This window comes from Pseudonaja textilis, chromosome 1 (genome assembly GCF_049901715.1).
Source record: "Pseudonaja textilis isolate UNSWEBS1 chromosome 1, rPseTex1.2, whole genome shotgun sequence".
NCBI classification, from domain to species: domain Eukaryota; kingdom Metazoa; phylum Chordata; class Lepidosauria; order Squamata; family Elapidae; genus Pseudonaja; species Pseudonaja textilis.
Genome location: NC_141990.1, coordinates 142,239,404 through 142,477,883, shown reverse-complemented (window position 1 = coordinate 142,477,883; position 238,480 = coordinate 142,239,404). Strand labels below are relative to the sequence as shown.

At 38.1% G+C, this 238,480-nt stretch overlaps 10 protein-coding genes and 1 long non-coding RNA gene across 30 annotated transcripts; 6 read left to right on the top strand and 5 right to left on the bottom strand.

The window, feature by feature from the left end:
• Positions 1 to 24,043: 24,043 nt before the first annotated feature.
• Positions 24,044 to 38,768, bottom strand: MRPS31 (mitochondrial ribosomal protein S31). Its single transcript, XM_026710455.2, has 7 exons — positions 38,628 to 38,768; positions 36,600 to 36,824; positions 33,909 to 34,055; positions 30,590 to 30,724; positions 29,073 to 29,137; positions 26,210 to 26,353; positions 24,044 to 24,998 (listed from the first exon to the last, which is right to left on the bottom strand). The coding sequence occupies exons 1-7, from the start codon at positions 38,717 to 38,719 to the stop codon at positions 24,739 to 24,741; spliced, it is 1,068 nt and encodes a 355-aa protein (XP_026566240.1). The 5' UTR covers positions 38,720 to 38,768; the 3' UTR covers positions 24,044 to 24,738.
• A 496-nt stretch (positions 38,769 to 39,264) lies between these two features.
• On the top strand, positions 39,265 to 53,128 carry SLC25A15 (solute carrier family 25 member 15). 2 transcript variants are annotated; one of them, XM_026710460.2, is made up of 7 exons: positions 39,265 to 39,810; positions 43,118 to 43,246; positions 47,412 to 47,670; positions 50,153 to 50,290; positions 50,637 to 50,806; positions 51,355 to 51,513; positions 52,855 to 53,128. In XM_026710460.2, the coding sequence occupies exons 2-7, from the start codon at positions 43,192 to 43,194 to the stop codon at positions 52,974 to 52,976; spliced, it is 903 nt and encodes a 300-aa protein (XP_026566245.1). In that variant the 5' UTR covers positions 39,265 to 39,810; positions 43,118 to 43,191; the 3' UTR covers positions 52,977 to 53,128. The 2 variants fall into 2 exon arrangements, 1 of the variants encoding a protein (XP_026566245.1); XR_015740432.1 differs by having other exon boundaries at positions 39,512 to 39,810; positions 51,355 to 51,625.
• Positions 53,129 to 56,247: 3,119 nt separating this feature from the next.
• LOC113442666 (phosphatidylinositol 3,4,5-trisphosphate 3-phosphatase TPTE2-like) lies at positions 56,248 to 96,003 on the bottom strand. Its single transcript, XM_087918329.1, has 18 exons — positions 95,966 to 96,003; positions 93,490 to 93,570; positions 89,240 to 89,287; positions 88,207 to 88,368; positions 80,829 to 80,948; positions 79,792 to 79,891; positions 75,333 to 75,396; positions 72,620 to 72,684; positions 70,882 to 70,942; positions 69,216 to 69,297; positions 67,209 to 67,297; positions 66,626 to 66,687; positions 65,793 to 65,873; positions 64,909 to 65,014; positions 59,784 to 59,881; positions 58,732 to 58,827; positions 58,178 to 58,248; positions 56,248 to 56,961 (listed from the first exon to the last, which is right to left on the bottom strand). Exons 1-18 carry the CDS (start codon positions 96,001 to 96,003, stop codon positions 56,859 to 56,861), a joined length of 1,527 nt encoding a protein of 508 aa, XP_087774455.1. The 3' UTR covers positions 56,248 to 56,858.
• A 1,945-nt stretch (positions 96,004 to 97,948) lies between these two features.
• LOC113442715 (fibrinogen-like protein 1) lies at positions 97,949 to 123,076 on the top strand. 3 transcript variants are annotated; one of them, XM_087918288.1, is made up of 8 exons: positions 97,949 to 98,102; positions 108,689 to 108,778; positions 109,596 to 109,806; positions 113,406 to 113,565; positions 115,869 to 115,966; positions 117,039 to 117,127; positions 117,921 to 118,111; positions 121,887 to 123,076. In XM_087918288.1, exons 1-8 carry the CDS (start codon positions 98,004 to 98,006, stop codon positions 122,065 to 122,067), a joined length of 1,119 nt encoding a protein of 372 aa, XP_087774414.1. In that variant the 5' UTR covers positions 97,949 to 98,003; the 3' UTR covers positions 122,068 to 123,076. The 3 variants fall into 3 exon arrangements, with proteins under 3 accessions (XP_087774414.1, XP_026566242.1, XP_087774406.1); XM_026710457.2 differs by lacking the exon at positions 97,949 to 98,102 and adding an exon at positions 101,804 to 101,923; XM_087918280.1 differs by lacking the exon at positions 97,949 to 98,102 and adding an exon at positions 103,230 to 103,340.
• THSD1 (thrombospondin type 1 domain containing 1) lies at positions 121,540 to 136,003 on the bottom strand. 2 transcript variants are annotated; one of them, XM_087918272.1, is made up of 5 exons: positions 135,610 to 136,003; positions 133,481 to 133,579; positions 131,218 to 132,168; positions 126,637 to 126,798; positions 121,540 to 125,324 (listed from the first exon to the last, which is right to left on the bottom strand). In XM_087918272.1, exons 2-5 carry the CDS (start codon positions 133,536 to 133,538, stop codon positions 123,949 to 123,951), a joined length of 2,547 nt encoding a protein of 848 aa, XP_087774398.1. In that variant the 5' UTR covers positions 133,539 to 133,579; positions 135,610 to 136,003; the 3' UTR covers positions 121,540 to 123,948. The 2 variants fall into 2 exon arrangements, with proteins under 2 accessions (XP_087774398.1, XP_087774395.1); XM_087918269.1 differs by having other exon boundaries at positions 133,481 to 133,620; positions 135,610 to 135,932.
• Positions 136,004 to 138,405: 2,402 nt separating this feature from the next.
• On the bottom strand, positions 138,406 to 161,759 carry VPS36 (vacuolar protein sorting 36 homolog). 3 transcript variants are annotated; one of them, XM_026710451.2, is made up of 14 exons: positions 161,593 to 161,759; positions 159,130 to 159,198; positions 155,662 to 155,732; positions 155,022 to 155,136; positions 154,608 to 154,697; positions 152,043 to 152,129; positions 150,863 to 150,895; positions 150,280 to 150,357; positions 149,463 to 149,597; positions 146,642 to 146,707; positions 145,424 to 145,488; positions 143,449 to 143,533; positions 140,023 to 140,099; positions 138,406 to 139,923 (listed from the first exon to the last, which is right to left on the bottom strand). In XM_026710451.2, exons 1-14 carry the CDS (start codon positions 161,686 to 161,688, stop codon positions 139,830 to 139,832), a joined length of 1,161 nt encoding a protein of 386 aa, XP_026566236.1. In that variant the 5' UTR covers positions 161,689 to 161,759; the 3' UTR covers positions 138,406 to 139,829. The 3 variants fall into 3 exon arrangements, with proteins under 3 accessions (XP_026566236.1, XP_087774386.1, XP_087774389.1); XM_087918260.1 differs by having other exon boundaries at positions 161,356 to 161,725; XM_087918263.1 differs by lacking the exon at positions 161,593 to 161,759 and adding an exon at positions 161,361 to 161,589.
• Positions 161,760 to 162,981: 1,222 nt separating this feature from the next.
• CKAP2 (cytoskeleton associated protein 2) lies at positions 162,982 to 176,498 on the top strand. Its single transcript, XM_087918177.1, has 8 exons — positions 162,982 to 163,084; positions 163,583 to 163,629; positions 164,387 to 165,147; positions 165,953 to 166,166; positions 167,143 to 167,310; positions 167,876 to 167,945; positions 172,889 to 173,213; positions 175,629 to 176,498. Exons 2-8 carry the CDS (start codon positions 163,627 to 163,629, stop codon positions 175,885 to 175,887), a joined length of 1,800 nt encoding a protein of 599 aa, XP_087774303.1. The 5' UTR covers positions 162,982 to 163,084; positions 163,583 to 163,626; the 3' UTR covers positions 175,888 to 176,498.
• Positions 176,499 to 178,395: 1,897 nt separating this feature from the next.
• NEK3 (NIMA related kinase 3) lies at positions 178,396 to 194,272 on the top strand. 12 transcript variants are annotated; one of them, XM_087918195.1, is made up of 15 exons: positions 178,396 to 178,818; positions 179,623 to 179,664; positions 180,120 to 180,314; positions 181,358 to 181,451; positions 181,607 to 181,704; positions 182,818 to 182,901; positions 184,026 to 184,093; positions 184,213 to 184,299; positions 185,662 to 185,716; positions 186,427 to 186,627; positions 188,882 to 188,984; positions 190,107 to 190,211; positions 192,076 to 192,210; positions 192,832 to 192,952; positions 193,534 to 194,272. In XM_087918195.1, the coding sequence occupies exons 3-15, from the start codon at positions 180,198 to 180,200 to the stop codon at positions 193,640 to 193,642; spliced, it is 1,377 nt and encodes a 458-aa protein (XP_087774321.1). In that variant the 5' UTR covers positions 178,396 to 178,818; positions 179,623 to 179,664; positions 180,120 to 180,197; the 3' UTR covers positions 193,643 to 194,272. The 12 variants fall into 12 exon arrangements, with proteins under 12 accessions (XP_087774321.1, XP_087774368.1, XP_087774340.1 ...); XM_087918248.1 differs by having other exon boundaries at positions 178,426 to 178,818; positions 188,885 to 188,984; positions 192,838 to 192,952; XM_087918210.1 differs by having other exon boundaries at positions 178,426 to 178,818; positions 188,885 to 188,984.
• Positions 194,273 to 196,104: 1,832 nt separating this feature from the next.
• NEK5 (NIMA related kinase 5) lies at positions 196,105 to 228,264 on the top strand. Of its 3 annotated transcripts, none has more exons than XM_087918159.1 (23): positions 196,105 to 196,171; positions 197,471 to 197,591; positions 198,217 to 198,313; positions 199,581 to 199,678; positions 202,513 to 202,596; positions 202,678 to 202,748; positions 203,228 to 203,314; positions 204,375 to 204,429; positions 207,146 to 207,346; positions 207,975 to 208,038; positions 209,351 to 209,472; positions 210,753 to 210,949; positions 211,053 to 211,119; positions 211,345 to 211,458; positions 213,969 to 214,046; positions 215,512 to 215,616; positions 216,666 to 216,746; positions 217,117 to 217,188; positions 219,630 to 219,717; positions 221,321 to 221,440; positions 223,339 to 223,476; positions 225,165 to 225,276; positions 226,117 to 228,264. In XM_087918159.1, the coding sequence occupies exons 2-23, from the start codon at positions 197,475 to 197,477 to the stop codon at positions 226,328 to 226,330; spliced, it is 2,382 nt and encodes a 793-aa protein (XP_087774285.1). In that variant the 5' UTR covers positions 196,105 to 196,171; positions 197,471 to 197,474; the 3' UTR covers positions 226,331 to 228,264. The 3 variants fall into 3 exon arrangements, with proteins under 3 accessions (XP_087774285.1, XP_087774277.1, XP_087774292.1); XM_087918151.1 differs by having other exon boundaries at positions 219,627 to 219,717; XM_087918166.1 differs by lacking the exons at positions 196,105 to 196,171; positions 198,217 to 198,313 and having other exon boundaries at positions 197,477 to 197,591; positions 219,627 to 219,717.
• On the bottom strand, positions 227,267 to 232,606 carry ALG11 (ALG11 alpha-1,2-mannosyltransferase). The gene is made up of 4 exons (XM_026710470.2): positions 232,423 to 232,606; positions 230,441 to 230,674; positions 228,785 to 229,719; positions 227,267 to 227,555 (listed from the first exon to the last, which is right to left on the bottom strand). The coding sequence occupies exons 1-4, from the start codon at positions 232,446 to 232,448 to the stop codon at positions 227,284 to 227,286; spliced, it is 1,467 nt and encodes a 488-aa protein (XP_026566255.2). The 5' UTR covers positions 232,449 to 232,606; the 3' UTR covers positions 227,267 to 227,283.
• A 27-nt stretch (positions 232,607 to 232,633) lies between these two features.
• LOC148127846 (uncharacterized) lies at positions 232,634 to 237,208 on the top strand. The gene is made up of 2 exons (XR_015740399.1): positions 232,634 to 233,518; positions 234,950 to 237,208. It is a non-coding gene; the product is annotated as an uncharacterized LOC148127846 (long non-coding RNA).
• The last annotated feature ends 1,272 nt before the right edge of the window (positions 237,209 to 238,480 follow it).

The following is a 238,480-nucleotide window of genomic DNA, read 5'->3' as shown; positions in this document are numbered from 1 at the left end:
GACGGTTTAAAGGAGTTTTAAAAGACCTGCTTAAAAGTGGGTTGTTTACTCGCAGAATGGGGGCTGTTCAGATCCGTTGCAATTGGCGGGAGGCTAAGAGGAGGAGACCCTGATGCTGGGCCGGTGAATTCAGATCCCCACAACACACACACACACACACACACACACACACACACACACACACACACACACACACACACACACACACACACACACACACACACTCTCTCTCTCTCTCTCTCTCTCTCTCTCTCTCTCTCTCTCTCTCTCTCTGGCTTTGGGTGCTCCAGAGACCTTCAGGCACAATATGACTAATGTATGCCGAAGACTAGGACCATGCAAGACCATTAAAAAAAAAAACATATACTGGGCACGCTGTTCTCTCTCAGAATAAACTCATGGAAAGCAAAAATAATAAAATGTGGTAAAGCAAAGATATTACAAAGCAGAAGATTCTTTAAAAAAAAAAAGAAACTCTAAACCAGGTTTACAACAACCCCATTCTCCATGCCTCTCCAAACTCATCTATACTTACAAAAAGTACTTAACTCCATCATACACACATAGTACAAACCAAGAGTCCAGGCCTGCACGGAGTGGCTGGATCTCATCAGTTGCTTCCAGCAGCTACTCCTTCCTCAGTATTCAGCTTCTTCTCAATCCAGCCACTCTTTGGCAATTTCCTAAAAACGTGGAGTGGGGGGGAAGGGGGTCCCAGATTTAAAAAAATTAATGAATTATCAGGTCATTGGCATGCTACATACTTACAATACTCAAAGTGTCCAATACAATATATGTAAATATAATAATAATTTTAAAACAGTAATGCAATAATCAACTGAAATCTAATTCCATATTCTCCCTGTAGGGGGAGTTTTCCCTGCAGAAGAGCCCTGTTTGCAACCAGAACTGGGTGGTTTTTAATATAACCAAAGTATTCAGAGTGGGTGGCTTTCCGACTGGATGAGGAGACAGCATCAGAAATATCACTCTCCGTCACATAATCTCTTAGATGCTGTTTCCCATTATGCTGTATATTGAGCAGGTAGCTTCTACCTGAAGCAGACCACCTCAATGGTACCAAGACGCTAATCCATAAAAGGAGTCGTAGGTGACATTGCCACTGTGAGGTGGGGCCAGAAGCTTACTGGTGAACTGGCCTGCTCCCACAGGATGGAGATGACTCTGCTACTAAGTCACAAACTAGGCAGCCACGTTCTGTGTCATTTGTAGGCCATTTGTAGGCCAGTCACTTCCAGGCCAGGGTCAAGGGCAACTCTGCGTTCAACAGATTGCAGAAGCCTAACCAGGAGTTGATTACAGCATGGTTCGCTGTATTTGGAACCTTCTCATCTAGAAAAGATAGCGAAAAGCTGGCCAAAGATTTCCCTAGCTAAAGTTTCTATCTGCTGTTCTAGCAGGAGCCAGAAATCCAGAAGAATCCACATACTATACAGTCAATCCTTCAAATCAGTGGTGCGATTCAATTTTTTTTTACTACCAGTTCTGTGGACATGGCAGGGGAAGAATACTGCAAAATCCCCATTCCCTCCCCACTCCTGGGGGAGGGTCACTGCAAAATCCCGTTCCCTCCCCACCCCACTAACCTACTTTCCAGCTCCGTTCTCCTGTGCAGGGCAACCAAAGAAGACCCAGCTGATCAGCGGGGACTGGAGAGGCAGAGAATAGATGGGGGCGGGGCCAGTCAGAGGTGGGATTTGCAGGTTCTCCAAACTACTCAAAATTTCTGCTACCGGTTCTCCAGAACTGGTCAGAACCTGTTGAATATCACCTCTGCTTCAAATAAAGTGCATTTCCATCAAGATCTACAAATGGATCACCCATAGTACCTGTTCTGTATCAACAGAAACTAGAAGGCTCCAGGTCAAGACTTTCACCACCTCTTTTACTCAGCCTGGGGGTGGAGATGTATAACAGCAAACTCCTCTCTCCCACCAACATCAAATGGCACCCCCTACTCAGAAAAAATAGTGTCCTAACCCCCAGTCTTTAATAGATAGTCCCATATGATACCATGGTCAATACCATTGGATGAGTATCATTTAGAGATGCAACAGTAGTAGAAGTACATTACACTCATCCAGGTCCAGTAAACAAATTTTGGGAGACCACCAGCCTGGCAATGAAATAAAGCTCTTAGGGAGGGAAACTAGAGGACATTGCATAGGCCAATACACAAGTAGTACTCCTCACTTTATGCTTGTTAATCACTTACGGTGGTTTCAGATTCAGAGGGAAAATACATCTCGTTCTCACAGTATATGATGGCCATCCTTCCTCCATTTCCTGACCTTGCTGTAGTGGCTGGTGTACAACTCAAAATCTGTCTCCCAGAGCTTGTTGAGCCAAGGCTCTAGAATATATTCTAGCTCTACTCTCTTCTCCATTATTGGCAGTCCTCATTCAGCGACCACAATTTGGACCAGTAACTCAATCATTAAGTATGAAATTGCTAAGTGCAACTGCTACCGCGCTCACAATCTTCTTTCAGCTTTCCTCTGCTTTAAAGTTCTGAATGTCATAAATGCAAAGATCGGTTGCAAAGTTACTTTTTTTTTCATCAACGTTGTAACTGCAGATGTTTCTGTCCCGGGCAGTCACTAAATGAGGACTACCTGTAGAGAAGCAGCAGACCTACCATTTAGCAGAGCCAACTTGAATCCAAGGCCTTGTTCCGTCTGATGTAGTAGATGAGGTCCTTGCTGAATTTCCTACACTACTTTCATAGGCTGATTTTTTTTTTTTATTCCTAGCATCGTCTCATAAGTACAGCGGTCACTGAGGGGCCTATTTCAGCATTTTAATCTATTGTACACTAGAATATAAATAAAAGGGCCGAGGTACCCACCTTTTGGCAGCAAACATAGCTGTATCTCAACCACTTGTGGAACAATTAAGCTTAGAAAGAGGTATTGACACAGCCATACGAGGAGTTTATGATTTGTGGAAATGTTAATTGTATGCTTTGTTTCCTTTATTTATATATCGGCTTGTTTAGAACAGTGAGCCTAATGCAATTAATTTCAACCATAAAGTTGGAAGGCTATATACCCTGCAGGATGTCGGTTCCTCAAGCTCAGGAGAGATTAAAAGTGCAAAAGGTTGTGTTGCCAGAAGTCTAAACCATTGTTCCATTTCCCATATAGGAAAACACACAGGTTTATCCAGAAGAACACCAAGTCCCTGTTTTTATGCTTGAAGCAAATAGCAATGTCAAGAAACAGCATGTGTGTGTCTATCCACACGTACATATATGCTGAAAGAAAGAATTGCTTTAAATGGGGTTAAATTTAATTAACATGAATATGCCCTCATGAAAATCCCATGTAGTATAATCGTTTCATTATCATGCTTAATTATTGTGTTAAAAGTCAATAGCAAATATTTAAAATAAGCTGGCGCTGTGCAACTGACTCGGTTATGCGCAAGAACAGACACGCCTGAAGAGGCCTCCACAACAAGCCTGATTCCCAGGAATTCCCATACTGCCAGACTTGGAAGAAACAAAAGAACTGTGATAATTGAAGAAATAAATTAGTTTTATGGTCCAGTCACAAGCCCTGACGGAGAAGGCTCTCAGAGTAAAACTACTGTAAGTTTTCTCCCAGAGATGAGGGAAAGCACAGTTTCATAGAACCCCATGTATGCAGTCCAGGGAATTTTCCACACTTTCACCTGTTTTCCTTTTTTATTTCGAATTTTCCCTATAGGTGGGAACAACAACAACAGCAAAACTTGGCTTTGTTTATTTATCACATCCTATCTCGCCAATAGAACAATTCTTGGCAGCTTGCGTTATATCTGAGACAAATATTACAATATTTTAATTGAATAAAATACGTGTGATTATTTTGTTGAAAAGTCTCTTTTGTTTCCATTTTATAAGAAATCCATCTAAAAATGTGCAGCGTCGTGGTGCAACCTGCAGCAATTTTTCACCAAATTTTACTTAACCTGGCTAAGAAATTCATTGCAAAATTGGGAAATGTCTGCCTTCTTGAAAGAAATGACTGAAAAGAAAACCCCAAAGGATGCTTCTTAAGGGTGAAGTAAGCTGTCACTTCCTTCCTGTGCTTTTTTTTTTTTTTCCAGAGAGGCACCTATACATCTGGTCAAGTTGCTTGCTCTGCAGACTCCTGGTATGCACCAAATACACAACCCAAAGCACAGCTTCATTTCCTTCAGAAAAAAATATGCATATGAAAGCATTTTGATTTTTAAGAAGTGCAAAAGTATATAGTTCTATGAAGAAGTATTCCTTTTTGCAATGTTATCGTGCTATGTTAAAAAATACTCTTGAACCTTAAGGTAAGCTTTGTTTCTCTTTCCCCAACATAGCTTTTTCCCATCAGAAAGCCAAAACAATAGAAAAAGACATTAAAATCTCTTAATAGCAGTGATTAGCAAACTAAATTTCTTTTGCAAAGATGGCTGCACTCTTTTCTTCCCCAAGATAAAACAGACGATGGAGCTTGTTGCAGACAAACGGTTAAATATTCAGGGCCTGTGGCTGGCTTGGCTAAGATCAGGCTAGTTAGGGAGTCAAGAAGCTGCTGAGAAGCACATTTTTTTGTCCAGGAGAGAGGAATGTCAAGGGAGCTTAGGAGATTGCTGCGCTTGCCCCAATGGGTAAGGCAGTTGCCTCACTGCCCAATGAGAAGGCCAATAGGGACATTATTATTAAAGGTATCTTAAAAATACAACACTGTAAATGAATGTATTTCATCCCTCCCTGTCTTACTGTGCCCATTGTTTATGTTCATACTTATACTTGTTATCTTGTACATGTTTGACAAGCAAACAAACAAATAAACTTACAACAGTTCATTTAGTGACCGTTTAAAGTTACAGCGGCACTGAAAAAAAGTGACTTATGACCATTTTTCATACTTACCGCTGTTGCAGCATCACCCTGGTCATGTGATCAGAATTCAGACGCTCGGCAACTGACTCATACTTATGACCGTTGCAGCGTCCTGGGGTCATGTGATCCCCTTTTGTGACCTTCTGACAAGCAAAAGTCAACACGGAAGCCAGAAAGAGTGGTTTGGGTGAGAAGTTGCTGGTTTTTACCGGTCTACCATCAAGATCATTTTGGCATCCTGTGTATCGGTATGGTATGCTAGATGCTCTGTAGTGGATAAGAAGATGCTCCAGAGAGTTATAAACACAGCACAAAAAATCATCGGTTGCTCTCTTTCTTCTTTGGAAGAGATTGCGAAGACCAGAGTCCTCTCTAGAGCACTAAAAATCTCCACAGACCGTTCTCATCCTGGACATTCATATTTCAAATTGTTACCATCAGGGAGATGTTATAAGTGTCTTAAAATGAGGACCAATAGATTGAGAAACAGTTTCTTTTCCAAGGCAGTAATTGTCTTGAATCAAACAGTGCATTTGTGATTTAGTCCTATTATTATTGTTGTTGTTGTTGTTGTTGTTATCATTTTTAAATACTCTGTAGTGTGATTGTGATGCAATGTTTGGGCCACTGTGCTGGAGTAGCTTTCAAATTTCATTGTATTCGTGGAATGCAATGACAATAAAGGTATTCTATTTCTATTCACTTCACAACCTTGTGGCTAACTTAACAACGGCACTGATTCACTTCGCAGCTGTGGCAAGAAAGGTTGCAAAATGGGCCTCAACAAACACTTAACCGACGTTTCGCTTAGCCACAGAACTGTTGGGCTCACTTGTGGTCGTAAGTCTAGGTCTACCTGCAGAAAGGTAGGCAAGAGTCACACCTGCTGAATTCCAGGCTTTGGTGCCTGGGGGTCATTTTAATTATGTTTCAATGAAACGTGACCCTGTTTATCTCTGGTCTTGTGGACACGCAGGTCTTGGTCTTGGGGCTATCTGCCGTTCCACCTTCTCATTCAAAACTCCGACATACCCTCTTTTCCCAGGTTGGTTAGTCAACTCTGTTTCAGCTCCGGTCTTTAAAGGAGCAGCCGTGTGATCATTCTAGCCTTTCCTTGGGTCTGTTTGATAGCGTGGATGAATGAATGGATGGAACATTTCATGTCAGAATTGCTCAGCCAGTTGTCCAACTGGAAAGGAGCATCCGTAACGTGATGCAATTAAAGAGGCGCTGCTGACTATTCAGGACCATATTTTGTATACAACCTTAAACTGAATAATCCGTTTCAGTAACAAATACATAATATATGAACGTTGTTTCAATTAAACATTGTAGAGATTTGCAGCCTGGTTGTAGGGATTCAAAGCACATATTAAATTATTACTATTCACCTGGTTATCCAATCGCCTCGCCCAGCCCACCTACCCCCATCATTAAGACATTACCATCTGGCGGTATCAAAACACCTAAAAATACATTTCTGGAAATATTGCTTGAGCTCATTACATTTTATACATAAATGAAATAGACCTCCTTTAAAAAATAAAAACCCTAACTCGTCTGTTTTAATAAAAGCCAGGACTAGTCACAAGACGTAAAAGTAGATCATGTTTCAGTATTGGTTGTATGATGTGGGTCTACCCATATGCAAAGGGCAATGTACCTGGGAATAAATGCAGCACTAAGAGCTATGTATTTTTCTCAGTATCATGTTGCTGTTTTGATGTGCAGGACAGCTATTATAGTATTGCCCACATACTACCTCTGAGAGCCATATCCTTTATTTATTTTTGTATTGCAATATGCTGGAAGAGTCTAATTGCACAGAGCACCTTTGTATATTAAATACTTTTAATGCTTGAATAGTAATCTGGAAATAATATATTTGACATATTACACCCTAGTTCATTTTTAATTTTAAAAAGTCTCAGGTCACTTCAGCAAGAGGATTAGTGTTAAAAAAATTCATTTTCAATGTTTTACAACCCTGTTTACTTCATTGACTTCTTCCCATTTTCTGCAGTATATAATCCCACAAATCGTGATGTAATGATGTCACAGTGCTCATCACTTTTAAGAAGCATGAAGTTGCTGGAATCGGACCCCACTATCCTTCAAAACACTGTTCTTAGTCTACTTGCAGAGATTAATCAGATTTGACACACTTTTAAAGTCTGTAACCGTGAGAGAGATTCCAGAAATGTAACAACCAACTCTTTATTTAAAAATGGCTACAAATTATTATTACTTGTGTCATGGCCAATAGCAATTCCCAACCAATTTTGGCACAGCTAAAAGACATAAGCAGAGCTACACCTGGGTGGCATTTAGATGAAGATTGCAAGGAAATCCCAGAATTTTAAACTTGCAAAAATACTCTGGAAGTTAAGCATTCATGGCAAGTATTTCAATATTATTGCAAATCAAATCACATGTTTATGTCTAGGCAATGCCCCAGAGTCATGCTGGACTCAAGGGTCTTTTCATCTTTTTATTGTAGGGGAATCTTAAGTTGACTTTAGGTGCCTTTTCTTCATTTACACCAGGAATGACTGATCCAGTTTGTTCTGGATTGACGCCTACACTTGGCCTTTGAACATCAGATTCCTTGTGGTGATGAAGAGAAAAACTAAATTTGACTTTATATATTTAAATTAAGTGTAAATGTATATAATAACTTCAGCCATGTAGCCAACACATTTTTCCTTCTGGCACATTAAAAATTACACATTTATAATGACATTGGAAGGTTTCCAGAGGTTGAAGGCAACGTTTTAGATTTTACATGCAGGCTAAAAAGATCAGCTTGTATACATGTAGCTCTGCTCCCTCAGGATGGGCCTCACTTTTCAGGCTCTTGGGACCAAGGGGTGCCATCAGCCTGAAAAAGTGGGTGTAGCCAGCATTGAAACATCCATATTGTTGAAAGCAAGGGGGCTCTAGTCCCCTCAAATTTTATTTTTTGAGACTGCCTCTGTTGGTGAGCACATTGTTGTAACCATCCCTAATTCCTTCCACATGGAATTAGAGATGGATGAAGTATACATCACATGAAAGTTTATATTTTAATATATACATTTTTTAATATATACATTTTAATATATACATTTCAAACCTTTTGCATAGAACTAGAATACACATATGAGTCAAAATTAATTTTTCCCCCAGAATTTGCAGTTTGTAATTTGTTGCGGTGCTCCTTGTGTATCACATACTATAAGGGGAATATACACAATTAATGTCAATTTTGTGCAAGTATATATATCTCTGGTATGTATGTATATAGATAGATAGATAGATAGATAGATAGATAGATAGATAGATAGATAGATAGATAGATAGATAGATAGATAGATAGAAGTGTATGGTATAACTTTTTTTAATGAGCTCATAAGCAATGTAGCAGTAATAGGCTACTGCATTTCCACTCATTCCAGCCTAGCAATGAACTACTTAACTTCAACAAATGAAGGATAAAGCTGAAAAAAAATCGAGAGATTCATGAAACCCAGCATCAATTTATATCTTGGTTAATAAGCTTTCCACTCATGTTTTCTCATTTTACCTTCACTTCAAGTATCATCCACTCATATTAAAGCGGTTGTATGATAGTTTGGGCTCAAAACATAGGACATAATATAAATTTGACAGATTGGGAAAGTATTTGGAACCAAAACTACAAATTAACAAAATCAGCGTCATACAAAGAGAATATTTATAAGATGTTCCATAGATGGTATCTGCCCCCAGTGAGATTGGCGATGTTATACCCCAACATGAGTCCGGCATGTTGGAAATGTAGCAAGAAAGAGGGTACCTTCTATCATATGTGGTGGTCTTGTCCTGAGGCCCAGAAATACTGGCTTAAAATTAAATACTGGCTGCAAGAAATTCTTAAGGATCAAATAGAATTGGAACCAGAATTATTCTTGTTAGGGATATTTAAAAAGAAATATGGAAAAACATAAAATATATTGTATTACATATTTTAACGGCAGCCAGAATAGCATCTGCTCAATGCTGGAAGCACAACTGTATTCCCCTAGATGAATTGATCATTCAAAAAATTATGACATGCTGAAATGGACAGACTGACCTTAATGTTACAAGAGAAAGATGTGCCTGAATATTACAAAATCTGGAAAAAATTGTATAATTGGATTGAATTAAGACAGGTGGAAAATGAGGGAATTTAAGATAAGCAATTTTTTGATTAAATGTATATATTTGCACAAATTATATATATTTGTAAATATGCACAAAAGATAGAAATATATGAGATTGATGTCACAGAACTGTTCGCCTAATGATTATCGTTTTGTTTTTAAAAGACATAAAAGACTAAGAAAGTTTATTAAAAAAATAATAAAGAAGTTGTTTTGTAATTTCTCCCCAATTCCCTTCTGGAACCCTTAAATTGCACTCACTGTGATCCCAGTACCACCAGCACTCGGCCAGCCCTGCACATATGTTTTAAAACGTGCACATTCTCGCCACTGCTTTTGTCTGTTAACTTACGGAGTGACATAGTCAAAGCCAGCAAGTTTTGTAATTAGTCAGCTTTGCTCTCTCTGCGTTTTAACTGTCAGTTTCTCCTTGCATGTGAAGGGAAGACAAGTAGATAATTGCTTATGTGGCAATTTTAACCTATCAGACTTTAATGGTTCAGAAGTTCAGTTAGATAGCAACATTTGCCACTCAGAATTGATGATTTGGTTAGAAAAACTGCAGCTGTAGCAACTGCTGGGTATATCCCCTGTTGTAACAATTTCAAAGGTGTAGCAGCTCTTCAAGGCACTTATTGTTGCTTGTGTGTACACTGACAGCTTATGCACTAGAGACAAATTCCTTGTGTGTCCGATCACATTTGGCCAATAAAGAATTCTATAAGTTTCCATAAGTTTCTTATGCCTATCCTTAAATCAAATAAGGCTGCATGGCGCAGTGGTTAGAGTGCAGTACTGCAGGCTACTTCTGCTGCCTGCCGGCTGCCTGTAATTTGGCAGTTCGAATCTCACCAGGCTCAAGGTTGACTCAGCCTTCCAACCTTCCGAGGTTGATAAAAGGAGGACCCAGATTGTTGGGGGCAATAGGCTGACACTGTAAATCACTTAGAGAGGGCTGTAAAGCATTATGAAGTGGTATATAAGGCTAAGTGCTATTGCTGTTACTATGACAATGCATCTTAATGAAACTGGCCTGCCCAGCAAACTTAGATCTTTTTAAAGTACTCACAGGATTTTAAAGTCGTCGTTTTCAAAAGATTGTTGGCAATTATTTTGGGGTACAGTGTTAAGCAAGCCTCTATTCAGTACAGTGTTTCCAGTAAAAGCTGTAAAATCCTATCACATTGCTAGCATTGCCAGAGCATTTATACAAGTACGTTGTATAGGGAAGGATTCAGGATTGCTGCAAAAGACAGAATCATATAGCAGGATGTGACTTTCGCTTGTTCTGTAGCCACAGTTAAAACTTGCCACACTCACCTGAAATTAGGTATAACAAGGAATTTCAGATAGTTTAAAAGTAAAAGCGTCCATTTGCAATCATGGCTATAGCAAAGAAAGAAAAAGGAGCAACTTTCTTTTCCTTTGTTTTGTTTTGTCCCTTTGATTCAGTCTTGAATCCCAGCCACTACCTGGATTAATCCCTGCACGTTTTTTGTTGTTTTTTTTGTGCAAAGTTTGTCTGACAAAAGTTTGCATTGCCTGGGAGAAAGGGACTGGCTGGGAGAAAATGACTGGCCCATTGGCCCAAGGTCACCCCACTGGTGCCTATTTTCCCCATTTGATTGTATCTGGAAAGTTACTTTTAATGAGATGAAATAGGATCAGTTATTGTAACCCATTTTCTGTTGTTTTCATATTTTTCTTTGTATTTTCTAAAAGCTTCACCTCTGCACCTGTGGTCCTAAATGTTAGCAGGTTTTAGCTTTGAAGAGCAATGATAAAAGTGTATGATTCGTTAGGGCCTGGGAGACAAATGTGGAATTTTAAAAGCCTGCCATGTGCATTCTCACAAAACGGGTGGTGTGGTAGACTTGATCAGTCACAAAACCGACTCCTTGTGATATTCTTTACCAGCCAGGTTACTTCTATTTTTTTTTTTTTCTGGGCTACTTGTCACAATTCCAAACAGCACTGTGTTTAGTTTAGTTTATTGATTAGTGCATAGGCCATATCAGAATGCAAAGTTCCAAACATAAATTATTCATAAAATCCTATAAAACAATTTAAAATGAAATTGGGGTAAAATACAATAATTTGATATATAAGTAAGTAAAATAATATAAAATTATATTTCAGTATCACCTCTACAACCTACCACAATCAGCCGAACCATTTTACACAAGTACTATGCCGTATTAAATGTTGTTTTCGGATTCTGACTGCACATAAGATTTGCTGTTTTAATACTGGGTTCCCAACGGGTCATTTGTTTAATATATGAACCAAGATACCTACCTCTCACCCCCTTATACAGACAACAATCAAATAGTATATGAGCCAAGTCTTCTACCTCAACGGCTGAAATATAATTTTATCTTATTTTACTTATTTACACTACATATGAAATTCTTGTATTTTACTCCAATTTCATTTTACACAGCACTGAATAAAAGCCACTCATAGTTTTAAATTTGTTCCGGTGAAACTAAGCACAATTCAAAAGAAACTAAGCACAATTCAAGGGCTCTGGGCAGTGCCCATTTCTCCAGACATCTCTCAGTAGAATAACTCACCCAAAACAGGGCATAACAGAACCAAACTAGACATTGACAAAAGAACAACTGAGTTAGTTAAACTACTATGTCAGGTTTTAGACATTCATGTTTATCTTTTGTCATTGATACCAAGAATGGGTGAAATTATGTTATCCTCTGAGATTTAGCAGAGTGACATTTTGATGAGGTGGGCTGCTCCTAGACATCTAGGTAAGCAGCTGTTGGGAAGTCATCTCCATTTTGATGCCAGATGTTAGGGTTTTTTTTTTCTCTCTCCTTTCCCCAGATCTTGGGATATTATCACCTTTCCACAGTGGCATTTGAATGATGCATCCTGAATATTAGTGCGAGTGTGAAAATTGATCTCCTAAGCTTATATCTGCACGAAGATAATTAAACCCATGCAATCGGTCAGAAGCACACTGTCGAAGTGGTAACTGGATGCCCTTCCCATCCCCACCCACTTTCCCCTCCAAAATCCTAGGCCCTTGGCAACCGTTGCCTGGAGCTATGCAAGCTTCACTCATCCCATTACTCCTTCACAACAACCGATGGATGAACCCCTGTGTACTTGCCTGGAATTATTACTGCCACCCATCAAGGATCTAGAATTGGTGGTAACTTCCCACTGCTGGTAAATGATGTTTGAATGAACTCCAAACAACATCTGTGCGGGGCTTTTGGCTTACTGTTTAGTCCTTTGCTATGAAAACTAGGAAAGTTAAGATTTGTCTTAAGTATTCAAAGCATCATTGTATCAGGCTTTTTTTTTTTTTTTTTGGTAAATGGATTAATCCTGTATTTTGGTTTTTTAACAATGTTATCAAGCATGGAGCAGGAAAACTGCCACCTGTGGTTATATGTAAACGAAACCTACATATAACCATTTGGCAGCTACTGATTAGTTTAAAAAGAAAAATAAAGAAAAAACATCTATTCTTTTGTCAGACAGAGGAATAAAATATGATGTTTACCTTACCCCCAAATTTAGTTTTTATAGAAGGAATAATGTTCTGAAATAGCTCTCTTGCTTATCGTGTGTTTGCCCAAAGAGTCCGTATGGCACAGAGCATAAGACGTTGGGCTAGGCCTGAGGAGAGCCAGGTCCTAGTTAATCCTTAGTCCTAGGAGCACCCTGGGTGACTTGGCTCAGTTTCGGACTTCCAGTCCAATCATTTGTTGGAAGAATTATCCTCCTGGGTTCAGTTCCCAGTGGGGGAAAAGACACTGGAAACATGGAGGCTGTTTGGAAAGATGCTTTAATGGTGGGCAGGACCACGTGACTTGAAGCTCCAAAGTGAAAAGGATGATCACATGCTTCAAGATGTTGGGTGAAGGAAAAGAGAAGAGCAAGATGCTGAGGGACCCTTAATTTTACATCCTCTGTTGGGCCCCACCTTAGTGTTTCCTGTGCCTGTGTGAGAAGTGTATCCCATTGGCTGTCAGATTCCTAGAGGCGGGGGTCTTAGCTAACTTTGTAGGCTTTGTCTAGACCAAATGGCTTCACTTGAGTGCTGGCTGATGCAATCTTCCCAGGCCAGGTGGTGAGATGGGTAGAGGGCTTTGTTATGTAGAATACTCTGCCCCAGGCCTTAATGGCCCACCCATTAACAAAGGTGTGGGGGGGAGAGCTTCTGCTTCTGAGGTAAGTTTCTGCTTCTGAGTTTCTATTTCTCTTTTTAGGGGAAATATTCTGCTCTTTGAGTATACCCTAAAATATTTCATTTTCCTAGGAGAGGGATGGGTTTTAACTTCCAACACTACCTGGCAAGGATGTTGTGTGGAAAATGTGTGGTTGTAAGTTGATGCATAAAGTGACTGGGCCCAATTTTTCAACATTTTTTGCAATGGCTGTTAAATGGTCGTTAAGTGAACTGGTTTCCCCAATGGGCATTTTTTGCTGGAAATGTGAAGCAAACACTAGAAACCAATGAAAAACATTGCAAGTCATAATCATGATAGGACACTGCAAATAAAGTCAAGTGCTTGTTAAATGACGGGATGTAAGTTAAGGACTACAAATACACTAGTTCTTCTCTCTCCTGGACATAAAGGATGCATTCTGTGCTATATTATTGGAAGTACAGTCATATTTCAAGAGCTGCAACCATGAGATGGAGCATTATCTCAGTACTGAATCAAAGACCTGGCAGATTATTTCATTGTCACAGAATCTGTATTCTGTATAAACTTGTCATGCCCCTGTCAGAGTCTGAATCTGAGGAGGAAGCTAAACAGTTGACAGGAAATAGGAGTGTGGCTCCATTGGTTATGGAGGAGGTTGGGGAAGGGCAAAGTCTGGCTGGGCAGAGCAGAAAAGAGGTAGAACAAGGGAGAGGGACTTCAGAGGAAGACCCAGGCTCATCCCCTCTTCATCCTAGGCACGCAGGAAGGAACAGAGAAGAGAGCAATGTGGGTTGCATGGCTTACAGGGGAGGAAAGGGCCCTGATTCCCTTCATTAGCCACAGCTGGGAAGATAGTTGATAAGAAAGGCAGGCTGCATGCAGAAGACTGCTGGGAGCAAATATGACTTTATCTTGTGTTGTCGTGGCTTATCTGTGTTCCTGACATCTTCCTAACCCTGTGAGTTTTGCCGTGCCTTCAAGTCTGAAATTCTTGCTCCTGCTCTGCCAAACTAATTACTTCAGTTTGCCTTGATTGGACTGAAAGTTACAGTTTGTGTTGACCATGTTTTGGACTTAATTTTCTGCAGTCAAAGGCTGTTCCTGGGAGAGTTTTTCTCCAGCCAGAAGGTAACCTGGGCATTGGGGGCAAACAGGGGTGGGATTCAAATTTTTTAACAACTGGTTCTGTGGGTGTGGCTTAGTTGGTGGGCATGGCTTGGTGGTCATGTGACTGGGTGGACATGGCTTGGTGGTGATGTTATTGGCTGGGTGTGGCCAACTCAATATCACTCACATCAAGGCACACATCTCCTCGCCTGGCCTCTCGTGACTATGGAGATGCTGCAACAGTTGTAAGTGTGAAAAATGGTCCTAAGTCACTTTTTTCAGTGCCATTGTAACTTTGAATGGTCACTCCACACAAGCAAAGTACCAGCAAAAGAGTGGGGAAAAAACTCCAGAGGAGTTCCAGAGACAGGAAATCTAGTCCTGCCAAGAATGTAATAAGGGTTAACGGAGAGGCAGTTTCTGTAAGCAACACCAGAATGTTTCCTTCCTGCCTTCCTTACAGGATTAGGCCAGTCATTTCTTCTAACATCCGGTTCTCTGAACTGCTTAGCATGTTAACAGCCGGTTCTGGTGAATAGGTGCATACTGGGAGAATCCCACCCGGGGGCAAAGTTGGAGATAATAAAGGGACTCTTATTGATTATCTGATTGTGTGTTGCCTTTGTGCTGTGCCCCGGGCCATCACAAAACTTACAAGTCAGTGCTGACACTAATAAATAATACAAACGGTTTCTTGTTAAATGTTGCCGTTGGTGGTGGTATGAAGATGTTATGTACTACGTTCATTACAATACACAGGATCTGGCTTTGAGCTATTGTTAGCCTATCCAAAACACAGGGAATGTCCCACAAGAAGGCAAAGGATCAATCTACAAAGATGAAATAATAATGAAAGGTCAAGAGCAAACAGCCTGAAATCAGATTGGGCTATTATAGCAACCATATCCAAAGGTTCACTGCTCCTCTCAACTAAAGACACTAGGCTCTCAGACTGTAAATGCCCCACAGAATACAGAAAGAAGCATTCAAATTGAACCTTGCTTCTAATATAAACGGGGCTTGTATTTTACTCTTGGCAGTTGCTGGATTTCTACTTTAAGGGCTTTAATTGTTTTCATAATAAACATCGCTTATCAAAGATCCACGTTCTTGAATCACTGCCTGTAAGGCTTCTCATATCGGTTGGAAGAAACCTGACACCAAATCCAGCAACTTTTATGCTCACGTTTATGGGAGGAAAGAATAACATGAGTTCATTGACCCAGGCTATGCTGACCAACCCTGTCGCAATACTATTTACATTTGATCAGGTTGCTGGCCTCAAGAGAGCAATAGAACTAAACTAGCACAATTGGTGCATCAGTGTTAGGTTTTCACTGGTCACTATAGCATCCCTTTGTGCTTAAGATGCTGGAGTTGTAGCTTTAACAGCCATTTCTCCTACATTTTCCTGGTTGATTGGTTAGAGAGATTTCTAGGCCACCCAACTCCAGTGTGACTCTGGGCTACCTAATAGGATTAAATCATTGAGGAAACTTTCCCCCCTTGTAAAATGCACATGGTTCTCACTCTACTGTTGTTTAAAAGAGCTGTAAAGATCTGCTTCATCGCCCAGGTGTTTGACAAAGGAAACTGACTCCTTGCTTCACTGTGCTTGCCATTTTTATCTTTAGTTTTAAAGCTTTATTTAATGAAATAAGTAAATGCCAGACTCACAAGCTCTGCAACCCCCTTCTCCTTTCCATGGAGAACAGGACATTTCCAGCCTCTGGGAATTTACTAGCTGCTCCACAGAGTCTTAAAAATCCTACATAATTCTGTTTACAAAGATGAGAATTGTGCAGGGATATTTTTTCCAAACAGACAGGTCACAGCATCTGAATGCCCTTTTCAAGGCTTTCATTACAACTCTGCCAACTTTTAGTCTGTGGGATATATCTTTCCTGGTTATTCTTTATGGTCTATAAGCAATCCTAAAAGGCAGAAGCTAATCTACCACTTCATTATCAATTCTAAGGGTAGGTGCTATACTTATCATTACTTTGGCCTTTATGTTTAATCATAGTCCCTTATTTTCATTAGGCTCCTTCTCTTTGCCTGCAGAATTTGGAGATAATTTGCATTTTTTTTTTTGTAAATTTTATTTGAGTTTTCACAAAGAGAAAAAAAAATACAAATAAAACATATTTTTTGAAAGTAGCGTAATCCTGGGTTACATTTCTTCATACAGACACAAATTCAGGTTCATGCTCATTTTTATATTCTATTCCATATCTTATTACTATTTTACATTTTCTGCATAGCTTCTCCCCTCTTTTAATTTTCTCAATTTTATTTTAATTATCTCATCTCAATTCAAATCATTGTATTTATATTTTTTGTCTGTCCTGTTTCAATTATCTATTATCTTTTCTCATTAAACAAAATTTCTCCTGTAGTTACTGATTGGAGTATGACACCTTTATATCTTTTCCCTAAAGTTGTAACATTCAATATAATACATAACTTCCATTCAGATTCTGCTTGGTACATTCTTAAAATACACACTGTAATCTTGAAAAAATAAAAAAAATTATAAATGTATATAATTAAAACAACATTCCATTCCAATTCAATTCTATCATTAATATTAATATTCATGAAAGTCTTAACATCTTTAACATTACTTTTCAATTAAATATCATACTTCTATGGGAACAATTATAAGCTTTCCATAGTTAATTCCCCCCCCCCTTCACTTATATTTTATAAAACATTAACTAATTAAAATGTTCCCATTCCTTCCTAATTCAGTTTTCTCATTTATTGTATTTCACTTATTTTATTCACAAACATTTCACTAAATTACACTAACTATTTTATCCCTCATTTTAATCATACGTTATTTCCAATTTTCTAAAGTTATTTCTATTATTAATATAACAATACAATCTTATGTACCTTTACAGAATCCCTTTTTCAGTTAGATTTTCACCCATTATCTCTAAGAAGGTCCTGTTTCTCTATATCTTGCTCCAGTCCTTTGTAACTTCTTTTCCTTTCCTTCTTCCCTCTCTTCTTCTATCTCCCCTTTTTACCCCCTTGTCTCTCTACCTCTATTTCTCTCTTCTGTATTCCCCTTTTCTGTTGCTTTCCAGTATTATACTTATTTTTCAAATTATTTTTCTTTTCTTTGGTTTTTTTTAAGTCTTAAATTCTCCATTCTCTTCCCCCCCCTTTCCTTTTTCTTCCCCACATAAAATTGTTCATTAAAGATGGCTTCTTCTTTGTCCCAGTCTTCTTGTTTTGCAGTCGTTTCTTGTCGTTTCTCATAGTTCCAAATCTCCATTTCTAAGAATTGAAAAACTAAGCCAAAAGAACCCTTTCCTTCTTGTGCATCTTCTTTGTACTTTTTAAGTTCCATTTTCAATTCATCTAGAAGTGGTGCCATTGTATAAATTTTTAAACAACCACCCGATTGATTTTAGTCATTCAAATATAATAACCAAGAATCCAAAGGACACCAAATAATCCAAATACACCCAAGCTGTTTCTTGTTTGCTCTTTTGTTTTCACTTTCTCTTCCTGGGGTTACTATTTAGTTGCAAAGTTTCAGTTAAAATGTATCTTTTAGAAGTCTTGTTGAAGTTTTACTGTAGATTCTTTTTAATTCCAGGCAGTTTCCTCCCTCTTCCAGATCCTGCCCTTATTCTTTTCCTCTCCCTTCCTGCTTATGAAAAAGAAAAATTTTAATGTCCAGAAATCTTTATTATCCCTTTAGCATTTTGCTTTATTTTCAGCTTAATTGCTTATTGATGTCAAAGTGGATTTTTCCAATTTCTTATTTAAGTCTCTTAGTTGTCAGTATAGGGAAGGAGAGAGAAGAAGAAAAAAGCCAAACCTTTCCCTTTTCACTTTCCTTCACTGCTTCCGACTCTTCTTTGGGAGCGATGTTATTTTTTGTAAGTTTAAATTCCAGGGTACCTTAGTTGTTGCTTTTACAATTTAACCCGGTCAGCCAAAACTTTCACTTCTTATCTTCCTCCTGCACATTCTTTTCCGGTCGAGTTCTTCTTTGTGGTGGCCATTTCTGACCACCACTGCAACCGCCTTCAGGAAAGGTAGTAATGGCTAGCTGAGGAGAGATGAGGCTCTCCTGAACCCTACTGGTGGTCTCCCCCCACTTCACCACCTCTACGGGGTGGCTTAGCCCCGAAACCAGCTGGCTCGGGGTGCTCCAGCGGCAAGTCCAGACAGAAACCGCACATGATAGCGGATTTCTGTCTGTCGCCAAAGCCCTTCAAACCAGAAGACGAGATCATTTGCATTTTAAGCTGTGTCATTGGCATAGTATAAGTTGCTGGTATTTCTTCTTCCTGTTTTAAAACAATGCTTATCTTCCTCCAATCCAGCCTCCTTCAATTAATGTTCAACATACAAATTGAATAAATGAGGAGAGACTATACAGCCTTGTCTCAGTTCCCTGCTGACCTGAAGCCAGTTTGTTTCTTCATGTTCCATCCAGACTCGGGGCTTCCTGTTCTGCCCATAGGTTTCATGTGAGCACAATGAAATGTTCTCGGATTCTCATTTTCCTAAAGACATTCCACAGCTTGACACAATCAATGCAACTGAAGGTCTTTCTATACAGGTAGTCCTCAACTTACAACAGTTCATTTTGGGGACCATTCAAAAGTTACAACTTTGAATGTTATGACCTTTAGAGCATCCCCATGATCACTTGATCAAAATTCAGATGCTTGGCAACTGATTCATATTTATGACAGATACTGTGTCCCAGGGTCATGTGTTCACACATTGCGACCTTCCGACAAGCGAAGTCAATGGGGAAGCCAGATTTCACTTAACAACCGTCTTGCTAATGTAATAACTGCAGTGGTTCACTTAACAATGGTGGCAAGGAAGGTTGTAAAATGGGGCAAAACTCACGTAACAAATGTTAACAATACTGTATATAAAACTAAGGATATTATATGACAGCTTGCACTTCCCATTATGTCTCTTGAAATATCTTGCCATAGATTCTTCATTAATCCCTGTAACTTCCCAACTTGGTGTTAGCCAGAGTATATTCTAAGGCAGGAGTGTCAAACTCACGGCGTCACGGTGTCGTCACGGGACTTTTTTCCTCTTTGCTAAACCGGGCGGGGGTGGGACCAGCACGTGACGCATCTGGCCCCTGTTCTAAGGTAGCTTGAACGTTGACATCTCTACGGTATATCCTTTCCTTCTTTCTTTGATCTTCATTGAATCAATCACAATCCCTCCAGTGTCATCCTTTAGCATGCCAGTTCCAGGTGGGAACTTCCGAGTTTGGAGATCTATTGTAAGACTTTCCCTGTTTTTCCATGTCTGTTTCTAGGTTCAGTATCTTTATGGATGTTGTAACACCGCTACTTGTCTCAGCTCTCTGAAATTTGGTGAGAGAATTTGTTTCACATCTTGATTGCTGATGTTGCCAATTTCAGATTGGACATAAAACCTAGCAACCTCCTTTTCTTTGCATCCTTGGTTGGACCATAAATTTGAATGGTTGATATATGCAGGGGCGTCAAACTCAATTTCATTGAGGGCCGCATCAGGGCTGTGGTTGACCTCGGGGGGAGGCGGGGGGGAGACTGGGTGGGCATGGCCAGCTTGACACCACTCCCCAAACTTCTGGCATGTTTCCTCTTTGCATCAGATAAACCACGCCCTTACATTTTCCAGGACAGCCCCGCGGGCCAGATCTGACCACATTGCGGGCCAAATTCAGCCCGCAGGCCTTGAGTTTGACACCCTGTATTAAAGAGTTGTTTGTAAAGGTGATTTATATTATCCAGTGGTTGACTGTGTTGGACTGAAGTACTGCCTTTGCTACATTTTTCCTTACTATGCAAATATCACTATTCTCTTTTTGTGTTCTGAGCAGTAAATAGTATGATATCAAGAGTGAAAATATCCAGTTGCAATCCATTTGAACTTATTGATGCCTAAAAAGTCAATATATAACTGATTCATTTTATCTTTCACTATGTTGAGGTTCCCCATGTTCCTGCTTCTTACATTTCATCTTCCCATTGCTATTCTCTCTCTGCACTTTGGATGTTTTTCTCCTGCAAGGCAACTGATCAGCGGCAACTCAATGTCCCGAAGGCCTTAATTTAGCCGCATCAAAAACAGCATTACTACTCTGAGGTCTTCAGTTCTTCCTCATCTTTAGTGCCATCTGACCTGAGGGGCCCCTTCATCTGGCATTATATTGGCAGGATTTAATATTTTCTATCCGTATGGTTTTCTTAGGGAAAAAAAAATACAGGAATGGTTTAAACTGCTTCTCCTGTGCAAAATGAAATAATGCATTTGCTATTGTCCACTACAATTATCATCCACCCACCACTAACCTCTGACCAATATAGGAGCATGCTTGCTTTAGCTGGGCGCTCAGAATGACTTTGACACCTTGAGTGACTCTCCTTGGAGTATATTTCTGGTGTTCTCTTCATGTATGCCAGGAACATCCCCACCACCACGATGAAGGAGCCTAGCAGGCTTCCGGAAATTATGGTTGGTCACACAGCCAGGTGTTTAAACTGGATTTGGCATTTTTGTCTTACCTATCAAGTCCTTTCCAAGAACTTGGGTTAGGCAGATGTTGTTTATATTATTAAACGTATTGTCACAGGATGTAAGCTGTTTTAAGTGAAGCTGCCTTTTGCAACTGACCGCTGGTGATTTTGTCAATGGCAATAGTGTTCAAGTGGTGCTCCAGATCTCAGTGGACTTGATTTGTAACTGCCACGTGTCACTAAATGTCCAGGATCTCCTACACTTAGCACAGTCTATGTTGACTTGGATGATGACCAATCTAGTATGTTTCTTTATGTCTCATCATATTGTTTATGGGAGGGATACTTTTCATCCGGCTCCTCTGAGGAGACCTATCCAGTACGGTTGAAATGGTCATTTTTTAAAGTCTTGCTCCTTTTAGATATAACTCAAGGTGGAAAATATACCTTTTGTGTCTAAGGAAGGCCTCCCTTAAACACAAACGGTGACCGGGTGACTTTGGGCTAGTCACTCTTAGCACAACCACCTCACAGAGTTGTTATGGGGAAAATGGGAGGCAAGAATATTAGGTATGTTGGCCACTTTGACTTATATTTAAAAAGAGTGAGATAAAATAATGGTTTCTTAGCCAGCACCTTAACTACTACACTAAACTAGATTGCCAGGAGGTACATTCAAATGTTTGTGACCTTGTTCTAAAAAAAAAGGGTACATTTAGAAACAGACATAAATGTAATCATTAATTTTTAAAAAAATCAGAAATATTTTCCTTGTATTTTCCTTTAATAGCAAATTCTTTTGCAAACTGTTGCTTTGCTACTAATAGGGTTACTCTTCATTAGTCTATGGAGTTTACTTTAGCAAAGTGAAATAGCTCAACACTGACATCTTGTGGGAGATAAAATGTGGTACAGCACAGCTTCTTTTCCTCTAATAATCAAACATTTGCATATAATCCTCAACTATCTGAACTATATTAGTCCCCATTCTCTAAATATTTTTGTTATGTAGTTAACTATATTTAACTATTGGCATAGATTCTTTCTTTGCTGATCCTGGCCCTTAATAATGACAGATGGTTTTCAATCCAAGTTATAATTATCCTTTAGGCGTGCACTGTCCAACCTTAAGTTTATACCATCTTATTAATTCCTACAGTTACGATCAGGCAATACTATTTCTTAAATTATGCATTATGGATATAAAATAAGCCTGACTTAAATAGATTTCCTAACCCTCCGTAATCAAAAAGCACATTAACAACTTCTAAGCAGTTTACAAAACTAACAGTCCCAGCCACAGAAGATATTTATAGTAAGTTATATTCAGTTATATTCAAGGGAATATAATAAAACTTCTTATGGTGCTTATGTCCAGGAGTGAGATTCAAATTTTTTAACAACCAGTTATGTGGGTGTGGCTTAGTTGGTAGGTGTGGCTTTGTGGTCATGTGTCTGCCTGGGTGTGGCCAACTCAACATCACTCACATCAAGGCACGCATCTCCTCGCCTGGCCTCTCATGACTGTGGGGATGCTGCAACAGTCATAAGTGTGAAAAAGGGGTCATAAGTCACTTTTTTCAGTGCCCTTGTAACTTTGAATGGTCACTCCACACAAGCAAAGTACCAGCAAAGGAGGGGAAAAAAAACTCCAGAGACGTTCCAGAGACAGGAAGTCTAGTCCTGCCAAGAATGTAATAAGGGTTAACGGAGAGGCAGTTTCTATAAGCAACACCAGAATGTTTCCTTCCTGCCTTCCTTACAGGATTAGGCCAGTAATTTCTTCCAACAACCAGTTCTCCAAACTGCTTAGAATGTTAAAAAACCAGTTCTAGCAAATAGGTGCAAACCTGTAGAATCCCACCCCTGCTTATGTCCATATGAAGATGAACAGTTGAGTATTTTTCTGCACTATAGTGATATTAGCAATGCTCTTATTTTCTGAATATTTGGTCACTCAACCCAATTCTATCTTTTTTAAAAAATCTTTCCAATGATTTCTCTGTGAGGTTGCAAAATTCTTTGCAAGAACTCAGATACCGTATTTCCCCATGTATAAGCACCCCCTTTGTATAAGCCACCCCCCCAATTTTTGGACTGTGAAGTTTTGAAAAAAATATTTTATTAGAGAAACAAGTTATGAAGAAAGAAAATTTACAAAGAAACAAAATTCGACGTCTAGATCTACAACTTCGGTCATGACGTCGAAAGCGGTGCGGGCGACGCTAGCAATCTACGCATCGGAACGAGAGTAGGAACGAAGCATTCAGGCCGATGCCTAGCGTATGCATTTCTATCGCGTACTCGCACTCGTAATCGTATCATCACTTACAATTTTTACAAAAAAGTATAGCATACTGCTGGAAAACCAGTTTATTCCTACTTTATTATTTTATGCATTTTTCACGTATAAAAAGTGTACCTGCTTTGTATATGCCACCCCCCTACTTTATGGGCTTGAAAATTTTGGAAAAAAGGGGTGGCTTATACATGGGGAAATACGGTATTTCTACCTTATGCTGATCCAACACCATCATAAAAATCTGATTGGCTTTACCGGATCATTCCTGATCATCTATGTAGTGTTTAATTATGACTTTGGGTCATTTTTAACCCAATGTAACTCACTAGGATCTTATTGTGCAGAAAAGTGTGTGTGTGGGGGGGATAGTTCTAGTGGTTAAGGTGCTGGCCTAGAAACCAGGAGGCTGTGAGTTCTAGTCCTACCTTAGACATGAAAGCCAGCTGGGTGACCTTGGGCCAGTTACTTTTTCTCAGCCCAACCCACCTCACAGGGTTGTTGGTGTGGAGAAAGTAAGAGAAGGAATGTATTAAGTATGTTTGATGCCTTGAGTTACTTATAAAGTGATAAAGATGGGATAAAACTTAAAAATTAATCAAATACACAAACACACAGCCTTGCTCCTGAATGAAAGGTTAGAAATCTTAAAAACCAAGCAAAATAAACCACAATATCGTGCTCAACAACCAGCATTTTCTTTGATCTGAAAAGATCTAATTTGCATAAATTAATGCCATTATCTTGTCAAGCACTCAGTAAACTTACGTGGGACTGTTAAGAAAACTGGAATATTACTTAAACTGCCTATTGAATGGGATTAAAATATATATATTGGATATAGAAACATTGAAGTAGCATAATTAGCCAAAAAGTGGAATTTACAATACAGGTACAATGATTTTTTAAAATTTATGTTTAAAAAACACTGAAAAGAATGGAAGAGGTGAAAAATCAGAGAACGCTGATAAATACATGGGATTAGTAATTCAGACTTGCTTTAAAAATGTAAGTATTTCAAGCAGTATCTAGTATTATTTATGTTCAAATTCCAAAGCAATCAGTGAGTCTGAATAAAATCTATTTTAGCATATTTAATTAAATGTACACATACGCGCACACACAGAGTTGAGAATGAAGGCAAAGAAAACATGCTGGTGCAATATATAGATCTATGTGGAGAGGAACAGCGTATCTTTTTGCAAAATATTTCTTTCTGGAATAAATTTCAAACAACAAACAAGTTGAATAAATTCCATGATCTAATTCTATTTAAATTTGATTGAAAATGAGGAAATAAAACTATGAAAATACAGAACGGTTTATCCTAAAGTGTAGCTACACTATTAGTAAGCATTACCAATGAACATCAGTCGATGGTTTCTCTTTAATCTTCAGACTGAGTTAACTCCAATATTTTTAGAGCAAAACATTGTAAACACTATCTTAAGAACATTAATATACAGAGGAATATACATTCTCTAAACCATCTTTGCCAGTTTTAATATCTCTGAATCAGGTTATTTCCAGATTATGATGTACAACTTCCCAATGATTATTTACATGAGGACATGATTTTTTTCAGTTTTCATTTCGATATATTCTCTATTTGAACCAAGGCTTCCTTCTCATGAGCTTCAATTTCCTTAAGCAACTGTTCTTTTTCCTTGAAATAATCCCGGAACCATTGAATGTGTTCTACTTTTTGTTTCACAGTTAAGTAGGGATTTTTGGAAAGTCCGCATGCTACAAGTTCCATGAAGTGGCGAATTGGTCCTTCTTTAGGGAAGTCTGCCAAATGCTTATCCAGAAATATATGTTCATAAAATTCAGCATCATCTTCAAGTCCTGACAAAGGAAAATACACAATCACTGTCAAAACACTTCAATTTACAACCTCCCTGAGTAGATTGCAGTATCTTACCTTATAATTGGCAAATGATTTGCAAACATTAATCCCTATGGTCATCCAAGCCAATATTCTCATTGGTATCTTGAGCTTTGATAATTACTTGTTTTTAAAAGTAATGCAAGTGTTTTTATAAATTCAATACATTGTTCAGTTGACTAAGTGGAATGAAAAGTTTTATGCATCCTTTTCTGCTATCTGGATGTCCCAAAAAGACATTTAAATGTTTGACTCTATTAAAAAGATTTTTAAAAAATCAAATTGATAAACAGGAGAGCAAATTATTTATTCATATTTATCAAACTTATATACAGTGGTACCTCAGTACTCATCGTTAATTGGTTCCGGGAGGCATAATGAGTACCAAAACCAATGAGTACTGAACAATTTTTTTCCATAAGGAATAACGTAGTGTATCAAAAGACAGCGGACACCAATAAGTTCTAGTTTGCGCGTTGAGTATCAAACAAACAATCAGTACAGGGACAAAATTTTCATGTCAAAATGCATTGAGTACCAAATCTGATGAGTTTCAAAGCAATGGAGTACCTAAGTACCACTGTGCTGCCCATCCTATAGTTCCAGGTAACTCTTGATTAAGATGTATCTGAGAGGACCACATACATAATCTTTTTCACTTATCAAATGAAATTATGTCCTATTTTCTTCATTCAAATATTTGAAGTAGCATTTAATTCTCATTTTGAGGATATAAAGTAAAAAGGACCTCTTCGTCTTCCCAGAGACTATCATAAAAAGTGATGGTAATTCAGAATTGGTTTGTTAATTTATTTAAACAAAATAAAATAAAAAATAACTATGTTTGAAACCCGTCAAAAGTAAATCTCAAAAACAATATGTAAATTCTGAAAATGACTTACCCATCTTTTGTACAATATAACTATACTATACTATGCTATGCTATGCTATGCTATGCTATGCTATGCTATGCTATGCTATGCTATGCTATGCTATGCTATGCTATGCTATGCTATGCTATGCTATACTATACTATACTATACTATACTATACTATATATGATAATATAAACATTTGTTTCAGCTCCCTGCAAATCCAACTCCCCAAAACCTCTATCCCCAATTTTCACTGAGCTTCTGAACCAAGCTCAAAGCCCTTTTAGGATACTCACCAACTTCATTGTTAATTGGGAACTCCCAAAGTTTTCCCTCCTTTGTCCACTGTATCATCTCCTCAAAACCATTCTGTGGTGAAACGTTGGATGCAATGGTTTTGGCAAATTCCAGATCCCAAATTGTTGGTATTGCTACTGTGTCTAAATCGTCAAATGCATTAAAAAAAACCCATCAAAACAAGTAACAGTTTAGTAATCCAAGTTATCCATAGAAATGCTATTCAATGGAATTGACATTGTGTGTGTGCGTGTGTGAGAATTCTCAAGATTGTTAGCGTTGTCAAAAGAACGCCAAGTTCAAAATTCCAAAATATTGGCTGCTTTTTACTATTGGCGCTGCAATAAAAGCTAATTTAGTATCAACATTATGAATGGACAGCATGAAACACATAAAATGTTAAAATCTAAATTAATAAAATCTAAATTAAAGTAACCAAAATATCTTTACAATCCCCAAGGTATGTCACAACTTTTGAGCACCGCTAATTATTTGGAAATTGAAAGTTAAAAAATTTGACCTGCTATAACAGCATAGCACAGCTCAATAAAAGGACAACTGTTTTCATATCAATTTCTGTTCTCAATTTTCTTTATGAACTTCTCTGCTTTATTAGCTTCAAACTGACTAAATACATATTCCAATTTAAAAAATTATTATTATTTGAAACTATGTTCAAAAATGTTACATAGCATGAAGAGTACTATGCGGATAAGTACTCCTTGACATTATTTGAACTAGCAGAAAAAGTGAGAGAAATTATAATTTGATTTCCCTGTGTTTCAGTCGGAAATGAAATATTTAAAAAAACGGGAGGAATTTTCTCTAGCTTCCCTATAAAGGAATGTGTTCCTTAAAACAAATGTAGTTACAGGTGATCCTTGACTTACAACCACAACCGAGTCAGAAATTTTGGTCGCTAAACAATGCGGTTGTAAAGCCAGACGCCACACGATTGCATTGCTTACCAATCAATATCTCTTCTTTTCCTGTTGTGGTTGTTAGGGGTTAGGGTCAACTTTCCCCACTCCCCTATCTCCCTCCCCAGTTTTGTGCCTTTCTGGCTACCCCACATTCTGCTCGTGGAAAGGCAAGGCTCAGCACATGTGGCGTGCAAACAAATGCTGGCACTTGTAGAGAAGGAATGAAGGCTGGTGTGCAAATGAAGGCTGTTGCTTGCTGAAGTTTGCTGCCACGGAAGACAGAGCTCAGGGTGGCCAAAGGGGAAGAGATGGGTGGTGGGTTTTTGGGGGGGGGGATTGCAGTGTCCCTGTGGCTGTAAATATGAGTGGGCTACCAAAGCACTTGAATTTTGATCACATGATCACCGGGGGTGTGTGTGCTGCAATGGCCATAATTTCAGACATGGGTTGCGAGTCCATTCTTTCAGCACTGTTCGCAAATGTTGAACTGTCATTGAATGAATGATTGTCTATAAAATGCCTATAAGAATATTCTTTCCAAATCCCATTCAAACCTAAAAGGCAATGCAGGTAGTCCTCAACTTATGGCCACAACTGAGCCCCAAATGTCTGTTGCTAAGTGAAACATTTGTTAAGTGAGTTCTGCCCCATTTTATGACTTTTCTTGCCACAGTTGTCAAGCGATTCACTGCTGCCGGTAAATGGGAAGCATGGTTGTTAAGTGAATCCAGTTTCTCATTGGCTTTGCTAGGGAGAAGGTTGCAAAAGATCCTAGAAAACTGCAACCATCACAAATATGACTTAGTTGCCAAGTATTTGAATTTTGATGGGGGATGCTGTGATGGTCGTAAGTATGAAAAATGATCATAAGTCACTTTTTTCGGTGATGTTGTAACTTTGAACAGTCACTAAATGGACTGCTGTAAGTTGAGGACTCTCTGTATCTGCCTCAAGTTCCTCATTAGTGGGAACCTAGGATGCTGCTTTAGATTAAGTCAGATTATTGAACTATTTGGCTGCGTACAACCACTGAAAGCAGCTTCTCCAACCTGGGATCCTTTAATGCAAGGGTGTCAACCTCAAGGCCCAGGGTCCGGATCTGGCCCACTGCGTGCTGAGATCTGGACTGCGGGGCTACCCTGGAAACAGAGAAAGACTGGCCCGCGGTACCTCTGCCAGCAAAAACAGAACTGTTCCAGCCGAAAACAGAGTTTGCGAAGGCCGCACATGCCCCCCGAGCTCTGTTTTTGCTGGCAGAGGGTTGCAGGAGGCCATCACAGCAAAAAACAGAGCTCCACAGCCCGTTTTTGCTGGCAAAGCACGTGGGCCACCACAGGCATCCCCCGACACGAGTGAAGTCATGATGTCCCCCCCCCCAAGATCTAACACAACCCTGATGCGGCCTCAATAAAATCGAGTTTAACGCCGCTGCTTTAATGCATTAGCCTATATCTTTTAGACACTGCAAGGCATGAATTCTGGGAATTATAGAATTGTCAGTCCAATGGATCTAGAAGGCATCAAACTAGACAAAACTGGTTTCGGCATTCAAATGGGATTTTTTTTAAAAAAATATTATCTAGAAATGCCAGGAATTAAAAACAAATGTTTTGTATGTGAAACCTGCATTCAATTACTACAGTGAAACCTCTCCTCTGATTGAGAGCCAAATGTCTGCATTTAACATAATTTTCAACACTTCTATGTAAACAGCAGGTAAAATTCTCTAAGTTTTTATTGATTTACACTGTCTTGAGTATCTGGTTCCAAATTGTCCCTTGCTATTGAGCAATTAGCCTCTTCTCCAAATACACATAGGAAGTTTCTATAACATGATTTGTAGCATGTTCAAGACTAATGCATTGAGCATAGAACAGACGTGTTTTATACACTCAAATTATCTTCCTGGTATGATTATAGTAACTATTTTGTGACTAACCTGTTTCGTGTGCGCCCTCTGATTTAGGAGTGAAAATCTGTAGCCTTTCTCCAGAATAGAGATTCCTAAAATATATATATACATTAAAAATTCTGCTTTTGCTATTACATTTAAAGGATCCAATATGAATAATTCTAAACTCTGTCATAAATAGTTTGAAATCTTAAACATACTCCTTTGATTTGTTTTTAAACAATCATTGCCCACATATTTTTCAAGCATGTAACAAAGAAGAAAATATTCATAAACGACACACACATACACCTAAATTAAATTAATTTATAGATTTATTTGGCCACGCAACTTGTCAAAATGTAACTCTAGGTAGCGTATAATCATAGAATGTTTCCCATAGACACGAGAAAAAAAAAAAACAGCACAACAACAAAAGCAAATCACATAATTGGGGCATAACCACATATGATCAGACTCCCATAATATCTTGAGGAAATATTGAGGTCTTAAAAGACTTCTTGAAGGCCAACCAGGCTAGGTGGACAATTGAATCATAAGGAGAGACCCGTTCCACAAGGCAGTTATTGCAGCCAAATACTATGCCTCCTAGATTCCAACAGATGGCATTGTTTCAGAGAAATGACCTGATAAGGAATGCTCATGGTTACGTGTTAGTTGGGATGTGAACGTATGAATTTTTCAATACGAAGACAACGTTGTGTGAATGATTTCCAGCAAAGGTAAGACAGACTACATGGTCCAAAAAGGAGCGTGGAACTAAGAATGAACATATCAAAGAGCAATATACTTAATTTAACAGGGAAATGGACTGGAAGGCTGAATCAACCTGGAGCTTGGTAAGAATCAAACTGCCGAATTGCAGGCAGCCGGCAGTCAGCAGAAGTAGCCTACAGTTAGATTTGACATACCTGCCAGACTTAATCTATTTCATTAAGCCTGATTTTTATGTCATATTAAAAATGTGACAAGTCTAATCTTCGGTACCACATCACAATAAAGCGGTGTGTGTGTGTGTGTGTGTGTGTGTGTGTGTGTCATAAGGAGAAAGAATGTGGCATGCTTCAACACAGCAACATTTGGCCATCCTTGCACAGGTAGTCCTTGACTCACAACCACAATTGAACACAAAATTTCTGTGGCTAAGCCAGGCAATGGTTAAGCAAGTTGTGCCTTGTTTTGTGACTTTTTGTCATAGTTTTTAGTGAATCACTGCAGTCATTAAGTGAATCTGGCTTCCCCCATTGACTTTGCTTATCAGGAAACCAGATGGGAAGGTTACAAGTGGTAATCACATGACCCTGGACAGAGCAATATCATCAACGCATGGCAATTATTGCCAAGCACCTGAATTTTGAGCATGTGACCTATATGGATGCTGTAACAGTCGTATGTGTGAAAAACAGTCGTATGTCACTTTTTTGGGTGTTATTGTAACTTCAAATGGTCACTAAATGAATAGTTGTAAATCAAGGATTACCTGTAATGATGTATAAATTCAGGATTTTAAAGAGATGCATGCAGAAAGTCATCAAGTAAAGTACCTTTTAATTCTACTGATTTCATTAATATGTGCCATATTGCCATCTTCATCTTCATCACATTCAATTTGACTGGATGCTCGAAGGGCTTTTTGTTTAATAGGTTTTCTTCTAATTTTCATGCTTGCCATAATTTTGCTAAAATTAAAAACATTAGCATGTAAAGATTAGCATGTACTGAAGGATATACAGTACAGAGTTTTTGTTCATGTTTGCTATTCTGGTGCAATAAAGAAAAGAAATATAAATATATGAAAATGTAAAGAAAAATTCAATTTTGTGGATGTTCTGAAATCTGTTTTTTTTTTGTTTCCTTCCATCTTCCCCTATTTTTTTTAATCTAATGTTTCAGACCAGAAACCTAGCAGCAATGACTGTATTTTCTGTGTTTGAATTATGGTAATGGGAACCTAATCAACTAAAGAACAGTGCTAAGAATGCTTTTAAATAAACAAATAAACTCCGTACCCATCACCTTTACACAATTTACAAAATAATACAATTTGGTCTAGCCTTCTCCGGAAGATCAGCCGGAACAAGGCTATCTTCCCTATTTTCTTAGAATTCAGTTGGCATATATTGACAATGGTCAGTGGTAACGTCTTCCCAAGCATTAGGGTGGTAACAGAAAAGGCTCTGTTTAACCTTGCATCATTTGTAAGTAGTAGACTGAAAAATGAGTGAAGACCACAAAGAATTCTGTAAGTCAGTACAAGCACCTTAACTAGATTTGGCTGCTGAAGAGCAGAGAAGTTCCATTTAAGGAAGTAATGAATATGCACTTGACCGCTAACTTAGAGGATAGGCAAACAGTGCTGTTAGCAAAACTCCCAGAGTGTTTCCAAAGGAAGCATAAGTATCAGTTTTCCAGTATACAAACCTATGGATGGTAGAACAGGAACCTGGAAGCATACTTGAAGAGACATGCAATTTAACCACATTCCCAGATGAGGTCCTTATATTGGGTTTTAAATAAATAAGAAAGCAATGTTGTTTAACCATAATCTTCATATTGACTATACACACCGTCAGCTGACCTGGGGGCTCTGTCTAATATTCTCAAATACCTGCCCTGAAATGTTAATAGCATTATTGCGTATTAACAACATATTGATGACATCTTATTCCATAAAACTCAATATATATTGCCTCTTCCTGTAGGTATTAAAAGGTCTTATCAGCACAAGGATCCCCTCAAAAAAATCACATGTCAAGCTATTTAACCTTTAGCTATTCAACCGTTAGCCTTCCTAATTTGTATATTTCAGAAACATTGTGTCTATGAGCTTCCATAATTTTTAGCCAACTGGTCTAGGAATGCTGAGACTATAGCCCTAGACATCTGGAGAGCACCACATTGAAGAAAGCTGCTTTATTTTTTTGAGTTGTTTTAAAGGAGGCATGCTTGTCTGCATTGACTGCAGCCTTCTAGCTCAGCCTAGAAATCTGCAGGACAATAGCATGGAGAAGATGAAATTAAAAGAAAATTGGCAAACTTAAGGCACTAAGTTTTAATTGCAGAAACCGTTAGTATGCAAGACTGAATATTTTCATTACCGACAGGCAGTATAATGAAGTAGCCAGTTATTACTGATTTGGTAAAAACACCAGTTTATTTCATCCATACAGTGGCCAGCCCTGAATTTTTTCTTCAAAATCACTCTTAATAGAAAGAGCAAGCAGTCTAGAATGCATTCTTTGGCCTTCTAAGCAACATGTTACTATTGTTGCTATGTTTTTATGAGACATCTGAGCTGGAATTAAACAAGATCTGTATTAGGCTTTTTCTATTAATTATTATGTCAGGGTACAGTGGGATAAAAAAATGTTATGAACATATACAAAATTAGTGTCTGAGTGCCATGCCATCCTTTAAATATCAACCTTAAAGATCTGGGATACTGAAGGTGTATCTTGGCGCTAAATTTTATTATTTATAATAAAGTTTAAACCTTTAATGTATTTTGTGATATTACGCCATAATTTCCAATGAGAGAATACTTGTTCCACCGCCAAATTCTGTACTGTTATAATTTCAATTCAGCAAATATTTAGTGTTTCCTATGTTTACAAAAGAAAATGATGGTGAAGATTTTATAAAGCAGAGATACCCACAGATTATCTTATATCACTGCAAAAACAGAAAGGCTTAGCTGTAATTTACTGGCAGAAAACCAAAGAAATGCAAGACTATATTCAGTTATACAGGGATACATTTATTCATTTCTTCTTGAGAAAAATAATTTTCTGAAAGATCTGTGTGCGAAGAATTTTGTTTTATGCGCTAGGTATTTAAATCAGAATATATATTAACCTAACTACTGTTTAATTCAACAAGGGATTATTTAAATGAAACATAATACATGTTACTATTAATAGATAGACATTAAATTGAAGAACTAAATGTCTGGAAAGGATGTGCAAAATTTGTTAAGTCTGAGGATCAGGAACAAATGTAGAAGGCAACTATGTGATCCCAGGAAGCCTGACAGCAGCTGTACAGATTTGCTATATTTGTTCTTCATGAGCTCCAAAGCACCTTTTGAAGACTGAATCTGAAATGCTGGACAGGCCAAATATCCTCCAGCTTCAGGTTTATGGTAATTTGGTTTTGCATAAGTTGTTCTGGAAGAAGCTAGCTGGTTCTAGAAGAAGCTGGTTCTTCTTCTAAGCTGGCACTTTGATGGATTTAGCAGGTTTAGTATGAATGCATTTTATAAACTTCACTAATTAATCTCTCAGTTAAGCTTGGTAACATCAAAACCATTTAATCTAGCCAATATTGAGGAAAAAAATCCGTAATATATTAATGCAAATATTTCAAAGCGCTTGTTGCTGTATATTTGATTTTACACTCTTTTGTGGAACTTACCAAAGCAGACAGAAGCAGAAAAATGAAAAATTAAGAAATACAGAAATGAAAAGATTGGCTAAGACTGCTTTAAAGCTTCTGACTCCAAATCCAAATTTGCATTTTTAAAAGAAGGCAGATACAGTGGAACCTCGGGTTGCGAACACTTCTGTTTGTGACCAAATCGGGTGATGGCCAGAATTTTTAGCAAAGTTTTGTTTCTGGTCGTGAACACATCTTCGGGTGGCGACCAGACACAGCTGCAGCGATTTTCCCTGTCCCAGCGATTTTGCCTTTTTTGGCCCTTGCTCAGACGGTCGTGCTTCCGGTCATGACCAAATCAGGTTGCGACCATAGTCCTGGAACGGATTACGGTTGCGAGCTGAGGTTCCACTTTAAAAGCAAATGATTACTATTTGTCTCTTTTCAATGTGACAGACATATTACGGGAATAGAATTATAGCTACAAACCTTAGGTCAGCCAATTTGTGAGCATTCATTTCTTCCTTGTGCTTTTTTACCAAATGCAAAAGTTCGGAAGTTGTCTTTTGTTTATCGAAAGGGAGTGAAGATGCCACAGCAGAGGCTGCTGCCTCCAATTCTGGAACATGTTGGTTGCTGAAAAAGGAAATCCAAAATATAAATGCTCATTTTACATTCTTTGTTGTCCATATTTTGCTAACCTTCTGAGAACAGGCAGAAAATTAACAATGAATACAGTAGAAGAAAGCATCATCCAATTTTTTTTTTTTTCAAATGGTCACACAGTACTAGCAATGTGCAATTGACAGACAGCTTCAAGGACCTTTCTCTCCCTTATTCTTTCCAAGTTAGCTCGTGACATCCCTTCAAATAGGGAACTGTTCTCGGTAAAGCAGGACATATGTCCACTTGATTCTTTATTAGTTATGGAGAGGAAACATTTTCCAGGCCTTAATTTTTCCATTGAAAAATAGTTTCATAAATGTAATAATCCAGGTTACTAATGATTACATTATACCAATTGTATAATACAGTATTAGACAACTTTAACATTTCAATTACTGTTTTTTTAGGTAATAACCCCTCGCAAATATTTTAAATTATTCACTCTTTTTATCAGAAAATTTTCTATTTCAAACTGACCATTTTCCTATTCAAATTCCCTTAATTTGCATAAGAAATTTTCCAGTTCCTTTTTTTGCCTTGGGAAATTTGAATAACTATTAATAAGACCAAATCTTTGTTCTCAGGAAAGTTTGTTCTGAAAAATGAATCAAACTCAAATATATGATTTTTAAAAAAATACTTAACCCAGTCCTCTTATGATTGATCAACATCAGGCAGGCTCCAGATAATGTATTTCTAAAACTGCAAAGTACTAACAGGAGCACTAACAGGATATGACAAGCATTCCAGTTATCTTCTAAGAAAAAAAACCTACACCTTTGTACAAAAAGATCTATCAATAATGTTTACATACATCTTTGCATATCCTATGTAACCTGAAGTACTCAAGCTACTGTACTCCGTATATTGCTAGATTCTAGCTCTCATCAATTGTAAAGCAACAGCATCTGGAGGACTTCAGATGTTATCCAGAAAACTGAAGGAGTTTTAATCTATTTTCTTCTACCCTATAATATTTTAATATCCTAGTTCATCTCATGTGCACCAGGAAGAACTCTTTCTGCAGTTAGCTAATAAAGTTCTCTAGCGCAGGGGTTGCCAACCTTTTGGACCTCAGGGACCACCAAACTCATAATTTTAAATCCCAGGGACCACTAACCGGTTCTGTGGGCATGGCCTAATTTGTGGGTATAGCTTGATGGTCATGTGACTGGCTGGGCATGGCTTGTGTGTAAATAGTATAAATATATATAAATATTGAATTTTTTATAAAAAAGAGCAACTTTTACCCAAAATCAGGCAAATTTGCTTGCCGTGAGTCTGCACTGAATAATAGAAACTTCAATCCTAAGGGAGGTTCAGCTGTGCTTAAAAGCAGAGCCGAAGATCTAAAGACTAGCTAGAAAGCAAGAAATCCAACCATTTCCTGCTTCCTAGCTAATCTAAATTTCCTGGCACAACAGAACAGATGATGGTCAGAAAAAGGAAAAATAGCAATTTAGCAGGCAAGTTTGCCTGGTAAGGAGTGAGTGGGCAGGGAGGATTCCCGCGGGCCATGTGGGCTGAGCAGCCTTGTGTTTCTGCACAGCCTGGATTGATTGCTTTGGTGGGGGGAGCTCTGGGGGTGAGATTTCTCTGAGGCCCACCAAAATTTTCTCACGGCCCACTGGTTGGCAACCACCGCTCTAGTGGATGATCCATGATTCACAATGAAAAGGCAGAAGCCAGGAAAACTGAAAAAGCAAGCAGGAAGGAAGACCAGCTGGTGCTTAGAATGAAAGCAAAAAACAAAAAATGATGTGAGAAACATTAATGCAAGGAAAAGAAACCTGGGATTGTTGAGGAACCCACATAAGGCTTTAGCTGTGGCACTGCAGAACTGCGGTAATAAACCCCAGAAACAGCAACAGGTATCCTGGTAAAGAGCCAGTTTGGTCTAGAGGTGAAGGCACCAGGCTAGACACCAGAAGACTGTGGGTTCTAGTCTCTCTGTAGCATGAGAACCAGCTGGGTGACCTTGGACCAGTCACTCTCGGCCAGCCTAACTCACCTCACGGGATTGTTGTTTTGGGGAAAAAGGAGGAAGGAGTGCCACTTATATTTACTGCCTTGAGTCATTTATAAAAACAGTAAAGATGGGATACAAATAAATAAACATAAAATAAATAGGATTGTTTGTTCCTGCCAACTGGTTGGGTTTTTTTCTTTGTTCCTTGCCACCACAATTTGACAGAACAATTTAAGGAGAAAACTATTGGGACATATCCAGAGCCCACAGGTTTTGAATCCTTCATTGAGAATGACTCCACACAAAATCAGAATAAAGTGTCTGAAGAATTTTTCCTTATTTTCACAACACAATGAATAAAGCTGGTCATTTCTGAATCAGACAGAATACATACCAAGTGTCCTTTTGGCTCTTTATTGTTTTTCTTTTAAATACACCATTTATTTATTTATCATATTCCCTGCCCCTTTTTGGTATGTATCTCTTTAAAAAACCACAGTATTTGTAGACAAACAATATGAAACAGAATATGCTTATAGCTTTACCTTTGTTCATCTTCTTCCAACAATTTGCTTTTGGCATTCTCCATAATCTTCTTCTTTGTACTTAGTTCTATTTTCATTCCATGGATTAATTGTAGCAAATTTTTCTTTGCTTGTACTTCTGTTTTCTGCTCCTGATCTGGTGAAACACTTGTATTGGTGCAGTTGACCTGCTCATCTTCGTTAGTGCAGAGGGCAGGGGTGGTGCTAAAGAACTTGTGTGCTTTTCTAGGAAAGATGTAGAAAGCACAGATTAATTATACAAACTGATTTTTAAGATTTTTACAACTTAAAATATTGTAAGAGATTATTATGAGATCATGGAACTATGTGCAACAAGGCTCAGATATATAATACATCTAAACATTTAATGTTTTATGGCCAGTTAATTGCAGGGTTTTTTTTTTTTAATGTCAAAGTACCCCAATGTTAAAACATACAAAATGTGCCTTATTTCACAAAGCTGCATGTATAGTAAACTCCACCAAATGTACCCTTAATGTTTACATTTAAAAAATGCAATTCCGGGAAAAATATATGCAATATAAACATGGTTAGCATCGTTTAATAATCATGCCTTTCTTTTGGTGTTTTTCTATTATTTATTCAATTTGTATGGCTGCCCATCTCAAACAAGTGATGCTGGATGGCAATCATAAAATTAGTTAAAATCCAAACTATGCTCATAATACCACCAAAAAAATGAAATACATACAGCAGTCAAGAAAATGTGATAATCTATAGATGTTAAAATAATCAGAAAATAGGCTCCTTCACATACTTGGGATTTCAGGCTAGGGCACATAACTAGGCTTTCAATGCCTTAGTAAATATTTTTCTGGAGAAGAATCATATCTTACACTGATTTTGAACAAAAAATAAAACAGATGCTATTTTGCATATAAAATTGATTAGAAACAATCTTGTAAGGGTTAGAGTTTATAGAATGGGGGCTATCAGATGAGAAAATCCCAGAGATGACACTGGAGGTGGAATTAGGGATATGTTTGACAGAGACAAGAAGGCATTCCCAAATTCCCACAATATGAATTCTGAAGAAAGAGAATTGGGTTGGATATGTTGAAGCACACTGCAGTGTTTTGTTTAAGGGGGTTGCCACAAAGAAGAGTCAAGCTGTTCTCCAAAGGACCTGAGGGAAGGACAAGAAGCAATGGGTGGAAACTAATCAAGGAGAGAAGCAACTTAGAACTAAGGAGACATTTCCTGACAGTTAGAATAATCAATCAGTGGAATGACTTGCTTTCAGAAGTTGTGAATGCTCCAACTCTGGAAGTTTTTAAGAAGAGATTGTCTGAAATGGTATAGGTTTTCCTGCCTGAGCAGGGGGTTGGACTAGAGGATCTCCAAGGTCCCTTCCAACTCTGTTCTGTTATTGTAATCATGTGTAAAACAACTGTTGCTGAATCAGTGCCCGTATTCACCCAGTACATTAACACTAATCTGATTATAGAATTAGTCGAATTTGTAGCAACTACAACCAAACCTCATAATCTTTCCTGAACTCAACCCAAAAGTTCCTGAGCGAGCTGAAATTAATATAAAAAAGGCGTTTTATCTCTCTCCCAACCTACCACTTGCGCATGACTCGTCAAAGTACATTTGGAAAAAGAATGATACGAAGAGGCAACTTCCCCCTTGCAAACTTGATTGCAGGAAATATGACTTCAGCAACAGAGTGGTCAATGTCTGGAATACTCTACCTGACTCAGGTTTCTTCCCCAAAAACTTTAACCTTAGACTGTCTACTAATTGACCTCACCCCTTTCCTAAGAGGTCTGTAGGGGCCCGTGCATAAGCGCACCAACATGCCTACCGTCCCTGTCCTATTGTTTCTTTTATTCTTCTTATATGTATCTATTTCATGTATTCATAACTATGCTTATGCTTATAACTATTATCTTGTAAGCAATTGACAAATTTTTTAAAAAGAATATTTAATAGCCTTTGAAATGGGGCATCGAACACCGACACTCTTACGGGGGGAAAGCCCGCTTCTTCTCTCCCAAGTACCTGTGCAAGGCCACCCCCACGTCCTCTCTCGGAGCCCCGAAGCGAACCACTGCACGGAGCCTCCCGGGGACCCTGGCGCTTCTCCGCCACATTATCCCAGACGCTCAATCTGTCCGTAGCAGCACGAAGTGCTTCCGCCACAAAGTTCCGACAAGGTCGTCCCCACCTATCAGTCCGTCCGGAACGCAAGCACCCGAACATTGGTTCCGCAGCCGGATAAACCTTCGCGCTCTTTTTTGGAAAGGGACCTTTCTCGTTCTAAAAGGGAGGGAAAAGGGACGCCGCCGTTTAAATATGTACTGTATGCATGTTCGGAGGGTGGGAAATAGGTGATTTCTAAATCTTATTGGTGAGGTTCGCCTAACACTCTAAGCCCAGAAACGAACGAGATATGTGTCTATCTATCTATCTATCTATCTATCTATCTATCTATCTATCTATCTATCTATCTATCTATCTATCTATGTGTACCCTGCATATAGAGCGAGGTGACAATCAGGTCTATATGTGCGGCATGCAAAGGGATAGATCCAAGAAGAATTTAATTTACCAATGTCTAAAAGGTATTTCGAGGGTGCTCTCTGAGCATGCTTGTTTTCTTGCAGACGTTTCATTACTCAAACGAGATAAGATCATCAGTCATGTGGTTACCTTTAGTTTGCAAGAAAAAACGTCTGCAAGAAAAAAAAACGAAGCTCAGAAAGCCCCCAAGGCCCCCGCACGTCAACCCGGAGCAACAAATATTGCCCTTTAAAAGGTAAATTGTAAAACGCCCCAGAGACTCGCGATCTCCCCCGCTTCCCCTAAGGCTGCCAAGGCCACCTGGGCGGCCTTCGGGGCGGGCTTTGGAGGGGGGTGGGCAGCAAGCAGTAAGCAGCACCCTCCCCGCCTCCGGTTCCGCTTCCCAGGCCGAGCTCCAGAGCGCCAGCTCCTCCTCCTCCTGTCCTTTCCACTGCCAGGCGGGGTGGAGGGCGAGCGCCCCTTTGATCGCAGGTATATAGCGCTCGCTGCGTGGAAAGCGAGCCCGCTCTGGAGAGGCAATGCAGCTGAGTCAGCCGAAGAGAAGCGCAGGGCTTTCGGTGGCAACTCCAGTGGAGAGAAGTACCCGATTTCAGAGTACACCCGCCTGCGACACCCTCCGTCCTTCCCTCGGGGAGCTGCCCTCTTCGGTCTGCAGGGATCGGTCAGTGCGAAGTCTTGTTTTCTCTCTTTCCTGTTTTTAAATAATGCATCACTTGATCGTCTACTGGGAGATGTATTACCGGCTTTGCAATTGGAGAGATGGCGGTAGCAGCTGCCTGCAGATCTTTAAAACAGCCGAGCCTCTTCCCTGGATGAGTTGGCCCACAAGCCTGGGAAAAGATGCAGCTGCTTTAAAGAGCTGTGGAGTGATGCTAGGTTAGTGCCCTTGGCGTGGCCAAAGCAAATTTTTGGAATAGAACCCAAAGCATTCCCCAGCCCTGATTTAGGTATATACATACAATAACACATAAATTTACCATAAGCCTAAATATATATGCCTACATTTATTTCTATATATATCATCTATAACTATATATTTATATAATTTATTGTTTGATTTGTATCCCACCTTTATTAATGTTAGAGTAACTCAAGGCTGTGAATATACTTGATACTCCTATGAGAGAGAGATTGGCTCATTGTTACCCAGCTGGCTTTGTACCTAAAGGCAGGACTAGAAATCATAATCTTCTGTTTTCTAGTTTGGTACCTTAAACCGTTACAGGTAGTCCTCGACTTATAACAGTTCATTTAGTGACCATTCAAAATTACAATGGTACTGAAAAAAGGGACATGATCTTTTTTCACACTTACAACCATTGCAGCATCCCCTGGTCACATGATCAAAGTTCATATGCTTTGCAACTGATTCATATTTATGACAGTTGCAGTGTCCCAGGGTCACGTGTTTCCTTTTTGCAACCTTCTAACAAGCCAAGTCAATGGAAAAGCCAGATTTACTTAACAACCCTGTTAATAACTTAACAACTGCAGTGATTCACTTAACAAATGTTGCAAGAAAGATCATGAAATGGAACAAAGCTCATTTAACAAATGTCTCATTTAGCAACAGAAATGTTGGGCTCAACTGTACAAATTTCCTTTTCCCTATTAGAGTTTATATATGTCAGATGACAAAACCTTCAAAAATTTTGGAGATGTGTAAAATGTCAAATTGATTAAATTCAAGAACTGAAATAAAGGACTCAAAAAAAGTAATATATCCATTAAATATTAGTGTTACATTGTTACACCTTAAATAGCAAATTTCTCAGTCCTGGTGATCATCAGTTTTATATACTGCATGATAGATTTAGTAATACAAAGGTAAAATGTTTGAATAGATAGCTAATATTTATTATGTTTCTTTTGTTAGCTGCTGAGTTTGGCAAAATTCACTCTATTGTTACATCCTCTAACCCCCACTCCTTTAACCTCAAACTAACCACTATTGACCTCACCCCATTGCTAAGGGCCATGCATAAGTGCACCATCGCGCCCACCGTTACTGTCCTATTGTGCCCATTTATTCATACCTATTTCCTATATTCTTAGTCATGTTTATACTTATATCTATTACCTTGTAAGCGATTGACAAATCAAAATAAATAAAATAAAATAAAAATAAAAAATTCTGATCCCTACATAGGTATCACTGGTAGATGACTATTTTTTGTTAGGATGCCAATTTTTTCTAGAGGTGGAGGTGGAAGAGGGAGAGAGTAGAACTAAAGATACATGTTGTTTTGCATTGATACCTCACCATTAAAGTCATTAAAACTGTTTAATAACAATTTGTGTGTTACTGATTGCCATCAATTGTCTGCTGTCGTCTTGAAAGACCCTATTTTAGTTAGCTAGTGATGGGATTCTTGTCTTTAGTATTTATATATTAATGATTATTTGTATCATCATTACAATTATTGTAACTGTTCTTGCAGTTCTAGACTGCTTACAATAAATACAATATGGATTATATATATTTATTTATTTATTACCTATAGGCAATGTCAACGTACAGGTTCAAACACATATTACCAATAAAAATGAGAGTAGAGTAAAACACAATAGCTATAGTATAAAATACAATAATTGAGTACATAAATATATAAAATAGAATAACATGACATAAAATTATTATTTCTTTTTCATCCCTACAATCTACCCCAATCAGGCCCAATATGCCGATCTCAGTAGGACCAATCGCTTCTCAGCCTTTTGGTTAAGATCAAGTATAGTATCTATAAAAGATTCATAAATACAGCAGCCTGTTAAAAGCCATTACACATTATTAGTACTTTTTTAAAAAATTGCAATCCAAATTGTTGCTGCTGATGGACAAATCTGTACATCTGAATGGTCTCCTGGAAAGTTCCTTTTTTACAGAAAGACATCAGAGTACCAGCACATTTGACCTTGGGCCAGCTGTTCTAGAGAAAAGGGTCTGCTACTAAAAATATCTCAAGCCCCTTGTAAGTGGGTATGATCCTTTATGCCCTGGATAAAGGATAAGACTCTTTGTAGGGCAGGCAAAGTCTAAATCAAGATGATCCTAAAGGTAACATGTTCCCAAGCTGTATGGGGCTGACTAGATAATCCTACCACTTCATGTTGAGCTATAAATTTGCTGGCAAACATTGAAGATCCCATACTATCAACTCTGCACTAAAACTGATTGGTACCAATCAGCAAGAAGGCTTTGCTATTCTCAGCTTTCTGGGTTATTTTCAAGGGCAGCCCCAAGTAGCTGATAGATGAGGCAAGAGTGTGACTCACTATTTTCAATGCCTTCTGAATCTTGCAGTTATTTTAAAATAAACCATTCTTCCATATATATATATATATATATATATATACATACATACATATACATATACATATACATATACATATACATATACATATACATATATATATATATATATATTAAAGTCTTAAGATTTTAAAATAATGCATTGGAACAACCTTTAGTCATCTGATAGTTAACTATAATGAGCCTGCATATCTTTATAGCAAGAGAGAGTGCTAGAACTGTGCAGGATTCAATAGAGTTTAAGGAAATATGAATGGGTAATAGTAGGATGCTGGAGCAGGAGAGTTTGATGCAATATGGCTTTATTTGGTCTGATGCTTTTATTGGGAGCTAACTTCTGGTGAAAATCACTGAAATTGTTGAGAGCTGAAATATAGTTCCTAAATCATTGTGCTTAGATCCTGACAAAAACTTGCACCGTACTTTATTTTTGCTAACATTTTATTTAAAAAAATTGTATTTCTGTGACATTTCCACATGGTTTGGAAGAGAAATCCAATCCCAATAATGTATATATTGAAGTAACTTTTGGTTAAAAAACAAAAGACCTGAACAACTTAGTATATATTTAAATGAAATATGAAATGCAATATGACTCATTTACTTGCTGTCAAATTAATATTTTCATTTTCCTCCCTTTCCAAATCTAATTTAGAGATACTCATCCCAGCGTCTTGCGTACTACAGGAAACTTTGTGATTTAGAGTCAACACAAAGCAAATAAAAAATATGAAAACAAATCCTGTCATCCAAGCTGCCATTGACCTCACAGCTGGGGCTGTAGGTAAGTCTTAGGAATTGCTGTTTACATAAATCCTGTTAAAAACTGATAGCAGCTGCTTTTATGATAGTTAAACAAAGCTCTTCTCTGGAGGTGTAAGGCAATTCTGTTGACAGCAGTATGGGTCCTAAAGGTGGCTTGTTTAGTGAAGGGCACTAACAGGGAATAATGTTTTGACCTTGCCGTAAATTATGAGCTTCCCATGAATTGCTTCCTTTCCTCTAATCCCTTCCTACGGAGGAAAAGTAAATGTGTAAGCACTTTTTTGTCTAATAATTTCCTAACTGCGGCTTTTAATTTGTTGAGAGCTTATTTCATGCTTACAGAAGCATTTCAAAATATGTCACAAGAAAAAGTTGAGCAATGATTGGAGAGACAAGATAATCTTTGTTTTGTTTTGCATTCTATAGTTAAGTTGTGTGCTAGTCAGTCAACTGCTTTTTATTGGTTTGCTTATAGAAACGCAGCAGCCGTGTAGATGGCAGCTATTGGTATTTCTCTGTAGTCTCAGCTGTTACCCAGGTGAAAAGTGAAGACTGCCCATCAACCACAGACACAGAACAAGGCCTATCCTGATCTGGAGCATAGTGCTCTCCTTGGTGGGGGGCTTTCTCCTTCCAAGGCCAAGCAGATGCTCTCAGGAAGCCTATAAGCTAAAGACAGAAGAGACACATAACACTTTAAAGTGAAAACCAGCTGTTTGTGTAAAATAGAGGGAAGTTTCAAATTGAGGCTCCTGTCCTTCTGACGAGACCTACAGAGAAAATACTGCTGATATCAGAAGCCCCCAAAATGGATTCTGATGTAGAATTGTTGTATTTTTCTCTGCTAGGTCTGATCTGGGTGTGTCATCTAGGCCAGGGGTCCACAACCTTCTGGTCTGTGGACCAGCACTGGCCCATGGCATGCCAGCAGCCAGGCCACACAGACAAGCAAAGGCCCATCTGCGGGATGCAAGCAGCATACAAAACCACGCCCCTTCCAGTCCGCTGAAAAACCTCCCTCCGCGGAATTGAACTCTAGTGCCCAAAAGGTTAGGGACTGTTAAGCTAGGCTATCAGTGGAGCTTAATAGCTAGCATACTGCTTGAGAAACTCTGGAAGTTGCATCTTAAAGTTGACAAAGTTACCAAATAGTACTCTATTGTATTTCTGGACAAGGATTCAGAAGTGGAATCTACAAAACCCAGTACAAGTATGAAAGAGAAATTTGCAGCGATCATTTAGTTGCTGTTGCTTGTTCTTTTCTTTAAGAAGAAGGTAAGAAAAGTAGAAAATACAAATGCCCACGTGTGCAAGAGAGAGCCAAGTTTGTACCTTGCTTGCATTTCTTAAGTCAGTGTAGTTGTCACTACTATGGAAAGATAGGGTCTTTTTTATATCTGCATTCATTTTTTAAAAACGATTGTCAAGAGCACAGAATAATTAATTTCAGTTGTAAAATGTGTGTTCTTGAGGCTTTTTTTTATAGTTCAAAGCATTTCACTTAGAAAAGCCTCCAGATTGACATTTTTGATTCTTTGGTTTTGGAGGAGAATGATGGGAAGATAACTTTTTTACTCCCGAGTGTTTTTTCTGTAGGTCCTTGGCGCTCTCTGAGCTTGATTGTTCTCTTGCAGATGTTTCATTTCTCAACTAGGTGACATCACTGTTTCTTTAGCTTAGGATAGCAGGATTTTATAGGAGAAACCACTCTTCATTTTCAGTGCCACTCCTCGGTTTTTCCCAGCTTTTGTTTTTTAATCTTAGAAGTGCCCTTCTTCTAGATCTATAAATCACTCAGCACTTCCAAGTAAGGCGAATGTGAGCTTTCTTCTGTGGTTTCTTCAGAAGAAGAAAAATGTGGTATTGGGATTCCTACTATTATATGTTGTTAACATGTGGAAATCCCATAATTCGTTCAGGTAACTTAATATTAGAGCAAGCATCAGCAGTTGTTCTACTTTTTTTACGATACTACTGATACAGATTAGATTTAGATCATGATTCTTTTTCATCCTGAGGGAGGAATTGAACTTTGGTTTCCTAAATCTGAGTCATAGCCACAGAGGCCCTCTGTGCTACTTTTTAAAACTGTGATGTACTCCATATATTGCAACTCCCAGAATTTCCTACCAGCATGCCAAAAGCTGCATTGGCAGAGAAATTTTAAATTGTTATTCTAAAATAGCTAGACGACACCAGATTAGGGAAAGCTTGTACTACATCGGAGTTCCCCAACCTTTCTGGCTTTGAAGACCGGTGGAGGCAGGAGAGGGGATAGTTCCGTGCAACTGCCTGGCAAGCATGCACATCACTCCTTTTGTGTGAGTGGTGGGCGCCGGTGCCCACTGCTCGCCTAAATGGAGCACACCCATTCACCCACTTCCCACCACTTCTGCAGCCCAGGGGTTGGGGATCCCTGTACTATACTGATTCAGCTTATGGTATATGTGGGTACTTTTCAGTGAGATTCACTGTCTGAGACTGATGAAAATGTCATTCAAGTCCTAACCAAGGGCTGAAGAATTATTAAAATAGTATCTAAGAATATAGGCAGTTCCAACCAATTCCTAATTTTTTAAAATTAGGTGTTCAGGTCTAATGAATTCAATATTTCCAGATACTGAATGTTATGCTCCAAGGGCCCCGATCAAAATTGGTATAACAAAAGATTCCCCCCTGCACCATCATTCAACTCTGATCTACAAATTCTGATATTTCATAATTTTTTCCAATGGTTTTTCCTCAATCCTAGCATAATCCAAAATAGCAACATAAATGAACCAGACTTTCTTCTTTTCAGTAAATACCAGGCAAGTTATTAAGAAGATGCTCGTCTGTTTGGTTCTTAAAGTCCCATAAGATGTTAACCCCCTCATTTTCCAAAACCTTGATGATCCCAAGGGCTTTTATTACATTCAAATCCAAACCTCTGGTAATGTTTCCAATGAATATTTCTGGCAGTTTGTGAATGTTTGCTGCAGCCACTAATCAAGTGGTCAAGTGTGTCATCCTTTTTATTACAAAGGCAATATTTGCTGTTGTTTGTTACATGTTAAATATTTGCCTCCATGCAACTACGGGTAGTTGGCAAAGTTTATTCTTGAGCTACTAAAATAAAGTCTTCAGTTTCTTTCATTAACACTCCTGATCTTAACCAACTCCATGTAGGTTTTTTTTTTATCAGCTTTTCCTTCTATATCTTTCATGCATTGATTTCTTCTTCCAATTAACGTCAGTTTTCAGTTGCTTCTTCTATACTCAGCCTTCAGCTGTGCTGCTTTCAAGAGCTCTCCCTGATTGATCACCTTCAGCAAGGATTCCTGGCTTTTCTTAATGTAATCATTCAAGCCATGCTTTTCTTTCTCCACAGTTCGTTTCACCTTTAGAAGTCCTCTAGCTTCTTCAACTCTTGGCAAAGAGAGCCGATCATGATGTGTTATCATTAGTTTTTGGGTACAAAGCGTGGTCAGTTGTCATTAGTTTTCTTGTCTTCCAAGCCAAGTCATCAGTATTATTATTATTTCACCTCACCTTTTGTGCCATTCAAGATAGCATACATAATGCTTTCACGTTCAGCTTTCCCCACAACTACCACTCTGTGAGATGGGTTTTAATCAGTCCCTTATTTGAAAAAATAATAATAATCGGGATAGTATGATTTTAATACTTCAGCTCCATCCAGAACCCTACCTTGAATTAAGGGATTATAGGGTTCGTAAAAAGGGAGAGCATGATTTTAATACATATTATTTATTCTGAAAGAGGGAAGGAGTGACTGAAATGAAAAATAACCCGAATCTCAGAAAATATGTTCTTGCCTTCAGATTCATAAGATCTGGCTTTTAGTTTGGAATATTTTTTAAGATGAGGGAGGTTTGGCACCATATGAAATTGCCAGATAGTGCCCTGTGTGAAAAAGTTGATAACTCCTAGAGCCAAGCAAATATTCTGGTTATCCCTAGCATCAAGCTTAAAATATTATAAATTTATAACTAATATATATATAACACACACACACACACACACATATATATATATATATATGTGCCTTTTTTGTCAAGGAAAATTTTCTTTCTCCAGTTTACCTCTTTTTGCTTGAGAACGTTATGTAATAGCCAAAATGCAAAACAAAAACCACCTAACAACTCCCATTTCTGATGTTTTTACTTTCCTTTCTCATGCAGGAGGTACTGCCTGCGTGATAACCGGTCAACCATTTGACACCGCAAAGGTGAAAATGCAGACCTTCCCCACCATGTACCAAGGGCTTGTGGACTGTTTTGTGAAGACCTACAAGCAAGTAGGGTTCCGTGGCTTCTACAAGGGGACCACCCCTGCACTTGTGGCAAACATTGCTGAAAATGCCGTGCTCTTTATGTGTTATGGCTTTTGCCAAAATATAGTGAGGAAAATTGCTGGCCTAGATAGGAAAGCAAATCTGAGGTTAGTGTGTGATTCCCTCAACCACTCTGCAACTAATAGAAGCTATAAAAAAACTTTTTTAAAAAAGTATCATAGTTCAGAAGTAGAAGTGGAGTTCTCACACCCAGAAAATGAGAATCCTATTGAGATAGAAACTCTGTTCCTTGACTCTGATGTTTTTCTATAATTATAGCTTGATTTTTTTCCCCTCTGCATTTCTGGTACTTAGGAAAGATGGCAGTAGTTTAAAACATAAATATCTATGGATAAAATCCTTTAAGTTTTGATTAATTGAGCCATAAGCTTTCTCCACTTAATCAGGTTATGGGTCAGACAGTGTTCCAGGCAAGCCAGCCTACTACTACGGCTTTCTCAGTGAAATTGTTTAAAAGAGGAGTCTGCAAGAAGAAAATCTGAAAACCTTTTCCTTGCCACCTTATTCCTGAAAGAGTGGCAACGAAACTTGCTGTTTGTAACATGGCACTTCCTTTCTGTCCTTACTTTACCTTAAACCAAGAAGGGGAAGCTCACAGGCTCCATGTGGTCGTTCAGCTGCCCCAGATTGAGCCACTGAAATTCACTGGCAGAATGTCTGATGTAGGTGGCATTTCTTTTTGAACTATATGGGTGGGAATACAGGCAGGAGGCTTTTCAGAGGCCTAAAAACAGGACTGCAGTCCAGGTGCTGAGGACAATCATCAGAAACTCAGTCATACCATTTCATCCTATTTGGGGGATTTCTTAAATAAGAATGGGGATAAAAGTGACTTGCTCCCATTCCCTCTGTACATCCTACCAGTACCTTGAAAAGCAGATGGAACATACTGAATTCTTTCCCCTTCTGTTGATGTCACTATGTCATGGGATGGCTTCCTGTTGACTCTCTAAAAAAAATCAGGAGTTGAGGCCCCCAATCTAAAGAAGTTGCTCACCTCTGTTTTAGATCATAGTTTGCTGAAGGAATTCTAAATAACCGAGTTCCTATAACATGACAAGTGATAATGTATGGTTTGCAAATCATAGTGGCTAGATTCATATGATAATTGAACCAAAAATCATATCATAGCTTTGCATAGTATATAAACCACATGCATCCACTCTCTTCCACCTATCCACATACTGATTTATTTGCAGATCAGGTATTTGTACTCCTTGCTAATCGGATTTCTATAGCAAAGGATGAAATGCTCCTTTGAACATTCCAATGAAAATCCAGTTAACAGTATCTTCTCCCTCAGATTGATAGATACCAGGTCAACAACATGCATGTAATATATTTTTTCCACATTCCATGTCCTAAATCCTTGAGTTATATCTGGAATTTACCCGTTTGTGATTGTTAGTCAACTGCCAGAATCATGTGAGGCTTCAGTAGATTCCCCCATGAATCTGCTAATCTGACCTGTGACCTTTGACAAATACTTAACCTACTTTCAGAGATGCATGATTGGAGAATTGTTTGTTCTTAGGATCAATTAATGTTTTCTAAACGTTAACTGTTGACAATATGAACTGCAAAAAAATCCCAAGACAAAATTAAAATGAACAAAAATAAAATATATTAGTTTAGCTTCTTTTAAAGCCAAATAGATTGCAAAGCATCTATAAGCTTGGGTGTGAAAGTTGATGAACGAAGAAAGAGTATTTACATCCCCTTAATGCCTATGAGTTGGGTTAAGTTAAAGGATTCTTGAAGATGGATGCAGGACATTTGAAACTTTTGAAAAGATAGAACACTCAGGACAGTGGGTAGGCCTGGAAAACAAATGATAAAAATCATCATGAGGGAATGATTCTGGAGCTTTGAAAACATTTGGAGGACTGCCCCATTTCAATCATGCAGGCATCCAAGGGTGGGCAAAGCAAAAATGGAAATACTGTGGAAATGTGATGGGTCACTGAGCAAGAAAGGGTGGTGACTGGAAAAAAATGGATGTAAAACTCTATCACATCCCCAACTTCTTTCTTTCTTCTAATTTCATTACTGAAAGTGTTTATCACTGTGACCAGTTGCCCATTGAAAACAACAAAGAGGTTATGCTTATTTTTTTTTCAGTAATGTCGAAGCTTCTAGATACATTTTGGTAGGGAGTAAGATACTTGGAACTGTTGTAGAACACTCTTTTCCTTTAATGTTTGGTACAAAAAGAGTCTTATCCACTAACGATAATCATACAGCATCCTGTTTTTCAGCAGGGAATTTAAAAGATGCTTCATTAAATCCAGTGTTGAAAGCATGATCATGGTGATATGATTTTATCTCACTAATTATATAAATATATATAATTCAAGACAGCAAGCATATCTAATGCTCCTGTCTTCTATTTTCCCCACAGCCACCAACTGTGGTTGTTTCATCAGGTGGGATGCTATAAAATGCTCCTTTGCTATCTCTTTTTATAATTATTTGCAGCACCAACTGGGTAAAGGCATGCTAGCTTTGAGCTGCATGTGATTTCCATGTGGTAGATACACGTCATTTTTTATTTATTTGTTTTTGCAGCGACCTTCAGAATGCAGTGGCTGGCTCCTTTGCTTCTGCCTTTGCCACTTTGGCCCTCTGCCCTACAGAGCTTGTGAAGTGCCGTCTGCAGGCCATGCACGAAATGAAATTATCTGGGCAGATAGTGCAACAGCACAAGTAAGTAATTAGTTAGCCTCTACCCTGCCTGCCTTTTCCAGGTTTGGAAATGGTTTGACACTTTGAATTAGTTTATTTCTCTGCACTTACATGTTTGTATATTATTTTTTAATTTATGTTTCCCATATTTTATTTTATTACATTTTGATTGATTTAAATTCATTAAGAATTTTTTCACAGAGTAAAAGATAAATGGGAGGAAAAAAGGAGGAAAAAAAAAACTAAAATTAGGAAATAGAATCACTTTCCATCTTTTTTTTTCAGTTCAACTTACAATCGTACAGTCCCTTCTCTCATCATTAGCTGGCAACCTATGTTTGTAGCAATATTCTTTTTCTTCTCCTAGTACAGTTTGGTCAGTAATAAAAAGTGTACTGCAAAAGGACGGCCCCCTTGGCTTCTATCGTGGTTGGTTCAGCACTTTGCTACGTGAAATTCCAGGCTACTTTTTATTCTTTGGAGTCTATGAATTGAGCCGGACCTTTTTGGCATTTGGAAAACCAAAAGAAGAATTAGGTATGTTTGAGCTTGCTAACAATATGTCTTCTTGTCTTGAGATAAATACAGCTTCTTTTAGTCTCACCCCTGCTGATTTTTAAGCTCAAAGGATTTCTGTATAATAAAAACAATCCTGTTGCCTGTTCAAAATCTTCTCATATAAACACAGTAGCTTTAAATTATGTATTTAGTGTATGACATACATGGACTAGAAGCCTTAAAGATTACTGGTTAAAGAAAAAGAAACCCAACCCAAATTAGGTGGAGAAGAACCAGTGCCCATTCCTTTCTTCAGATCTTGACCTGCACAAGGAAGGGGAAAAAAAACCTAACAGCAGCCAAGTCAGAGATTTAGAGAATTGGACAATTGAATAGCCAACGCACATCTTTCAAGTGATTCCCATAACTCACCAATACACTGACCCTTAAAACAAACATGCTTACCTGTTCTAATAGGATATGGGAACTATCTTTTTTTTTATGAAATTGCGAGTTGGGGGAAAAATCACTTGGCTTTTTTGCTATCATACTACAATATATTAAGCTCCTGCTGCCTGTTTTTATAGGTCCGGTTGCACTGATGCTCAGTGGTGGCTTCGGTGGCATGTGTCTCTGGATTGCTGTTTACCCAGTGGACTGCATCAAATCTAGGATCCAAGTTCTTTCCATGGCAGGAAAACAAACTGGCTTTATGAGAACTTTTGCAAGTGTGGTCAAGAATGAAGGTTAGAATATGGAAGAGACTAATGGGGCCATGGGTGAGGGTATCTCTTAACTTCGGCACCGCCACAGCTGAGGGATCAGCTATCCCCTACAGAATTGTTTTTATGCCTGCAGGTGAGACTAAATCACAAACAATAACCCACATTTGAACTTGGTATAATATGTAAACCCAGTTCTTTTCTGTCTCCACCACCTACCACCTCCTTTTTTAACACATGGCAAACTTTCTTGATTGGTCCCCTTTAAGTTTGGGCTGCAGCTCACATCATCTCTGAAATATACCATATCAGCACAATACTCCAAAACCAAATTGTATTATGACTTCTCTCAGGCTGTAGACAAGTGAAGGACAAATAATGTGTTATGTCATTTGAATCAAATGACTACATAACTACATCATTTGTATTATATCTACATGCCATTTTGATGTTACTATACTTTTTATAAACTGTACACTCATTTCATTTATTGTTGATTCCTTCACTTGCACTTGCAGCCTTCAGGTCTAATTTTTGGTAAGAAACTTTGGTTTCATAACCTGTGAATCCATGATGAGTTTAATCACTCTTAAGATATAATTAATCTATGACAGTGGTTTTCAACCTGTGGTCCATTATCATAACTGGGGGTCCACAAAGGCTTGAAGAACTGTTATGATTAAAATCTTAAATCTTGGGGGTCCATGACCATGGTCCATGGCACAAAAGGTGAAGAAAAGGTTGCAAACCACAGACCTATGATAGTCATGGTCCAGATAAAATTTTAGATTTATTTTTTCTTTCAAATTCACTATCTCCAAATCGACTGCAGGATAATTTATATATAGTTTTATTATTACTAGAATCCAGTCATTTCAGTCTTACAATTTCATCTTTTATTTTTTGAATAGATTATATTGCTTAACATATTTCTGGACCTTATCAACTACTCATTAAAGCAGTGGTGGGATTCAATTTCTTTTACTATCTTTTCTGTGGGCGTAGTTTGGTGGGCATGGCAAAAGGATACTGTAAAATCTCCAGTCAGAGGTGGTATTTGTCAGTTCTCCAAACTACTCAAAACTTCCGCTATTGGTTCTCCAGAACTGATCAGAACCTGCTGAATATCACCTCTGCATTAAAGTAAGATAAATAATAAATGGAGATAAAGATAAGTCATCTGATCAAGCCAAAAATATTTAACCATTTCTTCTGAATTTGTAGGTAAGCTGAAATTCCTAAAAGTTTATCATTTGTTGGATTTCCTTGTTCAGTTTTAAATCAGTACAACATAGTCTGAGTTTTAAAAAGTGATGGAAGTAAAATTCTAAGGTAGTTTTTCTAATGCTTATGTCTTGCTCCTAGGCGTGTTTGCCTTGTACTCTGGACTGAAACCTACTATGATCCGTGCATTCCCAGCCAATGGGGCCCTGTTCCTTGCCTATGAACACAGCCGTAAACTGATGATGAACCAATTTGATAGCTAGAACTTTTATCACAGACTGATATCATTAGACTATGTGTAGTCACCACAATAATTGTCCAACTGTGAGTGACAGATTTTAAAATGTGAAATGGGAGTAAAATGACTACATTTTTTAAAAAACACGATTTCAGTAAAAATGCTGTATTTTCTAAACGTGTGCTTTGTGGATTTACATATCTAGATCAGCACTGATACTACATGATCTTATAAGGGATTTCAACTACTAACTTCTATAGAAATTTTAGTCATGGGGTTTTAAAAAAGAATATGCCGCAATAGCAGTTAACTATTAGCTTGCAACATAGTGACTGCACTATAAAAGTAACTTAATATGCTGGGAAGCTGAGCAGGAGGTATATTGTAAAGTAGTTTTTATAATGTCCCACATTTATTAATTTGTATACAATTGTACTTACTGGTTACTTGATTCTCACACACCAGAGAGCATTGGAAAGCACATTACACATAAATAGAGTTCAAAAAAAAATCACTTGTAATCCGGTACTCAATATTTCTTTATAATGTTCCCTGTTGCCAGAATACAGTGCCTTTGTTCTAAAACTGTTGATTAGAGAAGTTAAGGCTTTTTTTCATTCTTTAATGACATATACCGGTAATCTACACAAGCCTAAGCATTTATTTTAAAAGTGAAAGGTATTAATATCATCTGCTGTCTTTGGCCATAATCATGTTATATTTCTGAGTTGTAGCATATTATTATTAGTGATGTGGACAACAATTGGCTCAGCTTCTATAGCAATGCTTTGGAATGGAGTATAGTCTGCATTTAGCTCACTGACACTGCATCTGGATTCAACCTACAGAACAAGCATTTAGCTGAAACTCAATGCATTTCACAATATCCTTCACAAATAGGCACGTTACAGAGTAATTTTAGATGTACTAAATATTTTGGAATGCAGTAGTAGCAAATTCTGCATTACATACTAATTATGGAAATTCAGAGTAGTATTAATAACTTATTAAAACTAGATCTATGATTTTCAAAATTGGCAGCTTTAAGATGTGCAGACTTCTACTCCCAGAATTCCCCAGCCAGAATACTAGCTGGAGAACTCTAGGAGCTGAAGTTCATACCTCTTAAAAGTTGACAAGTATGCAATACACTGCAATAGACTATATAACTGAATACCTAATGTTGCTTGACAGGTTTGCAAACAGATGATCAGAAGATTTCAGAATAAAAATACAGCATATTGTTTTTGTGGATATCCTATACAATTTCCTGATGCTGATATACCATTTGAACTATGCTTCCAGCTGCCAATTTTAATCAAAAATTATATTTCATGTTATGTATTCCAATGTTGGGCATCGTAGTTTAAATGAAAACATAAAATTATATAAATCATACATTAAACCTAGGAGAAGCATAGGGAGAAAGCATTTCATTCCTTCATGATATTGTGCAGCAAACTTGAAGGAATTATATATATGAAATGACAAACCATCAGTGTGGAACTAATATAAATCTGCTGAACAAATATTCATGAACCAATATTACACTTTAACTAGATCAAAAGGTAGAATTTCTTGCTTGCCAAAGAAAACATGAAAGGTTATTTATAAGGAAAAATTTGGGGAGTTAATGTAATCGCTTACATGCAGTATCTATGATGAAGAAGCCATCATCATTATATATCATAAACTCCAGCCATTTTAAACAATGAACTTCTGTGGCAACTTTTGCTAACATAACATTCTCTATACATCCACCCCTATCATGCCTGGAAACTGAACTGTGAATTTAAAGCCTTCCCAGTCAATGCAGATTATGAAATTACCTGATCTGACAATGTTTGGAGTTCCTACATGTAGGATAACCATTAGCCCAAATATATCAGAAACTCAATAAAAGGCCATGGAATGGAGAAAGAGGAAAAAAAAGCAGAAAAAATCTTTGATCTCAAACCTTGGGACATCATGGCTGACACATAAATCTGATGAATCTGGCATTAGAAGCCATTACAATATACACTGCTCACAAAAATAAAGGGAACACTTCAACAACACAATGTAACTCCGAGTCAATCACACTTCTGTGAAATCAAACTGTCCACTTAAGTAGCAACACTGACTATCAATTTCACATGCTGTTGTGCAAATGGAATAGACAACAGGTGGAAAGCATAGGAGGTTAGCAAGACATCCCCAATAAAGGACTGGTTCTGCAGGTGGTGACCGCAGACCACTTCTCAGTTCCTATGCTTCCTGGCTGATAGTTTGGTCACTTTTGAATGCTGGCAGTGCTGTCACTCTAGTGGTAGCATGAGACGGAGTCTACAACCCACATGAGTGGCTCAGGTAATGCAGCTCATCCAGGATGGCACATCAATGCAATCTGTGGCAAGAACGTTTGCTGTGTCTGTTAGCGTGGTCCAGAGCATGGAGGCGCTACCAGAAGACAGGCCAGCACATCAGGAGATGTGGTGGAGTCCGTAGGAGGGCAACAACCCAGCATCAGGACGGCTACCTCCGCCTTTGTGCAAGGAGGGACAGGAGGAGCACTGCCAGAGCCCTACAAAATGACCTCCAGCGGGCCACAAATGTGCATGTGGCATGAGGGTTGTATGAGGGCCCGACGTCCACAGGTGGAGGTTGTGCTTGCAGCCCAACACTGTGCAGGACGTTTGGCATTTGCCAGAGAACACCAAGATTGGCAAATTCATCACTGGTGCCCTGTGCTCTTCACAGATGAAAGCAGGTTCACACTGAGCACATGTGACAGATGTGACAGTGTCTGGAGATGCTGTGGAGAACATTCTGCTGCCTGCAACACACTCCAGCATGACCAGTTTGGCAGTGGGTCAGTAATGGTGTGGGGTGGCATTTCTTTAGGGGGCCGCACAGCCCTCCATGTGCTCGCCAGAGGTAGCCGATCCTCAGCCCCTTGTGAGACCATATGCTGATGTGGTTGGCCCTGGGTTCCTCCTAATGCACAACAATGCTAGACCTCATGTGGCTGGAGTGTGTCAGCAGTTCCTGCAAGACGAAAGCATTGATACTATGGACTGGCCCGCCCGTTCCCCAGACCTGAATCCAATTGAGCACATCTGGGACATCATCTCTCACTCCATCCACCAACGCCACGTTGCACCAGTTTGTCCAGGAGTTGGGGGATGCTTTAGTCCAGGTGTGGGAGAAGATCCCTCAGGAGACCATCCACCACCTCATCAGGAGCATGCCCAGGCGTTGTAGGGAGGTCATACAAGCATGTGGAGGCTACACACACTACTGAGCCTCATTTTGACTTGTTTTAAGGACGTTACATCAAAGTTGGATCAGCCTGTAGTGTTTTTTTCCACTTTAACTTTGAGTGTAACTCCAAATCCAAACCTCCATGGGTTGCTAAATTTGATTTCCATTGATAATTTTTATGTGATTTTGTTGACAGCACATTCAGCTATGTAATGAACGAAGTATTTAATAAGAATATTTCATTCATTCAGATCTAGGATGTCTTATTTTTGTGTTCCCTTTATTTTTTTGAGCAGTGTAGTTAAGCCTGATCTCCAGACTCCCAGTCATAAACTGCTATTGGAAACTGGCCAATAACGCAGTCATTATTAAAATATTTTTAAAAGATCAAAATGTGAAATTGCTACTGAGTTTACAAAGGGGTGGGAACAAAAGAGAGTAGTAAAACTCTTTGAAGACCCTTTAATTGTCTTGCACACAATCCAGATGGCAAAATTAATTGTTGTAATCATGATAGCGCACTAGTCCTTAGTTTTATTTTTACATTCAAGGTGATTCTGCACATTGAGAAGTAGTAATCTCAATACAATTCCATATCGGGTGTGAAACCAGGTTACTGAATTATTATGCAATTCTCAGTTAAGTCTGTTTCTGCTTGCTTCAATCATGGATCAGTGAAAATTATCTCCAGAGCAAAATTATCTCTGAAGATCTTCCACATCTTTGACTTGTTCAAGTTATCGATTTCATTTCTTGGGAGGAAAAGTCTAGGGAAAAGAGAAAAAAAAACTAGTTCTCTTATGTAAATGATTTAAACTAATGCACAGAAAAGTACAAAATATTTTTCTTATATCACTGAATTTTGAAATAATAGAATATAGCCTATTTATTTTATTTTCCCAGAAAAATATTCAACTCTTAAGCAACCCTTTGGTTCCCATTAAGAATACACGTGCCTGTCTCCTGCGCATAGATGGTGCCATTGCGTCTCTGCAATGCTATCATTCACCTCCAAATATTACTCATAGAAAGAATGACAAGTGTGTCACATCTAAGAAAGCTGAATTTTCAAGCACATAAAACTCATACTTTCATGAGTATTGGTACTCAGCAATGCTCATTTATGATGTCTCAAATAGATGCAATTGGGAGGGGAACCTGTATAAATGCCCCCAAGTAAGTAAATATAAATAGTTTAAGAAGAGCATAGTTTGGGAAAAGAATATAATAGCTTGAATGCAAAATAAATTCTAGCCAACGCTAAATGTATTTCCAAACATTGGCAAACAAGCAATATGAAACATAGTTTAACAGATTAAAGAAAGAGAGAAATAACACTTTCAACATAAATTATCCCCTTGCTTAAAAACCCTAAGGTGCCACTCTAGTATTTTGGATCTGTTACATGGCAAATACAGTTATTTATCCGTAGTGACAAACTGAATGGTACCACTGATGAATCATTTTCAAAAAAAAGAGTTGTGAGCTTTTACTAAATAATCACATAACTTTTCTTATAGGCTTAGTAAACTTTATAAATCCATTAAAGGAAAAACAGTAATAGGAACATCTCTCTACACTGGGGTCTTCAAACTTGACAGCTTTAAGACTTGTGGCCTTCAACTCCCAGAATCCCTCCTCCAGGCATGTTAGCTCAGGAATTCTGGGAGTTGAAGTCCATAAGTATTAAATTTGCCAAGTTTGAAAACCCTTGCTTTACATGGTAGAGGCATTTTTTTAAAGCTGGTATTCTCTGAAGAGTTGGCTCACACTAAGCAATATTAAATGGCAGGCCTCTTTTTCTCAACAGACTATCTCCCCAAAATACACAACCCCTTAGAAATAAAGAAACACCTGTCTCTTTCTATGCAGACTTAAACTAAGCTTCTATAACCTAAAGTCTCTTATACCCTGGCTCATAGCTCTGGGTGCATTTTGGCTTTCTTTTCCAGTACATATGTGCTTTCAAACACCACAACTTACTGATAGTCCTGTATAAAAGCTGTGTGGAAACAAAAAAAAAAAGCACAGCCACCATAGCCTCTTGGAATATCCTACATTTAAAAAAAAAAGACAAGAAATACAGTTAATGCTACTTAAACATCAAGCCATCATCACAGCCAAACCATAGAAAGAACTGAAATCCATAATAAGATGTCTTAAACTGGCCACTTATGGTCAATTTATGGAGAGAAGTCTAGCAGCTTAAAGCTGCAAAACAGAAAAGTCTGAAGTTTTTTTCAATCCATATCAACAATTGGTCACTTTGAAGCATGTCTATATAATTTCCTTAATAACAATCTGGAAGTAATTTGCCACTCTTTTTAGAGGTTTTTAGTTTGGCATTTCCTGGTGGACTCCAAAACAGGCCTACCCAACTTAGCTTTTTAAAGTCAGCCAAGTTTCGTAGGTGGGTATAAGATCAGCAGGATGGTTAAACCATTTAAAGATTTCGTGACTGAGATGGAATGGAATGACTATTTCAACAAGTTACAAATGTGAAAGGTATGCAACAAAGTCACCATTTTTCAACTTACAGAAGTAGCTTCAAATCTGACTTTCACATCATTTCTGATGACAGGACAGTTCTTCAAACCAATTACTAACAGGTCATTTTCATGATCAAGGAACAACTGAAACAAAATAGATATACATCTTATTTTAATTCACTAAACGTTTCTCACAAAATGCAAGACTGTAATTTATTATTTCTTTTTTCATGCACTGAAATCACCACAAAGGAGCTTGGAGGGAGGTTCAGCTCATTATCTGTTAATATTTCAATAAGTCTCTCCACTTCAGAGGACAAGATTATGTACGTGAGAGACTGACAGTCATATGCATATTGCATTACCCATTTTGGCTCAAAAGGAAATTTTAAGGGTAAGAAGTCATGCCATAAAACTGCCATTTAGCTCTTGAACAGATTGTAGTTCTATAACTATATAGCCACATGCAACATTAGGAGTTCTCTATTAGTGCTTTAGGTAATAATTAGCTCTCCTCTGCAGCTTTTCCTAATTTGCTTCTCAAAAGTTACTTCTCTCAGGGCATGAACATTAAAAATACATTCTTCTCTGATTCTCAGATAGATCAGTGCCACCTCTAGTTAATTTATCACTATTTGTGGGAACTTACCTGACATATAATCATCGAACAGCCTTTCTGGGTGGTAGTCAAATAGCATGCTAGCTATTTTTGTAAAGAACTGCAAAAGGATCTGTTTTTCTCACAACACAGCCAAAAGGAATAGCAGACGCTGCCATATTGCAAGTCAGATTACTAGCGTTCCTAGCATTTTCTTTTTTATACTGGTTCTCCAGGATCTCAAATAAGAAGTTTCTCCTCCTCATTTATAGACACTTCAGACTGAACTGAAACAAATACCTGGTGTGCATTCCCCTAAGTATGGCCCATCTCACTACTTTATTCATTACTGCTCATTTGGAGTGGTTCAATCAGGGAATTCAAAGCAAGGATGCATCAGTTTCCATTGTAGTACACAGATCTCATGGGACAAATGGGAACTCTATCAACAAATCCTGGCCTTCATGACTGCAGGATTGTTAAATTAACATGAAGCTCTGACCTTGCAGTTCATCTGTATTGCGCAATTGCATTGAAATGCTACTTCCTTCTTCATGTTTATCTTTATTCTGAAATCAGTCCCATTGCCTTTACCAACTCCTAAAGAGGGGAAAGAGGAGAATTGGAGACAAGACGTGCATTAGATAAATACTGGAACCAAACAATGGAATTCACATTTTAAACCAAAAATATCCTGTGATGTTGCAAAACGATCAGCTCTTTCATCTCCTAGTCTTTTCCAATCCAGTTTAAAATGCTCTCAAGATTTATTTGGACTGTTCTGACAACTTGACTATTTAAATGCTGGGAATACAATAGTATTTATAGGTTTGCTAATCTATAATTCATTGAGAACCATCAATCAATCATTCCTAGATTGCTTTACTTTCAAGCTGGCCAATAACTGCATTTTACTTTATCTACATCATTGTGGGGCGGAGATGCAGCTATAGTATGAAGGAAAGCTGTGCAATAGGGAGATAAATTGCTTTAAAATTGCAGGTGCATTGCTGCCTCATAGCAGCAAACTTGCTTTCCAACCTCTGAAACTTGCAATGCTGCTAAACCACCACTTCTGTATTTGTGCAAGCATATTTCTACAATGGGAAACCCAAATGTGCAAGCATATTTCTACAATGGGAAACCCAAATGTGCAAGCATATTTCTACAATGGGAAACCTAAAATGCTGAGACAGGTTGAGTAAAGAATCTCCACCAAAGAGGAGCACAGATCTCTTGAAACCCAAGGCAACTGGTCAGTTCACTTCCTAAAATGACATCAGTGGGCTAAAACAGCACCCACACAAGGATATGTTGTAGCTGCTACCCGGCTAAAATGGATGGCTGAACCTGTGTGAAATAGTCTGAAGGGTTTGAACATCCTCTTTTTAAGATGATACTGGTCTGCTATAGATAGCGACTTTCATGGAACTCAGAAGAGAAACTACAGGGATTCCAACTCATAAAAGTATCCTAAACAAATCTAGCGTCTTCATGTCAAGTTTGAAGAAGGGATAAAAGAAAGCTGAGCATAATAGCCAATGTATTATCCTGCATAAATGAATACAGACTTAACAGCCAGAGAAAACAAACTAAAAATCTAATGCAAAATTTTGTTTTACCTATTTCTACAAAAAACTAGTGACTCTTAAATCAGATGTTGCTTTATTTTATTTTTTTAACAAATTTTATTCAGTTTTTCACATTAAAAACAAAAATCTCTTTTTAGTGGACAATATATTTCCAGGTCATCACACAAATATGTCATTACATACAAATATGACAGCAATTATACATTCATATATGCATACTTAATTCTATTATTACCTTTTCCATTCCAAATTTTCAGTAAGGAGAGAAACAAACACATTAATTCTGGCCTCTTTCATTAATCTCAATCGAAAATTCTTTTTGTTTCATATCAATTATTTCAAATATAATCCTTTAATATTTATTTTAAAAATAAAGATAAACAATATGTGTTTGCCTAATAATAATGATGATGATAATAAAAAAGTTACCAATGTCTCTCCTTGCTTTTAATAGTCTATATTAACTTATTAATTTAGTTGGTTTTTTAGTCTGTCATATTCCCTTTCCATTACACATTCTTTTTATAAATTCTAGATTAATACAAATTTTAACAAAGAAAAAAAAAGTATAGGTTTCCCCCCTTTTACTGCTTTGAGTGTGACACCTCAATGATTAAAATATACCTTTATTCCCTCATCTTGATTTCCAATAAACCATTATCTTTAAGAAGTTAAAATAATAATCATTACATCTTTTCATTTGGATTCAGCAGCATATTTTTCCCCCTTGATTTTTAATAAGAGTTATTGGTATCTATATTACCCTATTTTCTAAATATTTTTAATTGCAGAAATATTCTTATTACTCCTTGTCACCCTGCAGAATCCCCTTTTTAATTCAACAACCATTATCTCTGAAAAAACAATTTCTTTTCAACATTTTACTATTTCCGTATTTCTTTATTTCATGCACCTGTTTCTTACTGCTTCTCCTCCCCCTCTTTTCCCCATATCTTTTCTCATTCCAGTTTATATCCTTTCTTAATATCTTCCTTTCCCCTTTTCTACTGGGTCTTTCTGCCTTTCCCAACTTCACAGGTATTCCCCCTTTTGATTGCCTTCTTAAATCTCAACTTTTTAACTTTCCTTCTTTCTCCACTTCTTTGTAGTGTTCTTTGTGTTAATTGTCTATTTAAAATGTCTTCTCCTTGAATTGACTCCTCCTCCTCTGAAGCTCTTTCTTCTTGTTCTTCAATCGCCGTTTCCATTTTTTCTAACACAGAGCAAGGTGATTTGCCTCTTTCCTGTAGTAATTCTCTCATATTTTTAAGTTCCATTTTTAATTCCCGAAGAAATATCATTACATACTCTTATATTTTATGATCGTTAAAGTCCACAAAAAAAACCACTTTTACTTTCCTTCTTTCTTCTTTCAGTTTTCTAAGGTTCTCAGTTATTCCAGTCCAGGGTTTATACCAAAAACATCAATCAGTCCCACAAACAGTCTTTCCTTGCTTTGTGCTTTTTTCTGGTTCTGCTTTCACTTTCTAAGATTCTTACTTTGTTTCAATATTTCTGTAATGTTATATCCACACAAGTTCATTCAAAAACAGGATGCTTTCCCTTTTATTTGAGCCAAATTTTTGTCAAAAGGTGACACTCGCCATTATACAAAGTCTTCACCTTTTCCCCCTATTTTTTTATTTAGGGTTTTTCGAACCTCTATATTCCAGCACAGTCCAGTCTCCAATTTGTAAACTTTATTATTATTATTATTTGACAATCTTAAGTCCAGCTTTATTTTATGCCTGTTTATTCCCAAAATATTTTAGTCCAATTTAGTTGAATCTTTAGTTCCAGCTTCTTTTCCCGGTTCGAAGCCCCGCTTAGCTGTCAAAAATATTTTCTTTTTTTTCCCCTGTCCCTTTGTAATTTCTCTGCTCACTTTTCTTTTCTTAAAAATCCCATGTTACCTTAATCTTTTGTTTAATTGTATTGCCCAGTTGTCCTGGTTCAGATGTTATCCACCTCTTTCTTCCCTCCTGCACAAATCTTAATCCAGCTGAGTCCTTCTCTTCGGGGTGGCCATTTTAAACCACTGCTGCAGTCATCTTCGGGGGGAAAAAGACCAAGCCCAGGTGGGGAGATGTGGCTCCCCTCAACCTGGCTTGCAGCTTCCCCTTACTCCACCACCCCTCCAAGGCAGCTTCAGCCCCTAATCATAATGATCGGGGCTCTCCAACAAAAGAGCACGGACCATAGCCACAGAGTCGTGACCTACAGTCCGTCAGCGAGGAGGCTCTGCCTTCTTCCCAGATGTTGCTTTATTTTAAGCGGTGTAAAAAAGGGAAAGGGGAGAAAGGGAGTTAAAAACTTAAGCATTGAAGCAACAACCTCCCCAAAAAAGAGTAATTTGAAAAGTAATCATAATATCAGGAAGAAGTAGAAGGGAGGATCACAGATGGGAGAATCAGATAGAAAAGGGAATAAAAAGGGGAAGGAGAAAAAGAGAGGGAAGAGGGAAAGGAAAAGAAGCTACAAAAGACAGAAACAAGATATAGAGGTACAGGAAAAGCATACAAGAATTAAAGGTATAAACCTATTTAAAACACAGAGACAATGGTTAAAATTTTACTTGAGAGGATTCTGCAAGGGTGCATGGAATAGCATGGTTATATTAGAAATAGAAAAGGGTTAGAAAATAGGTTAGATGATTAAAGTGATAGAAAAAAATTCTATTGATGCGTAGTGGAATATTTGTAAAGAGAATAAGGCTCTCAATGATTTAAAAAGGAAGTTTTAAAAAAATTGGAAAGAAACATGGAAGATTTTTATCAGTTGACAAGATGAATTTGAATAAGAATAATAATTTTATTGACTATTGTTAATTACTATTGTTTGGTTTTTTATTTAAATAAGTAAACATAATATAAGTAAATATTTAAATAAGTAAAATATGAAATATAGATGATTAAAGTGAAAGACAGCTGATATTACTAGGTAATGTTTGTTAAAAGAAATAGAAATGTAAAAGATTGTTATTGATATTAATGGCAGAGCTGTACTTGAATAGAATAATTATTCCATTTACTACTGTTATACAGATATACAGATACTTATACATGTATACTTTTTTCTTTTAAGAATTTAGTGTGTAATTTTAAGGGAATGTACCAAGCAGAATTTGATTGAAAATAGGTATGTGTTATAAAATAGAGGTTAGAAAATGAATGTTGTAACTGTAAAGGTGCAACTTAAATTTTTAAACAAGATTTGAAAAAAAATACAAAGATGTTACACTCCAGTCTAGTAATTACAGGGAAAAATTTGTTTTATGAGAAAAGATAATATGAAATTGTAAACAGGACAGACGAAAGTATAAAAACACTGATTAGAAAGATTTTAAAAATTAGAAAAAGATATCTAATTGAATTAAGAAAGGAATTAGATAATTTAAAATAAGGCTATAGGAAGTAAAGAAAGGGAAAAGCTATTGAAAAAATGTGAAAATAGTTATAAGATATGGATTAGGATGTATAAGATAAATATATATTGAGTTTATGTCTGTATGGAGAAGAGATAACCTGGGGGCACGCTGTTCTCAAAAAAAGATATTTTATTTGTATTTGTATGTTTTGTGAAAACTTAAATAAAACTTTTATTTAAAAAAATCAGATGTTGCTTTGACTAAATTACTTAGACTTCTCCTGTGACTTATAAACATATCAGCCATTTAATAGGGACTGTTCAAAGAGATGGTAAACTCCACTCTTTCCCCTATATATTCTTTCTATAACTTCGTTCCAAGTTTTTTCCCCCAAGTCCTTGTTTGTTTTTTAAATTCTACTTCCAACAGAGGGAGATGGGGCAGTCTGATTCAATACAACCAACAGCCTTTTTTGTGTGTGTGGATATGAACTGACCAGCTAGAATGGGTTCAGCAAGCTGTAAATGTCAAGAATATTCAGCCTGACCATTCACAGACCTACTTTGACGGTATAGTACTAGTGATGGAAGGAACCGAATTGATCTAAGTGCTGATATTGCAGCATTAGCTGGAAAATCCCCTTCCTACAGCATTTTAGTGCCACTTACCTTGGATAGCATAGAGTTTTATGCATCTGATTCTGAAAGGCTTCTCTGGTGGGAGGATCAGGTTGTATTTTGATTTCAAGATTGCATAATATTCTACATACCTACTCTGCAAATAAAATTTAGGAGTGCCTTGAGACAAAAATAATTTTATAATCTATAATAAATATAATTAAAAATTCATATCTGTATAAAATAAAAATCTTAAGGAAAGCAAATGCCCTGCTAATCCAAAGGGGGAGGCTATTTGTCATGATATATGGCAAAGTTGTTGGGAAATGGAGCAAAGAGATATTGCCCAGGAAATACCCTGCAGTTGGATGGTAGATAGGGCAACAGGCTCAGAAAGGATCTTCCAGAGTTTCTCAGGAAATAAATGAAACAGTGGGAGAATTGTACTTTCAAACTTGCAAAACTGATGTCAGCCTTACCAAGTAGCCAGGCAGGAAGCAAGATCAGATAATCTAATTCTACTTCCTTGTGAATAATAGAAACTTGAAAGTCTGAAGGTACAGCCCAAAAAACTCCCTTCTGAGCCTCTTGTCCCAACTACTATCTAGCTGTGGGATACGCTGTTTCTTATCTGACCATTCTCTAGGTAGCATCTCTTTGCCCCATCTCCCAAGGTATTTCCCATATCGTTCTCTGATGTTTGACTTCATAAAGGGGGGTGGGGGGGAATTTAACATTCATGTCCCAAGTTTCGCTTAATCAAAACATGGCCAAAACCAAAGCTCATATAATTGAATGAAAGAAGTGAAGCAGCACTTGAGAAATGCAAGGTAAAAACACAAGATAACTATTTAAATTACACAGCTATTTTTTGCCAATCAATCGTGTTAGTTCTTTGATTCAACCTTACACATGGCTTCATAGTACATTTTTACCTGTGATGGAGTTTCAACACCCTGAAACTTGGTGCTAGTAGTTTCATCAGTTCTTCGTTTGCCAAAGTACTCCAAACTTTCCTTAAACATTGAGAATTATGTTACTATAAGTATTGTAGCACCTTAGAGTATTTAATAAGAACTAACTAGAAATCTTATATGAGAAAAAGTGCACAACTTGGGATTGGCAGAATGCCTCAGAACTACTCATTATTTGTGGGTAGCATACCAGAGCTATACTTCAGAAAATAGATGTGTCCAAGAAAACCAACTGGGAAGAGTGGAGCAATACTTAATTTGGATTTAGTTAAACATTTACTGTAATACATATTTAGCTATTTTTCCTTTTCAGTCACATTATAAATTACAATTCATAAGCAATTTTTGGAAGAACTCTATAGGCAGCACCTAAATTAATGCCACTTTAAATAGAATTCCAGGAGACATCCAAATAATTACAAGTTGGACAATTTAACATTTACTGCAGACAAACAGCTAAAATAGTAATCAGAGGAAGGGAAAACAGTTGGACACACATAGGAACAAACCTTGCTGAAGGAATTTCACACGGTTTCAGAACAGCAATACATACCAGGCTCTATTACATGAAGTCCTGGATATGGCAAATTCAAAGTCCTTATCAACATTGAACAAACAAAAGTTGCATACTAGGTGGTTTGGTCAAACTATCCATTTTTAATCCCATTTTATATTTGGAACCCACACAGAAGAAATTATGGGAGGTAGCACTTTTCAACACACTCTGCATAGTCATTTCACATACTTTAATTCATTCAGAAACAAGAGGGAAAATATCAACATTACTTTGGTACCTGCGCAGTCTTAAACTGGCCGGTGTCAATAAGCCAGATGCAAATCATAGTTCCAGTCCTACCTGCATCAAAAAGGGGAAATCAGTGACTTAGAAATAATGATGCTGTTGTGTTTACTTGTCCCCAAGAATGAGGCAATGACAGCATCAGTATTAAGCAACCCCACCCCTGCAGCTCCTAACAAATCTGAAAAGCACCTTCAGCCCGCACATCTACCACCAGGTGATGCAAACAGCTTTTGCAGACAGGTGCTATCAGTGAATGCTAAAACTATTACAGAATTCCCATGCATCCCAGGTAATGACTGATTCTTTAAGGTTTACAGAAGGGCTAAAATGACATTCCCCTTGAGCATGTCTGAAAGAGACTGGATCACTACAGTGCATTCTGCACAGGGCTATTTTTCAAGACCATGTGAGGCTATGATCAGCACATCCCTTAACTAATGCATTATCTGAAAACATTTTATCAGCCCTTCAGCAATAATACTGACAGCTGCTAGCCTCTATGCCTCTCCTGCACTATAAGAATTGTCAAAAGAGAGATCTTTGGGAATGCCTTCCAAACCACAAAGTTCACATACCTTTCCCACCTTTACAGTGTATTGCTATAACATTGCGGCTGTCCTGTTCCATCCACTTCCTGACATTGGCAGTGAATGTGAGCGTCTCCCTTAAAGAAAAGGAAGAATGCTTGTTTAAGAGCTTATCTAGATATTACTGTAGAAAAATTAAAATATTCGATCATTTATCAGAACAGCACAAGTCCATCTGGCAGTGGAATTTCTTACAGCCACACACCATTTCCATTTAAGCTTGTTTGGGTTGCCTCTGGAGATAAGCCACATGAAGCACAAAGTTCATAGGAGAGATTTTAAGGACTTCCCACTGGAAGGGGTTTTTGCTGCTCACAAGTGGAAACCAGCTGAACTTATTAACAGTCTTCTTTTCTGGGGAGTGGAGACAAACAGATTAGGCTTGGAGGGCTTTCGTGAAGAACGGCATTTTGAGAGATATTATGATGGATTATGGGAATAGAGGATCAGGATAGGATAGCCTGCTAGGGTGGCTTGGCAAGAACCAGACTTTTGAGCCCAGAGTGTGGGTGTATGGTTGGTTAATTGGCTTGTAAGGGAGGAATATGTACTGTGAGCACACCATTAAGGATGGTAGCCGGACGATCCCAGTAATGATGGGTTGAGGGGTATATGAGGAGGCCCAGAAAAACAATTGTGAGGAAGAGCAATCAATTTGATGACCATCCCTGCTTCCAGTGGGTTTGATTCTGGATTTATACTATCAGCCCTAAGGTAGACCAGACTAGGAAACTGAATCATTGCAGGCCAATACTACTTTTACTATAAAATTACAGTAACACAAACCTGCAACCTAAATGCATTCCCACCCACCCCAATTTATGAGATAAGAAAACATCTTGCATGAGATGTTTTCTCAGGTTACAATTTTGCCCAGGACTTAGACTTCTTTTATCTGACACTTATCTTGGTAGCAGCTCTTTCTTCTGTCCCGCAAGGTCATTCCTTCTTTCTATTACATCTACTAAGGTTGTGTTAGTATTATATTATGATACGGTATTAGGAAATACATATGTTACTATATTGATTGTTATTGTTATTTAGATTGCATATAATACAGGGATGGGATTCAAATTTCTTAACCGGTTCTATGGGCGTGGCCTAATTTGTGGGTGTGGCTTGGTGGTCATGTGACTGGGTAAGCGTGGCTTGCTGACTGGGGGTGGCTTGGTGGTAACACGACTGGCTGGGCATGGCTTGTATGTAAATATTGTAAATATTTATGTAAATATTGAATTTTTATGCTTGCAAGCAAACTCATAAAATTTGCTAACAAGTAAACTCATAAAATTAACTCACAACACACCATGTATGTAACTATTAAATTTTTTATTAAAAAAAGAACAACTTTTACCCAAAATCAGGTAATATAGTAACATATGTATTTCCTAATACCGTTTCATAATATAATACTAACACAACCTTAGTAGATTCCGGGCAGCAGGGATCAGAATGGGTGGAAAATGGGGCACACAGAGGCCAAAAATGGGGCGCACAGAGGCCAAAAATGGGATGCGGAGGCTGAAAATGGGGCATACGGAGGCAGCAACAGGCAATGGCAATCCCTGCAGCCTGAAACAGCTGATCGTCAGGAAGCCGATCCAACCGACAATCAGCTGCTTGTGCTAAGCAGGCTGTGCTGAAGCTGAAACAGGCTATTTGCTGCAAGGAAGCAAGTTGCTAGGAGGCAGAGGTTGGGGCCAGCGGGTGGGCGGAGCTTCAGCAACATATACTGTATAAGATGCACATGCATTTCTATCCTCTTTTGCGGGTAGAAAAAGTGTCTTATACTCTGAAAAATACGGTAAATTGAATAGTTTATAGATTTTCATAGGTTACATATTTTTATGGACTATAGATATATGCAAACTTTAATAAACTGGACTTGGTTTATTCAGCCAGTGGTTTTATATTTAATAATTTTTTTTATTTTATTTAATAAGCCAGTTGGTTTATTGTCAAATCTACACAGAACCATTGCAGAATCATACTTACGCTAGAGAGGGAACAGTGTGGTCATCAATAAACATCCGCTCCACTCTATAATGGAAAATCTCTGGGTCATAGCCTTGCTCACCTGCAGGAAAAAATATTATACAGATATTATGTATATAAACAGAGACAGAGTTCCATTAGGAAGATTACAAAGCAATACTTTGGACAAATATCTAGATCTTAAATGTCCTTAAATGCTACTTGGGACACTATGCACAATTCCCTTTGGGCATCTACATAACTCCATGCTCCACCTGATTTTCTTAATATTAAAATATACACGCAGAGTTTTTAAAATGGAAAACTATGTATTTTCATCCTTCTTTCATGAATATCTGAGTTCCTTAAGAAAATAAAAATGTTAAGCAACTTTAATCAACATGTTTAGTTTGGAGGTAAGCCCATCTGTTCAGAAAAAAAGCAACACTAAGCCAGGGCAATACAACATATCTAATAAAAGGAATACTAATAGCATGGCAGGTAACATTTTGGCAAACCTTTACTTTTGAAATTGATTATATTCCTGCCAGTCATCTTGAGAACAAGCAATCTTTACCAGCAATTGTTCTGCAGCAGCACCAATTGTTCTCAAAACTTTAAACGTATCTAATGCAAAAAGGCTGGCAATGTCTGATCTATAGCAAATTATATATAAATTTGATGTAAATCTGCCTCCACTCTAATTAGTCAGTGGAAGTTCCAGTTTTAACAATAGATTGGAGAAGAATTTTTTAAAATTAGCAACAAAAACATCTATAGTGCAGTTATATTTTTAGAATCAGATGTATCAAATTACAGTATGTATTTCATCTCAGTATTTAAAATCCAGCAGTGCATGGCCATTTGAAATGTCAATACCTATATGATTCATTAAATATACATACACAATGTTGCATGCTATTAAACTGTGTAGAAAAATAGCAAACTACATTTATTCCAAATTTATATTGGAGTTGACAGGATAGCAAACAGCAACATTTTCAACCCTCCTCCCTGCCATTATAATGAATTTTGTTGCTAACAGAAACTGTCTTCAGTTAACATCTAGTTTTTAGATAGGTAGTTGCCTAGCTACAGGTAGTCCTCAAATTATGACAATTAGGACCACAGTCTTGATCATTGAATGACATAGATGTTGTAAACTTAGAAAAGTTTGATTCAACACTTGCCACAATGAGGCCTGACATTAAGAAGTGAACTGAAAAAATCAGTCTATAACCGAAGCAGTTTTTCCCTTCTAGAGGTTTTGTACCTTCCATATGTTTTGATATTACAACATAAGAATTTCAGTCAGGAAGGTATTGAACCCACCAGATGGGAACCACTAAGTTGGGAAAACATGGAACTGAGGAAAACTAAATAAAAACCATTATGTTGAAGAGGTTAAAAATGGGAATATGAACGTATCTTAAGGCTATAAACAATGAGTTCTATATCATTCAGAACTTTATTTTAAAAGGAAGCAGTTACTGATTTAGTGTGGAGTGGTTAAGATATATGATACCCAGGTTCATGTTCTCCATCAGTTATGGACATTCACTGCATATCTACAAGGCAGGGCTAAGACTGAAGATAGTGAACGTCCTGGTTTGTGATTAGAGCAAATGCAGTAAAAGTTTTCCTGACTGCTCCAGTTTTGGTAACCAAGAAACAAAGTAATACTTACTACAAAGATTGTAGACTTTGTAGTGGTTTCCATGTTTTGTATCCAAGAACTTTGCAACTTCCTTTAAAAAAATAATAATATATTTTAATTGTCAAGGTGGCATGAATTATTACCAACTTTATGTAGCTGGTTTCAGACAGAAAGTATTTCAAGGAAGATTTAAATCTCAGATAGTGTTTTGGTGCCCATATAGAGACGTATGGCAACCTCCTACAATCTGACTTCTGCTTCCATAATTTCCAAGCAGTATGCCTGAGTGAATTATAAATACTGGTATTGCTAAAGTCCATCAATAAGCTAAAGCAGTACTCAGAGAAAGAGACAAACCGAAGTGAATATACTGCATATTCTTACAGAACGGTCCATCTGTTAATAAGCTTTTTTAATCAAAATGCTGTACCAAGAAAAATATGCCACCCAAAGGTAAGCCTAAAATTTTTCATATGCTTTAATTTTCACAATTTGCTTATCTTCAGCTGGCAAATTTCATGATATTTTAATTAAAAATTCGAGGGTCAGCTTATCTGTTTATATACAAGTAGTCCTTAACTTGCAACCATAATTGAGTCCAAACTTTCTGCTGCTCAGCAAGAATTTGCCTCATTTCATAACCTTTCTTGCTACAGTTGTTAAGTGAACCCCTCCAGTTGTTAAGTTATTAATGCCATTAAGTGACTCTGGCTTCCTCATTTGATTGTCAGAAGGTCACAAAAAGTGATTACATGATTCCAGGGCACTGCAACTGTCATAAATATGGGTCAATTGTCAAGCATCTGAATTTTGATCATGTGACTATGGGGATGCTGCAATAATGATGTGAAAAAAGGTCATGTCACTTTTTTCACTGCCATTATAACTTCAAACAACCACCAAATAAATTGTTGTAAGTCAAGGACTACCTGTACATGCATTTTTAAAAAGTACTACCATATAAACCCAGCCACAGATAAGCTGTACTCAGTTTTGGGGGTGCATATCTTTGAGTATATATGGATATGTGCTTATCATACTATAGTCCATAGCGTGGAGAACCTATAATAAATCTTCATTATGTGGATCATACTGATTTTTTATTCAAAATGCAGAAAGCATTTTCGCCTTATTTGCAAACTCAAAGAATTGTAATTTTCACTGCTAAATTTGATAACTGCTGAAGGAGCCAGATAGTCAGGATTATGAGGCCTGCAGAACTCACCAATTTAAAAGAGGAATTAAATACCATTATTAACAGAATAACAAAGTTGGAAGGGACCTTGGAGGTTTTCTAAACCAGGTCCCTGCTCAAGCAGGAAACTATATCATTTCAGACAATGGGCGTCTAATCTCTTCTTAAAAGCCTCCACTATTGGAACAACCATAATTTCTGGAGGCAAGTTGTTCAGCTGATTAATTGTCAGGAAATTTCTCCTTAGTTCTAGGTTGGCCTTCTCCTTGAGTAGTTATTATTTCTCATTACTTATCATTGAAACCCATTTTTTCATATGTTAAGTAGATGCTAAATCTATATCCGGATTCAGGCCAAAGCTTTGAGGAAAAAATCCTAAAGGCAGACTATCTTTTATTTTGCAATATAGCTTTAACTACCAAGATGTCTTTTCTTCTACAATTACCATTATTATCTCTTACAGTCATACTAAAATTAAACACAGCCAATAGTAACTGGGAGTGGAGGAAAACAAAGAGGAAGATTCACAGAGTAACAGAAATTATTTCCATTATCTTTTAATCTTTAGATTACCCCTATAGGATTCCTGTAGAAAGCTTGCTGCCCAGAAGATGGAAACGACATTGCTATAACACGAGCTAATGAATAGATACAAATAAGCAAAAAAGAAAGAAAATGTTAGATCTGCATTGTGAGACAAATGTGAGATTTTTCATAGGTTCACTACTTCGAGTCAGAGTCATGTGAAAAAGTAAGTATACCTAATTGGTTTTTTGTAATGTTTTTAACATATTTCAACATACAAATATTTGATCTTCATTTTAACAATGTTAATAAAGGAGATAAATTATTAGAAATATCATGCATTTACATTTTGGAGTACATTGTGTAATTTAAATAAACATAAATGCAAATTTTGCATATGGAAAAACTAAGTAGGCACCCAACATTTATCGCTACTGTATCTCAAATACCTAATATTAGACTCATTAAACCTATTTTACTAAAACTTCAGACATTTAATTGATTTTGCTCTTTGTTCTTGAACACCTGCCTAGATCCAAAGAACTGTCAGAAGCCTTCAGAAAGGAGATTATAACACCTATGAGTCCGGGAAAGTTTTCAAAAAATTGTCAAACTTTTGGGACATCTATGATTCCCCTATCCAGAAGATCTCGAAGTGGACATCTACAAAGCCCAGAATTTTATCACCTTCAAATAGTTCACACTACTACTGATATTAAATTGCAGGAGTGTACCGCACAAATTATATCTACGTGGAAGGAAGTAAGATAGATTTATTTGGCCACAGTACCAGAAGATATGTTTAGTGAAAATCAAAATCAGCATTTCATCAAAAGAAGAAATTCATGTTTCTATAAAAAAGAAAGAATATTTATTTTTTCCACAGAAGGAAATGGCATATGTGCTCTTTTTTGCTGTTGAATTAATGATTGCAAAATCAATTTTATAGCATTTTTTCTTCAATTAATCACCTCTATATTTACATACTGTTTGAATGAAGATAAAATGATATGCCCATATACAATAAAAAATGAAAAAAACTTTACATGGAATATACTTTGTCATATAATTGTAGATTAAAAACAAGAAAAAACATTTCATAGTTTGAGATTATGACAAGGTCTTTTCTGTCACAGACAACCCTGGGGTTTGGAATTTGTACATTCTCTTAAGCAAAAACGTGACAGCTTGAAATCCTGTGGTCATAGTTGCAGATATAACTCAGGTAAAACATTTTTTAAAGGGAGAGAACTGGATTAATTAGTGACTTAAATCAGTTCAGAAGTACAAAAGATTTTAAAAAAACTGAAGCAGGACAATTTTAAGGTTAGCACCACCAAGCAACATTACATTTTATGCAAGAAGTAAATAACTGTGAAGTCCTTGTTTGTTGAGCTTGTTTGCTTGCAGATGTTTTGTTACCAACTAAAGTAACATCATCAGTGTGAGTGTGAGATTTGCTCCACAATAGCAAAGTATAGTAGCTTGCCCCTTTCAGTGTTGGTAGGGGTATATTTTTTGCTTATTAATCCCTTAATTAAGAGTACTGTTTTCTATTTGAATGAGAAAGTATGAAAAAAATATCAAAAGTCACTTTTTTCATTGCTGTGGTAACTTCGAACTGTCACTAAATGAATCAAGAATTATACTTACTGTATAAATTTGGTGCTTTAAATTTAAAAAAAAAGAAAAATATGTTGTATTACAATAAAGATGTAAAAGACATCTAACAATTAAAAAGAAAAATATGGTCACCAGTTGACCTGGTGAAGGGTCAAATAATTTACTGGTATATTAGTGGCATATCATTAGGTCTCTTATAACACTCAGATGGAAAAGTTGCTACAGCATTGAAAATTTGATTTTTAACAAAATATCCCTAAATAAAGAAGTACTTTATTAGCACATATCTAAATCCCAATATCAATCAGTAACTGTTTATATTATGCAGTACAAATGGATTATAAAGCTCCATGAAAAAGACAATTGTGTTACTAATCAAATTTATTCTATATTAGATATTGCAACTTTCCACAATCTAATACCTTCCAAATACACTAACACTGATCCCAGAATTGCCAATCAATATTCCAATGGCTATGTTACCTACGTTACTTTGGGCATTTGGGGGCGGAAATGGACTATAATTTCTTTCAAACTACAGCCAAAGGACCTACTCATGATCTAATCATTCGTGAATTACTAGCAAGAAAAGGTAATGCCATAGTCTTTGGCAAAAGCTGCTAATGCAATTAATTCACACTGGTATTCTCCACCCCTGGCCATTGTTCCTCATTCCCTAGGATCATCACTGATGCATGATATCAAAATTTTATGCATAAACGTTCTCTATTATAACCAACCATAATGACAGAATTAAAGATCTAATTTCCTTTTCATTCAAAGAGAGGCACGACTATGTAAATGAAAAGGTTGAAAAAGGTGGCGTTGGCTCTTAGCCACATTAAGATTTTTTTTACATGACTCTTACTCTAGAAATATTCTAGACTTTTGAAAATAGTTAGAGTTTAACTGCTCATTATAATTGATAATGTATACCTCAGCAAGCACTGATTTTCAACACAAAGAAACAATAGTAAAGAGGACAGGTATCACTATATTTCCCTAAAAGTAGTATCTAGAGATGAAAAGTGGAACAAAGGATTCTTCTAATGTTCATCTTACACACATTCTTCAATTATGCTTGGATGCCTAGATCTCCATTTTTAACCAATCCCTCCACTAGTCAAGAAATACTAACTAGTGACATAAGTGAGATCCAAGTCAAAGCCACCTCTTGTGTAACGCCTTTTATTTTCTGAGACCTGTCAGCCAAAAGGAAAAAAAAACAATATTAAATAGTGATCTTAGGAAATAAGTAGTCAGTCATGGAAGCACAGATTCCAGAAATTATCCCCTTAAAGATGAAGACATTTTCAAATCACTCATCTCCTGGTAACTGCCTAATACAATGGGTAAATGGTTTGCCATTGAATACTTCCTGAAAAATTTTCCAATATTTTTCTGCCTAACTCTGAAGCACCTTGGCTTTAAAATCATAACATAGTTTAACTCAGCAAGTGCAAAAGCACTTTTTTTTGAAAACACTGCAAAGGCTGGTACAATCAATAGTAATAGAAGGGGGCATGCATAGCTGCGCCAGCATGTCTACCATCCCTGTCCTACTGTTCCCATTTATTTGGACTCATTTATTATGTAGATACTTATACCTGTTTATACTTATACGTTTATATGTTATGTTCATATTTATACTTGTTTTTTTATACATGCTTACAATAAATAAATTTGTATTAAACATTTGGTAAACATAAACTCTATTCACAAAAAGATTCCTCTCCATTAAATCTCTACAATGAATAAGTTTTATAAAATTTGCAGGTTTTTTTCTTTCAAAAATCTGGCTATTCTTTCCTCACATTTTAGAAATATAGTACTAGAAGTCAGAGAGAGACAATTTGCAAGAAAATGACATCTGCAGCCAAATTTCTTTCCTAGTCTACCGTAGGTGGCTTTTTAAATATATCCTCAGACAAGTTATACATACATGATGTTATCTTTTAAAAAAAAATTAGATCAAGTGGTACAAAACCAAAAAGATGTTAGACACAGTGCTGTCACCCATTTGCAAATATATATTACTTCACTGTTAAAATGAAGTACCATATACACACACACACACACACATACACACAGAACTTTGAGCTCAGGGTTTCAGGGCATAAAATTCACAAAGATACTGATTTAAGAGCTTCAGCCTTATAGGTAGTCCTCAACTTACGACCACAACTGAGCCCAAAATATGTTGTCAAATGAGACATTTGTTAAGTGAATTTTTGCCCCGTTTTATGACCTTTCTTGCCTCAGTTGTTATGTGAATCATTGCAGTTGATAAGTTAGTAACCTGGTTGTTAAGTGAATCTGGCTGTCCCATTGACTTTGCTTGTCAAAAGGTTGCATGATCTTGGGACACAGCTAATATGAACCAGTTGTTAAGCAACTGAGTTTTGATCACATGATGACAGGGATGCTGGAAAGGCCATAACTGTGAAAAAAAATTTCAGTGCCGTTGTAACTTTGAACGGTCACTAAATGAACTGTTGTAAGTCAAGGACTACCTGTACTATCATGGGTTCTTCAGAAAATCAAGACAAGAGTTTAAAGTGCAAAATTTGTAATCAATGTGAAGCAGATGACATATCATCTGAAACTCAGAATGAGAACCTGAATATTACATGGAATCACAAGGCCTGAAAAGGTCTGTCTTCCAACAAAAGACCTCAGTGTTTTCTGTCTGGTGCTCTTTAGATAGATTGGAAATGCAACCTTCTATTCTAAGCTAACATTGGCCTTCCATCTCCTGTGAAAAAGTCTTCAAGTCTATCTATCCCATCTTCCTGTACAAAGATAACCACAGAATTTAAGGGAAAAAAAGTCAATTAAAAATTAATTGAGGTATTCATATTTATTAAAAGAAAGAACAATCAATCAGAGATTTCAAACTATATACTGTACATGAAAAGGCTGGTTCAGTTTACCTGTTTACAACAAGCCCGCAAACTATATCAGTCTTCTTAGGAAGTGAATTCAGCAAATCTAGGCACCAGAGCAGGAGTGGGATTCAAATTTCTTAACAACTGGTTCTCTGGGTGGGGCTTAATTTGTGGGTGTGACTTGCTGGTTGGGCGTGGCTTGGTGGTCACGTGACTGGTTGAGAGTGGCTTGGTGGTCATGTGACTGTATGGGCATGACCAACTATGTCATTCACGTCAAGGGGTGCCTCACCTGGCCCCTCCCCTCCCAGCCATTCCTTGTCACACCCAGCCTCAACTTTATAGTTCTGTAAAAATGTTGTTCACCATTTTTTGACTTATTTGACTTATTATTTTGATTTATTATCTACGTACTATAGATATACTTTCATGGACCACTGAAAGGAGGAAATGGCTCACATGCTTTGCCCAAGAGTGTGATAGGCAACAGGCTTTTAAGGGGCTGCCAGAAAGAAAGGGGGGGGGGTGTATTTTCCAAAGAAGCAGAATGCAAACCAGAAGCAATGGATGGAAACTGAACAGAGAGAGAAACAACCTAAAACTAAGGAGAAACTTTCTGACAGTGAGACCAGTGGAACTGCCTGTCTCCAGAAGTTCTGGGTGCTCAATCACTGGAAGTTTTTAAGAAAAGATTGGAGAGCCCCCAAGTTCCCCCAAGGTCCCTTCTAAGTGTTATTCTGTTATTTTGACACCTTTCCCAGGACCTCTACTCAGAGTTTGGCATCCTCAGTTTTCCTGCCTGAGCAGGGGGTTGAACTAGAAGACCTCCAAAGTCCCTTTGAACTCTGTTAAACACACCTGTATTTATGCTTTGGACTATAAACATGTAAACCCTGAAAAATACCTGGGCAAAAGAAAGGCAGTAAAATCACTCTAGGTGTAGGGACAGGGCAGAATATTAATATATGATAAATAATGGTACAATTAAAAATAATAGCACAGAGTTTTCTCTCTTCCCACCCCTTCCTTCCTATTTCTTTTTCTTTTTCTTTTTATTTCTCTTTCTCTCCCTTCCTTCCTTCCTTCCTTCCTTCCTTCCTTCCTTCCTTCCTTCCTTCCTCTCTGTTTCTCTCCCTTCCTCTTTCTTTCTTTCTTTTTCTTCTCTCTCTTTCCCTCTCTCATTCCCTCTTTTTCCCTCTCTTTTACTCTCTTTCCTTCTCTCTCCTCTCTCTCTGTCTCTCTATGGCTCTCTCTCCCCCTGTATCTCTCTGTGTATGTGTCTCTCTCTCTCTCTGCCCCTCTCCCTATCTTCCCCTCTCTCTCCTCCCCTCTCTGTCTCTGTCTCTGTCTCACACAGAGAGAGAGGGGAGAGAGGGGAAGATAGGGAGAGGGAATGTTCTCTTCCCCCACCCTCGGGCTGCTGGATCCGACCTGGAGAATGCCCGGGTGTGCTCTGCTGCTGCTGCTGCCTCCCAGAGCTGCCCAAGGTGCATTTCCAGGATGCACTGCCACCACTCTCCCCACCCCCTCTCTCAGCCGCCAGTCACAAGAGGAGAAAAAGAAAAGAATAAAGAAAAGAATAGACATGCACATAGATTGATTTCCTCCCATTGAATACCGATATGGATATTTCAGGAATAATAGTTTTGCCTCCCTTCGCAAAACAGCCACACAATTTATGAACTTCTTCCTGTTCTGTTTACCCAACCAATTCGGCCTCCCAACTCTCTCCTTACAACAAAGCGACCGATTCCATTCGTTCAGAGGAAAGGCTCTTTTCAAGGTGGGATGAGGGAAGAGATCCCCTCCCCGTCACTCCCGCCAAGCGCAGCCAAAGCCTGAAGGTCCGAGAAGGACCCAGACTCCCCACAGACTCCCTGGCTGCCCCTCGTTTGCTCCCTCCAGCCTCCTCTGCCTCTGCTTGGAGCTTCTCCACAACTCCGACACCTAGCCTGGCGCTTCTTTCCTCCTTGCCCGGCTTGGCGGTTTTGCCATCACTGCCTCGTTGCCGTCGCACGGCTCTACGCCTCCCTTTGGGGCTCCGTCTGGACAGGAGATGGTCCTTGTGTCCCTCTCCCTCCACCGACCTTCAGCTCCTTCTTCAGTTCTGGGCAGCAGCCCTTCCAAGGCGAGTCTGGGGCTCTCGGGGCCCCAAATGAGCAGCTTCGGAGACAGGGCAGCAGAGCACATGTGGGGGGGGACGTTTCCCTGGTCGGATCCAGCAACAACAGGAGGAGAAACAGAACGTTCCCTTCTCTCCTGGCCAGTGCTGCCATGGCCCTGCAGCTTCTTCGTGCCCGGGGGATAAACACAACATTCCCTTCCCTCCCGGCCATGGCCTTGCAGTGGGGGCGGGGGGCAGCTAGCAAGCTAGGTCATGGCAAAGCAAGCCAGGCAAGCCTAGGCTGGCCCAGGAGTCGACTCGACCAGGGTTTGCTTGTAGACTCACTCACCCAGGGAGATCAGGGCTGTGGTGGAAAGCAGGCAGCAATGGTGGGCGAAGGCAGGTTAGCAATGGCGGGAGAGATGAGGAATAACTAGGCGGGGCGGGGAGTGGGCAGGTGGGAAGGGGTGGGGCCAGCCAGGGGTATGATTTATCAGTTCTCTGAACTGCGCAGACTCATAACATCCGGTTCTATAGAACCGCTCCAAACCAGTAGAATCCCACCCCTGCACCAGAGCTAGCAATATTCTATCTATTTCACTTACCAACCTCCGGGTCATTTTTTCTAATCGTTCTGCCTCAGCAGCCACTCGAAAAATTCTTACTAGAATTATAATTCTTAACATTCGAAGAATGACAACTGTTCTGGGAAATAGAAAGAATGGGATTACATCAACTATTAATGCCAACTTTGGCTATACCCATATCACAGTTTAGGCCCACCTACAATGGTATTCAGGTTTGAGAATCTTTAAGTTTCAATCCCACCAAACTATTACACAACCTCATCTCCTACCATATCGTCCCACAGATAAAGGATTTCTATAGATATCAGTATTTTTGTGGTAGAAAAAGGAGTAAGAATGCCATTTAATATCTACTTTGTTTTGGGAGCAAATGAACAACTATTGTTATGTATCAGAATGATATCACTCTTCAAACAAAAAAACCCACAATAAGCTAGGTTAAATTCAATGCATGCAAAGCCTGATTAATTTATAATCTCATCTCATCCCATTTCTCCCTTTTAAAGAATAAAAATTGAGGTCTTTAACATTGCATTTTTTCATTTTGGAGTTAGGCTGATCAAGTGCCTGTGGAAATTCTTAGTCATGCAGGTCACAGTTATCTGAAAGGTGCTTTCTCAAAAAGGCAGCTTGACTGGTTTTTTCCTGAGGAAGAAGAAAAAGACATTTCGCTTCTCATCCAAGAAGTTTCATGGTTCTGGCAGGATGATGGGGACAATGGAAGGATTAGTTCAGATATGGCTGGGGGGGGGGGGTGGTGAGTGGAAGGATTATATTTCGTTGCAGCCATCTGGTTGTTAGCATTCTCCCTGGGAGCTCTTGAGGCCACTTAGGAGTCTATCTATGCCCTCAGAGTCATCTGTATCAGAAAGCAAATGGACTCTTAGAACTGCTGCAAGGGCTGCTTTATATGACAGGAGATAGGTGGTGTTTTATCCCGCCCCCCTCTGTTGAGAAAGAGGGATGAGAAGCAAAATGTCTTCTTTCTCAAGGAAAAACAGTCTAGTTGCCTTTTGATAAAGCACCTTTGAGCTGAAAAGGTGCATATTTCTTACCTTGGAATTACAGTTATTCCACCCAAGTCAGAGGCAATATATAGAGTATCAACCAGCAAGTTACCCACAACAACGATGCTATCTAGAATGTTTAATTTAGATTTGAAGTAGTTTTTGAATCTGAAATGCAAAACAAATAAGAGTATTCAAACACTAAGTAACAATAACTTAATGGTGGTGTCCATTTCCCACTGTCAGAATGATACAGTTGCCATCAAACAGCTGCTGCCAATAAGACTTCAGTGCTAAAAAAGGAAAGAAGAGGAAACTCTACCTTGGAGTTCTGCACAGAACCTATATTTTTCTTCCCTCAGACTGTAAATGAACTCTGTAGTATAGTTCTATAGAGGGTGACAATAGGATCTATACAAGTTTTACAACAAAAGAAACATAGATGTTAGCAATAAATATATTAGAGATATATAGTAGAAAGATAGGAAAATACAAAATATAGTGTAGATAAAGAGCTCATGGAAAATAGTTAAAAATAGTTTAGTGATATGAAATAGTTAAAGGCCTTCACAATTCTTTTTGTTTTTGTAAGCTTTCCTTGTTTTGTAAACTAAAAGTCACCCCAAGCTGTTGAAGGGAGATTCAGAACAGGGTGGAGCTGACGTCGCAGTGATACGATGGACTTCCTCGGAGCTCCTGGGGGGGGCGTCGACATCCTGACAGCCAGTAGTCCCTGTTGGACCTAAATCGCCTTGGAGGGGCGAGAAGAGAACACTCTGTTGATCCCAAGGACATCGAAAAGTCACTGGCAGATCCAGAGGAAGCTCTTCAAGCCAGCAGGAAAGGAAAGCGGCCATTGTGAGCCGCTAAAAAGCTTGGGCAGCTGCTGACAGAAAGAAGGAAAGGAGAGAAAGTGTGATCGTACTGGGTGAGAACCACCTTTTTTTTTCAAATATATTAAAGGAAGAGCCCCCTGGGAAAAACAGGGTGAAGGCAAGCGCCAAAAGTAAAGGTGGAAGTGGGTAAAAAAAAAACATGGAAGAAAGAGTCGAGGAAAGCTTTTCCGGTGAAGATTTAGAAAGGAAGCCATTAATTAAGAACTTGTGAATGAACAGTAACTGAGCAACTGGACTGAACTTATTGGATCTATTGGGTTAATTTAGGGAAATAAGAAGAGGCATTGGGATTTACTTTTTTTTTCTTTTTTTCTTGATCTTATACCTTCCCACATTTAATTATAAACGTTGGAGAACTTTGGATAATAAGGGATTGTTACAGTAAAAAGAGAAAGCAGTGCAACAGTGCCACCTAAAGGTGAAAGGGAAATAGAAGACAGAAGAAGAAGGGGAGCTACATGACCCTGATGGTATGGGAACAAGAATGCGCGTTGGTGGAAGTTACCGTGAACACCCTTTCTCTCTATGCTGCGAAAGAGCCCAGGATGGGTTGACTCCTTCCTATGATGTCATAGCTGAGTCTGTACTAAGATATAAAAGCCAGCCCCCGGGAGAGATCCCAGCTTTGGCGAAGATACTTGACAGACTGAAAGGTGTCTCTGAAAGCCCAAAATAAATACAGGAATATGTCTTACCCCCTCCGGACGAATCAAGGGAGGGGCTGGGCTCTCTCACAACATAGATAGAAAGGGTGTTCACGTTAACTTCTACCCACGCCCATTCTCCTCCATGCTGCATCGAGAGCCCAGGATGGGACATACCAAAGCTTGCATGTCCACGGGCGAGTCCTCGTCTGGCTCATCACACTGACTGTGGAACCACTCATTGAAGCACCCATCTGCCAAAGGCTGCAGTCGCCGAGGCAAAAGCATCCAAACGGTAGTGTCTGATGAAAGGAGATGGGGATGTCCACGTGGCTGCACGACAAATCTCCTCCAAGGATGCTTGGGTCGCCCAGGCAGCCAAAGTGGCCGCGTTTCTGGTAGAGTGCGCCATCAGAACCAGAAGGGAACCGGAAGGGCCGCAGCTTTGTAGGCCTGCTCAATGCAAGACCTGACCCACCTGCTAATAGGAGGAGAAGAGGCCTTGTGCCCCAAGTGAGAAGGGAAAAAGGAAACAAACATGGCTTCTGACTTCCTGAAGGAGGAAGTGCACTTAATGTATATTCTAAGAGCCCTTCTTACGTCTAGCATGTGCCACTGCCGCTCTAAGTCATGGTGCGGGAGAGGACACAAGTCAGGCAAAACAATGTCCTGGGACCTGTGAAACCAGGTGTTAACCTTCAGAATAAATGAGGGGTCCAGACGAAGAACAACCCTATCATCGTGAAAGGAACAAAGGTCCTGTCTGATGGAAACAGCAGCAAGCTCGGAAACCCTCCTGGCAGAAGTGATGGCAACAAGGAACACTACCTTCAGAGTCAGGAAACGGAGAGACACTGTTCTAAGGGGTTCAAAGCGGGGCTTTGTAAGGGCATTAAGGACCACATGAAGGTCCCAGGAAGGATACCTGTGAACCACTGGAGGGTGCAGGTTGGAAGCCCCTTTCAAAAATCTCCTGACTGAAGTGTGATGGGATAAGGAAGGAAGCGAACCCCATGAAAGGACTGAGGAGAGGGCTGCAACCTGCCTGCGTAAGAACAACAAGAGCAACCAAACCTTATTACAAATAAAGACATGGAAGAAGAAATAAAGCTAATGTCAATTAACATAAATGGACTAAACTCAGCAATAAAAAGAAAAAGGATTTTCAACAAATTAGAGAAACTAAAACTGGATATAATTTGTTTACAGGAGGCATATCAAAAAACAACACAATAAAGTATTGGACTATACTAAAAAATGGGAAGCTATACACTTCCCTAGCACAACAAAGTAAAAGAGGAGTAGCATTATATATTAAAAATACAATAAAAACCAAACAAATCTTTCAAGATGAAAAGGGAGGGTGTTAACGGTGGAAATAACTATGAACTGTAAACAGACACTATTAGTGGCAATATATGCACCAAATGAAAATCAAGAAGAATTTTATGAAAAACTACACAAGAAAATAATGGCATTCAAGTATGAAAGTATATGCATCTTAGGAGATTACAATGCAATAGTGGACATGGAAATGGACTATAAAACACAGAAGACAAAAAAAAAACAGGGGCAGGAAAACATTATCAAAATCCTGCTTCAGGATGAGGGAAGAGTTAGCAATTCAAGACGCATGGCGAAAAATACACCCAAAAAACAATCAATATACATTTTATTCAAACAGACATCTGTCTTGGTCTAGGATTGATATGATGTGGGCATCAACAACTTAATTTCTAATATACAAGAAATAAGTATTGAAACAAATATCTGGGCAGATCATAATCCGATAAAAGTAATATGGAAGGGATAACAAAAGAGGTCAAGATGGACAATGAATAATTTAATATTGAAAGAAAAGGAATTTTGTAAGATATATGAAAAAAGAGTTGAAATTTTTCTTCAATGAAAACAGAAGGGAAGACACTTTGCTACAAAACGTATGGGAATACAGCAAAGGCCTATATAAAAGGACTAACTATAATATATGTGGGAAAGAGAAATAGGAAAAGGAGGTAGACACAAAGGACATTAGAAGAAGAATATAAAAAACTGGAGGAGGAATTGCAAAGAAGCCCAAAAAGAAAGGAGATACAAAACAAGATGAAATTAATAAAGCATCAAATGGAACTAACAGATAAAGAAGATTTAGCACAAAAAATAAAAAGATCTAAACAATTTTTTTCAAAATTGAAAATAAACCAGGAAGGTGGTTAGCATATAGACTGAAAAAAGAGAAGGAACAGAAATGGATTCCTCAATTAACAGATAATAAAGGAAACCTTTTTATAGAAATGAAGATAAAAACAAATAGTGCAAAAACTCTATGGGAGATTATATGAACAAGAACAAGTTGAAGAAAGAATACTTGAAAAGAGCAGAATTACCTAAAGTACCAGAGGAAATTAAAACAATGTTAGAGGGAAGAATCACAATGATGGAATTAACAGAAGCAATAAAAAGACAAAACGGGAAAGAACCAGGGCCAGACAGCCTACCAGCAGAACTGTACAAAACATTGCAGGACTCTGAGCAATACAATGTTGGAAATATTAAACGAAGTACTGATGGAGGTGAAAATACCCAATTCATGGATGGAAGCTTACATCAGTCTCATACCGAAAGAAGATTCTGATCTACAACAGATTAAAAACTATAGACCTGTGATGGAGAACCTATGGCACGCATGCCAGAAGTGGCACACAGAGCCATTTCTCTAGGAGCCATCACCCATTGCTCTTCGGCATGCCGGCCAGCTGGACTTCACATGCACATAAGCACCAAAAACCAGAAGAGCAGCCGCCTGGTACGCATGCATATGCCAGGAAGATGATCTTGTTCCCAGTATGCACATGTGCATTGGCCACTTGGTCTTCTGGTTTCTGGTGCGCATGCAGGGTCAAAGACCAGCAACGAAAATAGTATTTGGTGTGCCTGCCAAAAGACCCCGAGAGGGACAGAGATGTGGGCCAGGATGGGTGGGCCAGGACTTCCATCCCTCTCTGCCTGAGTGGGGTTCTTATGTGGCTCCAGCCCATGGCACATCCATGTTCCAGAGCACCTGGCCGGTTTGGGCACCCCAGAAGTGCCAGCTGCCCCCTGCGCAGCCCACCACCACTTTTGCCAAGGAGGCTTGACCGCTTCTGTCCCCAGCCTTCCTCCCACACTGGCTCAACTCCTGCACCTCCCCAGAAGAGCAGCAGCAGCCACAGCTCGGTGGCATCTCTATGTGGGTAGCTTGCCTCCCCGCTGGCAGCTCCTCCTCCAGCATCCTGCCTGGAAGTGGCAATGCAACAGCCGCTGCCACCGGGGGTGAAGGGGTAGCAGGGACAAGGACAGGAGGGCCGGGGCTCCCCTCCCTTCTTGTACGGCCCCAGCCATCCTGGCTGACAGCACTGCTCCCCTTCCTGTTCTGGGTTCCAGCACACTGATCAACTCGGGCATGGGGCCCTGTCCTGTGTGCCCGAGCCAGCCATGCTCTCCAGAACACAGATGCACATCAGTGCCGAGGGCTGGAGGGCTGAGGCTGTGCAAGAAGCCTGCTGGGAGGGGGAGGAGGGAAGGAAGCACTGGCCTGCCCATCCATGCCTCCGCTGCCCCCTTGTCCCAGGCGGTGGCAGCGGCTGTTGTGCTGCTGCTTCCAGGCAGGATACTGGCGGAGGAGCTGTCAGCGGGGAGGCGAGCTGCCCAAATGGCTCGCTGACTTGGAAGCAGCTGCAGTAACCGGCCAGTCACTCCTGCCCTTCCCCCTGGTCCTGCCACCATTGGGGGCTAGAGGGCAGGGGTGATTCGCACACACAGCCCTGCCTCTCCAAAAGAGCAGCAGCAGCAGGCACAGGATGAGAGACAGGAGCGAGAACTGCTGCCACCCTTTCGCCCCCAGCAGCGGCAGGAACCGCTAGAAACAGGACCTAAGTTGATAAACAAGATAGAAAAATATGGGAAAGTGGCAGGATTGAAAATAAATAAAGGGAAAACTAAGATCCTGGTAAAAATATGACAGAGAAACAGAAAAGAGGACAGACTAGACATCCAGATTACAAAGAAAGAGAAATACTTGGGGATTCAATTGACGGCTAGATGTGGAACGATTAAGGAGGATAATTACTATAAATTGAAACAACAAATTAAGAAAAATTTGGAAAAATGGGGTAACATGCAGTTATCATTAACAGGAGGAATTGCAACAATTAAGATGAATATATTACTGAAATTATTATATTTCTTCCAAACAATTCCGATAAAACTGGAGAAGAAATATTTTGATGATATTAATAGAATAGTATTGAAATATATATCGCAAGGGAAGAAAGCAAGAATTAACCTTAAAATGTTGCAGGATGCAAGAATCAAAGGGAAATGTACTATCAGGCAGCAGCATTAATATGGTTGAAAGAATGGATTAATTTAAGAAATTCAAGGTTGTTGACATTGGAGGGACATGATTTGCAATTGGGCTGGCTTGCTTTTTTATGGTATGGGAGAAGTAAGATACATGGATATTTTCAAAGACACTATGTTAGGAATGCTTTATTGTTAATGTGGGAAAAAACTAGAGAACAACGTTATTTGAAAATTCCAGTACAGTTATCAACAATGGAAGTACTCATACATCCAAATGTTTATAAAATGGGAACCATTATTAGATATAAGGATATATTGAATGAAAAGGATGAACTCAAAACCAAACAATAATTGAATGAATAAAGGGTTAATACGCATTGGCATTCATATATGCAAATACAATAAAGATATGAAAAAGATGTTAAAGCAGATGGTATTTATAAGGAGTTGACAGAATTGGACAAAACATTAACAGGAACAGAAGATAAATTGATTAAAATTGTATTGTTATTTATTAGGTATCAAACTAGAAGAACAACAAGTAAATGATAGCATGGGCGAAAAATTTTGGGGACACTATAGAATTAGATAGATGGCAGAAGTTATGGGAAAGAAATTATAAATTAACAATATTGACAGCATACAAAGCAAACTTGTACAAGGTATTTTATAGATGGCACTTTGCACTAGCAAAATTGGCAAAGATGTTTAAAGACAAATCAGCTAAATGCTGGAAGTGTCATCAGACACCTAGATCATATTAACGTGTGGTGGACGTGCATAGAAGCTAGAAGATATTGGACAAAAGTACACACATGGTTGGAAAAAATGATAAAGCAACATATAGATTTGAAACCTGAAATATTTCTATTAGGGATGGTATGTGAACATTATAGCAAAGAAAAAGTATATTGGATTATTCACGTATTAACTGCAGCTAGAATTGTATTTGCTCAGAATTGGAAAAGAGAAAAAATTCTGGCAGAGGGAAAGGTGATTGAGAAAACTTCTGCCGGCATGCGAGAGGTTGCCTGGAAGAGCCCCACTGCGCATGTGGGCACACCCCCGCCAGCCAGCTGATTGTCAGGTACCTGCAGCGCATGCGTGGGGGGAGATGCACGTGTGGAAGAGACATGCATGCGCAGAGGCATGTGGTGGGGGGATTGTGTGCGCATGTGCAGAGGCGTGCAGCACAGGGAGTATCGCACGTGCATACGCAGGGGTGGGGGGAGTCGCACCTGCATTGCATCATGGGTGCAGGCACACGAGCGAGCGCATTTTTGGCACACAACATGGAAAAGGTTAGCTATTACTGCTCTAGAAATATGTACAGGAGTATTCCAAACTATTTTTTACAGATTTCCCCCAAAACTTTAAACCTTTAAAAAGAAAATGTTTAAAACATATTATTCCCTGTACAATTCTACTATAAGAATATATAATTTCCTTTAAATCTCTAGGGCTAGTTCTAAATTCCCACATTTCATTCCATAAAAGTGCCTGTAAGAATCAGCAAATGTCTATATGCACAGATGCTCTTACCCTTCAATAAATACTTGCAGGAGCACATCTACGAAGAAAAATAGTGCTATGCTCAAACAGAGGTTTGTAATCATGTGTTCAACAGAATCATGGTCTTCATCAATCAACAGAGAAAGAATCACAAGTGAAACATCCAAAAAAATAAGCACCACACCAAAAAATCTGCAAGTGCAAGGGAAATGAGAAATGTAGGCAAATTTCAAAACAAAAAGAATGCAAGTTATAATTCTATACTTTTTGTTTTTCTATTACATAAGATGTTAACATCAAACTGGTTTTGGATCACGTCTTCTGTAATCTCTAGTTATTACTAACTATAGTTTTTGATAATGAGAGCTGTAGAGAAATAAATTCTGGGGATGCTTATTTTGGAAAGAAAATGGTCTTATCAAACCCTATCAAGTCAGTGGTGGAATGACAAGGTGTCGGAGAGCCACAAGTGTAATGTACAACCTGCCTGCGTGTATACTAAAAATGGAAAAGACATGAAAAAAACCAGTCAGTTATGTTATTAATGCAAATGCAGACAGTGTTCCCAAGCTGGAAGCATGTGCATTGTAGACTTCTTACATTGCGCTACACTGCAATAGCACTTAGACAGTTATACCGCTTTATAGTGCTCTACAGCCTCTCAAAGCGGTTTACAGAGTCAGCCTATTGCTTCCAACAATCTGGCTCCTCATTTTACCCACCTCGGAAGGATGGAAAGCTGAGTCAACCTTAAGCCTAGTGAGATTCAAATTGCCAAATTGCAGTCAGCTGGCAGTCAGCAGAAGTAGCCTGCAGTACTGCACTCTTAACCACTGGCTCATATCTGTCATGTGTAGTTAGACTATGGATTGTAAATTATAAATTATGTAATAGTTGAATGAATCCAGCAAACTGACTTACTGAAGAAACCATGGTTTATAAAAATGTATAAACTGAGGAATACATTCTGATACAGTAAATCTGTGGTAATTGAAAGGGAAAAAAATCACTGTACAATTATTTTCTTGTACTTAATTACATTTCATGTAAACAAAATATTTACCTGAATCCAAAAGACATAACATATGGAGATATCTTTTTTTTCACCTTGCTGAATAGTTGGTAGAGAAAGGGAGTAAAAAAATTGTTAAAGATTTTGACTAAGATTTCAAGAAACAAATCAAGTCTTACAAATTAGAATTATATTTGTACTCCCTAATCAAGTTTATATACTGTAGTAGTATCAATAATACAAAAACTTTTATTGTATTTATAAGACAGTCTAGAATTATAACCAGAAGTGGTATACAGCAGGTTCTGACCAGTTCTGGAGAACCCGTAGCAGAAATTTTGAGTAGTTCAGAGAACTGGAAAACTGACTGACTGGCCCTGCTCCCATCTATTCTCTGCCTCCCAAGTCCCAGCTGATTGGCTGGGTCTTCTTTAGTTGTCCTGCACAGGAGAACAGAGCTGGAAAGCAGGTTAGTGGAGTGGCGAGGGAATGGGATTTTGCAGTAACTTTCCCCCAGGAGTAGGAAGGCAATGGAGATTTTACAGTATCCTTCCCCTGCCACGCCCACAAAGCCAGGCTCACAAAGCCACACAAGTCCACAAAGCCACGCCCACAGAACTGCTAGTAAAAAAAATTGAGTCCCACCACTAATTATACCCCCAGTAACACTCATATTTTTAGGCCTGCTAAGTACTAGTTAAATCTTGCTAGCAATCCTCTTTGTTTTCCTTATAATTCCTCAAAATAGCAATTGTTTCTATTTGTCTCAAGGATTTTTGAATCTAAGCTTTAAAAGATAACAAACTGACATTTATACATTTTATTCATTAATAGAATCTATCAAAAATGAGTAAACAGGATTCTATCAAGAAAGAAAGCCAGTTTAGTCTAGTAGTCAAAACATCAGGCTAGAAACCTGATGCTTTGAGAACAAAAATTCTAGTCCTGCCTTAGCCATGAAAACTAGCTGGGTGATTTTGCCCCAGTCACTCTTAGCCCACCTCACCTGGATTACTGTTATGGGGGAAATAGTGGGAAGGAGTATTATGTATGTTCATCACCTTGAGTTGTTTATAAAGTAATAAAGGTGGGACAAAAAATATCTAATAAATAAAATAAGAAATCAATTGAGTGCAACAGAGGGATACAGTCAAGATCAAGGGAAGTACTAATACCACTCTATAAAGCCTTAGTAAGACCACACCTAGAGTACTGCATCCGGTTTTGTTCACCACATTACAAAAAAGATGTTGAGACTCTAGAAAAAGTACAGAGAAGAGCAACCAGGATGATTAGGGGACTGGAGGCTAAAACATACAAGGAACGGTTGCAGGAACTGGGCTTGGATAGTTTAGTTAAGAGAAGGACCAGGGGAGATATGATAGCGGTCTTCCAATATCTGAGGGGCTGCCACAGAGAGGAAGGGGTCAAGCTATTTTCTAAAGCACCCGAAGGCCAGACAAGGAATAATGGATGGAAACTGAACAAGGAGAGATTTAACCTGGAAATAAGGAGAAACTTTCTGACAGTGAGAACAATCAACCAATGGAACAGAAGTTGCCCTCGGAAGTTGTGGGAGCGCCATCACTGGAGACTTTCAAGAAGAGATTGGACCGCCATTTGTTAGAAATGGTGTAGGGTCCCCCGCTTGGGCAGGGGGTTGGGCTAGATAACCTACAAGGTCCCTCCCAACTCTGATTATCTGTATCTGTATCTGCATATATACCCTGGATTCAGCTGCATAGATCAACTATGTCTACAAAACAGAAAAGCTGCCTTTTCTTATGTAAAAATACATTATTGTCTCTTGCATACCCTTCTATTAAAAAGCAACCTAAAACTAGAGTCTGAATTTGTTATATTCAGATTATGTCCTTAAGAAAATTTTTTCCTATGGTTCTAATGTTTGTTAATTGTGTAATTAATTTCTCAGTGTTATTTTACTCTGTATAGTTATTTACTAGAGCCCCATTGCCAATTTGGGAAGTGCTTTTTATTTTCTAGAAGAACCATTTGACAGGAACTAACAAAATGGAACATATTAAAAACTAAATGCACTTTAAAATTAAATGAAATGATAAACTGAAAAAGGACCAGGAACAAATATGGTATATTTCCAAACACAATTCTTCCTCAATCAATGAAACCAACATTCCATGCCTGATGAAATGTTTAATCTCTTCTGATCTGTACTGGATCTTACTTTCACCAGCCATATTTTCCCTTTATACATATTTTTAAAACCTTATATGACTTTATTGCCATTTTGGTACATATTGACGAGGAATTTACTATATATAATATAGGGTGGCCTATACATTTCATAAATAAACGCATACATAATTTGTAAGTTTTGTGGGGTCCGCTATTGGGGTTGATTGATTGATTAGATTTATTTATCTCATTTTAAAGTGACTATGGGTAGCTTATAGCATTAAAATTAATAACAGATAAATATTTCTAAAAAATAAAAATGGAAATTACAAAGGTAAAATTATAGTTAAAAGATGTAAAGGGAGGGAGCAGGATGTGCAGATGGGAGCACTCTTGATTCATCAACCAGTTCCAGTGTGATGCTCCGCCATTAGGACTCCAAACCATCTGACAGCACCAGGTCTTCAGGCCCTTATAGAAGGTCAGAAGGGTGGAAGCTCATCTCATGTCAGAGGTCAAGATGTTCCAGAGGGCAGGAGCCATGGTAGAGAAGGCCTCCTGGATCACACCAGCCAAAATTGCTTGACTGTGGGGCCCACAGAATGTTCTTTCTTCCAGCATGGGTGGGGTGGACCAGTCCCAAAGGGACAAGGCCAGGGGTGGGATTCAGTTTTTTTTAACAACCAGTTCTGTGGGCGTGGTTGGTGGTCATGTGATTGGGTAGGCATGGCCAACTTGACTTCACTCATGTCAAGGGGTTGCTTCTCCTCGCCTGGCCTCTCATGACAATGGGGATACTGCAACAATCGTGTGAAAAATGGTCATAAGTCACTTTTTTCAGTGCCATTGTAACTTTGAATGGTCACTAAATGAACTATTATAAGTCAAGGATTACCTGTACAAAAATACAAAAAGCTTCTTTGCTTGCAAAAAGCTGCCCTAAATACCAATCATTAGATTAAAAATACCTGCAAACCAGAGTTACAAATCAGGCAGGGTGCCAGAGCACTTTGAGGAATGAAAATAGTTAAAATGCAGTGATAACTATCAAGCAGCCAACTCTTGCTCATAAAGTGAAACCCTTTAGCAGAGAAATCATTTAAGCTCTCCAGAAAAAGCACACCCAGGAAAAGCAATCCTTAGATCCTTTTGCACCACTTAAAGCTGGTTTCACTTACCTCACCAGATATCCTAAGGAAATCATCCAGATTTAGGGAAAGGTCACATGCCCCCCAGAAAGGCAATAAAAAAAATCAGTGCCAAGCTTGCATCCTGCCTCTTGGAAGTATACCCCAAAAGCAGAGTGCCAGATAATACTAAAGCAGTAAGGAAGAACCCACTCCCCAGACAGAAAAAGAAACCATGAGGCAGGAAAAAATTCAAACACAATACAAATAATTAAATCACAACAGTAGCTGTTGTTTGTTGAAGCTGAATAGGGAAAATTATCCCATCAATAAACACAGGATTAAACTTCACCAAGCACAGAATTAACCCTCACCAAAAACCAGTTTTAGACCAAAACTCAGAAAGAATATGGAAACACATGTTTGAATGTCAATCTTTCTAGCTAGCCAAGAAGCCTTGCTCACTCATCTTGGTTCCCTGTCACTAAAAGCTTTGTTTCATTATTCAATTATTTCTTCAAAGTGCTCATTGTCCAGGGAAGTATTTCCTCCCAACAGCAGTGTAAACATCTTAAAACTACCCTTCCCCTTTAAGAAAGCCCAGCCCCAAAGCTCTGGAGACAGTAAATCTAGGCTGTCTGCCAAGAATGTAATAAGGGTAGAAAAAAACAAAAGGAGATTGCTTCTAACTACTGGTTCTCAAACTGCTTAGAAAGTTAACAAGGGGTTCTATAGAACCGGATAGAACTTGTAGAATCCCACCCCTGGACAAGGCAGTTTCTCAAGCATGGACCCATGCCTTGCAGGATTTTAAATGGAATTACTAATATCTTGAATTGCACCTGGAAGCAAAGGATAGTCCCATATAGAGTGCATTGCAGTAGTTCAAATGCTTACTAAATATAAGCATTTAAAAAAATCCTAATTTACTTTTCTCAACTAACTCAACTCAATAATAAAGAAATATTATGGTATTTATAATACTATAATGTTGTGTTTTATTTAAATTTATCAGCTTACCTCATCCATGAGTCTGAATCAAAAACTTCCTCCTCAACACCATCATCAAGAGAAACTTCAGACTCCCTGGTTAGCCCAGTTCTGCCATAGAATTAATTAGTCAAGCTGCAATTATAACTTTCTTCTTCAATGGTAACATAATCATATCCATTTATACCAAAGACAAATGACTGTTTAAATTTGTTCAGGAAGTTAATGTGTGTGGCTGCGTCCTCTTCAGTAATCTCCTTAGCCACTTGATTTCTGCCACAGAATTACAGGTAGTCCTCTATTTACGAATGGAATCCTGCTCATTCCATCTGTAACTTGAGAATTTGTGAGAGATCACTCCCTACTTTTGGCCACGCATTCACTAATTTAATGTATGGGCGAATGCGTGGCTCATTGTGCACATGAGGTATCTTGGGGTGGAGAAGGCCATGGGGGCATAATGAGGAAACAAGTTACCTATTTCAGACTACCCAAGGCCTCCTCTGACCCACAGATATCTCATTCTCCCTCCCCTGGGGTCCCCATAATTGTTTCCCCCCCATCCTGCCGTGCTGCATGACTTACCTTATTAAGGTGTTTCCACCCCAGCCTGTTTCTTTGCCTGCTCCCTCCTTTCTCATCAGCAAAGGGCTTGGCAAGGCTTCCGTGACAAGAAAGCAGGCCCGTAAGGCTGAGTGCGGCCTTCCATGGCTGCTTTCTCACCAGAGATCAGCTTGAGGCCTCCAGCAGAGAGAAAGCAGCATGCAGCCTTACAGGGCTGCTTTCTGTCTGCATTTGCCAGTAGGAACAGGGCTTCGGAGGGACATGCCCGCTCCTCCCGCTGGTGCCAACAAAGGCTTTTTGCAAAGGGCTGCTGAAGCCTATAGGAATGAAATCATACAAGATCTCATGCTACTGATCTCACACTATGTTAGGCCCCTGTTCTCTGCAAATACAGGCAAAGAAACCATGATAAAGAAGAGATCTTTGCCAGGTAAGTGAGTCTCCACAAGTGAAGTGTCTGTGAAGACTCAGCAGGGGTGGGGGGAACAGGTGGTGAATGTTGCCGAGCTTCTGCGGTTGTTCGTAACAGCGAGCAACTGCCGTGGTGCTGCAACATTCATAATTTCGGAACTTGTTTGTAAACGCTAACATAACTTTGAATGTTTGCTAAGGGAATGCTCGCAATCCGGGGATTACCTGTAATCAATCAAGCTGATATAGTTAATATTTCTTCTTCAAAGGCAACATACAACATCATCTTCCCCATTCTAATCACTGCCCTCCAGATGTCACATTTAAGGGTTTTAGACTAAATTGGGAAGTAGAAAATATCCCAGAAGGCAGAGGCAAACAACTTTCATATTGGTGTTCCATGTGGATGTGTCCATGTAATCACCAGGAACTGAGTTTGACTTGTGGAAAGGGAACTTCATGAGAACAGTGGTGATACCCAAGCAGGAAAAGCCCAAAGGGAACATCAGGCCAGCCATAAAACAAACTTGCATAGGAAAAGAGATTTGATAAAAGGTATTGAAAGAAGCCCCCTAGACAAAAGCCAAGTAATTAAGAAAACTAGGGAAACAAGAAAAAGAAATCCCTTACAAACAAAAGGTCATGCCAAATCAGCAAAACAAATAGACAAAAGATACGAAATAGATTCCATAGCAGACAGGAGATTGCCACCAAACAAATATAAGAAAACATTAGGATGAAACTGATAATCCAATCAAACCACCCCGCAGAGTTTACCCTCTGACGGAAATGAAGACAACCCCCTGACAGGATTTAAAACATTAAGAAATACAAACACAAGCACTCACACACAAAAGGAGAAAAGGTATAAAAATCAGGAGTTTATTACACAAAGCTGGCTAGCCCCAGGAACGCAGACTTCTTGCTATCTCTTGCCTTCCTGAAAATTAAAGGAACCTGCCTCCAAGTAGCTGCCTCTGTCTGTGTCCTTGCTCTGGAGCACTCCCAGCAGGAAAAAAGAACCCTTGGAAGGAAGGCATTTGCCAGACTCAAGAATTATTTTACCCTTATTACATCTGGAAGATGCTAAATTGTAAGATGCTGCTTTAATGCTGAATGAAAAGGCATTCTGTCTAACATAGTTTACACACTATAGTTACATTCTAAACACCTACTTTCCTCTTTCTTCAAAAACTGCAGGAATCAAAATTAGTCAAGGGTGGAAAGGAACAGCCAAAGGCATATCTTGAAAAAGTGTTTTATGAATGCACCCTCTTCACATATCTAATCAGTAACAGTATTGATTTTTCTGTTTACTCCAATCTCACAAACCATACATTAAATTAATTTATACTTTCACAAAAATATAACTTGAACTTAAACTGTATTTTCATGTTCGTGTAGGTCTGTTATTATATATCTAGTATTAACTTGAGGCACTAGCAATTGAATCTGAAGTTCTTTGCATTCAGAGCATTGGGTGCTACCATGGAACTATGGTTACATTTATATTCCAACTAAAATAACTCACCGAACAGGGACTTCTAATTTAGGTGTTACAGTTGACATTATATTTTATTTGTTATGTTGTGTAACACGGCAGAGATACTGCCTATGAAGAGAAAAAACACAGGAAGTGTTCAGAATACAAAAGTGGCATTTTATACATACAAGTTACTTGCTTAATAAATATAAATGATTAATGTAGTTATTTTTTACTATTTCGTGGTGTCCGACTCTTAGTTACTTTATAGGCAAGTGCCCTCCATGCTACCCTGTAAAGCACAGCTTCTTTCAATTAATGTATACATACAGGCTATTTAAGTTAATCCACCAAAATCAACTGCACATTGTCTATAAATTGATTGGCACATGAAAGTCACATGTAGATGTAGAAGGCTTTACTACAGTGGTTCCGGATTAAAAGCTCTCAGCATACCAAAGAAAGTAAATAAACAAATAAATTTATGACTAAAAGGAGTCTATCCATCATGGTCGTAAATTGTGATGGTCATAAATCAGGTAATCCATTTGACCAGCCCGATTTTATGACTTTTGTGATGGTTTGCTATGGGCTAGTTTTGCCAAAAACCAGAAGTAAATGCCATAAATGTGGTCATGTGATTGTGAGGGCGGCTTTTAGAACTTTAGAAACAAGTCGTAAGTATCCACAGGGAGCTTCTTCGTAAATTTGAATAGTTGCTACGCAACTGGTTGTAAGTAAAATATTCCATTTCTCTTTTTCAGAAAGAAAAAAACAGAAAATACAGGTGGTTTATAAACAAAAACCCCAAACACAGTGCCAAAAATGGAGATGGATGGCTGCACAATAAAACATTATCTGGGAGGCTCATTCACTTTGGCCAGCTTTGCCCAACTTTAGTTACTATACATCAAATTACGAACCCCTTAAATCAAGCGCCAAGATCACTGTTAAGTGGGAATCATGACAGGTGCACTTCCGAAGAGCACCAGTGTTGGAGAAAGCTGGCTTCAGCCTATTTTTCAGAGGTGAAGTTGGTTACATCATTACTACAGACCGGAATGAGAAATTCACCTGATCAAGTTTTAAAAATATTTCCTGCAAAATGAAAGGGAGCACCTTTTTTACAGTTCTCAAGGTATCAGCTTTTCTGTTGAATATTTAGAACAGCAAAGGAGCTATTTAATTTATATTTTTTACTATTATTATTTATTTACTATTTTTATAAACACTCAAGGCCCAAATGTTCCTTCTTCCTATTTCCCTGGTGAAACAGGTCTCTTTGTTACAACCCAAAGTAAACACTGAGATGTATTCTATATGTGAAGCTATTTTGGAGAACCAAACCCTGTTGGCCTTCCATAAAATGTAAAAATTTGGCCATGTGCCTAACTCTGGGGGCTCTTAATGTGTTAAGGACCCGGCCTCCTGGCTTTATTGTTAAAGTGGGTAATTCTCTTTCTCTATTTATCTATATGTATGCCATTTTCATTTTAAACGTTTTATTGTTTTGGAATTATAAACTGTCCAGTCCCTGGGTTGAGATGGGCAGCCACAGAAACTAATTAAATAGAAATCAGCTTAACAGATGCAATCCGATCACAGCAGGAAAGAGGAGGGAGGAAGACCCCAGGTTATCCACCCTCGGGTTTCTTCTTCTTCTCCTTCCTAAACGAAACTAAGATGGGGAGAGGGCTCACTCATCGGATGGGGGCGTACAAGGAGGAAGTGGCAAAGGAAGCACACTTCTTTCAGTTTTCACCGAAAGATGCCCGGTTTCCAGGCTGCCCGGCGCACCTCATGTTCTACTTAAAGCGTACGAGGGAATCTTGACCTAAGTGTATGGGGGAATCTGGACGGCACAATGAAGTTCCTCGGTCGGCCTCACGCTCACCTGCGGTGACCCCCGCCCACACACACACACACACCCCAAGGCTCTCCGGATTTAATACCACGGAGCCCCCGCCTGGTACTTTCGGGCTATGAGCAGCGGCAACCAGAATGGCTGAGAAAAGCCGCCCCTTTGGGGGCGCCTCCTCATGCTGGCCCGGCTGCGACACCACCCGACGGGGATTCGCGCCTGCTTATGGCCATCACGGGCGGGAAAAGCGACGGCCTGAGGCGATGGCGGCTCCCTGCAAAGTTCTCTCGTGGAACGCCGTTGCCAAGGCCGCGCGCGGCTCAGGTCAGAGGGCGGCCATTATCGCGGCGACGCTCCCCGCCTGGCGCGTGGAAGTATGCGCGCTCGCTGTGCGGCTCAGAAGGGCGCAAAACGGGTAGATGCGCCTTTTTCCTTTCGCGAGGCGTCCTCTTGCCTCAGGAACGATGTGCTGTACTGTGATTTTTCATAACCTTGGATTTTATTAACCGTGGCCTTGTTTTGAAGAAGAAAAAACCACAATTGACTGGTGTTGTGTAAATCCTAAGCCTTGGTTTGACTATTACATGAAATTAGCTGCATTTCTGCAGCACATAATAAAAGACACGATGGGTATACATACGGGATTCTCATATAATATGATAATGTGCTAAGCCATAAAACTTTAATGGGGAGCCTCCCTGTGTCTTAATAGATCTAGCCTTAGCACAAATCCACCAGTGTAGATTCCTTTCAGGTCCTTGGTTTGTGCATTGCAGCATGCTATCGTGATTTGTTTTAAATCACAGTGCAGAGGAGTGCGGAAGACTGGTGGCTTAATTCCGATTTAATATTTATTTTGATCAGGTATAATCCACGTTGTATGCCATCTACTCCTAGTGACTACAGACTGTTTCGTGTACATAAAACTCTAACCCATATGGTCTTTTGTTCATATTAAACCATATTAGCCTTATTTACAACAATAAAATACTGTAATATTCAAAGGTAATAACTAGAAGGAATTACAGTGGTACAAATAACACTCAGCTCCCAAAAGCTCTCTAATTTTTTTTTACCACCAGTAGTTTCTAGAAGGACATTAGGGTGAATGGTTATTTGACCTCAAGAAGGAAGTCATTCTATAAGGTGGCTTACTATAAGAAAACATTGGGGGACCATTAAGAGAATTTGTTATTCACCACATGGCATGGAAGAGTCTTATTGCCAACAGCTGCTCAAGATCAAGGTCTCTATGTATAGACTTGGCCATTGTGGTTTGTAAAACTAGGGCTTATGACAGTAATCAGCAACCATGGACTCCAGTTCTATTTTTATATCTCCAGATCTCCCAAATTGCACTGCTGAAAACTAGATTTTGGCAACATGATTTTTCTTCACTTTCATTTACATATGCCTAAAATAGTGAACTAAGCCTGCTATAGGCTTAAAGCATTTTAATTTGGTAGCTAAAACACTCCCCACAGCAATGAACAAAAAATGATTAATAATTTTAATTAAATCATTGTCATGACTTTGGAGGCCAGGTTTATTGATTTTAAGTGTGTGCCTTCGTCCCCAAAAAGGTTACTGCCTCTTGGTTTATTTCTTTGTATACTGCAGGAACACAACTACCGGTATTTGAAACTATTGAGGTCAACCTCAAGCCCTAGACTATTCAAAAATTAACATTAGCATTCAAAAATTCCTAGAATAAGTGCCATTAAATTAACAGGAACTAACTTTTGAGCCAATGTACATGTGGTTTATGTCAATCATTTATTTCAGTATAATAAATGCTAAAAACCCAACCCCCTTTCCATAATATAGAGCCATATCCATTAATGAATTACAGCAATTTAAATAGGTTTGGAAGGTTTTCAAACAGACGTTTCCTTTTATTACCATTCAGAAATATTTATGGCTTTTCTGTCTTTCTCACTGATGGAAAAAGTTTGTAGAATATAAATTAAAAACAGAAATATTTGGATTTCTTACATATGTCAGTTTGAGAAGCAGAATGGCTATAGTAACAGCCTCATATGGAAGCTACTTTATTATAAGCCTGAATTAGTCCATGCTATGGCAGGATAAAAGCTTATCTTCATTGAAGTGTACAGTTTTGTCTGGTTATCTGCGCTGAATCTGATTTGGATGCAAGAGTCTGTGGGACATTGAATCCTACTATTTGAAAGTTGCATTCATCTCACTCCTGGCAGGTTTTAGGGCCTCTCAAGAGGTGATATTTAGCTGTATCAAGTGGTAGTAAATGTCACCTTTTAGGATGGAGTGGTATCCTCTGTCTTTGGGGAAAGTAGGTCACAAACTTGAGCAAGTTTGTCTCAGCAACAGAAACTTTGGGCTCAGTTTTGGTGGTCAGACAAGGACTATTTATATTACTGCACTGGGATCCAGCAGGGTTCCAAGTTCAATTTAAGTTGCTGTTGGTTATCTTTAAAATTGATATGGTTATTTATCCCTGATGGTTTCTGCCCATCCCACCAGGTTTGACAGAGTAGGCATGCACCAAGTCCCCTCAGTAGGGCAATGTCACCTGGTGTTTCCTAGGAAATATACCTCCTCTATCATGGTGCTTGCCCTATGGAAGAATCCCCTCCCAGAGATACAGGGGATCCTAATCTTACTGACCTTTCAGAAGGCTATGAAGACCTGGCTCTTCCCCCCAGGTATTGGGGCAGGCTGTTCATTCTCGAACTTTGGTACAATGGTGCATGTATGTGAAAAAAGTTAGCACCCACCCTCTGCCTAGAAGAATTAAATATTTTAGGAAATATTAAAAAGGCAGAATATTATATTTCCCTGGATGAGAAAAGGAGAAACATGGAAAGCAGTCCCCACCTTTATTAATAGCCCCAGAAAGACTGGGCTATTTTATCTACAAGACAAAAGGCCTTCAGTTCCAGGGTGATAGGATTAGCGCTCACTCAAGATCCAAACCAGGAGAAAGCCATAATAGGAATTGCCTAACATCCTTTTAGAACACAAGCCTCTTCATTACATCATCACACAGCAAGATTCAACCAAGCCTGGGACACAAACAGCCTACAAGGTTAGCTGGACCCCCTCACAGCCCCCTAGGAGCCTGACAACCAGTAGGATACATTACTTGCACAGGAATAGGAAGCTCTGGAGCAAGGCCCAAGAGACAGTATAAATATATCTCTTTCTCTACTCCATGTGGTCAGCTACTCAGAATCACATGTGCTTGGTGGTTCTGCTTCACCATTAAACCATCCTTCCAAGCAGCCTCCATGTTTCCAGTGTCTTTCTTCCCACTTGGAACTGAACCCAGGTGGACATTTCTTCCAATAATTGCATGATGTGGGTTCCCTCTGAGCTTTTTAACAAGCGGGAAGGGCTCTCCCTCAATATTTTTTGGTATACTGAACAAGGTTTACAACTGTCCATGTTTTATACTTTATGTTCTCTGCCCAGAGTTTTGTAGATACATGGGTGGCATTATAAAGTTGATAAATGAATAGTTAAGGACAATAGTCCAATACATTGATCAAGTGCAGATTGGTTGATAGATGTTTTTGGACTTCCCAGTCTAGGGATAGAGAGAACAACTGGGCCAATATTACCCAGCCATTCTAGAGTCTGGATCTAATACAGCATCTTACACACTCCACTGGCTTTCAGAAACTGTATTACATCAACATAAATGACTAAAAGAATCTTAAATCTAGACCTTTCACTTGTAGCCCAATATCTTAATTTGTACAACACTCTGACTTTCAGAAGTGTTACAGCAACATAGAGAATTTTGGCCTTTATTTTCCATGTTCTCTCTTTTTTCCTCTCCCTTCCTATCCTCTTTTTCCAGTGAAAGGACAAAAACTCATATTCTCTTCTTTCTGCATATTGAAGCACCTATGTCATTAAAGAGTCTTTTCTAAAATTTCCAGAAAGAGTTTGTGCCCTTTATTGTCAGTAGAGGGAGCTGAAAGTATTTCTAATAAAACCTTTGACATATTTTTTATTTTCCTACATATAAATTTATCTCTGTTGACAGGGTAGGGAGGGAAGAAGATAGGGAAGCATGCACACTATCTCTACAGAAGAATCAAAACTCATGCATGTTCAGTTGCTCAAGCACTTGAATGCATCAAACCATGACAAATAGGGTAAGCTTTTTTCATTTACATCCTTCTACCACATTTGCATATGTTCATTTTCAAATTGTTTTATCTTTAATTATAAAAAAGCTCTCAGATAGATTTATAGTACTTGTTTTTACAGCCTATGAATATTTGTTTATGCAATTTGAGGGAATGAACTAGTTTGGCTTAATGGTTAGCACACCAGGCTAGAAAATAGGAGACTGTGAGTTAAAGTCCCATTTTAGGCATGAAAGCCAACTGGGTGACCTTCATTCAGCCAGCCACTGACTCTGAGCCCAATCCAACTCATAGAGTTGTTGTTGTTGGGAAAATAGAAGGAGGAATATGTTTTGGTTATGTTCACCACCTTGAATTATTTGTAAAAATAAAGGCAGATACCATATGAATAAATACAATATGATATTTTATCACTTTTAAAAAATACATGTATTTTTGCCATCACACCATAGCATTTGGTTATAGTAGTTCTGAGCTCTGCTGTATATTCTTCAATGGATCGAGATATAGGACTTTCAACTTTTCTACACTCTTATATAAAAGTAAGGGGGGAAGCACAATTTATAGAGGGTGGTGCTTAAGGAAATGCCAGGTGAAAAGTGACTGCCCTTTTTGTATTAAGGGATTTGGTTTTAACTCTGGTTTCATTAAAATCCTATCTTATGACCTCAGGATGTACATTGTGAACTGGAATTTGCATTGGTTAGGACAGAATTAAGTTGTACTGTTCTGTTCGCTACAAGATATTTCTGAAGCGATTGAAACTGGCTAAACATATCAATGGCTTAGGAACAGCCTGCCAGCATGTTATCATTTGAAAGATCTCCCTGAAAGTACAGATATTGACTGTGTCCAAGCTGTGAAATCCTATACTCCCATGTTTATTGAATGTGGACATTCAATAAACAGGAATAGCTGGAAAGTGTGAACAGGAAAGCCACAAGAACTCAAGTCTACCACAAGCTGTCTAAATTAATTCATAGCATGATCCTATTTATGTTTACTATCTTAAGGAGGGTTTCCTCTGATATGTACGCAGTATAATGAATGCCTAAAGTAAATATTGCTGTAGGCAATCCCATATTTACAATCTGGAAGATTAACACCAGTATAGATTCATTCTCTAAACTTGCAAGAAAGGTCCAATATCTATTTTTATTATTTACTGATTTGAAACAGATGCTGGTCCACGCTATAACGCTTCTATCCAGCTAAATATTTCTGTCCTCAATAACAAGCCAAGTTACTCAATTGGGGTGGGGTTTGGTATGTTTTTTGCATCCAGTTTCTATCCAAGCTGAGAGCTGCTGAAGTTTTGCTTGCCATGCAGCTGCTAAGACACAGGAATACCACTGGCCAAGTTGCTGGCAGGATGGAACAAATTAGGAAAATAAAAAAGACAAAAGAGACGGAGAAGATATTAGTATGTACTGTAATTAATTTTCACATATTTAAACAAACAGTCAGATCAGCTGCATTCAATTCTACAGCATTAATGGCTAATAATCTAGGTCACATTTCAAAAAGTAGAGGATAAAATTTCCCTAATTTGTATTTTGTTATTCTTTCTTCCTGTTGTTGTTTACTTTCTTGTTGCTGCATAGATGTAGTGGAATTGTTTAGAATCACAGAGGTTCCTATTTATTTTACACAGTGACTGATTTCCCAAAAAGCAGGCTTGGGCCTGGTTGGTAGTGAATGGGAGTCCACTAAGAATTCTAGGACTCTAGGTCAGATTTGGGAAATTAAAAAAAAAAAAAACTTGGAAGAAGACAGTGGCAAATCACTTATGTATTTCTGTCAAGAAAATTGCATGTGTATTTCCATATAATGATCTGGTCTGGAGCTCAGAATAAGAATTTTTAATTCATTTTGTATGCTTGTTTTGGCTTCCATGGGAGATGAGGTTGAACACATCTGGAAGATATGAAATTAATTGCTGGAATAAAAGTAATATGAACAAAACAAAGTTGAAGAACTAAGAAATTAGAAACCACTGTATGTTCTCGGCAGAATGAGAACTCAAGCCTGTTAGATCAGCATTGCTAATGGTTGGAGATAATTGGTCTTACAATTCCTCAATATCTGGCAACTACGTTTTTCCTAATCATGTTATATTCAGTACAGCTCAGGCTGGCCTTTAGGATTTTACCGAAATGCTGAGAAAGCGCATATTAGAGATATTCAATGTCTTGGATTTGTTTCCAAAAATATGTTCTGTTCAGGAGCATGTATGTAACATTTGTATGCAACTTTTAAAAAACAGCAACCCTTTTCCCAAGGTACCTGCTGCTGATTTTGAGAAGAGGCATAGCCCCAAAGCACTTTTAGGGGGAATTGAAGTGCTGCCTAGCTTTAATGAAGAGTATCGTTGAAAACCAATGCTCAGCTTCTTTCTAATGGGAAGAGTGTTATGCAGTGGGGAAGCGGGCAAGAGAGGTTGTCAAAACTAACAAAATGGTGAATGCGTCATCCTGATCTGAGCTCTGCCCCTTTTGTATGTGCAGCAGCATCAAAGTATGGTCAAAGGGGTAGGGCTTGAATTGTGGCTCCCTACCTGACATCTTGCTATTTTTGATATTTCTGCAATATTCCACACCCTGCAGACATTACTGGTGTAATTAAGGTGCTAGAGCAGGAGCATTTATGATTAAGGTGCTGGAACACGTATGGTCAAGTTAGGATACTTTAAATCTATACTTTAGCTATCAATAGACACACAGAAAATAAACCATATTTAGACACAAGAGACAACAAAAAGGTTAAGAAGGAAACAAAAAGGCATTAACACATTTTCTTTAGCAGCCAAGATCCAGATAAGCAGGGATTAACACCAGACCAGACAAACAATCAAGCACAAAGCAACAACCTAATCGAGGAACTACCAAAGAAAAAAACCATAATCCCACCAATATTGGCAAACTACTGTATAGGAGCAAACCCCACAGTCTCTTGTACTGATGAAATGTTGACAAGCAAACAACCAAGCTCAGAAGCTAGGTTTTTATATTTGAAGTTAATTTGCTTCGTTTACTTCATAACATTATTTGAAAGCTGCCATCATCTACCTCTTCTTGTTTCTATTTTATAAATTCATGCTATGTGTTGCCTTTTAATATATTAATATTATTCTAAGTCTGCTTTCATGTAGAAGAGACGGGGAGGGAGGATAGGAAAGATTGGCTGGTTCAGACTATATATTACATGTAAAGTCCCTACTGATTGCACACATAATATTCTAAGCTAAAATGATACATATTTTAAACTGATATGTGAACTTGATCAGTATGTTCACTTTGCACTCAAAACCACCGAGAGCAGTGAAGCAAGTGCCTTCTGAGAATTTTGTTGTTTATGAAATAGGCTGAAGATAATATTACTTGTTAAAGTTTCATCTTTTTTTTAAAAAAAAGGGAGCACATTTATGTAATTTACGTTGTTGCCAGAAAATAGGTGCATGGTTTAAATTTTATTCAGAGTTTAGTGAGTAAACTAATATTAATAGGTCATTATTGTAATTAGCTGAGAAGTGATTGAGTTTTGTCTATTCCTGGAAAAGGGAGTAACTTTGGCAGGCACAATTTGAAGGACTTTCAGAGTTTCAAAATGGCTATCTTGGGGAAAAGAACAAAATGTTCTGAGTGTGTTATGACCACAGTGTTTTTGGTCTAATCACATAGGTCTACTCCGGTCATACTTTTTTTTTTTCTGTTCAGATACAGTCTCTGCATTTTTGTGGGGACACAAAATGTGTGTATTTTCTGATTATGTCACATAAAAACTTTACCCAGGGAACCCATAAATGGCTGCAGTTATATGTTCTTATGCAATACAAATGTGGGTTTGCATAATATCTGAAGTAGTCTATGGTTTCAATCAAAATGTATAAAGCATTGGCAGAAATATAGAATTGCCTCAGACAAGAAGGCTGCAATCATTCTAACCACTTATCAGAGGGAATTACTTACACTCATAGGCTTCTGCTATAAGCTGTCAGATGAATGGATTCAATCATGTAATTGCCCATATAATGAGTACTGAATACTTGAAATAGGGAAGCAAAATAAGGGAGGTGCAGTGGAACCTACAGAATTCCTCATTGGCTATTGAGCTGTGGTGGTGCAGTGACTAGAAGGCAGTATTGCAGTATTGCAGACTAACTCTGCCAACTGCCAGCAATTTGATCCTGACAGGCTCAAGGTTGACTCAGCTTTCCATCCTTCAAAAGGAGAAGCCAGATTGTTAGGGGAAATACAGATATAGATACAGAAGAACAGAGTTAGGAGGGACCTTGCAGGTCATCTAGTCCAACCCCCTTGCCCAAGCAGGAGACCCTACGCCATTTCTGACAGATACAATTAGATATAGCTGAACAGAGTTGGAAGGCTGACGTTGTAAACCACTTAGAGATGATTGTAAAGCACTGTGAAATGGTATATAAGTCTAAGCGCTATTTCTCTTACTATTCACACATTTTTTGTGGAGTTTTTAAAAAAAATAAATTTTATTGAATAAACATTAAAAACAATTGAACACTGTGACTTTCTTGGCCATCATTTTGGCCATACAAGCTATAGTATAGAGATACACATGACAGTTAATTTCCTTTTTCCCTTATGTTATTAGTATAGTGCTAGCTGCATATTATTTCTATTTACATTTATCTACAATTATATACATATTTACAACCATCTTTTATCCTCATGCATTCGTATCATCTCATATTTGTCCATTATATTCCATTCTCTTTGGTTTACAAAACTTTAACTTTCATTCCTACAAAGCGTCAACAATTTTCTTTTTCCTTGACTTTAGCCATTGATACATTTTACTCATTTTTGTGGAGTTTTTGGTTTCTGTAATGCATGGACATCAACTATTTTATTTTAATTTTATATCTGTTTCTCAAGTAGAATTATTTTGCAGTAAAGTTAAATACATTATTGATTAATGGTGCATCATATGCTAATTTTCATTTTGAAATCTATATAAACTTAATACTGTACATCAGTATATAAAAAGGTTTCAGTTAGTCAACAGGTCCTCATACAACACTCATGACATTCGTGAGACCATGAATAAACCTATGTTTTCTGAAAATGTTTCCTTGAAATCATGATTTGCCACTGGGCCTCTCTTAATTCCAGAACCAACCTGAGAAATTAAAAATGACTGGACAATGCTTACTTGCAGGGTAGAATTGATGGTCAAAATAATGAAGCCCCCTGTATTATTGTATGATATCATACCAGGGGGCTTCATTATATATATCAGTGTGTGTGTGTGTGTGTGTGTGTTTTGGATGAGAGTTCAAAGTCCACACATCTCAGGGTATCCAGCTGAGGCAAGCAATTTGGTCATTAGGATTGTGTGCAAATAGAAAACTGGAACAGATTTATGGTTAAAAAGTGCTATTCACAAGCTATACATGTCTTATTGTCAATACATATATACTACACTATAGTTAACAATGACAATTACTGAGGAGGAAATTCTTTAAAATTCTGTTGTTCCATTCTGGGGTTTGCATTATCAGGGCTTTATTTTGAAGCCGAACAAGGTAATTAACACCACCCTTTTCATACAATGATGGTTTTTCACCCTAATGGGATGGTAGTTTTTGCCCCTAGCAAAGCTAAATGAATAAAACAGGAAACCCCAGATAAAACAAAGTTTGTCGGAAAATAATAAGCTATGACCTGATGTGGTTTTCATGTTGCATTGGGCATATTCAGTGGTGTTTGAGGCATTATTAACATTTTGCAATTTGTGCAAATACATTTTACTGATTGCGGATAAGAAAGTTGAGCAACTGCCTGGCAAGCTGGCACCAAGATGAGTATAGCCAGCCCAGAAATTATACATATCAATGGGCAAGATCTCAAAGGCTTAGGCTCATGCATCCTCTCTAAATCACACTAAGGTTTACACTGAGTGCAATGTGTGAACACAAATATTTGGAGATCAGCTAAGCAACCAGGATGGCAGCATATCATAGTGAAAATCCCTTTGCTGCTATAGCAGATAAAAAAGGAAGTTGCTTTTCTTCCTGTGTTCCTTTGGCAGTGATATTTATATTTCAATAATTTTGGAATAGAATCAGATAGCAATAGTCTGCCTATAAATCTGCTGTAGCTGGAGATGCTTTCAGCAGATGAATAAGAAGTAAGAAGTCGAGGAGAATCTGAGGCTGCCTTGCACACCAGATGAACTATAAATTAATCTGTGACCTGTTAGAGACTCTCCAAGCAGAATCTGGCATCCAGTTCTGCAGAGGATAATTTATGACAGCAAGCTTGGTTTCTGTCTTAACAAACTATCCAAGAAATTTGAAATCTAGGTATACTGAAGAACACTGGTGTCAAAGCAAATACAGTAAAAAATACTTTCTGCATCTCTGCTGCCACCCAGTGGCAAGTGTGTGTAGGAAATGCAAAATGATATGGCAAAGCACAGCAACAAAACCAAAACTAATAATGCTTTCCTTTTTTTAAACGACTGTAAATAAATAACACGTAAAAGATGTAAAAATAAAAAGAATTAGAGCATGTGCCCAAAGCAAAGCTGGCTGAGGAACTCTGGGAGTTGAAGTTGGCAGGTCTTTAAAGTTGCCAAGGTTGGAGACCCCTCATCTAGAGAAACAAGGGGAAGAGAAGGCATGGGGCCAACCCTCTCAGTGTCAAAAAGGGAATGTAACAGGAAAGGGTTAGAAAATAAGTTATTGTCAGCATGTAATGCAAGATATCCCTGTCCTCCCCTTTCATCTCCCAGCTCTGTCAAAGGAATATCCCAATGATTCAGCTGCTTCTGCTGCTGTTCCTGTTCCTTGGACCATTTTGTTCACCTGCACCACGACTCTCGGTATGTAGAAGCTGGATGCGTGTGATGAGTTTTCTACTAACACCAAGAAAAGAATCCCGAGTGGCTGTAAAATAGCTGAATGTTTGGGAATTATCTCAATTCAAAGAGAGTTAGCTTTGTGGTTTGGTCAACACTGAAGCCATCGCTGAGGATTATAATAGCCTAAACATTTACATTTAAATTTAAATATATAATGAACACACCTGTCTTTCACTTGTTGAATAATGAGCAATTCTCTGTTGCAGTGTGTTCTATATTAACATTCTCCAAATCCTGAAATCCGATTGGTCCACACGGACCACAACCTGAGCGGCCGTGATTAGTGCGCTAAGAATCTACCGCGATTGGCCGAGCCAATCGCGGGAGATTCAAAGCAATGTCATTGGCTGCCGAGCCGCGAGCCGGCTCTATATGAAGAGCCACCACGAGCCGCATCTTTGTTCAGAACTAAATTCTCAATAAAGAGCTGATTGTTCACTTGGAGTCCGGCGTCTCACTGAACCCGATCTACCTGATCTAACACAGTGTATAAAAGACTTTAGCCTGCTCCCTTTTTCAATCATGCTGTCTTCAATATGAAAAGGTCCTACATGGTATGGGCTAGCAGACACAAGCTTGCACGGACACACACACACACAGAGACACATACTATGGCCTAACCCTACTGGCATCCTATTGCTGAATAATCATAACTACCATAGATTGAACAAATATACAATCAAGCCTGAGGATCATGTTAGGAACCTTTATCTTACTCTAAATATAAAGTTAAAAATAGATGTGTTCTTCAGGCAAATATTTTTCCCCTTACTTTCAGAAAAAGGAAGAGTGCCTCTTAGAAAACAGCAAACTACAGAAGAAGTTGAAAATGCTTCAAGATTTATTCCAGTTATACGAATTTCAGTTGAAAGACTTGCTGGGGAACAACTATCACCGAAGAAAAAGCAAAGTTTTCTCTGCCAGGAAGACGGTACCTCTGGATATGTTTTTGCCCACAACTAGTGGAAGTCTCTTAGTCTATGATCAAGGTACACTATTTAGGGGACACATCTGTCTTTCCTGAGAATTACCTTATAAGGATAGCCTTCTGTAGATGCTTGGTTTTCAGGCGTATTATGACAGTTAGAACAATCAGTGGAACGACATGCCTTCAAAACTTGTGGTGCTTCAACACTAGAGGTTTTGAAGAAGAGACTGGACAACTATTTGTCTGAAATGGCATAGGGCTGTGATGGGGAACCTGTGTGGCACATGTGCCACAGGTGGCACACAGAGCCATTTATGCCAGCATGCGAGCTGCAGGCAAACTTACCTCACTGTGCATGCGTGCGCCTCACAGCTGATATTTGGCCGGTTCGAGGCCTTTTTCGGCCTCCCAGAGGTTTGAGGAAGACCAAAAACTAGGCCCGTTTCGTCACTTCCAGTTCCGATTGCGCGCACATGCGTAGGGGGCGCATTGCCTTCTGGGTGCTGGCCCACAAGCATGAGCGTGCAAGCGCACACAATTTTGGGCACAGGAGCCTAAAAAGGTTAGTCACCACTAGTATAGGGTTTCCTACTTGAGCATGGAGTTGGACCACAAGACCTCCAAGGTCCTTTCCAACCATTATTCTATTATCTTGTTATTCTGTTCCAAACATCCTAGGAACCATATTTCCTGGAGAAGTGAGGATTTGTAGTCCCCAATGCCTGGAGAGCAATTAATTGGGGATGGCTATATTGATTAGCAGGAACCCAAATGATTTGCATCAAACATTAGAAAAATGGTATGATGTGGATGAAGAGTGTGGCTTTAGAAATTAATGTAACAAGGCACGTGCAGTTATAGTTCACAAGGAAAATGGAATATACAGTCATACCTCTCCTTCAAAACTTGTCAAATTTGATGCATTTTGAAGCAGAAATCTTGTCCTGGTGCTCATCTTTCTCCTGGTAGTCGACTTGCAAGGAGGAACTGGCTGATGTCCGGCTGCTTCGTAACTCTCTGTTTCTAAACTTGAAGACTTCCAAGGTCCCTTCCAACTCTGTTATTCTATTCTGTTATTCTAGCCAAAATAGTGGGTCATGTGGTAAGTCACAGTTTTCTCGGTACCTGCTGGTTTTGGTATTCAACTTGTCTTCCAGAATGAATTGCTGATGAGGACTGAGGTACCATTGGATGACTGAAAAGTTTAATTTATATACATTGACAAAACATTTACTAAAGATGGGAAAATGAGAGATTTTAAGCAGTATAAATCTTGATAGAAAGGTGGCAAGTAGTACTATGTAATCTGTTGCAAGAAAATAATGCTTGTTAAAGAAACAAAAAAGCTTGTCTAAGAGTGAAATTATGCCTATATCATGAGTGTTGGATAGGTCTTAAGAAACATAAAAGCAAGCTAAATGCAACAAGAATGGATAGTGCAAGAAATGAATATGGTGAGGCCAAATATAAGATCAAGAGTGGTTGGTGAATGAATGTGGATCAAGTACAAAAGGGAGAGCGACCAGTCTGAAAGAAGTATGTTGAGGTGGCTTTGACTGATAGAACGAACGAGCATCTTCTAATAACTAAAGGAATACACTATATGAAAACAAAATAAATAGTTTGAGATAAAGACTCAGTAAAGTGGTTGTTGGGTCCAGTGGATGAAATTTTCAAAAAAGGGAAGTGGAAAGTTTAGTAGGCAGTATATAGAAGCTAAGTATGGATGTGGCAGAAGGAAGAAAGGATAGAGGAATATTGTGAGTGCTCTAAATGTAAACTATATTTAGTTAGTTCTTTGCTTCCATTTGTTTATACTTTGCAAAACTTTGCTTACCTGGAAATGTAATCGTACAAGAGATGTTTATTACTGGTGGTTGCTCTGAATCTAGCAAAACTTGCCACTGAGAAGGCATGTAGAAAGACAGCTTCTTCAAATTATGTCTTGATAACTTGAGAATTTGGGGGAAATAATGCAACGATGCAATTGTTTGTTTTAGAAGGATCGTTTTTCAAAGAAGGGGTCTATCCACTTTAACATTGGCTCTATCACAGCGGAAGTATGGCTTTTGAAATCTTTCCCAAAATGGGACTGAAAAAATTCTGTGTCTCTGACCTTATTAATAAATTTAAATAACTATGACTTATCTGTGTCTACACCAGAATTAGGATTGGTATTTGAGCAAATGGGGTATACAAAACAAATTAGTGTTCGTGTTCCTCTTCCACAAAATCTAATTATTTATTTATAGCTTTTAATAAAGTATAGTCAATCTTTTTGAGAGCATGAGCTAGACTTTTAAACTGTTTCGAATTTCAGTGTCTATGGAGATTCTCCATCATCCAGGTGATGGTTGTCCCAAAGGTGCTTTTCAAAAAGCAACTGGACTTTCTTGGCTTTTTTTCCTTGAAAACTTTTCATTTCTCATCCCAGAAGCTTCTGACTGAACTGAAGAAGCTTCTTGGATGAGGAGCAAAATATTTTCAAGGAAAAAGCCAAGAAATTCCAGTTGCCTTTTGAAAAGCACCTTTGGGATGTGTTTCAGTTTTATTTGCTCAGGCGAGCAGCGGGTGGTCTGAGCAGACACTGGAAGGTTCAAAGGAATTGACTGGATGCTTTTCATCTCAAGCTTTGCTCATTCGTCACACCCATTCTTTGGGCCCCAAAGAAGGAAAAGTGACATAATGAACAAGCAGTGGTTTTCTTTCAGATGTTCTGAAAAGTAGGGATGAGATGGAGAGTCACCATAATCACCTGAGCTCTGAGTTGCTCAGCCAGGAGGATGTAGGGGTCACGTGTGACATCAAGGAGACTCAAATTTAAATCCACCCTCAGCCTTGGAAGCTCAATTGGTGATTTAAAGCCAGTCACTCTGTCCCAGCTTACTTCAGAGGGTTATTTTTATGGACCCCATCAGTAAAGAATTTCCACTAGTGGGGTCTGGGAAGAGCAGAGGCGGTATTCATCAGGTTCTGATTAGTTCAGGAGAACCGCTAGCGGAAATTTTGAGTAGTTCAGAGAACTGGCAAATACCACATCAGACTGGAGATTTTGCAATATCCTTCCCCTGCCACATCCACCAAGCCACACTCACAGAACCAGTAGTGAAAAAAATTTGAATCCCACCACTGGAAAAGAGCTTTCTCTTTGGTTTCCCCTACCCTATGGAACACTCTACAGCCTGAGATAAGGCGAGTCTTCCACTTTTCTGGCCCTCAGAAAAGCCTAGAGACCTCCTAGCTCTGCCAGTTGGCATGGGGAACCCTGGGGTGGGCGATGGTTTGAGGGCCCTTTCTCTGCCTTTTTAGACTTTCAACTCTGTTTTTAATTCTTTTTCTCTAATGCTGTCTTTTTATGTGGTTTTATGGCTTTTATTTGTAAATCGCCCACTCAGAAAGTGAAAAGGTCAGTATATGTATTTGATAAATAAATCAATAAAATGGGAGGAGGGAGTCATTACATGCCATCTTCAGCTCTTCCAGAGGAAATGGGATATTAAATAAATGCATCCACAATTTAGATCGATAGTAATAGCCTATGAATTTGGGACAATAAAGGAGTACCAAAAAAAATGTGATACTTTCCTGTTCTGTGCAGGCTTGCTGGATGTAGTTTGATCATTTGGAGCTATTGTTGTTTTGTTTTGATGCTTTGTTTAGATTGTGCAATGCTGTTTAACAGAGGAAAAAGAGAAAGTGGGTACTATAGAATTAAACCACAACAGGACAGAGAACCTTTTCTTGTGTACTGTGATATGTCAGATGGAGGCGGGTGGACGGTAATTCAACGGCGGTGCAATGGCAAAGAAAATTTCTACCGGTAAGTTTTTGAATGTAGTTAATAGCTCACCTGGAAAGACTTTACGGTTTCTTTATGTGTCATCCCAAATTAAGAAATGCCCCCACAAAGATGTGCATAACATTTGCAGACATTGTTTGCTATGAAACACACACACGCACACACGCACACACACGCACGCACACACATTTAGAAAAATATATTTCAAAATGAAATGCAAGAATACATGTCTCCCAGCTAGAATTAAGTCTTGTTCTCAATTTTTCTCCAGGATTATGGAATTCAATAGCTAAATTGTGTTGCTGTATAGTTGCAGATTTCTCTGAAAACCTGGCAAAGCTGATATTTTCTTTTGCAACATGGTAGTTCTGTAGGATTTGTGGACCAACTGTTTTCCTATGGGAAAAAAATTATTGTTTTAGCTCCTGAGCTCTGAGTTTTGGTGTTGTGTCTCTCTATCTGTATCATAATGGTTGCAATATACTGTGTACGTACTGTCCCTCCCACTTTCCTCTATTTCAGCTTCTGTAGGAGCACACATCTGTGGTTAGGGCTTTTTAGCTATGTATCTGGTTACAAAAAATGGCATTCTTTACTTTCACAACATTCAAGAAGGTTTTAAATGAAGAAAGCAGCTATACAATCAGAAATAATTTTTTTTCTCAAAGAAGCTGTTTAGATTGTTTTTTTCCAGCAAGGCACAAACAAATGCAAACATTGTAAAGTAGAAATGTGGAAGGGGGGAGGGTGGTCCCCGAAATGGATTTTATTTCACTGAATATGAAGCACAGAAAGAATAATTTTGTTGTTCCTATATCTCTGCAGTACAGGAATTCAGGAGGGAGGACAATGGACAACATTTTTTGGTCAGTGGTGGGGTTCAAAAGTTCCCACCATCGGTTCTGTGGGAGTGGTTTGGTGGGCGTGGCTGCAGGGGTGGGATCGTGTGACATGCGCAATCACGCACGTGTGCCAAACACAAGTTTTGTGCACGCGTCAAAACAGTAAAATCTAAGCTACTGCGCCTCTCAGCTGTTTAGCACAGCAATCTGCTCTGCCATGCCAAGCAGCTGAGAGGTTAAAAACGACCTAAGAGCAGGGGCAGGCAGGCAGGCCCAACCGCAGACCGTCAGAGAGACTCGGAACAAACCGAACCGGTTCTCTGCCAGCTGATCTTCGGCGCTACCAGTGCCCCAGAACTGGGACGAACCCGAAGAATACCACAACTGGTGTTCTCTCTACTGTATGTTATCTCCACCGTTAAGGATCAAGGAAATGATGATTAAAATTAGATCCAAACTTTTTTGGGGGTGGGGAACTGGAAAATAGAAATGATGGTGATGTGTAAATATCTTCAGCCATCTTAGTTTCTGCCAGTCTTCAAGCATGAAGCATTGCTTTGAGGAGAGCTGATAAGCTGTCTTTCCTCAGTATATGAAAAAGCACCCATGAAAAAGAGCCAAAGCGATGCAAGAGATAGGAAAGCAGCTCACTCCCTAATCTCTACAGGGCTGTAACAACACAAACAAGGTCCACTTTTACTATGATTTCAAATACATTGGAGCTGGACCAAAAATAATTTTGTCTTGGCTACTAAGCCCAGCCAACAGTATGAAGTCAGGCAGGCAGGCCCAAATGCAAAGCTCTTTTATAGTGTTTCACACAGTAAATATGAAAAGAAAGGAAAAAGTGAACCAGAGGGAAATGACCTTTGTTCCCCCTCCTGTTAACCCAAAATATGGATTTTTCTTGAACTTCTATGTCTGACTATCTGTTGCCATGTAAAAGGGGGGAAAATATAATAATCCACTTGTATTTGAGACTTGTACTTGAGAGCCAGTTTGGCCTAGTTATTAAGGCACCAGGCTAGAAAGCAGGGGACCGTGAGTTCTAGTTCCGCTTTAGCCATGAAAGCCAGCTAGGCCAGTCACTCCCTCTCAGCCCAACTCACCTTACAGGGTTGTTGTTATGGAGAAAGAGGCAGAGGAACGTGTCTCGGTTATGTTCACCATCCTGAGATATTTATAAAAATAATACAGCTGAGATATCAATTAATTAATTAATCAAACAAAAAATTAAAAACAAACACAATTGGAGGCTTACAGGCAATTGTCTGGTAATTAGAGGGAATGGCCTGATAACTGCCATTTTTTACAGCAAATCGTAGATAATATTCCTAAAAAAATCTCATGTACACTGTCTTGAATTCTGTCATGACAGATAGATGTGATGTAAAGATAATAATCATTAAAATATTATAATCACGTATTACTTGGCACCAAGGTGTCTCCTGAGGCTAATATGTGTACATCTCTTTGTTGCAGAGAATGGCTTGATTACAAAGAAGGTTTTGGGCAATTACAGGGCAAGGATGATGAATATTGGCTTGGTAATGATAAGATTTATGATCTTCTTTTCAATGGTAAGGATACCTACCCATTAATTTAAACACAGATAAATTAATGTTTTGTATCAGCCCATTTGTGAATGCAGCCTTTAAGATCTTCATTTCTCTTATGATAAATTCTGGAAGAGCCTATTAAGGGTAAATTAAGTATAGTAGTAGAAATACGTTTGGCCCTATAGCTTCTTCTTGCCTCCCCACAAAATAGCGAGGACACAGCGTTGGCAAATATCAAGGACAGGCAATGTGAGAATCTAGACATATTTAGGTGTGGAGATGTTGAGAACAGGAGTATAGTGTATTTCCAAGACTTGACCTGATATGGGGTATACATGGGAAGAGAGGAGGGGTGTTTATTATATGACTCCAAAGCTTTATTCAAAATCCAATGCCCATGCTTGTTTTTTTGTGATTCCAGATAATCTTATTTATGATTAAAGTGACCGGAACAGGTCTACTTTCTGTTATTGAAGAAGACTATTAATATCTTCTTAGGGGTGCAATTTATCCTTCTATGCCTAAAAATGCAGCAGTTAAAAGGCCAGAGGGATCTCAGATTGCATTACGCATGAAAGCTACCAGGATGTCAGTGGGTCTAGAAACCAAGCATTATAAATATTTCGCTTGTAAAAAAAGAGGCATGTTCAGTTTGCAAAATAGATTATGGTTGGATAAAATAACATTGTATACTACAAATATTTAAAATAATGTTATATGCAAGGTAGGCTAGGCCTGTTCTGTGCTGAAATCAAGGGCAGAGCAGGAGAACGGAGCTGGAAAGCAGGTTCGTGGATGGGGAGGGAATGGAGATTTTACAGTATCCTTCCCCTGCCACGCCCACCAAGCCACGCTACGCCCATAGAACCGGTAGTAAAAAAAATTTGAATCCCACCACTGGAACAATAAAAAAAAGTCTTGTCGGTTTACATGACACCTTAATACCATCCCTGCCCTATGGTTCTAATCCACCAAAAATAATATTTTAAAAAATGTGGTCCCTTAAGTGAAAGATTGCTCACTCTTGCGAAAATTGCAGTGAATGGTTCACTATGCCCCTTATTAGCCAAAGTTTTTTTTTTTAATACTTTAGGAGGAATTTCACTGAAAATTGACCTAATGGACTGGCAAGGAGAGAGGCGATATGCAATTTATGATGATTTCCAGATCAAGAATGAGACAGTGAGTATAGTCTGACCTTTGCGGATGAATAATTGGTCCTATAGACCTGTCAGATGAGAGCTGGCAGACACTAGAACACAATCTCATCAGCATTCCCATTAGCTAATATTGTAAATGAAATATATGACCAAAGACCTATACAAACAAACAAAAAATGAAGCAATCTCCACTCAATATGAGCTGAAAATCACGGGGTGCCGGGGAGTCTTTTAAAGAGGTTCTAGAATAGAAGTCCAGAAAATTGTAACAATGATTCTGAAGACCCCGCTAGGATTCCCGGAAGAGGGGTGAAATCCTATCACGATTTGAAAACTCTCAGAGAAGCATTCTGCTTCACCAGGGAAATGGCTCCCTCTCCCTCCATAATTACCGTCTGCCATCCCTTCCTCCTTTCAAATGCAGAATTGTCAAATTAGGGTTTGGCATTTAGAAAGCTATATTTCCAAAGGCTGAGAAGGTCAAAAGAACGTTGGTGGTGCTTGGGAGAGGTGGTCGGAGGCTAGGCGGGGGGAATGTCTGCAGGCTGTCTTCATCTGTGGGCCGTTAAAACACCGCTAGCAGGGGCTCTGTATTCAATCAGTGCCATGGTTGGGTGGGAATTATGGAATGCTCTGATCTCTGCCTAATCCATGAAAAGCTTTAACTGGGCGCTAATCAAGACTAAACCGAGCTGGCTTCCATGTGATTAGGCTCTGAGGTTTTGTGATATTTTGTGGTGGCAGCAGTCTGTGACATACGACTCGCTCCTTAATCCTGAAACTTAGTAACATGAGTTTCTGTGGCTTCCCTTCAGAACAATTACAGGCTATGGTTTGGCATTTATTCTGGGACTGCTGGGAATGCTTTGTCTGGAGGGAGCAGCTTTGAGAGCCAGTGGTCTGGATCACTCAACGGCATGCCCTTCTCTGCTCCTGACCGGGACCATGACAGGTTCCTAACGGGCAACTGCGCAGAAGAGAACAAATGTGGCTGGTGGTTTAACAGGTGAGCCAATGGGCAACGCTTTTGAAATCAAAAGAGTAGGCAGTTGAGCAGATTTGCTTTCCAAATGTCTGAATTTGGTCAGGCTTGCAACTTTTTATATGTCACACTCAGATATATCTATTGCTCGTTCTAGAGAAAAATAAATGGGATACAGAGACAGGCAAGGAAGTCCAGGTTCCCTCTTTCTCCACGGCTAGGAAGTTCACTGGGTTATCTGAGACCAAGTACGTTCACTTAGCCTAATTTATCCCTCAGGATGGGAGAGAGGATGTAAAGAGAGCCATCTTCAGTTTCCCTAAAGGGAAAGTAGACTTAAAGAGATGAACACAAATCAGTTTGCAAGCGCTAGCATTATCTCCACGTTTTCAAAGCAAAGTGGATTTCTTCTTACAATCCTGACACATATACCATCGTTCTTTGATGTTTTCCTGACGGAGGCTCATGAATTCACCAATAGAAGAGGGGATTTTATTTCAGTGTGCATTGGGCAGGCCAGGAGTGAGGCTATTTTGGGTATATTTAGAATAGGATAGGATAGGATAGGATAGGACAGGACAGGACAGGAGTAGAGTAGAGTGGAGTGGAATGGAATGGAACAGAATGGAATAGGATAGGATAGGGTAGGATAGGATAGGATAGAACAGGAGTAGAATAGAATGGAATGGAACGGAACAGGAGTAGAATAGAATAGAATAGAATAGAATAGAATAGAATAGAATAGAATAGAATAGAATAGAATAGAATAGAATAGAATAACAGAGTTGAAGGTACCTTGGAGGTCTTCTAGTCCAACCTCCCTGCTTAGGCAGGAAACGCTACACCACTTCAGACAAATGATTATCCAATTTCTTCTTTAAAAACTTCCAGTGTTGGAACATTCACAACTTCTGGAGCAGAGATTCAGCCTCTGTTGATTAGCCTCTGCTATTCAGCCGGTTCGCATCTACTCGGGCGAACCGGTAGCAAGAATTTGGCATGGGTCGCCGAACCAGTAGCAACATCTAGCTGGCCACACCCCCAACCCGGTCGCCCGGTTTCCGCTCACTCGCTTGCCCCGCCCACCCAATGCTTAATGCCCCAGTTAAAAGGAGGACTGCTCCCCCACCCTAGCCATGCATTGTCAAGCAGCCACTTGAAAACGCATGACTGTGGGCGGAGCAGCGGTCCGTTAACCTGCAAAAGTGTTCCAAGGCTGGATTCTTCATGGACACTAGAAGTATCGCTTCCCCTTGTGAGTAAAGGGCCTGGAGGGAAAGGAAAGAACGCTGGGGGTGGGGGTGGGGGGAAATCCAGCCATGGGGAAGTTTGCAGGAGCTGCAAATGCAAGTCCGTTTACCTGCAGAACTTCTCTAATGCTGGATTCACTTTCACTTCCCCTTGTGAGTAAGGTGCCTGGAGTGAGAGGGAATGAAGGCTGACAGGGGTGTGTGTGTGTGTGTGTGTGAGAGAGAGAGAGAGAGAGAGAGAGAGAGAGAGAGAGAGAGAGAAAGAAAGAAAGAAAGGAAGGAAGGAAGGAAGGAAGGAAGGAAGGAAGGAAGGAAGGAAGGAAGGAAGGAAGAAAGGAAGGAAGGAAGGAAGGAAAAATAGAGAGTATGGTGTGTGTGTGAGAGAGAGAGAGAAAGAAAGGAAGGGAGAGAAAGAGAAAGAGAAAGAGAAAGAGACAAAGAAAGAGAAAGAAATAGGAAGAAGGGAGAGAGAGAGACAGGGAAAACTCTGTGCTATTATTTTTAATTGTTCCATTATTTATCATGTGTTAATATTTTACACTGTCCCTGCACCTAGAGTGATTTTTCTGCCTTTCTTTTGCTCAGGGCTACCACATATTTTTCAGGGTTTACATGCATTCAATGTCCATAGTCCAGAGCATAAAATACACGTGTTTAACAAGAGTTGAAAGGGACCTTGGAGGTCTTCTAGTCCAACCCACAGCTCAGGCAAGAAAACTGAGGATGCCAAACTCTGAGTAGAAATCCTGGGAAAGGTGTCAGAATAATACTTAGAAGGGACCTTGGGGTGAACCCTATACCGTTTCAGAGAAATGGCTGTCCAGTCTAAAACTTCCAGTGATTGAGTACCCAGAACTTCAGGAGACAGGCAGTTCCACTGGTTAATTGTTCTCACTGTGAGAAAGTTTCTCCTTAGTTTTAGGTTGCTTCTCTCTCTGTTCAGTTTCCATCCATTGCTTCGGGTTTGCATTCTGCTTCTTTGGAAAATACATTGTCCCCCTTTCTTTGTGGCAGCCCCTTAAAAGCCTGTTGCCTATCACACTCTTGAGTAAAGCGTGGGAGCCATTTCCTCCTTTCAGTGGTCCGTGAAAGTACATCTATAGTATGCAGATAATAAAGTCAAAAAAGGTGAACAACATTTTTACAGAACTATAGATAAGTTAAGGCTGGGCGACAAGGAATGGCTGGGAGGGGAGGGGCCAGGTGAGGCAGCCCTTGATGTGAGTGACATTGAGTTGGCCACACCCACTCAGTCACATGACCACCAAGCCACACCCACCAAGTAAGCCACACCCACAGAATCGGTAGTAAAAAAGTTTGAATCCCACCACTGTTCTGGAGGCCAGTTGTTCCACTGATTAATTGTTCTACCTTAGTTCTAAGTTGCTTCTCTCCTTCCATTCGTTGCTTCTTGTCCTGCCCTCAGGTGCTTTGGAGAATAGCTTGACTCCCTCTACTTTGTGGCAGCCCCTGAGATATTGGAACGCTGCTATCATGTCTCCCCTAGTCCTTCTTTTCATCAAACTAGACATAACCAGTTCCTGCAACTGTTCTTCATATGTTTTAGCCTCCGGTCCCCTAATCATCTTTGTTGCTCTTCTCCGCACACTTTCTAGAGTCTCAACATCTTTTTTCCATCGTGGCGACCAAAACTGAATTCAGCCTTCCAAGTGTGCCCTTACCAAGACATTATAAAGTGGTATTAACACTTCAAGTGATCTTGATTCTATCCCTCTGTTTATGCAGCCTGGAACTGTGTTGGCATAGACATTTCCTTAGACATTACCCTAGGATCTTTTAGATTTTCTGGAGCGTTACGTACCTTCCTCTTGGTTATGATCTTGGTTGGTCAACCACTCCTGGGAAGAGTAACGGTGGTGATGAATTGCCTCTATTTTTACACAGTCTGCCTGGCAGCTGACTGTTAAAGAGTCCAAACTCTTTGGAAATAGTTTTGTAAGTTTTTCCAGTCTGGTGAGCACCAACAACTACTGTATATTTTAGATATCCTCATAAATCTCCTTTGTTTGACACCCTTCCACAAGGACCATTGTATATGTTTCTTTTCCAAGCCTCCATCCATCTTCTTTCCCCCATCTACAGTACCTTCTATTTAAAAGATTACCATTTACTGATGGTCATAAATGGTTTCCGAATGGAAATAGCATGAATTCAAGAAAATATATATCAGACAACAGACTAGGTAGCAGCATAAAGCAACTCATGTGGTTTTATTATAGAAAATGATCAATTTTATCTAAGAGCAACTAGCTGAAGTATAATTGTTCATATTAAACAAAATGTGTATGCTGCTTTCTTAATCTGGTGCCCTTCAGCTGGGTTGGAACACAACTCCTAGAATCCCTGGTTCCTCTCCAGCGGAACTAAAGGTCACCTGGTTGAAAGAGTTCTAACACCAATTGATCATAATGTAATATCAGGTAATAATTATGGTTTATATCATTTTATCTACTAATTTGGGCCATTCCCTGACCTTTCATTAAGATCTTGTCCTGTTTTTTTTCCCCTTCCTCTGACATATCCACAAGGTGCCATGAAGCAAATCTTAATGGACGATATTACAAGAAAGGGGCATACTCCGGTCCCTTTGATAATGGAGTGGTTTGGTCAACCTGGCGAGGCCTGTGGTATTCCCTGAAATATACAGCTATGAAAATCAGGTTCCAGTCCTTTCTGGATGGAGAGAGTGGAAATGGTGAAATCAACTGAGATTTTTTTTTCAGGCATGTTTGATAAAAGAGAAGAAGGCATGCCAAAATTACTTTATATGTGGTCCTTGGCTTGAGACTTAACATGCTGAAACAAACCTTACAGTAAGGAGCAAAATTAGATTTTGCTTTGGTTTGCCAATCATTGTATTATCCCTGTACACCAGCTGACAATGAAAAAGATGGCTTTTCCTACATACATAACCTGCCCTCAAAAATGGGCTTGGGGGAAAAAAAATTCTCTACCTTGTAGAGGGCGCGAAGGACAATCCTGCTTATTATTTACCTTTCCTTTACCAAAAAATATTCAGTTGTTGAATACAGCTTTTGCATAAACTGATATTTTTAAATTTGTTTTGGGAATTCATTTGGTCTTCCAAAAATTAACCATCTTTCAGGGAAATGCAGAAAAAGGAAATGTTGTAAGCCTTTGGGAAGAAAGGATTTTTTTATGGTACATAAAGAGAGAATGAGATCGTTTTTGTGTGCATCCCATCAGAGAGACCTAAAGAAGGGAAGGGTTTTCTGGCTGTTGTAACAGATCGAAAGAATGTTAGATTGGGAAGGCAGATTTACCTGGCATCTCATTGTCCTTTTTAAATTTGTATTTTTAAAATTGATGAGTTTTTTAAGTTGAAAAGAAGGAGATAAAAGTGAAAAGCTTGATAGCTGCCTAATTAAGTATAAAGCTAACATACATTTTCACAAGAGTTTTTTTTTTTAATTATTGTGAATAAGCACCACGCGTTTAAAGCCGTCACTTTTCCATTTATAATGTGTGAAATGTTACAACTCCATGATGGGCTAAGTGTAGCTTTGGGATGGATGTTCTCTCAGCCTTCTGGTAAAATGTGAACAATTATATTAATTCCTAATGTGTGAGAAATTATCTCGTACATTTACATCAGCCATGTTTAATGCAAGTAAACCAGCAGCAATTGCAAAAAGATGTAATCACAATTATATCATTGTCTTTCAAACAACATAAAAATAAACATTCGTTCATTGTTTATCAATGTCTAGAATTTGTCTGTTACAAAACATTAATAACATTTCTTGTTTCACATTACATTTTTTCACTTACATCTTCTGAAAGAAAAAACACTTTCTATAACTATATGCTAGTGGGAGAAACCAAGTCCAAGTGGCTTAATTTTAAGGAGTTTCTTCAACTGGAATTTATTGAAATTTGCAAATGATATGTTTCCTTGTAGGGGGAATAATCTTTTTTGAAGTGGATTCTTCTGAAGCAGAATATCGCTTTGCGACTGAATATGAAAGGATATCTAACAAGCTTGGCAAGTTTGTAATTGGAGTTGCTGTGATGCAAACAAGCGGTTAAAGAAGCACCCAGTGCTTGTCCAGTAGAATTGAATAGACCGGCTATATTCCAGCTATGCCTGCAACCCACTAACGTCTTAACTAATACCAAATGTAGACCTCCAAGTCTGATTTTATAGGCCACTGAATGCCACAGTGTAGAATGTCATAGGCATTTTCACAGTCACTTAGCAGCCATTCATGAGGAATTCTGAGGATAGTAAAGGTAACCAATTTAACATGTATTATATGCTCCAATATCATTATCCAATACTGTAAACTGTATATATAAGCATACAGGCTAACTTTGGCCTTAAAGGGTCTATTTCTGAGATAGTTTAAAGAGAGAGAGAGAGAGAGAGAGAGACTCCGTACAAGTACATATTTAGTCATTATTTTTGTGCTAGGGTATCATTTACTTTTCCCAAGTTTTGGCCTGGGAAAAGGAATGATAATGAGGCCTCCTTCCCTTCTTCAGGAGTTTTCTGTTAAAGTACACTTTGAAAGTTAATAGCTTTTGCAGTTGCTAATGCTGAAAGCCTCCCTTTTGCCCACAAGAAATTCAGCTCGCCAAATTTTCAGCAGTCAAAGTACTTATTTCACTTTCATTTAACTCAAAATATCCAGGCAGGCCGTACATTGGTTGTTCGGAGTCAATCAGAGCAAAGGAAGTGTTGTCATAGAAGTGGCATCCCGTTTCAGATGGAAAGCTTTGACATTTGCTCTTTCTATACTGTGAGGGACTCAGAGTCTCTGCTTTCTGGTGATCGTCCTTGAGAGTTAGGAAAGTAGCCTCTCTTCTCCAAGCACTGGCAGGGTTTAAAAAACGTCCGCTTCTGGTTCTCTTATGCTCTGAGTGATCGGAGCAAGACACGCAAGATCCCAGTGGACGATTGTGAACCAGATCTGGTTTCTTCTCTGGAAGTTTCTGTTTGTGAGCAATATGTCCACCCCAGCTCAATGACTCTGCAGCCAACGGGGTGCTGAGATACAGTTCAAGCTCCGTAGCGCTCTGTGCTGTATTTTTAGATTGAACGCAATGTTGTTTTTCCATAACAGGATCCCACACTTTGGCTCTGCGGTGGATGAATGACAGCTGGCTTGGCGTAAGGGTGGACATGCTTCTTTTCCGAAACGGCTTTGCTTTTCTAGTTTCATGAAAACTTGCCGTTCTTCTGAACTGTGAACTTTTTGGGTATCCTCTTTCTGTCGACTCTCCTTTGTTATCAAAATATCTGGGATGGCTTCTCCTCATTGAGGAATGAGCGGGGCTCCACACGGAATTGGGCTGCAAAAATGTATTATCCATTCTAGAACAGGGTCTCTCACCGGACAACTTTAGGTAATCGGGTGGCTGTTCTGGAAATGGTGATTTGATTCTAAACTTACTTGCAGCAGCTACCTCCTGGTTTTCTGTTTTCACTGTGTCCATGAGAGAGTTCTGAGCCACATGATACAGTTTGGTTGTTTCTGTAAGTCCTTTTTTCTTCATTTCTTTCAACTGCTGCTGGGCAAGGCGATAGCTGTAAATGGGAGGGATGATTTTTTGAGCGCTGGACTGCAAATTGTCATGAACTAATCCTCCTCCATCTTCAGGGACCGAATGAAGGCTTCTCCTGAAGTTCACGGTTATGTCAGAAGCTTCTCCTGGGGAAAAACAAGAAGTTTCTCCCTCAGAAAAGCTTTCTTGTTGACGTCTGTCTGGACAAATATCCTCTTCATCAGAATTTTTTTGGAAGCCAGATGAATGAGGAGAGTCACAGTTAACTGGATTGCTGCACTTTTGGGTTCTGCAAAGCTTTCGCCATAAGGTGATAAGGATGGTGGCAAAGATGATAGACAAGCATAATGATATCCCAGTGATAGTTATTAGATTATTGGCAGCTCTTTCTCCTTCCGTTTCAGGAGACAATGGTCTGAGGAGGCCAGTTGTGGTGACTGAAACAAAGAGCAAAGACATCAGATAATGAACAGATTATAAGTGCCAATCAACCCAACAAAACGCTTACTGTTTCTCACTCTATGGCCTTAACGAACTTTGTAAACTACTTCAGCATTGGCTTTCTGATATTACTGCATGCAAGAACTTCACTAGCTGAAATGCAATCTTTTAACAGACTGATTTCTGATGCTTGGATATATGTAGCTTTGTAGTCACTGCTTTTTACTCAGATGTGGTGTTGGTGCTGGCCCAAAATAAGTTTGGAGCCAATTTTCCCTCTTTCACAACTAAAATTTATTGCACAATTAAATCATAGTACAAATGTGTGCTATTTGCACAGAAGTGACAGCCTCATTCGAAATGGCTGATCTAGCATTCAGGAAACAAAGCATTTATTGTAAAAAAAAACAAACACCTACTTTACTGGGACATTTTGGAGCCGCTCTTTGGGTTCGTGATTTTGTGAAACATTTTTGAGATATGTAAATTAAGACTGCATAAAAGAAATACGCGTGCCATCTCAACTTAATTTGGGCCCACACCAAACAAAGAAATATTCTCTCTAAACACCAAACAAAGAAATATTCTCTCTAAAGTAGTCAAATTTGTTTTGAGACAGAGCAAGCTCTGTGTCAACCTAAATCTTTTGGCTTGACATGCTATGGGTAGCAATTCCAAATAGGGCTTATCCTGGGTTTCTTAGGAACTTTGTAATCCTGGAGATAAGGTTAAAAACTGTTAAAGACCATGTATTTGCATAGCTGTCAGTCAAGAATAATTTTATGACATCAATTGGTCAATAGGTCTACCTGTTTTAAGGATATGTATCTCAATATGTAAACAACACATGGGCAACCTTTCCCAACCTGATGCTCTCTAGATCAGAGGTGTAAAACTGGTGGCCCACGGGCCGGATGTGTCATGTGCAGGCCACGCCCACCCCAGCTCAGCAAAGGGGAAAACGATGCAATGCATCACATGACGCCATGGGTTTGATACCCTTGCTACAGATATATGGGCTTGCGATTTATAAAATTTCCAGTGCATGTACAAATATTATACCACATTTTCACTGGACTCAAGGTGGCCTTAACTGGCAGTACCCTGGGAAATGTTGATTACATGAGTACATTCAAGTGTGCCAGTCAGACACAGCTTTATACTTGGGTTTCCTTCCCTCAATCCCGCCTGCCATAAACTTCCATAGTCCCCAGACAATATATTGGGCAGAGAGATCTCTTGAACACATACAAAAATAATGCAAAGTTGTATAGACTATAGTGTTTTTGAAACATCAAGCTTACATACTGGGGCATTCTTCTAAAGAACATGGAGAAGTTTCTTGTTGCCTTCCTGGGCAACCTGGCATCATGTGGACTGGCATGAGGCATTCCCGAAAGCGCTCACGAATGCCACCTCCACAAGTGGCACTACACGAACTCCAGGCTTGCCAAGTGCTCCAGGATCCTCCTAGGAGTACATAAATTACATTACTGTAGGGAATCGTTCTTGAAAGCTATCAACCATCCTGCACAAAAAGCAAGACAGATTAATTTATTACTTCTAGAGAGCAGATGGCATTCAAATTCCTTGTGGAAATTATGTCCCCTCCCCCACAAAATACAGGTGGTCCTTGATTTACAACCACAATTGAGCCCAACATTTATGTTGTTACGCAAGACATTTGTTAAGTTTGCCCCATTTTTACGACATTTCTAGCCTTAATTGTTAAGTAAATCACTGCAGTTGTTAAATTAGTAACATGGTTATTAAGTGAACCTGGTTTCCCCATTGACTTTGCTTGTCAGAAGTTCACCAAAGGTGATCACATGACCCTGGGCCATTGCAACTATCAAATATGAGCATCTGAATTTTGATCACATGACCGTGGGGATGCTGCAGCGATCATAAGTCTCTTTTTTCAGTGCCGTTGTAACATTGAACAGTCAGTAAATGAGCTGTTAAGGATTACCTGTGGACCAATAGTGACACTTCAGTTGTTATGGGGTAGACAAAAAATATCTGAGAAATTCACCAAACTGCAAATGGTAGTAGAAGACCTGGGTTATATAAATGCCATACAGCAAGGTAACACAACTGAAGCTGATGATCCTTCAGGAAAATGCAGTTTTGTGGTGAACTTTTCCACTGACCAAAGAATAACCCAAGGCTGATTAGCAGCAAACAGCCTATATATACATATGCATATGTATTTGTTTTCTTAAGTTTTCACGGGTACTTACATGTATGGCATTCAGCTTTGTTCGGGTATTTTCCCACGTCATTGTAGTTGTGCTTTTAAAGTTGTAGCAACGTTTTGGCAGAATCTCATCTGCCATCATCAGGCTTCCAGACGGACACAATATAGAAGCCTGATGATGGCAGATGAGATTCTGCCAAAACGTTGCTACAACTTTAAAAGCACAACTACAATGAGGTGGGAAAATACCCGAACAAAGCTGAATGCCCTGCATATGTATATATCCACCACACTCTTTTCTTTTAGGCTAAAAAACTTTATGCAAAATGCAGCAAGAAAATGATTATAAATTAATCAAGCCAATAGAAGGTGTAAGATAAAGTGTATATAAATTGACCTTCTACCTTCTTCTGCGTGACATTCCATCCCTTTTTATCCTTGCAAACCATCTTTGCTTCTATCTCATCTGCACGTTGACTTTTGTTACTGAAGCATTAAGTGATTGTCACTGAGTGACAAAGATGGAGGAGTCACATGTGGTGATGGAGCAACCCTTTTTCTATGCAGTGCTTCTAGATTTAGTCCCTCAACACCTCCAGTTAAAGAAGTAACATATAAGACGTGGCAAGAGAGACTCTAGATTTGTTGGCCATCCAGAGTAGGCAATCCTGGGTAGCAGGCCCAATAAATAATTTGCTGTTTTATATATATATATTTCAATTTCACATTGGAAACACTAATGTATACAAACATGATACGAAAAATTGTGCTGCTCAAAATCTGCTCAAACATAATACTTCTCGATTACAACGATTGTCCATTAAGCAAATTCTGGCCTATATCTCCAGATAACTCCTCTATAAACAGGAAAAAAAATTTCTGAATACTTGGTAAAAAGAACAGACCTGCCTAGATTCAGATCCAATTTCATATAAATTGGAAATTAGGTGTCAAAATAGGTAAGAATCCAAGATGGGAGCAGTAAGGCTGAGCTCAAGATTTCATCCGTTAAGCTTCAAAACTTACAGAGTAGGAACAACACTTCAAAGAAGTGTTCAAAAATGTATGGTCATCCACACAGTTGGATTCCAACCTCTATTTCTCCCAAGTACTGCGGTCAAGATATATTAGCCACATACTACTAGGCTACAGGTTTCTCACCCTTCCTCTAAAAAAATCCATAAAAACAATTCAAGAAATGAAAAATAAACAACAAGCCCTATTATCTTCTGGGACTACTAGGAACAAGTGAAATGCTTCAGTCAACTTTCAGAAACCTCCGTTTGTCAGTTGCATCAAAGTTCTCCAGATTAAAAGCTCTCAGGTTAGTCACACTAGAAGAACCCAGTTAGCAAATTCCCCTATATCAAAAGTCAAGAATGCCTTCAAGGGCCCCTTTCCTCTCTATTGGGTTAGGAATGTCTTCCCTTGAACCACCTCCTTCGTCCTTCTTTCCTTCCTGGTCAATGAGCTACTGGGATGGGAGAAATCATTCTTGCAAGTGATTTGAAATAATTGATTGGGAAAGTTTTTATACCTAGGCCACCTCAAAATAGAGACAGCTATACCAGTATATTGATCACAATGGCTTGTGAAGGGGGCATAATTTTTCCCCTTGTCCACTATACTTAGTCCTCATTTCTCTATACAACAGATAAGAGGAGAGCTTGGATGGATGATGACTGAGTCAGAGAGAAGGTGCATCTCTACTGGAATTGCCAGAGGGTTCATGCTATCAGTCATGGTTCTAAGCTTTTAGTAACAGTTTCAAACAGAAAAATTAAATAGGTGGTTCATTTCTTCCTGGCATAGAAATAAATGTTTAATTTTTGTATGTTGGGATGCTGAGAAGGAGTAGAACTAACTAAAAAAAAGCCTGGCCAATTAGAGACTACAACTCCTTCATAGTTGTGGGACATTTAATAAATGAGATAATTTGCCTCAGAAATGACACCAGTATGATTTTCAATGATTTACCCTTGGAGCCTTCTCTCACAGAGAAAGTAATAAACAAAGAAAGTAATAAGCAGTCCGGTAATAAGCAGCTACCTATTCAACTGCCAGAATTATTGCCATGGTGAGACTGCCTCGTGCCCTCCCTTCCTGTAAAGGAATTTCTAATAATGCCAAGCAACAGCCCACATTTTTCCAGTTTGAACTCATTCATGTATAGCTTGAAGAGTCTCTCCAGATTAGTCCCAACACACAAGCTGAATTGGTGGGCAATGGAAACTGGAACATATGGTACTGTGTAGGAGTTTGGTTGCAGAACCCTAGCAGAGAATGCCATAATACCCTTCCTTATATCGCCCTGTCATAATATGACACTTTACAGATATGTTGGCCTGTGAATCTTGGCAGTTGTAATCCCAACGCATTTTGCAAGACACCATGTGTGATCTATCATTTCCACAATAATCTTATTCAAGGTTCATCTACTGAGTATGGGAAGAGATTCAAAATGGCTGTTAGTTAATTTCTTTCTAAGACCATGTAAGGCTACATTTTTTAAAAAAAGGATCTGTGTTGCATGTCACACAGTAATCACGATCATCACATTTCTTTGGATGTTTGTTATAATTAATTGCAAAAGAGAAAGGTATTTTCTGAGTTGGTTGAGCAAATCACTTGTATCTCACCAAAGCAACTTGGCCTGTTTCTGTGACTGGCTACTCCTTTCTTTTTTTAGCTGAGGTTTGCATCATAAAATCTGGTAGAAAATCAAAGCGGTTTGCCATGCCTTGCCCAAGGCAACCTGGAATACTTTGTGACTAATCTGGATCTGAAGCCAATGCTCACACATTCGAATTTCTGCATTATTTAAATTTACTTGATTTGCTTCATCATCACACAATATGTGTCTCCTAGAATGGGGAATATTTTTTTAAAAAAATATTTAGATAAAACCAGAGAAGAAGTATAAGTTGGAATGAGGCAAAGGACACAAATTAGATGGTTATGAGGTCTGGGTTGCAACAATCTGGACAATTATTAGGTGGCGGGGGGAAAAAAGGTAGTCCTTGACTTATAACAGTTCATTTAGTGATCAAGTTATAACAGCACTGAAAAAATGTGACTTATGACATTTTTCACAAGGCTAAACTCACTTAACAAATGTTTCACTTAGCAACAGAAATTCTGGGCTCAATTGTGACCATAAAGTTGAGGACTATCTGTATTTTCCTTTGCAACTATTTTGTGGTCTTGTGAATTTTTGCAGTTCACATCTGGTGCCTCTACTTTAGAAGCCACAGAAAAAAATTGTACAAGAAAATTTCTTTCTTTTTAAATAAGAAAGGCAAGATTTCAATAGCATAGTGCAGCACCATCTATAGAACTGCATACGTACAAAAGCTTGAATATACAGTAGAATATACTACTTAACTTGATGTTTTAAAAATTAATAAGCTATTCATTCCTTTAATAGGTATAGAAACATATAGTGCAATCCTTTCCCCTTGTCCTTTCATCCATCTAGCAAGCTTCATCCATCTAGCAGGCATAATTTTTACCACATTTAGCAGGAATCCTATCCTGTGTGTGCAACTCAGCTCTGTTGCAGGCTTATTTGTAAAAGTTGATGGATTATGCCTTTGTATTATACTCTAGTTTCCAGTCGGAATATGCATCCAAGAAGACCCTGAAATCCTTCAATTTCAAATGAGACATTTTGGAAAAGTAATACTAACCAACATTCCTTTGGATTAGTACACATTCTTTTGCCCATGGTGTGGAATTCACTTGGTTGGAAGAGCTAAATTCAAAACAGTATTTGTTTGTGCCACTGTCGAACAACGTGCAACTGAGTTCTATCTGATGGTCTTCTGGATTCAGGATGCTTTCATATAGCTTTGACACCATTTGACCCAGAGGGTTATACTTAAACACAGCAATGCGTCCAGCAGATGATATGCATGGAGGAGAAATAACAGAAGCCACAACTGATGACTCACATAGCACTTCTTCTGATATGGCTAGCTTGTATCCAAATTTGTGCACAAGATCTATAGGTCCTGATGAAGCAATGATTGAGCCTGTCTCTGCTGATTTCAGTAATACAGTGATGTATGCTTCTGGGCTAATCACATGGCAGTCTAATTTCACCCACTGCGACTCAAAGAGAGGAAGGCTTTTCCTTGTTCTCAGGCCCAGTGTCTCATTTGAGATCAATGTCCTTAGTTCGTATAGGTTGCTGGTTAGAATTGCATCCAGAGAAATCACTGTTTTATTTATGGGACATAAATACTCATTAGTAAATAGCCCGAGTTGAAGGGAATTCACTTGACCCTCTAACGTCCTCCTCAAATCAAAGTCAAATATAGGCCATTTCACGCTGAGTAGAAGACTTTCTCCGTTCTGTTGGGAATGGAGCCCTCCGATGTTTTCAGAAGCCAACTTCAACCAGTAATTCCCAGCATTCTTAAAGTAGGAACACTCAAAATCAATCACACCTTGATGCTGGTCTTCTGGAAGCTGTTTTTGGGCAACAATTTGGTTGCTGCTGGCCTCCATGAGTAGAACAGAAGTGTTTTTCAGTGTGTCGTTAGCATAATAATAATTCTGAAAACTAACAGATACTGTAACATTGCTTAAAGCTATATGAGTCTGTTGGTCCAAGAGAAGTTTGATTGCTCCAAGAACTGGGGAAAAAAGAGAATTTGATAGCGCAGTTAATGAGAAGAGCATGAAGAAGTAGAAGTTACATGCTTTTTAGGGAATTTAACCAAGTATAGCACTCCACCTAAGTCCTAAGGCATGACAATTTTCAACATCCCTGAAAAGTATACTCTGTGGAAAGGGATGTTAGAATTATATCTCTAAAGGTTGCTGCTACCTACCTTAATCTACATAACACATGGTTCACAACTATTATCTGCTTAATTTACAATCCCTTAATTTACAATTAATTTACAATTAATTTAATCAGGGGGTTGGACTAGAAGACCTCAAAGGTCCCTTCCAACTCTGTCATTCTGTTTTAATCTAAATTTAATGTAATTTAATACCAATGTTCTTATTCAGAACGGGTGAAAGATTCAAAAAGCCCAGTTGTTTTTCAAAATAGTAATTCTGTCCAAACTGTATGCATATGTACAATTGCTGAGTTATACAACAATCAAGTTTCAGTAATGATCTTGCACTTATAATGTGCTAGGTCCATTAATTCTCTTATTCTTAGCTGTTTTTAATAAAAGTAAGTACATCTGTTAACCACAAGCAAGAAACCCCCACTGTTTCCACTCTTCCCTCCTAAATCTTCTCTCCCTTACCATTCTTACAAACAAATAATTTTAAAGCTGCTACATCATACAATGTAACAGAGCACAACTACATTGGACAAACCTACCTCCACTACTTTTGATTCCCTGTCCCATACCGGATTTCAATTTTTTAGAAAGAACATCTGTTTTTCTAGAAAGTTAAACATTTAAAACCATTAACTACCTAAAATTAAAGCTAATAGCTACAACTTTAAATAGTTCCCTTGATATTTGAAAAAAAAAACACTTAAAACTGTTTAGTACTGTATGTAGCAAGACTTGCTGCTTGGTTCAATTCAATGATGGCCGATGTTGTTGCTGTTAAGTCTAAAATTCATTAAGAAATGTGATTTTGGATCCATGAATTGTCTGCTTCCCCACCATCCAAAACCACCATTGAGGGAGGGTCATTTTTTTTACAGAAAGTTCACCGTTCATATATGGAAGGCAGGGCAGAGAAAACAGAGAAGGTAATAGGCTAGTCTGCTTGCTCCAGTCTTCCTCCAGGTGTGTAGAGTTATAGGAAAGGAAAATAACTCAAGTTTCCTCAAGTACCTACTGAACTTCTTCCAACTTAGTGCTTTTTATTAGACATCAAGGAACGATGGGATTTGCCAGTCCATCCATCTGGACATCACATTTCAAAATGACAAGAGTGATGTATCCCCAGCTAATTTTACCAAATACTCACCATAGTCACAGAGCAAAACTAGAAGTAGGTTTGGAAAAATGTTCAACTTCTGTTTCATCCTGATCTGGTGATCTCCCAACTCCTTTTATTCTTCATGTCCTATTCCAGCCCAAAATAAAGTTCAGTTCTTATACATTTCTCTGAAATAAAAAGCCATGGAAATAAAAAAAAAAGTGACACCTATTAGCCCTTGGAGGACCTGCAGTCCTAATTCTTAGACTTTCCAAAGTATCACTTTCCCTTGAAGTTGTATTTTCAATCTAATGTCCATCATCTTCATCCAGAATAGTCTGTGGTCTCAGTGGCTGGAGCATCAGCCTCTACCATATAGCTATCATTGAGACTTTTATGCAAATAAGAAACTAAGAACTGCAAAGAAAACCTCTGGGAACCGGACATTTTAAACTGGAGCTTCTTTATACTTAATTAAGTTGTGCAAAAGCTACTGGTAACTAAATGAATTCAGGATCTCAGCAACAATACACCTGGATATGTAGGTTGGACTAGCCTGGACTAGATACAGATTGTGTTGCCATAACATAGCAAAAGCATCCAAAAAGGTGCCTTGGCATCATAAGCATTTCAAATGCTCTTACACTGCATGCAATGCCATTGTTTTAGAATAGAAATACACCTGCAAAAAAAGTGGTTTCTGTATCCCATTAGAAGTCCCACTGTCCATGAACAATCCATGCCTCTAGCAGACTGGACTCTGCCTGTGTATTTAAACAAAGGATCTGTGTCACTGCCAAATTGTAAATTATATGCATGCACAATTCCATTTCAGAACACAAAGCTGAGCCAGTCCCTTTAACATACTTTCAGTACTGACTATAACATATTACTCTCTGTGTTTATGACAGACCTTTAAAGTTATTTCAACTTTTTATGATCAGTTGATTTTCCCATTGCAGAGTTGCTTTCTAATATTTTCTGCTATTAGCCTGGGGGATCTGGATTTCAATTACCGGTACATACTTCATTAGTTTGCACAGAAATTATTGGATAGCTCAGAAGTTCAGTGGAAGAAGGAGAGAGAAAAAAAGGGTGGAGAGAGTATTTGAGCAATCGCTAAGATAGAAATCCAAAAATCATGTTGGGACAAGAAATAAAGACTTCATGTTTAACTGCAAATGGCCAGATTTTACTGAACTGATCAACTCCAGAGCAGAAACAGATCGGTACACAAAAGAATCACAAACCTTTTAAAACCTGTACAAGTAGTCCTCAACTTGCAACAGTTCATTTAGTGACTGTTCAAAGTTACAACAGCACTGAAAAAGTTATACCCAGTTTTCAAAGTTACAACCTTTGCAGCATCCCCACAATCACGTGATCAAAACTCAGATGCTTGACAGACTGGTTCATATTTATGATGGTTGCAGTGTCCCAGTGGGGTCATGCAATCACTTTTTGTGACCTTCTGACAAGCAAAGTCAATGGGAGTAGCCAGATTTACTTAACAACCGGGTTAGTAACTTATCAACCGCAGCAGTTGACTTGACCACCATGGCAAGAAAAGTCGTAAAATGGGGCATTAAATTAAGTTAACACAGTTCTTACTCACCAACATAAACGTTGGGCTCCATTGTAGTTGTAAGTGAAAGACTACCCGTACTTTTGAAAAAGCATGAGCAAAAAAAAAAAATGTTCTATGTGTGCCAGCCTCCTTGAATTTATTTTACAAAAAAGCAGCATCTACATAGTTTTCAAAAATAAAGATGTTCTTATTGCAAGCAACAGGGTACAGGTGGTCCTCAACTTATGACCACAGTGAAGCCCCAAATTTCTGTCCCTAGATGAGGCAGCTGCTAAGTGAATTTTGCCTCATTTTCTTGTTAAGCGAATCACTACAGTTGCTCCATCATGGTAGTAAGTCGAGGACTACCTGCATTCCCAAAGCAACTCACTTCGTAAGAAAAATAACCTCCCACCGTCCCACAAATATATAGTGCATTTTCCTTCTTCGCCGACCCATTACTCAGCGCCTAACTACTGCTTCAAAAGCGCGCTGGGGCAACTGCGGAACAAGAGGCGGCGCGGGAGGAAAACAGGCGAGCGCACCGAGGGAGTGCGGTGGCCGTATCCTCGGCTGCGCGCCCTGGCAGCGCAAGCGATCCAGTTCCGACCTTGATCCTCGAAGGGGATCTCTCCAGTTTGCTCGAGGAAGGAGCTCTTCGGCGAGGCGTCAGGTGAAGAAGCTGAGGAGCAAAAGCCGCGGGGGCGCCAACAGCTGGCTTCGCCGCCGACCTCTCGCCCGTTTCTCCCCACGTTGGGGGCTCATGTCTGGAGCGGGAGCACCGCGGAGACTTCTCCTCCTCGGCTATCGGAGGAGACGCGCCCGAGCTGGAGCAGAGAGAGATGCGCCTCTGGCCTCGGGCGTGGCGCAAAAAGAGAGAGAGAGAGAGAGACGGGAAGCGGACAGGCTGGCTGGCCCGCCCCACTGGAAAGCGCTGGCGCAGCCGCCGAGCCCAGCCGGGTCTGGAAAGAAACGCGTCCCGCCGCCTCTCACCGCGCCCTTCTGCGGGACGCGTTTCGTTCACACACACACACACACCCCACCCTTCCCGGCTCAGAATTGCGGGACTAGTTTGTGAGGCGGGGGCAGGACTTTCCCCTCCCCACGACCAGCGCGACGCGCGTTTGCGGAGAGCGCGCGATGGCAGCCACAAAGTTTGCCTGTGGTTAAGAAACACGCCGTCGTGGGAACTCAAGTGAATTGGGTTCATCGCCGCGCTCTCGGCGAGATAAAAAAAAGAGAATCCCTGCAAGGGCCTGGCTCGCCTCGTTTCCTTCAAAAATGCCCGCGCGTTTCTTGAGGCGGAAAGAAGCGCGGTGGGAGAGTCCGGAGGTCCCGCGCGTTGCGGGCAGAATGCGTTGAGACAGGTGGAGGTTTGGCAGGGAGAGTGGAGAGATTTGGGACAGGTTTTTTTTTTTTTGCCCTGTGTAGTTTTCAGGGATTTTTTTTTTTTAAGTGGCTGCCTCGATTACCGTTGGAAGGTGCGAGGGACGTATTTCTTTGCGAGGAAGCCTGACGGGCGAAAACGTTTTTGCTGGGGAAAGCTACAGGATCGCTTTCCGACCACTGACATTTTCCTTGAAGCTAGAAAAAGGATACGCGTATTTCCTTACTTCTGTACAGAAATACACACCAGTAACCTACACTCCCTTCCTAAAGCTAAGAATAATAGTAGCCAGCAAGATTTCTTTATTGGATCTGGGTTTTTTTTTTTTTACAATTGACAGGATAATGATGATTTGTTCATGAGCTCTAATGGAAAGACCATTCAGTTGATCCGAAAATGGGCGAAACATTAAATAAACTATTGTAAAAAGCTAACTAATGCTTGCAAAAGCCTGTTCAGCTGGAAAAGGTTATATGCTAGAGGAGGAAATGGGCCCTGCCATCTGTCATTAGATGCCAGAAAGATTTATCAGCTTTGCGGGAATGAAAACAAGCACTCCCTGTGATAAATGAACATACCTATTGAAAATTTGTCAGAAATGGTGAATGCAAAATACGTATAAACGAGAGCTGGAGATACACACCTTGTTTACAGACAGCAATGGGGACAGGCAACTCAAGTCATTAAGCAAAGCAGTTACTAAGTGAAACCACAACTGCTTATGCTCTTCCTTCGAAGTATACAGATCTGCAGATCTTAAATGCAAGGGCTGATCATAAAGTTACTTTCACTACCAACTTAAGATGCTTTCAAGATAGGATGAGTCAAACTAATGTAGGTCGAGACAATGACTCCTACTTATAATAGCTGCATGTTTATCTGATGGGCAACATGAACAGGAGGTAGTAGTGATTTCTATCCCTTGTGTGAGCCTCTTGGAGACAAGTGTTTAGTCATTCTAAAAGTTACAAAAGTTTATAAATCTGTAACTTCATGGGTTTCAGTCACTAGAACCCTCCTTGTATTAAGATTTGCTACCATTTTAATACATTTCTGCACTAATCCACCAAGATGACATTTGTGCAAAGAAAATGTATACATATGGACACACCAGAAAAATGACTGCCTGGGGGCGTGGGAGAAGGGGGAGGAAATTTTTGTTTTTATTCTCCCCATAGCTGTTTTATGAACTGAACTTTGAGGGCTTAAACAATGATAAATAATTCTCTATTAGCCATACGTCAAGCGTGTTGCAATGGAGTTATCATCTCTCTTGCCACCTGAGATTGAGATGATGAATTTGCACTGGCTGAGGAGCTCAGCTAATTCCACTCCACAGCAGCCTTGAAGTAGCAGCCAAAGCCAATTATATACATATAGGTGATGAGATTCCCAGCAGATCATCTATGCCAAGGTTGGACACCCCTGATCTATGCCATCTTATTCTTGAAGGGGTCCTTGGTGCTCTCTGAGCTTGTTTTCTTACAGTTTATATTCTGGTGTCTTTCCTGCTTGTGTGGGTGGGGATGGACTTAGAGATTCCTTGGTTGGGCTGTTTACTGATGGCTCTTTGGCAGTTTCTTCTCCCTATTGTATTTTCTTTTATAGTGGGGAGTGGTTTTACTTTTCACTGCACTTTTATCGAGAAATTTAAAAGGGGCCATTCCCAATGATCAGAACAATGTTCAAGCACTATTTCTTAACGGATTTAACAAAGTGTACCAAAAAAAAAAAATCACAAAAACTGCTGTATCGATAACAGGACATATAATCAGTACCGTTCCCTCAAAGTAATCACACAAGGAAAGGGAGGGAGGTCTACTTCTTTACGTAGTTTCTTGAAAAGAAAAATGTCAAGAGCAAAGGAACTGATTCTGTTTGCAAATTAAGACATGAACAATTAACAGACTTAGTGTATTTTTCCCAGTTATGGACAACTAATCTCCAAATGAGCCCACCCAACTAAATTTTATTCAGAAGACTCCCTGACAAGCACACCACTTATAATATAAACACTGGTTGCTTTAAACAGATTTATTGAAATTGACAGAAACTGCTGCCAACTATAGTCACAGAAAAATACTGTGTGTTCCTTCTTAGCAGGAATGCCTCTCATACACTTTAATATCTGAAAGTAGCAAAAAATTAGAAGTATAAAATCAGCTGTCATATTGTACAACAAAAATATAGTTTCATCAAATAATCAAAATGGGAGATGACAGCAACTTTTAAAAAGATTGCACTGGCAAAATGACTGTTATTCTCTAAGTTTTAAAATTTAAATGAATTCAACTGAAAATACAAATATAGTCAGAAATGTAATGTAACAAAGTACAATCCTTGTATTTGTATTTTAGTTTACACATTTAAAATTAAATTGAATTTTATTATCAGAATAAACATTCATGAATATTTCTATGAATACAAATAGCCACACTGACAACTTTAATACCTTATTTTGGTATTATTGTATATTTTAGACACTTGATGCTAAAAAAACTATTGGCTAGCCAAGTGTGAACTGTGGATCTGGTAGAGAAACAGAATAACAGGGCAATGAGATTATTGGTATTTAATAGGATATAATCTTAGTAAAAAAATAACAGATAACTTGTGAAACCAAAGTTTTCTTGTTTCATATAAAAACTGATACAGTACCAGCGAACTTTTCCAAGATAAAGGATGAATAAATCTTTCATCTTTATTTTTTAATATAAAGATGAAACATAAAAAACCTCTGGCTTAGAAGAACTCAGGATGAATATCCTTCACAGCTATGCCAGAGAGACAAAAATAGAAACTTTGTAGAATCAACAACTGAAGAATGGAAGGAAGGAAATTTGAGTTCACAGCGCTCCTTGTCTTAACATTCAGCATGAAGCCATACACAAAACAGTTTTCTGATCCATTCTTCCTTTGAAAATAATTACAAACAAATGTTGATAAGGAAGTTTTGTTCCTAAAATATGGACATTTCTAACATTATTTTGCATTAGATTGCTCTAGAAATATTTTTTCTCCTGTTAATATTTTATTGATTTCAAGTTGCAGATGCAAATCCATGGCAAAAGATGGATGGAGGGAGAAATAGACTACTTGATTTATCTAGCCTTGCAAATAGCCCACAGTTAACCCTCCCCTCATGTTTTTTTAAAAATCATTTCACTTTCTTCCTTCTTGAAAAAAGTCATTAAACGGACCTTCATGTCCAATTTGCTTTGAAGATCTGAAATAGCTGCAGTTTCATGATATCTACAAGGTTTTAGGGGTGTTATTCTCTTTCTACACATAGCTAATCCCTTCTTCCCTCCTGGTGCATTACTGGTTCATCATTACAATTTAGCTAAACCATGGTATAAATGGGTATATCTCTTGACATTCTTTTCTTCAGACTGCATCTAGCAAACATATTTAAATAAGATAAAAATAGAAAAAATGAATAATCAGCTTTGGGTAACAAATAAATTTGGATAGAATCTCAAGCCTTCTACAGAATCATCTCTGCAAAGCTGGCCCATCTTTTCAGCTAACAGCAACCTGCAAAAATGAGTAAAATATTTTTTAAATTATAATCAAATAATTCTTCAAGTATAATTTATTCTGTCATTAAAATCAGAACATATGGAAGAGTTTTACCTTTCTTTGGCTAAAAGCACAGACATTCCTACAAGCTTTGCAAACTCTTCGGCAGTAAGAGATCCCTTCTCAGAAACCTAAGAGGGAAAAAGTTCAGAGATTAATAGTCTGTATGTTACAATGCTTTGCTACCATCTTTTCTGTTTTTTATATTATATAGTGAGTATCTATTTTTCTACTATCCTTGATTCAACAGCTTTACCATTCTGAGCAACTGTTAAAACTTCCACACGTTTTTTTCATGAAAACTTTATATCAAGATGGAAATAAAATGCGTTCAGTTTTCATTCAGAGTTCCCCAAAATAAACCTGGCAGTTCTGTAACTGTCTACTAGAAATAAGCACCACTGCTTTTAGAGATATAGGACACTGTCATGGGTCTTATTCCTCAGGGTCTTGCGGAAAAACAAGGTGGAACAACTGATGACCTCCTTTTACTGGTACACAATCGAAAGCGTCCTCACTTATTGCATTAGGGTATGGTATGCTGGCCTGATAGCCGCGAATAGAAAAATATTACAGAAAGTAATGAACACATCATGGGCTGTCCCCTGACACCACCAGATGAAATCGCTAGGGCTCGCTGCCTTAGAAGAGTGAGGAAAATCCTCAGGGATGACTCACACCCTGGTCAACACTTCTTTATTCTCCTGCCATCAGGCAGGAGATATAGAAGCATAGCCAGTCATACAAACAGGCTGGAAAACAGCTTTTATCCATGGGCTATCAGACTCCTGAATGCAACATAAACACCACAATTACATAGTATGACAGACTTACAGGGCTGGTGCAATGTGTAACATGATCACATTGGTGCAATATAATATAATGTTATGTTATGCACATATATGTATGGAGGATTGTGCGTTTGTTAGTATGATCACTGGGCTAGGGATTTTCTCTTTTTTTTTTTTCACTGAGAGATGTATTGTGCTGGGGGGAGTGCACTAAGGGAGGCTGAGCCAATCTCATTGTACACATGTTGTGCACTGACAATAAAGATTTGAATTTGATTTGAATGACTGTATCCTTAAGCCTTAGATGATTTTAGGTGGGAAATCAATCAATCCAAAAGCTAGTCTTCCATTAATCCAAGCCCTGGGAGAGTTTGATAAAATGAGTGAGGCAATGAGAAGTCCCATAATTCAATGGTCCTTCTGAAGAAGACTGGAAGCTTTGGTTGGCCACAGTGATACTAGCACATGTTTACAAAGACAAGAATGAGTCTTGCACATGAGTATGTAATTGCAATTATGAATAATACTGAAGCTGGCTTTGCAAACATTCTCATCATATTAATTCCACCTCTGAATGGTTAAGGGTCACAAATCATCAATGGTTTGCTTAGCAAAACTTAGTATGAAAACACAGGACTGTAGTTCCATCCAACTCCCCCCCATCCCTGAAACATCATAATCTGATAATTTTTAATAACAAGTTAATAAGTTTATTGCCAATTGCACAGTGGCAGATAGGAAAGCATTCCAGAGGGTTAGCTTGATTGCCCAGAAGATCATTGTTTGCCCTCTCCCCTCTTTGGAAGAGCTTTATAGTTCCTGCTGCCTTAAAAAAGTTCAAAACGTTCTCAAAGATCCGTCTTATCCTGGGCAACCTTTTTTTGAACTATTACCATCTGGCAGATGGTACAGAATAATAAAAACAAGGACAAATAGGCTGAAAAACAGCTTCTATCCCAGGGCAGTAGCTCTTTTGAATTTTGTGTATAGTGCAGTGTTGGTGTGGTGTTGGGGGTTTTCAATTCAATGTGTGGAGTGTGAAGGATGTGTATTTTGTGTTTATTTTCATGGTCATGATGTGCACCGAAGGTGGTGTTTGATTTCGTTGTACGAGGTGCAATGACAATAAACTAAACTAAACTAATTTATTGTTACCTAGCTTGCTCTGGGCAAAGTCAGTATATCGCTTACCACATTTCATGCTAAACTTGCTTAATCAAGCTAATGCATTATCAGCCATCTTCTCCCAGGTGGATTTGACTCTGAATAACTTAACATGACATGCACACTGGCCTGTTCTGTGGAACTCAGGCTATAAATCTAAGAGGAAGAGCATGTTGTGGACTAAGGAAACGTGGAACATTTTTTAAGCTTATATGTTGGGCTTTCCCCATATAGAAATTGTCTGTGGGATTTACATGAGAAACCCAATCTTTGTCTGGCCATGACAAACCGTGAGAGTTCTGAGAAAACAATTCTCTCTTATCCTCTTCCCCAAGAATACGGTGAGTCAATGTGATAGTCCCATATCAGGAGTACAGTATATATGGAGAGGGAAAGGGCTCAGATTGAAGAGATCAGAATTGCAATGTTCTGATGCAAGCAATGCCTCTTTTCTATACAGGCAGTCCTCGATTTACAACAGCTCATTTAGTGACAGTTTGAAGTTACAATGGTCCTGAAAAAAATGACTTATAACCATTTTTCACACTTCCAACCATTGAAGTATCCCCATGGTCATGTGATCAAAATTCAGGTGCTTGGCAACCGATTCATATTTATGACAATTGCAATCTCCTGGGATCATGTGATAATCTTTTGTGACCTTCTGACAAGCAAAGTCAATGGGGAAGCCAGAGTCACTCAATAACTGTTACTAAGTTTAAGAACTATGGCAAGAAAAGTCATAAAAAGCGGCCAAACTCACTTAACAAATTCCTCACTTAGCAACAGAAATTTTGGTTTCAATTGTGGTTGTGAGTCAAAGACTACATATACATGATGCAATGCAACACCCAAAATGAATACAATATGTGGCACAAAGCAGTTCTGTTTATCAGAGAGAGCTCCTATGGACCCATATACTATATAATCGAGTTGTCGGCAGAAGGAGGGGTAGCAAAGGGTAACTAATTTGATAAATATCAAGCTTGTCTTCATTACATGTGAAATGACCATCCTTTTTTTCACATAAAGTTTATTCCTACTCCCAGAAACAGGAAACCCTTTGAAGCTAGGCCTGTGCCCCTAAACTTTGGGTCAATTACCAGGCCTTTCCTGCTTTGCAATTTAATTTAACAGATTCATTTATTATTTTAAAAAGTAAGGCAAAAACAAAGACGTCTAATATTTAAAAACGGGATTTAGAATGAATTTAAAGGTTTTCCAAACAACTATTTCCATGATGAATAGTCTAGGTTGAAAACAATGGTTAAAACATTGTATTTGCAGTACAAGTATCCTGTTTCAATAAAGATAGGAAATAATATATGCCGATAGAGGGGAATCGGTCAACATTAAAGTTAAATATACTGAGCCCAAACCAGATAGATGTCTTTTCTCCTGGCAGGTTTAAATGTGTGGGTGTCTACGGATGTGTGCTTAACAAAAGATAATAAGCAAAAGGAAGAAGCCCATCTAGATGCCAGGCTAGGCAACAACAATATGCCTCTTCCCTTAAAATACATACTGTCTCTAAAGCAGAAGCCACCATTTCTTCTTCATTATGTGATAGGAGTTCAATCACCATAACGCCACTGTCAAATATTCGTAATCTAAATCCCAAAAAGAAAGAAAAGCACAAATCTGAGCTCTAATCAGTCACCAAAGAGTTGGACTACCCACCAATATGATGCCCAATAGCAATAGCAATAAGCTTTATATAACACTTCACAGTGCTTTACAGCTCTCTCTAAACTGTTTACAGAGTCAGCCTATTGCCCCCAACAACCTGGACCCTCATTTTACCGACCTTGGAAGGGTGGAAGGCTGAGTCAACGTTGAACCCCATTAGGATTGAACTGCTGGCAGTGAGAAGAGTTAGTCTACAATACTGCATTCTATAACCACTATGCCACCATGGCTCTAATACTCTGTTTTGGTACCCTCTGTTTGTCTTAGGACACAATGAAACAGAATATTTCCATATCAGGATTAAGAGGCAGATGTCCTAGCAGTTCTGCAGCTTCAGTTACACAATAGGTTAAACCTGGATACCAAATTAACCCGTCTTCTTGGTTTAAACAGAACTGTAAGCTGATTCCACATTAATACACTGAAAAAATTGACCAGGTTTAGCATGTTGCATAAAGGCAGCGCCCAAGTTTGTAACTGATCTTGTATGATCACAACTTAAAAGTTAGTTGCCATCCATAGACTGATGCCTGCTGAGCTCCTTTCTTGCAAATGGGGAGTGTCCCTACTAGGTTTTTTTTCTTTGCTCTGCTTTTTCTCCTATCTCCATCCTCCATGGTTTCCTCAAGTTCCTGTTTTCCTACCATGGGTTATTTTGTCTTGCTTTCTTTAGCCGTTTTAATTAGCCTTTCCCAAACTCCTCCTCCTTCCTCATTGTATGCAGCCTGCTTTGATCTGAAGAACAGTGAGGATTTTTTCCCAGAGCCCCTCCTCATTTACTAGGACTAGGTCCTTCTTTGCAATTCCACATTTCCTCTTTCCTGTTCCTGAAATGTTCTTTATTTATCCACTTTCCCCAATGTCTTTTCCACACTGTGCATCTGTAAGATCTCCATGACTTGCACACTCCGCTTGATCCACAACCTCTCTATGTGTAAGCTTTTGTCTCAATCCAAATGTCACATAACTCTTTCCTCGTGTGTGTGTTTGGCAAAGAAATCAAATCAAATCTGTAGTATTTCCATTCCATTAGTCCGGAACATAGTTGTCAACTTTTAAAAACCATCTTTATTCCTGTGCCTTTAAGAGTCTGACAAAGACATTTCTGTTAGCAAAGCTTTTTCTACATATGGGGACAAAGTGATAACAACTTGGTATAATGTAATGGCATGTGTCAGAGTACTGTGACAGACATTACAAGGTGGATGAAGACGTGAAAAGTTCAGTCCAGTATGATTTCTACACTCCATAAATGCATGAGAAAGCAGCATGGAGTTTTATCAGAATAATATCCGATTATAATATGGACATTTTCATATGATGAGAAAACTCCACACATATATTTAGGTTTTGCTTTTTGCCGCTCCCTAATTCTGAATCTCATTTTTCTCCACATAGGTTTTATAAGGATCTGAAAAACACATCAAATAAAGGTTCTATCTATATGGGCACCTGGAGATCCTGAACAAAGGGCAGGATATAAATCTAACAAACAAGTAAATAGAGCCCTGGTGGTTAGAATGCAGTATTGCAGGTTAATTCTGCCCATTGCCAGCAGTTCAATCCTGACCTGCTCAAGGTTGACTCAGCCATCTATCCATCCATCCATCCAAGGCCAGTAAAATGAGGACCCAGATTGTTGGGGGCAATAGGCTGACTCTGTAAACTGCTTTTAGAGGGCTGTAAAGCACTATGAAGCGGTGTATAAGTCTAAGTGCTATCGCTAAATACAAGGAAGGGAAAGGACTGAGCCCCATCCCACCTTTTGAGAGATTTCCCTTGCACCCCATTACAATCTGAAGACTTCTTACCTTAGAGGTAACTTTAGTGATTCCAACATCTTACAAGCATTTACTAGATCTTCAGGGGAAAGCAACTAATGAGAAAATATACATATGCTTAATCTTATAATAATCACACTTCCACATTTAGGATATCCCTAACAAGGCTTTTGCATTCCTTTGTGAGATTTAAAGAGCAATTAAGGGACAATGATTACAATTTGAGTAATGTTGTCATATACTATAAACCCCATTCTTTCTTTAAAAAAACCATGAATGTGTGACACTTAAAAGAATGAAGAATAACATACATTCAGACAATTCATACTTGCTGAAGACATGCATATTTGTCTTTTTGGAATGCTTCATTGTCGTTCTTTTAACATGATGTGTGTTGGATTACATAACACAGTCTTTCAGTCTCTACTATCAGCTAGTTGTGAGAATAGACATTAAAAACTGATGCAGTTGGCCAGCACCAGATTGGGGAAGTCTCTCCTACCTTGTCACCATGTCACTGAGCCTCTGAAAAGAACAGTGGAAAACAGATTTTGCCACCATCTACTTCTTTGTTTCAAACGTGCTAGCCTCAAAATGCACAATAGCTGGAATCCATCTCTCCTCCTGCACATTTGGCAATTCCACAGCAAGATGCTGGCAATGGAGGATTCCTTGGAGCTAGCTGATTTGTAGTAGAAAGCCTTGCAGATATTCTAGTTTCAACTAGGTTTGTATGAGATGTTTACATCTTCTAACCAAGTCTGTGCACACCCTTTAACTATTTTAGTCTATCAACAGTCCCAGGCTCTCAAAGCAGCAGTCTCTGTGTATTAACACACACACGCACACACACACATTAACAATCAGCAGACACATCTTTTTCTGGCTTTCATTTTACAAAACTGACTTTTTTTGACCATAGGATCCTCCTTATACTTTAACAGTATATGTTTGCTTGTTTCCTAATAATAATCCTCGTGAGTTTAATAGAATTTCATTTCAGGTAAATTTGAACAGAGTTGTGGCCTTAAAAATGGCAATCTAGGTGTTTGTTTTCATTCTACTGATTTCTAATGCATTGCCAGATGGCTTATTGTGCTAGGACAATCTTTATGTTATTGACCAATAGCAAAAATAATGATTAAGTTCCAGTATTTGCCATCAGCAATTATCCCAGAAAGATTCCTTGGCATCTTTAGTTAAGCTCAAATAGTTTTGTTAAAGCGCAGAAGACAATGCATTCCTTACCTCTAGGCCACGAGCACGATTCACCAGACAATAAACTTCTGTGAGGGACATTATTCCTCCCCGTTCCTGTTGATTTAAGAACAGCTCTTAAAACACAAATTCTGCTATCCCAAACCAAATCTGGCCATCTGACAATATCAATATTTCCAGAGAGAACACTGGAAAAATAAAAATGGTGCTGAAGTTATAATCCAAACAGATGTAGCTTCACAGCAGCAATATACCTGATGCCAAAACCAACAGGTGCAAGACTGCGGTAAAGAGGACAGTGGTACCAGAACATTCAACAGAGCCATAAATGTGTCATTCCAGTCGTTTTTTTCCAGTGATACCTAACATTGCCAAAAATATACCTCAAATCAATAATCTCTTTTCGAAGAGTTACAGCTTTTAACAAGATACTAGATAACCTGTGACTCCCTGGGTCATCCTCTCAGAGGTAATTTCCTTATCAGATTTCTCAATGCTTCCAAGAATGTGAGTGTTTCTAATGAACTTCCTTTACTGGAAAAGCTGGGATACATTCAAATGTATCTGCCTTGAAAACAGCCCACATTAAACAATATAGCACAATCAAACATCAGCACAGGAAATGTTTTGTGACATTTTGAATTATGCCATAAACTGTTCTATGGTAACTTTTATGTCATTAAAATGTTTATAAAATTTGCCAAATTTCAATTTTATGGGAGTCATAAATCCTGGATTTGGATGCATTCTGCAAGTTAGCTCATTTGAGGAACTTGGCTCAAAACGTTTTGCCTATGGTGTACCATTCCACCCAGTTAAACATTGTGGGAATCAAGGGTTAGTAATATAAAGATGTGAAGCGAAAAATAGAAACATGACCAATATTTATTCTGAAATGCCTCTGAATTGAATTTTTGCAGAACTTGTATTACTTTATTTGCCATGCATTCAAATATCTCTCCTCTTAGCATGCATGGGTATGGATAACCACATTGTCCTGCAATTATCTTTCAGAATGTCTTCTTTATTCCATGGCATCCAAATATAACATTTATGCTACAATAATTTTAATGAGCACTTCTGTACCGGAGACAAATTCCTTGTGTGTCGAATCACACTTTGCCAAATAAAGTTCAGTTCAGTTCAGTACAATTCAATTCAATATTCTATATCAGAGGTCTTCAAACTTGACAGCTTTAAGACTTGTGGACTTCAGCTCCCAGAATTCCTCCTCCAGTCATGTTAGCTCAGGAATTCTGGGAGTTGAAGTCCACAAGTCTTAAACTTGCCAAGTTTGAAGACTCTTGGACTAGAAGATGATCTCCAAGATCTCTTCCAGCCCTAGATTGCTGTGCTGTTTCAAAGAGTCTTCTGAAGCCAGGGTTTGTATCTTTCCTTCCTCTCCTTTTTTTCTCCCTCCCTCCCTCCTTCCATGTATCTATCTATTCATCCATTCATTCATATATCTCATTCACTTTCTCCTCTCTCCCTCCTTTGTCTCCCTTCCATCCTGTCTTTCTTTGTCTATCCCTTTTCTTCCTTTCTCTCTTATTCATTCTTTCCCTTTTCTTTCTTCTTTCTCTCTCCATCTATATGATGCTCAAGTTGAAGAAATCCCTCTTAGTTACTTTTAGTCTTCTCTATTTCATGTTTTTATTTTTATTTTACTGAGTTTTAGTTTCTACCTGCCTGGTTTTACATTTCTTTTATTCTACTCTTTGTGCTATTGTATGAGTAATCTTGGATTTTCCCCCCCTGTAAAGTAGATCTTGCTTTGTGAGTGCGTTAGGCAGTGATTGAAGTTACGATGGTGAGGATGAAGTGACTTGGTGCCCCATGTCTGCACTTACAGTCTTTAAAGTGTCATTCTCAGTGATTTGTTTGTCTTTAAAGTCAGAACTTGATGTCTTTGACCTGACTTCATTTTTTTCTCCCCACCCTCATAGAATAGAGAAATTGCTCCCCCTTTGGAGCTGTTTTTCAGTGCAGAGTTTTTATCTACAGGGCTTCCCCAAAAGCACTCACCCCAAGTCAAGAAGCTCAGCTCTGTGGTCTTAATTAGCTGGCTTGCAGATGCTGCTTGAAACTGAAAATGTTTTAATTATGTTTACACCTTGGTTTTTGTCTGCCTCAGGATTGGGAGCCAGGAACGCCACCAGGCAAACAGCTGGTACTAGCATATTCCTTTCCCGTTGTCTGCTTGCTTCCTGTCTTGTAATCCCTTTTCCTCAAATGAGTGGAAATACAAACTTTATTTCTCTTCTTGTTGATTATTCCAGCACTGGGATGAGCATCCCAAAGGATGCAGGAGTGGGGAAAAAGGAAAGCTGATGGAAAATTCGAAGCACAGTGGCAGTCAAGTGGTGTTCCATTTAATGACCATATCGCTTAGTGACCAAGTTGTTAATCTCAATTGTGGTGGCTAAATGAGGACTATATGTATTTTAATGGATTTATTTATAAACAGTTCTGATTTCATAAAGCACTATATTTATTTTATTAGGTAAACTATTATTTTTTTCTCTATCATGAGAAAAGTAAACAAAGAATTATAGTAGAGGAACTGAGATCTGTAGATTCAGGATCATTTATGGATAATGTGTAAAAAGACTCCCTTGGAATCAAATATGTTAACTTAATATTTTTGACAACAGTTCAGTAGTGATTTTCCAAGATTTCCTTTTTCAAATTCTGTATCTAGACTACAACCCCAGGATTTCCTAATGTTCTCTGATTTACGTGCTAAGTAGATTTGACTTCCTTGGCCTTTTAAGTTTAGCTAAAGGGACAATGTGCTGGTATATAAGGCTGCACATTAAAAAAAAACATAAAAGACAATTAAATACTTTACCTCTAAAGGTGCCTGTAAAATTCCAGCCAATTGTTTTGCCAGTTGCATATGGTAATGAGTGCCAGATCCATAGGTTTCCCGGGTAACTGGATTGGCAATGCCCATACTCAACAAATAGGATTTGAATCTTATTGTCTAAAAAATGACAAATTAAAATTGAAAATACCAGATTTTTTATCAAACAGTAATTAATTAAAATAGACTATGTGAACTTGGAAGAAGATCCTAATATACCCAACGCACAAAAGAGGGAAAATTCAAAACAAAAGAATGATGTCCCCCTACAGAAGAACAAAAGGAAGGAGGAAGGAAAGAAGGAAAAAAAGGTTTCTCAGCCTCACATGGTCATGATATACACCTGGCATACTTGAAAAAAATGTAGCAGGATCCCATCATTTTTTTGTCGCTTACTTTCTGATAAACAGATTTGAGGAAACTGACTAATCCACACAGTGGATTGGTAGATTTTCCATGAGGATGTTCTCTTTTGAGAAGCTTCCCTTAGTGATATGGGAGTCTCATATCACTGTTTATTGAGATTGAGATGGCGGAAAAGAGATTTCAACTCAAGGGTAAGATAAAGTATAGAAATGGAATGAAATGGAATTTTGATAAGTCCCCACTTGTAATATCATGCAACCATATTGTGAGCATGGCACCCCACTATATTGGCTATATTTATATAACATTAATCTTGTTTACCTTGTTAATACTTGTTTACTAATATTCACTGAACAAATCACAGTTTATTGAAAAATGAGCTGTTTTACCACTTCGAATGATGAAGGAATCACAATTTAGCAGAATATTAGCTGACCTCATCTTCAGTGATGTCACCCTGCTTTTCTCTGATCTTGCTAGCAATTGATTTGGACAATTCCACCATTTCCTTTGCCTATAAGACACACACACAAAAAAAATCATGATAGAACACAATCTTGCTCCTTTATTGTGAGATCACTCTTCACAGAACAAGTTTGAGTTGCTGAACTGTTCAGCCGGTCAAAGCTAGGAAAGAGTGTTCTTGGGTTAGGTTTGGCTGGCATTTCTCTTCCTTCACAAGCTAGTTAGGTGTTATTGAGTTGGAGTAAATTGCAGCTTGCTGTATTAAGACAAATATCTACCATCTAGACAGACTGTCAATAATATTTCACTTTATTTAGTTCATATGATAACTTCACAATTAATCATTAGGCTATGATGATTCAAATAATGCAGTTTTATTTACAGTATGTGCATGTTTTATATATACACACACACACACACACACACACACACAATTAATACTTCTATATAGCTGAATCCCAGAACTTCCATCCCCTATTTTATTCTGTTGAATAAAATTAGTTTCTTCAGTCCCCAATTAATCAGCATGCTTACTAATAAAGTGGAGGTATTACCTTTTCCATCAGCTTACTGAGGTCTTCAAAAGCCTGAAATAATAAACTGATTTAGTAATACATAATTTCTTCATATTGCAATAAAATGCAATTGCATCACAACTGTAATTTCACCATTAACTTTCCTCCCAAATTAAAAACAAAAACTAAAAAAAAATGGTTGCCATTTTTGGAATTCAAGTACCAAATAATTTTAATACATAAATAATTATATACATGCTTCTGCTTTGTAATCTAAATGGATTTATTTCTGACTATAAAAGCATATTAGAGACTTAGCTTTAAAAAGCCTCCGATCTTCTAGCAAGTCATTTTAAACATGGTTTGAAAGTAAATAGTTACTCTAAACGAGAATATTCTTATCTCGCATGTAATTATACATATTTTACAAGTTAAAAGTAAATTAACACTAGGAAAATTTGTAAGAATTTATTAGGGCATGGTGCTATGTAGTTTTACATATATTTGCAAAATTCACCATTCTAATTAAAAACTGCATATTTAGCTTTGCTCCCAACAACATAAACCAATTTCTTAACAATAAAAGAAAAAATAGTATAAATCAAAAGGTAGTGTTTTTTAAATAATCCTTCTACCAAGTGATTTAGACTTTACAAAGTAAATGTATGCACACCTGAAAGGAACTTCCTGAGACAAATAACTAACTGAATCACTTTAAAAAAAAAACAATAACTGGCAGATGCAGGAAGTAGGCCAAACTATTGCTGAAGACATAAGCAAACATCTGCATTTTAACTGGATAAAGAACATAATCCATGCTGAACAAAACATGTACATAATCCTGAATCATGACTAGAAATATATCCAATAATAAAGTAACATTTTCCAGTGACAATCATTCTCCACAGAGATTTATTCTCCCCAAACTGAACATCCAAAAATAAGATAACCAAAAGTACAGAAGAAAAAAGAGAATAAACTTACAAAAGATACAAATTAAAAAAGCAGCTTTTCACAATAGGAACTCCTCAGGTTTATAGAGTTCTCTATTTCCATTCTTTTTGCCTGCCCAAATAGTGATAGTCCTTGGTTTTCCTAACCTTGACAAAACATTTGGTATTGGAAAATGTCCCCTGCTCCAAAACATGAATGTAATTTGGTCCCCTTAAAATCGTAAAAGTATAAATGATTTATGCTCGTTCTGAAGAAAATGACTTGCCTCAGAAATATTTTTATCCATCTCTTTTCTTCTTTCTTCTAATTTCCTCTCAATGCCAACAATTCCTGCAGCTCTTATTCTTCCACTCTGAATCATATAACATAAACACATTATGATGGAAAAGCAATGCAAGGAAAGATGCAGCAAACATTGATAGCTGCATTTAGAAGCAGTATTACACAGTGACCGCTTTTGTATCCAACAAAACAGGTTTGGTTTGAAGAAGACAGGAAAAAACATACAGTATTTTTGCTGACAGGTAAGAAAATAATAGTAACTGTTTTCTAGTTTGTTTTGCCTTCTTTATCTTGTATCTGTGAACTAGGTAGGGTACAAAAAGATACCATACATAGGAAAAGAAAGTACTCACAACATCATTAGAGAAAATAAACCAACCAATCAAGTTTTCTATATGATGATTTGTTATTTATAAATAAATAATTAAATCAATACAATTGTTTTTGCTCTAGGGCAGGGTTATCAAACTCACATCGTCATAGCAGCATCACATGACATATCAGGACTTTTTCCCCCCTTCACTAAACTGGGCATGGGCATCGGCAGTGCATGACGCATTTGCCCCCAGACTGCGAGTTTGACAGCCCTGCTCTAGGGCAAACCTTTTCTTTTCACATTCTGAGGTGAGTTGGGCTGAGAGAGAGGACTGGCCCAAAGTGATGTAACTAGCTTTCATGGCCAAGGTGGGACTTGAACTCATGGCCTCCTGTTTTCTAGCCTGATGCCTTAACCACTAGACCAGTGGTCCCCAACCTTTTTTGTACCAGGGACCAGTTTCACACAGAAACACTTTTTCAAGGAGGGGGGGAGGGGGAGGAGTCCGAGTTTGGTGGTTTGCTTGCAGACGCTTCATTACCTGACTAGATAACATCTGATGTTGTTACCTAGTCGGGTAATAAAACGTCTGCCAGCAAACCACCAAGTTCAGGGAGGCTCAGGACAAGTCCCTGCAGGATGGCTGAGAAGCCCCGCCTCTCAGCCCTGCCTCCCTCAGCCTCATCCCTCAGGTGTCTCCCTCCCTCCCTCAGCCTTATCCCTCAGGTGTCTGCCTCGTTCCTCTCTGTCGCTCTCTCGCTCCTCCACCAGCCCAGGAAGAAACTGCTTCAAAGAAGACGGCAGGGTGGCTTTTCCTGTCGGCGCAGCTCCTCCAAAGCGCCCATTCACCCCCACCCCGCCGCCCGCGGTTCAATCCAGTGCTCCGTTCTGCCTACCTGCCTGCCTGCCTTCGTTTCTGGTTGTTTCGGAGCAGCTTCGGCTGAGTAAAAGAGGCAAATAGTTATTATTCTCAGCCAAAGCTACTCCGAAACAACCAGAAACGAAGGCAGGCAGGCAGGCAGAACGGAGCACTGGATTGAACCGCAGGCAGCAGGGTGGGGGTGAACGGGCACTTCGGAGGAGCTGCGCCGACAGGAAAAGCCACCCTGCTGTCTTCTTTGAAGCAGTTTCTTCCCGGGCTGGTGGAGGAGCGAGAGAGCGATTGAGAGAGGAACGAGGCGGGAGGAAACCGAAGCCGCTGAGCCGGAGAGCAGGACAGGCTTTGGTTGCTTCCTCCCTCCCCTTCTTTCATTTGTGTCCTTGATCCCTGATCCCAGCAGCATTCATCGAAGGCGAAGAAAGCCGCCATTTTTATTTTATTTTTATTTTCTTTGCGGCCCGGTACCAAATGATCCACGGACCAGTACCGGTCCGCGGCCCGGTGGTTGGGGACCCCTGCACTAGACCATACTGGCTCTTTCAGCAATATATGAATACAGTGAATGTGCACAGGGCATGGACTTGTCACCTCCCATTCATTATCCAATGCAGATTAGATGTCTTCCCTTTAATGTCAAAAGGGGTTAATTGCATGTGTATATTATTGATATAAACTGCATAAACTGTATTTTAAAGTTCAGGAAATCACTGTTAAGAAAAAGCACAAATTGCTGGATTCAGAGATAAAGGTACATTCCAGGTAGTTAAAAAGGGAAGCCATATTTCCCTATTTCCTTGTGGCTGTGCTAGTGAAAGAGACGAACTGATGAGGTTAAGGCTCATGTAGGTACATGTGAAACCTTGATTTAACAGAACACCTGGGGAAAATGGATGTCAATCATTCCTGATTACTTGTTAAATTAAAATGGTTATTAGAGTAATCCATTATGCAATTTTGTAAAATGACAGAAATACAATGGAGATTTGTCTGTTGCATTCAAAATCTGCTAAACCAGGTTTCACTGTAATCACAATTCACTATCTAAATAAAGTCAGGGTATCATTTCTTAGAATCTTTCTCAGCACACCAAATGATATTGGCATTCTAAATTATGATGTTTTCCTAAAAGTTATCAACTATGCAACGTGTACCTCTTTATGAAATAAAGACCCAGTTATATATTTTATATCATTTTTAAAGAGGTTCACTTGCAATTATATTTATCCAATATATATCACATACTATGCTCCTACGCAGCTTCTTCCTCTTTGATGTTTTCTCTATCATGTGTTAAATACCATTCTTACTTAGAAATGAGATATCCAAAGATTAGAAACTGCATACATACATACCTGTGAAGCCTTGTCAACATCTATGGTTTGAGAAGCTGGCATGTTCTCCCATCTGCGCTGAGACATTTCTTCCGTAAGCCTCCTGAAGAACTATGTGGCCATAATGTCAAAAAATGAACAATTGTAAAAGGCAGCTTTACTAAGAACAGCTTAGTATCATCCTGTGATGATACTTCTAACACCATCAAACATCAACATCTGCCTATTCCAGGACTTTGGGAAAAACTCAATAGGTGAATAAAAATGTCAAATCCAGTCTGAACAATCTGGCTGACTGCACGACAAACCATTATAATAATAATCTTGGAATTCTGTATAATAAAATCCCTTTTCTCTCCTTAAAAGAATCTTTTAACCACACTAAAAATTATTCCTGTTATTTTTATACAACAGTCATTTAGAAAGCATACCTACCTCAATCTGACCATGTTCCTTGAAAGAAAGCTTGATATATGAGTATTTACTAGTCTGGAATGGACCAGGATCCTTATTGGAACCTACTGAATGAAGATGTACAACTATTTTGGCACTAAAAATACAAAAAATAGGAGGAGGAAATGAATTTTTTGTTGTTAAAAAGTAAATTCCTAAAATCAAAAAGCATTGTTAATTTTTTTTAATTCAGATTCTTTCATTTAAAGCAAATCAAAAATAAGTGGGGGAAGAGAAAGTTTCCATAAGCTTTAAATCATTTTGCATTTTTAAACATCAGTTAAACATTCTACACTTTGAATATACCATATTTAGTGGAACATTTGGGACAGATACATAATTTTTGGTCAAAATAAGACACAAATGAGCCTCTGAAATTATGCCAATTATCAGATGGTATTGAGTATACAGTTCCTGTAAAATAGTTATAAAGTTGATAGGAGACAAATATTTAATTTACACCCTGTCTTGAGTTCAAAGGTCAAGGTGACATATTCTTTCCACTTTTCCCTACAATATATCTGTTCCGGGGAAAAAATGACTGAATAGCTGCATAGGAAGATACAGCAATGGCCAATAAATCTTTAGCGCTCTTCGAAGATTTGTGTTGATGATATTTTACCTTTTTCCTATCCCTGCTGCTTGCTCTTCAATGAAGATAATTTGGGAAAGAGGAATAGCCATACAGCATTCCTGCAATAAGAAACAAAGGGTAAAGCAAAGACATATTTGGTGGAACACAGCATTTCTTCTAATAAACTGTAAATAGCTAACATTGTTCCAACAACAGGGTCTGTCATCAAATATACATTTAATTACATGGTATCTTTATGCATAAATATTAATCAATAGCATAAACTAATAGCCAGTAAAATATTTTTTTTGCTTGGCAATTTTAAAGAAAGCTTATATGAACCCGTTTATGAACCCGAAGAACATCTGCAATCTCTTTCTTCCTATTTTCTTCTATGTTGCCTGAGAAATTGGGGAGTGTGGACCCCAGAAGATCTAGAAAGCAACTGGGAAAAACATGCTCTAGCAGGTTCCTCCTTTTCATCTGTTCATCTGATGCCTTGTGATACAGGTGATAGCTACTCAGCAGCAATACTGACATCAATATTTTACAGGTAGTCCTTGACTTACAACAGTTCATTTAGTGACCGTTCAAAGTGACTGGCACTGAAAAAAGGGACTTACGACTTGTTTTTCACACGATCATTGAAGCAATCCCCGTGGTCATGTGATTGAAATTCAGACACTTGGCAAGAGACTTGTATTTATGACGACTGCAATGTCCCACAGTCGTGTGATCCCCTTTTGCGACCTTCTGACAAGCAAAGTCAATGGGGAAGCCAGATTTACTTAACAACCATACTACTAATTTAACTACAGTGATTCACTTAACAAGTATGGCAAGAAAGGACACAAAATGGGGCAAAGTTCACTTAAATGTTTCACTTAACAACAGAAATTTTGCACTCAATTGCCATAAGTCAAAGACTACTTGTACTTATAGACATCATGAAATGTTCTTCACAGAACAAAGGGTGATCTTAAACACATAGTGAACATATAAATGTAGTAAATACATAATCTGTTCATTGCAGTTTGGAAGGCCCTTCAATAACTAAATTGTAAGAGAATATGAACTTATTGTTGCTACTACCTGCTGCAATGCAGAGTAAGACTCAGTGAACTCACTGGGCTTACAACTGAGTAGTCCTGAATAAGATGGAACTGCAAATTATGGCAAATATCTGGGATATAACAAGATCACCAATTTCAGTTTTCATGGCGATTAAACTTTTCAGTACTTCTTTAGCATTCATAGAAGAAAAAACATTGGATTCCTGATTTCCATTAATCTATTTGTTGAAGAGGACAATAATACATTTATAAATATAATTACTATATTTATAACATGGAAAGAAGGGATAGAAGCTTAAATAACGGGGGAGCACTTGCTGACTGGTCTAGAGCATAAGAGAGAATAATCAAGATTATGAACAAATCCTGAAAATGATCCAGTCATATATCAGGATGATCCTTGGTGTATGCTGGCTTATTAGGCCCAATTTGTTTTGTAGTAATTGTCACTTGGATAGATATAAGGAGCTATAATCATAAAAGATAACAGTATCCTTAAACCTGGTTGGTAAAGCAACTTCTAGTAACATGAAATCTTCTTTGCGGACTATTCTCTTTTGGACATTCAAAAAACAAACTGAGATTCCTTTACCAGATTCCTTTGGAAGGTAGTGTTACTATTATATTATTTGATAACTTTAATAATAAAAAGCAACAGGTTGATTTTAATAAGTAAGCCTTACCAATTGATCATAGGACTTTTTGGACACAGTTATTTCAACAGCTTAGACTGAAAGTACTTAGAATACAGGTTACAAAGTTTACAGTATTTCATTAATTATTAATATATTTTTGAAATGTTCACTGAATTCTCAGTAATAAAGCTGAGCAGGTCAAATAACTAAATAAATGATCAGGCGCATGCATATTTTTGCACTCAAATTCGGTTTACAACTGCATGCAGGTACTTGGAAGAAGGTCTGAAAGGATTTGCTTCCCAGTAAACATAGGGAATGAAATCCAAAGTTACTCATGCAGATGGTATTCACTCAGCACATTTTTAAAATTATTTGTTAGATAAATGTCCTCCCATTCATTCAAGAGCTCAAGGTGGGGAGCATGATGGCTCACAAGGTTAGGACGTTCGGCTAATGATTAGTAAGCCCACTTTCGAGACCAGATTGCTGTCGCGTGGCGGGATAAGCTCCCTTCATTTGCTCCAGCGCCTCTCCACCTAGCAGTTTGAAATCGAATAACCACAAGTAGATAGGTACCACTTCAGTGGACACATTAATGGAGACATGAAACCAGGCATCGCCAGGCAACAGTCATATTACTGGCTAATCTTTTCAACCCGGAAGCGCCTTAGGCACTTCCGACAAGAATATGAGTGCAAAGAGCTGAAGGTGGCACGTAGAGGTAGACCTTTTCCCTTGTTTTCTCACAGCAGCAACCCTTTGTCGCAGTGGTGGGATTCAATGTTTTTTACTACCGGTTCTGTGGGCGTGGCTTGGTGGGCGTGGCAGGGGATACTGTAAAATCTCCAGTCAGAAGTGGTATTTGCCAGTTCTCTGAACTACTCAAAATTTCCACTACCGGTTCTTCAGAACTGGTCAGAACCTGCTGAATACCACCTTTGCTTTGTGGTAAGAGAGACTGACCGGCTCAAACACATTCTGTGAGCTTCTGGAGCTGAGGATGGTTTCCCAATACTAGTTAATCACCAAACTAACTCTTATTATTTTACCAGCTTTCCCCTGAAGTCAACATTTCAACATCTACTGTGGTAAGTTGAGGGACCCTCCAGAGCCAATGGTGAGAATGCATAGGAACTGTAAGAAAGGAAGGAATTACTCCCCTTCATTCCATAAACAGAAACCAATTCACAGAAATAAATGACTCCTGTCACAGAAGTTATAAAATAATATATGGCTTCTCCAAATTTTGCATGGGATTCCTGAGCTAACAAACCTTAGCAATATTGATCTATATACAAACTTCTTGGGGATAAGCAGATATGGCCTTTTAGAGGCTTTTGTATTCTTTATTCCTTGAATTATGAGAGACCAAGTCCTAACTCTCCTCCCAATGAGGGAGGTACCAATGGGGGAGAGTACCTACCAAACAACTGAAGCAGAATCTCCCAATAAAATATCATGCAAACCAATAGTAAAAACTATTGGTCTTTTGGGGAATGTCTGGCCCTACGCCGGTCTTTCTTTGCTAGAAATATTTTTTGTTTTCTGGTCCTAGTCCCTCAGAGAAGAGCTTTTATGTAGGATAATCCACAGCTGCTTTGAGAATTTATTTGAATGGTCCAAATAAATCACACTCATTAATTTCTGAGCTTTCTCTGCTTGCTATAAAACTTCTATATTTTTTTAATATAACAAACTGAAAAACATGAAGTTGGACATAATGACTTATTTTGCCCATACAATTATCAATCAAACTTTATCATATACTACAGGAAAATTACATATGCCAGAATAAATCTACTTACATGATTTTTCTGATCTCTCCAGATCAATCTGTGTGTACTAAGGAGCAATACTCCATTTTCAAACTTCACCTAAGAGAAAAAAAAAATAAGTAGATTTTAAGGTATTCAGAACCTTTGCTTCCTTCAATATGCTATTTTTTGTAGAATCATACACGTGTTAGGAAAATATTTTGTGTTTGGTTAATTTTTCAAAATTAGACTGCAGAAAGGGAGAAGCAATTAATTCCTTCTAATGTAATTATGTGCACCCATTTCCATAGGAAAAACAGTGAAATGCAAGGTGATGAATTGAAAAAAAAAGTCAAAATAAAATGTCATGCAAGAATTCAAGATGTAAAGAGCTACCAACAAATGATGGCTGAGCCTTTGTGTTTTGTAGCAGACTTATGCAAGAGAAATATTTGCTTGTCACCCAACCGAAGTCATTTTAATTAACATTGTATGTTTTCCTCAAGGTATTTTCTTAACTAGTTCTATCTACCTATTTAAGGTACTCCCTTAGTTAAAAATATAAGAGTTCACACATTACAATAGCCTGTTTTATGACGTATTTTATTTTTGTTAGCGTGAACTCAATCATTCTGCCTTATTAATGTATCATATATGATCCCAATTGTAGACTTCTTTAATTGAATGGCCCAGTAGGATCATTCAAACCACTGTTCAACTTGCCTTCCTTCCAGGAACTTGAAAAAGACTTGAAAAATGTAGTGGCTAGAATGAAAATCTATGACACCTGTATTCCAATGAAACTTCATGAACTAAGCCAAGCATTGCTACAATGAAAACTTAATCTGAGAATACATGAATCTCTTCTAAGGATGCCTAACACGAAGGTACTGTAGATATGTACAGAAAAAAAGTCTAAAACTCAGAGCAATACCTGCTAGAAACAATAAACTTTTAACTTCCTTTTTAAGACATGGTCACCCTTGATAGTAAGGGAAAAAATTAAGCAACACATTTGAAGATGCTACTATTGGATTGATTCACATATTGTGCTAAGCAATGTTGTTTAATTATGATTTATTAATAAACCACAAGTTTATGTTTACAGACCACCATTTGCAAGTATAGTAGTTGGGTTCACAGAAGTCAAAGTGAAGGAGGGAATATTTCTTTTAAACAGAGAATACTTTAATATCATGTATCATCCAAGAACAAAGTTCTATGTCTCTTGTTTCAAAACTATTAATTCTACCCATGAAAAATTGGTAGGTAAGCAGAGTATTAAAAGTTTCTCAACCTAGCATTTTATCTTTAAGGGTTTGGATTTCCGCCCTTTTTACTGGTAAACTGTAAAGAAATCTATGGAAAACACGGGATAAATTACAAACAATTAGAGACTCCACTACAGATTACAGGCAGTAGTCTTAATTAGGCTGCAGAAAGAACAATTGCAACCAGTCTGCCTTCCAGAGGACCTGTATGTTGGGTGGGTCAGAAGTGGGCTGAGAAGGTACCCACAGACCCTTCACAACTAGGACAAATCCTCCCTTCAGGAGGCACTACAGGGCACTGCATGCCCAAACAACTAGACAAAGTGATAGTTTCTTCTTTTGTGCTTTCACTTTGATGAATTCCTCATTCTCAGTGTTGTCTAATGTCTATTTTTATTCATGTAGTGTGGCTGCAATATTATTTATCCTTCATCTTTACTACTCATAGGCAGTAAATACCTATATACTTATAGGTATTATGATTTATGATTCTGTTGCTTTGTGTTGTACACTCTGAGCTTCTGCACCAGGGGCAAACTCCTTGTATATCTAATTGCACCTGGCCAAATAAAGTTCAATTCAAAAAGGAAAGACTCTAGCAATTGCCCTGTAACAAAGATTTTGGGGACGTTTGCATTCCCGTATTTTAACACTGTAATTTTATTGTATTTATATATTTGTAGTTGTAAACTGCTTTAGATGTTTATGCCTACAAGATGGATTATAATACTGAAGAAACAACTTCACATATGAACGAAGAGGCAACACAGCAGCAAAGAGGCAACACAGCAGCGCACAGAGATGCGCAAAATTCCTAACAGAGCAGGCACTATATGGCTTTCCTTAGAGATAGCATAAATATATATAAAAATATGGGACTACTAATATTGGTGCAAAAGGGCATGGAGAAATTGACTTCAATATAATCGCCACTTTTGAGTGACGAATAAAGAAGGCAAAAGCTAATGAAACAAAAGGAAAAGGACATTCGAGGAACCGGATCTGCCATACGCCTGATTCGCTGGGGCCTGAAATCCGGGATGGAAGTGGATTCCTGTTTAGGCGACTCCCCGTCTCTCAAGTAGCGCCCCCGCGGCTTTTTCTCCGGCCGAAGAACGACCCGGTGGGCTCCTCAATCCCCGTTCCCCTCTTTGCCAGCTGCCTTTAGGAGAGGCCGAGGCCCCTCCGCCCTCCCCCGCCGGCTTCCCTCCCTCCTGGCGCAGCTTCCATCCGCCGCCCTGACCTTTTCCTCCCCATCGTACAGGCGGACCCCGCGCTGCTGCGTGACGAGGTTCTCGTGGATCTCCAAGAGGCCAGTAGCCCAGGCGAAGCGATCCATGGAACCTCCGCCGCGCACGAACGCGCTTCCCTTTCCCGGCAATACAGACGGCTCGCTCCGCCCATGGCGCCTCCCCTTTGGACGTGAGTTCTCGTGGTGACGAGAATGACGCCAGATGTCATCACCGGAGGCAGACCTTATAGGCGTCATTTAACAGAACAGAATAACAGAGTCGGAAGGGACCTTGGAGGTCTTCTAGTCCAGCCCTCTGCTCTGACAGGGAACCCTGCACCATTTCAGACAAATAGTTGTCCAATCTCTTCTCAAAAGCCTCCAGTGTTGGAGCATTCACAAGTTCTGGAGGCAATTCGTTCCACGGATTAATTGTTCTGACTCTCAGGAAATGTCTCCTTAGTGCTCGGTTGCTTCTCTCCTTGATTAGTTTCCATCCATTCCTTCCAGCCCTTAGGTGCTTTGGAGAATAGCTCGATTTCCCTTTTTTAAGCACTGCGCCACCCATTGCTCACCCGCCAGACATTCCCTTCAGACTTGTTCTGTGATAATTCTTAGACTGTGTTTTTTCTCTGTATAATATATATGGGTATATGCATGATTGTATTATTATATTTATTTATGTAGTGTATATTGGTGGTGGTGACCTTTTGTGAGCTGTATGCAATGAAATTTCATTTTAATGTATGCCGATTAGTGTACATTCAAAGTGACAAAAGTTATTCTAAAGACTTCTTGTTAGTGGTAGGCAGGCAGACCGGCTTTCTAACTGTAAACGGGGAAATTATTATCCCGTTCCAGAAGAGTTTTTCTAAAATATCTCGAGAATATTTTCCTCTATTCCCACCTGCCCAGTGGAGAGTTACTTTTGAACACAATAAGCATGTTTAAAAGTAAAACCCATGAAGTTTTAATGGGATTGTAAATCTGCACGTATAAAGGAAGCAGTTCCTTCCAAGCTGGTGGAACAATATTTTTTCCCCAAGTTTTTCTCCCAAAATGAAAAGACGAAAAATGAACTGCATAAAGTTCTGCTACAGCAGGCATTCGTTCCCCCCCAAAAGGAATTCACAAATTACAGAACAAAAAAAAAGAGAAACGTAGGACCCAGGATATAGGCAGACGCAAAACTTTATATGCAAAAAAGAGCCAATCTGGACGGTTAGCCCTGAGGGAGGGGGGGGGCGGGAACGGTAACAGGCGGCATGCATCTTTCAAAAGAACCACACAGGCTGCTGAGCCCTGGACAGAAAGAGTCAGCCGAGTAACATTTTGTTGCTTCCTGATTGGCTAATTTCAAGCTCCCGGCTGCACTAATCGGCAGGGCTGTGTCGCTCACGTGACCTCCAGGCGCGAGATTAAATTCAAACGGCCGTGTAGGAGGAGATCGGGGAGTCGGTTGCATCGCTTCTGTGGGAGAATCTTTTCCTTGCAAGGCAAGCGGGTGGGTAAGCGCCGTGAGGTGTATGTGTGGGGGGGCGGCGGATGGGGTACCGATGTTAAAAAAACAAACAGCGAAAACAAATTTAATTTGGACTTCGTGGAAGGACAAGTTTTCCACTTTGTTGGGTGGGTTCTAATTGAACAAATGAAGCCGAAAAAGGGGGCTCTTGCTTTGGGGAAGCGGGGGTGGGGAACAGTGGTTGGGGACTTGGTAGGTTATGATTTAAGTCTTCTGAAGACAAGCAACAGTTTTCTGGCTGCCGTAATGCCTGAAGTCAGATGGCTTCCCTCCTGTGACTTGTTTTTATTCAAGTATAAAACAGCTTGTGACCTCTGGTGGTGCAACTTGAATGGGTTTGTCTGGTTGAGCCGTTTCTTGCACATTCTGCAATCTTTTCAGAAGAAGCCCAGAAAACAATACGTATAGAATTGCTATGTTTAAAACACTTTTTTTATTGGGTAAATGAGGCTTTATATTAAAAGGTTTTTTTCTTTTTAGGAAATCAAGGAAAGTTGGAAAACTGAATTCTGTCAACAAAAAAAATGGTAAGTCATAAAAGATTATCATTGGTATCTTAGACTGGAGCTGAAGATAGATTTATATTACAATTAAGAGATGGGACATGGGAATTTCTGTCTTTAAAAAAAACTGCTATACCGTAATATATATGAAATATAAGGAAGGATTTTGTGGTACTGTATAAGGCAGGCAGGGTTTCTTGTACATTAAAGTTTTTTAAATTGTTGGAAGTTAAAACCTACCCGTCTCCTAGGAAAATGAAATACTTTAGGATATATTTTTAAAAGGCAGAATATTTGAAGTTGCAATGGCATTGAAAAAAGGGACATGACCGTTTTTCACAGTTTACAACCATTGCAGTGTTCTGGGGTTATGTGATCACTTTTGCAACCTTCTGATAAGCAAAATCAATGGGGAAACCAGATTCATTTAGTAACTGTTATTAACTTAACAACTGCAGTGATTCACTTGAACAATTATGGCAAAAAAAGGTTGTAAAATGGGACAAAACTCACTTAAATGTTTCACTTAACATAAATTTTGGGCCAATTGTGATCATAAGCCAAGGACTACGTGTAAAGATAAGTTTAAAAAATGTGAAATTACTATTTTGACTGGCTTTTCCAATGTCCCGATGTTATAGCTTTTTAGTATGTTATAACTGATGAAAAGTGAAAATTACAAGATGTATCAAGATGCTATGTGGCTCACACCACTCTAATTTTAAAGAGTATTTTAGAACAAAATATTCATGTTAGTTAATGCTATGTTAATTTTTTTCAGGAAGACAAAGAAAATGCCACTGTATCTACGGGTATATGGAACGAAGGAGACAGTATACTTGAAAGCACTTTTGTTTCCCCTAAAAACTTGAATACCCATGTACTAAAACAAATTAAGACGGATACAAATTGTAATTCTCCAAACAATACAACAGTAGCAGATCCTGAATCTGCAGCAGTAAAATCCAAGGTTATGTCATTTACTCAGACCTTTCTACAGAAAGCAAACGTAAAGAAACAAATAAAAGCAGAAGTCTCCAATTCTGTTCCATGCATTTCAGATAAACGTATACTTGGCTCATATCGTGGAAAAATAGTTTCTTCTAAGGTAAACTCCTTCAGAAAAGTTCCAGCAAATGAGCCTAGCAATTCTCTGCCTAAATCAAGAGTAAAACCAGCCACAACTAATAATGCAAGTATAAAGGATGCTAAAGTCACTGGCAACACCGGTGCTCCTAAAGTCCTAAATTCCAAGTCCAGTACTGTGAGAGTTTCTGTTTATCATCCCAAAACTATTTTGAATCATGAGAAACTATCTATTAGTGGTGGCACAGAGAATACTGAGGCAGCCCAAAAGAACTCTTCCAGCAATCGGAAATCACTATTAAAGACTGTTCCAGTCAATGCTAATTATTCTGTCCCAAGGATAAACAAACTTGCTTCATCTAAAACTGTAAGTGGAAGCCTAAAAGTGCCACTTTCTGAAAGTCATGCTACTTCAAAATCAATTAAAAAAGCTCCGACATCTGTAGATGTGAGAAGGTAAGGTAAATGCCTGCATTTTTGTATCAAAATGTATTGAGGCAATACAACATCAAAAAAGAGATGGAATGTTTCAGACTATGCTTGCTAGATTTTGTGGAATAAATCTCATTTAGCTGGGTTTGATCAACATGGTACACCAAAATCCAGCAAATTGCAGATTGTACAAAAGAAAATAAACTCTTGCAGCCCCACCATCACGTCCATATTTATGACTGGGATGTTTTATTCATTTTGTCTTAAATTAGCCTTGAATAGTCAACAGTTTAAAGCAATTGCACATACTGAATTTGGGGGCTTGAAAACAGGATGCTTTCACAACTTAATACAGAAGATAAATGTTTAATTGTGTGCTCCCCCACCCAATGTGATAAATCATTTCTTTTGCTTTAGATAATTATGATCAAACAATTATACATGCAAAATATACATGCATTTAGGCTTACAGGCTTCTATGCTTTCACTGGAAGTTTTGTTTTGTTTTGGTAGGCCATTGGATCTCAACTGTAATTACCAATTGAACACAATGGCACAAAAATACGGGCAGCTCTGGCTGTTTCAGCTTAGTTCTCTCTTTGCCTTATTTTTCTAGCAATCATGACTTGCAATTGCAATTTTGAATATTAACTGCTTAACAGTTGATTTTTATCTCTTGTAATGTAAATGTTTTTTTGAGATAGATATGAAGAGCTGTGAATTGACAGACCTCATATCACTGAGGCTAGATAACTGGGTAGCTGTTCTATTTCTAGCTAAAAAACAAGATGAAGTACTGTACTAATCAACTTAAATGTTTATATTTTAGACTTCAGCTAGCTGAATGGCAGGCTTCAAAGGGGATAAAGAAGGTACATAACAATGTACCTGTAAATAGTCAGCCTAAAAAAGCAACATGTCAGCAAACTATTGAAGAGCCAGCTGAATCCTTTTGGGCTACTATTGTTGAAGAAGATGAACAAGGACTGCTTAGTGATAAGGTCAACAAGACACTTGCAGAATGTGTGGATCTCATTGAAAAGGTACAATGTTTAAATTAAACCACAATAATGCTGAATTAATTTTTATAACATTCTTGTACTTTATTAAGTTCTATAAATTCTGAAGGTACAAAGCATACTGGATTTTCAAGGCAACTGGTCTTATAATGAATCAATGTGAAGAGAGTTGGTAGGCTACATCATGACAACATATGTCATTTTATATTGTAACTAGAACACGGATGTCAAACTCGTGTCATCATGGTGGCATCACATGATGTATCTGGACTTTTTCCCCCTTCATTAAACCGGATGTGGCCAGCGCGTGATACATCCAGCCCACCAGCAGGGAGTTTGACACCCCTGAACTAGAACAATCTGATCTGCCCTGAATGGGGGAAAAAGACTGAACTGTAGAACACAGATATGTTTATTACTACAATAGAGAAGATTCTTTGAAGTTTTGTGTTAAATAAAAGGCTAGTCATTCTTCTCTGGATAATGAAAATATAAAGTAATTCACAGAAGTTTATGCATTATAGGTAGTCTTTGGCTTAAAACCACAATTGGGACTGGCATTTTGTAATGTATGGTGGTGCATTTGTAAATTGAGTTATGTAACCAGAGCCAATTTTAAAATAATTTTTGTAGCAGTCATACGAACCACACAGTTAAATGAATCACTTGATCATTAAGTGAATCTGGCTTTCTCAATAGACTGTCAGAGGCAGGCTGGGAAAGTAACAAATTGGGATCGTATGACCACAAGACACTGCAAACAAATGCATGCCTGTTACTAAGCACCTGAATTGCTATCACATGAGTGAAGATGATGAGATGTCGTAACTTGGAGAACAGATCATCAGTCACTTTTTTCAAACCAGTTGTATCTTTGGATTATTAATTGAACAGTTGTAAGTCAACTGCAGTCTGTGCTTATGCAACATATTAACATTTCTGTAGAAGTCATGTAGTTTATAGACATTTGGTACATTTTTTCTTTGCTATTTCTCTTCAGGGTTTCGTAGGTGAAAAAGTACATTCCATTTTGGAAAACCTGATAGTGAATGTACCAGAAGCAAAAAAGTTTGCTAAGTATTGGGTGTGCCAGATGCGTCTTGAGCAGTTTCGCTCCACAGAAAAAGTAATAACTATTTATGAAAATGCAATTCTTGCAGGAGCGCAGGTAAACACCCTTAAATGTGTTTTACTAAATTTAATTGTTTTCAGTTACTTTGCATAGATTTGTATATATTTAAAAACTTTCTCATATTTTAACTCTTTAGTTAAAACAGTTTTTAAAGTTACAGTTTTTAAAAAGTTAAAAGCATTCCACCATTTATTTAAAGAAATCAGGTTGGCATAGTCCTATTTTGTTATAACAATCTTATGTGGGAGTGAGTGGTCTAAGATTACACTAAGCATATTTTACGTGGCCTAGTGTCACCTTCTGCGTGGTGGGTTGCCATATACATTTGATTAATAAAATAAATATCTGAGGAAATTTGAACCTGGATCTCCACTTTTATTTGAATAGTGATCTTTTATAACATTGTACGTAATTACAAGTGGCCTGAGGACCTTAGGTGATAAAGAGAAATCATGTATCTGTGTGGGATAAGGGTTTATTGGGTTTTGTATTTAGGGTCTTACTTTTGTAAGCCATCTGTAGTCACAGTGAGCTGGGAAGACATATAAATTTTCTAAAATAATTGGCTAAGCTAACTGGATATTAATGATTGTTTTTTCAGCCTAAGGATGAGTTACGTCATACATTTGCAGATGTTATAAAGGCTAGACAAGATCTACCAAAAACTGATGGTAAGATTTAACATTATCGGGTTAGTTTCCGCAGATTTTCAATTTTGCCCTTCTGAACCTGATCCTGTATGATGCATTTTACTTGTTATAAGCAGCATTGTTAACTTTTATTTGCCTCCATTTTAGTACCTTTTGAATTTCTTTTTTTAAAATAAATTTTATTGATGTTACAATTAAACCAACAAAACACATACATAAATGAAAGAGAGAAAAAGAAGAAAGGAAGAAGAAAATAGAAAGAAAAAAATAGAAAACTATTAAAAGAATTCTCATCTTCAACAGTTTGTAAGACCTCTCTTTTATCCTTATTTTATGCCATATACACACACCTAATCCTTACATATATCTGTGTATCACTACTATGGATCTATCCTATCCTCTTTTGCCTTTTAGCGTGAAGTCTATCTTTGGTCTATCCATTTGTACCAGCAGTTCCAGCTGTTGTAGTATATTGAAGTGTTATGTCCCACCTTCAAAAATAAACAGATAAGGCTGAAAGCAGCAGTCCTCGCAAATAAAAGCAGCAACCAGGAATCTTTACTGATTACAGCTGTGGTTAGCCTTCACAAAATAATCCAAAATAATAGTTCCAATAAATCCAAATCCCAACAAGATATTTCAGATTTAAATCCTCCAAACCAAAGTCTTCAGTTCTCTTTGCAAACAATTTGTTCCCGACAGCGTGCAGAGTCATCCCTCTTCCTTTTATAGAGCAGCAGCTAATTAGTCTAATTACTGATCTGCCCTCCTCCTGTGCTCCCGCTGGTTTCTTCTCGTCAGGAGACGCCTGCTTCTGACATCCACCCAGCGATTATCTAAATTATTACTTTCACCTGAAGACTCCATAAGTTCCTCATTATCAGCCGTTCCCGGCTGATAACCCGATTAAGAAGCCGAGAAGGTTGAAGGTTCAGGCCGGTCCTGCAAATCAAATGTCCTCCCTTGTAACATTCTCATTCAAAACTGCAAGCAAAACTGTTAGGACTCCCTTTTGAAATTCAAACAGTCATTTCACGATCAAATCAAACTAAAGGGAGTAAGTTCTCATTCAAAACTGCAAGCAAAACTGTTAGGACTCCCTTTTGAAATTCAACAGTCATTTCACAATCAAATCAAACTAAAGGGAGTAACGTTCCCTGGTTCTGACGTCAATCCACGATCTAACAGTCATCAGATTCAAAGTTCCTAATAGGATTGGACCTTCCAATCACAACATTGAAGTGTCTTTATTTTTTAATGCCAAAGTTAATTTGTCCATTTCTGCAAAACTTGAAATTTTTTGAATAATCATCTCCTCTGATGGAACATGAGGCTGCTTCCAACATTGTGAAAAAACCAATTTGGCCGCTGTCAAAATGTGTATTATTATATATTTCACTTTTTTTGATATTTGTTTACCAAAGATCCCTAACAGAAAGGACTCTGGTTTGAATTCGATCTGTTCTCTTGTCATTTCCTCCAGCCAATTTTTAATTTTCTGCCAATATTTTTGAGCTTCTGTACAGGACCACCACATATGGAAAAAAAGTTCCCACTTTTTTTTTTTTTTGCATTTCCAGCAATTCGGATTCATATTGGGGTGCATTTTCGCTAATCTCGAAGGAAGAAGGTGCCATCTATAAAACATAGGCATTTTCTTTGTATGCTACCGATTTTGTAATTTTATTATTTCTACCCCAGACCTTTTCCCATTCTGTTATGGTGATGCTACGTCCTATAGTCCTACTCCAGGCTATCATGTTCCCTTTTACAACTTCTTCTAACTCTACTTCTAATAAATAATTATAAAATTTTGTTGTTTTTTTTTGCCTGATGCTAATAAAATTTTATCTAATTGCTGGAGTTTATTGTTAATTCCAAATTCTTTCTTGTCCTGTTTATATCTACTTTGAATTTGAAGATATGCCCACTGATCAATTTTTAGTCCCCGCTCTTGAAGTTCTTGCCGCGATTTCAAATTTCCTTGTGTATCCAATAGGTCCTTATATTTAATCATTTTAGTGGTATCCAGATTATTTGGGTGAATCATCGCCTCCATTGTTGAAATCCAAATTGGTATTTTTAAATAGTGTTTTTTCATATTTTCTTCCAATTAGTTAATAATGAGTCTCTGATTAGGTGTCTGTGAAAATATTTCTGGCTAGTTTTCCCTACATCCCATAAAAAAGCATGCCACCCCCTCTGCAAGTCATGGCCTTCTAAGAATAATATTCTCTTATTGGTTAAATTCACCCATTCCTTCAACCATACTAAAGAGGCTGCACTATAATACAACTCCCAATTTGGAAGTGCCAGCCCTCCCCTGCTCTTCATATCCTGCATTGCCTTTAAATTTATTCTAGGTTTTTTCCCTTGCCAGATAAATTTTACAGTTATTTTATTAAGTTCTTCAAAAAAAAAATTGTGTACTTTGATTGGGATCGTCTGAAATATATATAGGGATTTTGGAAGAATATTCATTTTAATAGCAGCAATCCTGCCTAAATCCTTCTTTACCTGTTGCATCAATTTATCATAATTATTTTCCTTAAGTGTCTTACAATGTGCTGTCAACCATATTCCTAAGTATTTAATTTTCTTTATCACTTGTATTCCCATAACTTCTAGTTCTGTTTTCTGTTTTTCTGTTAAATTTTTAGTCATTAATTTTGTTTTCTTCCTATTAATTTTAAGTCCTGCTACTGCTCCAAATTGTTCTAATTCATTCATCAATTTTTGTCCTCTTTCTATTGGTTCCTCAATGAAAAAAAATCATATCATCCGCAAACACTTGCAACTTATATTCTTCTTTCTTAACCTTTAATCCTTTTATGTCTGGGTTCTGTCTAATTCGCATTAGTAATGCTTCTAATGATAATATGAAGAGCAGGGGTGAGAGTGGGCAGCCCTGTCTGACTCCTTTTTCTATTTTTATTGGGCGGGTGTATTTCCCGTTTATTATAATATTAGCCTGTTGTGTACCATAAATGGTTATTATAATATTTTCAAATTTGGTGCCTAAATTCATATTATAATTTTTTTGGATTAAAAATTGCCAATTTAAATTATCGAAGGCCTTCTCTGCATCTAAAAACATAAGTGCAATTTGTTTTTCGGGGTGGGCTTCGTAAAATTCTAAGACATCTAGTACTATTTTTAAGTTGTTCCTGATTTGTCTGGTCAGGAGAAATCCATTTTGATCTTCATATATATGCTCATTTAACATTCTTTTTAGTCTACTTGCTATAATAGAAGTGAATATTTTGTAATCAGTATTTAACAGTGAAATCGGCCTATAATTTTGTATATATCGGGGATCCGAATCCTCCTTCGGGATCAGCAAAATCAATGCCCCCCTCCATGAGTCCGGCATCCTGGCTGCCAATAAGATATCATTAAAAACTTCTACCATAAGAGATCCTGTTTGTTCTGCTATTGCCTTGTACGGCTCCCCTGGAATCCCATCTGGTCCTGGGGATTAACTGTTTTTCTGGTTCTCTTGCTGATTTCGATTCAAACCAAGTAATGTCTTTGTTTAATAATTCTTCCATTTCTTCCCCAATTGTTTTATCCTTCACTTCATCTAAATAGTTTCTTATTCTATCTTTGTTAACTTCTTCCTTTTTATATAACTCTTCAAAATACTTATGGGCAATTTCTTTTTTCTGTTCTATCTCCTGATATATATACCCCTTTCCATCTATTAGCTGGTATATCAATCTCTTTTCTTTCCTTTTTTTAAATCTATATGATAGCCATCTCCTGCTCAGCTCCTGCACCTACCCAGAAGAGCAGACACAGGGGTAAGGGCAGGACTGGCCAGCCGCTCCCATGCCAGCAAGAAAGGCCCTCGGTGTTTCCAGACAGGTAGTTCACCTCCCCGCTGGCAGCTCCACCACCAGCAGCCCACCTGGAAGTGGCAGCGCAACAGCCGCTGCCTCCACTGGGGGCGAGGACAGGAGGGCCGGGGCTTCCCTCCCTTTTGTACGGCCCCAACTGTCCTGACCGGCAGTGGCAGGCACAGGGCGAGAGACAGGAGAACAACCACTGCTGGAGCTGAGGGGATGGCGATGGTGCACACATGCAGCCCCGCCTCCCCAGAAGAGCAGCAGCGACAAACACAGGATGAGAGACAGGAGCGAGAATCGCTGCCACCCTTTCGCCCCCAGCGGCGGCAGGAGTAGCAGGCAGGGCAGCATTTGCTGGCTGGGTGGTCAACTGCCCTGCCCACTGCTCCTGCTGCTGCCAGGGTTGAAAAAACAGCAGCAGTTGTCGTTCCTGTCTCTCACCCTGTGCCTGCTCTTTGGGGGAGGTGGGGCTACCTGTGTGCACCACTGTCTGCTCCAGCAGCGGTGGTTCTGCTGTCTCATCCTGTTGTGTCTCTTCTGGGGAGGCGAGGCTGCGCAGGAGCTGACTCCACGCGGCAGGAACGTCTGTCCGTGTGGCGCTGGGGTAACAGGCACACTAGCCGGGAAGCAGTCACACTTCCTTGGCAGAAGTGGGGGTGGGGATTTACACTGGCTTGTTCTCAGTGGTGGGCTGGAGAGGGGTGCTTCATCCCGGCCAGAGTTGGGGTGAAGCTCTCCACCTGCTGGCTCTCCAGCCCAAGCCCCAGGAATACTGACGCCCCTTCCCTTTGAGGCCAGAAAGGGGCTCCAGCTTTCCAGCGGAGGGAGGAAGCATTCCTCACCCAACTTTCTCTCCCTGTCCGGGGCTGTGGAACCGGGTCATTGGTGGGTGGGCAGGGAGGCACGAGGACTCCCAAAAGACCAGCGCATTCTCACCGGTCAGCTGGTCTTCACATGTGCATGCGCACCAGAAACCAGAAGATCATCTGTTCTTTCGGTTTCCAGCACGCGGGTGCCCACGCGCTCACTGCACGCTCCTGTATTGGCACTCGGTGCCAAAAAAAGTTAGCCATCACTGCCTTATACCATGACAGAATATATTTATATTTTTTTCAGAATGCGCGAAGGAAGAAAACTCTGTAAATCCTGAGGGACCAGCTGAAGCGGAGATAAAAGAGGCTTTCAAGGAAGTCAGTTCGAATAACGAAGTGGAGCATAGTAATGAAGCTTTTCTAGAATCAACAGAAATTTGCTCAAAAATCAAAGAAGAGTTTCCTAAGGAAAAAAACAAAAGTAAAGAACAGATGCAGAAAGACTTAAAAAATGAAGAAACTGCTACCAATGCAGAGAAAGATAGAATCCTAGAGATTCAAACTCCTGAAAATGAAAAATGCTCATATTTAATAAAATATAATTTGTCAACGACTTCCCATTTGGAAAGGTGAGTCTTAATATGATCTTTTCTATGTAGGGTCTGAGGATGTGGAGTTGCTGTCCTTAATTTGAAAAGGATGGTATCATGCTGAATTTGTTGTAGTAATATCCAAGTATTTGGGAAAAGTGAACCTGAATTTGAGTTGAGTGAGTTTGAAAAACAAAACAAAAAACAATTTCAAGGTTATGACTGAGAAGAAAATTAATAGCTAAAAACCATTGTAGAGGTAGCCCTGAATCTTCTTTTTACCAGGGATCAATTTCAGGGAAAACAGTTTTTCCACGGACTGGCGGGGCTAGGATGGTTTTGTGCACTTCCTTGATCTTGCTTATGCGTAGATGAAGCTTTGCTCGCTTGTGCAGCCCGATTCCTAATAGGCTATATATCAGTATCCTAAGGGTTGAGGACCCCTGCATTATAGGACTCAAAAACTGATTAGTGAAAATTGGCAGGTAAAATCCCTTGTTGAGATTTATCTATTGGAACCAAGCTCTCAGTCATAGCTTCTCTTCAAAAGAAGCATTTTGTTTTAAACTAAAGTTCCACTGTAAGTAGTCCTTTAGTTACAAGTTTTTGTTCAACTGTTTCACATTTCAAGCACAAATTCAACAAATTTCAAGCACATGGCGACCAGTTCACTTATGAGTAGTTTCATGTTCCAGAATCACATGATCACTATTTGTAACTCTCCCAATTGACTTTCCAAAAGCAAAGCCAATGGGAAAACCAGCAGGGAAGGTTGCAAGTCACTCAGGCAAATCTCCTAAATCTCAAGTTATATTTTTGCTCTTGGCACCATACCTTCCTCCTCCCCTTGGCTGCACGCCCTCTTTCTCTGGCTGAGTTTGAGTTTGCATTACACTGCAGCAATCCCTTACCTCAACTTGTGCATGGCTCTGCCCAACCCCATGGCATCCTAAACTACCTGGGACTTATTAAATTCCTTAAGACCAATAGGATAACAATTTTTAGTCAGGATAACCGTTGGTTCTCATTCACCTGGAGAGCTTGGAAAAAAGATAATTGTACATATTTGATTTTAACATGATATACTTTGTAAGATTTCCACCAATCTTAATTATATTGACCATATCTGTCTTCCCCTTAGGCTTGCTGGACAATAAGAGTACATTGTCAGGAAAAATAATCTCTTTTGCTACTAGATGTCTAGAAGCCATGTATGAATATTTTAAATACCGTGTTTCTCCTACAATATGGCCTCCAGCAATAGGAAGGCCCAGCATGATTTCTAGGCATGAAGTGAAATTAAGCCCCGCCCCCCCAAATTTAGGCCTATTTAATCCATGCATTTCCCCGCCATTTCTCACATCATTCGTTAAAACTACATGAGGTGAAGAGAAATGGGGGGGGGGGATTTGCCTTTAGGAGCACCCTGCAGGTAACCTAGGCTAGAATACCCCAATCTACTACCGATAGAGCATCGGCCAATAGAAGTTCCCTGAAGGCAGTCACCAGCCACTTCTATCGGCCAGTAGAAGTGGCCTCGGGGCGAGCACCCACGCTCACTCCCCTCACCACGAAGCCATTTCTATCGGCTGATGGAAGCTCCCCAAAGGCAGAGTCACCAGCCACTTCTATCGGACACCTTGCCCTGAAGCGGCTGGTGACTCTACCTTTAGGGAGTTTTCATCGGCCGATAGAAACAGCTTCATGGTGAGGGGAGTGCGTGTGGGTGCTCGCTGTGAGGGCGCTTCTATTGGCTGATGGATTTCCTCCCCCCCCCCACACACACACACCTAGAGCGCCCCATGCGCACTCGACTCTCCATGCCACTGCTTCTACCAGCCGATAAAAGTGGTGGGTGACTCTGCCTTTGGGGAGCTTCCATTGGCCGACTGAAGCAGCCTTGTGGAGAGGTGAGTGCGCCTGGGGCGCTCTAGGTTGGGGTGCATGTGGGGGAGGAAATTAAGTCACCCCCGAAAAGACGTCCTAGATGTTTTTTCGGGGCTCAAAAATAAGACCCGGCCTTATTTTATGAGAAACACAGTAACTGTGGTAATATTGTATTTAGTACGATATATTTAGAATTTCTTAGAAGTAATAAAACAAGCTATCTGGATCTATATCATTATAAAAGGGTATATAGCAACAGTGACTAAGACTTGCAACTTTGGCCCAAAAATCAAATTCTGAAATATTTTCTAAACCAGCTTTGTCAGTCAAAATTATCAGTCTTTTAAACTGGCATGGTTTTATGTTCCTAAAATCACAGGTGGCTGAAATATGTATATCCATTATCCGTAGAGCAGCAATGTATTTTTTTTTACAATATTCAATGCCAAATTAATAATTGTAATACTGTTATTCACTCACTAAGGCTGTTCTGTTGTCAAGCCACATTGAATTATTGCATTCTAATCCTGTAAATACCTAAATATGGTTTCTCTTTTTTATCCTAAGCACAAAGAAAAGGCTGCAGTGTGATGACTCTACAATTAAAAATCTGAAATTCCTAACACCTGTAAGACGGTCCTGCCGCATCCATGAAAAAGCGAATAAGTTACCAAGTATGCTGAAAGATCACAGTCCTTGTGTTTCTTCGCTTGAACAGCTTGGAGAATTGGGAGATGAAGGCACTGGTTTCATCTACAGACCAAACAATGCTTTGCAAACTGTCAACACTGCAACTACTAGTCAACAGGAGCAAAGCAGAGAATGAAAGCACGTGTTTTTATTTAAACCAAAATTAACTCAGTGCAGGTGTTAAATTCCTATGGTTTAACTAACTTTTAATTTAGCTTTACTGTTACTAAATAAATAAAACACATGTAATATGGAAATAATTGCTATGCTTTAACATGTAAAGGAGATACATTTATACCAATGTTACCACTGAATGAAACCATTAGAGAGCATTTCACCATTAAGAGAAACTAATTGTATAATGAGATGCATGTTGGGCACTTAAGTTAAACTTTGTGGGCAAGGAACAGAAGAACATTGTGTCTAATTTGTAGATCTGAAGATAAATCTTTCCAAATAATGGCCATTAGTCATTAACAGTTTTGATAATTTTCAATGTGTTGAATGTTAATTCACTTGTACTGATGTTGTAAACTTTTTAAATTTACCTTTTTCAAAACTTGTCTGAATTTCATATCTCTCGCTGTAGATATATATATATGTATATTATACTGTATAATATACATATATATTCTATGTACGTTTGTATATATGTATGTTTATTATATATGTTTGGGTATAGAACATGAAATAGAACATTAACAACTCTTGAGAAGTGTGGGGAAATAAAATTGCCAGTTTTATAAATGCTGTTCTGAAAGATTTGATCAGTGGTTGGAAATAGCATGCTAATAATGATTTAATATAAAAATGTGAGTGCCTATTAATAACATTAGGAGTAACAGTTTGTCAGCTGAAATCGATGTGGCAATGACAATCTTCTTTCGTACTGTTGCCCAGATACATATAGTCTGGAAGTTTGGTTCAAGAGTATTTTAACATTAACTATTTATGGCCCCAAATTGTTTATACATTGATAATTATTTGAGATTTGTCCACCAACTGAAATTGAAAGGAGTCTAGGCATTTAACAAAACATTGTCATTTAAAAATATAAGCACAATTTTTTACTCTAAATACATATATTTCAGCAAATATATATACAATATTTATAAAGGGGACATATAACTAACATACCATATTTACATTTTGTAGTCCATTTCCATTTAGTTTGATTTGCTCTTTGTTATTGAACTGAGGTATCCATGCCATATGAAAACTCAGGCCTTCAGAGGTTATATATGCAAATCAGGCTGGGAAAGGATTTAAAATATTTGCTGAACAATTGGATGTCAATTCCACTTCCTGTAAGATTTATCTGATAGAATAGAAGATGCTGACAGAATTCTCTAAAGCAAGGGGTCTCCAACCTTGGCAACTAAGCTTTGCTGGCTGAGGAACTCTCGGAGTTGAAGTCCACAAGTCTTAAAGTTGCCAAGGTGGGAGACCCCCGCTCTAAAGAACTCCAGAGTTTTATCAGGGATTCTACAAGTAGCGTTTAGCGCTATTGATGTCAAAGTGGGTGAGTAGTCCATTTGACTTCTGTATCCTCTATCTTTTGTATAGATGTCTGGTTTTTTGAAGATAGTATTAACACTGACATAATTGGATTGATAGTTTTCCTGCTTCATTTCAGTTTCCTAAAACAGATATTTTCCTCAATATTTCCAATCTTGGCATGCCAGCCTCCATTTACAAGTAGTATATTTGAACTCAATAGTAAAACTCTGCATTCCTTTCCATCAGTAGCTGCAGCATAAATTTGGATAACCTTCATACTACAGATCAGTTGGTATTTGGCCATTTACTGCACTGTTCCCAAGCATCTTTCTTGACTATGAAAGCAATGGCATTCCTTTGTTTTTAATTTCCTGAATAGTAAAACAGTATCCTTATTTAATTTTAAACTACCTGATTCCAGGCCATTTCAGCTTATGGATGCCTAAGATTCAATGTATAATCATTTCCTATTTCATTGTGTTGAGTTTTCCCATGTTGTCATTGTAATTTTGTCTTTGCAGCTTGGATGGTCTTTCACTGTATGGCAACATTAACAAGCAGACATCCTCAGGGTTTTAATCATGCCATTAATCCCATTGCCATAATCCTCCACCAGATACTCAGCTCTTCCTCAATTGCATGTTGGGCAGGATCTGACCTGTGAGGCCCATCATCCAGTCTTCATCAGTCATTTCATATTGTCCATACTTTTGGGGTAGAAACCACTGCTTTGCCGTTGTCACTACAGTGACCCCTCTGCCTTCAGCTTCTTCCCATATGACTGACTGCCCAATGCAACTGGGGATGACCTTCGTGACTTTATGGCACATATACTCTTGGCACAGATTCGGGAACACTCCTACCACCAGCCTGAGGAAGCAGCATAGCAAGAGTTGGATGTGTGTATTGGGATGTGGGTGGGGGGAGCGCTTGATCTCCCTATGTTTGGAAAGGGCTCCATTAACACACAACCCCGTGCCGTGGGCAACAACAGTTCATGAGCTTACCAAGGTCTCCATTATCAAAGTCACTTCTAAAGGGATCTCTGGAAGAAAACATACTCGGAGGAAAGTAGAAATCTAGCTTCTGTCGGCGATCATCTACCACCCCGTGCAAAAAAAAAAAAAAGCTTTGCGTCGAAACCACGCCCGTCGGGGCCCTCCATTGTCTCCACCCTCTATGTCTATGGTGCTGACCTGGCTGGGCCGAGCGGAGCGAGAATCGCTCGATCCGAATTTGCAGCGTCTCGGTTAGGCCGCCGGGGAGCGGCGGGCGTCGTAAGAAGGCCATTGCGACCCGATTGCCCGCATCTAAAGTAGCATAGTAAGAAGAGGATCCCTACTTTACGGCTCCCTCAGTCAAAAGAGGGGGAAAAGAAAAGCTTTTTCCTCAATGGAACTGGCTTCCCGGAGCGGGATTGGCTGGATGTAGGGTGAGCATTACTGGCCTAGATGTAGGGGATGGGTGTGAGGTTTCTTCCGGACGTTCAGCCTCCTCCCTCCCGTGCCTGAAAGGGCGTTGGAAAAATTCCTGTCCTTTGCTTCCCAAGCCAGCGAAGCCATTCAGGGTCCGTATATCTTTTATTCAGAAGTGAAATACGCTATTAATGATAATCTCTACATTTCTTGCTCTAAACCAGGGGTGTCCAACCTTAGTAACTTTAAGCCTGGAGGACTTCAACTCCCAGAATTCTCCAGCCAGCTTGCTGGCTGGGGAATTCTGGGAGTTGAAGTCCTCCAGGCTTAAAGTTGCCAAGGTTGGACACCCTGCTCTAAACGAAGGAGATATAAAAACCTACTGCGCCTCTGGTTTGTGTTCCACCCACTTCCGAAATACTCTGTGTGTGTATGTGTGTGCTTCTGAAAAAAGGCCCTATGTTGTTCAGCCCTGTGCCTTTATTTTCTTGATGTAGGGTAACTACTGCCTTTGTGGTAGATCACAACTTGGGTGCTTGGCCACCAAGCATGTATTTATGACAGTTGTATTGTCCTGGGGGTCATGTGATCATCATTTAGGACCTTTCCAGTGAACTTTTGACAACATAGTCAATGCGGGAAGTTGGATTTGTTTAATGATCATGCGGTTCGCTTAACAACCATGGCAAAAAGTCATAAAATTGGGTCCAACTCGCTTAACAACCATCGTGCTAGTTCCAGTTGTGGTCATAACTCAAGGACACAATTGATGTGGGTTTCACAGTTTAATCATTATGACTGAACACAAGCATAATGCCCCCAAATTTTCTCCTTATTCTATCGGTTGGATAAAGAAACAGAGACATGCTTATAGAAGTGGATTGAATGTTGCCTAAGAAGGGGATTAATTGGGATCATTCACTGAAGTTGACTAATATTGAAATTTCCTTACATAGATGAGAGTATAAAGCGGGAAAATGGTGACGTGATGTCATCAGGTACTTGCATCAGATATTGGAACATGATTGATAAAAATATGGAATTTTTTATATTATAATAACATGATTTTGATGTCATTGTAGCTGGTAATAGCTGTTTATGCATCCTTTGGAAATCTGATGTCTAGATATTATTCTGGTTGGTGGTGTAGGAGTTAATTCCTGTTCTATTTCATTAATATATTTTTGGACAAATCACTACCAATTATGAGCCACCACTCATTTCTAATTCAAGGGAAACCAAATAATGTAGGGTTATATAAGGAGACCTGCATTATTTTAATTATCCAGAGGTCTACAGTTAGCAGACTGGAAAAATAGCTAAATTGGATAATTACTAGTTATAGATATAAGTATATGAATACTTTAGTGATTTGCAAAGTTTTTAGTTTTGAAGTTGGAGAGAAATGGAGTATAACATAAACCATATCTTTTATTATTTGATACGTTACTAGGAAATTTTGGTGAAAGGAAACATTGAACCAGCTGAGCTTTCTGAAGACACCTGCAAAAACTGAAGCATTTTGATTATCATGGAGAATTACAATGTACTAATGGAACTTGGGGAAGGATCATTTGGTAGAGTCCTCTTAGTCCAGCATAAAAGCACAAGACAGAAATATGCAATGAAAGAGATAAGACTTCCCAAGGTAACTATTTCCTTCCCTAAATTCTTCTCTTTTATCCATATAAGAGCAATAGCATTTAGACCATTATACCGCTTTATAGTGCTTCACAGTCCTCTCTAAGTGGTTTACTTAGAGAGGATTGTTGGCCTATTGCCCCCAACAATCTGGCTCCTTATTTTACCCACATAGGAAGGATGGAAGGCTGAGTCAACCTTGAGCCTGGTGGGATTCGATCTGCCAAATTGGAGTCGCTTGCAGTACTGCACTCTAACCACTGCGCCACTGAGGCTCCTACTAGTAATCCTACTAGTTAGAGCATTATAATACTTGTCAATTGGCTTTCAGGTGCTGGATGTTACCCTTAAAACTCTTTATGGTTCAGGATTAAGATATCTATGGAACCACCTATTCACTAATAGTATATTGTTTGTCCAACAAGAATAATTTCCATCCAGGTATCTTTGCTTCAAGAATGCTTCCTTCAGGGATCATAGAAGCAAGCTAGTCTAATAATTTCTGGTATAAGATTGTGCCTAACCAAGTCCAGGATACCTAGGGATTATAGTTATAATTTATGTCCAGTGAGTTCATCTCAGATGGGAGATTCATAATTAGCTGATCCCCATTTAACAACTACCATTGCCTTCAGAGATTTGGTTGATGATAAAAGCATAAGACAACTTTTGCATTAGTGGTGACCTGAACAAGGACCTTGTTGCCTCAAGAAATTGCTCTGCTCTCTTTAACTTTCTCTCTTCTGGTGGCGATGTCTTGTTAAATAGCATTTTCATTTGCTTTTTATCAAATGTTTGTTTAGTTTTATATACTGATTCCCTTTGCTAAATGGAATGGTTGGTTCTTTTTGATTTTTTTCCCTCTTCTTGCTGCTGTGAATTTCTTTTGAAGGATGCTCCTACATTTGTTTAAAAATATTATTTTACTATATTCATAAATATTAAGCCACTTTAATGAGCAAAAGCAAGAAATATAATAAGGAAAATATAAAACAATGAGTTATCTGTTTTTACTTACAAGTAAAAGTAATGTAAGTAATATATTTTTAGTCTGTCTTCAAGATAGAAAAGTCCTGGAATGAATCTATAATATTGGCTAAAATGAATCATCCAAATATTGTGATGTATGCAGACTCTTTTGAAGGTAAGTATGTGCATTTTAATAATTAATGTTACATGTTACAATTGCATTATTCAATTTGCTGAATTGCAAATGTCTTTTTATCTTCTTGATGTTTACTGTTTGTTACATTTCACTTGATGTAATACTAATGAATTTTAAAATTATTTAAAAATTAGCTGATGGACATTTGCATATAGTGATGGAATATTGTGATGGCGGAGATCTCCTACAAAAGATTAAATTTCAGAAGGGGAAATTGTTTCCTGAAGATACAGTAAGAATCCAAATATATTTAAATTTTTAAATAATTGAAGTGGGAAACTCTGATGAATGTTGGGGTACGTGTTTAACACCTATTGATTTATTGTTATAGTCATAACAGTAGACCAAAAATGTTTTTAAAATGGAGCTAAATACAAAGAACATAAAGTAAATAGTAAACCGGATAACCTTATAATGATTGTGCCACTAATAGTCCAAAATCAGGAGTGTTATATCATCTTTTCCAATTAACCAGTATTATTAAATCACGTCCACTTTTGAGAGCCATGGGTCGATTTATCAGGTAAAATTTGCTGGTCTGGAAAAGTGCTCCAAACTCCTGAAGTTTAGCTTCTGCAGATAAATACAGTTCTCTTTTTACAATGACACTAATATAGAGTTTCTTTTTGCACTATTATGCAATCTTTTGTATCAACTTGGCAGATCAGGCAGAATTTATAACTTTTCACTTTGAAAAGTAAATATTTCAAAGAATAAATCACTTCAAAACTATTATTTTGGGGGGAGTTTTGTACATATTTTGCATGGCTGTATTTGTAAAAGATAATGGATTGTTTCCATCCTTTAGAATCTGGAAATGTACTTTACATCCTATAGATCAGTAGTCCACAACTAGCACCAGGGACCAGTTCCATGGAGAGAGGTTTTTCCATAGGCCTGCATCCCACAGATGGGGGTTCACTTGTTGCGCGGACTGGTTTTTGGCATGCTGTGGCCTGGTAGTGGTCCATGGACTGGGGACCCTGTTATAGATGGTATCCATATACAATTCTTTTGATTTCAGATTTGAATAAGTGTTCAATTAAACATTTTTAGATGCAATAAAGTATAATTTCTAGGGTGGAACATGTTGCAAGTAGTTCATAGTAATCCAATATAAAATTTCTTTGAGATTAATCAGGATCACATATAAACTAAGGAATGAATTAGGAGTAGTATTCACAGCACTAATGCAGACTAGCCATAGAATATTTTGAAGTACTTGCTTGATTTCACATATTGTATCAAATTGTATGGCTACTGACTAATATTAGTCAGTAATATTGCTCTTTATTTCTCTTACAGTTCAGTTCATTGTCGTTTGCTGTGTTTTGTCTCTTTCTAGATACTTAAATGGTTTGCACAGATGTGTTTGGGTGTAAATTATATTCATGAGAAACATATATTGCACAGAGACATCAAATCAAAGGTAATTGGAATCTCCTCAGTAGGTTTTACTATAAAACTACTACCAGGCATTTCCTGTTTAGAATGTTGAAAACCATAAAACCACCTCTGCCATAAATTTCAGTTTAGTATTATGTTAATGGTATGTACAAATATTTATATGCATTCCTTTTTTTAATCAAACCACTCACATACCAATAACAGAGGGCACCAGTATGTTCCCAGGTAACTTTGTTCGTGCTCACTGGACTCCCTTATTGACTTGACTTATTTAAAATATTATGTTAATTGAAATAAATCAGTAGTCTTCATGTTGCGTACCAAGGTGCAAGCCTTTAATATCAGGGTGATCCATGCCATAAAATTCCAACTGTATAATAGTGCAGAGAGCTGATTGCCTTCTATAAATGAGTGTGTTATTACTGGTAATATCCACTCTGGCAGATATTCTAAATAGGCAAACATTCATTGAGCATGCTCCCTGAACATGGTCTCAAAATTCCAAAATTCCATGGCCCCAGCTTCCAGAATGGTCTGTGTCTCTTGTTTGTGCCCAAGCTCACAGTCAAATGGAGGTATGTGCTTTATCCAGTGAGATAAGTATAGAGATTATTTGGAGTCCATTTGTGTCAGACTCATCATCTGAAATAACTCAATTCTTTTAATGTGATTTACTAAGGGAGATTTCCATGTAGGCTGAGATGGGACATTGTGATTAATATTTGGATATAATAGTAGTAAGAGGAAGAAGAAAGCAAGGGCATCTTGGGTTCAATCCCAAAACATCCAGAGCCATTGGCATTGACAAAATGAATCAGTCAATTGCAAAAGGCAGCTTTCCTAGGAACAGCTTATATTCTGCAAACAATATCTTTAACACCATCAAACAACATTCACTGCCTATCCAAGGGCCTTGAAAGGGACTCAGTGGTTGGATAAAAATGTCAGAGGCAGGGTAAACATCTGATTGATTCATTCTGTGTGATGACTCATACTTATTATATTTATTAATGATCCCTAATCATCTAGAACATGGAATTAAACATAGTGTATAATAATAATAGGGCCATCAAATAGGGCTGATGCTATAAATACAGATGGAAATACAGGGAGTGAAATCTGTCTAATTTCTCTTTCATAATATAGAATGTATTTCTTACACAAAATGGAAAAATAAAACTGGGAGACTTTGGATCTGCAGTTCTTCTTAAAAGGCAAGTATATGTCAAATTGTGTCTAGAAATCTATTCTGAAATTAAAAAAAAAACCCTAATGGCTGGTTGCTGTTGGATTATTTATCTGTTCATCACTAACGTATTTGTTTTTGGACTAGCCCCATGGCATATGTTTGTTCATATGTAGGAACCCCTTACTATGTGCCTCCAGAAATTTGGGAGAATATGCCATACAACAATAAAAGGTAAGAATTAATCGAAACGTATAAGAACCTTGATTTTAAAACTCTGTAATATTGGAGAACTAATGGAAAAATTGTATACAGTGCTCACAACTTGCGAACGTTACTCAATTTACAAACATGATTCAAAACTAAATATTTTATGCAATTCTTTAAAAATATTTTTAAAATAATGTAAGTAAGAGGAGTGTATTCCATGCAAAAGGTAACTTCTTAAGGCAGTTTTTAATAATCTCAAATCTGGGGAGATCCTTAAACATGTTAGAGTTAGTGCCCCCTGAAATTTAGAAACGGTTATATATGTATCTTGCTCGTGTGAAGTGGAATCTGACTGCTCAAGAAAACATTCTTGGGTGGAGCAGACAGATCCTGTTGTTTAAATGACTAAGTGCATGTTTACAGCCCATAAATAGGAACTCCTCTTTGGAGAAACCATTTAGCAAGTTAGTATTTTGAGTTTTTCTCTCCATCTATTAACTTTTGTTATGTTATTGATCAATCTTTTAATTGGTGATCATAACAACAGGTTTGATTTGATTCCAGCAAATGATAATAATCAAGTGATCCTCTAAATAAAAGAATGGATTAATTAATAGCAACCTTCCTTTCCTACATTTAAGAGACTAGGCTGCCAATAAAAGAATCAGTAGCACAGGAGAAAACTATAATACAGTACAACACTCAAACGTTACTATCTGGAATGTTGGCAGCAAGATACTAAAATTATATTTACATCCCGCCCCCCCAAATAAACTTAGTAGGAATGGTGCTGCTTCTGAAAAAAATAAACTCAAGTCTCACTCAGGAAGAATTCTGATATTGAAAATAGTGGCATTAATTAACTTACGTCCTCGTAAGAAACTAAGCATGATAAGATTTTCTCTTCACCTTCCCCCTGCTGTCCTTTGAACAGCTCAGTCTTGTTCTGTTCGGATCAGGACTGAGCTCACTTGTCATCGTGTCTAGTTGCATTTTAATTTCAACATATAACAAGTTGATTTGCTATTGGAGAAAAACAGACGTAACATTTTGGTAGGATTCAAGAGCCTATTTAACATGTCCTTCTGTTTTCTGCTTCACTCTCCCAGTTTGTTCTCCTTAGATTTTAGTTCAGCAACCCCTGCTTCCTACAATTCTTTATTTTGTTATGTTAAACTCTTGTTGTGATACAACAATTAGGTAGAACTGCCTCAACACTACAGTACATGTTTATGTAGTACCTGACATTCTATCTGACATAGCTATTTTTAATTCCTCACATAGCACTTTAGCAACAAAAAAGGGAAAAAAAACCCTCCTAACTTATTTTTAGCAAATGTCATGCTAATTATACTCTCAAGCTAACATTTAATCTTGCTTTTTTAGTGATATTTGGTCTCTGGGCTGTGTTTTATATGAGCTGTGCACCTTAAAACATCCAGTGAGTATTCTTTTTTATGTTTTATTTCCAGAAAAATATGCTTAATTTTGTAACAAATACATACTAGAATGTGTTATAGAACAACATAATGTAGCTAGATCTAATGACACTAATAATTAGCCCTGTAGGCCACATAGTAAACATAACTGAGATTGAAAATCAAAAAAATACAATATAAGTGACAGGTTTCATATCAGAGATGAAAACAAATCTCAACTTCCCAGAGACTAAATCCCACATTTAGTATGTTTCTGGGCAGAAATCTCATTGATCTGAAATACCTAGATTATTTTTTAGTTTCGAGAAAAATGAAATCAAATAACAGAAAATATGTGCCAATTGCAGGAACAGCTTTTAAAGCCCATGTGCTGCATAGGTCTGCTCCAAAAATTAAGAGTCTCATTAAACTAAATTTTAATTTCATCTAAAAATTAAGAGTTCTTGGCTTTTTCCTCATACTCAAGATTATGAAAGGCTTCTGGGTGATGTTGATAAAAATGGTTTACCCAAGCTTAGGAATCACTGGTTCCTGTTGCACTGCATTTATTCCCGACCATAGAATTCTTGCTTCTAATGTATCATGCACTCTTAGATCATTCACATGAATTGTGCAAAGATGATATGAATTAATTTTTGTGGAGTTTTTTTAATAAATTAAAAGTGTTAGTACTTATTAAGCTGTATGTTTTTCCCGTATTTGTTAAATTTAGTTTCAGGCTAAGAGTTGGAAACATCTTATACTTAAGACATGTAAAGGATACTACAATCCACTTCCATCACACTATAGCTATGAACTTCACTATTTAATAAAGCAGATGTTCAAGATGAATCCCAAATACCGTCCATCAGCTAGTACAATTCTTGCAAGAAAATGTCTGGCAAAATATATTGGACAGTCTTCACTACCAGAGGTAATAGCATATAAATGAATATTGCATTTGGGTCAGAAGTAGGAACAGTGTTTCGTGTCTCGTGGGCTCACTTGCTGTACCTAGTGACAGCTTTTTAGAAAGCTACAGCTTTTCCGTGGCAGATACTGTGGCTACAGTCATTCCCATAAATGTGAGTTAAGGAAGCACTGTCTTTGTATGACTTTCTTTCTCCAAGTTTCTTCTCCAAAGGTATCACATGGACATATCAAGGCATGCCCAAATTACCCATCCCACTGCATACTGGACCAGCTGTAGTTTCCATGAAGTCTCCAAGGACAGTCCCACATGGAGAGCATTACATTAGTCTAACTGTGAGATGACTAGCGGTATGGGTTACTGTTTGAAGAGCCTCCCAATCTCGAAAGAAGGATATCTGATGCACTGGTAGTAGTTGGGCTGAGGCCCCGTTGGCCACAACTACCACCTGATTTTTGAGCAGGAACTATGAGATAACTCCAGATTGAGGAGCACTCTTAAATGGGAAAGTGCAACTCAACCCAAATCTAAAAATGAAAAGTCTCCAGATTTGGGGGGTGGGGTGGGGGGGTGGAGCAAAAATCCACAGTCATTTCGTTTTCGCAAGATTGAGCATATCTGTGTCTCCACATCCAGACCCTTACAAATTTCAGGTATAGGTCATTGACGGCAGCACTTGGCCTGCTCAAGATCAAGGCGAACAATTTGTGTCATCCACATATTGATGATAGCAGTCCCCAAACTAACTGATGACGTCCCCCAGGGTTTTCTGGTAGAAGTTAATAGGAGGCGAGAGTGCATCAAGCTTTGAGGCATCCCACAGATGAGTGCTCATTATGCGACTTCTCCCCCTTGCTTACACTGACTGGAATTGACCACCAAGAAAGAAAACTCATTATAATGTGCTACCCATAATTCCGAAACCATGCAGCTGATGCAGAAGGATACTGTGATTGAGGATATTGAAAGCCACTGAGAAGTCACAAGGATGGACATACCACCATTCCGGGGTCATTAGATGCCATCAGCAATGTGACTAATGCCATCTCCATACTGAATCCACCCTAAAACTTGGCTGAAATAGACCCAGATAATTGGCTCCCTTCTAACCACTGGTCAACAAATGTCCTTAAAAGGATTGATAATTATCCCAAATCACCAAGGCTAAAGATGGCTTTTTGAGGAGGGAGTACACTACTAGCTTTTACAAAATTGAAAAAAAACACCCACTTTTCTCTGAAAGAAGCTTATACAACTGTGTGCACTTGGGCAACCGGGTACCTCCCAAATAGTCTTAGCAGCCCAGGAGGGGCCTAGGTCTATCAAGCAGGTAATGGTCCTCGTTGTTTGGAGCATGAGTCTCCAACCTTGGCCACTTTAAGCCTGGCAGACTTTTAACTCCCAGAAGCTTTACTGGCTGGGGAATTCTGGGAGTTAAAAGTCCGCCAGGCTTAAAGTGGCCAAGGTTGGAGACCCCTGGTTTAGAGGATGCTGTGACATCACTATTTGATGTCAAATAATGTGTGACATCAGAGTCACACACTGTTTTATCCTAGATAATTTCACAAGAGGCACTTCAGATGGACTAGCCCATTCAGAATTCAACTCTGAGCCTACCTGATAATTAGAGCATTCTTCACAGTGTCCCTGCTGTTATTTCTATAACCCATCCCTCCCCAGCAAGATCACAGTATCTTAAACTGTGCTGGTGGTTAATTATTCACCATTCTAATCACCACAGCATAATCCTGAGTATGGACTTTTATGTTCAATCAGACCTTGTCTTTCTCCAACAGTACTTCAGGAATCTATTCCAGCACTTTATTTCCTTAAACCAAATCATTCTTTTTTACAGTGAAATGTCACTTGGCATTTGAGATCAAGACTCTTTTTTGTGTGTTTGACAGCATACAGTTTAATTACTAAAGAGTTGGTACTCATAAATGTTTTTAATCCCCCCACCCTGCTAAAAAAGGGATGTATTTAAATGACTTTTTCCAACAGAACATATTTTTCTTTCCTGATTTTCCTGAGAGTATAGATTTTCCCCCCTTTGTCTTATTCATATGCAGCTTTTACATCTGCTCGAGAGTTTTAAGGATCATCCTGAGGCAAATATAGTGAACATATGTGGAGTGAACATAAGAGCACAGGAAAGTCCTGTTATGTAAATGGATGCTTACTCATATAATATTGAGTATAGTATGATTCCCAACTAGCTAGGTTGTTCAGTTAATATTGATATCTTAATCTTAAGAAGGAGGATGGCACGTATGCAGGAAGCAAGAATTCAAAGCCAGAAGTCATATCCAAGAACTTCAGTGAAATGGAATTGAAGAAAACAAGTGTGGATGAAAAAGGTACACGTTGAATTTAGAAATGATCTGTTTGGAGACCATGGTCTGAGATTAGTTTTCATAAGGTTGTGTGGCTTACACCACCGGTGTAATTAAAGCTTTTCTGACGATGCAGTCCTAGGAACGTTTATCAGAATTCAGTGAGACTTGCTACTGAGTAGGATTGCACTTTCGAACAATAAAGAAGATCAGTGTGTATACCATAGTGGAGATTTTTTTCAACACCTTTACCTTAAGGTTTTAAATATAGTCTTTACTTACGAATAAAGGCGGATATACCTGTCACAGGATGATACTGCAGGATCCAGTTTGAGGCGGTCATTGGGACCAGACCCAGATTCTCCAACTTCTGCTAGGGAGAAGTTCCCTGAGGATGGGCTCCAACACGAGTCCAAAAGCTCGGAAGACTAAAACGTTGTTCCCAGTGACAGACCCAGATTGGATCCTGCAATAGTCTTTTACTTTCTTAGATTTTCATGTTTGAAACTTTATTTTTATTATGGGGGCAGGGTTATAGAAGATGAAATCTGAATTGTGTGAGCCAAAGATTATTCAGCAGGAATTTCTTCTCTGCTTCCTGAAGATATCTGTGCTTTTCCAATACATTCTTGAAAGTCTGAAATATTACAGATAAGAACAACTTCTATTGTCAGGCATTTCTCTGGTCTTTTAGAGTTGCCATCTATGATCTTAGGGTTGGGTTAGGAATGTCCTGGATACCATCACAAATTGTCAGGCTGATATTTTTGGCTCCTTTTTGTGCTTTAGATTTCAAAGGCGGGAATTGGAGAGGGAGACAGTGCTATCGTTATCATGCCTAAAATTAGACCACAAAATTTGGCCATTTTGTTTCCAGTCAATGGCAAGATACTAGATCCTGGGAGTCCACAAATAGGATACTGGAGCTACCTCTACCTTAGAAGCAGGTTGGTAGGAAATAAGGGCTATTATGAAAAAAAAAATCACTGATCTTTCTGCAAAACCATTCTTTTTCAAGGGCTTCATATTTCAGCCATACAAAATACTATACCGATTGTTGGAGTCAATGCATATTTGAGGATTCTACCAATTTTTCCTAAAACATTTCTTTAAAAGGTTTTCCCAAATACTGTATTTTTTTTCCAGAACCTCAGAGACAAAAATGGGAAAAAGGAAGATGCAGTACAGTGATCAAAATTTTAGAAAATGCTCCTTTACTTTCTTCCAGTATTGCATCCAAGGAGGACACGGGTAAGATAATATGCATGTTTATTTGCATATTTTATAGTATTTGCCATTAGAGACATTTTTAAAGATGGTACTCTTCCCCCACGCCTGCCCCAATAATCTCAATTTGTGTAAGAGACGATGAATGAGAAGAACGAGTTGGATGTTGAATGAGAAACTGTCAGGGCTATATTCTTAGCACAGAGAGAGAATATAGGTGAAATAATGGGTAGGTTTGCCCCATAGGAGACATCTTCAGCCAAACTCTACTGGAATTTTGGGGCTTGTATATTTTTGACTTGTATATTTTTTATGTCAGTGTGGAACATATGGAAAGAGAAATAGGTTCCACAAACTGTGGGTGAAGAATCCTAAATCTACAAAATATTTAAAAAGCTGGGACAAAAGGATATAATTTGAAAGGTGTGAGGGGAAACCAGAGAGAAAAAGAGTTTTATGTTTGATTAATTAGATAATTCTGCATTTAGGTTGTCCAGAATGTTTTACTAATTTATCTGGAAACAGTTTTTGCCCTGATCTGAGAGAATGATGCCAGACATCAGAATGGTGGGAATGGTATTAGAAACTGATTCCAGAAAACCATGTCAGTTTTATATTGATGCTGTCTTCCCAAATCTAGGTGGCTCTGTGATTTGCTTGCTTTAGTGTAGTTTGTTCCCAACTTCTCTGCTACTTTTGGTACCTTTTTGGGAGGACAGAAACCAAGATTAGAAGATGCTAATTCTCAAAGAATTCAGAAAGATTGGATTCATTCTAAACTGAGATTGGTGGTTGTTATCCCTTTTTGATGATATATACTGTGGACAGTAGACAGGGCAGACACAGGTCATTTTCTGTATGTAAAAATCTTGAACTGGGTTTCACTGAGTGATGTGTTACAAACAAGACCTTAATGATTATTTAGATTGACTATCTCACCACAGGCCATAAATAGTCTCTTGGAGGTTCAGCACTAACCATTAAAAGGTGAGTCTGTTTGAATACTGTACATTATCCAAGAGCCAGTTTAGAGCTTTTCAAACATTTGTGATTGAAACAAATAGTAAGAAAATATAGTTGCATATAGTAGTTGTACATTTATAATTGCAGTTTCAAGATCTGTGCCATAGAGCTGCATCATATGTTGATTTATTTCATTTTGGGGTTTTTTGGTCACTTTTTGTTTTTCTATGCAATCCTCAGATTTTCTGTGCTCGAAAACCTTTCTGTGAGACTCGCAGGAGTCTTCTCCAGCACCATAGTTCAAAGGCCTCAATTCTATAAGTCTTCCTTATAGTCCAACTTTCACACTCATATATTGCAATTGGGAAAAGCATAGCCTTGACTATACGCTCTTTTGTTGGCAGAGTGATGTCTCTGTTTTTTAGTATGCTGTCTAGATTTGCCATAGCTTCCTCCCCAGGAGCAAGTGTCTTTTAATTTCTTGGCTGTAGTCCCTATCTGCAGTGATCTTGGAGCCCAAGAAAATAAAATCTGTCACTATCTCCATTTCTTCCCCATCTATTTGCCAGGAATTGAGAGGGCTGGATGCCATGATCTTAGTTTTCTTAATATTGTGTAAAGTGTGCTTTCTTTCAAAAGATAAAAATGCTACAAAGATATACCTTGGCATGGGTTCATTAAACATACAGTAGCTAAATAAATTGAATGTAGTTTTGCTTGCCCACCACCAAAATGAGAATTACTGGTTTAAAAAAAAGAGTTTCATTTTTTGTAGTCTTAAGTTTATTTATGGTATGTAGTGTTATAACATTCTTTTTGGAAGGTTTCTGGCAATAGTTTAAGGTGTTTATTTTAAGTTCTGTACTTTGAGATAGGAAAAAGGATAATTGCTCCAGTAATACTATATTTCTCTTCTTTGAATTAGGTGGCTGTGTGAGAAAATATGATGAAAATGTCAAACGTAAACAGTGGAATAAGGAACCTTCACAGACTTTGATGAATATTCTTGACAATGCTGATGTTAGCTTAGCTTTTAAGACATACACAATCCACAAAGCAGGTGAATCTTTTTCCCCCATCATAGCGAGAGGTTCACTTCACTGTTCTTAGAATGTGATCATGGATATGTGCTTTTAGCATGTGATGTTCATGGTTTGGAGATTGGGAAGGTCTTACAAAAATGAAATTAAAGTTTTTAAAAGTTTCAGTGAATCAGCATAGCTGCTGTGGATTCTGGCTTTGAATTCTCTGGATGGCACCTTCAGTTCCTGCTGTTCCAGAATGAACTGGCCTACTTGCTTGTCACTACCTTCTGAGGTTTCTAGGATAAGTTTGGTGCTAAGTCTCAGTGTGAACTAGAGTTAGCTGGTGGTTTTAGTAGATTTGCAGGCAATGGGGATTATAAATGCTCTGGATAGGAGATGTAAAGAGCAGGTGATGGGAGGGTTTTACCTTACCTATAAAGTGCTTGTTTGGTTGTTTCTTTTCATGTGCTCATTGATTTCTCCTGATGAAAATAGAGAATCAAACTGGTGGTGGATGAGGAGATAGTTGGAATGGGCAGGTTGTACTTAAGGGCTATGTGAAAAAAATAAGGAGCAAGACATAGTTTTATTGACTTCCTTACTGATTTTTTAAAATATCTGAATAGAATATTTGCACTGATTTTTAAATATTAAAGTTTCAGATGACCTACTGAGAGGACCACTCACAGGAGAGAACAGTGCATCTGATGAACCAGATGGTGAAACTTTTATGGAGGATGCAGAGAGACTTGAACCTAGATCAGATGAAGAGGACACGTATGTTGAAATACAGTGTGAAAAACTAATCATTTGAATTCTTTTCTATTTTTTTAAACATGTCTCATAAAAAGTCCAATTGTGGCTTCATGCCATTTTTCAATTGTCGGCTGTATTTATCTATTTTTTGATCAGATTCCCCCAACTCTATCTGTCTCCCCCTTGCCCTCCAATTCTGCTTCAGTCAGCAGAAGTCTTGTCCCTCCATGTGACATTCCTAATTCAGTTTAGGAGCAAGTATACTATAACGTGGAACAGATTCTGAAATAAGTTCTCAAATAAGCAGATGGGCAGAATTAAACACAGAACATAAACATTTCTTTCAGACATTCAAAACTTTTCCCAGAGAAAAGAACCTTTATTTTACAAGCACATATTATATATGCATTTTGACTGTAATGGACAACAGAACAGATTGTACAGAAGAATTATAGAATTTATAGAATAATTTTAATGGTAAAAATACCCCCTGGGAGTCCTGAGGGTTTCTCATCAGAAAATATACGTATTCAGTAGTTACGGATTTCTTTAAATGATAATCCCCCTTTTCTCCTCTTAATTGTTCTTTATATTTTTCATAGGGATTTTGAAGCAGAAGATGATCCAGACTGGATTTCTGAATTGCAAAAGATGGAACTGAAGAAAGAACTACCAATACATAATCCAGTATCAGTGCAAAAATATTGCTGAACCATTTCAGAAACTAGCAGCAACAAGCTAATTTGATACATAATGATTTCACACATATTTCTTTGAGGAAGAAAATTTAATTTGGGATATTTTTTGATGCTTATAGGTATAACAATTAAATTCTTCTTAAAGATACTAAAATAAGCATTTTTACCCAGAATTTTTTATTCCATATAGAAATATTCTGTCAAAATCAGAAGTACACTGTATTAGAGGACCAACTAGGATTAGCACAGTCTGAGATATAGAGAGCAAGATATGACTTTCATGTTGTTCAGTGGTGTGATTCAAAAATTCCCAAGACATGCCCACGGTTCTGTGGGCATGGCTTGATGGGCGTGGCAGGGGAAGGATACTGTAAAATCTCCAGTCAGAGATAGTATTTGCCAGTTCTCCAAACTAATCAAAATTTCCATTACTGGTTCTCCAGAACTGGTCAGAACCTGCTGAATACCACCTCTGATGTTGTTCCTCTCTGTCTTTTCATATTCCTGGGCCTTTGGGAGTATCGGAGGGAAGATTGAGACTGGACTTCATAATATGGCAAAATCTAGATTAAAATTAGCATTAATTATATCTCTTTATTTATGTGTTTTGCAATTGTTAATAAACTTGCTCATTTCAAATCTTCCTAATTTCCAAAATGATATGTCTTTCCTCAGTGTGATTTCAGGAGCTGTGACTTTCATCTATTTCTGCTTCTTGTGCTTCAGTTATATAATTCATATTCATTGAATGCAGTTAGGGAGCTGGTGCTTGGAGAGCCCTATTTATCCCAGTCCCAGACAGGAAGCCTAAGAAGGACTTAAACAGTTGGTTCTCAACAGGATAGATGGTGGCAGCATAATCACCCTGCCATTACAGTGGTGTCCTATCAGGATTTTTGCAAAGGAATCTAGTTATCTCTCCACAGTCTGCCTATTTGTTTATTTCAAACATTTATATAGCTTCTCATCTTATGTTAAATTCTGGACAGCTTACAGTTAATAAATAAACAAAGAAATAAAGTATTATTAAATAAATACAATTAGTATGTAATTTTATTTATAATGAGCATGTAGTTTTACTTATATATTTAATAATACATTATTGAATTTACTATAGTTATCTTAAAATATCCACAATTAGTGCTGATCACCAAATTTATATGTTAAATTGAATCTAGTAAAAACCACACTTTCAGACTCTTAATGTATTTTCCTTAAACAGGATCTTAGTAGATGTGTTAAATTTCTTTCCATCTTAGGCAGCCTAGTTGATCATTCTGGGTATGAATTATGGAAGAGAATTGGAATAGATATATTGACTTTAGAAACAATCTATATAAGCCATGTCAAAATTACATATTCCTACTGTTAGGCAATAGAAAGTGACTAAATTTGTTTAATGTACATAAAAAATTCATCATGTAATTGTACATATGTTATCATTTGTCCCTTCCCATAGATGATCATGCTTAGACATTGCCCCTTGATATAAAAACTTGTGGAGTAAGTCTGAAAATGTTATAACAATACTTTCAAATCATTACTTTACACAATTGGTAAACTGCTATATGTGTTTTAATATATTTTAGTGATGGTTGTGGAGACGGATTGTTTTTGTTAAGATACTACCTAATAGAAAAAAATCTCAGTGAGGCTCAAGCATGCAACACATAAAAGATTCAATATAAATGATTTTATGGTGACCCCAAAACCTAAACCTCTGTTATCTTGCATATGAAAGTTCATGTTTATTGAGGTTTTTTTTTACTGAAGTGTACTGGTTGCTAAAAAGATGTCAGTGAAAAGGACACAAAGCTAAAAATTTCTTTTGGGGGGGATACTTTAAAGTACCAAAGTATATGTTTAACAAAAAAAATACATAATTTTTCATACAGAATGTTATACTTTAGGGATTATATTCATTTTATATTAATTGAAAATGCGACACTAGTAAAAAATCCCAATAAATGTTACAGCTTTTGAAAAATGTTTTTCTGCAAGAGGCTCCCCCCCCCCCCAAGATACCTATTGAGAAAAAGAAATATATTCTGATGAAATTTTTTAAGTGTCTCCCAGATGTGAAGGTGCTTGGCAAGCAGAGCATTGTCTAGAATTCTTCCAGCTGAAATAAGACTTTCAATTATCTGGGAATAAATCCATATTAAACCAAGTCAAACTTTTAGTAGACATTCACTGTGTAGCTTGGCTAAAGCCACATTTTGCCCTGTGTGTTTTAGGATTCTTGTTCTGTGTGGTTATTACGAAAGTATGAAGGAATTGGAAAGTTGGGGTGGGTGGGGGTCAACGCGAGGAGATGATGTGCAAACTACAAAGCTGTTCTTCTGCCTGACACCTATTTTCGACTACTGTACATAATAGAAGAGGGATGATGGGAGCTGTAGTTTTAACACCCTGAAAGGCGTCAGATTGCGGGAGCCTGCACAAACCGATCCGTAACCCGGGCGATAGGGCGGGGTGTAAAGAAAACACGCCTCCGCGGGCGCTGAAGAAGCTGCTGCTTCCACCGTCTGTGGAACTTAAGGTAATTTAGGCGGTATAATAAGTTGATATTTTCGGTTCTGGAGGACTATTCCTTTCCCGCCCCCCCTTTTCAAGGGCGCAGCAAAAGTGTCCCGCCGGCGGGTGAATGGCGGAGAAAATAGAGCTGCGGAGCTCGGGCAGGCAAGGGAATCTCCGCCCGCGCGTCGGTTCTGTTTCCTTGGCAACGGAGAAGCGGAAGTTCCCCGCCTCCTTGCAGAGGGAAAGGGATCCTGTAAGCTTCACTCTTAATGAGGTTGTCAGCTCAAAACTGACATAGGTTTGCTCAGAAGTAAACCTCAGTAGATAACTGGGACTTACTCCTGAGTAAAGCGTGTGGAAAGTTGTGTAGCCTGCATCCCTTTTAAGGCGCTTCAGAATAAGCAAATTGCTTAGTATTTATCAGTCTATTGCCGAACAGCCACTCGCCTCGAATTCACCTCTACATGAACGGGCGGATTGCGTAGGATCCTCACTTCTAGGGAAAAGAGAGCAAGGGATCCACTTTCTAGAGATAACTCTGAGTCCGCTTGGAAAGGAATTAGGAACAATTTAAATAACCAGTCAAAGGTTATATACAGTATATTTGCATGTAGTTTTTCTTCTGCCATGGAACTTGCATGCATATCCTAAGCTGTCTTCCATCTGGATCCAGCCACAAACCAAGGATCTCTTAAATAGGCCAGACAGCTGCCTTTTCCAACCTGGTGCCATCAGATGAGTTAGAATGTAGCTTCCATTTCCCCAGAAGCTAACAGATAACAGTCAGAGTTGGAAGGGACCTTGTAAGTCATCTAGTCCAACCCCCTGCCCAGCAGGAGACCTTACACCATTTCTGACAGATGGCAGTCCAATCTCTTCTTGAAAGTCTCAAGTGATGGCGCTCCCATAAGAAAGTTTCTCCTTATTTCCAGGTTAAAGAAGAGAAGATGATAGAAGAACATCTCTAGGATACAAGATTGGGAAAGGCTGCAGCCATAGGCTACAAACAGGGTGATTGATTTTCACATATAACACACTTTCATCCTCTAAGTTCAAAAATTCTGTTATTTCATGCATGGACATTTCACAATAATTCATCTGAAATGATTATAATTTCCTGTTTTGTGACTGCTTCATTTAAAAGGATAGGGATACTGCTCTTTCAGTTGTGAGTATCTGACCAAGAAAAATAGATATTAAATTTTTTAAAAGGAAAAGAAATATACAATGGAAAATTAAAGGTTACACTTTGAAGTAAAGTTTCATATTTAAATACTAAGTACTACATTCTTTTTGTTTTTGATGTTTCTCCAAAACTCAGGATTATGGATAATTATGTAATAATTAAAATGATTGGAGAAGGAGCATTTGGCAAAATATTCTTAGCCAGAAAAAAAGAGGATAATCAACAATGTGTTATCAAGGAGATCAATTTAACTAAGGTAATATCTTTTATAATAGTTTTATGTAGCAAGTTAATGTTTGGTCCAAGGTGAAGATGGCAATTAGATAGAAAGATCTGCCTAATGGCAGCAATAGTACCATTAGCAATATTTTAGACAGCTTAGAATTTGTTTGAATATTTGACATAGGATTAAGGTTAAGTTCTGAAGAAGCATTTTTAATATCTTTGCAGGAATGAAAGTAAGTTTGTCTTATTTGTGAGTGCTACTGATAATAAATTCAATGTGTTATTTAGTCCAAATGCTATTGCTGTTTCTGAGGTTCCATGACAATTTAAAGTTCTAAAAATATTATGTGTAGCCCTTTAAGGAAGTAGTCCGTTTCTTAAAGGATGTTGAAAGAAAGTGATGAAATGTGTTATAGTAACTTTTAAGTAACTTTTAATTGTGAAATGATGTTAATATAACAAAAATATTGCTTCACATTAATTCCCAAGTTCACATTAAAACAAGAACTTTTATTGGAAATGTTTGTTCAGAGGTCCTCAATTTAAGGAAAATTACACTAAGCTGCATTCAGAATTCTTTAAATATTTTTGTGGTATTCCTATAAAGTCACATAAACAATAACAACTTGTGTTGCACTCTTTTTAAATAAATAAAGATGCCAGGGAAGGAAAAAGAATCATCTCAAAAAGAAGCAACTCTTCTAGCCAAGATGAAGCATCCTAATATTGTAGCTTTCTACACTTCCCTTCAAGGTATCATTCTGATCTATAGCTACAGGTAGTCCTCGACTTACAACAGTTCATTTAGTAACCATTCTAAGTTACAAGGGCACTAAAAATGTCTCATGACCGTTTTTCCCATGATCATGTGATCAAAATTCAAACTCTTAGCAACTGTCATATTTATGACAGTTGCAATTTATGATGGGTCACCTTTTGTGACCTTCCGACAAGCAAAGTCAATGGGGAAGCCACATTTATTTAGCAACCATGTTCCTAACTTAACAACTGCCATGATTCTCTTAACAAATGTGGCAAGAAAGGTTGTAAAATTCACAACAAATATCTCTCTTAGCAACATAATTTTTTGGCTCAGTTGTCATAAGTCGAGGACCTGTATTTTGGCTAACTCTTAGAATAGAGCAACAATAAATAGCTGTTTCTAAAATTTTGTCTTTTGAAAGGCACGCAAGTACTTTCTGCCCAAAACTTTAAAAACCAGGTTTTGGAGATTGTTTCTTTGAGTTTATATATGTATATATGTATGTATTTCCTTTTATTTTCCTGTGGGGACTAATGTGATATTCATGATCATTGTTAAGATTGCTTGGTTGGCTTTCACTTCACTTTGGAAGTTTTTAACTATTATTTTTATAACCTATAAGCCAATAAAGAGTGATATGAGTTCAGTGGGGTAGAGTAATAATACCTTATTTTGCTTCTAGTTACCTAACGCCATGTATGTTTACATGAAGAGTGTTGAGGAGATGAGTATGGTATCTACCTGCAAAAGGAAACAATAAAGAGCCCCTTATTACATTAAATACAGAATATTAGCAGATGTCACTTATAACTTTGGGGTAGAGCATTTAGCCATTTTAGCCTGAGGTCAAGAAGCAGATAACTTTAGAGATTACAGGGCAGTCCCATTGACTAAGTAACAGTCCACACTCCTCTCTGGATCTCTCTCTTGATGAGACTTAAGGACCTGGGTTTCTTTTAGATCAATATTTTTACACCTTAAGAAAATACTAAACAGGTACGGCTCTGAAAATGTATGTGTGCGAGTATGTATGTTGCAGAATCAAAGTTGCATGCCTCAAATGCAAAATACGCTGTTAATATTAGCAGCAGGCTTTGTCTTCATATCCTCCATGTGAGCTTTTCAGTTGCATCATCAGCCAGGGTAGGAAATAAAATACTAGACAAGGTGGACTTTTGATCAAATCTAGCAGGATTCTCCCTTTGTTTTATATTGTATTCTTTAAGTGACTCAAGACCTAAGTTATTATGTTTTTAGAGAAAAATAACTTGTATATTATGATGGAATATTGCGATGGAGGTGACCTAATGAAGAGAATAAATATGCAACATGGAGTGCTGTTTGATGAGGATAAGGTAAGTTTGTAATTTGAGGAATATTTTCACTTTATTTATATTCTCTTCATTGTTCATCACAGCAAAGCATTCAAAGTGGAGACTCTGCCTTACATTGTGTTTTATTTATTTTTTATGTTATCATGTAATTATGCTTTAATAAGATAGAATTCCACATAATGTATTTACGTGAAAGGAAGATAAGCCAAAATTTAGGACAGATTCTACAATGAATAGAAGATGATGCAAATACAATAGATAAAAACCTTGGGCACTGCTGGGTATTTCTAACTTTGTCAGCTCCAAGATGCATACTTCAAATGTGTTTCATTTGTAATACCGTAAAATAATGCTGATTAAAGGATAAGGCAGCCTTGCCCAACCAGGTGCTCTTCAGTAGGATTACCAGCTCCATCTGAAGCCAATTCTGATTAGTCAGGATCACATTTCAGTGGTAAGAGGTTTATTGAATAGTCACAAGACCTTATCAGTAACATAACGTAAATATATAACAAGACAAAATACAGATAAGTTAGATATATAAAAATACAGTAATAAAAACATATGTAGAAAACCAGGGAGTCAAAAATCGGATAATAGATCACCCTTGCAGGATACACCAATTTGTTCAATATATTGGGTTCTTAGGACCACTGCCTTGATTATAAACTTAGCAGTCCTATGGACGATGTGTACATTAGAGGCCCGGAGGAAATATAACTATCTGTGGTTTGATTCCCAATGGGCTTTTCTTTCCAGTAGAAATGATAAATATTTAAGCCTAATGGGGGCATATATTTGGCAGTTGAACAAGATGTGGGAAATATCTTCAGTGGCAGATGAACCACAAAAGCAGGTTCTCTCGTATATGGTGCCTAGTGGAAGCGCCCATGTCTGGACATGGAATCCAGTAACTCAAATCTGGCTCTGGTATAGGCTCTTCTCTGTAATTGTGGCATACCCATTGAAAGGTATTTTTCAGGTTGGAAGATGTTTTTTATTCTTAGCCAACCATCTTATAGATCTGTTTTTTGCTAATAATTCCATGTCAGTCTGGGCACTAATATCCAAGACTCTCTGTTTAAAAATTTCCCTTGCCTGGGAAACCCTTGTCAATAAATATTGGGTAGAAAACCCATGTCTTAAGATGGCTCTGTGGAGTTGACTGGCCCAGGAGTTAAATTGGAACTTATTTAACTGTTCAGTTAGACATAGTTTGGGAAGTCTATCCGAATCCATTGACTGTATCTTTAGCCAGTATGTAAATGTTTTAATTATTAAGTGGCTATATAAGGAGTGGATACCCAAGTCCGCTCTGACTGCGGAAAGCAGAAGTGTTCTTATCAGTCCCCAATAAGTGTCTTAAAAAGCAGGTCTGTGTTTGTTCAAGTGGGGAGGCTTTATTTAAACCCCACAGTTCTGCACCATATGTCAGCATTGGAACTATTTTTGCCCTAAATACTTTCAACATGGGGGTCAAAGTGCCTGGGTAATTATGGTTAAATAATTTATATAATCTTTTGGTTCTTAGCTCTTAATGCACTACTTTTAAAGTGATTAAACCAAGATCCTGTATTAGTAAAGACCACTCCTAAGTAGGTGTAAGAATTTACTTGTTCGATTGACTCCCCATTAATCTGCCAATTATGTTTCCTATTTTTTGTGCTGAAAACCAACACTTTGGATTTGCTTTTATTAATATTTAAGAAATTCAAAGTACAATAGGTATTCAGCTTATGCAACAGTCTCCTCAGGCCTATTTGTGAATGAGCCATTAATACCATGTCATCGGCATATAAAAGGGTATTCATAAATTTATCAAGAATCTTTGGCATATGCAAATCTACTGCATGCAGAAATCCTGGTAAATCATTGACATAGAGATTGAAAAGCATTGGGGCTAAAATGCAGCCCTGTCTTACGCCAATATTGGCAGGTATGCTCTTAGACAGGGCTCCATTTACGCCAGTACGGATTTTCACATGGGTGTTTGAGTAAAGGGCCCTAACCAGAAAAAGGAGTCTGGGCTCCATGTTCAGGTCCACCAGTTTCCTCCACAAGATATTTCTGCTTAGCGAATCAAAAGCTGCACTTAGATCAATAAATGCAGTGAATAATTTCTTACCCATTTTTAAATACCCTGTTACCAAATGATCTAATGTGAAACAATTATCTATGGTAGATCGCTCTGGTCTAAAGCCTGCTTGTTCCTCCGCCAAAGGATTATTCTCCATAACCCAGATTTCAATTTTGCTCAACAAATGCTTTGCATACATTTTAGCAACAATTCCAATTAGGCTTATTGGTCTGTAATTATTTGGATTGCCTCTATCTCCTTTTTTATGTAAGGGAACAATAATGGCCACTTCCCAACCCACAGGTATGCAGCTGGATCACATTACAGGAAGAGCATGTGAAGGTGTCAAGATTAGAAGTGTCTTCACATGTGTTTCCTCTAATGTGATTTATAATAATATCATACTTTGTACAAAAGAATTAATAAATTTAAGGCAAACTAATATACCAATTTTTAGTCTCTAGAAACAAACTTCAAAATGGCCAGCTTGGAAAAACAAAACAGTACCACTGAGCGACAGGTTGCTTAAAATATTTTGATGTATGCAAATTTAGCAATCTCAAAAGCTCTCAACGATAAAAACTCTCTCTACATACGCATACTCATACAGAATATGTTCTAATTTTAAGAACTGAACAACTCTGTGACTTATTTTGTCATACTTCTGTATGTATATATTTAAAATAATGAACCGTTTTTGCCTCCCCAAGACTGTATTCTTGAAGAAATTTTAATAATTGTGTTGTATGAAATATTGATATTTTATCTTTATATTTAGATCTTGGGTTGGTTCGTGCAAATTGCCTTAGGCCTGAAGCATATACATGACAGGAAGATTCTGCACAGAGACATAAAAACACAGGTAATTTTGGGAGAATTTTTGCCTCATCACCATGACATAAAACATGCATGCACTTTTAATTATGGTGTATTTTGTTTACAGAACATTTTCCTTAGCAGTAATGGAATAACAGCAAAACTGGGAGATTTTGGGATTGCAAGGATGTTGAACAAGTAAGCATATTTTTATGGACAATGTTATTCCTTTCGATATTAGGTAAAAAATGGATGAGTTTATTCCACAGATGCTTTAAAATTCCAGTGAACAAGGCATAAAATTGGTTTAACTTTGCAAAATGTCTTAGCCTTATTGAAAAGAAGTGCAGAAAAATTTGGATTTCGTCTGTGAGTTTCTTCTGCTCCCTTTGTGTATGAGAAAAAAAGTAGAAACAATGCATTTTCAAACAGTGGTTTCCCATTACTGTATATTTGAAATTGAGAAACTCTTTAAAATGTTCTAAACCAGAAATTGAAACCATGTTTTGAATCTGATTTTTTAAAAATACTTCTAAATTATTTAGGCCTTGCTATCTCAATCAAGCTTTGAATGGACTCACATATTGTATAGGGCATTTGTAATTTCTCTAGATAGCTTCAGTAAACATATTGTTTTCAAAGAAAAAAAAATACTTTTTGTTTGCTATTTTCTTTAGCACGATGGACTTTGCTAGTACCTGTGTAGGAACACCATATTACCTATCACCTGAAATCTGTGAAAATAAACCATACAATAATAAAACGTAAGTTTCAGAATATACCTCTATTTTTGTGGAGAGAGACAGAGAGGGATGATGAAATTGGAAAAAATAAGTTTTTTTAAAAATGTGCAAATTTGATAGAGACTCTTATTCCTTTCAGAAATTGTTAAAAAATCTTCTATATTTAAAAAACAAACCTGTTTTTATGTAAATATTTGTTTCTTCAAACTTTATTTTAATAAGCCTTAATTTGAAGCATGCAGTTCATTGTATAACTCCTCACAAACCAAGAATCTTTTTTGATAGATAATTATACTGCTTTCCTAGTGGCAATTGACCTGCAGTTCTTGAAGGTCTTCTTGAAATGAAAAATAGCAATAAATATAAGCAATAGTATTGCAAGCTGTCTTTGCCTTCAGAGTTTTGAACAGTTTTCTATAGAACCTACTCTTAAAGGGTCCGCTTTCTTGTGAAGCACACATTAATTATGTGCAGTTCTAAAATGCCCTATTTGACCTTAATAGCTACTTTAATAATATTGTGTTTGCAGCCATAATTGGGTTAATTATAACCTTTGAAGAAGTGACCATTTTTTCATAACCAAAAACAGGTAGTCTTTGACTTATGTCCATTATTGAGCCCAAAATTTTGGTTGTAAGTCATGGTGGTCATTAGGCAGGTCCTCATCTGTCTGCACCTGATTTCAGTACCTTTTCTGTGGCAGTTATTAAATGAATCCATTATACCCAGTGGGCCAGAAATTGGAAGTAAATACTGGATACTGGCAAAAACTGCCAAAAGTTGTGATCACATGACTGTAGCACGCTGCAAAAAGCCATAAATGTGAACCAGTTGACAAGCACCCAAAATATAATCACATGATCATGGGATGCAATTGTCAGAACTTCAAAATCAAAGCAACTGTTTGCTAAGCAAGGATGATCTATAACAATGTGTTAAAAATAATTTAATAGTATATTCTAAATACTAAATGGAATACTTAGAATTAACTTTTTGCATAATCATAAAATTGGGAAAGATGTTTTTTGCTGGATTACTAAATATTGTTTCCATTTCTCTAATTTCTTACTTTACTTTATAGAGATATATGGTCTCTTGGCTGTGTGTTATATGAGTTGTGTACTTTAAAGCATCCTGTAAGTAAATGTTTATACAGTCATAACCAAATATTTGTCAAGATCATTTAGTGACAGCTATTAGAATAATAACTTAAATACAGCGTTCAATATTTGAACAGTGTAGAAAGATATCAGTTTTATATACTAAGATCATCTTGAATTTTCCTTTTCAGATGAGAAGAAATATTGCATCCAAAAAATTTCTTTAAATATTTAAACTACCAGGATTTCAGAAGAAAATAGAAAAATTCACAACTGATAAGGCCAACAATTTCTATTAGATACACTGACTACATATGTTGTATTGAGGTAATTCCCTGTTAGGAGACTGAGCACATACAGGGAGACGTAGTGAGAGTAGTGAAGAATAACGCACACACAGCACACAGATACACTGTACAGTAAATGTAGGTTTTTACTTCCCATAAACGTTTAAGCAAAGTCCAAGATAAGCAGTCCAAGTCATTCACGGGTAAAGCAGTCAGTTTTCAGTTCAGGGATAATCCAAATATCAAAGTCCAGTATCAAAAAACAGTTCAGTAACAGACTTACATCAACGATCAGTAACAGTCATTATGAAGAACGGCAACACTCTCCAACAGAAGGAACAGAGAGACTCACACATCTAAACAGCCCAGGTTTCTGGCTCCATCTTATGGCCATTTGCGGAACCACACCCAATTACAGTTTTAGCATTCTCTTAAACATACAGTATTAAAATGTCTAACCTAGTTTATATATTTCCAACCCAAATAACTGTTAGGTGACTTACATTCCTAACATTTTATTGAAAGAATATGCATCTTGACATAAAATGTTAGGAACGTGGTATTTTGATCTTGCTCTGCATTTCTTTTAGCACTTTGTTGGCTACTGTGAGAATAAAATAGTGGACTTAGATGGGCTTTGGGCTGAACAAAAATGGCTTGAATAGTCTTATGATTTCCATTGGTAAAATGAAAAGTACAACATAAATTTGAGTATTCATGACTTTAAAAAAATTATTCCAACTGGTTTATTCCGTGCATATTCTGTTCCATGTTTCTAGTTCTGACTATTTTAATGTTAGCTGTCATTTTACCCTGGTACTCTGAAACATTGTTTAAAAAGCTGGACATATTCTTATTTTTTTATTTTTGATTGATTGATTTGGGAAGTGCTAGTCTTGTCTTTCAGTATAGGCAAATTCTTCTGAGTTAAGGATAGAGAATTAATTAAGAAAATTTTAAGAATTATGATGGAGAGGGAAGCAACACATAGTTATCTGGTCAGATTTTCTTGCTGGGATTGATGTTTTCTTACAGTTCACCTGTAGAGCAAAAATGAATTTACGTGATTCTCTGTGAAGTCATATAAATGATTCTGCCCTTAATTTCCAGTAAAATCAGGAAATTAAGAGGTTTTGAAAATTCAGATGTTATTGAAATTTTGTTTTGATGGCACAAATGAAATCCTGACTATTTAGACTAACAAGGTAATGATATACTACCAGTGTTCAGCATGAACCTAGGGAGGCAATTGAAACCATAAACAAAGGCTGCCATATGAGCACCATAAAAAATGAGAGAAAGAAACTCTGGGCACAGTTTGTATGTTAGCCAAACACCTACCCCTTAACTTTTTCAATTAAAAGAAACTATAATTAATTGGAAAGCTGACCTGATATATATAAAAAAGGCAGGATGAAAATATCATCTCATCATTGGAAAAAAAATTAGAAAGGTTTTGACAGGGAAAGATAAATTGGAGATAATGGGGAACATCTTGGAAAGTTAAAAGGGATAGCATTGAAGATTCTTATTGTATTGCCTTTGGATAAATTACTGTTTTATTACCGTTACCAAGGAGTAGTCTCCTAGTAGCTACTTACTGCATTCCAGCCTTTCTCATTTGTCAGCTAGAAGACTCAAATCCAGGAAACCCCTACTGGCACTTGCACAACATTTGCCCAACAACAACTGTCACATTGATTCCCTGTGAAAAGCCAAATAGGTCACTGAGCGCCCAGACATAGGTAGACGTATAAATTACCCCACAAAAAAGGTGCCATGTTTTGAACTATCATAGCTGCAATGGATAATCCTGAATAGGATTCACACTTCACATGGCAATTGTTGGGACTGTATAAATGGGGCATAATATCTTCCCCCACTTAGTGTGACTATGATCACATTGTGACTGACTGTAAGCTGAGGGCATATACTGGTCCAGTATCTGATTTTTTATATATCTAATTGATGCTGCGCTTCAGTGGTAGATGGCCTGGACATTGATATTTGAACATAGATCTTTTTAACATTTATATTTTACTAATCCAAGTGAAATGTTAATATGTATTGCTGCTAGTCCATATATGATATACCATACGCTAAACAAATAAATAAATAGGAATGGGTAAATCTTTTCCAATGACAACCATTTGTGAAATAATGACATGGGCTCAACATTTTAGATATATTTTAATAGTGGACTTTTGGGGTATAGAGTAGAACATACTTTGACTGCTGTTACAATAGGTTTTTTTGATAAGCAGGTTTGTAGTTCATAAATAAGTGAAATAGAAGGTATGTGAGGTATAGTAGATCTGAAATGACCCAATAAATTGGACAGCGCTATTAAAAAAAGACGAAGACTATTCTGCCTTCCTTTGTCCTTTATTTTATGTAAGTACTTTTGTGTATTTCTGTTTAAATCCGTTTCAATTTAACATATAGACTTTATTTTCATGTGATAGTTTGAAGGCAACAATTTGCCCCAACTTATAATGAAGATCTGCAGAGGCCATTTCATTCCTGTGTCTGTGAAGTATTCTTCCGATCTGAGATTGTTAATATCCCAGTTGTTTAGAACATCTCCAAGAGATCGCCCTTCCATTAACTCTATTTTAAAAAAAGCCTTTTTGGAGAAGCAGATAAAGAATTATTTGCCACCTGAGGTGAGTATCTCTTGAGGCTTAGAAAAACAAAATTGCTTGGTCCACTCAAAACCCCTTTATTTGTTGGTTAGTGTTCTTCTTTACCTAGTCTTCTGTGAAAGAAGGGTGGTTGTTCTTTTTTGTGGCTCTTTTCATTATAAAACAGGCTTCCTCCTGATTTTCGGAGGGCTGCAAGCATCCTGACTTTCTAAAAGACTGTGAAGAGTAATCCTTGCTCCAAGCACTGGTCCAAGATGTTAGTTGAGACCAAAATAGATGTAATTGTGTTGTGAGTCTGTTATGGGCCCTTGGCTATTGATTTATTTTAACTATTTTAATTTCATTTTAGATTTTACCATTATAGGTTTATTTTCTATATAACTATTTTTGTTGATTGCCAGCTGACCAGGGTTATGAGTGAGATGGGTGGCATTATAATTTCCCCAAATACATAGATAAATTCCACTTATATTCAGTTGCAAACAAAAATTGTTGGTATTGCCAGCTTTCACCAGGACAAAAATGGCAAGGGGATATGATTGTTTCTTCCGGCATTGAATTAGAATAAATTAACATTTGGTACATTTACTTGAAACACTTTGATGTAGCAAAGAAATAAATAATTGCACTCTGTTGCATTCCTTTGTAGATCATTGAAGCAGAATTCAGTCATACTGTTCTTCACAGGAAAAAATCATCAGCTTCATCATCAGGCAAGTGATTGGTTATATTAAAAATAAGAACATTACACATGACCATATGTGTGAAATTTGTTTTACAGAGATTGATTCTGAGATGGCCACTTTGAAGAAATGAAGAAGTTGTAAAATAGCACTAACGCTTAGACTTATATATCACTCCATAGTGTTTTACAGCAGTCTCTGAGTGGTTTACAAATGTCAGCCTATTGCCCCCAACAGTCTGGCTCCTCATTTTACTGACCTCAGAAGGATGGAAGGCTAAGTCAACTTTGAGCCAGTCAGGATCAAACTCCTGGCAGTGGGCAGAGTTACTCTGCAATGCTGCATTCTAATACTGCACCACCATGGTATGCATTTTTTCACTGAGGAAAATGTGGCAGCAGAAACTGAGCAAATATGGATTATAACTTGAATGCTGTATTTTCAAGATATGTTCCATTGTACAAGGTAAAATTAATAGGTTCTTCTGATTTATAGGAGTGATGAGGGACACTGAAGTATCTTGGGATTGCTTTAGTCAGGGATGACTCTTCCTTCAAGAAAATTCAAATTGGATTGTACTAAAATAAATCCAGACCTGTTCCTGGTAAATAAATATTATTAAAAAAACAAAACAAGCAAGCATTCATCCACAGTTGTTCCTGCAAGAAGTTGGTAATAATAGTGAGGCTGGAGAGATAGAAGGAAAAAATCCTACTGAACAGTTTTGTCTCTTTTCATTCCACAAGAAAAGTTGATTATAATGTTAGGGTGGTGGCAAAATAATTCAGTATCTGTTGTGGTGGAATTTTATCCCTTCTGTTTCTGTTCAGGGATTCTTCCCAGAGAGCAGTTGATGACAATAGAGTGGCAGAGAGAAAACCAGTCGAGTCATCTTTTATGTTGGGTATTGGCAGCCTGGAAATTTCCATCTTGTATATGGTCAAATCCCTGGTTATTGTAGAAGGCTGGCCTGAGGATTAATTTGGATCAGATAAATATTGTGCTGACACATAACTAAAGACTTCCTTAGTACTTCAAACTGAGCCTTTAACATCACTGGAATTTGATAAATTGGTGAATAGAAATGCTATATATTTCAGGATTAACTTTCTTACTTCATATCTTAAGGAAAAACATTTATTTAGAAGAGACTTGTTCATTTTGTGGTAACCAAGTGATTCCCAACTCTTCATATGCTGCTGATTTTCAAGGAAATGATGCTCTTTTTCACTTGCAAAGCGTAGAGATAACCTACACATGTCAGTCTCTTTCTTAATATTTATTAAATGTAGAAGTAATTAACCAAACATTATTTAGCTTATTGTTACATAAATTCCTAAAGGTCAGAAAAGAAGACTCCATGATTATCGTTCTCCAAAAATCAAGATGGGAATGCTTCCTAGAAAATTATTGTATAAGAATGAATGCTATTCTCCTTCAAGGATTCAGGATCCAATTATTAAGGTAAAAGTTACCTTTTGATAAGGTAAGAGTTATATATTGCTAACCTTTTACCGATAGTCATCTCTTAATGACCATTCTGAAAATCCTGGACATAAACTGTTTCAACTCTTTCCCTCAGGACATTGCATGCGAAAACAACTAGACACAAAGACAGTGGTTTTCCTCATTCTATCACTGCTGAATACCTAATTCCCACAATACTGTCTTATGTCTAAGTATATTTACTCATATAGTAGGGTTGCATTACTTTTATCCTTCTCATTTGTTCCACTACCTTCTCTTATTGGTATTATTATGATGATTATTACTTTGTTGTTTTGCATGTACACTGAGTAAGAGCTTAGGCAGCGGAGACAAATTCCTTATGTGTCTGATCACATTTATCCAATAAAGTATTCTATTCAAGTTCTACTATATTCAGCCAGTGATGGTTTAAAATTACAACCGTACTGAACGAATAGTATTTGACTGGTCCTCAAAATTACAACCACTGCTATGCCCCCGTGGTCACACATTCACAATTTAGATGCTTGGCAGTCTGACCACACTTATGACCGCAGGGTGTGCTTCAGCTCCTTCCATCTTTCTTTCTCCCCACCATCTCTTTCCTTTTGGCCTCTGTGCCCTACTTCTCTGCTTCCCAACCCTGCTTTGCTGACCCCAAGTGCTACCAGCTGCACCAAAGTGACTTTCACTGTATTTTTTTCTCCACTGCTTGGGAAGGCCTTGTAAGGCCAACGGTGCCCAACGAAGGGAGAGGCTTGGCATACCTCATTAAGCAGCAGGAGGAAGAAGATGGCAAATCATCTGGGGCAGCAGTGGACAACAGGGGTGAGGGGGTGCAGAGTAGCCAAAATGACAGAGATGGGGGAGGGGAGATTGAAGTGGAAATGAATGCAGCAAAATAGGAGAAGTGTGAGGTCCTAATCTAAGGACGGTATGGTCCTGGCCAAATGATTGCAATCATTGTTATAAAGATCAGCGCTCAGATATTTAGCCGAAGGATTTATGCTTAAAGCTTAGCAAAGAAAGGCAATTTGCTTGTTTTGTTGTTATATTCTGCTTTTGCTGAAGAGGAAACAACATTTTTATTGAAGAGCTCAGTTTCTTTCTATCAGGACAATAATCAGGTCACACTATTTTATGTAAAATTGATTTCCATTCACTGGGCTCAGAATGAGCCTGTTTTCATAAAATGAATGTCGCAAGAGGTAACAGTTCAGATTTAATCAATATTCAATATTTTGGATTTGTTGTCTTTATAAATTTAATATTTTCAGCCCTTGGGTCCTGCGTTTAAAATATGTGGGAAGCCAGAGGTCATTAGAATGTGTGGACATTATGACCATTATTACGTAAAGCTGGCAAACTTACAGAAGAGAGCTTTGGTCCAAGATGATGATCCCTGTATTGGTCAGAGAATGGAAGAATATTATAAGCAGAGAGGACAAGAACCACCTCCACCTCCACCTCATGGGTTGTATTTTTTTTCTCTTGAATATAGAAACATCTATTGGTTTTTGACATGATGCCCCATTTATTTTCTGTTTAGAGTTTTCCATGACTTTTATGTTTTTCAGGCCTTCCGAGTATCTTCAGAGACGATTTAACGCTCAGCAAAACAAGTTAAAAGTAGAGAAGCAACTGGTGAGCAATTTCTATAATAATACGTTTTAAAAAACAGATTGGAGCAAATAAACTTTGGAAGTCCTATTCTTATTTATTGGTGTTAACATGAAATGCATTATTACTACATTAACTGTAATACTATTTTCATTTTGATTTTTCTGTTCAGTGTAGTGAACATAAAAATGAAAGCGCTTTTTCTAGACACTGCTCTTAACAATAGCTAATTATTTTGAACTTCAATAGGGGCTACGGCCATCTTCTGCAGAGTTTTGTCAGCTGCAGAATCAAGAAATGAAGGAAGAACAGCTCAAACTCTGTAATAATGCTCTTCCTCAAAAAAATGAAATGAAAGAACAGGTAAGAGAGTCTGGCTAGAGCATTTGGATATGGACTGAAGAATCTCTGATTGGAATAATAGACATCTCTACCTACTTATTATTTTGTCATAAAAAATATACAGGTTGTCTTTACAAGTAGTCCTTGACTTATGACCACAACTGAGCCCAAAACTTTTGTTAGGCGACACATTTGTGAAGTGAAATTGGCCCTATTTTACAACTTTTGTTGCCACAGTTGTTAAGTGAATTGCTGCAGTTGTTAAGTTAGTGACACAGTTGTTACGTGAATCTGGCATCCTTATTGACTTTGTTTGTCAGAAGGTTGCAAGAGGGGATCACATGATTCCCAGACTCTGCAGCTGTCATAAATATGAGTCAATTGCCAAGTGTCTGTCAAACCCTGTACCGGGGTTTGCCATACCCGAGGAAGTATGCACAGGAGGTGGGTGGTGGGAAGCCTGCAAGCAGTGAGAAATGTGGAGCTGACGAACAGCTGATCCCAACTGCATACATGCTGGCCAACAATCAGCTGATCGTAGTTCCCTTCAAGCTGGCTGACGAGCAGCTGGTTGAATCTGCTGGCGGCCCGACAATCAGGTAATTGAGCCTGCTGGATGGTTGGCTGCTCTGGTGGTGGAAGGGCGTAGCTCCAGTCTTCATAGGCTTGTCTCCAGCCTTTATTCCTTACTTTTTTTGTTGACTAACTCACTGTGTGCCAAGCATCCGGCTTATTAAACCATTTGGAACCCAAAGCGAGTGGTTTCCTGATTATGGTTTAGGTCCAGAACTCGGACTTTTGAGAGCATCTGAATTTTGATCTCATGACCATGGGGGTGATGCTATAACAGATGTGTGAAAAATGGTCATAACTCATTTTTTTCAATGCTGTGTAACTCATAAGTTGAGGACTATATTTTATGAAGGAAAATAGAAGCTAGGTGGTCATCTATCACAGATGCTATAGTGAATACTGCATAAGCTAGAGAATAGACTAAATTACCTATGAGGTAATTTTAATTCTATGATTCTACTATCTATTCCTATTTTTTTTCAATGTGTCTGTTTAAGGACTGAGTATTCAAAATTATTAATATATTATTTAGTTTTAACCAACTGTATGGTTTAAACAGCTCCTTCAATGGGTTTATAATACCCTTATTTCTCTACTTTTCAATTTGACAATGCCCAGGACAAATTATTTTGACTGTTTGTGATTTTTCAATATGAGAAGCTTTTGAAAATCCCTTCTTGGTCTAAGTAGCATGCCACAGCCTTAGAACTCAGGGAGAAGCAGTATGTATCAAGCTAATGCTGTGTTTAACTAATGCATGGGGTTTTAATACAAAAATGGTATATGCATAGCATGGCCTTGGAATATATGTGGGGGAAATGCCCAGATGCAGAGATGATGAGGAATTTACAGGGCTGATAAGTTTCTCATGTTTCTAATTGACATCTTGTTTTGTACCTGTGATTAATGAGCTAATTATAGAAACCTTTGCAAACCTCCCCACATTCATAGACATGCCATGGCAAAACATTGTGGGTATACCTGATGTCTGTTCCAGAGAGTATTGCATGTTTTCCCTTATAAGATTTTTACATTTACCCTTAATAAAGTGAGTTCTCTTCAAACTGGCTTTTAGCACTTATTTGGAGCGATTCCACAATAACGTAAGAATTTTTGCTGTCTTCAAGAGCGCACTATGTACAGTGACTTGGGGAAGCCACAACAGAAGATCAGGATAACTGTTTACATTTTAATGTACAGTTACATTCACCATAAGAAAAATGATAAAATCCATAGGAAAGCAAAATATTTGTTAGGCAACATAATAGCATATAAGCTTTTAAATTCTCAAGATCTAGTCAACAGGAAAGAGGACTGTTTGATACCCATGTCGTGTCTGTATTTTTTAGTCTTAGATGGAAGGTTGAATTAGACTAAACATGCATTACAAAGGTACATCTTGCATTAAATCCAAAATTCTCTTTACAAGGATTGTCGGGAAACAACCTGTTTGATTTGGTTCTTGGGGGAGGAGGGTAACATTATTTTAAACTTTGTTTATATGGATTGTTGTGAGCCACCTAATATTTTATTAGATGGGCAGCTGTATAACTCCTGTAATCAAATTAAAAATGGTTCCCTCATTTTTAAAACATTAAATACAATTTATATTCAACTTATCTTAATCCATAACACAATACAGTTCCATTGTTAAGTGAGAAACTATACAGTTATTTATCATTTGAAATGTTACAGGGATTCTAAAAATGTCAGAACAAGCCAGTGTGTTCAAAGTAGAAAATTTTAAAAGCAAGTATACCTCCATAATATTGATATTCATTTCCTTACATGTCTCTATACAGTTGTAGTCCAATTCTTACACTTCTGGGAAGTTAATTCTTTGTAGGACTTAGGTTTGAAGTAACTTCTATAAGATTGTGTTTTTAATGCATATTTTCTTTCATATTAAGAATTGTTTTTAAAGATACATTTTGTTCAAATCCAATAACTTTATGCAGGAGTACCTGAAACAGCTGCATGAAATTCGCCAACAGTACCACAGTGAAGTAAATGAAATCCGTGTTAAAGCGCTTAAGGTAAATGTCTTTGCACCAAATGGTTACTTGATGGGCTGTGGAAAGCATTGGAATCAGATGATTTGCAAAGCGTATTAGCCCAAACAGCAGCTCTTTCTTCAAAGCATTAAAAAAAAGTTGCAAGACTAGCATAAATACTTCAAAAGCTGTTCTTGCTGTTTTGAATATGCATGTGCACGCATAGACAACAGCACACCGCTGGTGAGATTGCACAAAGCAAAAGTAGCAGTACATGCACACCCATGTTGAGACAGCCAGGAACAGCTCTGGGAGCAACTGTTTGAACCTTGCAAAAGATGTGGCTGTTTCAAAGCTCCAAAGAAGATTTATTCAGACTAACATGTAATGCGTAATAGCTCTTTCAAATGCACGGCTAATGTGTACAACATGGGTGGCTGGGGAAGGGTCAAGGGTATCAGATGACAAAATATGTATATGATATCATTTATATAAATGCTGTAACTTAATTACTCATGCCAGGATATTTGGATATTATGGCACTTATATGATTTATTATGTTTATGTGATTAGAGTGTCATGGTTAATAACAGGTGCTACTGGTATACTGTTCTTTTTCTGTGATCACAAGAGTCTTTAACATGATAAATTAAAAACTTGTCTTCTTAAATTGAAAAAGACAGAGATTCTGGAAAGAAACACAAAATAATTTTTCATCTTACATTCATATGGAGAGAGGGATCTCAACTTTTTTACAGTATCATTATATTTATGGAAGCTTTGTCTCTGAGTTGTGTGGTAAACTTATCCAGCCTGTAAGGACTCTCTTTTTCATAATCTTCCCCACACAAAACCTTTTTAAAAAGTTATTTCTCAAAGGATTTTAGGACACTCGCCTGGTATAGTAAAATGTGTCATTATAAAGGTTCCTAATACCATAAAAGCAGTTAAACAAGCAATTTCCAAAAGTGATTAAGAAAGGAAATGTGCAAATACTGTGTCCCTTTCTAGGTGCCAAACCACAGCTTGAGTTAGATGGTATTACCTCATCTCCCAGAGCTTTAAACCCACCATTGTTCTATGGTCTCCTCATGAGGAGCAAGTGCCTGGAGCACTTATGGGTGATCCAAGTCCACTCCTTCTTCAGAGAGAAATTGTGAAGAGTCAATCCATTGACTTGGTTCTTCATCCACTGTGGTTGTCCTCTCCACCCTCAGCAGAACCATCTTCTGCTCGCCATTTCTTCCTTGGAAGTTCCAGAATCAAAGTTACTTTGCATAGTCCTAAATGTAGATTGCTTTAATGTGAATACTCCACAAGTTTAGAAATAATATTTAGATGTTATCTGAATGGAAATGCATATTCTAATGCTGTTTTCTGCAATCATTTATTTCTTTTGTTATGACACTGTAGAATTTCTTTCATGTAGAAGAAAGTTTTAATGATTATACTTAACATCCATCTGCTGAACCTAAAACATGTTACATTTATTTCTGTTCTCTTAAAGGAAAATAAAAACCTAAGAGAAAAAACCTACATTGTGAAGCAGGGAAAGAGTGAGGACCAGTCTGCTCCTGATACTAACTATGAAGAAAGAAATGAACCAGGCCAGGTATCAACACTTTTGGTTTTGGTACAACCTTTTTTTTTTGGTTCGTTGTAGTGTCTTCATTAACGGGATGAACTCTATTTTTGTTTTAACTAAAATAAAAGTACAAGTGATCTTATTATAATTTCCACCAGATATATACTTGTTTATTTTTTAAAAAAATAGAAGAGTGCAAATTTAATTTTTGAGATAGCAGCTTTTTCTGTCTATCTGTCCATCCATCCATCCATCCATCCATCCATCCATCCATCCATCCATCCAAGCTATTATAAAAATATTGCATGTGGCATTTACTGGGATAACTTGAATATACAAATCCACCTCAAAATTAACACAGGTTAAGAATTCTAACAGACTCAGAAATAATTGCTAAAAAAACTGGTGGTTGAAAACAAACCCCTTCCATCTACAGCAAATAATCAGAAGTCAACTAGGATAGTGTTGGTGTCTTTCTGAGGGAGGGGTAACCTTGGATCCTGTTTAGGGCTTTGGGCACATGGCCAGATGACCTGATGCCAGAAGACTGGGCAGGCTAAAAATCTTGGGTTCTTTTTTTTCCTACTTTTGGGTTTGGAGGTTAAAGAATAAAATTAATCTCATACTCCTTGTAGAAATGTAAGATCCATGCTGCTTGTTTAAACCTTTCAAAATATTGTGGGGAAGAGTTCAGGTTTTTAGGGTTGCTGTGGGTTTATTCAAAGCTGAAGACACATATTTTCCCTTAAACAGCTGATGATCACGTGAAATAATTTTCAAAAATATTGACCCTTGAATGTTGGAGGCTTCTGGTGTCGTACATGTAACATTAGGTCATCACATCTATCACACTGCCCATTCTCGTAGTAGTAAATCCCGATTTATGCTCTGTCACCATGTACTAAATTATTTTTAAATGATTCTGTAGAACAGTTTAGCATTCATAAAAGATCCATTTTGCCCAACCATGAGTCTTGTTGTTGTTTTCAGTTGCCTATTAATACTTGCATGCTATATCTTTTTAGTGCAAATAATAACAATATAATAACAATTCGCTTTTTTTCTCCTCTCCCCAGGACATGGAACAAATCTTGAAACAAATTGGACTGCCGATATGGCAGGAGAAGAACAACCCAGAAATACAACAGAAAGCAAAGGTTCAATTTATATATCTCTTATCTATATATCATAATAATGCCACCTTTGTATTATATCATTTCAATTGGAATATTAGTATCGGTATCTCTAGAGTTAAAAGAATGAAGAATAAGGGGAGTTTTTCTTTCATTTTGCTATAATGGACATCTCAGCAAAGCAAAGGAGAGAAATCGCTTGTTCGTTGTCCTTTCTACTTAATTTTCTTCTTCCCTCTTCCTAGAGGGAGAAAAACAATGGAGCATTTTTAAAATGTTGCTATCTTTAATAGCACAAGAGGAATGATCATTTGTCTCTCTCTCTGCACTAACATATTTTAGCTATGAATTTTCTATGGCAGCGTTTATATATTTTTGCATTTTATTTTTTCAGGGAGGTATAAAGTTTCAGGTTGCTCTAACAGATGATGCAGCAGATGAGAAAAACATCCAGGAAGAAAATGAGGTATAATTTTGGACCATAGTTGTACAGGTACTGGTAGTCCTTGATTTACGACCACAATTGAGTCCAAAATTTCTATTGTTAAATGAGACATTTAAGTGAGTTTTGCCTTTTGCCTTTCTTACCACAGTTGTTAAGTGAATCAGTGTAGTTGATAAGTTTGTAACGGCATTGTTAAGTTAATCTGGATTTCCCATTGACTTTATCAGAAGGTCACAAAAGGTGATCACATGACCTTGGGATACAGCAACGGTCATAAATATGCCAAGCCTCTGAATTTTGATCATATGATCATAGGGATGCTGCAAAGGTTGTAACTGTGTAAAAAGGTCATAACTTCCATTTTTCAGTGCTTTTGTAACTTTGAACGGTTACTAAACAACTGTTGTAACTTGTAAGTCAAAGCCTACCTGTATTTGCAATGAATGATAAGATTGTTAATGACCATCAATCTGTGCATGGAGATTCCCTGCCTATGTAAAGACTATGTGTTAAAACAAGGTGAGTGTTCCACAGTATTCTCTTTTTTTAACAAAAAATTGAGGTTGTACAGTATGGAACTTCCTACCTCATTGTTTGCAAAAGTCTTTAGATATCACAGCTATGGAATGTGTCCTGAGCTGGAAAATAATACAATAATAAAAGCGCTGCCATCAAACTAGGCTCCCAGTATCTTTATGCTGAATTGCTTCGTTCTTGTGTATAGGTGTGAAATTGATACCATTTCTACAGACAAGCTGACACATTAAACACATAAAGATAATTGGAGTTATACAGCACTTCATATTTGAAAGTGCTTCAGGGTGCAAAAATAGTATTGCAATTTCTTAAAGTGATTATTAGGATTCTGGCAGTTACCCCAATTAAATCATGAGTCTCATAACTCAACTCATAAAACATTTTCTATACACATTTAATATTTGTCAGTGACTTTGTCTTTTAACACAGCTATGCAATCCCAGGAAAAGACATGTTTAATTTTCGCAGCTACAGCCATGTTACATTAAGTGTTGGCACCTTCTGAAGTACCATTTTGCCTCTGAATCTGATGCACTTTGCCACCTTTTGTTTATTGAGTGAATTTATTTAAACAAATACTGGGGGGTGTAACTTGAAAGATGGGATTGCTTGAATTCATTTGTCTTATATTTAATGACATCTTCCACAGCTATATCAGCTGTCAGTATTTGTTTCCCTCTCGGTCCAGATTTTCCAATCTTCCTACCAATTTTTATATTCCAATAGGAAAAGATATTGCCATCAATATTCCTCTGTCACAGTCTCTTATTGCTGCATCTGACTGTTAAGAAAAGTCATGTTTCAAGGGCTAGTTATTGAAATTTTCCTCTGGCCAGACTTTTGCTTGACTCCTGGTTCTGCTCTTTATGTATAGCTTTGTATAACCTTTCAACATGGTTTATTATCTGCCACTAATACCTGTCTTTAGATCTTCTTAGCAAGATTTTCTAACTAAAAGTCTTGTTCTTTCCTCAGATTTATTTCACTGATTTTTTGTAACCAGCTGAACTCCTGGTATTTAATTTTCATTTGAAACATCTCTGCCATAGCAATTTTAGGCAAAGCAAGCACAATGGATTTATGTTTCAATACAAAATGTTAAAAATAACTATGTAATTATTAGGGCTCTGCCCTGACTAGAGGAAACATTCTGTGTGACTTAAGGAAGAAAATTTTCTTCCTTCCCTCCCTCCCTCCCTCCTTCCTTCCTTCCTTCCTTCCTTTCTCTGCCTATCTCACCACAAGGCAACCCTGGGCAGCTTACAACATTAAAAGCAATAAAACCATAACAATAAGAATACAACATTATAATTAAAAATATACAAAATCATGATTAAAAGATGGGATAGGAAGGAAGCAAGATGCACAGGTTGTGACATGGTATCTATTGGTCCATCCTATATCCATCTAGTCATCTTTCAGTATGAACCACCTTTTCCTTTTGGAGTCTAGATTGATGCACAGCCCTATTAGTTAATTTATAACCCTCTGGAGGACACTCACAGAATCTCAAAAAAAAACCCTCCAGAAACATACAATTAAATAAAGTATTACTACATAGACTTTTTTTAGTTACGCCATATTTTTCCATGAGTTAGGATAAATCCAGCATCCGTCACAGAGAAAATGTGCAGATTGGCACATATAAACTTTTGAGTCAGGTTATGATTTCTACCTAAAAGATTTTCAAAATGATAGACAGAAAATATGGCATTCCCTATATGAAATTTGTTTCTTCTGATAAAAATCTGAAGAGAGATTATGTGCTATTTAAGTGACTGTTTCACTGAAAAGCATCAAATATCGATGATATTTGATAATTCGATTTGTTTGGTTCTGATGTTCAGTGCTTTTGTTTCAAAACAAACAAGAATGTAAGTTAATTTTTTCAAAACAGACTTTTTGTGTGTGTTTGATTTCAGCAGCAAGATAAACTTAATGAAACACTGACTTTTGAACATGGAGAAAACCTTAAGAAAAAACTGGAGGAGGAATTATGGCATTGGAAGATAGGTATGTTTCTTGAAATCATTAACATTTATGTAGCTGCCTACTCGTTCTCTAGGAGGCTTACAAAGAGTAGAAAATACAGAATAGAATAAAAATAAAAATGATCAAAAATAATAACACACACACACACACACCATTTCCTGAGGAAGAGGACAGGATCCTTGTGGTATTGCATCTTTCCATCTGTATGTTAGATCCGTGTCCCTCCTAGTAGGTCCTAGCAACCCAGGAAGTTATATGTAGCTGGTTTCGAGCAGTGGCACATACCTCTTTGCAGGAGCGGGTGATTCCTCTGGCCTTAACGGAGGCTGTGGTCTATCTGTTCCTTAAGAAGCCATTGCTGGACCCAGCTGTATTGAACAGTTTTTGCGGGGAAGGTTGCTCGGAACGTGATTGGGCTGGTGGTGACCTCAAAAGCCCTGCATGCCATGGGACCAGGTTACTTGTGGGACTGCCAGTACCTGATGGTTTCTGCCTCCATTCTCATGTTCTGGGTTTCCACAGTGGGGGAAAAAAGTCACCTAACAGTTCTTAGGAAATAAACTTTGTCTGCCATGATGCCTGTCCTTTGGAACAGCTTCCCCCACTAGAGCTATGGACAACCCCTAACCTTACTTGGCTTTTGGAAGGCTATGAAGACCTGGCTCTTTCCTCAGGCACTAGGGCTCAGGTGATCATTTGTTGGAAGCTTTGGTGTATGTAGGCTACAGGGGGAACCGTTATTTTTTCAGGGGCTGCAACTTAGGGTTTTGTTTGTGTTTTTAATAGTGATTTCTGTTAGACTTGCTAGCCAGTCTTTTGGGACAGATGGACAGACGTAGAAAGTTGATTAACCTATCAATCAATAATCACGTTCTTTATTATTAAATAGCTGTTTTTCTCCATAACAATTTTCTGTTTCTTAATAAAGATATATTTTTGAAAACTGACTCGCTTTCCTATTGTAGCATGTCCACATCTATGTTGGTCATACACAGGAACTGCAATCTGCCTTTGATCATCTTGATAATATTTTGAGAAAAGTGTGTGCTAGTCCCAGGGCAATTTAATACTGATTATTTAGTCTCTAACAACAATGGCTTTAAAACAAAATTTTATCGTAAGACTTCTTCAAAAAAAAAAAATTACCTCCTAGATGAAATACAGGTAGTCCTCGACTTATGACCATAACTGAGTGCAAAATTTATGTTGCTAAGTGGGACATTTGTTAAGTGAGTTTTGCTTCATTTTATGACCTTACCACAGTTATTATGAATCACTGCAGTTGTTAAGTTAGTAATACAGTTAAATGAATCTGACTTCACCATGGACTTTGCTTGTCAGAAGGTTGCAAACGATGATCACATGACCCCAGGACACTGCAACCATTATAAAATATGAGTCAGTTGCTAACTATCTGAACTTCGATCATATGACCATAGGGATGCTGGTCATAAACGTGAAAAATGGTCAAAAGTCACTTTTAGTGCCATTTTAACTTTGAATGGTCACTATACGATTATCTGTTATAAGTCAAGAATTGCCTAAACAGTAGATAATGGCATAAATATAAGCTATAGTTAGCATCCATATTGTATCCTTTCAGAAAAAATATTTTTCTCCTTAGAAGTTGAAAATGAAGATGTGATAAACGACAGAAAACAATGGCAAATCTCAACTCCGCAGACACTACTGAATCTCTTAGAAAATGCAGATATCGCATCTGTATGGAATACTATGGATGAAGGTGACCTTTCTGAAACATTTTGCTTTGTTTTAAATAAAATGTGTTCATTATATCTTAAGAAATGCAGTGCAATAGACCTTAGGTTTCAGTTCTGATCTGAACTATTATTTCAGTAGTTTTCAAGATATCAGAGCTGTGGCGGCATAGTGGTTAGAAGGCAGCATTGCAGGCTAATTCTGTTGACTGCCAGCAATTCGAGTCTCACCGGCTCAAGGTTGACTTGGCCTTCCATCCTTCCGAGGTTGGTAAAATGAGGACCCAGATTTTGGTGGGCAATAGGCTGACTCTGTAAACTACTCAGAGAGTAAAGCACTGTGAAGCCTAAGTGCTTTTGCTACAAAGTAGCCACCTTTTTAAAAAGATATTGGCAACTTTAACATGTTCATTGTTTTCCTGATTATTCCTGACTCAATATGTTTAATTTTTCAATTCTATTGCTTCAAAAATACTATCCAAAGAAGTATAAAACAATAATTTATTACATCATATTGCATTCACTTTACATCAAACTAAAGCACAAAGCCAGTTAATACAATATAATAATGATACAAACTAATTTAGCAGAAATAGTTTGATAACGTTTGTGATAGAGTATCCAGGAGAACAAGAGTAAAAGTATGAAATTTGTCACTTAATGATAAAAGTATCCTTTTCTCACTGCTTTCCCATGGGCACCTTTGTTCTTCCCAAAACCTGTTGCAAAGATTTGTGGAATTGTGTAGAACAATATGGAAAGGATGACTAGGAACTCCAATGAGAAAGCAAATTATTACAAATTGTTCTACCAGGCAGAACATTTCTATGATTGAGAGTCCTCCTTCTGGTGCAAGGAGACACTGAATCCGGTACTGGGCTCAACAATTCTGCATAACATGAAATAATGGACTTCAGTAGTACTTCTTTCTCCAGTGTTATTGTACATTATTCTACACATGGCTTCTTGAGGTATCTCATGAACTATCAATGTGATCCTATGCAGCCTAGATAATTGGTTTGGTCTAATCAACAAGTTAATGTTCACTATGAGTAATTACCACTTAATGACCACAATTGAGCCCAAAATTTTGACTGTATGTCGTTGCAGTAATTAAGTAGGTCATCATGTCACCGGACTCAGTTTTATGCCTATTTTTACAATGGTCATAAAGCAAATCACTGTGGCCTTTAAATGAGTCAAATGGTGAAGGGAACCACTTGAACATTAAGCAAATCCAGCAAAATATTGCAGGTGACTGTGGGACACTAAAACTAGTCATAAATACAGGCTGGTTGCCAAGCATCAGGAATGTGATCATATGACCATAAGGGGGGTTGCGATAATTATAACTTCAAGGATGGATCATAAGTAATTTTGAATCTGTCATAACATAACTAAATGATCAATCATTAAGTTAGGCCATATAATTTGGTTGGAGGATAATTCAGTAATTTCCAGGAGTGAAAAAAGGAGGGATGAAGAAAAATGGAAATGTATCACAAAGAGGATCAAATCTATATTATTTGTTTTCTCAAAATACAAGTAGTCCTTGACTTATGACCACAGCTGAGCCCAAAATTTCCATTGCTAAACAAAACAGTTGTTCAATGAATTCTACCCCATTTTATGATCCTACTTCTCACAACTAAGTAAATCATTGCAGTCGTTAAGTTAATAACATAGTTGTAAAGTGAATCTAGCTACCCCATTGACTTTGCTTGTGATCACTGCAACTATCATAAATATATGCCAGTTGCTAAGCGTCCAAATTTTTATCACATGACCACAGGGATCCCATAATGATTGTGTGGAAACGGTCATAAGTAACTTTTTTCAGTGTCGTAATTTTGAAAGGTCACTAAACAAGTAGTTTACCTATCAAGTATTGCCTGCATAAGGAAAGTAACATTTTCCCTCCCAGCTGGCCAGGTAAATGAAAAACATTCTGAGTTCCCTGAAACCAGGAAAAAATGGAGCCCCAAATTACCAAGTACTCTACTGAATATGTTAGCAGAAGCAGAATGTCCCAGTGACACCTTGTGCCAAACTGAAGAACGTAGTAAGTTGGGTTGGGTTTTTTTTTGCATTTTTATTATTTGAAGTTAATGTTGAATTTTTTATTTCATAATGAGGGCCATCAGTGATCTCTGCATAACAGGTTGAACTAGATTAAAACTAGAATAGTATCTAAGATTTGTATCCACTGGTGTCCATGTACAGGCGGAATAGATAGTTTTCCCATCATTTCCTCACTCCAATTTCTGCTCCGGTGTCCTAGGCTAGGGGATTGTGTCTAATATATTTGCAATATTCCAAGAAGGAAGAGAGGGTTGTGCACAGAGAAGTAAGCGTGCATAACCTTCATGCTAAGAGAGGTAATTCTACGAGAATAAGAATAAATGTAAAGAATTAATTAAAAATAGGAATGTCTCTAAATACTGTAAAAGTAATTTCTAAATGTCATGTACGTACAAAGAATATAAAAGTCACCTTAATAAAAATGAAATCAAAATCATTTGCCTTCTTGGAAACAATTAGGAAAATGATATTTAACTTTAACCTTAGACTTTTTATTGACCTCACCGCTTTCCTAAGAGGTCTGTAGGGGGCACGCATAAGCGCACCAACGTGCCTACCGTCCCTGTCCTATTGTTTCTTTTATTTTTCTTATATTTATTCATTTCATATATTCATAACTGTTTATCCTTATACTTATAATCTTGTAAGCAATCGACAAATCAAATAAATAAATAAATAAATAAATATTGCAAAGGTTTACAATAACATACCTACACACATACTTCATATATATATATATATATATGTACACACAATTATACCATATTAATTATAAAGAGGGAATGAATCACAATCATTAGGCCATATAATTTATTTACTTAAAAGCTTTCACTTTTTAGAAAAAAGATATTTTATTGATAACATCCTTTTAATTTTTCATCTCACTTTTCCTGGGTGTTAAGTTCCATGGAAGCTATTGATATTTGTTTCTAAGTAACTAGATAGTCCTACTAGGAATAAATGGATGAATCATTAAAACTGGTTAGGAATTTCAGACTCTTATGTAACCAATGAGCAACACAAAGTCATTTATACAATTTTTTGGGAATAGCAAGTGACAGAAAACAGAAGTAATGTGTATACTATGTTGACAAACAATACTAATAGCTTACTTACAGCTTGGAGATGTTGACAAATTAAATATGAATATTTTGAGTCCATATATTAAATATTTCCCAAGAGTTAAAAGCTAAGACCTTTTGCTTAATAACAAGTTTTAATTAAGCAGAGTCAGTACTGACAGGTCAGCAATGGAAATATTATTCAACATTAAATATAAAACTGCCAACTTACAGATAAATTAGATTCATTTGACAATTTAAGCCATAATGTTTGGCTTTGACTTAAGTCTATTGTGTGAGCCCTGCCACTGTAACTTATAAGCCATCATTTATTTAGTCAGTTGTGGGATATTCAACAAATCAGATTTAAGCACATAATACTTTAATGCAATGCAAGAATCAGATCAAATAAGCAGTGCATTTATGTAAAATTAGTATAGATCTGTTGTGAATATGAAAGTAGTCCTCCATACTACTCTATAGAAGTATTATTTTTAATACAATATATTTTTGGTTATTAGTTCAAACTGTCTTGGTACATTTCATGAAATGGTATATGAAACTTGGTACATGAAATCACTATGAAATGTAAATACTATTCTTTCAGAAGAAACAATAAATCACCAGATTCCAGAATCTATTAAAGATGCTCCAGAAATTAATTTGCCTGCCTACCCAGATGAAATTAAAGTTGATCCAAGATCTGATGATGATGATACGTAAGTCATTACAACTGCTGAATGTGTAACTTGGCCTTTTGAGAAGCTGCTTCATACAATCTTTTCTTCAGCACACATTTTAAATTAATAAGTCTACTTTAATATATGTACAAGTATGCAAAGCTGAGAATTACAACCACATCAAATACATGCATTGAAACAAAACAATAAATTAAAACACTGCCAATCAGAAACAAGTTTGCTCTACATGTCTACAAAGTAATGGAAAGGTCCATCACCCCTCACACAGCTGAACTCATGTTTTAACATAAGTTTAACTGATGATGAATAAATTGATTGAATCAATGAGTGATTAGTAAGCTGAGCAGAATTGTTGTGATGAGTTAATCTATCGATTTCCAATTGCAGCATTCAAAGTTAATTGTATGAATGGGCTTATAAGACATTAAACTGCACATAGATAATTCATCTATATAATAAATCCCACCGAGATACCAAGGAACTTGTATGTCCTTTGTTGAGTTTATTAGCTGGCTGGAATTGCGAGGAGCTGTGAATTTGTGTAACCAAAGGCCCTCACAGGGACACTGTTATCACTCTAGTTTTCTGTTTACAATGGATTCAAAAATATACTACACCAATCGTGTGGAGATTGCTATAGAGATGTGATATTGTTTAATGGATGTCTTTCTATAAACATCATTTTGACAATTCTGCCCAAATCATAATCCTGATCTGCATTCAACCAAGCCTGTTATATAGATGTTACATAGATATCATCACAGCTACCATCTAGTGCTCAGAAGTATTACCCTATTTGTAAGCATAGCATTTTGGTAATTTAGTGAAAACATAACACCATTTTTTGTTCTTGCACAGAAACTTTGAAGAATCTGAAGATGAACTGAGAGATGAGCTAGTGGAATCTTTGGAAAATGTGGTAACATCTCTAGAGGAGGAGATTTCAAAAAGTCCAATTGAATCAGCAAACACAGAACAACAATCTACAGCCAATAGCAAACGTACCAAATCTAATGACAGCTTGGAAGATAATAATTATTTGACAGGAGAAAAACAAAGTGCAATCAGTTAACACATTCTTGGATAATAAATACTTAAGAATTAATAATAACCAATTGTATGCGTGTTAAGACCTGACTTTAGAAAGTGGGTAATTTTTTCATGTAAATTTTACACAGTTACCTAGTATACCAAAGTAAAAATCTCTATAGAGCTGGAATTCTTTTCTGGCTTGGGTTGCATATATCTCTTTGCCAATAAACAGTCAATCTAGAATTTTTTTCAAGGATGCACCTCAATAATCAAATTTATAATACCAATATAGAGCTTCACTACTCATCACCATGTTTCATTTTTTGGGATTAAAATAGCTCTTACTTCATCTAGATCTAATCAATGAAACAGTAAACCTGGATCTGGACTGGACTAATTCTATTGTTGGCGAGAGAGCTTAAGTATTTAAATTCTCCAATGGGGAAAAAAATCTCAGTATGACAACAGAAGTTGAGATTATTTTACCCTAACTTTGTTGAACATACTAATTTTATGAGTGGGGAATTCAGTTCTATATGCCTCTGCAATCCTTTCAAAGAAAATAAATATATATACTGGTATATAAATGTAGTGAAAAGTTCAATCTTGGATGAATTATATAGATTTTAGTTAACTAAAGAATAGATTATGGGAAAAATTAAAATGTTGAAATAGATTTAAGTCCTAATACATTTAAATCATTAAAATATATGCTCAAATATATGAAATATATGCTCAAATATATGCTCAAATATATGACAAGAATTAGATAATCACTATTAAATGGTGTATATTTTGCGATAATTTTTGGAAGTGGGTCCTTAAATACTACCTGTCATTATAAAATAAAAATTTGTTAGATGTGCTTTATCAGGGTATCTTTAGTATTTAAAGAGTAAAATCTTTATTGCACTATAAATAGAAATGTAGAAGGTGTACAATTTGTAGTGCCATAATAACTCAAGTATCTCACATATTTATAAGCAAAATATTTTATTTAAATAGCTGCTCTACAGATAATAGGAATGTTTCATCAAATTCTTGATCAGAAAACCTCTTCACAGATTCACGAGCACTTTGTCTGATGTGTAGCTTTTTTGCAGGAGATAATGAAAAGATATGAGCCATAGAGTCTGCATAGCCATCTTCATCTTCTGCTAGAAATCCAGTAATATTTCCTTCATAGGGTACCACAATATCTAATTTTGGGCCTCCAGAATTGTGAGCAAGAATAATTGTGCCAGCTGCCATGCATTCAACAATTCCTAAAAAAGACATATAGAACAGATTGCTATTAATGCTATGGTTCTTTCATTCTTTCTCAACCAGGAATGCCATTCTCTATTGCAACTTTGCAATACAAAAGGCACAATTTAGACTCTTATCTTTTCTGATTTTAAAGTAGCACACTTCTTGCATCAATGAAAATTTGAAACAACCAGGTAAAGAATGCTCTCCAAGAAATAGTAATCAGGATATATTTCTGTGTTCATCCTAAAATTCAAGTCCTGATCCTGCAGTCACAAAATCCAAGAAAATTACTCAGGAGGAAATTTAAAGACATGGTCTCCTTGACTGTCAGCTCTCGTTTCCAACAATAAGGAGAGACAATGGGCAAAAGAGGCTTTAAACCAGCTTTAGCTGAGGCAACATTTTCATCCCTATCTGAAGAACAATACCTTAGCAACAGTAACTCCTGCACTCTATACCAGACTACCTTTGAAGACAACAAAGAAGGAACAGGAGATTCAGACTGTAATGTCTACAGTGAGTTGAACTTGATTAGAGAGAGTAACACTGATTTTAAGGTCATATCGTTGGTTGCTACTAAACTTCTGAATTCAATTCAGATGTACTGAATGTACCCTTATATGAATATTGTGTTCATATTGGATTGATTTAATGTTGGTAACTGCTCAGTCTGCATAATTGGGGCTGGCTATAGATAACAATGAAATAAATTTCAGAGAAATATTCAGTATGTTGCAGCATACTAGTGTATCTCTCCTATCAAACATTTCACTGTTATGGGTTTCTGTACCTTTTACTTGTTGATCTTTATGAATTTATTTAAAATTCCTAAGTATTCGGTTTCAATATTTAACAGAGCTGACAATTTGTTCATGAATGTCAAAAATATTAAACAAATTAAAGTTAGTCATATATGTTTATGACATGCGAATCATAACAAGTAGCATTTGCTACTTTTTAGGACTTTGAGTGAACAGAGAAAACCTGGTACAATCATGTAAAATCTTGATGAAAGTACAGTATCTGGTTATTAATAGCAAATATTCATGGTACCATAATTTATATATTATTTTAGTTCAGGCCAATATAGTAAATCACCATGCCAATTTGATGTAATACGGAGGACAATATGTCACTTTTTGATCTGAAAATGCAAATGAAATCTTAGTTATACAGTCTATTTTACGTACCCAAATTTTCTAAGAAGCAGTTTATACGGTAGAACATACACAAAAATACCTACCAATTCCAAAATGCTCATTCCACATGGTGTGAAGACCAATAGTTGCATCAGCCAGGTGCCTCTTTAGTTCTTCAAATGGAATATTAACTTTGAATTCCACCTTTCCTTCAATGTCTAGCTCTTCACAAAGCTTCTTAAGTTCACTTACACGCTGTTCATCTTCTAGGTTACGGCAGCCCCCAATCAAAACAAGCTTTGGCAATAGTGGCTGTCCTTCCATTTTTGCCAGCAATTTGGCAAAGGCTCTAATCTGCAGGGTGTGGTCCTTCTCTGGCCTGAACTGGCTTATAGAAACAACTGTTGGTTTTATAATCCTGTTTTCTTCCTGTAGTGGAATATCCAGGAAAGTTTGCACATCGCAAGGTGGATACACAATGCTTGTGCGGTCGCTACACCTCCAGAGGGAAAGGATGTGATTGAGAGTCCATGTAGAATTAACCATGACAGTGTCACTGCAAGAACCAACTAACCCATATATGGAAGCAAAAAAGTAATAATATACAAGTTTAATTTTACTTAAGAGGGGATTTTTTGTGATCATTGCTGCATTATTAAATCGTGCATGCTGATTCCTGACCACAGAAAGCATATCAGTACTGATTGTAGGATAGTGAACATAGCATCCTATTCGGCAACACCCAAGATATTTAAAGAGAGGAAGTGTGAATGCATAACCCATGGAGTCAATGTAAATATCAGGGATACACTGTATAAGAGCTTCCAAGCCAAGAAACACAGATCCTAAGCTCTGACCTAACAGAGTGAAATATCGATAACGGGAAGCTTCTACTAAATAGCGCTTCTTCAAGAACACAAAGGTCACAGGCTGTTCCAGTTTGATTTTGAATCGCCTGTATGCCCCTTCTAGAATAGTAGAAGGGGCCGCTTCAGCATCCGTATCGCCTGTGTAGACAATGTAGAAGGCATCCTTGTACCTGGAAATAAAATGTTTTCCTATTAAAATATTTCAGATATGTAGACAGCATTTTGTTCTCTTTTCAGCCAGTTTTAAATCCATGGCTTAATGCTATATAATATCTGGATATTTAAAAATTACTCCCAAAGCTTTTGCTATAAGGCTTTGCAGAAACTTCCCCGTCCCCCCAAAAATAACAAACGAAGGGACTGCATGAATGAACTTATGAGTAGTTAATTTAAGTAGTTCCCAACTGCAAGAATTCCTCACAGATTGCTATTCTTTTTTGTTTACAAATCTTTTAAATGAGGAAAGATGATTAATTATTCTGTCACACTATGCCCATAGCAGAGTTCTACAGTTGGTTTCTTAAGAAATTATATGCTATATCCATTTAGGGCATCACACAAGTTTTTACAAGGCCCACCTCAGAAAAGTAGATAAGTAGGTAGATACACATGTATGTGCATGTGTGCATGTTTTAAATTATATTCTAATCATATATGTTTAAATAAATTCTAAATAGGTTTGTGACAATGTAAACCTAAGCATGGTCTACTGTGGGTTTTTCCTTAAATGTATTCACTGTTATCTGAGTAGATGAGGGGCTAGAAGGGGAACTCATCAAATTTGCAGATTGCACCAAGCTGGCAGGAATAGCCAATACTCCAGAAGATAGGCTCCAAGATACAGAAGATACAGTAATACATATATTTAAGCATGAAAATGTGTTTACTTACTTTTTCTGTAAAGCTCTTAAAGCACACCATAGCACTCTCTCTCCACCACCACCAGCATTACAATATGGATGGAAAAATGCAACTACAAGTGGCCTTTTCCCATCATTCCCTGGAGGAATTAGCAGATTTCTCCGCTGTTGAAGCCAGAATCGTAAACCACAGAGTAGAAGCAACAGACAGAGAAATAAACCTCCACTTAATATCAAGGCAGGTATAATCAATGAATAGAGCAACCTGGAAAAAAAAGAGGATGGAAAGTTGAAATATAGCCTTAATTCACCATACTGAACTCTTAAAACTACTCAGAAACTTAGAAAAGATAAGCAATGCTTAAAATGTTTGTGTTCTTAATAATAACATACATTAATGGTTTCATGTATTTTAAGTAAATCAGCTATGAGGGCCAAAGTGCAAGATCACCATCCGCAGAGCAGAACCTAAAATTTTACAGAAAAGCTAGAAACAGAAAATCAATTTATTTGACCCCCTATTAATCAATGTGTTTGTTATCTCGCCAGTCATCATAAAGGGGTGTTCTCTTGCACAGATGGGGGAATAAGATCAGTGGCTAGGTAAAATCAGTGGCAAGTCTACTTTAGCCAGCTTTCAAAACCAATAAAGCCACAGATCTTGTAGGTTCAGCCATACTGCATAATATATTTTTATCAAGAAACCATTTACTGTACTTCCTATGTAAAGGCTTCCCTGTAGGGTTGATCTACAGCTTTTATATGTACTCAGAAATATAGCTCTGTGACAGAGAAGGAGCTTTGCATGTGTGTATATATGTAAATAGCATCAACGCAGATGGATTATCTCAAGGCAATGAACATATCTAATACTCCCAGTTCCTATTTTCTCCACAATATTTTGTGAAGTGGGCTGGGCTTCCAGACAGTTATTGGCCCAGGGTCACCCTGCTGGCCTTCATCCTAATGGAGGCCTAGAACTCCCAACCTCTTAGTTTTCTGGCCCAACACCTTCACCACAACACCAAAATAAATTTGCTTGTTTGGATTAACAATAGGAAAGGATTCAATTTCAAGGCATTCTCCACGCAGGGTATCTGAGCTGCAGCAACCCTTCCAATCACAAGTGATCTGTACAAGACAGATAGACTGACAATGCAGATCTATCACTGTGACTGCTACTGATTCTTGAATAAAAATATTTTGTTCTCAGTGGTGGGAGCATCCCGGTAAAATCCTAGGCATTTCAATGAAAAAGGGGCAAGAAGGCTGATCTGACAAGTTCATACAGTTGAAGAATAAAAAAAAGGAGGACAGAGCCTACAGGTAGTCCTCAACTTAACAGTTCATTTAGTGACTGTTCAAAGTTACAACAGCACTGAAAAAAGTGACTTATGACCGTTTTTCACACTTACTACCTTTGCAGCATCCCCATGATCATGTGATCAAAATTTAGATGTTTGGCAAATGGTTCATACTTGTGACAATTGCAGCATCCTGGGGTTGTGTGGGGTCGTGTCAGAAGGTTTTGCAACCTTCTGACAAGCAAAATCAATGGGGAAGCCAGATTCACTTAAGATTACTAAGTTATCAATTGCAGTGATTCACTTAATAAAAGAGGCAAGAAAGGTCGTAAAATGGGACAAAACTCACTTAACAAATGCCTGTTAACAAAAAAATTTGGAATCAATTGTGGTAGTAAGTTGAGGACTGTGCTGGCATACCATTTTGTCCCTCTTTTTTGAGCAGAAGGCTTAGGTCACTTTCGCTCTAATTTTCAGCTTTTAGAAGAAAAACTAAAAACGAACTACAACACTTATTAGTCACAGACATTCACGGCTGAGAGAATAAGTAGACCACGAGAGATTTTCCTGTAGTTTCCGCTTTACGATGAAGAAGGCGTACCTATTCCGCTTCAGGCTGATGATCCTTGCATCTGATGATCGGAAAAGAATCTAAGTAATTTTATACCGTGATGCCTCTTTGAAAAATATCACAAACGTCTACTCTCACCTGAAAAGCTCTTTGAACGGCGCCATTTTGGGAAGGAGGGTGCCCTTCCTGGCCCGGAAGTCCGCTCGGACGCTCTAGCCCTGAAACAACTATTCCCTTCCCATACGGATTATGGATGTAGGCGTGGGTGTAAATCAGAGGCGGGAGAACTATGGCTCTTTTATGACTCGTGGACTTCAACTCCCAGAATTCCTGAGCCAGATGGTTGAAGTTCACGAGTCATAAAAGAGCCATAGTTCCCCACGTCTGGACTGTCAACGAATGCCTCTGATCGTTGACAGCGTTTCATGCAGAAGGACGAAAACATGTAGACGTACCTGTTTCCCATAACGACTCCAGATTTACAATGTCTGCCTCTTCCTTGTTCAAAGACCTGCGATCCTTTCCCAATAACCAAAAGACTCTTGCCGTTTCTATGACAAGGAAGATTGCAGTCGGTAAAGGGTGCCATCGGTTGCTAAAATACCCACTTTAGTGCAGCTGATAAAGTGAAGTGCAGCGCGCGAAGCTTATGTCTTTTAACAAAACGTGTTGGTCGGGACAGCTGCTACCAGATCCCTGAATTTTGACTGTCGTAAATTGCCCCGTCTCTTTCCTCCTGCAAAATACCCTGTTATGGGAACCCCCCAAAGCAGCCAATAAGATAAACCGCGCTAAAATTTGGGAGTGCTTTCCTTGCGTTGCTTGAAGGTGGAAAGCGGCTCATGAAGAAACCTGCATGAAAAAGAGCAACAATTGGCTGGGTAAATAAAATGCACATACTGATCTGTAAAACAATTTTAAGTTTCTTACAGCCACTTGGGGGCGGGGCGGGGGGGGGGGAACCCTAACAATTTAAAATGAAATCTGTTTAATGAATTCAAATTTCTATTTGCAGATAGTTTTCTTAAAATGTCATTAGCAGATGTAGTTTTATTGATCGACTATGATTATATAGCTAAATAGAGTTAAAACTGGAGTATTGTTTTATAAACAACCCATTGGTTTTATAAATTGGAGCTGCACAACGAATTCACATCTATTGAAGTCCACAAGGTGTTGCTCTTTGATACTTTTCTGAAGCTCTCTTAAGGCTTACAACTTAAAACCTGCATTGGTAAGTTTTCTGTAATGTTGTTTTTAATTATTTCATCATTTTAATTAGTGTGCTTATGATATAGTTAGTAATTATTTCAGTTTATTTTTGTTTTTTTACATACTATGGAACTTGACATGTGCCCTTAAAATGAGACTATGGTGAAAATACAGTATAATTTGTAGCACTATTAACATTGCTAAAGAATATTTCATTATTACAGAGAAGAATCTCAGTAATTTTGTCTAAAGTCTCTGCAGGCTGATTTTGAAATAATTATATTTTAAAATATTGTTTAAAGGAAATTTTATTCTCTCTTCAAAATCCAGGCAGAGTATGGAAATATTGATATGAGAAGCATTTCATAATTCTCAATATGATTATTTCCGCCATGTGTAATTTTGATTTTTAAAATTTAAAATGTGTTTGTAATTTGTGCTTTGGTTATTATAAAAGCATTTCTTCAGGTTTGCCAATGATTATGAAAATTAGTAAGCATTAAAATCTACTTGCTGGATAGATAATTGGGTGACTAGAAGAGACAAAGAGGGGAAAAAAGCATTCACAGCTCATGGAATACACTAAGTTTTACTGTTAAAAGGGAAAGTCAAGGTAAAATGTTTTTTAAAATCACAGGTGAAAGAAACATAGTATTCAAAAATGCTGTTTGCTGATTTAATATGTAATCTTAGACTGAAAAAAAAGTATAAACTACTCGGTAATTTTGGAATATGGTTATACCTATCCAATTTACATTTTTAGTCATAGCATTACCAATAGAGGAATTTTCTTTCTTCCACCATTTTGTTTACCTATGGAATAATACACAAATTAAAAATAGACTCCAAAATATTCATTTATAGGATTGTCCAATGTACAGCTTTTTCAACAGGTTTGAGAAATGCCTCCTTCAAGCATCTTTTTCAAAAGTGCCTTTTTCCAAAGGGAATGACTATGTTTTTTTTCTTGAGGAATAATTTTTTTTTCTTCTAAGATGTTTCACTTCTCATGCAGTATTGATGAAGCTTCTGTGGGAAGCCCCATCCCCTTAGAAGAATGAAATATTTTGGGAAATATTTTTTTAAAGGCAGATTATTGTATTTCCCCTAAAGGAGAAATGATTTTTTTTAAGGGAGGCAGAAACAAGCCCCAGTTTCCCTGTCCCAAGCAGAAACTGAGGAGGCCAGCTTTTATAAATGCAGATTTTGGAAAGGATCAAGACAGAAACTCAGATAAGCAACAAACAAAAGGATGACAAAATTAGCTCAAACACCTAGGATTTGCATTTCCTCTTTTGACTATAGAGCCAGCTATGACCCCTACATGACCCACATAGGAATCCAGAAGGTGTAAAAACCCACCCACTAAACTCCATTTTGTCAGCTGCCAAGAATCACATCACATGTGGTTGGTTCTGCTTCATCAATAAAGATAACTTTTCTTTCCAATCAGCCTCCAGCCTCCATTTTGTTTCCAGTGCCTTTCTCCCGGCTTGGAACTGGACCTGGATATTTCATGCAACATTTATTCGATGGAAAGCAAAATGTTGTCTTCTTCAAGGAAAAAATATGTCTTCCTCAAAGGAAAAAAAAGTAGTCCAGTTGCCTTTTGGAAAAAAACAACAACCCCACCTTTGAGACAACCATGACTTGGATTACTGAGAATCTCCATATACACCTCCTTCAAGCACTTTGAAATCTCAAAGTGGACAGCAAGATTTAACAAACACAAAGACTCTCTGGGAATGGAAGAAGAGACAAACAGCAAAAGAAGAATTTGTAACTATTTTTATTGCATGTATTTTAGCTTATATACAATTTCTAAGGACTTCCCAGCATTTGGGGAAGAGGCTAGGGAAATAAGGAATATGGCTGTATTATATTTTGCAGGACTGAGTCAGGAAAAAGGAATATCATGAGAGAAAAGATAGTAGGAGACTTTCAGAAACACTGAAGGTAGTGAAAGTGGTTGAACAAAGGTTACTGGAAGGGGATTTATTGTGAACGATAAATGGCAAGGTTATGCAAAGTTTTGAAGGACATGTTTATATAGATTCTTTCTAGCTTCTGATCCTTTGAAAAGTACCTACTTTTTGAATTGCAGGTTGCAATATGTGTACCTGAATCCAAGGAAGGAACCAATCTGATTTCTGCTGTTCAGCAGAACAAATTGTCCAAAAGAGAAGTAACTTATCGACCCAGGAAAAATGGGGAGAGATCAAAGAATAGTCCTAGATAGAATCAGTGAGGTCACCAGAGGTGCTTGACCAGTAGCTTTCACAACTTCCTATAGTATTAGTTAACAATTAAAAGCCTAGAAAAAGAAACCCACTTTTATAGTTTTTGGGATGCTGAACAAAAAAGTAATAATTCATGTGGTGGTCTCTCATGGAAAAAAGACACAACGCAAGGTTGTCCCAGGATGAGAGCCCAGAGCAAACTCCGAAACCCTCTTTTATTAGAAGCAATCTTTGTTAACGTAGCAATTTTTGTTAACGTCCTATCACAAACGCATTACATCACACAACATGCACTGATCATTCGCATAAAGCATACAAGGCTGCAGAGTTTAAGTTTGCTACAGTTCTGGTTAAGAAATGGCAACAATTTGTCCTTGTTCCTTGCTCCGGCTCCGATGTGTTAGCACGTACACAAAGAACAAAGAATCATAGATCCCACATCTCCCCTGTTTTTGTTTTTTCATACCGACGTAGTCCTCGGTAGGTTTTTGCAGACAATAGAAACTGATCCCTTGAAGGCTTTGTCACATCTCTACATGTCGTTAGCAGTCCAGGGAGACACTGAATACAGCAACAAAGGAAAATGAAACATACAGCAACAATTATAATGCCTATAATCATAGATCGAAACCAAGCAGAGTTAGGAAGCCAGGACCAAAAGAATGACCAAAAATCAGAAGGGACCCCATAATTCAGCAAAGGATTCTCTCTAATGGATTCCTCCATGTGTTGTACAGTGGCCGTGATGTTAGGGGATGAATCAGTAATATACATGCAGTAGTGCGCATGTATCACAGCACAAACCCCTCCTTGCGCGGCCAGAACCACATCCACCGCATACCGGGTTTGTAACACAAATTCCCTGATATTGGCCTGTTCAGCTTCCAAAAGTTTCAAGGCTTCTATTGTATTATTAAACATTGAAATTGTCCAATTATTTAGGTTATGCAGATCTCTATAGTTCATCATAACTCCCAAGGGAGGAATTATTCCCCGAGAAATCATAGTCCAATAGTTATGATTTAATGGTGAAATTACTGGGTTGGCAGCTCTAGCATTCCGTATGCGAGCTTTTCTGAGAGATGTCGTGGTGATGTGAGAAGGAATTACATATCCAAATGTACATACCCCCTTCCATCGTGGTGGAAGCCTATTATATGCCCTCCTCCCTCATAACAGCCACAAATCCTGACCGATGATATTTACAGTCTTGTTGTCCTGGGAGAAAATAAGCTTAGCAAGTCCCGAAATCATGTCGCAAAGAAACGGTTTGCCTCCCGTGGTTACACTTGTCGGACAGTCATTCTGTATCCGAGGGCAATTCCCAGTGACTAGCGCAGCACAGTCATGTCCAGTAAAGTTGTGCGCAAATACATTAAGAGTGATATTTAAAAATGTGTTATTGCGCGTTGTATTCTGTATTGTCAATGTGTAATTACAATGGGGATAACGACCAAGATCTGTTAAATTTCCATGGCTGATGTTATGAGTCCAACATACCCCAGCAGTTTCTTGTATACGGCTGCCCAATGGAATCATGGTCATGTTCTCATCCGCAGCTTGTAACACTTGATAACTAGAAAAATCAATGTTCTTCCATTGCGATTCGTTCAAAGGAACAGCTACCAATGGCAATCCTGCGGTTTTATGTGTAGGCATATGCATACATACCCAGCAATCAGTTTTGTTCTCCAATTGAGCAATTCGAGACACATCCTTAATATAAGAGTTTTTTTTCCCACATCCCATGGTTCTTCCCTTTACACCTCTGGCTTGTGATAAGGGCGGACATGACGACCAGGAACCCAAACGACTTCATTCTTGTCTTCAACTGCTGCATAGCCACGACCCCACGTTATCAAGGAAGCTGGCCCCCTCCAAGTGGGGTCAGGTAGTTTTCTGTATAACACCAGCGGCCTTGCGCCTCCTGCAGAAGGGAAAGAAGAAAAATGCCTGCTGGCCGCCGTAGTGGCTGGTGTACCAGTCAAGTTGAGAAAATTTAAAGTATATAATGCAATATTTAAGGTATTTTGTAACCCTGGCAATCCGTGCCCCATGTCCCCTATTTTTGTTTTTTGATTGTCCAATGCGCGCTTGAGAGTCTGATTAGCGCGCTCCACAATAGCTTGACCTGTGGAATTGTAAGGAATGCCAAATTTATGCACTATGTTCCAGGTGGAACAAAAGGTGGCAAAAGCCAAACTAGTGTATACAGACCCATTATCAGTCTTCAGTTCCTGAGGGGAGCCCAAAATAGTAAAGGTACGCAAACAATGATTAATAACATGCTTTGTGGCTTCGCCCCTTTGAGGGGTAGCCATTATGAAACCTGAGTAAGTGTCAATTGAGACATGTAAATATTTCCAGGGGGAAAACCCAGGATACTGGGTGACATCCATTTGCCACAACTGGCAGCATTGCGTCCCTCTAGGGTTGACACCCTGAGGAAGAGCAGCTGCTTGTAAGCTGCACGTGGGACATTGTTGTATAATAGCTGCAGCCTCCTCCGCAGGAAGACGAAACTGTTTGATGAAAGTAACTATGACTATCCCATGGGGTTAAGGTTGCCATGGTTAAGCAGGAATTTTGCGATGTTGCAGCGGCATCAGCTGCATTATTTCCCTCTTGGATAATACCTGGAAAAGGCTGATGACTTCAAATATGAGCACAAAAGGAGGATACACACGTCGTTGCATAAGCTGCTGCAAAGTAAGGAATAAGCTAAGCAGGTTGTTGTCAGTAGA

Bases quoted from the DNA above. Each gene is read 5' to 3' on its own strand.
- NEK5 (XM_087918151.1), top strand. From the start codon at position 197,475: ATGGATAATTATGTAATAATTAAAATGATTGGAGAAGGAGCATTTGGC. The intron at 199,679-202,512 runs GTAAGTTTGTAA...CTTTATATTTAG, and splicing joins TGCTGTTTGATGAGGATAAG to ATCTTGGGTTGGTTCGTGCA. The intron at 215,617-216,665 runs GTATCAACACTT...TCCTCTCCCCAG, and splicing joins AAAGAAATGAACCAGGCCAG to GACATGGAACAAATCTTGAA.
- THSD1 (XM_087918272.1), bottom strand. From the start codon at position 133,538: ATGAAACAGAAGTTGAACATTTTTCCAAACCTACTTCTAGTTTTGCTC. The intron at 132,169-133,480 runs GTGAGTATTTGG...TTTTTTCCCCAG, and splicing joins AGTTTTGCTCTGTGACTATG to TTCTTGGAGCAATCAAACTT. The intron at 126,799-131,217 runs GTTAGTATTACT...ATGTACTCCTAG, and splicing joins ACTAATCCAAAGGAATGTTG to GAGGATCCTGGAGCACTTGG.
- ALG11 (XM_026710470.2), bottom strand. From the start codon at position 232,448: ATGGCGCCGTTCAAAGAGCTTTTCAG. The intron at 229,720-230,440 runs GTAAGTAAACAC...TTTTATTTCCAG, and splicing joins TTAAGAGCTTTACAGAAAAA to GTACAAGGATGCCTTCTACA. The intron at 227,556-228,784 runs GTAGGTATTTTT...TGTCTTTTTTAG, and splicing joins GAATGAGCATTTTGGAATTG to GAATTGTTGAATGCATGGCA.
- CKAP2 (XM_087918177.1), top strand. The intron at 166,167-167,142 runs GTACAATGTTTA...ATTTCTCTTCAG, and splicing joins GTGTGGATCTCATTGAAAAG to GGTTTCGTAGGTGAAAAAGT. The intron at 167,946-172,888 runs GTAAGATTTAAC...TATTTTTTTCAG, and splicing joins AGATCTACCAAAAACTGATG to AATGCGCGAAGGAAGAAAAC.
- NEK3 (XM_087918190.1), top strand. From the start codon at position 180,198: ATGGAGAATTACAATGTACTAATGGAACTTGGGGAAGGATCATTTGGT. The intron at 184,300-185,661 runs GTAAGAATTAAT...TTGCTTTTTTAG, and splicing joins ATGCCATACAACAATAAAAG to TGATATTTGGTCTCTGGGCT. The intron at 190,212-192,075 runs GTAAGATAATAT...TCTTTGAATTAG, and splicing joins TGCATCCAAGGAGGACACGG to GTGGCTGTGTGAGAAAATAT.
- LOC113442715 (XM_087918288.1), top strand. From the start codon at position 98,004: ATGGCCATCACGGGCGGGAAAAGCGACGGCCTGAGGCGATGGCGGCTC. The intron at 98,103-108,688 runs GTCAGAGGGCGG...TTCATCTCCCAG, and splicing joins CAAGGCCGCGCGCGGCTCAG to CTCTGTCAAAGGAATATCCC. The intron at 115,967-117,038 runs GTAAGGATACCT...TTAATACTTTAG, and splicing joins TTATGATCTTCTTTTCAATG to GAGGAATTTCACTGAAAATT.
- VPS36 (XM_026710451.2), bottom strand. From the start codon at position 161,688: ATGGATCGCTTCGCCTGGGCTACTGGCCTCTTGGAGATCCACGAGAAC. The intron at 159,199-161,592 runs GTCAGGGCGGCG...TTTTTCTCTTAG, and splicing joins TGTACGATGGGGAGGAAAAG to GTGAAGTTTGAAAATGGAGT. The intron at 149,598-150,279 runs GTCAGCTAATAT...GTCATTTTTTAG, and splicing joins GTGACATCACTGAAGATGAG to ACAATAAGATTCAAATCCTA.
- SLC25A15 (XM_026710460.2), top strand. From the start codon at position 43,192: ATGAAAACAAATCCTGTCATCCAAGCTGCCATTGACCTCACAGCTGGG. The intron at 50,807-51,354 runs GTATGTTTGAGC...CTGTTTTTATAG, and splicing joins AAAACCAAAAGAAGAATTAG to GTCCGGTTGCACTGATGCTC. The intron at 51,514-52,854 runs GTTAGAATATGG...TCTTGCTCCTAG, and splicing joins AAGTGTGGTCAAGAATGAAG to GCGTGTTTGCCTTGTACTCT.
- LOC113442666 (XM_087918329.1), bottom strand. From the start codon at position 96,003: ATGTCAACTGTAACACCTAAATTAGAAGTCCCTGTTCG. The intron at 75,397-79,791 runs GTAAGTGAAATA...TTTGGCTGACAG, and splicing joins AAAAAATGACCCGGAGGTTG to GTCTCAGAAAATAAAAGGCG. The intron at 69,298-70,881 runs GTAAGTATTACT...TTTTTCCTGCAG, and splicing joins CAAAGTCTACAATCTTTGTA to GTGAGCAAGGCTATGACCCA.
- MRPS31 (XM_026710455.2), bottom strand. From the start codon at position 38,719: ATGTGGCGGAGAAGCGCCAGGGTCCCCGGGAGGCTCCGTGCAGTGGTT. The intron at 34,056-36,599 runs GTAAAGCTATAA...TTCCTTTTTCAG, and splicing joins TTGGAAGAAGATGAACAAAG to CAACCAACATGTTCCAGAAT. The intron at 24,999-26,209 runs GTGAGTATCCTA...TTCCTTTGTCAG, and splicing joins CCCAATTAACAATGAAGTTG to GACTTGAAGATGATGCTGAA.